The 288358-nt window shown below is 35.3% G+C and overlaps 3 protein-coding genes, 1 long non-coding RNA gene and 1 pseudogene across 7 annotated transcripts in view; 3 read left to right on the forward strand and 2 right to left on the reverse strand.

The window, feature by feature from the left end:
• The window catches only part of LOC145292911 (ruvB-like 2), a 32958-nt gene extending 29173 nt beyond the window's left edge, over positions 1-3785 (forward strand). The window contains exons 13-15 of the mRNA XM_080139058.1: positions 826-955; positions 3098-3212; positions 3566-3785. Of these exons, the coding sequence (XP_079995184.1) occupies positions 826-955; positions 3098-3212; positions 3566-3591 (271 nt within the window). The 3' untranslated portion in view covers positions 3592-3785. The remainder of the gene's footprint in view (positions 1-825; positions 956-3097; positions 3213-3565) is intronic.
• Positions 3786-23289: 19504 nt separating this feature from the next.
• On the reverse strand, positions 23290-140414 carry LOC145292913 (glycerol-3-phosphate phosphatase-like). Of its 3 annotated transcripts, XR_013869615.1 has the most exons (9): positions 140145-140414; positions 104175-104242; positions 100828-100920; positions 98681-98818; positions 94514-94570; positions 89134-89281; positions 87137-87278; positions 27194-34763; positions 23290-27162 (listed from the first exon to the last, which is right to left on the reverse strand). XR_013869615.1 is itself a non-coding variant. In XM_080139070.1 (8 exons), the coding sequence occupies exons 1-8, from the start codon at positions 140227-140229 to the stop codon at positions 34412-34414; spliced, it is 1083 nt and encodes a 360-aa protein (XP_079995196.1). In that variant the 5' UTR covers positions 140230-140414; the 3' UTR covers positions 23290-34411. The 3 variants fall into 3 exon arrangements, 2 of the variants coding, with proteins under 2 accessions (XP_079995196.1, XP_079995197.1); XM_080139070.1 differs by having other exon boundaries at positions 23290-34763; XM_080139071.1 differs by lacking the exons at positions 23290-27162; positions 27194-34763 and adding an exon at positions 78786-82685 and having other exon boundaries at positions 140145-140359.
• On the forward strand, positions 119783-180391 carry LOC145292915 (uncharacterized). The gene is made up of 4 exons (XR_013869618.1): positions 119783-120004; positions 174491-174646; positions 176480-176550; positions 180178-180391. It is a non-coding gene; the product is annotated as an uncharacterized LOC145292915 (long non-coding RNA).
• Positions 180392-234556: 54165 nt separating this feature from the next.
• Positions 234557-234672, reverse strand: LOC145293589 (5S ribosomal RNA; annotated as a pseudogene).
• Positions 234673-265842: 31170 nt separating this feature from the next.
• The window catches only part of LOC145292912 (recombining binding protein suppressor of hairless-like), a 438485-nt gene continuing 415969 nt past the window's right edge, over positions 265843-288358 (forward strand). The window contains exon 1 of one of the 2 annotated variants that reach the window (XM_080139064.1): positions 265843-266167. The gene's annotated coding sequence lies outside the window, so the exon portion shown is untranslated. The remainder of the gene's footprint in view (positions 266168-288358) is intronic. The other variant, XM_080139066.1, reaches the window with a different exon arrangement.

Below are 288358 nucleotides of genomic sequence, written 5' to 3' on the forward strand. Positions count from 1 at the left end.
AGGAAGGATCAAACCCGGAGTCATGAGTAAAAGTAGGAAAATAAAGTGTGAAAAAAAAAACAAAAAAAAACATCTGCAACGTTAACAGTTCGGCCACCAAGAAAAGTCCATTCTAGTTGTTTAGGAAAAAAAAAAAAAAAAAAAAAAAAACGACTACGGTAGGTCGGTGCAAACATGAAAATATAATGTGAATTGTCCAGCACGCTAACCACTACGCCACAGAGCACTGCAGCTTAGTTTAATGATTTTAAATAACTTCACATGAAAGAACTACGAAGCCAAACCGGTGTTCTCTTCTCAACTGTTCCTTGTGAACGATCCCCAAACGGTGTTAAGTGGTGGCAGGGGGAGGAGGAATTTATTAGAGAGAAAATATTTTACCACTTCCATTGATCTTAACCGATTTTGGCCGTGACTTCTCAGCAGAAAAAGTATAGAAATCTAAGATTATCGAAGAATTTGAGAAATAATAAGCCTATAACACACCTCAGATATTGTTCTGCCGTTTGTGCATATTATATTTGCATGAAATATCTTGATTTTTAATCCTATTAAGGTCAAAATCACACGGGGAAAAAATGAGTTCATTTTATTTATATAGAGATAAAGTAGTAGAAGCTATATGAAGATGGAAACTGACATAACCAGATACCATACCAACACTGCTCAAATAGCAACTACTATAAACTAGTACATTTTTTGTGAAAAAGAACAATTCTTTGAAAATGAAAAACATTTTATGACCTTCTTTTAAAAATGATGACTAATACAAAATAAAATCGATTCCAGAAAATATCTGTAAAAATAAACTCTATTTATTTCCAGGTGTGAAGAAGAAGATGTTGAAATGAGTGATGATGCTTTAACGGTTTTAACTCGTATTGGCATGGAGACTTCGTTGCGTTATGCCATCCAACTCATCACCACTGCTAGTCTTGTTAGCCGCAAACGAAAGGTAAATAAAAACTTATTTTACTTGACATCCGTTTAGAGAGTAACAATAAAAATTGTGTATTTACTTGCCCTAGATTTGACTATTTCTTTCTCCTGTATTTTGAAAGAAATTGTTACCAGAACAGGTTGTCATAAGATATCAGCTTCCTGACTTGAATGCACCAAATGTTGAGGGGTTTTTTCCATTCCCTTTGCAAAGCCAAACCCCAATTTTTGCTCTACAAAACAACCAAACTAAACATCATGAAAAAATATTTAAAGATATTTGAACAATAATTTGAACAATAAAAACTTTTTCAAATTTACTGGATTCAGCATTAAATAACTGTTGATATGCCATAAAACAAATCAACCAAATCATTTTTAAAGGAAGTGCTAGAAATTTTGGAAAATCCATTTTAAAGAAAACGTTACATACTTTTTGCTTTTCTACTAGATCAGATTAATAAAAAAAAAATCAGTTTTTAATGTAGGAAAAATCCCGTTTCCCAAAAAAGGGGGTAATCTAGATTGAGGCAAAAAATTAAAATTGGTTCAGTATAGAAAGATTACTAACTAATTAAAAAGAAAAAAAGGAGGGTTTTACAGGAAAAAAAAAAAAGACAATTACGTGCAATTTCATCGGTTTATAATTTTTATAAATAAAATAATATATTTTAAAAAATATTTTACGTTTATACATTTTGCTTACAGAAAAAATCTCAAAATAGTTTTTGAGTTATCAATGTTTCTATGGTATAACTTTGGGAATATGTTATACAATATGGAAAAGCTTCGGATAAAACCTTAGCCCATACCTTACATTATCAGGTAGAGGTATTGATTGACCAATGACCTTTTATTATATATTAACGTTCTGATTAAAAATAAATTAAGGGACTAAGAATTCTTTATTATTAAAAATTCATCTTGTTAAACTATATCCTTTAAAATGAATTTCATTATATAACTGGATATCAAATAAATGCATTTTAATGAAAACACTTATGTATCATGTCGAAATTAGAAGAAATTCCCCAAATTACGAAAAATCAAGTAGAAAAATAATTACAATAAAAAAATTAATCGAATAATGCAGTTCTAGTGGTTTAGTCTATTGCAGCTAATTCCGCATGACAAACTGACTTATCTCCCTTGTTTTCACTTCTGCTGTTTCAAATTAGAATATGGTAGATTGATAACAATGTACTTCTATTAAATCATTTTTCTTAATTTTTGGAATTTTTACTAATTTCAACATGATGTGTAATTGTGGCACAATGGAGAGCACCCCTTTTAATGAACTTTGAGTCTAACTTGTCTGTATTTGTGAGGTGGAGATGTGTTAAGCAGGTGCTTTGTGACTTTGAAAATGTTAGAACATATCAATCTGGGATGACTCGAGCCAAGAATGACAGTTTGCTTAAAATATTGAACCAAGTCAAAACGATATAAGACCTTAGAATTTGAAAGGTCAAACTTAAAAGAACTCATGCTGGGATACAAAAACAAAACAATATTTAGACGTTATGTATGAATGTCTCCTCTTTGTCTCGCTCTCTCTTGGACTCCCTTTTTCTCTCTTTCAATTGAGAGAGAATTAAATATAATTCTATTGTTTTAAAACAGTTGAAAGTTGGATTTTGCATGCACCAAACATATAGCAGTTTGGTGCGCACGCAATGGGTCGACTGAATATGCTCCCTCACTGTTAAACGTAAAATAAATTTTATATTTTTATAAAAAAATGCATTTGTTGGCTATTTTTGTACAAGTGTTCGATTTCAGCCTGCGGTTCCTCCCATTAATACGACGATGGTAATGCTACCTGTAACGATGCAATGAAGACTCAAGAAGCGACCCACGCTAGCCGGTTATAGGTGATAACATATCGACCCATTGCGTTGATGTTTCCATGTGCCTATCATTTGATATCGTGTCTAACACCCGGGGAGCTGGTTGTGTTCCCAGGACGTTCTCCAACTAAGTAACTCTCCCGGGGAAACGATAGTGTTTTTACTTAAAATGCATTGATTTTAGGTATATAATTATAAGGCACAAGCACCCTTTTTTTTTCTTTTACTAAAATGTTAATGCATGATCAAGTGTGAATGAAGATCTATTAGAATTGTTTCATTTAAACACCATATTTCTTTCTTTGCAGAGCACCGAAGTTGATGTCGATGATATAAAGAGGGTTTATTCTTTGTTTTTGGATGAATCTCGTTCGACTCAATTCTTAAAGGAATATCAACAAGCATTTATGTTCAATGAAATCAGTAAGTATTTCTGCCTCGTTGGGCAAATTTTCAACAATATCAAATTTCTGACGTAAAAAATTCAGTTTGTGTAATCATATGCATTGTTTTTTCCTTCTCTACAAAAGCTGTTACTCAGTTCAAATTTCAGTGCTTATCTGTGTGGATTATTCCTACATTTACATGTAAAAATTGAATTCCCTCAACATTTTTTTCAAATAATATTTGCTTTTTATATTAAATTGTTTCAATTTTAAATAACTGTTCTCATCTCAAAATTTTTTCTTGTAAATAATTGAAAAAAAAGAATCCAGTCTCAAATATTTTTATTATATAATTCACAAAATTTAATGAAATTTCAATTTCTTCCCCAGCAACTGATAACATGGACACAAATTAAGAAATGTTAACCCTCACCTTTATCCTGACGAAGATCAACTTCTTTAATTTGAAATATCCTTTTCATGCTAAGAAAAAACAATGTCATTCCAAACAAGAAACCAGCATTTTTTTTTATCATTCAGTTCTGTTTTTGTTGCAACAGATTTTTCATACATTTTAAATAAATATTTTGTATCTAAAAAAAAACAAAAATACTTGTTTTATTTTTCTTTCTATTCTTGTCCATGGCGATTTGAACTCGGTTTCTTCTGGAGCAATTGAGCAACGGAAAGATTTTTGGTACTTTTGTGTTTAACATGCGTCAAGGGTTAAGAAATATAATTGTTCCTGTGTTGTATTCTGAAACTTGCAAGAAATACAGATCACCTATTTATATACATTCAAAACAAATTGGATGAATTGATCAACTCATTGGGACAAAAAACAAAAAAAATTTCAGTCTTAGACAGGGTCCAAAAAAAAAAATTTCAAATCTAATAGATCCCATATTATTATCTAAGCTCCAACCTCTGTCTCATCACCACAATGCATGCATGGAGTATTGTTGCTATATTGGTGCTGGTGCCTCTACTGCTAGTCTTGGACAGGATCCAAAGAAGAGACTCCAATCTAATAAACAATATGTTATAATATATAATATATATAATAGGTCCCGCACTGTCAACTAAGCTCCAACTGCTGTCTTATTGCTGCAATATTGCATCTCTGTGCCTGTTTTACAAGTACTTTAATGAAATTGGCTTTGATGAAATCCTAGCACTCGTGCCCTCAAGACGTACATATTCCTGACTAATCTGACAAGAAACAGAATCCCATCTGTTAAGTTTTGAGACATTGTTGAACAAAGATGGCGGCGTAGTTCAGATCAGTAACCAAGATGGCGGCCAAGAATTAAATGCGGTCCATGACATAGTAAACGACGAACTGATTGAATCCAAAATTTGACAATTTTTATAATAATTTTGGGACGTTTTCATTGGTTGTTTAGCACAGCTGTTGGTTATAAAAATGATTGGCGAATCCATTCGTCTCATACCCCCATTACAAGTCACAAACATTTTACACTCCCCCCTTTTTTTGATATAATGGAAACATCCTTTCGGATTCAATTTTGGTTTCACTTGAGAAAAGGAAAGAAAAATAAATGAACAAAGAAAATTAAACCAATAAAATGTTATATTTTTTTCTTTTTCTTCTGGTTTTATGGGAATTTGCTTTTATTCTCATCGGTCAAAAAGAATTAATATATTGGTATAATGTGTACAAAAAGAAGCCTTTTTTTTTTTTTTTTTTTGATACATATAAAAATAAACACTTTTTAAATATATATAACCCTACAAATAGAATACTTTTCAAATACATATAAACATATGCACAAAAATTCACAAATATACATTTTTGTTTTGTTTTAACAAATGTTTGCCAAAAAAAAGATACAAAAAGAACTATTTGACAAAATAGGAAGTTTACAAAAGGGTTTTAACAAGTGGCTTTTTTTTTCTTTTTGTTTTTTTGATAACAAAAACTGGAAACATGTTAGGTATTAATTGGTTAATTTGGTTAGTAAGGTAGAAATGGTCGCAGTTTAACGTTGTGCCTGGGACAATTTACAATTTTGATTTTAACTGTTCATGCTTCTTCTTTTGGGTTTCTGAAAAGAGATTTATTCATAATTAGATTCCAAAAAGTTTGGTTATAAAATGTCTTAATTTTATTCTTTTTATAGGTTTAGTGAAAATGTCGGCTATATTATTCTCAGACGTCACATAAGTAAGAGTAATAGATTTTTTCCTTATTTCATCCCTTATAAAATGATATCTGATATCAATATGCTTCGACCTTTGATGAATCATAGAATTATTTGCTAATAAGATACTACTCTGATTATCACAATGAATTACTATAGGTTTTTTACTTAGATCTGGTTTCAAAATAGATTTTAGAAGGGTGTTCAGAAAAATTGCCTCCTGCACGGAATGAGTAAGAGCCACATATTCTGCTTCACAAGTAGAAAGTGCAACAATTTGTTGCTTTTTAGTTTTCCAAGAGATCATAGGTCCAGTCTTTGACAGTCTAAAACAATACCCCGCTATACTCTTTCTATCCTCAGTCAGCCCAATCTGAATCCGAAAAGCCTTCTAAATTTAGAAGATATGTAGACTTTTTAGATCTTAAAGATTGTTCCTTGGTTCCTTTTAGGTAACGAAGGATTTGTTTTGCATGATTAAGGTCTTTAATTGTCGGTTTTGATAAGTTTTGAGATAGCTTTGTTACAGTGTAACATATGTCAGGCCTTGTTGCGGTCATCAAGTAGATGAGGCTTCCTACCATTTCCCTGTATATTCGGTTATCTATGAATTTTGTTTCGGTCCCTATATTTTTATTTATGTCCATTTCGACGGGAGTTGAACGCGGCTTACAATCTTGCATTCCGAACTTGAGCAGAATTTTTTCAATGTATCGTGATTGGTTCATAGTTATAGTTTCATTTTCACAGGTAAATTTTATACCAAGGAACCATGACAGTTGTCCAAGATCGGCCCTTTTAAATTTTTTATTTAATTCATTTTTAACATCTTTAAAAGTGTTGTCACAGTTTGAGGCGAGTAATATATCGTCAACCCAAAAAACCAAAATCAACAATTTATTACCTACATTTTTGGTATACATGCACGCGTCTACGGGATATTGTTTGAATTACTGTTCTATTAAATAATTATGGAGTGTTAAATTGTGTGCACTTTGTTTTAGTCCATATAACGATTTATTTAATTTCCACACCCAATTTTTATTTTTCATTTTAAATCCCTCTGGAGGGTAAATGTAGATTTCACAGTCAATCGGAGCATTTAAATAAGCATTTTTTACATCCATTTGATGTATTTTTAAATTGTATTGGGTGGCAAGTTGTAATAAAATTCTAATTATCGTTAAATTTGTCGTTGGTGAAAATGTTGCACAATATTCCACTCCAGGAATTTGTGAAAAACCTTTTGCCACAAATCTTGCTTTAAAACTTTCACTGCCAGCAGCTGTGATTTTTTTTTTTTTTGTTGAAAAAACCTAGCGTGAAGAAATTATATTTTTATCTGTTGGTTTTGCCACTATTTCGTATGTGTTATTTTCAGATAAAGCTTTCAATTCGGATACCATAGCTTGTTCCCATTCTTGGTGATTTTGTGAATTAATCGCCTCATTATAACTTTCCGGTGCACTGTTCAACGAATAACAGTAATTCACGGCGTAATCTTGTATCTTTTCAATTTTGTAAGAAGTCTGGCCTTTTTCGCTCCCTTATTGGGTATTGACGTGTCTGGTTACTGTTTTTGTCAGAAGTACTGTAATTGTCGTCGTTATTAATATTTTCATTGTGATCGATTAAGATGCTAGGCAATATTTCACGTTTTTCATTCACTGGATCGCCATTTTTTAAATTTAATGTATTATTGAATTTTACACATCTAACCCTTTTTATAGCATTTTGAGCTATAAAGTAGATTAAGTATGCCGGGCTATTTCTATCGTAACCTACGAAAGTACCTTTTTCGCTTTTAGTATTTAGTTTACTGGTGTTTTCTATAAATGCAAAACAATCAGAAACAAATAGATGCATTCTGTTCATTTTAGGTTTTACACCGCAAAACGCTTCATACAGCATTTTTCCTAGCCTTTTATTGAACGATCTATTTCTGATATATGCTGCTGCCATTAAAGCGTATGTCCATAAACTATGCGCTAATTTCGATTCGATAAGTAGGCATCTTGTCATCTCAAAAAGGGTTCGCCATGCCCTTTTAGCAATGCCATTTTGGAAGGGGAGTTCGCGCCGATTTCTCGTGTTTAATACGGTGGTTAATTAATAGAAGTTCAAAGTCTTTACTAGTAAATTCAGTCCCATTGTCTGAGCGAATACATTTTACTGAACCGTACGGGGCAACATCAGCTAAATATTTCTTAGTGGCGAGGATAGTTGTGACACTTACGTCACCCGCGCGTCGTCCAGTGGTGGAATGACTCCGGTTGTCGGTTCTGATGTTTCCTCGGCGATGATGTCAACGGCCGGTTTCCTGAAACAGACTTGTCATGCAAAACAATTGAAAGGACCAAGCCAACAAGCGTTTCCTTTTGTACAAACTTCCTTGTATTTCGACAACAGTACAATCGCAGCTAGCTGTTCAGTTAGGGACTGGCCACTTGTTAACTGCGAGGTTTTCTCTTCTCTCTCTCCGACAGACAACTCAATTATCTACGTGACAGGGTCAATCGATGGGGGGAATCTTCGTTCGTCGGACCCAAGGAAGCAAAGCTCTCTCTCTAACTCTGACTGTCAATCTCTCAAGGCTCGCTGCTTATATTGTGGGGGCGTGGACTGGGTCTCTTCCCGTTTCAGGTCGTTGGCCAATCAGAATTAAGGGATCACTGTCCGTCAAATCTTCGCCAGGCGGCCTATACCCAAAAAAGGAGCTGTCTTTCTTTCTCTGTTGGCATTCGGGTGTTCTCTAATGGAACTTGACAGGTCGTAAAAACAGAGATGCCCAACTTAATTATTTTTGAGAGGACATAAAAACAGCTGAATCCGATTCCACAAAGGCCACGTGTCTTTTCAATAGGGTCACTTATCGCCCAGCTGTTGGTCGACTGTTTGCTTTGTACATCGGAATTTCATTGGTATCCTCGCCACCCACGGGCTGTCATGGCCAATTTAACGTCATCACGTTCTCCCACCATAAGCTATGATCTTATCTTTTTTCTCTGTCTTTCTTTCTCTTCCTTTCGTCGTTTACAGCTGCCTTTTTTTCCCTTTTCTTTTTCCACGGGTTCACCCCTACTCTTGGCCTTTTGGTCAGGATCAAAGTGCAGCATCTGTTCTTCGGATGCCGCACTTCCATTTCTTGTTCTCTTTCGGTGGAGGAGAAATCCTTCACGACTGGGACAATTCTTATTTTTGTACCCTTGAGCGTCTCTCATAGTGTCGGATTTGTTTTTTAGAAAATAGACCATAATTAAACCGGATAAATCATCAATAAAGTTCAAAACATACCTTAGATTGTTTCTCCCCATCGGGCTGATCGGACCTGCTAAGTCACAATGCACAAGTGAGAGAATTTTCGTAGCTTTTTTGTCTGGCGTTCGGCTTATATCTTTTGTCATTTTCTCCTGTGCACACACATCACAATATGGGAGATCGTCGGAAGGTATTATTTTCATGCCTTCGACTACATTTGGTAATTTTTTAATATCAGCTGTATTGCAGTGTCCTAGAATTTTATGCCAGGTTTCCAAGTCGTGACAGGCAGTTTTTGAGGGAACCATACTTTTTAATTAATATAGTCGGCCATTTTCTTTAATGTCAAATACAGTTCGATTGGGGTATGTCAATTTTGATGTATTTTGGCCAAATTGTATATTCGCATCTTGTTTAATTGCAGCCTGCACGGAAAATATGTCTTGTTTAAATGGAGATATGAACAGAGCATTTTTTAGAATACAGTTACAGATTTCGCCTTTATTATTTTTTAGGTGTATTTTAGCATCGCCTCTTTTCAAGACTATATCATTTATTTGACTACCGTCGGCAAGTTCGACAAAATGACTTTGAGGATTAAAGTTTGAATCAAAATTAATAAAATCAGATTCCTTGGTGATAACGTGTGCTGTAGCATCACAGTCTACAAGGAGATTTTTACCGTTTGTGGTATTGTCAAAGTTACATGTGAATAGAAATGTATGTTCTTCCTCAAAGTTCTCAACGTTTTTTACGAAGTCCATTTTAGAGTGTTTATATCGACATTAGAAACTTTGTGGTTGGATTGTCCACAATTATAGCAGATAATTTTATTCTTTTTCTTGGGAAAAATACTTTTGGAGAATGCGTTGCGGTGAGGTGCGTAATTTGGTGGTGTCTGCTTTCGAGAAGCATTTTTGAACTTCATAATATTGCTGGAGTTATTGTCCACGAGCATACGATTAGTCTCTTCGTAACTGCGCAATGCCACTTTAAATTCGCTGAAATTTATGGGTTTGTCTTTCTGAGTTATAACAGTTGTAAATGGTTTAAAATCGGCTGGAAGTCCCTTGAGGGTCATTGATATCAACAAGCTATCGCTTATTATTTCACCTGAGAGTTTTAAAGCATTGCCGGTTGTTTCTGCCCTTATAACGTAGTCGGTAATCGTTTCATCCTTGTTATGTTTCAAAGGTGTTAATTCTGTATATAAGGATATTATTTTCGGTTTCCCTTTTGATAAATAATGTTCTCTTCATATGTTCAATGCTTTCCTCCCATCATCCAATGCGTCTCTTATAATCAGAGACAGACTTCTATCGTCTAAACATTGAATCAGTTCTGCAAAAACAGTCGCGTTTTTTTCAAGAAATTCGGGGTCGTTTGGATTCTCTGTTGGAGATTGTATGACTTTGTGTAGTTTTCGAATCCTTAGATATCCCAGAAATATTACCTGCCACAATTGGAATTTAGATTCCGATCCGTCAAAGAAAAGACGGTGGCTGGGCGCATAACCTGTTAAGTTTTGAGACATTGTGTTGAACAATGATGGCGGTGTAGTTCAGATCAGTGACCAAGAATCAAATGCGGTCCATGGCGTAGTTAACCTGTTAAGTTCTGAGATAACGTGATGAACAAAGATGGCGGCGTAGTTCAGATCAGTAACCAAGATAGCGGCGTAGTTTAGATCAGTAACCAAGATGGCGGCCAAGAATTAAATGCGGTCCGTGACGTAGTAAACGACGAACTGATTGAATCCAAAATTCGACAATTTTTATAATAATTTTGGGACGTTTTCATTGGTTGTTTAGCACAGCCGTTGGTTATAAAAATGATTGGTGAATCCATTCGTCTCATACCCCCATCAGAAGTATTTTGACTTGTGCTGTGCGTTATATTGTAAGCTATTTCTCTCCTTTCTGTCCTTTTCCTTTTATTTTCATCAAAGTCGGATTTTTTTTTCTACACGACGCTTTCTTTTCCTGCTTTTTATACTGTTATTTTTAACAGTTTTTGGACTTTTTGTTTAACTGTTTTTAAACGGTCCGCCTATGGCTGCTTCTGCGAGCCAGATGCCCGTTGTTGTTACTATGGAGACGGAAAACGTTGCACCTCCTACGCCAAACCCATGGACCAAACCTCCGAAAGTGGACATTAATGTTTATCAATTCGTCGAAAAGGCAAAACAACGCCTGGATCAAGTCACCAATACAGGACTAATCGTCAGCATTCCAAAACTGGAAGAAATAAAGAAAAGGTACCTAACACTATTCGTGGTAGACAGGAAGACGAAAAAGGTGATAAGAGCATCTGTAGACATCATTATCGACCTTTTGGCAAATGCAGGACTCAGACCCTTACGTCTCATAAAGTGTAAGGGCTATAATACATGGAGCGCACTCTTTAACTCGTCACAAGAGTGCCTTACTATTTCCCAAAAGGAAATAATCATCCAACAGTACATCCTGAGAACTGAATATTTGGGGAAAAGACGCACCACAGTTTCAGTCTTTCACGTACCACACTACATAGATGGTGAACACCTCGGGGCCTTTTTCTTAAAATTCGGAGAAATGGTCCACATAGAGGTCGACGAATTTCACGGTGTGTAGTCATTCGACATCTTGTTAAACAAGGAAGATTTCCTAAACATCCCCTTCTTCCTTGAGGTAGGCGAAGAAAAGCTGCCCATCATAGTGACCGGCAGGCGACCAACCTGCTGGAACTGCAGTGAAATCGGACATCTTACGTCCGAGTGTACCCTCCAGAAACCTCCCCCGAACTCTAAGAAAATAATAGGCCAGCACTTGGGAACCAAAACACCACAAAGTGTTCCCAACCAACCTACCATCGAAGCGACCAAAGACACAGATGAGACCCTCAGAGGAGAACCGTGGCAGATTGCCCTGGGAAAAAGACCACTGGACGCATTACCCTTGACCAAATGAGAGAGAGGAAGCGATGCTCCAAAAAGACCCCAGAAGAGAAAAATATATTGAGATAGTCAACCTTAAAAAGAAATTGGACTCAAAGACAAACACCCCAATCCCCATGCAAGTCACCTTCACCAAAACAAAGCCCCAAACTCATCACTAACCCTATCCCGCAGTCCCCCACAACATCCAAAACTCCTTCCCCTTTCAAAATGCCTCCTCCAGTCACAACTCCTGTCCCCCCAAAAATGCCAAAACTAATACCCCTAAGCTCCCTTAAAAAACATAAATCCTCCTCTCCTGTTCCAACCACCTCTGAGTCCACTCACGATACTCCTCCTGCATCTCCTGAAAAAAACCCTAACACACACACTGCTATGGACATTACCCCCTCAGTTGAACAAAAGAAAAAGACCCTCTACCTCCCGTGAAAAGACATTTGCATACTACACTCAGCAGCCATCAACAATAACAAAAACTTTAAAGGTGCTGACTTAACCAAACTAATAGAGTTTAAGGAGGTAGGGGGAAGTTAATAGACATTCCTACCAATTTCCCCAAAGCAAAACGAATTCTAACTGTTATTAGAAAACGCGAGAAGCTAGAGATTTATGGCAAATGATGGAGGAGGCAAATAAGGTCTTCAATCTTTCCCCTTCCCTAGTTATATTCAAAGACACAGGCATAAAAAACCTAAAGAAATGCTGTGTTGGGAGGGTCCCAGTAAAAATACACCCCTTCCTGTATAGGATAGCAAAACTAACCTATCCTCTGCATGTCAGCGGTATCTCTCGTGACGGACTCATCGATACTGCGATGGGTACCTATTCCCTCATGAGAGCTGTCGGCACGCTTACGACCGCGATGTTCATTTCTGATTCTCAACTATAAGGCACAATCATGGATCTCAAGCTTGCTAGTGTGAATGTCCGAGGGCTAAGGGCCGACTCGTGAAAATGACGCTTGAGTTTGGACCTGCAGCACCACGGAGTGGATATTTGCTGTGTGCAGGAAACCCATTTTATTCTTGGTGACCATTTACGTGCGCTGTCTAAGACCTTTAGGGATTACTCAGCATACTTTAATTCTCACTCTAGAGGGGTTTTCTGGCTAGTTAAAAGGTCCCTAGATGCGTCGTGTGACCCGTGCTACATGGATCCCGAGGGAAGACTATGTGTTTTGGATGTTACCATAAAGGGCAGGGCATTTCGTCTCATTGGGGTTTATGCACCCAATAGCCACGTTGAGCTGGCTGCCTTTTTTCGGCGAATCGAGCAGTTCATGGATACTTCTCGAACGGTTATCTTAGCAGGAGACTGGAACGCGGTCCTGGATCCCGAGTTTGATCGATTTGGGTTACCTTCCAGGGGAACTAACAGAGCTCGGGATGCTGTTTTATTTCGTGAATTTGTGGATAAGTTTGATCTTATCGACAAATTCCGAAATGAAAAGCCCTGTGACTTAGTGTGGACTTGGACAGGTAGATGCAGCTCCGCTCCGGTACAGCTCTTGAGCTATATCGACCGGTTCTTAGTTAGGAGAGTCGATATAGGAGTATTGAATTGTCCAAGTTTTCACAATATAGTTTACTCGAATCACAGACTTGTCCGTCTACAGGTAAACTTAGATAGACATAAGCCTAGATTAGCTGGTTACTGGAAGCTCAACACGTTATTCGATGTGAAGAGCTTCCGTAAAGGGCTATTACTAACCCTACAGCGGGAATTGACGAGGGCAATTATTGGGAATAAGTGGTGGGTAAAAATTAAGGAAGCCATTAGGTCCTTTTCTGCCAACTTTAGCAAAAGACTTAACCTAGATTCTAGGGCAGCTAAAGCGACACTAGAGTCTAGATTAGATCGGGCGGTGGAGGAGGGGGATAGTGCTAGCGTTAATTTAGGCTCAGCTTGCCTCCATTACTGAAAAGGAGCACCAAGATTTAGTGATTAGGGCTAGGTTAAAAAGAATGCCTCAGGAAGCAACAAACATGGCCGCTGAACTGCGTGCAGAGGAGCTTAGGCAAGCAGCTGATAGGCACATCGCTCGTGTCATGGGCGTACCGTGACCACAAACCAGGGTGTGCTGGAGACGTTTAGATCTCATTTCCAGGAGCTTTTTTCCATGGAACCCGGTCTGTCATTAGAACAGTTCGACACCTATTTGGCTAACTTTTCTCGTCTTTCGACGACCAAAGCGGCTAAGTGCGAAGGTGGCATAACGGAGGATGAAGTCATTGAAGCCTTAAAGCGGGTTGGCCTTAATAGGTCACCGGGGATCGATGGTCTGCCCTACGAAGTGTATTTGAGGTTGTTGCACATCTTTGTCCCTTTACTAACGGTTTTATTTAACTCATGGTTTAGGAACGGCTCAATCCCAAGTACTTTACCATGGGTGTGATAAAACTTGTTCGTAAAAGCAAAGATGGTGGGGATGGATTAGGTAATTTCAGGCTCTTAACGATGCTTGACGCTGAGTTAAAGATTTTGGCCAAGATTCTCGCAAATCGTCTACAGCTTGTCCTGGCTCGTCTTATTAGCCCCGAGCAAACGTGTGCCATGAAGGACAGGACAATCCAGGATAACTTTTTTTTTTTTTTTTTTTTTTTTTATTCAATTTTCACCCCAAACAAGGCACAGTGCCACTTTGAAGCAGGGGGCTACTATTAGGGAATTAATTAGCGGGGTCAATTATGAAGGGAGAAGAGTAGAAAGATGTTTGTTAACATTACACTTGAACTTCTGCATATCATTGCAGTTGGGAAAGCAGAATCCCGGAAGGGAGTTCCAAAGACCCGCAGTTCTGGGGAAGAAACTATTGGAGTAAAAGGCTTTCTTGCACCTAGGGATCTCCACTGTAAAGGGATGAGACTTAGTAGCTTGTCGGGTTTGTCGGGGGTAGTTACGTCGGGGAGGTACAAGTGTTTGCAGTTCGTCAGAGCATTCACCATTAAAGTATTTGTAGAACAGGCAGAGGGATGCAACATCTCGTTGATGGGACAGAGGTTGAAGCCCAGATGACAGTTCAGGACCTATCAGGTTTGCGACTCTTTTTTGAACCCTGTCCAGGAGCGAGAGACAAGCAGCAGATGCACCAGCCCAGATGTGACAACAGTACTCCATACATGGGCGAATGGTTGCCTTATAGAGGTATAGGATACTGGCAGGCGTAAGTAGTTTTCTAGCACGGTAGAGGGAGCCAACCTTCCTTGCAGCAGCCTTGGCAATGCTCTCAATGTATCTATTCCAGTTCATATTCCCTGTAAACGTTAGGCCGAGGAGTTTAAAAGAAGTACTTTCAGGCAATGTGTTCTTGGCCATTGCTATTGGTGGTAGAGAAGGTTTCTTGTAGTTATTGAAGGAAACAAGCTTAGTCTTAGCAGCATTGAATGAGACCAACCATTTTTGTCCCCATTCCACTACGGATTGGAGGTCATCCTCTAGTGTTTCTGCCATTTTCTTGGATATGTGTTCATTTGTTTTCCCCTCATATCTGTTATAGAGAGTGGTGTCATCGGCAAATATACCCATCTCCGAAACAATATTATCAGGGAGGTCGTTTATGAATAGCAGGAACAATAGAGGTCCAAGGATAGACCCCTGAGGCACTCCCGCATTTATGTCATATTGTTTGGATGTACGTCCGTCGAGGACAACTTTGATTTTTCTATTACTTAAGAAGGATTTAATTACGTTATGAATTCTTCCAGTGATTCCATATGATCTAATTTTCCTTAGAAGACCATCGTGCCATACCCTGTCAAAAGCCTTAGATATATCAAGGGCCACCGCTCTACCCTCCCCTGTTTTATCCAATGAACGGTATATACGTTCAGAAACTACAGTTAAGATATCTGCTGTTGAACGGGCTTGCCTGAATCCATATTGTTTGTCAGTCAAGAGTTTAGCAGCTGTTAGGTGCTGGACTAGGGCTTTATTAACTAAGGACTCAAATATTTTGGCGAAAAGCGGGAGGAGGCTAATGGGGCGATAATTTAGTGGGTCAGTTCTTTCACCAGAATTCTTGAAGACTGGTACCACAGAGGCGGTTTTCCAGCAGTCGGGAAAACAAGATTCGTTAAGGCATTTATTGTAAAGTTTGGACAGAACTGGAGCAACCTCGGCAGAGCATTTTTTTAATAGCACAGCCGGGATGAGATCTGGTCCACATGCTTTAGAGGTGTCTAGGTTTTTTATAATAGCATGTACCTGAGAAGGGGTGATTTTCAAGTCGTCAAGTGTGGCGTCTGTTCGCAGAGGAAAATCAGGGAGTGAGTGGTGTACCGAGTTCAGTGTGGAGTTTGAGGCAAACCGACTGGCAAGCAGATTAGCCTTGTCAGTTGCCGTGCAAGCAACCTCATGATTGTTTGTTAGTGGGGGAATAATTGACTGTCCATTATTAACTACGCTGTTGTAGATTTTCCAAAAATCCCGGGTTCCTAATTTCTGTGCTTCGATGCGCTTTCTGGTGGTTTCAGAGTAATCTGACTTAGCTGTGTCTATCACTCTCTTACAATTATTTCTAGCTTCTATAAACTTCTGTTTATTTGAGCTGGACTTATGTCGGTTGAATCTGCGGAACGCATGCTGCCTTTGACAAATGGCAGCTGCACAAGCAGAAGTAAACCATTGGGGGGAGTGGGGCTTGCTATAGTGTTTCCGTGCGGGAACATGTGCTTCAATAGCAGTTTTGAACCATTCAGTTGTCTCATTTGCACACTGTTCCGCTGGAAGAGTAAAGATATTTTGCCATGGGGCATCTCTGATGAGCTCCCTGATGGCTTCCCAATCAGCCTTTTTGTAATACCTCGTTGTTTTGAGTAGTGGGTCTTCAGTTTTAGGGCGAGAATTTAGGCTGATTTCTACCATTATCACAGCGTGATCAGCATTCCCGAGTGGGCTATGGGCATTTGTTGTACAGTCATTGGGAACTGTTGTCAGAAAGAGATCTAGAAGTGAGGCATGTTGATCGTGCTGGTCTGGGAAACGTGTCGGAAATGTAACCATCTGAGATAGGGAATGAGATATAGAGAAGCTATATGTGGCGCTACCAGCTACGTCTGTGTGATTTGAGAATCCTAGCCAGTTACTGTGGTGGACATTGAAGTCACCAAATACATGTATTTGTGCGCTAGTAACTTGCACACGATACGCCTGATGATAGAAAAAGTCGACACTGAGGCCGCGCTGATCAATTTAGATCAGTCCAAAGCCTTCGATAGGGTTGACCATCGGTACCTGGGGGCTGTTTTGTTGGCGGCCGGTTTTGGCCCGCAATTTCGCTCATGGGTTCATCTTCTCTATGCTAACCCCGCGGTGATGGGAGAAGTGAATGGGAAGAGGTCAAGACCCTTCAGTTTGTCACGTTCAATTCGTCAAGGGTGCCCGTTATCACCCATGCTATACGTGCTCGCAATAGAGCCATTTTTGCGCAGGCTAAGGGTGAATCTGGTCCTACGCGGAATCACTTTGCCAGGTGCAGATGCCCAGGTAAAATACTCCGCCTATGCCGACGACGTAACTGTGCTTGTAACGAGCAATGCTAAGATTAGTGTCGTCGGTGTAGAAATCAGATTGTATGAAATGGTAACAGGGGCCAAAATTAACTGCGACAAGTCTTCGGGTTTGCGCATCGGTGCCTGGAGGGGTATGCCCCTTCAGGGGCCCTTTAGTTGGAGTGACAGGCCTTGCAAGATACTCAGCGTCTGGTTTGGTCCTGACCTCCAGCTGGAGAAAAATTGGTCGGAGGTTCTGAAAGCGGTTCGATCCGTAGCTGCGCTGTGGATCAGTAGAAACCTTTCATTAAAGGGGAGAGCGGAAGTGTGTAATACCCACATCTATCCAATCTTCATTTATCGCCTATCAGTGCTTCCAATTCCGTCAGATACACTGCTATATTTGTAGAGGGCTCTTTTCAACTTTTTATGGCTTGGAAAGGCCCCTATGGTCTGTCGCGATGTCTGCTACCTACATCCGTCTGAAGGCGGTCTAGGTATGCCAAACGTGGAGATTCGGCTCCACACACTACGACTCTACTACCTAGATCGAATGTGCACACAAGACTGGCAAGACGGTGGCCTCTGGATGGAGGACACCAAGAAAGCCTTCCCGGCTTTGAGAGGGGCGCACGAGTCAAAGGGGGAGGCACACAGCTTGCCCCGAGATGAATGCCCCTTCTACCGCAAGTGCCGGCGCGCACTGAAGTTCCTCTTAAAAGTTAAGAAAAGCCTCCCCAACGCTCTGCTGTTGTCCAGAAAGGCATTATATCAGGTGTTAGTGAGAGGATCCGTAAGGGATGTTATTGGTGAGGGGCACCCTTTGACGAAGGGGCAGCTCCGCTCAATCTGGCCTTGGGCGCCTGGGTCTGGATGCCTCACTAATGACGAGGCATCCTTGACCTGGCTGGTAATTCGGGATGCTCTCTGGGTTGGTAATAGACTTCACTCAGCTGGCTTGGCGGTTTTGCCTATTTGTAAGCGGTGCGGCGATGAGGTCGAGACTTTATGTCACGCCTTCGTCTATTGTTGCATCGTGGTGCCGCTGATTGAGTTTATTACAGGTCTCATGGTCCGCATACTGAACATATCGTCATTAACTTTGGTTCCTATCAATGTATGTAGCAATTGAGCTCCGACAACGGATAGGTTTAGAAAAGAATTGTGTTTGACCTTGCTAGCAGTGATGAGGAACACACGCATGAGAGTGGTCTATGGATCTGAGGACTTTGCTCCCCTCGACCTTATACCAATCTTCCGTTATCATTTGAAGAGTCGTATCAAAGCCGAGAGAGTTAGACTCTCTTCGTCAGACTTTGTTGAAAGGTGGGTGTCAGTTGCGCGTGTGTCGGGTGAGAGAAGCAAGTCTTGACTGGTTCTTGGATGTCCCTTAGGAAAAGAATTTTGGGTAACAGAAATGAACGTCAGCCCTGACTCGTTTTAAGTCCAAAGTAGATCACGATTTAGGCAAGAGTAGGACCATTTTTTAGGCTCCTGTGTTCATAACCTAACTAGTGTGTCATAGAGATCATTAGGTCCTTTTTAAGTTTATCCCGTTTTTTGGGTTTTTTTTTTTAAGCCACATTCCCCTCCCCAAATTATTTTTAACACAATGCATTAAAAATACAATTCAGCTATCACACATTCTTGTAGCTTGTCCCTCTGTTTCAAGTGAAGTACTCTTTAGCCTTGGTCAACAATCACCTAAAGATGGTGTCTAGATAAAAGCAGTAGTCTCCATCAACTCATATTTTTTTTTTTAACATATCAAGGCCCGGAGGTCACTCAAGGATAAGGGTTAATGTGTGTATTGTAGTCATTGGTATAGTAACGTAATAATTGTTTGTGGTGGAAATTTTATTTACGAGGACAGTTCAATAAAAACTTGTTTACATTGGACTTGAAGACGAAAATGCCAGGAAGAACATTTGGTTTATAAAAATCTTGCATCAATTAAGGAAACGACTTAAAAAAAAAAAAAAAAAAAAAAATTGTAACTTTAGACTGCTATTTAAATAAACATTGGGTCAGATAGGTTAGCCTTAAGTCAATTTCTACAAACCATCTGACATATACTACCATGTACACCTGAAATTAAATCGAATATGATGAGTAATGAATATGTAAATGTGCGCAACATGTTTTGCGAGTGAATACAAATGGCAGACATTGCAGCGATGAATGTATGGCCAAGGAAAGGGGGGCACAGACAACTGAAAATATCTCTAGCCAGAGATATTTTCTTTGAAAAAAAATAAATACCTTACTGAATAGGAAAGTCGTGCTGGAATCGACCTTTGTGAGAAAAGCAATGTACAAAGATTATCTTCAGATATGTCCCCACGAATGGAAACCGTTTAGATGTCATTTTCAGTAGTGTCTTGAGTGGTCAACCTCTGGGCGATCAAATAGTGACCACTAACGAAAGGCCAGAATCAGTCAAGGGTGAAAAGATTCCAGATGGAAACCAGAGATAATCATAGCCAGCTTCCCAGAGAAGTAGTGGGAGTTGAAGCTAAATGTTGTTTTGGTTTCGATTTTAGCTGATGACACCCAAGTTTTTTTTTTTTTTTTAAATTTTGAATTCACTACTATAATATATTATATAATATTATAATAAGAGAATTGGCTCAATAATAAATATGAAATCTGCATAAATTAAAATTGCATATTTTACAACAGGGCAATGCCGGATAGCCTGCTAGTTTGATTATAAACTGAGTTTGTGATTTTTCTTTCAAAAGGTAAAATTCCTTTTTTGTAGGAATTGGAGAACTTTGGACTAATCACAGCTGGTGCAATGAACGCACAAGGGCAAGTTCAATCAACCTTTAGCATTGGCCTACAAATTCATAGTAATCTGTCTAATCACATGACAGCTACAAATGAAAGAGGCACTTGAAACTCTGAGATGACATTGACCAAAACATAAACCAAGATGAGAATAGTAGTGCAAATTCTCGTCTCAAAACTTCAACATAAGGTTTTATTGATTGTGAAATAATTGCTTTATGAGCTTTGTTCACAAATAATTGATTGGCCTCACACTTTCTTTCAACATGATACCGTTGGTCTCAGTCTTTTCTATAAACATTATTATGGTAGACGTGTTCTTCAGAATTGTCTGATCTATTCCTTGCTTCCTTTGTTCCAGCTCATTCATCTCCAACAATTTGCTGTTTTTATACCTCATTTTAATACAGCTTTCTATTCCAGTAGTTTCTTCCATGAACTGTAGGCTTATGGAACTCTCGTCCTGCTGTTTTCTTTCTAAACTTTTTTTTTTTTTTTTTCCAAGACCAATAATTATCACAAAGACAAGATATGCTTATCTTCTATTCTCATTAGCTCTTTACATCAAGTGGCTTCATGACGTGTCTGGAGTGGTTTCTATAAAAAAGAAAAAAATGAATGCAATAGTTGGACCTATTTCTTGCACTAAAATTAAAACTGCATGAATCAACATTTACAAGTAAAGAATTACTTAGTTTATCCGATTTTACTTGGAGAGAGCTCTGTAACGCGTGTCTACAGTTTGGAACAGGCAAGGAACATAACTCCATTCTCTAAATATCTTTAAGGCAAGAGATCTCAGTTACTTCCCTTTTAATGGTTTCTACAGTGTGATATTAGTTGCAAAGTTAACTAATTTGCATATTGGTTTTATTAGAAAAAATATTTTAACAAACTTATTGTTTTGGTTTTAATGAAATGGTTCTATTTTGCAGTATTGTTTTATTTCCTAGATAATATTTAGCATTTGTGTTCAAACGTCCCTTTCGTTACAAGGACTGACGTGATTTTCAATAACTTGCAATCTATTTCTAAATTGCAAGTGATTTTCTTTTTCATTTAAAAGATAAATACATTTGTATCGGAATAACTAAAACGTTTAAGCTTATTGATGTGAAATATGTTTCATGTTTACAACAAAATGATAACAAGATGTTTATTTAAAATTATATATTGCAATTATATGAGGGAAAAACAATTTTAATATTCATGATTAAAAAAAACAAAAAAACAGCCAGTTGAGCAGTTTTGACCTCAGTCTTCTAGAGCTGGATGGAGATTCATTTTATTTAAAAAAAAAAATTTAAAACGAAGCATGCTAATGGAGAAAAGAGAAAAACAAAACAAAAAACAGGGAAAGGCTATATATCTAAAATAAACCTACAACCCCATGACGCAGACAACCTCGACAAACCCGACAGGCAGCTAAATCCCACCCCCACACAATAGAGATCCCTAGATGTAAAAGATCTTTCTACTCCAGTAGTTTCTTCCCCAGAACCGCTAGACTCTGGAATTCCATTCCAGGATCCTGCTTCCCTAACTGTACTGAGATGCAAAAGTTCAAGTGCAACGTGAACTGACATCTTGCTGCCCAAATCCCTACATAGTGCCCCAGTAGTTGCTGACCCTGATAGTAGCCCCCTGCACCTGAGTGGCAATGTGCCTTGTTTGGGATGAAAATGTAATAAAATAAACCTACATATGATAAGTGTACAATGATAGAAGCTGCTAGAGGTTAATCTTGTTCAAACCTAAGAGACATTCCTTCTGTTTACAAAGAGAAGGTCTTTAAACAAATGTGAATGATCTCTAAGATCATTTTAAATCAATGTTTTATGCAGTCAAATTGTCAAGTGATAGCGAATCAGCAAAGCCTGCTAGTTATTCTATATTGGAGTCAACTTCACTAAATCTTATAACCCCCATCCGTTTGTGAATCACATCTTATCAGAATCCATATTTCCTCTTTTGGGTCAAAAAAGGAAAACAGCATGCATAAGAAGTGCTAGGCAGACAACCTATGAATACAACATAACAGGCCAAGATCACGGTATAGTATCTGTTCTGATGCTACACACTTCACCTTTTCTGTCCTCGGTCAATGGAGGAGAAATCCATGACAGAGACAATTTTTATTTTTGTTCCTATCCAGAGTGCCCCTTTTTAGGGAGCTGGATTTTACCCACATTAAAAACCGACCTTGTGTCTAACTGCCCTCGTGGGGGAGGCAAGTAAATTGGAACATAACATTTTTTACCAATCATCCAGGTTTGAATAGCGAGTGGTTTTACATTAGTGTACTTTATGCTCAGTGACACTTTTGGAATGCAGTAAAGAAAAATTAATAAGTTTGATGTCCCTGGAGCCCATCCAAGAGATCAACCTAACTAGAGCGGGAGTGATAACATCAAATAAGACCTGAAGCATTGGCAATGGATCAAGTGGAGAGAAGCCATTCAACCAAGTCAACGATCAAAACTTCTAAACTTCTAACTTGTGTAACATGCAGTAGTAATAGTAGCTGTTAGGCATGAGGGGGAGGGGACATTTAAAAAGTATAAATATGCATCGAATATACCAAAATGTTTTTTCATCTGTAATGAAAAAGATTTTGTTTTGTGTTTACAAAAGTTATGAATTAAATGTTTATTATTGTAAATTATAGTTTTAGGTATTTCAAGTAATGAACTTTAAAGTTCACAAAGCAATAAGTTGGTTTACTAAAATCAATCCAGATAAAAAAAAGTGAATAAAGACAGTTCAAATTTTGAATAGTTTATTTCACATAAAAACTTCTAACCAAAGTCATGAAAAAGCTACAAAAATGTTCAACCTTTAACAATACAAAAATAACAATGAATAAAAAGTGTTTTTTAACTAATCACACAGACTGTGGCAAGTCATATCACTTGCTTGTAAATTGCAAGAAAGCAATAGGTTTTTATTGAAGTAAATAACACGTCATAAGAAAATCTTTTCTTATGAATCAGGAGATCAGAAAAAAAAACTTACGAATTGAATACTAAGTGGCGAAAACATGACAAAATAAAAATGGAGAAATTTTTTTAAAAATTCACTGGAAAATTTTTTTAATTTTTTTTTTATTTTTAGTTAAATAAAAACAAAATGTAAAGAATTTTTTTAAATATTTGTCTGACAATGGTTAAGAAATAGTTCAACTTCGAAGTTGACGTTGCTATCTTGATTAATTTATGTGAGAATAAATGTAATGAATTTAGCACAGAACCAATAGTACAGCACATAATATTTAATGGTTTTGTTTTTATTTTTGAGTCTTAGTAAATCTTTCATAATTTTGGGGCTCAACACTGATCATTTCAGATTTGAATGAACATTTGGTGCATATTTTGTAAAGAATTTTTTTTTTTTTTACCCTTCTCAGATAAATTTAAGCATCAAAGTTGTCACTAAATCCGCCCCCATTTTTATTATAAGGAAAAGAATGGCAACTTCTTTTTGTTTTTTTAAGAATCTCCTTGACTGTTTATTTTAAAAAATTTGGTTTTGATAATTCAACAATTCTGACTGAAAATTGTAATAATAATATTGTCAACAAGAATAAAATCTGTTAACATATGAAATAATCTCAAGATAAAAATCTAAATGCATTTGATGGCAGTTCAGGTTTGTAAATAAGAAAAACAATCGAACCATTTTATTTGTCTAATAACATCACAAACCACCGGGCAATAAGCTGACTAGTGGGATATTGGAACCCATTCATAACTGAAGCATTAGTTTTAAATTAACCTTTTTTAAGAACATAAAGAATTTAAATTCTAAACATATTCTATAAATAACATGAACTTTGTGAATAGAAAACTAGGAGTGGATAGGAAATGCTGGCTTATTTGAACACAAAATCCAAAGCAATCCCCACACACAAAAAGAAATCCCTAAATATTAGGATCAATGTATTATTTTACATTTACTTCCTAAGCCAGTAAGAGTACTGGGTGCTATTTTACAATGGCCTACAGCTTTTCCTGGCCTACACTACATTTTGAATCATGGTAATCCATATAGTAATCCTGAGCAAGATCACACAAGATGACTAACAAATTGCAATTCACTGTCAAAAGTCAACCACCTGTGGACTTGAGAGCTCAGCCAGAGAGGATTACATAAGATAATTCTACGCATAGGTGACAAACTGCATGCCCATGTAAGAGTCTTGTATATGATGCAGCACAGATATGAGAATTCATGCCTTTCTCCTGAAGGTAATGGAAAATACAGTTTAGGCTAGAATTGTAATCACGATCACGTCAAATGTTTCTTTCATTATATACGTCTATTTAGATTTTATTAAATATTTAAAAAAACAACTACACTATTCTGTTATCAATTCATTTTTTTTTTTTCTAATTTCTGCTTTAAAACGAAGCCAGTAATTCTAGTTAATAACGGATAGACTAAAGAAACTTGAGCATTAATATCGAGTTAAATTAGAAAGCATTAAGGGATTAATAATTGGTCTGTTATAGTCTTAATGGTAGTAGATCTAGGTTCCAGAAAATGAACTATATTAAAAAAAGACAATTTATATAAAATGCATTAGAATCATTACAGAATCTGGCTAATTTTAATGTCTGAAAACGATTGATTAAGCTTTTATTTATTTATTTTTTTTTAGGGTAAAAAGTTAGGAATAGTTAACATTTGAGAATTTGTTAAAAAGTGTTTACTGATGGAACTCTGCTAGTTTTACACGTGGAAATAAGATTTTTTTTTTTTTTTTTTTTTTTTTTTTTTTTTAAAACAAGAACCCAAGTTTGCCCAGCTTATCCAGTAAATAAATCATTTCGTAAAGAGTTATTTTTTTTTTTTTTTTGCATTTATATAAAGCAAACATGGATATAAATATCACTAATCATCACTAGATAGTAAAAAATAAAATAAAAATAAAACAAATCTTACAATTTTTGTGGATTAAAACTATCTAGGTCCAGTAGAGAATTTTATTCTAATGCGTTTTATATAAATTATATTTTCTTTTTAGTTTACAAATTCTTAAGTGTTAACTATTGTGTACTTTTACCAAAAAGCCAAGAAAAGAAACAAACAAGTGTACAAACAACAAATCTACCGGATCACCACCGGATTGATTTTAAAAAGATCCATAATTTTTTTTAAATGGAGGAGGGGGGGTAATAATGGATACAACTACAATTTCACTGAGATTTAGAAATATTTATTTTATCTACCCTTGCTGCAGCAAAATTATGGGATGGAGATGGGGGTTGTTTGTCATTTTTTTTTGTTTATTTTTTTTGTTTATTTTTTTTGTTTTTTTTAAATGCACAGAATATGATTAATATGAAACATTGGACGACATTAGGAAAAAAAAAAAAAAAATGATCAAAATGAATAGTTAGATTAAAATAATTTCCGATAAGATTTTCTTTCTTTTTATGCCATCGACTTTTTAGAAATGCCAGGAGAAAAAGACATTTTATAAAGAAAAATCAATTCTATCTTCCCCTCAAAAATGCATAAAGAAATCTTTTAACTTTATTTGGTGCAAGTTCAGAGTTCAACCTAATAAAAAAAAAACAAAAAAAACAAACAAAAAAAACTACATATCTATAAAAGTGTGTGTGTGTGTGTGTGTGTGTTGACACTTCTCAACCTATATACTCAATGAATCTTTGATCTACAGACTTGAAATTTTGTATATAGGGATCTGTTTTCATCTTGGAAAAAGGGAAGGGAAATTGGTAAGTGTGGTTGATCGAATTTTTCCGTTTCTCAATTGTTTCATGAATCCACATGTGCAGTCATGAAACATGACAGCCTTTTTATGTTAATAAGTAGATTGGAAAAGCCTTTTTATGTTAATAAGTAGAGTGGAAAAGCCTTTTTATGTTAATAAGTAGAGTGGAAAAGCCTTTTTATGTTAATAAGTAGAGTGGAAAAGCCTTTTTATGTTAATAAGTAGAGTGGAAAAGCCTTTTTATGTTAATAAGTAGAGTGGAAAAGCCTTTTTATGTTAATAAGTAGAGTGGAAAAGCCTTTTTATGTTAATAAGTAGAGTGGAAAAGCCTTTTTATGTTAATAAGTAGATTGGAAAAGCCTTTTTATGTTAATAAGTAGAGTGGAAAAGCCTTTTTATGTTAATAAGTAGAGTGGAAAAGCCTTTTTATGTTAATAAGTAGATTGGAAAAGCCTTTTTATGTTAATAAGTAGATTGGAAAAGCCTTTTTATGTTAATAAGTAGATTGGAAAAGCCTTTTTATGTTAATAAGTAGAGTGGAAAAGCCTTTTTATGTTAATAAGTAGAGTGGAAAAGCCTTTTTATGTTAATAAGTAGAGTGGAAAAGCCTTTTTATGTTAATAAGTAGAGTGGAAAAGCCTTTTTATGTTAATAAGTAGATTGGAAAAGCCTTTATGTTAATAAGTAGATTGGAAAAGCCTTTATGTTAATAAGTAGATTGGAAAAGCCTTTTTATGTTAATAAGTAGAGTGGAAAAGCCTTTTTATGTTAATAAGTAGATTGGAAAAGCCTTTTTATGTTAATAAGTAGAGTGGAAAAGCCTTTTTATGTTAATAAGTAGAGTGGAAAAGCCTTTTTATGTTAATAAGTAGAGTGGAAAAGCCTTTTTATGTTAATAAGTAGATTGGAAAAGCCTTTATGTTAATAAGTAGAGTGGAAAAGCCTTTTTATGTTAATAAGTAGAGTGGAAAAGCCTTTTTATGTTAATAAGTAGAGTGGAAAAGCCTTTTTATGTTAATAAGTAGAGTGGAAAAAGCTTTTTATGTTAATAAGTAGAGTGGAAAAGCCTTTTTATGTTAATAAGTAGAGTGGAAAAGCCTTTTTATGTTAATAAGTAGAGTGGAAAAGCCTTTTTATGTTAATAAGTAGATTGGAAAAGCCTTTATGTTAATAAGTAGAGTGGAAAAGCCTTTTTATGTTAATAAGTAGAGTGGAAAAGCCTTTTTATGTTAATAAGTAGATTGGAAAAGCCTTTATGTTAATAAGTAGATTGGAAAAGCCTTTATGTTAATAAGTAGATTGGAAAAGCCTTTATGTTAATAAGTAGATTGGAAAAGCCTTTATGTTAATAAGTAGATTGGAAAAGCCTTTTTATGTTAATAAGTAGATTGGAAAAGCCTTTATGTTAATAAGTAGATTGGAAAAGCCTTTTTATGTTAATAAGTAGAGTGGAAAAGCCTTTTTATGTTAATAAGTAGAGTGGAAAAGCCTTTTTATGTTAATAAGTAGAGTGGAAAAGCCTTTATGTTAATAAGTAGATTGGAAAAGCCTTTATGTTAATAAGTAGATTGGAAAAGCCTTTATGTTAATAAGTAGATTGGAAAAGCCTTTTTATGTTAATAAGTAGAGTGGAAAAGCCTTTGTAAAGATCGTGTGGAGATGGTCTAATGGTTATCATACTTGACTCAATGTCTTGAGTTTTTGATTTTGGTCTCGGCTCGAGTATTTAAAAAATTTTTTTCACTTACAAGAAGTGAACTGTTTAGAAAAAGCATAATGCTCACATGCACAGGTCTCTGTTTCTGTACGAATTAAAAGACAATATTTATACATATTTTACAACTGGGCAAGGCCAGGTGGCCTGCTAGTAAATAAATACAAATACAGAAACATCTTTTTTTTGACGTATATACATGTGGTGAAATTAAATGGTAGGGTGGACATAGTTAAAAATTCAATTTCAGAGAAATTTAGCTCAGATATAGCGACGTTAAGAACAGTATCCCAGTGACACATGTCCGACAAATTACGTGGATACATTGTCTTATTTTATTCATTTTTTTTCTTATTATGTGTGTAAATTGTAAATTGTTTTGTTCTTGGTGACTGTCATCACTAGGATCCTAAGATGAAGATAAAGGGGAACCATGGCACATGCATTTGAGGTAAAGCGGTTATTTGCAAACACAGTTTACTCTGAGCTGTGTAAAGGAGGAGTAAAACTTTGAAATATCAATATTTTATACCTAATTGAACTTTTTGAATTCCACACTTAAATATATCGTATATCATTTTAGGTATGATACAAGTGAAAGAAACATTAGAATTCCCAGAATTCCATATTATAGATTAATGCAAAGGGGAAAATTGCTGCAAACTTCGGGATTCCACTTTTCACTGTTAACTAAGTGGTTATTAATTCATAATGTAGAGAAAATAATATCTTACCTAGGTCGATTAGGACCTTTTGATGGCAGTCTTCATTATTAATGTTAATAAAGGTATCTATCTACTGCTTTCGTGTGTGTGTGTGTACGCGCATATTTACTAATTTGTGTAAATGAAAATCTTTCCTAAAAATTCAGATACCTTCAATTTTTGTAAAATTTTAGCAATAATTATTAGCGACTAATTTATTAATAATCACCAATTTTCAGTTTCTTTATAAAATATTTTAAAGGGTTATTAAACCCGTTAAAATATTTTATAAGAAAGGCACAGCCTCTCATACGAAATTTCAGATATATCAAATTTGCATGGAATAACAATTAAGCAAGATTCTCTGGATTTCAATTTCTTCTTTAGGTTCCTTAAGCTTAAGTTTTGAATTTTAGACATTTTTTTAAAAATACAAATCATCTAATGGATTTTAAACAATAGAATAAAGATTCTAGATGCAAGGTTTAATAGTATTATATGTTGATTTTTGTCTCTGTAAGGAGACAAAATTGATGCAAAACTGTTCTACTCGGAGAATTAATTTTATCTGTACTGAATCGGGAATTATTACAGTGATTATGTAGTATAAATTATACAAACATTGGCTACACAAATGCATACATATTTCAGTTGCGATTTCTATCAAAAGCCTATATCAGACTGAAATTTTAAGTTTTCATGAGCTGAAAATTTCAGCCTGATGAACTTGGATTTTGAAAGAAATCACAACTGGAACATGTATACACTAGTAGCAAATAATAGATACAATAGTTTGTAAAATAATGAAATCTATACCGTCATACTGCTTTGCTTGTTATCAAACACTTTATAAACACTGGCGTTTCATTGATTACATCTAGAGTTTCATATGTCATATGGATAACATCTAAGACACTATAGCAACACAATTATATATTTTTTTAAATCCCCGAAATAGTTTCATAGTAGATGAAACTGAAATAACATTAGGATTATTGTGAATTCAAGGAAGCAAGTTGATGCAGCGATTGCAGGTGATTAAATGACTTACGGACTAAATAGTTTTCTAACTAATGATAAAAAATATAAAAATAAGTTGTTTTTTTTATGTAGTTTTAAAGGTTTAAAAACTTCCAAGACTAATATATATATATATATATATATATGAGAAAAATGGATGATAAAATTAAAATAGAATAAAAGTATTTATGGATTCATCAATAATTCAAAGAAGGAATTATAATAATGAAAAATCTTTTCATCAGAGGAGAAACATTATAAAAATACCTTACTGGTTAGCATAAATTTTATCCACTGATGAAAAGGGTTTATCTTTGAAAATCCACGCATTAAGGATTTTTCATTATTATAATTCCTGGTTTGAATTTTCGAGGATTCATAAATATAATTTATTATGTTTATTTGTCATCAATTTTTCTTATTTACTTAATTGCTCTATTAAGTACATATCAAGATACTAAAAAGCTCAATAAGTTTCAATTTAAAGATAACGTATGTGTGTGTGTGTGTGTGTGTGTGTGTGTGTGTGTGCAAGGTGGAATCAAGGGTGGATATAAATATAGATGCAATGATTTGTAAAACAAATAAGGAGAATATTAGGCCAGAGAAGTGGATTGTTGGATCTTAGGATGAAGCTTGCTAATATACAAAAAAAAAATTAAATACAACATGAGAAAAAAAAAAAGAAATGGTTGAAAATAAGGTAAACAGAGAATACTGATGATTGATCATTAGAGACACCAGAAGAATCATTGGTGTTATTTTACATTCAAAATGGAAAACAAGTGATATCGGAGATTTCATTTTTTTTTTTTTTTTTTTGAGTATGTTCACTCAGGAAATTTTTGAACATTAGCAGCAAAAGATTTTTAAGGTATTATCATACATTAGGACTCATTGCTAGTTCATTCAAAAATAAACTTAAATTTTACAGCGCTTATGTCAATGGATACTCAAATCTAAGGGAGAACCAGAATAGACATAGCAAAAATAAGCATATTTTGCAAGGTATAATTTGGGACACTTATAAATTAACATACACAAAACAAAAATGTACGTTAAATAATCATTTAATTACTAAATTTAGTAAACAACCCGTTACAATGAAACGATGGTAATTAATAAAAAACAAATTAAATAAACTTGTTAACGAAAATAAAAAATAAGAAATTTGTTTTTCTTTTTTTAGGCAATCAGTCAGCGTCAGGATGATTAAAACTTTTTTAAGGAGTTAAACTGTCAATTTCTGGCTATGATTATAGTTTTTATTTTTTTAATTATTTTATTTTAGTATTCTGTAGTTTCACCTAGCAATTTAATAAACAAAAAAAACAAAAAAAAAAACACAAACAAACTTGCACTGTCTTTTCTCTTCTTGAGTACTTGTATCGTTAAAACTCATCCAAAAATAAACAATAAAAATTATCCATGTTCCACCTTCATCTCATGGAATTTCTTTGGTAGAAAAGAGAGAAGGGAGATGTATTTCCCTGTATAATTATTGCCATCAGGAAACAATATGTGATGTTTTTTCTGTTAATTAATAAGTTTATTTAATTTTTGTTTCATTGTAACAGGTTGTTTACTTTTGTTTTGTGTAACGTTAATTAATAAGTTTATTTTGTTAAATAACATTGTTCTATTTTAAGTTTGTTGATTAACTTTTTTTGTTGTTGTTGTTGTTGTTGAAATTTCCGGGACTAACTTCATCCGGCGCTTGCAGGAATTGTATTCATATATTTTTTTTACTGCTTCAACAATTTCTGGGACTAACCACACTCAGGTATAGTTTGATCGCTAACTTGTTTCCCTTTCGTAAACTGCTTCAGCAATTTCTGGAACTCTGTTACAGTAATCGTGTAATCATTTCTTTTTTTTTTTTTATTTAACATTTTTTCATTGTTCTACTGGATTATTTCAGCGTCACAAATTATACCTTGCAAAATTGGCTTATTTTTTAAATGTCTATGCTGGTTATCTCCCTTAGATTTGAGTATTCGTTGACATAAGCACCAATTTTAGTTTAGGTAATCATTACTTTAAGGTGTAAACGTAATATCAAGGGAGATAACTTATTTCAAATTACCGGAAATTTATCAATTAATTTTTAAAGGTTTTGGTGCTAGTTTTTGTTGAGATCTATGCAAAGTATGGCAGTCCAAAAATAAAATGGGACAACCGATATACTTACCAGTGAAAAAATATTAGCGCACACCAAAAATTATAAACACTAAGCGAGTAGAATTTTAATAAAAAATAAAATTAACTATTTGGAGTCAACGAACTTTGAACAACATTAGAGTCTCATCAGCATATCATAGATGCTTATCTTTAAGAAGACATCACTAGGCACCGCCAAAACTATGGGGGTGGGGGCAGGTCAGTACTTTTTGAGGGACCGTCTTTTTAAAAATCTACCAAAAATCAGGTAATTATCCGATCAATACGAAATTTTCAGCGATTATTAAGAGAAGAATGAACTTTATAACAGTGTACTTATTTTTCATAAACGATATTTATATATATATATTTTTTTTGCTTACAACCCCCCCCTGTTTTGAAGTGGGAACAGATATGCTTAAAATAATCATCTGAAACTGAACACAACATATTCTGTTGTTGTAAGGGACAGAATTATAGATTTAAAAAAAAAAAAAAAATTGTTTGCATACCTTATTTTGACGTCTGAATATCAGAACTTCGATTGTGTTTAATTATCCCGCTTTTGAGTTTTGAAGTGTGAAATTCGGTGAATATGTTAAGTAAAATAATTAATTTAAGTTAAGCAAAACAAAAAAACATTTTTTTTAATATTTATACGAAAAAAGCCATTTTAAAATCTTTGATAAATAAATTAACAATTTTTTTTTAGCGAGCCGAATAATGCATGACCATTATTAAACAGGGCATGCTTTGAAGAATTGATACAAAAAAAAAAAAAAAAAAAAAAAAAAAAAAAAAAAATCGATAAATATTGTGCCCTTTGTGTTAAAAATAGCATCATTTTTTTCGATCCCATTTGAAAATGTTTGCCGCCTTTCGACTACGGTGGACCAAACGCGCTGAAATAATTTTTTTTTTTATTCTGCTTTAAATTGCCCCCCCCCATTTTGGGGAGCCTGGTCCCCCACACACATACACATTAAAAACCAAACTCATACAAATGGTCACCCATCTGGTACTGGCCAGCCTCAGCTTAATAATACATTGAAATTTTCGTCACTGAAAAATAAGTTTTTTTGGCCTGTTTGGTCTTCCATAGTTTGCTTCTTATCAAACGCAAACAGTGTCGATCTAGACTCTAGATCGACGCGAAATAACTGGTTACCTATATGAATAAGTGGAATTATTTGAAATCCAGGTACTTATATTATAATATTTTTGCATATTCTCTTAGAAAATCATCCTAAATCTTAGTTAGACAATAAATAAATAAATTATTTCAAAAACCTTTTTTTTTTAAATATTTATGTACGTTTTTTGTGGAAGACAAAAAATGTCAATTGTTAACTTTTTGGGAAAATTTAACATTTAAAATTTAATTAAAAATAGTAGAAAAAGTTTTACATTATTCTGCTTTCTATATGATAAAATTCAGGGTTTTATCTTTCTGGAAAAAAAAAAAAAGTTATTCAGAAATAATGGATTTTAAATGTAATTTCGTTTTAAAAAAACAACAACAACTTGATTTTGCGGCCATTTTTGGCGGTGCCTAGACATCACAGTCTTGAGTTCAGAGTTTGTTGATAACCAATAGTGAGTTAATTTGTGCCATTTTTTTTTAATCATAATTTTATTTACTTACTTCTTCATAATTTTTGGTGTACACCAATGCTTTTCAACTGAAGAGTACAAGTTTTCTTTTTTTTTTTTTTTTTCAATTGCCATATTTCGCTTGCATCTCAATATGAATAAACATTTTTTTTTATGTTAACGATGAAACCATATTAATGGACAAATAAAAAATGCCAACAATAAACCTGTAAGCATTATTTTTACCAACATAAATTATTTTAAAAGGAAATACCGTTGAGAAATTAGTTAAATTGATTTTGGTTTACTTATTTGTCACCTGTTTGTGTTGATTTTTTTTTATATTTAATATTTAAGTTTAAAACAATTGAAGATAAAGTAAAATAATCCATCCTGTTCAACCATTACTGAAAGTGAGTACATAACCGGGGTTCAACCATTACAGGGAGTGAGTACATAACCGGGGTTCAGCAATTACAGGAAGCGAATACATAACCGGGGTTCAGCAATTACAGGAAGCGAATATATAACTGGGTTCAGTCATTACAAGAACCGAGTACATAACCGGGTTCAGTTATTATAGGAAATTATTTATATATATTATTATTTATAATTATTTATATATTGTTATATACAACCGGGATTAGTCATTACAGGAAGTGAATACATAACCGGGTTCAGCTATTACAGGAAGTGAATAGCTGACCAGATTATTTTACTGACTGTTTACTGCAAATTAAATTACTTAAAACAAACTTAAAATATTTAATAAATATAATTATATAAAAAAATTTTTAAGGAAAAAAAAAAAAGGATTAACAAATGAGTAGGTATAGTAAAATAAATGCTTTTTGACTAATTTTCAAACTTTGTTTTTTTTTTCAAAATAATTCATGTTGGTAATAGTAATGATCATCCTATCCCTTTTCAGGTGATTGCGTACAAACACCCTGAAAATTTTAAAATATATATTTTAGATTTAGAGTGGAGTATAAGTTTAGCATATAAATGTAACAAAGTGATCACACTTTTCAACCAGATAGCGTTTGAACATGTAATGTTTTTGATTATTATTTTTTTGTTGTCACCCGGACTGAGTGTTAAGAATCAGGAAGAGTATGCGAATTAAGAAAATTTCATTGATTTTTTTTTTTTTAAAAGCTATATCTTAGGAATTGTGGGCCTTTGACATGCATATACATTAAAGGTTTTGATTTAAAAGTGCATGATCTTTGTTATATGGCCTTTAAACGCTATCCGATTAGAAACTTCTGGCCCAGAAATAGGTGGTCATTTTACATAAAATTTATATGCAAAATTGATTTCCCATTCTAAATTCCAAAACAATTTTTAACCACCTCACCTTAAAAAGGTAGAATCTTTTCTCTTTGAGAGAGAGAGAGAGATGAAGGGAGGTAATATTAGCATATGTGTCTCATGTACAAATATACCCATTTTTTTTTTTTTTTTTATATTAAAAAATTTCTTTTTTTTATTAATTGCTTTAACGAAACAACTAAAAAATCTGAAAAGGGTGATTTTGATATAAATTCTGTCTTATGAGATTTTCGTTTCTGGTAAATGCAAGACATCTGCATTCAGGGTTGTTTAGCGGGGGGGGGGTACATTTCGGTAAAAAAAACTGAAAAGAAAAAAAAAGGCAAATTAACTTTCTGAATTTCTATAAGTTTTGTAGGCCCAAAGAAGTTCATCATTACAGACTGCATCATACAGGGCCACATTAGCGAGCATAACCAAAGGGTCGCACTGGTTCAGTAGGCATTCTTTACTAGGCCATTTTCGACGGTCCAACTCAAAGAGGCGTCGCCTCACGGTGGATTTTTTTTTGAGGTTTGGATTTCGATTTTGAGTGCCTTTTCTGCGTCGTTTCTCTGGACTTGGACCATCACTGAAAAGACTTGTGTTCCAAGCAAATCTCAATGGACCAGCTTCCTTGCCATCAGGGAAATGCCAGCTGCAAACGCGGCTGTTCGTTGTAGGAACAAAATTGTGTCGTCTGAAATACAAGAAAATAATCATAGATGAAAACAGAAGGGAGCAAAATTATTCTCAGTTCAACATCTTGTGATACCATGTGTTATACGACAACAACATAGTCAACCCCAATGTTGTGTGTTGGTCTATCTTTTCATCTGGCCATCTCACGCAGCTATCAGTGGGTGTGCAGGTGTTCACAAGTAATATATATGTATACACACAGATATACACACACATATATATATATATATGATGATTGCAACGTCTTGTCAGACGAGTGCCACTCCCTCAGACATTTAAAATTCATGAGCCCAAATGCCTGAGGGAGTATCTATACAAAGATGATGTTACAGAGTCTTAGCTTTGTATGACAGCTAAGTCTCTCTCTCGGTTCAAAATGTTGAGATCCAGCAACAAGCAAGAGCAAGATAGCCAGCAACAAATTAAACTGCAGACCAGCTTAATGCGGGTACTGGTCTTCCGCTTTATGGTTTTTTAAATCAGAGATTTGCTTCTCCTAGAAAGGTTGCCTTCACCACGGCTTACGGGAGCCCTCTCCACCCCAATATATATACACACACAGATATACACACACACACACACATTAGCAAAAGTACCAGTTGTTGACTGGGTTCAAAAACAGCCTACAGAAAATGGACTGATTTATGAAAGTATGATAGGTTATGAAAAGGAAGGGTTGTAAAGAGATAGCTTCGAATTTGAGGGTATCAAAACCAAAGCAAAATATGATGAAAGTAAAAATAAAATAAATAAACCCCATAATTTATTATACCATACATGTTCACACTGAAACACTTGTTACAATATTCTGTGGATATATATTAAAAAACCTTGTTAAACTTTGTGACATATTTCCATTCTATGGAGGTCAGGCGTGAGCGAACACCCCATAATTTTATTATACCATATTTCTTCAAACTGAAACATAATTATCAAAGTATACTTACGCAGATAGATATGAAAAGTCTTTATTAAAGTTTGTGCCTATTTCCATTCTATGGAGGCCAGGCGCGAACGCAGGACCCACAATTTTATTATACCATCCCTATTTAAGTTAAAACATACTTATCAAAGTATTCTTATGTACATCTATATCAAAAACACTTGTAAACGTCTTTTTTTAATTTTTTATTTCCATACTTTGTGGATCAGGCACGAACGCAAACCTCACAATTTTAATGAACCACCGTTCTGCCAGATCAAACATATCCATTCCTGTGTCTCGATACATCTATCATTATATGTAATCAGTTTTTTAAAATAGTCAACCATATAGGAGCTTATTCGTGACCAGACACACACACATTCAGCTTATATATATATATATATATATATATATATACATAAAAACCTAAACAGAAAACACATTCCATACATATTAGTTGGACTCTGGGTGTGTGTGTGACACCATCATTAGAAAGTATCCTTTAAGCACTAATATCCAGATCTTAGTTTTTCTAGCAAGCTCAGCTTTGTTAGTTGACATCAGCTCATCTCAAATCTCCTAAAGCTCTCTTGATCTGGTCCAAGCCACAACTAGTGTTCGACTGTCAAACTTGCAACTCACGTACGTCAACTGTTGCAAACTCAACACCAACTGTCATAAAACACTAAATCTCTGGTCGGGTTTCTTGCCCGGACCAGGAGAAATCTGGAGAGTCACATTAGTTCGGGCAAGGAGTCCAACCAGATAGATTTCTGAACAAAACAAAAAAAACTGACCAATCCTTTGTTTCTGTTCACTATCACACTTCAACCAACAACCCCCACCTCAGCTTCCTTTCATGTTCCATTGGTGAACAACTTCCTCTCCATTATTCTGCTGATAAATCTATTTCCTTTTTTTGTTATATTTCTTTTTCTCTCCTACGTCCTAACAATTTGGGGAGGGGGGCATTAATAGTATCACATTCTCTTTTGAGGGGGAGGGGGATACTATAAATCCCCCCCCCCCCACACACACACACACTCAGTGAGAAAGATTAGCCAGGAAACGAATGACAGTGGAGCTATGGAATATCTGGAAATATCTTTTCAATCATCAAATCCTTTCTCCGGTAGGTTTATGTATCCATTAATGGACAGAAGTCTAAAGCACACAGTATAAATGCTGGCATGCCTTAAGGATCCATTCTTAGCTCAACTTTCTTCCAGATCTTCAATGATCCAACTCACATTCTATGATCATTCAACAACAAATATGCAGATTGCAACCATCTATGGCAACACTTTGAAGAGCATCAATAATCAGGATTCTTATTCTCTATTCCAACCTGAAGCACAGTGCAATGGACACAAACGTGGCTGGTTACTCGTAATATGTCTAACATTAACCTTCTCATCAATGCTCAGATCCTCACCTCTACCCCAATTGAAACAAATGGTTTTCTCTTTAAAAGAATCTCTCTGGTTTGTTAAGCTTCTAAGACTGATTTTCACTCCAGAAATGAACTTATATTGAATCCATTGCTAAGGTAGCTGTAAAAATGGCTGGATCATTCTACGATTCCAGAAGGTACTTCCCGACTCAATCTTTTACCTGTATAATAATCAAATATGTCTTAAGATGGAGTACCTGAGAGATGCTGCTTAGAACACACTTGCCTTGATAGAGTACAAATGCGACTTCAAAATCTAGTGAGCAGTGTCCTCTTCCCTTTCCTACAGCCTCTTTTTCAGAAAAAAAGATATTGCTAATCTTGCTCTATTGTTATTTTCATTGTAAGTGCTTAACTTCACTCCAATCTGCCCCTCCCCCATAAAACATCCAAAACAAAAACTTGTTTAGCTACAGCTACTATAAAAAAATTCTTTCTTCCTATGTGTATATAAAAAAAAAAAAAAAAAAATTAAATTTCCACAAACAAAGTTTCTAGTGCAAATAGCGGAGAGGGAGTCTGAAAATTGAACTTCGCTTTAAGTTTCGGAAAAGTTAGGTCACATGATAGTCCACCGACAGTATCACAAGAGATGATTAACCCTTTGAATGATCATAGATATTCTTGCCTTTGGTAGCATTTGTTATATAAATCACCTTTTTGTTTTGTTGTCTACACTAATAAATGCTGTTACTCTTCTACCTAACTTATTTTAAATGTTTACTCAAGTTTAAACTCTGTGCACCCAAAACTCCAAAGAATTTCCGCTATCTTGTTCTAAGTTAACTCAGCACGACTTATTTCAAGATTAAAAAAAAACGCCTTAAAATAAGTAAAAACACTAAACGGTACATATGCATCTATAATAAACAAATAACATAAGTCTATATTCCAAATTTCATGATGTTGACCATCTTACAATTTATTTCTTTAATTACATTGACATTCGCAATTCTTGACAGCAACTGTTTTGTAGTGCAAAATGATTCACTTAATTATTATGTCAATCGATGAATCTATTGCGCCCATAACTCATCAGAAGAAATAGCAACTATCAATTCATTAAAAGAAAAAAAATGCATTTGGGCATGATTACAAAATTTGAAAATTGGGAGAGAAACTGCAATTATCTTTTATTTTACCTTTTGCTAACCTGGGTGTCCAGCGTCGCTCGGATGTTTGGAGGTGTGTTGAGAGAGAGAGAGAGAAAAAAAAAAAAAAAGTAAAGTAAAATAAAATACAAAAATAAAAATAAAAACGTGGTAGTAGGCAGGCAGGTTCGAACCCATACCACAAAGGAGGAAAAGAACATGGAGAAAAAAAAAAAAAAAGAAAAAAAGTGCCGTCATCGCCGTGTTGAAAGTTTTAGGCAGACATGCATACATTTAAACAGACAAGTGAGATTTATATTATAGACTAGCGAGGGGTACCCGGCGTTGCCCGGGTGTTTGGAGGTGTATGTGGAAACTCCAGGGAGGGAGGGGGGGGGTTAAAAAATGTTTTGTTTTGGTAGGTAAATATGAGGATCGAACCCGAACCGTTGAAGCAAAGTTGTAAATTAAAGTGTGAAAAAAAAAAAAATAGTGCGACGTTAACGATTGCCCCACTGCGAAATGCTAACGGAAACACGTTTGAATTTATTTAATTACTTGGATTTGGCAGGTGCACGTTTTAATGAGTTAATGAGGTCAAGTTTGACTGCGGGATTTTTATTTTCCCCAAGATGTTATAGGAAAAAGACTAACCCACATGAGGCGAGCGACAAATGTTGAATATTTATCTTCCCAAAATCGAGCAAATTAAATGGACAGGCGAGCTTCGTTGTTAACTCTGAGATATTAGGATTTATATGTGATATAAATGTTTTAAAAAGTTGTTAGGCGAGCGACCGCTTCTCTGAAAAAAGCCTTTTGTAGACATACAGAAAAAGCGAACACACATACATACATTTTCACTTTTATATTTATAGATTACGCCATTTTTTAATTTTATAAATCATGCCCAAATGTATTTTATTTTCTTTTAATGGATTTATAGTTACTATTTCTTCTGACGAGTTAAGGGTAGAATAGATTCATTGATTGCTGTAATAATTAAGTGAATGTTTTTGCACTATGAAACAGTTGCTGTCAAGAAGTGTCAATGTAATTAAAGAAATAAATTGGAAGATGGTTGTAGAGGAACTAAGCAACAATCCGTTGGTTCTGCAGAGATGACAAAATAGGATTCACAAAAGAACCGCTCTCATTCGAACCCGGAATCCGTCCAGTACAAAGAAAAGAGATATGCAAATTGTGGTACTGTCGGGATTAAAAGTGACTGCATAGGTGAACGTTTTTTGGGTTTTTTTTTTTTATGCGAGAGCAACAGAACATAATCTTGTGGATGCAATCAAACGTAATTGTGATTTTTTGAAGAGAAGAATATAACTTTATTGCATGGGTGATGGAAGACGAGCAAGGAAAAGTTATGACCTTTTTTATATTCAAGCTATTTCGGCACTATCAATATGTGATTAAGACAGTTTGACATTCGGCTGATCCCCAAGTTCAGTGGCACAGCGACATATACTCCAATAATGGAATGGTTAGAGGACCGGGAATTGATGTGAGCTGTGCAAAATGATCAAGGTGGAACGAATCCTGCTACCGAGATTGAAGTGTGCAGCTCAAAAAACGTATCAGCAGCTCTTGCAAGTATAGCGAAACGACGTCGAAGAAATTAAATGTGCCCTTAAAAAGCCTACAGAACAGACCCATTTGTGGCCTTCAAACGATTTACTCGCCACCTATGTCTGGGAGAGACTGTTGATGAGTTTCTGATGGACTTGCAACAGCTGGCACGGTTGGTGGGCAAAATGCCACCAGAATGCTGAATGACAAGCACCTTCATTAATGGACTACTGTATTATGTAAGAGGACTTTTGCGATTGTCATCTAGAATGGATACCCTATCATTGAAAGAACTGTTTGAAAGAGCATGTGCCATGTTGGACAACAGGGCTGGGGATCTTGCCGCTATAGTGCAAACTAGACAGGCCTCCACACGCACCAAAGCCTGGCAAGGTTAGCAGGAGTGGCTGCGTTTACTGCTTTAGATGCGGAAGCCCGGACCATCTGGCCAGAAACTGCATGCAGCGCGACAGTGGTAGCAATTAGAGAGATCAACTATACATTTTTTTCTTACAAAAAACAGGGGGCCTAACAAGAAAGTGTCCGGGAAACGGAAACAGGGAAAGACGTCAGCACCACTCTCTCCCCATTCTAATTAAAAAAAGCGCTCCCCATTGAACTATAAAAACTTACAAAACTAGGTAGAAAACAAACACTTAGAAAAATCAATTTTATTTTTTTTAAAACAGTAAACAAGTAAAAAATAATTTTTAACAAATATTATGGGATGTGTATTCTTTTAAAAACAATATCTCCTTCAAGAATGGTCATAAAATGTGTTTTCAATCGATATTTATTCAATAATGGACCAGTTTTCCTACCTAGCAAAAATGAGTGAATTTTCTGTATATGAATTTTGCTAATTCCTTATCGGAACTAGTATGCCCTTATTTTGTCAGCTCATCTTTTTAGTGGTCTGATCGTCCTGTTGATCCTTTGTGATCAACAGAATCAGAGTGCAGTACCTGTTCTGATGCTATACTAAAGTTGATTTGTCCAAATGTTATTGGCATTAAAATCTTGTGTTTACAGATTTATTATTTTTATTATTACTACCACATATTTTTATTATTACTACCACATAGTTGGAGTCTGACCATCAGGAAACATGTCCAAGCCACATGGTGCACATCTACGAAACTTGAAGATAACCATGAATATGTATAAAAAGCATCAAAAAGGTGGCTGACGTACACGAGTGAGGACCCCATATTGAAATATGCATCGGCTCCAATGTTGTACGCACAGTGTTTCAGGGAGCGTCCATTAATGTGAAAAGAAAGGAAAACATTTTGGTGTGTGTGGCCTTTTTTTTTTTTTTTTTTGGCTTGAACTTTGCACTTTTCAGATTATTTTATGTTCTTTCTTTGGCTGGAGATTAATTATTTTTATTTATTTTTTAATAAAATAATTATTAAAACAAAAACAGTCGGGTTCTCATCGAGTAGGTTTTTTTTAAAATTATTATTCAAGAAAATAAAGATACTCATGCACTTAAAGGATTTTTTTTTTTTTTTTTGCCGGAGATTATAGTTATAGGTAAATTAATGAAAGTCCAAATTAGCACTTGTGGCGATAAACAAAAGCCTGCCATGGAATGTCGTTAGTGTTTTTTTACTCATATCGAAAAACACCGAAATTTTATTTTTGTATTAGTGCACTTACTGATCCGCACTATTTTTAAATAGTACTTTCAAGTTTAAAGTTTTATGATATGCTTTTATTAAATTTTTAGGTGAAAATACAGAATAGGTTTAAAACACCCTCCCCTCCTCATGTTTAGAATGGCTTTCTAAATAATGTTTTTTATTTCAGCACGGATCAATAAGTGCATGAGTACCTTTTTTTTCTTAAACAAAAAACCTATTCGACGAGAACACGACTGTTTTTGTTTTAATAACTTTTTATTCAAAAATAATTTCAATTGATCAAAACATGTTTGCCCCCCCCCCCAGCTTATTGGAAATTTTTTTAATTACCATATTTTTCATGCTCTAAAAATTGTTTAAAAATTATCTAGTATCTTTTCGCTTGTCATGTTATAAGCCTCTCTATACATGGCCTTATCGATATGAGACTGTTGCAGTGGTTTTAACCACCAGTTATAAAAACCAGTTGACTGCACAGCTAAAATATTAAGACACAGAGGCAAAAAGAAAAGAACAGCAAAGCAAGAATGATGAAAAAGCTGAAGTCAGTTCAAAGACGACCTATTGCCTTCTATTTACAAAAAGGAAGTAAGAACGGTAACCTGCTGAGGGCTGTAAGTGGTGTTGGAAGGCTGCAGGAGGGTGTGGCAGGCACTGGAAGGGTGCAGGAGGATGCGGCAGGCGCTGGAAGGGTGCAGGAGGATGCGGCAGGCGCTGGAAGGGTTCCCGCCTGCTTGCCCCAGCCGGCCACCAACGTGCTATATTTATGAGAAGGTATCATTATAACACGTGGTCTTACTGTCGGAATTTTTTTTTTTTTCACATCGCCTTCAGCAGTGCAAAAGGAAGTAGGTGTGGGGGGTGTGGGTTGTCAGCCGTTTTGGTTAGCCTGCAGCATTCATGTTACCCCTCCTCTTATGATCTTGGCCCCATTGTCTAGCAGTCGTTTGACATGAAAGGCCTTTTCAGCTGGTGAGTATGCGTGCACCACTCTCCTTTTTTGTCATTTAAGTCCTCGGTCATTTCTCTCTATTTAGTGTCTTTCCTTTTTCTTAGTAATATCCATCATCATTGCTTGATGGTGATTGGCCGCTGTGAAACAGTGCCTGGAATACCCTTTCTTGCGTCCTTTTTCAAATCAGTTCCGGATAAGACTTCTTGAGAGCAAGTCTCTTCTGGGATTCCGTCGTGTGGAGACATACGTAAATTCATTCAACTACTTCAAGAGTAGAGAGCCTTTATTGGAGCAGTTGAAATTGTTCTAAAATACACCATTTATTGAAGGAGAAAAGAGAGAAAAAGTGTGGCAGAGCCTATCATCATTTTTATTTTTCTAAACTGTTGAACGAGAAACTCGTCAACATTGAAAGGGGACAAAGAAAATAAATCAAACGGATGAAGTAGCCAGGCAAACCTTTTCAGAGAAAAGGAATATTATTTCAGGAGAAGGAAAAAGACAACCATTACTGAGAAAGAAGAAGCAGAAAAAGAAAAGGAATTTTATTTCGGACACTTCATACTATGAAGAGAGAGCCATACTTAAAAAAAAAAAAAAAAAAAAAAAAAAAAAAAAAAAACAGGGGAGAAGAAAAAACCTTAAAAGAACTTTGCAACTCAGCCTTGCCTGTTTTCTTTCCTGAAGAAAAAAAAAAACAAAAAAACTTTTCGTTGAAAGACTTCAACCTTTCTTGCAAATAAGAATTGTTGTTTCTATTTTTATTTATTTATTTATTTATTTCATAAATTACCTTAAGGGTTTTTTTAAACCCGAGCTTTGGAAAATAAAAGCAACAATACCATTTTATTTTCTTTTAATAAAATTCGGATCATTTTAATCACATTTTGGATCTGTACTTCATTTGCTCATTTCTTTAGTTTCCCTATTTATGGAAAATTTGCTTTACATTTTTTCCTTTCAATTTGTTACTCCCAAGAAAAAAAAACAAAAAAAACGGATTTTGATGACGACCCCAATACATCCGCCAGCCCACCTATTCTGTACTTTCACTTAATTTTTTTTATAACAGATATCAACCAATTTTCTTGAATTACCTATGACTATAATCTCCGCCCTCCCCTAAAAAAAAAAAAAAAAAGAAAAAAAAAAAAAAAAAGAAAAAAATCCGAAAAGCGCAAAGTTCAAGACAACATAAAGAAAAAATAAGGCCACAGACGCCTAAATTCTTTCCTTTCCGGATTAAGGTGCGTACAACATCGGAGCCAATGTGTATTTTGGTATGGAGGGCCTCACTCGTGTTCGTCCACTGGAAGAGCAAATTTCAAACAAAATTTAAAAAAATGCCAAACTTTTTTTTTTAATTTTTTTTTTTTTTAAATAAAAGGGATCTTGGTACTTCACGGGGAACGTGGACCTTGCATAAACAGTGTAATATTTAATAATTGCTCCCTCAAAGCATTTTTCTTTCACTTTCTTCAGTTATATATATATATATATATATATATTTTTTTTTTTTTAAATCGCATGTGTATTTATTTTATTAAAAATTTTTTTTCTATTTCTTTAGGTAAATTTGATTCATACTTTTATTTCATGCTTATTTTATTAAGTATCTCCAACGCGTGCCACAGTTTTAACCCCTCCCCTATGTAACACAATGTAATTGTAATTTAATATTATCCCAACTTTTTTACCATTTAAAAGAAGTTTCAAATAAACTGCCAATATTTATTTTTTACAGCATACAAAAATAAAAATGCGAGACAAAAATCGTGTTTACATTATCAACGTTTTATAACAACGTTCCTATGTAGTGATGTTTTTTAATCCATAGACTCACCCATGTAGGCACCTTCCACCTATTGTGTAAAACGTCATCATTATACACATAAAGTAGTGACGTCATCATTTCTTGTGTTTACTATAGTTTGGGTCAATTTCTATGGAAGATCATTTATGCAAAAATTTATGAATAAATAAAATGTACAATAAAAAAAAAAAATGGATAAAAAAAACAATACAAGACTTACCTTTTAGAAAACAAATAGATTTTTAATAACGAACTACACAGACAATAAGATTAATTTTAACCTGTTCTGCTGATACATGTATCTAAACATGATGTTGCTACAGACCATACCTTTTTGGAAAAAAAGCGCAAATTTTGATTATCACCTCTGTCATTTTAAATAATCAAATCGAAATAACTTTTTTTAGTCCATTTTGCAATTTTTATTATCTCAAGAGTCATATATTCTATTATATGAATATATTTTTTATTACTGGAAACCCGTTATATAAAAAAAAAATCTCTAAACTTCATATCGCATAATTGAATTTAATATCATTTAAAGCTTTTTAAAAATAATTTTTAGAATTGCTTTTTTTTGTTTGTTGTAATGAAAATAGTTATGACTGAGGATAAAAAAAAAAGAAAAAAAGAAAAATTGTTTATTTTTTTATTTTTTATTTTTATTTTTTTTTTTTACATAATATTGATTTTATGTCCAATTTTATTTACAACTTTAAGGTAAGTGAAAAAAAATAACAGGATTTTATATATAACAATTTTTTAATTATTTGATCTTTTCAGCTTTAAAAGATGTTGAAACTTTTATAGACCTCCATTTATTTTTTTTTAAACTTTCGTAACATGAAATTTAGGGGAGTGGGGGTAGAACACCTAAAAAATATATTTCCTCAATATAATTAACAAAACCTACTTTTATTATGCAAGTTTATTTAATAATATCTAAAATTTCAGGAAAATATGACAATTGTATTTTTGCTAGATTAAAAAAAAAAGAAAAAGAAGAAAACATGGGTATGTCTATGTGTTAAAAAACCTCATTACATAGGAACATTCTTTTTAAAGCATCGATAATGTAAACACGATTTTTTGTCTTGCATTTTTATTATTTTTGTATGCTGTAAAAATTTTTTTTAAATATTAGTTTATTTGAAGTTTCGGGTTTGTATTACTGTACACAGATTCCAAAAAGTTGTCAAAAAACACATATAGCAAATAAATGTTATCAAAGGCAAGATAATCTACTTTTCTACCTAACTGCATAATTTTCTAGTGTTTTTATTTAATGTTTATTCAGCTCGAAAAATAGTGTTTACTGAGGTATTGGAAAATTAAAAATGGCGCCAGACTCTTTGATACAGTAAGTTTGTGAAAAGGAATTAGAAATAAAACTAGACAAAATACTGTTAGAAACTCGCTGAATCTATGTCAGCCTATGTCACGGTTGTAAGATAATTTGAATTACCTCCCTTTGGCTGTTAAACGTTCTTTTCTCTTACTGAACTCTTCTTAGAAAAAAGGCAGAAAAAGACCGAGATCCACGAGATCTGCAATCGTCAGTCAATAAATTGTTATTCATTTTATATTTCCCCTTTAGTCTGTTTTTATTATAACAAATCCTTCAAAACATTACAATGATAACATATTTAGCGAGTTTCGAACAGTATTTTGTCTAGTTTCATTTTTAATTCCTTTTCCCAAACTTACTGTATCAAAGAGAGAGTCTGGCGCCATTTTTAATTTTGCAATACATCGGTAGACACTATGTTTATCGAGCTGAATAAACATGTTACATTAAATAAAAACACTAGAAAATTATCCAGTTAGGTAGAAAAGTAACTTATCTTGCCTTTGATAACATTCGTTATATATTTGTTTTTTGATAAGTTTTTCGAATCTATGTGTACCCAAAATTTTTAAATGGTCAAAGAGTCAGGATGATAATATTAAATTACATCGTGTTACATACAGGGGGGGGGGGTAAAAATGTGGCGCGCGTTGGAGGTACATACACCCATGTTTTAAACAATGAGCAAAAATCAAAGTCATATTTTCCTGAAATTTTCGATATTTATTCATTATTAAATAAATTAACATACTAAAAGTAGGTTTTGTTAAATATATTAGGATTTTTTTAGGTGTTCTACCTCCACTACCCTAAATTTCATGTTACGAAAGCTAAAAAAAAAAAAAAAAAAAAAAAAAAATGTAGGTCGATAAAAATTTCAACATATTTTAAAGCTGAAAAGATCAAATAATTAAAAAATATTTTTGTGTGTATATATATATATATATATATATATATATATATATATATATCTCCAGTGAAAGAAAAATTAGATAAAATAAATTCCAGAAGAAAAAGCAAAATTTATAGCTACTTATGATTTTAGTACGCTATATACTAAAATTCCGCACGAAAATTTATAAAAGAATTAACTGATACTATGGATTTAGCTTTTGAAGGTGACAAAGGTAAATATATACTTTTCAAACTCTAAAGCTTTCTGGTGTAAAAATAAAAATAGCAAAACTAGGGTTTCTAAAGTCATCTTATTAAAGAATGTTATTTTCAAATAGGAAATAAAATATTACTCCAAACGATAGGTATCCCAATGAGATTGGATCCTGCACCATTTTGGGCAAATCTGTATTTACATAGACTTGAATATATATTTATGTCATTACAAATAAAAAACGATATGTTTAAAACATAATTTTCATGGGTGTAGGAGATTTATAGATGACCTTATATGTATAAACGATAACGATGAATTAAAAAAAAAAAAAAAAAAAAAAAATCTTCTATATCCAAAGGAGTTAGAATTGAATTGTGAACATAGAGGACAACAGGCTACATTTCTGGATTTAGATATAAAAATTGAGGATGGGATTTTTCTTTATAAAATATTTGATAAAAGAAACTCTTTCTCCTTTCAACTAGTGCATATGCCACATAAAGATAGTACCTGCCCTGTTTTTATGTTTTAGGGAACCATTATGTCAGTTTTTGAGAATAGCTTGCATTACTTTAAAATTAATAGATTTTATACCACCAGTTTCTAGCTTAGTAATAAGGATGATAAAACAAGGTGGGAATGAAACTAAAATATTTCAACAGTTAAATAAAGCATTTGTTCGTTATCCTGATGCTGTTGAATCATATAAAATTAATCAGAATATATTAATAAAAGGAAATCCAAAACTTTATTAGTAATGTATAAAATGTATTAAAAAAAAAAATGTATATATGTATAAATATTTTTAATATATATTATTTTCAATAAATAAGAATGTAAATATATAAAATACTAGTCATAGTGGGGGGTGATAAGTAGTCAAATGGATTAATCCTAATCTTATAAATACAAGACTGGTAAATTAAAAAATATATCCATTTTGAATTTGGAAACAGATGAATCTTGCAGGTAAGAAATTCATTTTTATAACATGAATAGGTTAGATAAAGTAATTAATAGGAAACTAGATCTAATATTTGTATTAGGTCTTTGTTTCCCTTAGATTAAGGGAGGTGGTGTTTGATCAACACTGCTGTGGAGCCATGATGTAATATACTGCTTTGCTTTTAAATCTCCAAAACAGTGTTTCATGGTAAACAACTGATGATCCCTTAAAAATAAATTATTACTGGTACTATAATGAATTCGAGAGACCAAGTTGATGCAGTGATTGCAGGTGATTGAATAGGAGTGTCAGAAAACGCCATTAAAAATGTGTCATAAAAAAAATTGACCCATCTTTCGAAGCTTATAACTACTTGAAAAATATAATTCAAACCTTAAGTTTTTTTAATTAAAGGAGCAAAGATCAAATTAAAAAAAAAAAAAAAAAAGTTTAATAGCAAATTATGCAATATTTTTATTTTATTTTTTTGTTTAAATCGGTTTTCTTTAAAAAAGATTTAAAGAAAATCAACGATTTTAACTTACTTCGATAAAATATGTATATATATATATATATATATATATATATATATATACTCCAAAAATTCACTTACCTATAAAAAAATACTATTCAATGGGTACTTCCATTGTTGAGAATTTATCCACATTCATATTTTATATTCCATTAGCAAGGAGTACCCAGTGATGCCCGGGTGTTTTGAGGTAAATCCAAACTCCGGGGGTGGGGGTTAAAATAATAAAAAAAAAGTTTTGGTAGGTGAGTATGAGGATCGAACCCGAAACCTTGAGGCAAAGTTGGAAATTAAAGTGTGAAAAAAAAACGTGCGACGTTAACCATTGGGCCACCGCGACATACAATGAAGACACGCTTGAATTTATTTATTTATTTAAACAGGTGTCCACAATAAAAGTTAACTCTGCTCCTTTGATTTGACCTAATTTTAAGGTCAAATAGAAGTCATGCAGTTGTTTACCCAAATTTGACTGTTCCCCCCCCCCCCAACAAATATCGGGAGGGGGCTGATTGCTTCTGGACATTTCCCGGTGCAATGCCGAGAAGTTGTTAACTTTGAATTAGTTTCGCTTTTTATACGGAAAAACCTAATCAACATGCGAGAAGCCAAAATGTTCTCTGTCTAGCCTGCATGCGCAAAAAAAAACTTACCTGCCACTCTAAATCCTAATGTAGATCTGTTTCTTGTAAATTAATAACCTCTATACCTTGAAGGCTAACAATCTGCTCCTTCCCACCAAACCGCCACTTAACTCCTACATTTCACTCTGTTTTGTACTGGAATCTTTAACTTCCAGCCCCTGACTCTCACATGCTAACTGCTTAGTCATCACTAAACATCTATACAATTCTACCCTCTAGACATGCATTGGAGTTCATTCCTATTCCAGTTGGTATTAAACAGCCAAAGTATGTGCTCGGAAGCAAAGCACACTGCACTGCATTACACAACTGTCTCCTCTTAGATAGCTTTGCAACGCTAATACGAAACTGAACCAATGCTCCTTGCTATGCTAAATGTCCATAACTTTTACTTGAAAGCTGAAAACATCTTCTCTCAATAATAGAAACTCACCTTGTACCTCCAACTTTATTCGCACCAACTAAAACCAGCCCATATATCTATTTACCAAATTACACATGACTCAAAACTTACTGTTTTACCCGTACTATATTGCACTCGCATCTCATGCCCTGCTATCATCTAAAATATAGTTTTGGCACAACTCGTAGTTCAATTCTTAACACCTACTCACACTTTAATATTATACTAGACCCAAGCTCACATGGATAAAAAAAAATAAATAAAAATAAAAATAAAAAAGGAAAAAAATAAAAAATATATATAAACAAAAGTGAAAGCCTCAAACCACATTATCTCCTAACAAGCCTCCTTACAATCATAGTTGCTTACACTGCATGAGCTCTACTCAACCCCTTTATCCAGTAACAATGAAATAACAATATCCCTAATCCACTTTGAGGAGTGTAACTATTTAGCAGATATAACCTCTACAAACTAACCCAATAACATTAACTAACCACGCGGGGTCGCAGAAATACCTGGATTAGAACCCAGGCGCGGAGCAAACCCTCTCAGTGGTGACGGACCCAGTAGATCTTTCCAGATCATCCGTCTAGGAGAAGGAAAACTCTGAAACTAAACCAAAGAGGAGGGAGGCCTCTTCAGTCTTGGATGACAACCTTCCTAGAGCTGGTGACTCAAACAAATTACCGGTTTGCAATACCTAAATTGCTTAAGGAGTAGATAGGTCCTGCCTATCGCCCGGCTTCCATACTCCTTCTTTGCCTATTAGTCAGGCGCAGAGATACTATCACAGTGATTCGACAGAAACACCCATTGGTAGATCTTGTTTCTTGTCTAGGGCAATGAACGCCGTTTCCCCACTCCCGACACACCCCACCCCTAAAGCTGGGCACTTGAGAATGCTTGAGTACCACATATGCCTGAGCAATTAGATTGGGTTGACCTTCCTCTGATGGGTTGAGGGTACCGGATTGACAGTTACTGGCTGCTGTTTCCGACTGGTAGTATAGGAGCCCTAACTCTTTGGTAGCGCTTAGAGCGGCTGCTCCATCAACAGTTGAATAATATCGGGATGTTTGCAGTGCCATGGCGCGCATGGAAAGGGACCCTGCACTCATCCCCGGTGGGCTTTCCTGAGGCCACAGTCCTAGTTGATGGAGGGTCAGCTGATGGTCTACTTGTGATGCATGTGTGATATTCTGCATAACCTCCTGTTCGGCTTCCCCTAACCAACCTGAAAAAACATGATGACAGTACAATCTACAAATAAGCTTAAACCAGGCTTAGGGTCAAACAAATCCAACTTGCCTCCTCCCTTGAGGCTTGCATTCACAAATATCCGTGGGCTTAGAACTAATTTAGCTGATGTTGAAGCGTTTCTCCTAACAAATACCCCGGATATCTTAGCACTAAGTGAGACTAACCTACACTCCTCCATCCCCTCTAACTACTTTAACATGACTGGATATCTCCCACTCTGCCGTAAGGACTCTGACAGACATATGCACGGACTTGGAGTTTACATTCGTAATACCCTTCCCTTGACTAGAGAAACAAACCTAGAAACGGATGATCAAGCCTTTATGTGCTTTAGACTAATCATGCAACACAACATTAGCTACTTTTACTTTCTCTACCGCTCTCCCTCGACCCAAGACTGCACCATAATAAACAAAGTATCTGACAGCATAGACACAGAACTCTCCTTCGACACTAGTGCCCAAGTACATGTATTTGGTGACTTTAATGTCCATCACAAAAACTGGCTTGGATTCTCTACTTATACAGATGCAGCAGGCAGCGCAACTCATAGCTTCTCTGTATCTCACTCCCTATCGCAAATTGTTACTTTTCCAACCCGTTTCCCTGATTAGGAAGAACAACACGCATCACTATTAGATCTGTTTTTGACCACAGTTCCTGATGATTGTGTAACGAAAGCCGACAGCCCACTTGGGAACGCTGATCATGCGGTAATAATGGTTGAAATCGCCCTAAACTCTAGACCCAAAACTGAAGAGCCAGTGCTCAAAACAACGAGATATTATAAAAAGGCTGACTGGGAAGCTATCAGAGATCTTATCAGAGACGCCCCATGGGGAAATATTTTTTCTCTTCCTGCTGAACAGTGTGCAACTGAGACCACTGAATGGTTCAAAACTGCAATCGAAGCGCATGTTCCCAAGCAGAAATTCTATAGTAAGCCCCACTCTCCCCAATGGTTTACTTCGACTTGCGCAACTGCTATTGCTCAAAGGCAGCATGCATTCCGCAGGTTTAACCGACATAAGTCCAGTTCAAACAGACAAAAGTACATAGAAGCTAGAAGTAACGTTAAGAAAGAAATAGCGACAGCTAAGAGGGAATTTACGGAAACCACTAAAAAACGTATCGAAGCACAAAAATTAGGAACTCGTGACTTCTGGAAAATCTACAACAGTGTAGTAAATAATGGGCAATCAACAATTCCCCCACTAACCAACAATCACAAGGTTCTTTGCTCAGCAACCGAGAAGGCTACCATGCTTGCCAGTCAGTTTGCCTCCAACTCTACACTGGACCCTCTAAACCACCCCCTACCTGACTTTCCTATGCGGACAGATGCCACGCTAGACGATCTGGAAATCACCCCTGCTCAGGTGCATGCTATCATAAAAAACCTTGACACTTCCAAAGCATGTGGACCCGACCTCATCCCAGCTGTGCTATTAAAAAAGTGCTCAGCCGAAGTAGCTCCAGTTCTCTCCAAACTCTACAACAAATGCCTTAATGAATCTTGCTTTTCGAGCTGTTGGAAAACTGCTTCTGTGGTACCAGTATTCAAGAATTCTGGCGAAAGAACTGACCCATTAAATTATCGCCCTATTAGCCTCCTCCCACTTTTTGCCAAAATATTTGAGACCTTAATTAACCATGCTCTAGTCCAGCACCTTACAGATGCTAAACTTCTGACCGACCATCAATATGGATTTAGACAAGCCCGTTCCACGGCAGACATCCTCACTGTAATCTCTGAACGCATATACCATTCACTGGACAAAGCGGGTGAGGGCAGAGCGGTAGCTCTAGATATATCTAAGGCTTTTGACAGGGTATGGCATGAGGGTCTCCTCAGGAAGATTAGATCTTACGGTATCACTGGTAGAATACTTAACATAATTAAATCCTTCTTAGATAAGAGAAAAATCCAGGTTGTCCTCGACGGTCGTACGTCTAAACAATATAATATAAATGCGGGAGTGCCCCAGGGATCTATCCTTGGTCCTCTGCTGTTCCTGATATTCATAAATGACCTCCCCGACAAAATTGCCTCTGAGATGGGTATATATGCTGATGACACCACACTCTATAGCAGGCACGACAGGAAAACAAATGAACATATATCTAAAGTAATGGCAGAAACACTAGAGGATGACCTCAAATCAGTAGTGGAATGGGGACAAAAATGGATGGTAACGTTCAATGCCACCAAGACAAAACTGGTTTCATTCAATAATTACAAGAAACCTTCTCTACCACCTATAGCAATGGCCAACAACTCTTTAACTCTTTCAAGCTCCTTGGCCTAACGTTCACAGGAAACATGAGCTGGAACAATTACATCGAGGGCATTGCCAAGGCCGCTGCGAGGAAGGTGGGCTCTCTCTACCGTGCTAGAAAACTTCTAACACCCGAAAGTATCCTGTACCTCTATAAGGCCACTATTCGCCCATGTATGGAGTATTGCTGTCATATTTGGGCTGGTGCATCGGCTACTAGTCTCTCGCTCCTTGACAGGGTTCAAAAGAGAGTCGCAAATCTGATAGGCCCTAAACTGGCATCAAAACTTCAGCCTCTGTCCCATCGTCGAAACGTTGCATCCCTCTGCCTGTTCTACAAGTATTATAATGGTGAATGCTCTGAAGAACTGCAAGCACTTGTGCCCCCACGACGTGAACACTCTCGTCGACAGACCCGACAAGCTGCAAAATCCCACCCCCACACTGTAGAGATCCCTAGATGTAAAAGATCTTTCTACTCCAGTAGTTTCTTCCCCAGAACTGCTAGACTTTGGAATTCCATTCCAGGTCACTGCTTCCCCAACTGTACTGACATGCATAAGTTCAAGCGCAACGTGAACCAACATCTCGCTGCCCTAATCCCTACATAGTACCCCAGTAGATGTTTCCCCTGATAGTAGCCCCCTACATTAAAGTGGCAATGTGCCTTGTTTGGGGTGAAAATGTAATAAAAAAAAAAAACAAAAAAAAAAAACAAAATAGCAATAATTTTGTAAAAGTCGACGTAAATAAATCTATATGCTACATGGGTTCTCAAATCCTAGATATTATGTACGGCCTATATAAACACTTCTAAGCGATCGTACCCCCCCCCCTGGGAGCATGTGCGAGAAAAGCCTTTGCGAGACATGCACGAAATAGTCACACACATTTTGCCTTTTATATATATAGATAGATGTCCTTTTTAAAATAATACTTTAAGCAAGGATTCAAACAAAAAACACGCGCCATCAGAATTTTTGGTACTCATGACGTCATAATTTCTCTATCCAATCAATGGCATTCTTTCAACCAGTGTCAGACGACTGCTGTCCCTTTTTTATCTTCCTAATTTCCAGTTACCTAAAGTGTATGAGGGCTGAAAAATCTAACTCGTAAAATTCAATTGATTTCATTTCATAAAAAAAAACAAAAAAAAAAAAAGGCTGCATGAACGCTCGCAGGCACTCTGTAAACACTTCTTTAAAAAATAAATATTTCTATTATTTTTTTAAACTTTAATAGTTTATTTTGGAAGTATATTCCGTAAAGAAAATAGGAGGTCTGTAGCGAAATCAACAGGTTAAAATTTTATCGTTTGTGTAGTTCGTTATTAAAAATCTATTTAAGTCTTATATTGTTTTTTTATCCAGTTTTTTTTATTGTACATTTTATTCATAAGTTTCTCCGTAAATGATCTTTCATAGAAATTGACCCAAACTATAGTAAACCTGAAATGTTGACGTCACTACTTTGTGTATAATTGACGACGTTTTACACAACGGGTTGGAGGTGCCTATTTTTATTTTATTTATTTTTTATTTTCTCCACTAAATATTTTTTTTTTCATTGATTCAAATAATGCCCCCCCCCTTTTTGGCCTCAAATAGTACCTTCAAAAATGTTTCCGTGATTAAATAAACCAAAGAAACCCTTTCGCACGTGCGCAAGGTCAACGTTCCCCTGGAAATACTGCGACTTTTGGGTTTGTTTTACTGTAGATTCGAAAAAGTTGTCACAAAACAAATATAGAACAAATAAATGTTATCAAAGGCAAGATAAGTTATTTTTCTACCCAACTGGATATGTTTTTAGTGTTTATATTTAATGTAACATGTTTATTCAGCTCGAAAAACAGTGTTTACCGATGTATTGGAAAACTCAAAATGGCGGCCTACTGTCTCTCTCGGAGACGGTAAGTTTGGGAAAAAGAGTTATAAATAAAAAAACAGTCAAAATACTGTTAAAAACCCGCCGAATATATATCACGGGAACATATATTGAGAGTTTCTAACAGTATTTTGTCTGATTTTTTTTTTTTTTTTTTTATTTATAACTCATTTTCACAAACTTACCGCCTCAAAGAGAGTCGGCTGCCATTTCAAATGTTCCAATACATCGGTAAACACTAGGCACCGCCAAAAATGGCCGAAAAATCAAGTTGTTGTTGTTTTTTAAAACGAAATTACATTTATTAAAATCCATTATTTCTGAGTAACTTTTTTTTTTCCAGAAAGATAAAACCCTGAATTTTATCATATAGAAAACAGAATAATGTAAAACTTTTTCTACTATTTTTAATTAAATTTTAAATGTTAAATTTTCCCAAAAAGTTAACAATTGACATTTTTTGTCTTGCACAAAAAACATACATAAATATTTAAAAAAAAAAAAAAAAAAGGTTTTTGAAATAATTTATTTGTTGTCTAACTAAGATTTAGGATGATTTTCTAAGAATATGCAAAAATATTATAATATAAGTACCTGGATTTCAAATAATTCCACTTATTCATATAGGCAACCAGTTACTTCGCGTCGATCTAGAGTCTAGATCGACACTGTTTACGTTTGCATTTGATAAAAAGCAAACTATGGAAGACCAAACAGGCCAAAAAAAAAACCTTAGTTTTCAGTGACAAAAATTTCAATGTATTATTAAGCTGAGGCTGGCCAGTACCAGATGGGTGACCATTTGTAGGAGTTTGGTTTTTAATGTGTATGTGTGTGGAGGCCAGGCTACCCAAAATGGGGGGGGGGGCAATTTAAAGCAGAATAAAAAAAATTATTTCAGCGCGTTTGGTCCACCGTAGTCGAAAGGCGGCAAACGTTTTCAAACGGGATCGAAAAAATGATGCTATTTTTAACACAAAGGGCACAATATTTATCGAATTTTTTTTTGTATCGATTCTTCAAAGCATGCCCTGTTTAATGGTCATGCATTATTCGGCTCGCTAAAAAAAAAATTGTTAATTTATTTATCAAAGATTTTAAAATGGCTTTTTTCGTATAAATATTAAAAAAAAATTTTTTTGTTTTGCTTAACTTAAATTAATTATTTTACTTAACATATTCACCGAATTTCACACTTCAAAACTCAAAAGCGGGATAATTAAATACAATCGAAGTTCTGATATTCAGACGTCAAAATAAGGTATGCAAACAATTTTTTAAATCTATAATTCTGTCCCTTACAACAACACAATATGTTGTGTTCAGTTTCAGGTGATTATTTTAAGCATATTTGTTCCCACTTCAAAACAAGGGGGGGTTGTAAGCAAAAAAAAAAAAAAGTATATATCGTTTATGAAAAATAAGTACACTGTTATAAAGTTCATTCTTCTCTTAATAATTGCTGAAAATTTCGTATTGATCGGATAATTACCTGATTTTTGGTAGATTTTTAAAAAGACGGTCCGTCAAAAAGTACTGACCTGACCCCCACCCCCCGTTTTGGCGGTGCCTAGAAACACTTTTTCGAGCTCAATAAACATGTTACATTAAACAATAAACACTAAAAACATATCCGGTTAGGTAGAAAAGTAACTTATCTTGCCTTTGATAACCAACATATAACAAATGTTTTGTGACATCTTTTTCGAATCTGTGTACAGTAAAACAAACCCGCCTTTTTTTTTTACGCGAGTACCCAGCGTAGTATAAACACCCCTAACCTCCCCATGTTAAGAACGGCTTCCGAGGTTGGAGGTGTTTATTCCGAAAGCAGAGTACTCTCATAAAAATATCAAAAATCATGAAATTTGGCTTAAAACGTCGAGTGGTTCTAAAACAGGAGATCAATTTACTAGAACGTTGCAATAAAAATTGAGCACCCCTACAATGGGGCCTACAAATATTTAAATATTGACTGGGGGGAGGGTGAAGCTGATAGATTAGTATCCATTCGATAATAATCCGCTGGAAAATAAATAGGGCTTGTATTACTGTACACAGATTCGACAAAGTTGTCAGAAAACAAATATATAACAAGTAAATGTTATAAAAGGCAAGATAAGTTACTTTTCTACCAAATTGGATATCTTTTTGTGTTTTTATTCAATGTAACATGTTTATTCAGCTCGAAAAACATGCAGTGTTTACCGAGGTATTGGAAAATTCAAAATGGTGCCCGACTCTTTAATACGGTAAGTTTGGGAAAAGATGTTATAAATAATAAACTAGACAAAATACTATTAAAATCCACCGAATATGTCAACCTATGTCACGGTAACATATATTGAGCGAATTTCTAACAGTATTTTGTCTAGTTTATTATTTATAACACCTTTTCCCAAACTTACCGTGTTAAAGAGTCGGGCAGTCGGGCACCATTTTGAATTTTCCATTATATCGGTAAACACTGCATGTTTTTCGAGCTGAATAAACATGTTACATTGAATAAAAACACGAAAATTATATCCAGTTTGGTAAAATAACTTATCTTGCCTTTGATAACATTTATTTGTTTTTTGACAACTTTTTCGAATCTGTGTACAGTAATAACAAACAATACTTCCAAACATGGAGTCCATCTTAGATGGACTATGTCCGTGGGACATTAACGGAGACCCCTCACTGATAAGATTAAATGCCTTTCATGTTTGTTTTTTTTGTTAAAGGCAAAAATCGATGTTAATTAGTAATAACACCGGAACGGATTAAAAAAAAAAAATACTATTAGAAACTCGCTTACCGTAACAATAACATTGGCCAACATATATTCGGTGGGTTTTTAACATTATTTTGCGTATTTTAGTTTTAACTCATTTTCCCAAACTTATCCTATTCACCGGAGAGTGCCTGCCTTATTGCCTTGCCATTTGCAATTTTAAATACATCGGTAAACGTACGTTTTTCGAGCTGAATAAACAGATAAATAAAATAAAAACACTAAAAACTTATCCAGTCAGGTAGAAAAGTAACTTAACTTACCTTTTATAAAATTTGTTACATATTTTTTGACAACTTTTTCGAATCTATATGTATAGTATACATATAGATTCGAAAAAGTATACATTGTATACAAACCCATGAAGGGTTGCAGAATGCAGGGGTTATGAAAATTACGATTTTTTTTTTTTTTTTTTTTTATTTAGATAGACTTTAAATTAGGTCAATTTTTACGACGTGCCCCCACGTATTATAAGAAGCACTACAACCTCCATGTTAAGAACGGCTTTCGAAAAATACCCCCCCCCACCTCAAAAGCCGGGATTTGTATTACTGTACAGTGTACACATATTTGAAAAAGTTGTCAAAAAACAAGGTGTTAATGCAGAGAGTGATCCGCGCTATCTATTTTTTTAAAATCGTATTTCCACGTTTAATTAAAGTTGTTTTTTTTTTTTTTTTTTTAATTGTAAGGTTAAAGTACAGAATAGGTACAAAACACCATCCCCTCCCCATGTTAAGAATGGCTTTTTAAATATTAACGTTATTTCAGCACGGATCACTCTCTGCATGGGTATCAAAAACAAATATATAACAAATGTTATCAAAGTTACTTTTCTACTTAACTGGATATGTTTTTAGTGTTTTTATTGAATGTAACATGTTTAAAACAAACCAAACTAGCGGTAGAAATCCATACATTAAATGTTACAGCGACATTTATTGGGTGGATTTCTACCGCCATTTCGGTTTATTTCTTATTTTGAAGTGATAATCGAGTCTTCATAAACTTCGTGGCCATCTTTTTTTGTTCGCCATCAGCCTCCAACATTACTCGTTTTTCGAATCAAATAAATATTTTACATTAAATAAAGTAGAAAAGTAACTTATCTTGCCTTTGATAATATATTTGTTTTTTTGACAACTTTTTCGAATCTAAATGTATAGTAAAACAAACCTGAATGGGGTTCTAACCGTTTCAACACGGATCGTATTGTGTTTAAATATCGAAAACCATTCTTAATATGGTAAGAGATGGCGTTTTGTAATCGTGTACTTTCACCTAACAATTTAATAAATAAAAGATACCGTAAAAATTGAATTGAACTTGAGAATACTATCTTAAAAAAAAAAAAAAAAAAAAAAAAAAATAGTACGGTCCGTATTCTGTATAAATACCTGATTTTGCTTTTAAAATAGACGATGGAAAAAAGGGTTGTCTTTCAACATCAATTTATTTAAAAATCAACATAAGATTTTTTTTTATTTATTTAATATAAGACGATAACATAAAAATGAATAAAGAAAAAAAAAATGGCAAACCGAAAAATATCCCCCCACACACTAAATAGTCAAACGTGAAGAATAACATTTTGCTTACTTGATTGTTCGTAACCATTTTTTCTTTTCATTTTCGGCTGTTGGGAATCGGTAAAAAGAAAGGTCACAATTTTCGCTTCGGTTATTGCAATGAGGTACACAGCATTGCGGCATCGTGGCCTTTTCTTTTGTTTTTTTTTTTAAAAAAAAAAAAAAGAAAAAGATGAGCTCCGGCGCTCCGCTGCGCTTCTTCACCTCGAACACAAACAAGAATCAAGATGGACCCGGAAATACCGGTCATAACACAAATAGTCAACTCTATAATTTAGACCGGCTTATGTCATTTTTTAAATTATTATTATTATTATTGTTGTTGTTGTTGTTATCATCATCATCATCATCATCATATTTTTATTTTCATCAATTAAAATCAATTATTTACAGGCACATTCTATTAGGTTAAAAGCAAAACTTTATTAAGTTTAGTTTGGTTTAATAATTGCTTAAAACGCGCGTACGCGCGTGCACACAAAACTACAGTCAATAATTAAAAAAATATCTGGCGACTTTTGCAAGATTTCAGGGTTGCTAAAAACAAATATAAATAACATTTAAAAGTGGTACAGAGAAATATTTTTCATTAATATGAAGAAATTTCTTTTTCAAAACTGGGGATCACTTTTCTATATAAATTTAACGTAAAATGAACACCCACATTCTGGCCACCTAGTGCTTTTTTTTTTTTTGTACAAAAAAATAATCATAATAATAATAAAGTTATTATTGTCGATTAACACCTTCAGGATTGCCAAATTTCGTGAATTTGGCCTTTTTTTTTTTTTTTTTTTTTTAAAGCAATTTGGCCTTCGAAAACTGTATTTGACCTTTTTTAAAAATTTAGCTTCATTTTTTGTTTTTGTTTTTCTGATTTTACAAAAATATTTATGTGATAGTAATTATTAATGAAAACGTTATAATTAATTTAAGTTTGATCTTCAATCTTGTGTAGGACTTTTTAATTGTAAGTTTTTGTTCACTATTTTATGAAATACATCTATTTGAAAGCAATTATTTGTGAATATTACAACTAAGTATTCTTAAAGCAGTTTGAACTTCAAATGTTTTATTACCTTTATTTTATTTTTTTTTTTTTTTTGATATTTAGTTATTTTTTCCAATGATTTTACATAAAAATATTTAATATTTTAAAGAAGACGTCACCAAAAATATTTCAAAGCTGTTGAGGGTGACAACAGTGCAGTATGTGATACAACCCTTCATTAAACAAAATCTGTATTTACAGGTTTCTTTCAGTTAAGTCAGAAAAAGCCAGTATTAAGTATCAAAAGCTAAACAGAATCGACTTTCTCCATTATTCAGTGAAGGTCAAATATTGATTGACCAATTTAAGCTCCCAAGGAGCTGTTAACTAGGTGTGTCAGAAATTTCGTGAAAAATATTGAATAATTCCACCCCGTTTTTCGAAGCTTTATTACTACTCGAAAAATGTAATTCAAACCTTTTTTTTTTTTCAATTAAAGGAGCAAGGACCAAGGTTTCATTAAAAAAAACACCTGGTTTAAAAAAAAAAGGTTTTAAACTTCGGACTTTACAGGTAAATTTCTAAAAAAAAACACTACTTTTTTGTTTTAAATTTGAATATATTATTTATTGATCTTTTATCTTCAATTTGTGATATATAAAACTTTGGTGAGTAAATTATTTACTTTTTAATAGACATTTGAAAATAGAGGGGGGCGTGAATTAAAAAAAAAACGTTTGTCTAAAATATTATATTCGGTTTATTGGAAAAAGTATAAAATTTCACATTGACCCTGAAAATATCGTAAAAACAGAATCAATAGAAAAATTTTGATAGATTTTTAAAGTTTAAAAATTGAAAAATACTGAGCTCGTACAATTCAATTAATTCCATGACTGTTTAAAAAAAAAAAAAAAAAATATTTCTATTACTTTTTATACAACTTTAATAGTTTATTTTGGAAGTATAATCCATAAAGAAAATAAACAACGCACTTTTAAAAGAGAAATTACGAGTGTTTTTATATTCTATTCGCAGTTTCGTGTTAGGGGTATCAAAACTTCCTACAAAAATTCTGATACACCTTTGTAAAGACATGACGTAAAAGACGTTGTTAAAGAAGATTGAATTTTTTTTGTTTTGTTTCAAATAACAAATAATAGGGAATTAACTATAAATTACACCTATAAAGAGTAATTATTTCAAAGTAAATTCTTAAATATTTGTTCCTAACTTTTTCAAAGACATCGTCCATTGTCTAGTTTTGATTTCAATTTCTGTATATCTTAAATGTTCTCATAAAATTGAATTCAAATTTTGGCTCATCTTTCTCTCAAACCAAGGTTGTATGCTAGTCTAAAAAGATATTATTTTTACATCTATTTTCATTAAATAATATCTAATTTAATCACTTAAAATATTTTTTTTTTTTTTTTTTTACATATAATTTTGTTTGGCGACCATTCTGGGTACTTCAAACGAAATTGTTGCTATAGGTTGTACAAATAAAGATGATGACTCATTATGTGAACTTGCATTTGTATGCATTTATTGCACAGGTCGTGATCATCCAGTAGTTGTCACCGAATTTGGTGCTTGATTTCCACTCTGTCAATCATGTGGTCTTGCTCACTTTCGTAACAAAAGGGTTTTTTTCTTTCCGAGCAAAATCGCAACTAAAGTTTAAAACGAGTAACATTGTTTTATTTTGAAATTACAATTATAGACTTGCAAAAATGGATAAACGTATCCAACCAAACACTAACAGTTCATTAGCTGAAGGCCCAAAGTTGTCATCATTAAAATTTGGTGTTTGATTTTGACACTGACAATTGTGCTCAGTTCTGTAACAAAATCACAACTCAAGTTTAATGCAGGAAATAATCTTTCGTTTAGAGAGGAAACAATGGCACTTGGTTTCTCTACCCAACGACAGACTTGCAATCAAAACTGAGTCTGGTTGAATAAAACTCCCCTAGTTGCCTGTTTCTGTTGTTGAGCATATTGAGAAGTGAAAAACGAATTACCATTAGCATATAAGCGACGCTCTTTGTGTAAACAAATCGAGCGGAGGTATTTCGGACGATATCAAAACATCGTTAAACTCATTACTCGTTCAAGCAGCCGCCAATAGCGTAATGGTTAGAAGCCTTGACTGCCGTATAAACGGTCGGGTTTCAATCCTGGCTTGAGGTAGTTGCCTGTCTAGCCGCACTGATGAGCTGTGAAACAGCGAAACAGTACTGTATGTGGATGACTATAGTGCTCCTCACCTTGAGTTGAGCATATTGAGAAGTGAAAAACGAATTACCATTAGCATATAAGCGACGCTCTTTGTGTAAACAAATCGAGCGGAGGTATTTCGGACGATATCAAAACATCGTTAAACTCACTACTCGTTCAAGCAGCCGCCAATAGCGTAATGGTTAGAAGCCTTGACTGCCATATAAACGGTCGGGTTTCAATCCTGGCTTGAGGTAGTTGCTTGTCTAGCCGCACTGATGAGCTGTGAAACAGCGAAACAGTACTGTATGTGGATGACTATAGTGCTCCTCACCTTGAGTTGAGCATATTGAGAAGTGAAAAACGAATTACCATTAGCATATAAGCGACGCTCTTTGTGTAAACAAATCGAGCGGAGGTATTTCGGACGATATCAAAACATCGTTAAACTCACTACTCGTTCAAGCAGCCGCCAATAGCGTAATGGTTAGAAGCCTTGACTGCCGTATAAACGGTCGGGTTTCAATCCTGGCTTGAGGTAGTTGCCTGTCTAGCCGCACTGATGAGCTGTGAAACAGCGAAACAGTACTGTATGTGGATGACTATATATATATATATATATATATATATATATATGAACAAATGATTAATAAAACATGTTAAAAGACATCTTGAAAAAGAGTTAAAAACATTTAATTTTAAAAAAGGAAACACAAGTGGATAGTCTTTAATCCGAAGAAATACTCTCCTTCTCATCAGAGGGCAGGAATTAGCAAAATACAGGATCGGATTTTGCATATATATATATATATATATATAGCTGTACCCGGCCATGCATTGCTGTGGCTTAGTTTGTGTAAATGGCCACCTCCACCAAAAAAAAAAAAAAAAGACAAAATTAATTTTTTTAAGGAATTAATGTGACAAACTTTTTTTTTTTTTTTTTTTTCCATTCTAGGAAAATATCCGTAAGTTGATAAAGAAAATACTTTGTATTTATTTATTTGTGTACTGCTATCCTCATCTCCTATAGTTGTCACGACAGTCTGAATACATAAATAAAAGTGCAATGAAAAGTAGGTAGATGAATTTTTTTGCTTTTGTGATAGCTATTTATCGTGAGCCGCATGGTAAAATGAACATACAGACACAGAAACATGCAAAAGATATAATAATCGGAGCGAAAGAAAAGAGATAGAGAGAGAGAGGAGTTAGAAAGAATATATACAGTGGGGGGGGGGGAAAACTGGTCTAGATATTGTTTGCTGTGAAATGTTTTTTTTTTTTCCTCGGCATAAAAAGAAATGTAAAGAAACGAGAGAGAAGAGATTAAAATTGTTGGAGATAATGTTAATGCCATAAAATAGTTTTCTTTTGGCATAAAAAGAAATCTTAAAAGTTAGCGAGAGAGAGAGAGAGAGAGAGGAAATAAACTGTTATAGGTAGTATTGACGTCGTAAAATGTTTGGGGTTTTTTGGCATAAAAAGAAATGTACAAAGTGAGCGAGCAAGCAAGAGGAAATAAAACTGTTGTAGGTAGTGTTGACACTGAAATGTTTTTTTTTTCTCCAGCATAAAAAGAAATGTAAAAAGCGATAGAGATAGTGAGCAAGTAAGCGAGAGAGAGAAAAAGAGGAAATAAAAATTGGTGTAGATATTGTTCGCCATGTAATGTTTTTTTTCCTTGGTATAAAAAGAAATGTAAAAAGCGAGTGAGTGAGAGAGAAAGAGGTGGGAAGAATATATACAGAGAGAGAGAGAGAGAGAGAGGGGGGAAATAAGAACTGGTGTAGGTATTGTTGACACCGTAAAATGTAAGAAAATGACTGCAGAAATTTACTCAGAGGGCAGAAGTAGGTATTTGAATGGTACATTAACATTCATTTAGCATGCAAATCTGGAATATAAGAATGGTCAGAGCTCATCAGCCAATCAGAATGAGCAGAATAAGTCTGGGAAGACTTTATTATTTATGAAAAGGAAAAGATTGTTATGTTTATGATTATGTTATGAAGTGTGCAAGCACAATATCTGTAGAATGTGTATATTCCCTTTCGGTGTTGACCGGGAGTGTTAGGAGGGTTTAATATTTAGAAAGAAAAAGAGGAAATACTTTCTCTAAAGGTTATACAATTGTGGTGTTCCTTATAGGATGAAATGGATTTTATAATGATTAAATGTGTCTTAAATGTTGTTCTATTCAACTAAAAAGTAAAAGATGGAAAAATATCTTAAACTGGACCGACTGGATGTGGATATCAATAAACCTGATGCTGCAGACACATGGCGTCATTGGAAAAAATCTTTCCACCTCTTTCTTGAGGTGGCAGGCAAAGCACAGCAGACTCCTGACAGACAGGCAAAAAATATATTTACTAATTAACCTTGTCTCTCCAACTATATTTAAATATGTATCGGACATGGACGACTACAACCCTGCTATGGATACTTTAGAAGCTGTGTTCATGCAGCCTAAAAGCACAATATTCTGCAGGCATTTACTGGCTACTCGTCGTCAAACTGACGAAAGCGTAGACCAGTACTTACCGGTCCTTAATAAACTCGCCAAAGACTGAGTTCCAAGCTGTCACAGCTACACAGATGAATATATCAGAGACGCTTTCATTAATGGAATTTCTTCCAACTACATTCAGTAAAAACTCCTGGAGAAGAAAAGGCTGGATTTAAGCATGGCATATAATCATGATTTAACCCTCAAAATGGTGCAGAAGTAATTAGCCTCCTACTCCCTACAAAACTGTTTGAATGTGTCTGCTTCTGCTGTCCAAACCGGTTACTGAGGATGACGACCAGTCTGAGTGTGATGAAGGATGCATATAGCTGCAACCTTGGGGCAAAAATGCTTCTTCTGTGAGAACCCAAGACACGGGAGATTTATGTACCCTGCCCGAAGCTCCGTTTGCAAGAATTGCAACGAGAAAAGACATTTTGCTCGGGTCTGCAGATCCCCTACAGCATCTTACAATTTCACAGTCTATCTCGCTCATCATTGTGTGGAAAAATTAAAGGTAGGTCTATTAATATACTCGTTGACACGGGAAGCTTGGAAAACTTCATTCCTCCTAATAAGGTGAAAAAGCTAGGACTGTCGACCTTGGCAAGTTTGTAAAAAAAATTTTCATGGCTAGCAGTTCTCATTCATCCTCTACTCTCGGGCATTGCATAGTATCCCTCAATCTGAGTGGAAGAAAGTATGATGATGTCAAAGTAGCTGTTATGGTTGACTTATGATGTCACGTCATCCTCGGACATAATTTCTTACACCAACACTCTTCTGTAAAAATACTTTTTGGGAGACCGCTCCCCCCTCTTACGATTTGTGGATTGACAGCAATTAATAATATCCCTTATCCTTCTCTGTTTGCAAATCTAATTCCAAACTGTTGTCCAATAGCAGTAAAATCAAGGAGGCGCAGCTTACCAGATGCTAAATTCATTAAATATGAAATATCGCGCATGGTGAAGGAGGGGTTTATCGAACCGTCTCAGTCTCCGTGGCGAGCTCAAACACTTGTAGTATCTCCTGATAACCACAAGAAAAGACTCATAGTAGATTATTCCCAGACAATAAACAGATTTACTCTTCTGGACTCTTATCCCCTACCTCGGATAGAGGACATGGTAAACATAGTATTTAGCTTCTAGTGAGTTATGGATGACATAATCAAGTGTGAAGACCTCAAAGGAACCTATGCCTACATTGACAATGTCACTATCTGTGGCCAAAACCAAGTAGAACATGATAACCAAGTAGAAGCAGTTCATGAATAGCGTGGATAAGTACGATTTGACACTGAATAAAAACAAATACCATTATTCGCTTAGTTCTGTGAATCTGCTCGGATATACAATCAGCAGCGATTTAGTAAGACCCGACCCCGACAGACTCAAGGGATTGGTGGACCTGCCTCTACCTCTAGACCATACTGATCTTCGACGAGCTATGGGGATGTTTTTCCACTATTCTAGGTGGATTTCAAAATTTTTTGAAAAACTACATCCTCTAACTCGACGGTCACCCACTTTCCTCCTTGATGAGGAACAAACAGATGCCTTCAATTATCTGAAGAAAGAAATTGCAAAAGCTTCCCTGCTAGCTATAGAATAAACTCTACGCTTTGAGGTTGAAACTGATGCTTCAGAACATGCTATCGCCACCTCGCTCACCCAAACGGTCGTCCTGTGGCTTTCTTTTCTAGGATTTTAACATCTGCTGAACAGAAACACTCTTCAGTCAAAAAAGAGGCCTACACTATCATACAAGCCATTTGAAAATGGCGACACCTACTACTCGGAAAGCATTTTAAACTTGTCACCGATCAAAAATCTGTTTCTTTTATGTTCAACCCCAAAAGCAAGAGCAGAATAAAAAATGAAGATCACAAGATGGAAGCTAGAACTTGCCTGCTGCAGCTACGACATAATCTACCATCCAGGAAAACAAAATGCAGCTGCGGACGCCCTATCTCGAATTATCTCATCCACCATTTCTATTGAAAAACTATACGCTCTGCACAGGGATTTGTGTCACCCAGGAGTAACCCAAATGGTGCACTTTGTTAGAAGCAAGATTATGCCATACTCTGTAGATGATGTAGGAGCGGTAACCAGATCATGCCAGATCTGTTCTGAGATAAAGCCTAGATTCCCTTTTGCTTACCGTTGTGCGGATGTCTCGGCAGCAACTGTCAAGAAACACCTAACCAATTTATTTTCTATTTTTGGAAATCCTTCATACATTCTGATCGGGGCACTGCTTTCATGTCTGAACTAAAAGAATTCCTTCTCTCTCTGGTCATTGCTACCAGTTGAACGACTGCTTTTAATCCACAAGGCAATGGTCAAGTGAAGAAATACAATGGAATCATTTGGCAAATAGTGAGCCTTGCTCTACGATCAAACCATCTCCCCGTAACTAGTTGGTAAAAGGTGCTAGATGTAACACTCCACTGCATTCGCTCATTGCTCTCTACCACTTCTAACTGTACTCTTTGTGAATGTCTGTTTAATTTCCAAAGGAAATCTGCTTCTGGCAATTCTATACTGACTTGGTTAGCCAAATCAAAATCTGCACTCCTGAGGCGCCATATCCGTGGAAATAAATATGAACCCTTAGTTGAGACAGTGGAAATTCTGGATGTCAATCCAACTATGCACATGTGCGACTTAATAATGGATGATGTCTCTATGCCATATTGCACCACTTGGTGACAAAAATAACTATTCACAGCCTGAACAGTGCTACAGAGGACCCTATCAAGTCTAGCCTTCATCATCCTCCTCCGCCAAGCATCACCAAAGACCCTGCTATTGATACTCCAGCAGACATCAAAAACTATACCCCTGAAACCGACACTCCTACATCTACTCTCCCCTTACATTTGGATGATTTGCAAAGAACTTCCTTTGAAGATGCTAATGGATTAAATCTCAGACGCTCATCTAGAGTTTGTTGTAAACCTTCGTATTTAGCTGAAAATTATCCATTTTCAATTTGTCTCTTTTGTTTATTTTCAGTTTGAACAGAGGCTGTCAGAAAATATGTCCTGGAAAAAACTTGTGATACTGGACTTTCCTAGGCGACGGAGAATGACCTAAAAAATAAAAGAACTCTTTTCTTTCCTGCCCTGAATTACTTCCCCTGTTTTTCTCTCCCTCTGTGAGATAGCAGTGACAGCGATCGGCCATCTTTCTTTCCTCTTGTTTTTCTGCCGGCGCTCTTTTTAGTCGAATAAAACTTAATGCAAGCTCCATCTTCAATCTCATTTCGTCCTACATTTTCACAAAAGTGGCTAATAGTCTAGACATAATAAATTTGTATGTGACATCTATAAATACATTGCTATAAAACTATGGTACTTTTATCCAGAGGGAAATTTCTGCAATCTAAATATTATAAATATATATGTGATAAGCACTGCTGGGGAGCCATGATGTAATATACTGTTTTGTTTTTAAATTCCCGAAACAGTGTTTCATGGTAAACAACTGATGATCCCTTGAAAAATAAATTATTAGTACTATAGTAAATTCGAGAGCGAGTTGATGCAGTGATTGCAGGTGATTAAATGACTTACTGACCAGATGGTTTTCTAACGAATGATAACAAATATTTTTTTGTATAGTTTTAAAGGTTAAAAACTTCAAAGACTATATATATATATATATATATATATATATATATATATATATATATATATATATATATATATTGTAATGAAAAATAAAGACCTTTTAAGATATTAGAAAGGTTTTATTCAACATAAAATTCAGCAGGTACAACAACATGATCGGTAACGAACGACTAAGCTGGGAAATGGCGCCAATTTCGTTCTATTTGTAAACATCTGGTGCGCATGCGCACTAGCGCTCTAAACTCACAACACTCTCCACCACATTTTATTTATATTTCGGGTTGCAGGTGATCTTCCTTCCCCTTTTTGTTGCTTCTGGAAGAAATTTGAAAACGCCCTTCTTCGAGTCAGACTGTTGCTGCTGCTCTTCTATTTCTAAACACTTTGTTTTGTCGACTGAAGGGAAAGATTCTCCATTTGGTGAGATATTATTCTTTGGGGTCTCCTGTTGATCAATCAACTCTGGTTCACGGATGTTTGATGGAGTAGTAGAATCTGGTGATGTACTATGATCAGGGGAGACAGGAGATTCCAAGTTTGTAGAGGAGGGGTCAGTGACAGGTGTGGGGGCTAGGTCTTCTGTTAAGACTGTTGACTGACGGCCATCAGGGAAACGAATTCTGGCAAAATTGGGAGTTGCAGATATTATATCTACTGGTTCCACTAGGGTATCTGACTTGTGTTGGCGGACAAACTTCCTAAGGAGGGCCGGTCCTCCTTGCAGCCACTCGGGTAAGGTATATCCGGTGCCCGACCTTCTGGAAAAGTTAAACATTCTCTCGTGTGGGGTTGAGTTAGTTGCTGTACAAAGTAGCGATCGAATAGAGTGCAAAGCTATGTCGAGTACTTCATGCCAGTGATGTTCGTCCAATTGCCTGGTTTTGAGTGCAAGTTTGATCGTTTTCCAAATTGTGCCATTTACTCTCTCGCATTGTCCATTGCCGATTGGATGGTATGGAGTTGAGTGGGTAATCACAACTCCATGTTGCCAGAGAAACTCTTTTAGTTCACATGAAATAAACTGACTTCCTCGATCACTATGGATGGAATCTGGGCATCCAAAAAAGGTAAATAAATTCTGGAGACAATTTATAACAGTTTTTGTTGATATGTCCTGACATGGATAGACAAAAGGATAGCGTGAATATTCATCTACAATCACGAGTAGGTATTTGAGATTATTCGTAGATGGTTTCGGTCCCATGAAATCTATTGAAAGACGTTCAAAGGGGGATCGAGAATGGATTAATCGACCTGATGGAGGTTTGAAGAACCTTGGTTTTAGTTCAGCACATATTTGACATTCAGTGCAGGTGCGCTTAGCATCTTCCATGGAGAATGGTAGATTCTTCTGCCTCACAAAGTGATAGTCTCGCTACTCCAGGATGACAAAGTGCTGTGTGCAGGTCCTTTAGTGATAATGAGCGCGAAGCAGAGCATGATTGAGAAAGGGTATCTGAAGAGTTATTAAGAGAACCTGGTCTATATACTATCTCATAAGAATAGTTTGAAAGTTCAAGTCTCTACCGAAGCAGCTTATCGTTTTTAATACGATTTGGTGTCTGCGTGTTGAACATAAATGATGCAGCCTGTTGGTCAGTAATAATGGTCAAGTGTCGACGGAGTAAAAGGTCACGCCATTTACGCACAGATTCTACAATGGCTGCCGATTCACGTTCCACTGCTGAATGTCGACGCTGCGTTAGGGTTCTGGAAAAATATGCTACTGGACGTCCATTCTGGGAAAGGCAGGCTGCTAATGCTGTCGCAGATGCATCAGTTTCTATTGTAAAAGGAACTTCATCATCAATGGCTGCAACCGAAGCCTTGCAAATTTCATCTTTCATGGCTTGAAATTGATCTTTGAGTTTCTCAGTGATAGGAAAGGACGTAATGTTTAATAAAGGTGAAATCCGATCTGAGAAATTCTCTATCCATGGTAAATAGTATGAGAAGAGACCTATAGCCCGCCTGAGTGACTTACTGCAGTTCGGAATCGGTAATTCTTTTAGTGGTGTAAGTCTGTCTAGATCAGGACTGATTGTTCCATTTTCCAATAAGTGCCCTAGAAACTTTAGTTTGGTTATACCATATTCACATTTTACAGGGTTTAGTTGCAAGTTAAGACGGTTGATAACCTTTCTAAAAGCTTCCATATTTTCGTTTAATTCTTTATTAGTTTTTCCTCCGATGACAATGTCATCAATGTAGGCAAATGTACCTTGGAGTTCATGTTCTTGAATCAGATTATGCATAATACGTTGAAACACAGCTACTGAGTTCGTTAGCCCAAAAGGTAACCTAGAAAACTCGTATAGTCCTCCGTCAGCTTCAAATGCTGTGTAAATTCTCTCGTCTCTACGTATAGGGCATTGATAATATGCAGACTTCAGGTCCAACTTATTGAAAATTTTGTACTGTGATAGTTGGCGTATGATATCCGAAATTTTGGGAAGCGGAAAAGCATCCAAAAGTGTAAACCGATTTATAGTTGCAGAATAGTCAACGACCATGCGACGCTTATGTCTTTCATTTCTAGTTACTAGTACTTGGGCTCTCCATAGGGAATTCGATTTGATTATGATGCCTTCTTTTAATAATTTTTGTATCTCATTCCGGATAAATTCACAGTCTGATGCTGAGTAGTTTCTGCTTTTTGTTGTGATGGGTTTACAATTCTTTGCTAAATTAGCAAAAAGAGACGGTGGCTCGATTTTCATCTGAGTGACGTTACAAATCTGTAAAGATGGTATCTTTCCGTTATAACGGAATTCCACCCGGTTATACAATTGCATGAACTCTTGTCCTAGTATAATTGGAGCACACAAGTTGGGAAGGATAGACAGACGCATATTAGTGTAAATTTGTCCATTAACAGCGATGGACACAGCACAGTGTCCTAAGGTTTTGCTCGTGAGATTCGAGGAAGCCATGCTTACCGTATCATTAGAAGGTAATATACTAAGGCCGAGTGATCTCACGATGTTCATTCGTATAAAGTTATGAGTGCTTCCACTGTCTACCATAGCTTTCAAACAGGTACTATTAATTGTTGCATTTACTACAGAATATTGGGATGACGCAGTGAGGGCAATATATGCAGAACTAGTCCTGGTATTATAAGTTGTTTGTTTTATTTTAGATCGGCAGACTTTAGAAAAGTGGCCCCTCTTTCCACATTTAAGGCAGTCAGCATTCCGAGCTGGGCAAATATTTCGAGAATGATTTTCTCGTCCACAGAATTAGCATCTGGCGAAGTGAGTCGCCTGATTATTTCTGGAAATAGCAGCACATTCATTAGTTAGTTCCAAACTAGAGTTATTTTCAGATTCATCTGTATGAATAGATGCCTTTGCTACAATTGATGTGTCATAAGCTGCTGCATTATGTTGGGCCATTTCTAGATTTTGTGCAGTTGCTATGGCATGATCTAGGTTAATTTCAAAACTTTCAAGTAATCTCTGCCTAATAGTTGAGGAAGTGAGACCTGTGATAAATGGGTCACGTATCGCTAGCTCCACATGTTGAGAGGCAGTAACATCTTCAAATTTACAATCCTTAGAAAGATTCTTTAGTTTTAGGAGAAACTGATCAATAGATTCACCTTGATTTTGTTTCCTAGTGGCGAGAAAGTGACGAGCAAACACAGAATTTACCGGTTTTACATAGGTTGCTTGAAGGATGCTAATAGCCCTCTCGAATGTTGAACAGTGAGATATAAGAGAATAGACCTTCGGTGAGATGAAATTAATCAGAATACTTAACTTATTCGGACGATTTTGAGGATGAGCGACTGTGAGAAAGTCGATTCAGTTGGTGAGGGTACGATACCAATGATTCCATTCGTCAGCGGTTGTATCTGACGATCCTTCGAATTTACCAGGTCTCAGTATAGCATCCATTGTTGCTGTTAATTTTTAATTTTATGTTGAATAAATTGTAATGAAAAATAAAGACCTTTTAAGATATTAGAAAGGTTTTATTCAACATAAAATTCAGCAGGTACAACAACATGGTCGGTAACGAACGACTAAGCTGGGAAAAGGCGCCAATTTCGTTCTATTTGTAAACATCTGGTGCGCATGCGCACTAGCGCTCTAAACTCACAACATATATATATCTTATTAGTATTTCTTTAACCAAACGTTTTAATGGATTAAAATGTATTTAAATTTGGTAATGTTCATATACCAATAAAAATTCAAGTCCAAATTACTTGACTCAATTATTAAGCTTCATAATTATCAGTTTTCATGATCGAGCATGCAAATAATATTTTCACAAAATCAAGACAATAAAAATAAAAAAATGAGAGCATCATATTATGTTACAATTGTTTCGTGACCATTCGGACAATTTCAAACATACTAAAGTCAAAATATTAAAATATGAATGCCTCAAAAACTTAGAAATTGGTAAATTGATAAAAATTTCATAAACATGGTTATCTTCCTTACAACGTGAAGATTTTAAGATTGTTATTGAAAAGAAAAATAAAAGAAAGTAAAATAGAATACTTATATAAGGATAAGTTAACAGGAAGTTGTAAGGATGAAATACAGTCATGAATTCTATCTGGACTTTTTGTTTATTTTATTTATTTATGTTTTATGTTTACCAGCCCATTTAACGGCAAGCTATTTCGGCATAATGGGGGTCAAGTTTGACCTTAAGTTAATACCAGAATTTGATGGCTCAACCCCAGTACTTGACTGGGTTGAGAAGGTGGAACTGCATTGCCTGTTTAGCATGAAGAGCATTAAACACTTGGTTCCTCTACGTCTGTCTGGCAGGGCTTTCACAGTATATCAATAGCTTAGTCCTGAGGAAAAACAGAATTATGAAAGGAACAAGGCCGTATTATACAAGGCGTTTGCTATAGACCCCGCCACTGCTTGGGAGCAATTTGAGGCAAGAACGTTACCTCCAGGCGAAACTGCCGATGTTTATCTGGCTGAGCTGACGAAGTTGACGGTGTTATTTGGTGGGCTGCCTGAGCAGTCATTGGCATGCAAATTTCTGGCATAGCTCCCGACCGGAGCAAAGCAATTCCTACGAGCAAGCTCAAGCATAGCTTCGTTGTCCCTTAATGAGCTAGTAGACCGGGCCAAGGTCTACTAGCTCAGGGACAAGGTGCCAGCATTTACCTCTTTCCCAAGCAGAAATTATATGAGACGCTTCAGACCATTCAGGTCTATATCAATCAGACATTGTGTTCAGCACTCCTCAATTCTGGGTGCTCTTGCACTATAGTGAGCACGAACCTCTGCCACACTTGGAGATGTGGACATGTTGCGGGGTAGGCGCTGTGAACATTGCACAAGAACTGGAAATTCAGCTAACATCAGGATGCTGGTAGTGTTCGAAAAACCACTGAGCTTTGACCTGCTTCTAGGCTATGATGCCGTCAGAGCCCTAGGTAGTGTTCACATAATGCAGACAGGGATAGTACAGTTTCAGGAGAAGGTTTTGTTGTGCGCTGCACGGAAGATTGACCAGTCAGACATTATTGTCGAATTTGACCATCAGCAGAAAACTTGGACAGTCTCATGGAAGTGGTCGGAAAACCAGGAACCAGCCAAACTGCGAAATGAGGTAACAGAGTACCATGTGCCCGACCAAATGAGGCCTGCATACGAAGAGGAACTCCGTGATTGGATCAAGGATGGCTGGTTAATTCCCTACCCCTATGAGAAACTTGGACCTCTCAAATGCCTGGCCCCGCTGATGGTGATTGCTCAGCACAACAAAGCAAAGGTGAGGCCAGTGATGGACTACCGCAAACTAAACGTATATGTTGATGCACTCACGGCAGATGCTGACGTTTGTGCCAGCAAGCTATAAGAGTGATGCTAGCAGGGTTCCAATGTGTCCCTACTGAATCTAAGAAAAGCATACCTGCAGGTCCGGGTCAGTGAAATGATGTGGTCATTTCAGATGGTGGTGTTTGCTGGCAGGAGGTACTGCCTTACCAGACTAGACTTTGGGCTGAATGTGGCACCCCAAATAATGAAAACATCATTAACACTGTTGTCACAGGAAGAAACAAGAAAAGATTGGACATCAGTGTACTTTGATGACATATATGTGAACGAAGACGTTGTGTCATCATCACGTGTAAGGTCCAAACTGGCTGAGTTTGGTTTGATTTGCAAGGACTCAGAACATTTGGATGATGACCCCTGTGTCTTGAGCCTGAACATTCAACAAGAGTGAGGGTCCTTGAAATGGGGGCACGAAACTGCACACTTTGTGTGGAAAACTTGTAGGGCAACTACTAGTGTGTGGATGGACTCATGCAGAAACAGGCATCATTAAGAGGAGGGCAAGCACAGTCACCAAAGGCTGAGATGATGAAATAGCAGATGATCTGTTGGTTCACATAGTGAAGGAGACCATCGCAAGGGTAAAGCAGGATGAACTCACTAAAGGAGACTGGTGTGTGCAGGGAGAAAAACTGAACGTGTGGGTAGATGCGAGCTGTCTGGTGATTGGTGTGCTGTTGGAGAAGAATGGGGTGCAATTGAGGATGCTTGTTGGTTGCGACCAACGAATGACGCTGCTCAAATCAACCTTGCAGAGCAAAATGCGTGATAAAAGGCATTAACCTGGCACTCTAGTGGAAAGTCAGGAAATTACACATACACACTGATTTGCTATGCGTGTACCACTGGATATCGAACATACTGACAGGCAAGACCAGGGTGTGCACTAAGGCAGCCACCGAGATGCTGATCAGACAGAGGTTGGAGACCATAAGAAAGCTGATAACAAAGTACAACTTTTCTGTGGATACGGTACTGGTCACTTCAAATTGCAACCTTGCTGATAGGCTCACTCGGATGCCACAGAGACGGTATGACGCCATGAAGAAGGAAGCTGAGCCAGTACCATTATTATACTATTGAGATGGCGGACGAAATCAGGGAGATACAGCACCTCAGCAGGCACCCCGGAGTGAGACTGACATGTTATTTTGTGCAGTTGTCCAATTCGTCGGTGCCCAAAAGTGCAGTGAAAGCGGTAGTTAAGGAATGCCAAACATGCCAGTCAATCGACCCCGCCCCAGCTAGATGGCAGAAAGGTCGACTGGGAGTAGACATGACTTGGAGCCAACTGGGTATGGACATAACCCACGATGGCAGCCAGCACTTCCTCACTCTGATTGATTATGGACCGACAAGATTCACGATCTAGCGCCCATTAATAAGACAGGATTCCTCCAGTGTCATCCATGAATTGGAGTCCATATTTTATGAAAGGGGGCCGCCTGAGGAGATCCCCACAGACAACGACACAACCTTCTGCAGTGGGGAGTTCAGGCATTTCGTAGACGAGTGGGGGATCCAGCTCAGACACTGATGTGCATATGTGCTGAGTGTTAACGGCATAGCAGCCCCTTTTTTCTGGATGAAAACCGATTTAAAATGTTTTCCACATGTCTGAATACCCTATATACTAAATTTCAAGATTTTTATAACACTTTTGAATAACACCGAACATAGTGCCATAATTAATTGCTTAGGGTTTAGTTTTTCTTGTTTTTTTTTACTTCCATAGTTTAAACATAAGCAATTAAAATGAAAGAAGACTAAAATACACTTCTAAAGTATATTTCTCCTAAGCATAAATTTGATAAAAGGGATAAATAAAGGGTGGGGCAGAAAAAAAAAACTCTATCGAGACGTCTTTCAGCCAACCCTTTTCAAGATTAACGTTGGCAACAGGGGAGAAAACATATATAGATATATAAGAACATACCTTTTTAATCTAACATGAATTCAAGCAAACTGCACACACATCCATGCATACACCTTTTAAACAACGCATCAGTTCTCGCCCTTGTGGTAACCTCTGCTTTACCCAACAGGAGGTGCTTTCCATTTCCTCTTTCTCTTTCTCTTCCCACTCAAGACATGGAGCTGACAATATGTTTTCCTTTGATTCGAACCTCTAATGTGTGTGGCACCCGAATCGCGTTCACACCTCGGCAGGGCATTACCTTAAGGTAAATTCTTACACACACAAGGAACTACCATGTTTGAATGATAAAAGTCCATGAAGGTAGCGTTTGGTCATTTCTTTTGTGACAAAAATCGGCATAACTGACAGACCCTGCACATGCAAGTAGTTATTCAAACAATCTTTCTTAGATATTATTGGAAAAAGAGAGTAGGAAATAGACCTTGGATTTACTTTTGGCAAACTCATAATTCTCACTTTCCTTATTTTGTCCTTTTATCCTCATATTCCATGAGCAATGTTTCTTACAAAAGGGAGAAGAATTGCTGTTTTCTGGATCTGGAATCTAACATTTATTGTTAGTTAATTTTTGACCTTGAAGTATTATTATATATATTTTTCCTCTTTTAGCTCCTTACATCAAGCGACTTTATTCCTGCATGGAGCGATTTCTATAAAAAAGATAAGTTCTCATAAAACAATAACCCTTATCCTCGAGTAGTCTCTGGGCCTTGATAAGTGGTGATTCCTGTGTAACAAAAAAAACCCCTTCTCATTCTGTATCTATACCATCTTCTGTTGTCCATTCTTTATTACTAGTAAAATTGTTTAATTATATAGACAGTTGAATTTCTTTCTTTTCAAAAACTGTTGCTCCCATTTAAATCATAGCTCTTATCGTCAGGATTATTTATCTCATCTTTCATGATCCATTTAATTTAATATTAAAATGCACAATCGGTCAACTTCCATGTAGATAAAGGTAAAATAGACAAATGCAGTCAAGTTTACTTTAAACTTTATATATAACAAAACATTAACTTCAGAGAATGTTCAAATTGAATAGTTCATTGAGGAAATGAAAAAAGAGGAAAAAAATCAAAGAGAAATATTTATAAATGTACTTATCTTTTTTTATTTATTTATTTATTTTTTTATTAGATTATATCTTCTTTCTGGCTTTTGGGAAATAAGATTTTTGAGACTGTATTTGGCTCTTACAGCAAAGATGGATTTTTTGCTCATCTCCTTCTGACCGTATCGTCTTGGAGATTGCAGAAGGCATGTGTACTAGCTTACAAGTATGAAACCAAATTAAAATAGAATGATGCAAACTCCCAAAAGAAAAACTCTTATACATTGTGTAGATCAGTTTGTGTGTGTGCGTGCGTGTGTGTGTGATACCATTGCAAATAAATAAATAAAAGTAAATAAATAAAAACACTCCAAACACTAACATCTAGACCATAGTTGTAAGTCAAGGTCATCACTGTTCATGGATTAATCATTTTATCTCATCTGCTAAAGCTTGGTTTGCTCTGAGCCACAATCTGCCATCAATTGTCTCAAACTAACGCTGACACCTAAATTTAAAATAGCATTTATAAAATAATTGGGTTGTTGATAAACCTTTCTTAGTGGACAACTGGAGAATAGAAAGTGGACCTTGGGTTTACTTCTGTCAACCTCGTAACTCTTGCTTCCTGCGCTATTTTGTCTTTTAGTCTTCACATTCCATGATCATCGATACTATTTAACTGTTTTGTTTTTCTTCTACAGTCACCACTTATCAAGGCCCAAAAGCCAGTTGAGGATAAAGCTTAATGATTGTCAGATGGCTAGGAAGACATTATGATGATTGGTAATAGTGGAAATTCAGTAGAATTTGATTATTTAAGAAGACGGCTTGACAAGTACTCACAATTGTTTATATAATAAGATGCAAGATTACAAAATTTTATTTTGTTTAAGGATGCTCTAATAATTTTGGGAGAGAAGCAGGAAGTCGATCATCACACGTTCTGCTAATTATCTTTTGGTTCTACGCTATGCTCTAACACTTATCTAAAATACTGCATTCACTATGGCCTAATTCTACTTACGCGAATCTCAAATGGCTTAAATGAAATTTTATTTGCATAAAAAAATAAAATAAAGATACATGAATTATGATGGGAGGATAACTAATAAACAAGCAAAATGGAAAATAAACTAAACAAAATGCATAATTGGACAGGTTAGTAAAGCTCTCCCAACACTTTGCTAAGTGTGAAACAACTCAGTTTTTCAGGTGATCTGAAAACAAGCAGGCCACTTTCTAAACGGTAGTGGAAGCTAAGTGGAATATACAAAAAAAATAAATAAAAAAAGATTAGAATGGAATATATGGTATCGTGTTCTTGACATAGAAAGAAGAATAGGTGTGTCAGCAGTTTTTTTTTTTTTTTTTTTTTTTTAGTGGGATACATGTAGAGATTTCAAATCCTCTCAGCATATTCATTATTTTACTGTCAATCTATACACCTCACTAACCGTTCGAGTTGTTTTTGACTTGATAGTGATTTATTAAAAAAATATATTTGGATGAAAGTCAGTTGAAGAAAAAGGAAAAAAAAAAATACCAGTATACAATTGGGGAAAAATAAACAACAAAACAATTTAGAAAACTCAACTATTTTTATTACATTTTCTATTTAGGCTTTGGTTGTTTTCAGTCAAAACTTTACATTTCATAGAAAATGAAAAGGAAAGATATGTTAAATAATACAGATTTCAACATCAAACCCTGAGAAACACTAGAGAGTATATCGTGCATTTCAGAATAACAACTTCTCATTGTTATTAAAACAACAACAAAAAATAATAAATGAAAAAATAAAACTATCTTTAACGATATTTATTCTATTATTTATAATGCATTACATAATTACTTCCCTTTAATAATTACAAATATTCAGTAAGAGAAAATGTATCAACTCTAAAAGTTGTTTTTGGCCTTGATAATTCACTAGTCAAAGAAAAAAAAAAAAGACCCCCCCCCCCATATTTTAGAGTTTTAGTTTATGAGTTTACATATTTAAAAAAGAGTTTACATTTGTGATTAATATTTTAATATTTCGGTAAAATAGAAAATATCCACTTCATCATGGTTGCCATACTTGAAACTGCAAATCTGTGTTAATAAAAATTGATACCAATTATATAAAAAAAACATTTGTTTATAATTGTGACATAATTATATCTTGTTAATGATTAAACTATTTCAAAACTATTTTTAAAAATAAAAAACATTACAATTTTAAAAAATTATTTAATTATTTGTAAAAAAATATTTTCAGAATTAAAAAAATCCAAATTCCTATAATGTAATTTGATTTTATTAACTAGCGGCGGAGGTACCCGGCGTTGCCCGGGTGTTGGGGGGGGGCTGTGTATAAGTAATAACCTTGTTTAAATATTATAAAAAAGACGATGTTAAAAAAAAAAAACATGTAAAAAAAAAATGGTATAAATAAACCTGTCGGATCGAACTTGCAATCTTAAAATAACAACGCTGTGTGTATAGGGAGGGGGGAGGTAAACTAAAGAATAAACGAAGTAATAACCTTGTTTAAATTAAAAGAAAAAAAAAAAAACGTTGCCCGGGTGTTTAAAGGTGTAAAAGAAAAAAAAATAGTTTTGGTCAGGAGGCAGGATTGAACCTGGAAGCTTTGATGCGGAGGTGGAAACAAAAGCCAACCACTTTGCTGTCTCGGCCACGAGTGAGAGTAATTGATTAGTGTGTTAAGTTAAGGCTTATAAAGCGAGTAAAAGAGGTTTGATTGACAGGTAGACGCTAAATGAGGTCATCACGGGAGTGTTACGATGACGTGGCAGTATTTTTTAGTTTTTGCTTCCCCAAGATGATGGGGGTGGAAGCAGCTCCTCATTTCAAGGGGATTGTCTAAATCGAATAGCAATTTTCTGATATAAGGATAAACTCCACATTGACCAAAAGCTGATTGCTTTCTGGACGTTTCGTCGCAAAAGCCGAGAATGACATTTGTATTAAGTTTCACTGTATTTATACTAAAAAGCCAAACAAACAAGCGACAGAGTGAAATAGCGCGAATCTTATAAAAGTCGATCTAAATAAATCTAGACACGACGCGCATTCACAAATCATAGATATTATTATCTAAGGAGTATATAAAAAGTTTTAAGACATGGTAATCCCCTGGAAAATGCCGGTGAAAAAAGCCTTTGCCAGACATACATAAAATGATCACATTTTGCCTTTTATATATATAGACTAGCGGAGGTATCCAGCGTTGCCCGGGTGTTTAGCGGTGTGCATGTTGGGCGGGGGGGGGATCAAAACAAAGGAATAAGCGAAGTAAGAACCCTGTTTAAATATTATATAAACAATTTAAAAACTTTTTAAAAAATCGTTGCCCGGATGTTTGTGTTAAGGGGAGGCTTAAAAAAAAAACAGTTTTGGTAAGTAGTTAGGATCGAACCCGAAGCCTTGAGGCGAAGGTGGAAAAGAAAGTGTGCAAAAAACCTGACACGTTACCCGCTCGACCAACAAAGAGCAACTGAAACACGTTTAAATTTATTTATTTAAGTATTAAAAACAGAATTGACACGTGCCCACAATAAAAGTTAACTCTGCTACTTCTATTTGACCTCATTAATTAAAAGCAGAGTTAACTTTTATTGAGGGGCAGCTTTTGGGTTTGTGGATCCAACTTTGGCTGGTTGTTTCCCCAAGATGTTGGGGATGGGGGGACCAGCTCCCCATTAAAAAGGGAATTATCCAGATTGAGTAATTGTCTGATATAAGGAGTTTGCCCCCACATTGATCAAAGCTGATTGCTACTGGATGTTCCCCCGGTGTGATTGCCGAGAACAATTATTAGCTTTAAATTAGTTTTGGTTTTATACAAAAAAAAGCTGAACGAACACAAGACAGGCTGAAATAACAAGAATTTTGTAAAAATTGCCGTAAATAAATCTAGACGCGACCCGTGTTCCCAAATCTTTGATATTATTATCTAGGGGGTATATAAACACTTCTAAGCGATAGTACCCCCCCCCCCACGGGACCATCAGCGAAGAAAGACTTTTCGAGACATACAAAAATGCACGCGCCGCATTTGCCTTTTATATATATATATATATATATATATATATATATATATATAAAGATTAAGCAAATTGTTAAAAAAATTTATTTGAAAAAAAAAATATTTGGATATGATTGTGATTTTTTTTTTTTTTTGATTAATGTTGGTTTTCATATATGGCAGCCATAATAAAGTAGATACTTTCTATTTTACCAGTATTTCTAATAATCTATTTCTCATGCTTTAGTCTTTCTTCAAATTTTACATTTTCATAATGGTTTTGGGTTCTTTTCCAGAATTCCCTCATATTAAAAAAACAAAAATACAGACAAATATTTATAATATATGTATGCGTGACAAAACAAAAAAGCCATTCCACAAATCACCTAAATTGGCCAAGTAGTTATATCTTTAAATAAGAAAATCAAATTTTATGAGTATAGGAGTAATAACTGTCTCGCTTGCCTATTTTGAAAAAAAAAGGTACTTGTACATTTAATCAAGACATTAAATGAAAATATCGAAAAAAGGTACGTATCCGTTTGAAGATCTCCGAGAGAAAAAAAAAAAAAAAAAAAATTCACTTAATTTGATCGAGTAGTTTTTTTTGTTTTTTTTTACAGCGGAAAAACTCATTTTTATGAGAGCGCGTTGAAGACTGAATTTTTGGAATATGCCACGTAAAGCGCCGACACTCCCTCCTCATCTTTAATACTAGCTTTTCTTCCTAAAAATCAAACCTTTTGCTCGGTATCATAACAAATTTTTTCCCATAACGGATGCGTACAGTATAACCATTTTTCAATATTTTCATTTTTTAATGTCTCGATTAAACTGTACAAGTACTAAAAGAAAATATCAAAAAGCAAGGGAAATAACTCCATTAAAAATTTGAGATTTATGTTGTATTTCCATTAATCGTTTAAAAATGATTTTCTTTATAAAAATGACTTAATCAATTAAAATAATTTTCGGAATATATTTTTATTTTGTCACACGTACGTACATCATACAGATTTTTAGTTTTGTTTTTAATATAGAGGGACTTCTGGATAAGAACCTAATTTTGTGTATTTAAAAATATTTGAAAGTTTCTAGAGGTTTCAATTTAATAAAAAAACTAAAAAAAAAGAAATCAAAACTTTATTGTTTTCTTTTTCACTGTTCCAAAGAAATTTTTCTAAGTGAACACCTTATCTAAAAAATAATGTGATCACTACCGGGATGTTAGCTAGTGCTGATAGTTATTATAATAGTTTGTCTATTAGTTATTCTGGTAAAAGTTCAGCAAATTCTTTGAGTGAGGGCAAATAAAAATCTGGAACAATAGCGTTGGGGTTGTCAGAGTTTTTCTCCTCTTTATGAATATCTTCTTTAGTGGAAATGCCGCTGAGAACAAGAAGGGATTTCAGTTGGTGGTTCTTAGCAAATGCTATGTCTGTGTTTAACCTGGGAGAAAGAGAGAGTGCAAAAAAAAAAAAAAAAAAATAATAATAAATAAATAAAATAACAGATAAAAGGAATAACTAGATTCAAGTTGAAAAAAAAAAAAAATGGGGAACAAACACATTTTTATGCTTTTTATTTGGTTTGGTTGTTTTGAGTTATTTAATGCCGAATCCATTAATTTCAGAACTGTTTCTACAGTTAAAATCCTTTTATATTTTCAAATATTTATTCATAGTGTTTGGTTTGGGTGCTTTGTTTTATGGCATATCAACCAATTTCAGGTTATTTAATGCGAAATCCAGTAATTTTGGAAAAAAAATTGTTATGCATTAAATTCTTTATATCTTCAAATATTGTGTTTGGTTTAGTTGTTTTGTAGAACAAAATTATTTTTGGCTTTGCAGAATATTGATTAATTTTTGCAAAGAGAAAGCAAAAAAAAAAAAATTATAAATATTTGGTTCATTAAAGTCAGGAAGCCAATATCTTCAGACAGCATGATCTAGTAGCACCAGATTCTTTTTGTTCTAAGTAGGTTGTAGTGACTCCAGAAATAATTTTGTCTTCTAATGTTGCAGGAATGTCGAACAGTGAGGAAATCAGCAGTTTAAATGTATTCTTTTTAGTTAAATCTGGACTGTTAGAGGAAAGTTAGTGAAACGAAAACTCGTAATAGAGTGCAGACTTAATCATTCTGTCTTCAATGCGGAGTTCAAATGCTATAGAACTAAAATAAGTGGTGAGGTTCACTTTGTTTGTTAGATCCATCACAAGACATTTTTTCATCTGACCAACATTTGGACAACATGAAAAATTTGATCAGCAGTGGGGGGGGGGAAAGGTGAGAGGCTCATATTGTTTATATATGTTATATAGAGGTTTCATTATTATTATTATTGTTGTTGTTGTTGTTATTGTTCTTCGTTGTTAGGAAGTCTTATTAAAAGTGAGTCTTAGAGAGTCTTATTAAGAGAGATGTTGCGTTCTGTGTTCGTGTTATGAAGAGATTCATATATATAAAATGTTCATACTTAGAAGTGTAGTAGAAGCTCTTAGAGTGAGGAGACAGTGTTGAGACAGTCTTAGTGTTCACATTGTAGATATGAGATGTAGAGACATTGTGTATGTGAAGACATTTAAAAACACAGGATATATAAGACATATAATGACAATTTCACTTTACCTTTTGGTAGAATTACAACACAAAGACGACGTTTATAAAAACACATGGCGCGTTTATTTCCATGGACCGGTCGGTGGTTTTCTTAGTCAGGAATTCAAAGGTTTACATTCTATGTTTCAAAGGTGACCGCCTCACTTCCAGACGTTCGACTGTCCATCTCTGGACTCCAGACTGACGTCTGTCGTCCCCAGATTCTCTCTGCTTAACTCTAAAGTTTCTTACTATATCGAGAACTTCCCATTTTCCATGACGTCATACACATGTTAAAACATGTGTCTTCTTTCACGTGTTCTGGAAATGGTGTCCAAAACATTTTCCTTTGTTTACAAAAGGAATTTTAACCTATATTTCCAGTAACCTATATTTCCAATATGTAAAAAACATGTTTATCAAATTATCCTATAGTTGCATTCCTCAATTCAATTTCATAACAGAATTGACAAATGCACATTCTTTTTCTTAAAACTATTTTATCTCTAAGCTAAACAATGGTTTGTTTTTACATTCCATTTTCTAATTCTCTCTCGTAATCTATTTCTAAACCTAAATTACGAGGTTCGAATTTCGTCTATTCTATTTCATTTTCATTTTAACTAAATCTCTATTTTTACTTACATGAAAAAGGGGACAGACCCTTTTTACCATGTAACATATAGTCACAGTACTAAAAAGTGTATATGTTGGATAGCAGAGTATCAAAGTGTTTATATTATATAGCTGGAGGGGAAATATGAAAGAAGTTTCATACCTTTTGTTTGTCTGGAGGTCACCTGTCTTCAACCGCTGGGTGCTGTGCAATGTACATCAGACAAACACAATAGATCAATGAGACATACCTGAAACTTTTCTTTACATGCTGATTCTGAACCACAACAATTTCTATTTTATACATATAAATTTATTTCAGATTTGTCTCAGGGTTCCCAGGAGTCTGTCTTGTGTCTACATACTTGTCTTCATCTAGCCTTGCTTCCAGGCTTTTGGAGCTTGTACCAATGCACATCTGTACGGTTTGCTAACAACTCCTCGACTCTAATCTTTTAACCTGTCAGTTCTAGTTCATCATCCTCAAAAGAACATGTTTCATTTGTAAGTTCAGGTGACGTAAGTGATTCAACGACATGTCTCATTAATGTGTGACCTAATGGTCACGTAGGCCAACTGCTCAAGGCCAATCTACCATATATTTTGTTTGTATTTAGCAAAGCTAATTTTTCTAAACATTTTAGCTGAAACTTATTTTTATATTCCAATGACCAATTTTATTTCTCTAAACAATAATTCTTAATATCAACTATTTTTAGCAAGATCACTGGCTGTTGTCTGTCTATTATCCAACAATATGAATCTTTAATCTATAATATAAATCTCACCTGTCTATTTAAATGTATGTTTGTATGTCTGCCTAAAACTTTTGACAGAGGCGATGGATTTTCATGAGATCAGTATCGTTTTGAAGCTCCACCATTTTGGACGACAAATATAAAAAACATTGGCTAAAAACATTATTTCCTTCACCCTCAACTGGGCACTTTTCTACAGGGAGGGGTCGCAAGTCATTGTATCAGTTGGAATGACTTTACTAATTTCAACGTTCCGAACTTCTGGTCGCGTCATAAGGGTAAGACGTTAGGTTTTCTTTTACTTTTACGCCTTCACATCACGGGTTTGAGCCTGCCTGCCTACTACCACTTTTTTTTTTTTTTGCTTAACACACACCTCCAAACACCCGGGCAATGCCGGGCACCCAGGCTAGTTCTATATAAATAAAACTCTGTGTGTGAATATTTAACAGATAAACTCTTAAACTACTGGTCACATAACATTGAAATTAACAGGAAATAGTAATCATACACCAAGAATGTTTTCCAACAAGTAAAATCTTTATATGAATAATGCATGCAGAAATATATCAGCAAGTCGAAATGCAAAATGTTCATTTCGACTTGCCAACATTTTTTTTACTTCTTTCTGCAGAAATACAATTCATTTCTTCAAGTCGTTTAATGTTAAATCTTTCTTACCTATCTCTTGATATTTGCATCAGTAGGAAATGCATCTGAAATGCTAAATGTTTTGGTTTTGATTCTAGCTGATGGTACCCAAGTCATTTTTTTTTTTAATACTATTGAAATCAGTAATATATATTAGGTACAATATAATATTCAATAGAGAATTGGCTCTGTAATAATGAATACAAAATCTGCATGAATTAAAATATATTTAAGCATATTTTACGACCTTGTATTCTGAATATTGCTTGCACTGAGGATTGAACCTGTGCCAAGAGTGTGGAGATACCCAAAACTTTGGATTCCAAGCGAGTCAATATAATAGAATAGATACGTCGGTAATAATGGTAGGCCGACCACTTAAAAAATTGTAGGTAGAGAGTTTCTGTTTTAACCTTCTCATGAGTTTTAAGTGTGAAAGAATTTATACAATTGAGAATCATTGCACTGGAAAATGTGGTGTGATTAGTATGACTGGGATTATTTATTGGCACTCACAGAAGAGAGTGGTCAGGAGTTGTTGGATGTTTTATGGTAAAGGCGAGATAAGGGCCTCTGATGTTGATGACGAGGGATAGCTGTTTGATATAGCCAATATTGACTCATCCTGTGATGCCATTGGAAGAGCCAATTATTTAGTTTAAAAAACAGTGCAGCTAAATGAAAGGGTAAAGTCATGGGGGCTACGCCAAAAAGATTAATAGATGCTGACACTTGTGGGAATTTGATTTGGTAAGATTGGAAAAATTCATGCTTGAAGAATAAGTTTTGAAAAAGTGTTGGACAGTTGGTTACAAGTTATGACAAAAGATCGTAATGTTTCTGGGTCTTGAGGAGAACAGATCACACAGTGGTGTGATTGTGGTGAGGGAATGCATATTACAGTTGAAATGTAATAAAATCCAAGATTCTCTCTAAGATAAGAAATTAGCAAGAATTAGCAATGCTTCTTCGACCCAGTGAATGCAGCATAAACTCATTTTATCCAGAAAATCACAAGAGATTTGCATCCATTTATTGTTTTTATGAAAGGTCTTTGTTTACAGAAGGCAGAGAACAATAGTGCAGATGGAAGCAATTCTAGGAGACCTGGCTTGAATTGTTGGTTGTACGAGAGACTGTATTACGTGAGGTAAGCAACGTGATTATTTGGGGCTGTTGCTCATGTAACAAGAGTTGACTGAGTAAATTTTTCCAAAATAAACAACCAAATATAGCGTAGGAAGGGGGAGTCTATTAGAAACTGTTCGACCTACCTGTCTCCTATCATTATGGATCTGCCAGGCACCAAATTTTTGGTACTTTTTAGAAGATCAATAATTGTTGAATGAGGTTTACCAACATAAATTGGTTCCTTCTCTGCAGGTGTTTTTACGGCATTAACAATCGTACCTGTTCCTGTTAGGAAAATAAAAATAAAAAAAATAAAATAAATTTGTTGGGAGGAAAGGAGCTGAAGAGAAAAGGCAAAAAAAGGACATGAGAATGAGTGAGTAGAAGGAAGTAGAGAGGGGAGGAGGAGAGAAAGGACAGGGAGAGGGGAGGAGGAGAGAAAGGAGAGGGGAGGAGGAGAGAAAGGACAGGGGGATGAGAGAGAAGAAAACAAAAAGAAATAAAAAATCAGTGAAGAGGAAAAGGAGGAAATAGGAGTCAGAATAGGAGGGGAGAGAGAAAGGAGTAAGATAAGCTATCGATCCGTCTAGCTTTATGAACTTAATCCTGTCTTCTTCCAAAACCTTTGAGTCCACAACCTTCTTATCGCCACATCTTTTCAATTCAGAATTTCTCAAGACAATCTCCATTTATTATTAATGATCTTCAACAGAAATAAACTACAAAAAACACAAAAGAAATTAACAATGGCTTCATCTAAAATGGACAGTCAGTAATGAAAAGTAGTGTTTTTGTCCTGGGAGTTTAGTTGTAACAACAGTTTTTTTTATTTACAATGTGTTAACTCAGAAGAAAACCTAGTTTTAATCATAATTGGGTTACATAACGAAAGAATCGAGACATGATTGACGGATGGGAGGTTAGAATTTAATGTTTGCTTAGCAGAAATTATTGAAACTGTGACTTTCTGAAGGACAATCTTTCTACCTCTTTTCAGCTGATAACTCAAGCAGGTGGATGCGACACAGGGTTATTCCCCAAAAGAGTCTCAGAAAGAGTTGGGTGATTGTGCACAATGCAGTTATGTGTAACGAGGCAAATTATCCATCGTGATAGTTTACTGACAATATAATCCAAATCTGGCCCACGGTTACATAATAAAAACTGAATTTGAATAGTAAAATTTGAGTGACACCTCGGGGTCAAAGGTGATCCTAAAAACGGAAGTTGATGAAATCACTTGGTTTTCAGGCAGAGTAATTCTGCTTCTTCCTGACTCAAGCAAAGCAGATTTATAATAAGGACTGTCATTGATAGGGTTGCGGCACAGAACATTGCTAGGTGCAATGAGAATCTGCTTCTCTTTTTTTCTGCAAGGCAGCCCACACTTGTTAAAGTCCAAATATTTCTTTGTCTTGTTAGTGAATGTTTAACATTGTCTGTCTTAATAAACACCTTATAAAAACTTATTTCAAATGTCGAAGTTCTCAACAAAGCCAACATGGACAGCATAGAAGCCGTATTCACCATCACACAACTGCAATGGATTTTTACATGTGGCCAGAATGGGAAGCAATCGCATCCTAAAAATCCTATTGTATAGAGAATAAGAAAATGAGTACAGAAAGATTAGTGGGCAGAAATTCAGCTACAAGGATGTGATAAAGCGGCCACCTAAAAGCAATGAATATGAACAGGAAAAACTGGGAAGAGCTAGGAGCCGCAGGCTGAAGTTGCTGGCACAGTAGCCTTTACAAAAGAAAGGCAGAAATCGAGGCAAAAATAAAGGCTAGGTCTGAACAAAAACATTATCAAAGGCACAACCTTGGCAATTATTCATGCACTATTTGTGGAAAAACTTTCCACACGGCGCATGGAATGCTACAGCACCGTAGGATAAAGCACCAAGACCATGACTAATCATCTTCAGCTATGAAAGACTGTGTGGTGGTGATGATGATGATGATGATGAAAACTAAACACCAGCATACGAGTGATTGTATCCACAACCAATCAAGAACCGGAGTTCTCAATGGGTATATAAGGATTTATATATGCCTCTGCAAATGCAAACCTAACACATACAACGTGGGAAGCAAAGTTTTGAATCTATTCCAATCCTTAATGGTCAAGTACTCACCTGGTATAACTATGTCTCCGGGCATGGGCATAACGGTATCTTCGTTGGTGGCTAAAAAAAGGCAGTTTCGCTTCTTGATGTATGTAGCAGCCTTGATTATTTTTTGGTAGCTGATGTGTTCATCAAAAGCCACCAGAACACAAGTTACCTGTATCAATAAACATCACAACATTTAAGAAAGAAATGGAAGGGGGGATACTTTTTCTGTGTATTTATCTATATAACAAAGTAAAGTCAGGCACTGTGTAGATTTTTGTAATTAATGGATTTTGTCCAATAAAATTAATATTTCATTCAGGTTCACAATTTTTTTTTTTTTTTTTTGTGCAATGCTGGCATTTATTCTAAGCAAGAAAAAAAAAATGTAATTTTATTTCATTTTAAAATTTATTTTATCTGAGTAGAATAATTTTCAAAATAAAAGGGGGAACTAACTTTCCATTGTTTGGCCGATTTAAAAATTTTTTTAATTTCTTTCTTTTTTAAAGATGCAAAATTTTTTTTTTTACATTCCAACCATGTAAATTATTAAAGAAAGCAAAAAAAAAAATGCTGAGAAGTGAGATCTACTACATAAATTAGTTGGATGATAGATTTCAGATTATTTTGTAAACAAATAACTTACATATGTGATAATATTTAAAATATAAAGTAAATTACCTAAAAAAAAAAAAAAAAAAAAAAAAAAAAATTGGAGGCAGTAAACTAATATTGCATGCTGTTGTTACATCTGGGCTGATACACCAACCACTAACTTCCTTAATTTTTAAATACGATCCACAGAAGAGTACGTAATTTATTAGATGCCATACTGTTTACCAAGCTCCAGCCTCTGTTCCATCACTGCAGTGTTGCATCTCTATAATTGTTTTATAAGTACTTTAATGTAATACGCTCCAACAAATTCGCTGTGCTCCCTGGACACTTGATCAACCCAACAAGCAGCAAAATATCACACCTTAACTGTAGAGGTTTCCAGATGCCAGAAAGCTTTCTACTCTAATAGCTTCTTTCCTCAAACTGCTTGGAATTCCCTCCTTGCTCCCCTGACTGCACTGACATGCAAAAAATCAAATGTAATGTGACCAAACATCTTGCTGCACAACTCCCCACTTATGAAGTCCCTATAAATATGACCTAATTCACAGTAACCACTTGCATATCAGTGGCAACACGCCTTGTTTGGGATCTCATTAAAAAAACCCCAAAAAACCGGGACCCACACTTAAAAAATGGATAAGATGTATCAATGAATTTAGTGAACATACTATTTCAAACTTAAGCGTGATAGACCAACCAATTATTTTTTCTGCTTGTTTTTATTTAAAACTTCATTTTTCATTGATCATACTAATGATAAAATCATAAATATTGATTTTAAACAAAACTACAATCTAGAGACCACTTCCTCCTTCCAAGTATAGTTTTACATTTGCACCTTCTATGACATGGGTTTGAGAGTAATTTGAAAGTAAAAAATATATAATAACTTTATCATTCAAACATGGTAGTGTTTGAATGTATGGTTAAGTGGCAGTTTTAGTCATTTAGAACTACTTTAAAATTTCACCACTGACCCATTTTTAAACCAAATTTCTAATAATTATTACAGTTTATAGATCACCTTCTCAGCTATATTGTGAAAAAAAAATTTCAATTTTCGATCAGTAAAACAAAAGTTTAATGGTGTTCGAATTCGTAAAAAAACCTAAGGAGGTGATCAACGTTTTTTATGACTGGTTTCCATAGCAACCGCATCGCTTCAGCGACTACTGTTGCAACCAATTCGGTCTTGCGGAAAGAGAAGTAACAAGTGAAACAGAATGAAAGGGAGATAATTTGGGGGATTTTATTGAAAGCAGACGAGTGCTGTACATTATTACATATGTGTATGTTATGTTTATGGGGGCAAAAAAATAAGACTGAAATTAAACAAAGAACAAGTGAATTTACTAGAAGCCTGGAAAAATCATGGATTACAATAGAAAAATGCGAGCATGAAAAGTAATATGGTTAAGCTTAAACATGGAAAAGTAAAGGACTAGTTGTTAAAATTGGAAAAGAAAAAGGACAAAATATTCCAGTAAAAAATATAATAAATTTATAACTCAATATATTGCAGCATTAAGAATTTTTAAAAAAATTCAATTTATAACATTACTAGCCGGGGGGGGGTACTCGGCGTTGCCCGGGTGTTTTTTTAGGTGTGTGTATGGGGGGGGGATAAGTAATAACCCTGAAACGATGTTAAAAAAATTGGAAAAACCAAATCCAAAAAAAGAAAAAAACAGCGAAAAAACCCCCAAAAAAAAACGCTGTGTGTATGGGGGAGGGGGGAAGTAAACTAAAGAATAAGCGAAGTAAAAAAAATAAAGAAACGTTGCCTGCATGTCTAAAGATGTAAAAGAAAAAAATAGTTTTGGTCGTGAGGCTGGATTGAACCCGGAACGTGGAGGTGAAACTAACTCTAACCACTTAACTGTCTAGGCTAAGAGTAAGAGGAATTGATTATAGTGTTAAAATAAGGGTTATAAAGCGAGTGAAAGAGGTTTGATTGACAGATAGCCACTAAATGAAGTCATCGTGGGAGCGTTACGAGATGACGTAGCAGTATTTCGTTCCTGTCTAGACATCTCTCTCTATCTGTCTGTCTGTATATCTCTCTCTCTCTCTCTCTCTCTTTCTCTGTTTGCGTTTGCATCTCTTTCTCTTTCTCACTTTGTCTTCCTTACTCTAAAGACTGGAAAATGGCGTCTGGCTGTTTTTTTTTGTTTTTTTTTTTGTAAAAACTTCGATCGTTAATATTTTTTGTAAGCATATTTTTTTTTTACTTCACATTTTTGGCTTGTTATTTTTCATTTAACAATCGTATCTAACTATTTTGAATGTGCTAATAACTTTGGTAACGTTGCCATAGCATAGAAGTTCATAGTTTAGCTTGTGTAAGGGTTAATTTTTTTTTTTTTACCGATAACATGTTTTTTTAAATTCAGACTGCCATTAGAGCTGGCTGACGTCAAGATCACGTGACATGACTCAGCGGGTTTTAAATACAAGTTGACCCAAAATAAACGGCCCCGTGTATACTTTATGTAGAAGAGTTGGCGCCCGTATTTTTTGGGGCAGTTATAAATCGATTTAAAAATATTTAATGCTTAACATTAAAATGTCACTTTTTTGGGACCCCGCCCCTGCAGAAAATCGATCAGTTGACGCACTTCTGATGGTCCTTTTGGGCTAATTTTTCGATATTTGTCGTCTGGAGGGTGGGGCTTTCATATGATACCAAGTTTGTGAATTTTTGTTCCGTTGGTCAAAAGTTTTTAGCAGACACACAAAGATACATACATACATACATACATTTTCGCTTTTATATATATAGAAGAAGATATAATCAATGCTGCAATATTGTAATAGGTATATATTTAGGGATTTTAAAAGAATCCAAATCAGTAATTGTATTGGAATCCATAAAATTATTGGAATCACCCTATCACTAATTTAATCTTTTCTTTTTATAAATGTACAATTTTTTTTTATCTTGTGTCATTAATAGATTTTATTTCCCAGCTTAGTGTTGTAGGAGCTAAGTTCAGCGACAGGCAATTTATATTTTAAATGTTAGTGTTTTTAAATGCAATGCGCACAATATTAGGTGTTTATACATATAGAAAAGTCTTGTCTTAAAGAAAAAGGGCCACTTGTCAATATAATGAGCTTATTATAGGGTTAACAAAGAAACATTCCTAAGTTAAAAACTTTAGTGAATGAAATTTTTTTCCCTGTTATCAAATGGTTCAAATCTATTTTTGTTTTTATTGATTCACTATTAAAATAAAAATCTATCTTGATAGTTATTGTACTATGAATCATATTATGAAGATTCAATATTGAAATGAATTTTACATGAACAGTTGAAGTTGTGCATTAGTGTCATTTTTGTGTGTTTCATTGACAGGTAATGGAATTTTGTCCAGTGTTTAAATTGATATAATAATTATTACTAGAAGAACCCGTGGAAATTCCACAGTAGTTGAAATTTTTTTGAAACACATAAATAAAATTAAACAAATAACGACGAATTTAAAACAATTTTTCAGCAAATTCTTTAAACTTTTAAAACTAAAAACAACTGATTTAAAAAAATTTAGATTTTTACGAAAACTCAACTCACAACACATTGTTTTTTTTTTTTTTTCTGAATAATTTTTTTAATATAAATTATAAAGGAGCAGATATCAATTCACTTGCACATTTTTCTAATTTAAAAAAGAAAACATAATAAAAAAAAATTAGTCTCCTCTCAACATGACATTTTTTTTTTTAAACTATAAAATAAAATAGTCAATTTGAAACTGTAAACAGATAGCCATGATTTTTTTGTTTTGAACATTTTTGGAGAGGAAATGATTTTAATGATTTTTTTTTTTTGATAAAGAGTGACTATAAAGGGAAGTAATTCTCATTAATTAATGTTTGCGGTGATGATGTTTTTGTTTTTTTTGTGTGACACTAGACGTACAGACAAGTAAATTTATATTTAGATTTCTATTATAAATTTTCCCTTACCATATGATAAAATTACTTTCGTGAAGTTTTAATGATACCCTATGAAAATTGGTTTCTGAATCAATAACACGCAAGGCGTCAAATCTCCAAATTTCTAATGAACTTTGAAAAGTCATAATTTGGTGGTTAAGTGCGTGACCAAAATTAATTTGATATTGTTTCTTTTGCAAAGATCCATGTGCCCACATTAATTTTTTTTTTTTAAATTTTTTTTTTAGATATAATGAAAATGAAATTTTGGCTTGAGATCGATCTAAAAAAAAAAGAAGGATTCTAGTTACATGAATAATGTTTTTGCATCTTTTTTTAACAGAAAGATTAACAGTTGAATTTAACTATTTTATGGCCAATATTACTTAAGAACAAAAAAGTTTAACCATAATTATGACTGCCTTAAATATTGTCTTCCCAATACTATTACCGGTTATTATAATTTAATTGTAACTTTCTCCTCTGTAAGTAACCTTATTATGAGTCACTATAAGTTAATTACCCCCCTCCCACTGGCCACTATAATTATACCCCCTTCTCTGTCAATGATCTTATTATGGGCCACTACAAATCAATTATAACTACTTCATCTTGTAACTTGAATACATAAAAAATAATATTGGTACACTCAATAAAAATACTATTTCAAATTGAAACATAACAGACCAATGAACCGAGCCTTTTACACAACGTAAGAAAAATGTTTGAAGTTTAAAGACAAGAGATAAAAAAGACAATTTTAAATTAACTAAAATATTGCATCATTTTGATTTTAAAAATGGATGAGAGAAAAAGAAAAAACAAGAAAAAAAAAACTGACCTCTGGATCTAATTTGATATTACACCATTCTTTGATGTGACCAACAACAGGATCAGGCTGAAAAAAAAAAAGATGAAATGTTTATTGGGTCATAATGTCATATTGGGGTCCTATGCAGGTAAGTACAGATTATATTAACTAGTATGAATTATGAGTGTTTTCTTTAGTGCAGATCATGACAACCTGGTGGCAAACAGAGATGGATCCAGTACACCCAGCAATGAAGTTATACAGGTCATGTGATTAAAGGCTTTAAAAAGAAAATTGGTACAAACCTGTTTTTATTCAGCCTGTAGTGTTCATTGGCAGGCGAAAAGAAAAAAATGGTGCCTACTTCTCTTTATATGTTTGCGATTTTGTCATCTGATATCCAAATGGAATGCTTCCGGTTTTGAATAAAAAGGCTGATTTTTCAGAGACTGGGGTAGTTTGGATTTGGATGTTGGAGTTTTGACAACAGAGTTATGAGTTTTGTAGTTGCGAGTTTTGACAGCAATGTGACAAATTTAGAGTAGTGAGTTTTGACAGCAGTGCATCAAATTTAATCCTGGAAATTGTTACTTAGAAAGTGAAGAATAGTTAACTATTGACTATTTAACCATAGGTCAAAAGGTTTAATCCCTAGAAAAAACAACGTGAGAGACAAGTGTTGAATTGTTAGATGGAAATTGTATCATGTGTTTGACAGAGATTTGAGGCAGTTGGCATTTATGGAAGCAAACAGACCAAACCTGTCCGACAATATAAGGATCCAAGTAAATATTTTCTCAAACCTATCCATTCATCGACCAATTTTTAAATAAGAAATTAATTTTAGACAATCTTTCATAAAGGATTAATTTTTGTTCTCTCCTCGTAAATGAATCTTCTCTCACCAGTAAAACCTTAAAATCGCCAACAAGTTTCATTGTGTTTCCATGTATTAATTCTATTCTTGAGTTAGCCACAACCACTGGACGATAAAAATCAATGGCCACACACACATGGAGAAGCAACAATCAAAGAGTGAAGACCAAACTGTATGTAAAAAGACTTATTGAATTGATATTGAGACGATAACGCAGATGTGCAGTGAGTACACGTTTATCAAAACACACAAGTGTGTTCCCATGTGCGTCACTTTGTATAAATTTGTTTGTTGTTGTTTGCTGAATATTCTTATTTTTACTATTTTTGAAAAGATATGCAAATCTGTATTTGCATTTTAATGTTATGTTGTTGAAGAATATAAGATATTGCACGAGAACATCAGCGTGTCTGTCTATCAATAGAATTAAAAAAAAGACATACTTGAGTGTTTACCTAAAAGAAGTACTTTTTAATGTTTCCCATTAATGTACAATAACTTATCTCCCTTGAACTGTTCGCATTATAGGTTATCTCCCTTGATTTTTTTTTCTTGGCTAGACCTACCGATTGTCAACAAGTAATTAGGTACATGCAAAATGAATAGCCGATGCTCAAAATGTATAAACATTTTGACCCCTCCCTTTACTTTAAAATTCACTAAAAATCAGGAAATTAACCAATTTTAATGAAATTCTCAGTATTTATCAAATAATTATCACGGAATATTATGAATACATTATTTTTATTTGAATCTTAGTGGAAATGTATTATTTTGTTTAAACAAAAAAACCTTTACTAAAGTTATGGTTTTCAGTAGTAAAAAAAAAAAAAAAATGAATGAATTTACTTTTGCTTTTTTTATGAAAATACAGCATAGTAAATTGTAACAATAAAAGAAAAAGGATTTTTTCTCAGGAATATTACGAAAAAAGCCCTTAAAATCCATATAGCAGAATTTGATATAACTCTAAGCAAAATTAATTTCTCTAACTACCAATATAATCATTGAATTAAACGTTGTTTATTTAATATTTTCACACACAGAAAATTATAATTGTGAAGAATATTTCCTCTTTTTGCTTTAGATTACATTTTTAGCGTAATTTTTATATGTAAGATTCTAACATTTTCCTTGCATGAATGAATATGTAATCGTCAGTGTAACATAATTTTTATATAATCTTGAAAAATGAAAAAAAAAATTTTTAATTTAAAAGCAGGAACACAAAAAGTAATTAAATTAAATGGTAAAATTCAAGCAAACATCCACAATAGGAATATACACAGCTGGGGAAAAAAAGAAAACCAGCACTCCTACCTCCTTTCAACTGCTTGACATAATTTTCAGACAGCCATTTGACTTTCTGACATTTTGGTCTTCCATAGAACCCATGCTTATTTTTTTTTATTTTTATTTTTTTTAACAAAGGAATCAGCACTTATCAAGACCCAGAGGCCACTCGAGGATAAGGGTTAAAGAGTATACAGCCAGAATATCTTGGTTTTGGGGGTTAATTAAGTTATTTTTTGTACAGTGTTTTTATTATTTAATTCAATATCCTAGGACTTAAAAAAACCCCAAAAAACTAAGCATGGGTTCTATGGAAGAGCAAAATGTCAGAAAGTCAAATGGCTGTCTGAAAATTCTTTGAAATAGACCCAGAAAACTAATATTAATCTCTGAAAAGATTTTTTACAATGAATTTATTTAATTTCAAAATTTAGCTTAACTTGTTCGTTTCCAAATGTTGCCATTTTTTTTTTTTTTTCTGTTATAACTTTCTTTTCAGGTGTACAAATATTTTTTCCTTTTGGAAATTAACTTTGGGCTTTAATCTTTCAAATATAATCAAAAAGTAATCGGAAACCTACAAAAAATTATGATAACCTGGCTTTCAAAACTGTCTCCTTATCAGTTTTCTGCAATTAATGCCCGCACTCGACGGAGGTTACCTTTCTAAGGCAATTGCTCTTGACATATCAAAGGCCTTTGATAGAGTATGGCATAAAGGTTTACTTCAAGATCTTTAGCTTCGGTATAGCTGGAAATGTCTTAATTATTAAATCATTTCTCTCTGATAGGTTCATCGGAGTAGTGGTTGATGGGCAGAAATCTGAAGCTCTTAGTATTAATTTTGGAGTCCCTCAGGGGTCCATCCTGGGCCCAACTTTCTTCCTGATCTCGATTAATGATCTTCCAAATCACATCCTTACATCATTCGTAGACATCTATGCTGATGACACTACTATCTATGGTAGCACATCTAAGACTGTAAACGACCAAGTTCTCTCTGATTCTCTCTCCTCTGATCTTGAGCAAGTGGTACAATGGGGAAAGAGGTGGCTTGTTACTTTTAATGCATCTAAAACCAAGCTTTTATCTTTACATCATCAATGCTCTGATCCCCATCTGGCATCAATTGAAATGAATGGCTCTCGTCTTGGGGAGGCCTCATGTTTTGACAAGCTTCTGGGCTTGACCTTTACTCCTGATCTTAAATGGAACACATACATTAAATCTGTTGCCAAGGCCACTGGAAAAATGGTGGGATCCTTCTATCGATCCAGTAGATATCTCACTGCTGATGCAATTCTCTATCTATATAAGAGCCAGGTACGTCCAAGGATGGAGTACTGTTGCCACATCTGGGCAGGAGCTGCTAGAAAGGACTTATCCTGTCTTGATAGAGTTCAAAATAGACTTCGTGGCTTAGTGGGGAATGCCCTTTTCTCTTCCCTGGAACCTCTATCTCACAGAAGAGATGTTGCGAGTTTGTCTCTGCTTTATCGTTATTTTCATGGCAGGTGCTTGGCTGAGCTCCATTTTATGGTCCCCTCTCGCCAAACTTTCACAAGAAACACCCATCTAGCAGAAAACACTATTATTAGTTTCCCCCACTCTTTATCTGTGCCTAAACCTAAGCGTAGATTCCATGAGCAAAGCTTCTTTCTTAGAACTGCACTCCTGTGGAATTGTCTTCCGTTTTTCTGCTTTCCAGCTGACTACAATATGGTTGTCTTCAAGTCTAACGTAAACAAGTTTTTGATGAACCGTTCCATATAAGTTAACAAATTTACCAAATCTCCATTACTAACGCTTACTATATTGTCCAATTTCTGCTGTACACGCTATAACCCTTATCCTCGAGTGGCCTCTTGGCCTTGATAAGTGGTGATGCCTATGTAAAAAAAAAACAAAAAAAACTAACAACTGATAATAGCTTTCTAGCTCTATTTCTTTTGAACTCACAAGCTGGATAAAAAAAAAAAAAAAGAAGCATTTAATGATCTGCTACGTACTAAGTAGGTGCTACTTACCCCAATCCCTGTGTGGGCAATGTTGAAGTTGTTGAGCTCTTGAGAGAGACCTGAACTTCCGACTGCATAGACTTTACCTTTAAAGTTGTGATTATGCAAATATAGCGCAGCAATATAAGCGGTGCCTATGATTTCTTCCTGAAAAATGAAAAAAAATACAAATAAATAAAATAATGTAAATAAGGAGTGAAGTCAAAATAATAATTGTTGTCATATACGAATCTATACAATAATATGCTAAGGCAATTTCGTGTTTGTGCATACGTTATCACCCTCCACCCATGTTTTTGTTCAAGATGGAATCACCTGATCACAAAAGATGCAGTGCACAAAAAATATTTTTAAAATTTAAACTGTTGTATCGAACATAGAACTAAAATTTAATTTCTTTGCCTAAAGTAGGATACCCCCACTCCCCCTAGAGTAAATGTGGTATTGTGGTGGTTGAGATGATTCTAGTTAAGAGTAAGATAGACATTTCTATCACTTCAAACCAAGGGTGACCAACAACACTTTTTTTCTTTTTTAATTGAAAAAACATGAAGCCACTTGATGTAAGGGGCTAAAAAAAAATCCTACTTTAAGATCAATAAGTATTCGATGGATAGATTTAGACTCAGAAAACAACAATTCTGACCCCTTTGTCAGAAACATTGCTCATGGTATGTGAGGAATAAATAGCAATAAGGAAGCAAAAGTTAGAATACAAAAATAATTACTCTACCACTAACCCTAGGTTCGAGTGACAAGACTAATTCTACATCTGAGTGACAAGTGCCAACTTTGAGTTTTCTAACTTCTTTTTTTTTTAATGGTTATATTTTTAAAGCATATTTATTTATATTGAATATTACTAAAAAACTATTAATTTCTGGAGATTTTCTGTGGCATATTCGAATTTCTTACACAAAAGTATACTTATATGGCAAATTTCATTGCTTAATCTTGTGTTTTAACGAAGATATAACAGTTTTACTGAAAAAGTAGTGTAGAAATGTGACAACATGCATATGGTCTTAAAGAGGGGAAAAATATCCAAACATTCCAGGCACAAAAAAATGTAGTCATAACTTATTTTTAGTCAGATTTAAAAAATTTAAAAAGACCTTAAATTTAAAGACTTTCTTAAATCATCCAACTCTTTCTTTCTTTCATTCATGAGATGTTTTAAGCAATTTGAATTTTTTCATGTGCATTGCTACCTGAAAGTCAGAGGTCACATTGGCTCAAACGTGAGCATAACACTCAAGATGAGAACAGTAGTCTGAATGATCCAACTAATATAAAATATATCTTTATTGCTAGTAGGGAGACCCGACGTTGCCCAGAATTAAATGAGGATCAATGAATGTTTCACGCTCTCATATTTTTATTGTCATCGAAATTAGAGAAATCGCCCATTTTTCAAACAAATCAATTGATTGCCTGCTCTAGTTAGAGGACCCATCACTGTGCACCAGAAGGAAGCTTCACATGCCTCCTCGCAGTGACTTAGTCCACAATACATTGTAGTCTACATTGCACTGTAGAGAACCTACTGTTGATTTTATAAAATTACTTTTTATATATAATAGCTTGCATTAAAGTTTAAAATGCAAAAGTTTCGGGTCATGCTTCAATTGTGCTCTAAACAGAAACATTCGTTTCGAACATGCTCCTGTCATATCAAGGAACCTACTGTTGATTTTATATGTCAGGCCTTTCGGCTTACATGATAATAAAACTTCTTAAATGCACTTGGGATGTTAGGCTGTGTAAGGTGTTAACTTTAGTTAAGTAAAGATAAGGTGTTAACTTTAGTAAATCGCCTGTTTTTTTCTTTCGTCGGATTATTTTGATTATCAATACTTATCAAAGACATTCTGATACAGAAACTATCTAAGAACACTGCCAGGCACATAAAGTACCTTTTGTTAAATTTCATAAGAATCAGCCCAGCCGTTTTCAAATTCATAAGAAACAAACTCACACACACGCAAAGTTTCCTTTATATATAATAGTAGCAATAAAGATTAGAGAAACACTCGAGTGACATGAAAACAGATGAATAAATAAAATAAAATACATGCAGATGTTTATAGCAACACTTTCAAACAACAACAGCAAAGATAATGAAAGATAATCAAAAACAAGGAAAGGAAATTTACTTCTTTGACATCAAATTTCAGATCGGTAAACTTTTTGCAGTATTCTTTCCGGGTTTTAGTGCTGTTATTGGTTATAAAATAGACATTTTTCCCCTGGAAATAGAAATATTAAATTTAAATAGTTTTATATCAAAGATAGGGTTGTAAACACATGAAATAGGACATGAAAATAAAAACACAAAACCAACGAAATTATATTAAAACAAAAATTTTTTAATATAAAAAAAAATATTAAATTTTTTTTAATTTAAAAGATTTGAAAAATTAAAAAAATTTCAATGAAAAATTTCATTAGGGCAGATGCGCCTTCAATCATTGTTAAGACATGCATCTAAGAGAATAAAAACTCTAATGTAAAACCAGTGCTCTATTGTCTGATCAGTCTTGTGGCAATCATTCGCACCAACTGAGGTTAGGTGTTCTAAAAGGTATGGATGGTCCTACACAAAGCCTTCACCACAATAAAATTATCTGTGTGGATGTCGGACAACTTAGTTGCTTGAATCTCATACATTGGGATTCAATGACAAAGTCCATTATATAGAAGTACCTATTTACTATGCCTCCCCACGGGACAGAGTTGGACACCAGGGTCGTTTTTTAACATGGAGAAAAGGTACAAAAATAAAAATTGTCTCAGTTGTGAAGGATTTCTCCTCCACCGAAAGAGAACAAGAAATAGAAATGCAGCATCTGAAGAACAGATGGTATTTATTTGCTCCCCCACCGAGCAAATTAGGCACAAGGCCGATTTTTAATGTGAGGAGTGAAGGGAGGGGGAAGGGAAAAAGGGAACCAGCTCCCGAGAGGTGGGAAATGGGAGCTGGTTAATGGTCAGGCATGTGGGGTTTCCCCCACATCTGGTCTTTGCTTGCAGTATCTGCCGGAACAGATACTACACTTTGATCTTATTTGACGAATGGACAAAGAAAAAGGAGATTTTGATTTTAATTGGTCTCAGAAACAGATTAGGTTTTGAACTCTGCTCGCTGCATGTGGGTTAGTCTTTTTCCTATAACATCTTGGGGGGGGTGAAGCGTTCCGCAGTAAATGAAATACTATCCCGCAGTCAAACTTGACCTCATTAATTGGTCTCAGAAACAGATTAGGTTTTGAACTCAGCTTGATAAGATTGTTATTTTGTGTTTGGCTGGAAAGAACTTTTGTTCTGATTGTAAGTTTATCATTTTAACTTGCCAGAATAAAATATTGTTACAGGTTTTAAAACTTGGTAGTAATTTTATTTAGAAGGGAAATCCGAGATTGACCTCTTGAGATCTCACAGAAGTTATGCCCATTCTAGATAATGGGTTACATGGTCAGTCAGTTTTTATGTGCATAGCATAACAATTGATAATTCTGGAGTGGTCTCATAGTGTGGTATATCCAAAGTGACTGCGATATATGTGTATCCATATATATTATTTAAGATTTTTCTGTTGAACTTTAAAAATTTCTTGTTTGCCAGGAAGTGCTACAAATAACAAGAACTTCATTAAAGTTCTGAATTTTTTAGATGAGGGCTGATTGGTTATATTACTTATATTGATCAGACTATTGTTCTCATTTTGAGTGTTATTTGTGCAACGTTTCGGTCAGATTGTCCTTTGACCGTCTTTCCAAACAATCCAACTGAAATGTTGCACAAATAAAATTTTATTTATACATTGATTGCTTACAAACTCTTCAGATATTTTTGGTCATTTTATTATTAACCGACCTTTTACATCATATTTCAGATTCTATCCTTTGGACAATGGATTATAACTTCAATGGCTACCTTATCTCTATTCTTTTCTGTCTAATCCTTTGAATTTTTACTTTGACAAAAAATAGGTTTTATATATTTTCTCCCTTGATAAAGAGCTTATCTTTGAAAATCTATAGGTTAGGATTAAGAATTTTTTTCCTTGTTTTGAATATTTATAAATTATCTATAAATATAAAAGCGAAAATGTATGTATGTATGTGTGTTCACTTTTTATGTATGTCTACAAAAGGCTTTTTTCAGAGAAGCGGTCGCTCGCTTCACAACTTTTTAAAACTTTTTATATCACATATAAATCGTAATATCTCAGTGTTAACAACGAAGCTCGCCTATCTATTTAATTTGCTCGATTTCGGGAAGATAAATATTCAACATTTGTCGCTCGCCGCATGTGGGTTAGTCTTTTTCCTATAACATCTTAGGGGAGGGGAAGCGTTCCACAGTAAATGAAATACTATCCTGCAGTCAAACTTGACCTCATTAACTCATTAAAACGGGCACCTGCCAAATCCAAGTAATTAAATAAATTCAAACGTGTTTCCGTTAGCATCTCGCAGTGGGGCAATCGTTAACGTCGCACATTTTTTTTTTTTCACACTTTAATTTACAACTTTGCCTCAACGGTTCAGGTTCCATCCTCATACTTACCTACCAAAACATTTTTTTTTACCTCCCCCCCACCCCACCCCACCACCAGAGTTTCTACACACACCTCCAAACACCCGGGCAACGCCGGTTACCCTTCGCTAGTGTTTTTATAAAACTAACATTTTTCTGGATAGTGCAAAAAGTTTGTTTTTTTTGGACAGAAAACCAATAATCTGCAACAAATGTGAGTTTATTAACATTTCTATGAAAATAGTGTATTTTAAATATAGAATTGATAAAAAAAAAAAGATAAATTAATAAGTACTATACTAATAAATAATCAGAAAGTAATATCATACTACATAGTTCAATAAAAATAATAAAAGCACATTGTAAGAGAATATCTTTAATTTACTCCTTTAGTCCGGCACTTCTTGACAGACAATGCTCTTTATTTTTACCCTGTTTCTTTTGAATGTTCCCATTTTTTACATTTCACCGACTTCTTTCCTTGGTGAAAAACCATTGCATGTTGAAATTACTACAAGTTTATTTCTCACACCATTACAACAATGAGGGTGTATTATTATTATAACGATATTCAAAAATGAAGCTACATCAAAAGGGAGATCACTCTTGTATTCTTGTCCAGAATTGCCAGCTTGGCCTTTTTTAAAGCCGAATTTCATGAATTTGGCCTTGTTTGAAGGAGTTTGGCCTTCAAAAATTGTATTGATTTATCTATTCCCATCTGATATATTTAAGTAAGTTCATTTTTATCAATCAATGAGTGTTCCTATCCATTTTTCTGCTTACATACATACATATTTACGTACATATCTCCCTATTCATATCTATCTATTGTTCACGTTGTCTGCTTTAATAGAAGATTAAAACTCAGAAAATGAATAAAAGAGTTCAGATTAACTGTAATGAAACCTGCGGTAGAGGTCAATAGACTCCCTACATAAGTTCACATAACAAATCTCACCAATTTTTTCAACTTCCTGATAGTATCCAAAGAACCAGGAATGAGGACATCAGAATTCCATAAAACTCCTGAAAAAAAAAAAAAAATAATACATAAATAAAATAAAAATAAATTAATTAAAAATTTAAACAAAATCAGTTTTTAACACAGAAAATAAATTAAGGCTGACATGGAAAGAAAGATGAAGGAAAAGGAGGAAAATGTCTAACGGTTTAATTATGACTGCAAAAATACTTTCATAATAATCATCATATTGGTTTAATGTTCATTTTAAATACTGCCATGTGTTTGACAACTTTTAGAAATTGATTTCCAAACTAACCTATCTCTGATCAGATCTTTATTTATCCCTCAAATCCTTATCATTTGTTGTCCCCTGCAAACTGACTCTGCTACTCCAATTATTCTATATTTACTAAACAAAGTATTAATATCAATTCTTTCACTGTGACCAAATCAATGAAGTCTCCTGTTCTGTATACTGTCTCCCTACACCCAAATTTGATTTTTCTTTGAGATCATTAGATTTAATCCAACCTTTAAGATTGTATTATATTCATATCATTTCTCACCAGACAATGCATGTCCCAACCTTCACTGGCCATGTTTCACTTCCAGACATAATAACACTACACACACATGCATAATAGACTCTGCTGGTTAGTAATGGCACAAGTTTCCTGAAAATTTTAAATACGAATACACCTAATTTTTATGTAGATTCTCTAACCCTTCTTACTGAAGGCAACACACACACACACACAGACATATATTAGTGGCCTGGCAAAGCCTCAGGGGAGACAATCAAACAAAAAAATCCTAAGCAAAATTCATCCTAAAGCAGCAACACTGAAGCTAGCTTGCCAGGACACTACATATATACAAATGTACACAAATTTGGGCATATTTTATTGGTTTGAAAATATACATTTTTTTTACTAATTGCCATATAATTTTAACTATAGAATAGTATTACAATCTTTAAAAAGCCTACAAATTTTCATGTAGTTTTGTCCCATAGAACCAAAGATATGAACATTTCAATATTCAATTTAGCTACAGGTGTGTGTGTGTGTGTGTATATATATATATATATATATATATATATATATATATATATATAATGATGGACTCTCCTGTCGATTTTGATGTATTAGCTTCTACCATAACAACTAAATTGCTTGGAAATTCACACATCTGATTTGTTTATAGTGGTGAAGGCGTTGTGTAGAACCATCCACGTTTTTTTGTATTACTGCTAATCTTTGTCAGTGCAGATGACTGCCACAGGACAGAGTATACAGTAGACTGCAGTTTTTACATCAGAGTTTCCTTCTAGATGCATATTTTAATGAAAATTGGGGGTGCATCTCCCCAGTGAATTAATTTGCCTCCAGATACTAACCTGGAAATTTCTACAACTTGGTGCGGTACATACAGCCTCTAGCCTTCCCAAATGGTCACCGATTTGATACTGGCCAGGTTCAATGTTGCTTAACTTTGGTGATCTGGTGTGTCAACATGATTATGCTGTGTATATATATATATATATATATATATATATATATATATATATACCACCTTTTTGGCAATTTTATAAGTTCCAAATCTCAGTGACTATTGATCAGAATTTAACAAATGAAGTCTGTGACATTTGCCCTCAAGGTCGCACAGTAAGGAGATTATCTATCAACCAGGGCCTATTTTTGGCACTTTTTTACAACCATAAAATATTTCAATCATAACCATTTGATTTGTGCCACAAGCATTGAAGGACAACAGAAGTTTTTTTCTCTGTATGTGTTTGACTGTGTAATGAGGTTGAAGGAACCACTTCAAATGGATGGATGTGATCAGTACCAAGCGAGGAATTCAACAGAATCACAAAGAAATACCGATTGTATAAAGAACTATTATTGATAACATGCAACTCCCTCTTTTATTAAAGTTAAATTGATGTTGAACATATGTTTACTTAATTATATTGCCATAAACAAAGTGAAAAATACTACATAAAATTATTACATTTTTCTTAAGGATACTATTTAAAAACATGTAAAGAGCTGACATTTGGATATAGCATTCTACAATATATACTGATTAAGCATGCAAAATCCCAGATCTTTTAATAGTTTTTGTGATATATGATTTTGCAATTAATACATGTTTATGACATTTGGTACTTTATTTCTGCCACAAAAATTGAACCTATCAGCATTTTTATTAACTTATAATGAAGTAAGTTGCAGCTGAAATTGTTTTTTTTAAAAAAGACTTAATCATTTCATATTTACTGTCATTTAATTCAGTTTTATTTAATGATACTTTAAACATTATCCATCAGAGCTATTTTGCTCTTATAAATGATGCAATGTTCACTTTTCATGCCTCAAAAATGAAAGCCAAATTTAAATTAGAAATAATTGTACTTTTACTCTCTATTGTCTTCTTATACTAGGAGTGATGAAAACATCTTTTGTAACATTTTTACTGGTTACTTTTTTGCCAATTGGTTTCAAAGTTGCCATGTAATTTACACATGTCTGTGCTTCTTCACCCTCAGCAAGGTAGTGTTTGCTGCTGATCATCAGTGGAAAGTAGATGTAGAATCCAATTCTTCATATGTTTTCTATGCCAATCTTTTAAAATTGATATTTGAATCATGGGTCTAGGAAAATAGACATACACAAGTTTTTATCATTCAGATGGGATGAAAATCTTGTTTTGATTAATAATCTGAATTTTTCAACAATGGTAAGAAGGATTTCACTAAACTTAGAAATACTGGAATTAGATTGGACAGCTTTCGACAGAAATAACCTCAGAGCTAAATTTGTAGGTATTATCATTGATATGGTTGATGTTCTGTGACTTGTTTCTTTATTGATTTCTTCAAATGGACTCATGAACTGGATATTTTTTCAAACAAGTCCACATTGTTAAGTTGTTAAGGTAGGAATCTTATTAATGCACACATTACAAGAGCTTTTCATTCTTAATTTATTTTCAACATATAATATGTTGAATTCCACCATATGGTCACATCTTGAATGAGTTTGTTTTTTCAAATTAAGCTGATCCTGTATTTCAGTTAATTTACTAATTGCTAATAGAAAGCAATTAAAGTGAGAAACTGTATTTCTGTTAGATATAATGGTTGTCATCACAGCCTGAGTTACAATGTATGATAGTTATTCTAAATCACATTCTCTGACATTAGCAACCATATCTGATACTGAATCTTGCAAGACTAAGAAAATTTTATTGGATTTTATACTCATCCAGAACATTGTGCAATTCCTCACTTATTCTTGCACCTGTGTATGCACCAGAGAATGGAACCACTCTAAGCACAGCTCTGCAATGTTCAAAGTCATTTGAAAGCGAATGACCTGTCAAACTCAGAAAGGGAGCATTATCTGTTGTAGCTGTCCAAATCTCTGCAGTTTATGAAATGCTAATTTCAGTAAGAAACAGTTGAATTTTTGTTTTACTTTTGTAAAGGACTCATGAAGAATGCTTTATTTTCGGTTCACACATCAACACAATTTACTGTACATGAAAACTGAAAGATGAACTAATAATTTTCTTTAACAGTGATTTAAAGTAAAAAAAATAATAATGATAATTCAATAGGACGAGAAAGGAGGGATTTTTCATATGCTTAAATCTACTTGCCTCAAATTCAGTGCAGGTGTAAAAGTCTACATGTTAACAGCGCATCATGCCTGTTATTTGATAATATGGTTTAAACGATACATATCTTTTTGATAAATTTTCACTGACAAGCAAGAGTGAGTTAACTTGTCTTTCTTTTCCAATATAATTAATATTATTATCATTTATGACAAAATTTGCTGATAAATCGGCATTAGAAAACTTCATAATCGGCTGATTAATCGGTAATCGGCTAATTCGATAATCGGTACATCCCTATTAATCATTAATGGTGTAAATTAGGTAGAATTTAATTATTTGTGGGGACGGCTCAACAAGAACTTGTTTACATTGGATTTGAAGGCTACCATGTTGTATTCAACTGGGAAGCAGGCCAGCGAAAGAGTTTTCCACAGGCAGGCAGTTCTGGGAAAGAAGCGTTGTTCAAAGAATTTGCGTTTAGATTTAGGCACAGTTAGAGAGTGGGAGAAATCGCATGTAGTGATTGTTGCTAGTTAAGTGTTTTTTTGCAAAAGTTTGGCAAGAGGGAACCATAGATTAGAGTTCAGTCGAGCATCTGCCATGAGAATAATGATAGAGCAGAGACAGGCTCACATCTCTTCTGTTGGAAAGAAGTTGTAAGGAAGAGAAAAGGGCATCATCTACTAGGTTTGAAAGCTGGTTTTGAATTCTATCAAGGCTGGATAGGGAGTGCCGAGCAGCTCCTGCCCAGATGTGGCAACAGTACTCCATTTTAGTGTGTACCTAGCTGTTATAAAGATAGAGGATTGCATCGGCAGTGAGATATCTACTGGAGCGGTTGAGTGGGGAGAGTCTATTTCTAAAACTCTTATAGGAGTTTGTGACATATTTCTATTTTATGGAAGTGCAGACCCCACAATATTATTGTACCAACTTTGTTCCAACTAAAACATACTTATCCAAGTACTCCGATTAATGTAGATTAAAGATATGAATCTGGTTATGGGGAGGGGGGGGTCTATCTCCTAAACCCTTATGAGAGTTTGACATTTTTGGGGACGTCTGGCACAAACGCAAAACCCGCAATATTATTATCGTACTATTTTTAGACATAACAATACTAACAATATGTTGATCCTAGCACGAAAGCTGTGAAAGTGTATTTTAGTTTTACGCTCAACACAACAGCACCATTAGATGAAATTTTTAAAATTACTTTTTTTATTTTTTGTATCTTAAGTGACGAGATGATTCCATCTTAAAAATAAGAACCATGGAGGATGATAACAACAAAAAAAAGAAATTGCTCTACATTGACTAACTCAAGAACTCTCATTCTTTCAATGTGGCCAAATCATCAAAGTCTCCTGTTCTGCACATTTCGCTACATTGTTCGAATTTAATCTTCATGTGAGCTTATAAGAACAAAGCCTGTTTTTAAGACTTGCATTACACATCCATCGTATCAATCATATTATTTCTATCCATGCAATGCACATTCTCAAACCTAAATGGCCAGATTTTACTTCTGCACATCACAATTCATACACATTCCTTCTGTTGGTCAACAATGGCAATGCTTTGCTGGTTGGTAATGACAGGAGTTTGTTGAACCGCTTCCATTCCTAACTCCTGCCATCACATTAGCACTAGTTTCTCTCCTTTTTTTTTTTTTTTACTCATTTGGACATAAGGGGCTACTGATTGGAACCACGCCTATGAAAGGTTAAGATGTTTGTTTACATTACATTTGAACTTCTGTATATCAGTACAGTCAGGAAAACAAGTAGCAGGAAGAAAATTCCAAAGACTAGTTGTTCCAGGGAAGAAGCTGTGACAGTATGTTGGAGACGCCCTTCCATGGGATTAATAGACTATCTCATGACGTCATTTTCTCTAGTAACGTCACTTTTGGTATCGAGACCGGTGCCCGGCAGTCTGAGATTGGCACACGACCAAGCTGGATGTGTGCAAACGTCCTACCGTTGAGTAATGGATTTGCTCAATGCACTTTGCCTGTAATATATATGAATACATGTTCATTTCCTAAAAATCCTGTGTTTCTTTTCATTTATTAGCATTTAACCCCATAACAGTAGAAAGCTTTCTGACATTTAGGGACCTCAACCATGAAAGGATGTGATTTTGTTGCTAATCAAGTTTGTCGGGGATACGCATGTTGAGATGGCACAATGAGTTCATCAGAGCATATTCCATTAAAATACTTGTAAAACGCACAGGAATGCAACATTGTGCAGTGATGGGACAGGGGTTGGAGCCTAGTTGACAAAGCAGAACCTATTAAACAGGAGACTTTTTTTTTTTTTTTTTTTTTTTTGACCCTGTCCAAGGAGATACTCGCGGTAAATGCACCAGGTGTGGCAACATGTTCCTATTTATTATTTAAAGAACTAACACCTAAAAAATGTTATGCATTTTCAAATGTAAAGTTCGGGTGAACTTTACACGGCTTTCGGATTTTGGATCAATGTAACCGCCGACCTTCTTCAGGGGTCTTGTTAAACTCTAAAATCTTTTATGTCAAAACTTGGCAATCTGTTCAAAATTTCCAACTGAACCCTTTATTTATGATTCAAATTCATGAGCATAGACTGTTTTTGCTCTGTCAGCCATGACTGGCCAGAAATCTTTGGTAATTATTAATTACCCCTGTATTACCGTCTGTATTAAAGATTGAACCTTCAACTCCAGAAAATTGTCAGAGAGAACTGATAAATATTACTTTGCACTTTATCAGTTGCATCACGAGTCGATTTAGGCAAAGTGATCAAAAACAAAAAACAAAGCTAAAATGACTGTGATTATTTCTTGTATGGAAATGTCAACAATTCTGTACCAGGTGGAAATGTCATACCTGTAATTAAGAGATCGGATGATTCATTTGGGAAATTACGGGTTTTATAAGGAAGAAGATCAAAGAGGTTTGTTTGTATAAACGCTGTGCTAGAATGAAAAGATTTTGTTGTAAAAGAACTTCTATAAAAACTGAATGCTCAACACACAATTCAAAGATGGATTAACATAAAGTAAGGTAAAAAAGGCTAAAGGCTCCTTCGGTCTTGACAGACTATGGATACACACCGTAGGGATGCCTGTGCATGAAATTTTTGTGGCAAAAAGTGCACAATCTCCAACCACACCTTTCCTGAGTCAACATTGTTAAATACTAGTGGCAAGTAGAGTGTAATATGGCATAATCACGTTGACACACCGGTTCTCGTCAGATCACCAAACTTAAGCAACAATGAGCCTAGTTAGTACCAGATGGGTGACCATTTGGGAATTCTAGATGCTGTATGTGATCTCCGCTTATCTCGGCATTTGTTTCTAGTCGTCTTGTACATTTCACTTACCACTGATATTTAAACATGTTCACGCAGGAGAGGTGTGGTTGGAGACTGCGCATCTTCTGCCAATAAGACATTCATGTGCAGGTACCCCTTCATGGGTAACCATAGTCTGTCAAAAACTGAGGGAGCCCTTTTATATATATATACGTTCCTGTCTCTGTGGTTTACCTAAAACTCATAAGAGTGGGGTACCTTTAAGACCTATACTATCCATGATAGGTTCCGCCCAACATAAAGTAGCCAAATGGCTTACTAATATTTTAGAACCAGTTTTGGAACAGTATAGTTCTTTCTGAATTAAAAATTCTTTTTCTTTTGCTAAATTTATGTAGAATTACACTCAAACTGACAAATTTGTGTTCTTTTGATATTGAAAGCCTTTTTACCTGCGTTCCACTCTCAGAGACTATTGATATATGTGCCGATGCCCTTTATCGCAGTCAGCTCCCAACTCCCCCTATTCCTGAAAATATTTTTGTGGAACTTATGGAATTCGCCACCATGTCGGTTGAATTCAGTTTCAATAACATTATGAACAGGCAGATAGATTGTTACCATGGATTCTCCCCTGTGACCTGCTCTAGCAAATATTTTCATAGGTTTCCATGAAAAAGATCTTTTATCTGGCTTTCAAAAACCAGATATTTATTTTCGTTATGTTGACGGCACTTTTTGTCTGTTCAATAATGAAACGGAAGCAGATATCTTTTTTGCATCCCTTAATAATATTCACCCAGTTCTTAAATTTACTATAGAAAAGGAAAGTAATTCTCCCTTTCTTTTCTAGATGTACTGGTTTGTAAAACACCTTCCGTTTTCTTGACTTCCATCTACCGTAAACCTACGTTCACTGGTCTTTACACACGTTGGGACTCTTTTACCCCACCAAACAAAAATATAATCTTATCAATACCCTTATCCATAGAGATTGTATGATATGCTCAGAGACCAAATTAAATGAAGTCAAATTTATTACCAAGACTCTTTGCAATAATGGTTTTCCTTTGCTAATCGTGGAATCTACAATTAAAAATAAAATTTGTAATTCCAATAAAATTAAACAGGCATCTGTCAACAAATGTCCTATCTACCTACGCCTACCTTGGCTAGGTAATATTAGTGAAAAATTTGCCAAGCAAATTTCTTCTGTCGTACCACAATGTTACTTTGCATCAAATACCTGTGTTGTTTGTTCTTGTAAACCCATTTTGTCTTCAATTTGTAAAGACGTTCTTCCTCCCCTCCATAACAATTCTATTATTTATTTATTCAAATGTAGCTGCAGCGTGCGCTATGTTGGGCGAACGTCTCAAAGATTAGATAATAGCGTAAAACAACATGTTCCATCCAAAATTCGAAATGGAAACTACCTACCTTCGGACGTTTGGAGCAATACCCATGGCTCATCTATAGGAGAGCACCTTATAAATTGTATTTGCACTTCGAACTTTAGTGCAGAGTTTTTTTTCCATCCTTAGCAAGTCGCACTCTCTTTACCATCTCAAAATTCTAGAAACTATATATATTAAGACTCTGAGACCTTCTCTTCGCAATCAAAAAGAGAATCTCTTAGGGCTTAATCTAGTTCTATTTAATAATTAACCCCCCCCCTCCCTTATTTTTTTTCCTCCCCTTACTTTTTCATCTCCGATTCATTGTTCCCCCCTTTTCTTTTTAAAACGTAATTAAGCTCGATTTTAGCTAAAAGAGCAAGCTTCAAAACCGGTCAGTTGACGCATTAATTTTTATTTTTCAATTTCACAATCTAAAATAATGTTTTCAAACAGGTTTAAATTTGGTCTTTACATAGCCATAATATATATATATATATATATATATATATATATATATATATATGATTAGTTTTTTTGGAAAAAGAATTCCAGCAGAGTGCTCAATTAAAAGGAAAATCCAAATTTTAAGAGCGTACTTATATTTTGTGTACAGAAAGTTGTTAGTTGAGACAGGTCATTGGTACCGTCGGTTTCAAGCCCGATAATAAGGCCCGTTTAAGGTATCCTTATCAAGCTCTCTTCAGCCGAATATTGGCTGAAGAGAGCTTGATAAGGATACCTTAAACGGGCCTTATTATCGGGCTTGAAACCGACGGTACCAATGACCTGTCTCAACTAACAACTTTCTGTACACAAAATATATATATATATATATATATATATATATAAGCAATGTAAAGTCACACACTTTAGAGAAAACATTTTTTTTAATGAATTTAAATAAGAAAATTTGAAAACCTGAAAATGTTGAGAAATGGTAAAATCATTTTTATTTTTTTATTTTATTTTTTTTTTTAGTGTTATTAAATTCCGAATTTTCGCCAATAACATGGCTTTATCAAGGAGATCAGTCGGATTGAGTTTTTTTTTTCTTCTTCATAATGTCCTCATTACATCATTATGAAGAAAAAAAAAAAAAACTCAATCCGACTGATCTCCTTGATAAAGCCATGTTATTGGCGAAAATTCGGAATTTAATAACACCAAAAAAAAAAAAAAATTAACTAAAAAAGATTAAAAAAAAAAATGATTTTATCATTTCTCAACATTTTCAGGTTTTCAAATTTTCTTATTTATATATGTGTATATATATATAGGATTACTGGAAACAAATGCTGAAATAAGCGGAGAGCACATACAGTGACTGTCACCCATCTGGTACTAACATTAACATATGGTGTTAGTTATATCATTTCTCTTCCACTAGAAGAGAAGTTTGGTTGGTTTATTTTGTTTTATGGTGTATCAATCCTTTTCAAGTTATTTAATGCCAAATCCAATAATTTAGGAAAACTTTTTATGCTTCAATTTCTTTATATCTACAAATATTTATTCATGGTGTTTGGTTTGGTTGTTTTGTAGAAAAAAAAATTGTTTTTGTGGAACATCACTGAGTTTTGTAAAGAAAAAGGAGAAAAAAATAACATGAGGCATTTTTGGTCAGGAAGACAGCCTGATGTAGTAACACTGGATGCTCTAACATATTACCACACTGAATCAAAGTGGACCCGGGAGCAATATTAATTAAGGAACAACTCAACGTTCATCAAAGACTCCAAATTTCTCAGGTTTAATTTAGAATTACTCGAGACTGAATCGTTTGACTGCAGTTATACAAGCCACACAACTTTTTTTTTTTCTTTTTCATTTTTTCAAATTGTATATTTTAAAATAAGCAAACGAATAAACTTTTTTTTTGGTTCATTTGCTTATTTTAAAAAATACAATTTGAAAAAATAGATTTAAAAAAGTTGCTTCATTTTGAAGTCAACAGCTCTACACAAAGCCTTTAAAACACAGGGTGACTAAACTTAAAGATAACCTGATTTTTAACTTTAGCCAAGAATCTTAAATTTACATATTTAATGCTAAACTAGTTGGGCTACCCGGCGTTGCTCAGAAGAGTATCAAATAATTTATTTTTATCAATAACAATTGATTTCCTGCTGTTGCCACATGGGAGATAAATTTTGCTATAAAAACCTAAACAGCCAATCAAGGTAAAAACTTAGCTTTCCAAGAAAAACAATCAAACAAAAAAAAAAAATGCAATATTTTTATTAATAAACTGGCCACCCGGCACTGCCCGGTTGTAAAATACGCTTAAATATTCTATTTTAATTCTTGCAAAAACTGAGACATGTGCATTTGTTTTTTTTGTTTTACAAAGGGGTCACCATAGATGAATGCATCCAAGTAGTATGTTTTTTTGTAAATAGGTCCATTCTGGTCTGTAAAAAAAAAAAAAAAAAATAAAAATACTTGAGCTGTGATCAAAACCAAAACCTAAAGACAGTGGGTCAAGTACGATAACCATTAGGCCAGCTTGACACGATCTTTAAAAGGTGTTTTCAAACCTACTTATTCTTAACATAATGTGAACGATTTGTGCATGCGTAGTCATGAAACAGCAAACAGATAAAAATCCTGTAGCCTCCCACATACAAATGTTTCAATTTTAACCCCTTAGCAGTCCTTTTTTTCCGGATGAAAAGGAATTAAAGTTTTCCACATGTCTGAACACCCTATATACCAAATTTCAAGTCTGTAGATCAAAAAATTCGTTGAGTATTTAGGTTGAGTTGTCCTCACACACATGAGAAAAGTTTTACTTAAAAAACAAAACAAAAAAATAGTAAAACTAATTCTCTCTCCTTACAAACTCATTAAGTAAAACGTGTGTACCAGAAATTAGTCAGAAAAAACATTAAGAACAAGGGAATATTGTTTTGTGTCAATTAAATGAGAAAGAAAATCTTTTCTTCATTTTTATTATCAGTTCTTAAAGATCACACCTTTAGTTTTCCTTGCTAATAAAATTAAATATACATACGCCTCAGTAAAGAAAATGTTAAAATGTTTTTTTAAATATTCAAACAATTTATGGTATTTTTACGATTTAAAATAAATGCATTCACTTCATCCGTCAAAGCCGTCTATCATTTTACAGCTGTTTTTAAAGTTCTCAATTTTTTAGATGAGGGTTAATTGTTTATATAACTTGTATTGATCGGACTATTGTTCTCATGTTGAGTGTTTTTTGTGCAACGTTTCATTCGGATTGTCCTTCAACCGTCTTCAGGCATGTTGGTTATTTTTTGGAAAAGAAAAGAGAAAAGTTACTGGCTCAGTAGATATTTTCGTAATTTGTGATTTAGTCTCTATTTTATGGTTATAATTTCGAATTTGTGAAAAAAAGATTGGTTGACAAAAGGGAGGCAACTCTAATAAAAATCGACATGGGATTATCTCCCTTTCATTTCCAAAATTTTAAGGGTGTACAATGTTTGTTTATTCTATAGTTAGACTCCCAAATGCTACTAAAATCTAGGCTTGGTTTGCTAAGTAATTTTTTTTTTTTTTTTAGCATATGTGCTGCCTTCTTGAGTTGCCTGACTCTCCACCTAGTATTCCTGTCAATTATTTTGACTTTGTTCCATAAATGTTTTTGTTTAAGAAAACACCACCGTTCTAACAAAAATATGAGACAAAGCATCTTTCTCTTTGCCTGTTTATTCTATTTTTTCTCAGAAACTATTGGTTCAAACTGACTGAAATTTTCTATGGACCCTTGTATGGCAAGTTATAGGCTCGACACTGTGGCGAACTAAGAATTATGGTATCCATTTAATGCATAGTTAGGGATTAGTCACCGCAATACCACATTTACTCTACAAGTTTGGCATAAAGCACTCATTCTAAGTCAACAGCTTAAAACTTTGTTAGAAATTAGGAAAAGCTGAGAGTACACTGGTGCAGTGATGCGCTAGTCGTTTCTGTATCACTACATGAGTTTGGATGTACCTGTTTTCACAACTTATTGCCAAGCAAGATATTACATGGACATATGAGAGAAAATAGATCATTCATCGTGTAATTGCTAGAAATATGGAAATATATAATCAAAAGAAAATGCAATTCTTTATCGAAAGTCCGATACAGGTAAGAAAATGTTGAAATTTACTTTTCCTAATTTCTTAAGTGCATCGCACTGGTTAGATTATAAATTGGGGTGACTCTCACTTCTCTTATTTTATCCTTTAGTCCTTGCATTCTGTGAGTGATGTTTTTGACAAAGGGGGAAAAATTGCTGTTTGCTGGATCAGAATCTATCTAACACTTATCATTGACTAATTTTTGATCTTGGTGTACCATTTTCCTTTTGCTTATTTCCTTACATCAAGTGGCTTCATACCTTGATTGTATCAATTTCCATTAAAAAAAAAAATATATCAGTCTAACAAATTTTATTTGAAAGAAACAAAAGTGAACCAAATTGTAATTGGCAAATAGCGTAATGAAAAAAAGCACAATCTGAATCAAGCATCAATTTGTTAAATGCATTTCTATTTAAATATGACTATGAAAATCCAAGATAATTTTATGTGTTAGAAAAAAATATACACATACACAAACTTGTAAACCATGCTTGTTTTTTGTATTTGCACACACACACACACACACACACACACACACACACACACACACACACACACACACACACTTCACTCATTGGGAAGGTATCATGAAAGAATGGAAGAAAGAGAGAGGGTTGAGGGGGAAAAAAGAAGGTTGAAGGGAAGAAATATATTTGAAAATGGATGACATCATGAAGGATTTATCATAGCCAATCATGAAAAAGACAGAAAGGGTGAAAAAGACGTCAGGTCATTTAATACACTTCTAAAAGCATTTATCAAGAGCAAATAGAAGCACTGTGACATCATAAAGGATGAATGATAGTTGGCATGTTTGTTCGAAAAGAGCAAACATAACTTATAGCTGCTGTATTTCAGTTTTCCAGGCACGAGTTACAGACTCTCTTCCACCATGTTGGTATCGAAAATACAAAATATATACCCAAAGGGAGATAACTATGTCCCAACAATAGTACTGCCAACACTAATTTGAATATTAATAATTAAGAAATATAAAAGGTGGGTTCTCTCTATCGAGCTAGAAAACTACTCACACCTGAGAGTATCCCGTACCTTTACAAGGCCACCATTCGCCAATGAATGGAGTATTGTTGCCACATCTGGGCTGGTGCATCTACTAGTCTCTCCCTTTTAGATAAAGTCCAAAAAAGAGTTGTCAATCTAATCAGTCCCACTATCAACTAAGCTCCAGCCACTGTCCCATCGCCACAATGTTGTATCACTGTGCCTGTTTTACAAATATTTTAATGGAACGTGTTCTGATGAACTCGTTTCACTTGTACCCCTGCCTCGACGTACATATCCTTAACAAACCTGCTTAACAATAAGATCTCACCCCTTCACTGTTGATGTCCCTAAATGCCAGAAAGCTTCCTATTCTAATTTATTCCCTCAAACAACTATACTTTGGAATTCCCTTCCTGCTGCCTGCTTCCCTGCTGTACTGATATGCAGAAGTTTATATGTAACATAAACAAATATCTTATTAATCTTTCCTAGACATTACCCCAAATAGTAGCCCCTTACGTCCAAGTGGCGATATGCTTTGTAAGGAGTGAACATGAGTAAAAAAAAAAAAAAAAAAAAGCACATTTTTGAAATATCGTTTTGAAATTTAAGCCAAAACGATTTGCGCATGTTTTAAAGGTAAATAAATATTTATTTTTAAAAGTTAAATGTTTCTTTTAAAGAAGCAAAAGCACATTTCGATTTAGCTTTCTTAAATTTCAAATTTTAAGAATGAATAAATAAATGAACTTTTAAAAATTATAAATATCTACTTTACTGTATTTCCCCCAGCAAGAAATTCTTTTAATTGCCCGCATTCAAATGGAAAATAATTTCTTGTCTTTAGGAAAAGAGAATAAAAGAGTAAAAAGTAACTTTTGACCAATTTTCTTGATTCTTTTTCTGCAATTCAATACAACACAGCAACTTCCGGTTGTGCCTTTCTTTTTTATGTGCAACATTCTTAAAAGTAAATAAAGAAATTTTTTTTACAGAAAAGTATCATTATTATGCCAAACTACTTATACTACTACACACAGGTACTTGGCCTTTTGGCCAAGATCAAAGTGTAATATCTGTTCCGGCAGATACTGCAAGCAAAGACCATATGTGGGAGAAACCCCACATATAAGACCTTGGTCAATGTAGGGGCAACCCTTCATACCAATTGTCACTATCCAGCTCCCCTACTCCCTGGGGAATTGGTCCCCATTTCCCCTTCACTCCTCACTTTAAAAATCGGCCTTGTGCCTAATTTGCTCAGTGGGGGAGCAAATAAATACCTCAAAGTGTAGTATCTGTTCTTCAGATGCTGCACTTTCATTTCTTGTTCTCTTTCGGTGGAGGATCAGTCCTTCACGACTGAGACAATTTTTTATTTTTGTACCTTTTCTCCACGTTAAAAAATGACCCTGGTGTCTAACTCTGTCCCATGGGGAGGCATAGTAAATAGGTACTTATACTACTACTTCGATGACATCAACATGTCACGCAACTTTAATACAAAGGCCTTAAGTAACTAATTTACAATGATAGTGCCTGAACCCTATTTCACTCCAAATAATTTAGGTGATTGAAATAGGAATTAACCGAATCATTGATAGTTATAATTCTTATCTTTTTTCCATGTGATTACTAAGAAGCAATGGCCATGAGTGAAGTGCTATTTTACACAATAAAAACTTTGAAAATTTAAATGAAAAAATACCATCAATTGAAGCTACTTAAACCCTTTATGACCTGGTTGAGCTAATTCGTTCAGTCATAAATAAATGAATATAACGGTATAAATAAAGTGGGAATTGATTCAAACACGCTTTGTACGTATTAGTTCAATATTTGGGTAGATGCCAGATACCTCTAGATTGCAACTGTCCATTGCTTACATTCAGTATGCCACCATCTAAAATTAACAATAAATATTTTTTTAATCATCTACATCAGGCATGTCAAACACGCAGCCCACGAGCTGCATGCGGCTCGCAAGAAGCAGAATTGCAGCCCCACAGACAATTTTAAGCAACTTGGAAAAATCAAGGAGAAAAACAAAAAGATCAAAATAAGAGGCGAGTTCAAAAAGTAGTTAAAATTTCTTATCTATCCTCGCTTTTTTTTTTTTTTTTTTTTTTTTTTTTGATACTGAGCCCACATATCGAAAGCTTACAACGTCACAAACACAACTGTCACGACTTCTCATTACTTCCCTTAGTTTCCCTTTCTTACGCAGGGTACCTTTCTTAGCCCTACACAGATTTCCGGTGGTGTCATTCATTCCTTTCCTTTTCTCCTGCACGTTAACATGCTGTCCCAGCAGTAGCTTATCTTTTTTCACTCCCACCTCGACGTTCTGCATCGACGCTGTAAGTCTTTTCTTTCTTTTTTTTTTTTTGGTATTTGTTTCTCTGAGGGCCCACTAAAGCTAAATTACCGGTGATAAGACAAAAACTTGTCACTTCAAAAAATTTAATCTTCTGCTGGTTGTGGGTTTTGTAAAGTCAAGTTTTGTTGCAATTAAAATTATAAATGGTTTCTGCTTGAATTTATTTTATTTTTCATTAATAAATATTTTTAGGTATTAATCAGAAATAACAGGAACAAGACAGTAAAGAAAGCAATTCTATCCACAATATTATTTTTTCTTTTAAAATTCAAAATTCTAATTGTTTTTATATTTTTAATTTGCTATATTTGTTTTAGTTTTAATTGTTTTGTTTCGTTTTTAAATTTTAAATTCGTTCTTTTTTTTTTTTTTATTTAAAGTTAATAAAAAGTTATTTTGTTACATTGGTTTTGTTAGATTTGTTTTATCTTTTTTTCGACTCGCACCCATGAAAACCGACAAAACATAATTTTACAAAACCCACAACCAGCAGAAAATTCAATTCTTCGAAGCGACAAGCTTTTTGCTTTATCACCAGTAAATTAGCTTCAGTGGGCCCTTAAAGAAACAAATACCTTTTTTACATAATTTATTGACTTTCAAGTTCTTCACATTGTTATTTGGACTCACATTTTCATTGTCTTGGACTTTTAAGCATTTCCCGCTTCTCTCTCTCTTACCCACTTGTCACTGTATTTCTCTTTTTTATTACCTTTTCAGTTTCTACCTTCTATTTTCAATAAACCCTGCGATAAGCAAATTGTTTTCATAAAGTGATAAATCAAAAAAAATGTTGTGCCCAGGACATGGTTTCAATGTAAAGAATAGCTTTTCCAAAGCAAGGATAGATAAGAAATTTTAACTATTCTTCAAACACACCTCTTATTCTGTATTTATTTAATATACTTTTAAGTTTCCTGCCATGTATGCCTTATACCTACATTGCTTTTTACTAATTGTTCACATTGTTCCATTTATTTTTATATAAAATGTTAGTAAGCTATCTATACTCCTATAAATTCGGGTTTTTTTTTTTTGCATGTATTGATATTCATATTAAAACCCTCTTTTCTATTAATTTAAAAAAGAAAATACAGTTTTTTTTATATATGGGTTGTAGAATTGCATTCATTAGCAAAAGAACTAGCTAATTTGCATATTCTTTTAAACATTCATTTTAATTAATTCCCTATTAGTTGCTTCAGTTTTCTAATGGGATAATCATCTTTAGTTAACTATTATGTGTAATTATATTCATACAGATATTCTACATGATTTATACTTGCATAATATTTGCATAAAAATTTATAGTAAACACAAAATTGTTTCCATATATATTTATGTATGCGTATATATTTTTGTTTAATAAATTTTGCCTACCAAACTCCTCCTAGAGATTTGGTCTACAGACATGAAACTTCATATATAAGGTATTTGAATCCATGCAAAACTTTATATTTAGGTTTTAGCCAAGAAAAATCTGTGAAAAAGTGTTAAAATGAAAAAAAAAAAAATGAAATTTGCCAGGTGAAGGTCGAACGGCAGCATTACAAATGCATAACATAGTAGTTATTGGTTCATGTTTTAATTTTTAGCCTTGCAGTAAACATGTTTTCATAGGCCAGTCATTGACGGCAGAAGCAAAATAAATCGTGAGCTGAACGTTTTGGTTTTGATTCTCGGTGGTGGTGCATGAGTCTTTTTTTTTTAATGATTTTGAAATCATTACTATATATTGCATTCTATCTATCTATCTATCTATCTATCTATATATCTATAAAAGTGAAAATGTCTGTCTTTTCTCTATGGTTGTTAAGACTATTATACAGAGAGGCATTACTTTACATATTCACACTTTTTAATATATACATATGCACATAACCTTATGAATAATACATAGAGCCTGAGCAAAGCCAGGTAGAACTGCTAGTAAATAATAAAAGTAATACTGTAATATTACAAATATAATATTTGTTAGAAGATGTTTCGTCAGAGATACCAACCATCTAGAAAACAGGGGAAGCAATGCAACAATGAAATGTCTCGAGAAATATGCTGGAATGTCAAACTTTTTTTTTCTTCACAAAAAAGGTTGAGTCAAAATCCATGACGGAGCTAACATCTATTTTGCCTCAGCTTCCCTCTGTCGGGCTTCAGATAGCCAAACAATTCTAAACTCACGCACGCACAGTCATAAGCATACACATGCTGATGCTAACATATACACCTACACACAACTCATTAATTTTTTCACATTATCGTCTGCTCATCACAAACAAATGCATTAACTTATTCATTTAAATAGTCCTAACATTTCTCAAATTTATTACAATGAAAACAAATGAATATTTAGTTAATAATGAAGACAACGAAAGGAAGTCTCACTTTAACATTTAATAAGCAACTTTATTTGTCATTAGTAGTGTGTGTAGAAGAGAGAAACGGGTTAGTAGGTTGAAATGTACTTGTGTAAAGATAGATTTAATATATTGCTGGTTGGTTGAAGGAGAGAAAAATTCAGTTCCGTTTACACGTGTTTATAGCTAGTAGTCGTCGGTACGAAGGAAGCTGGTTAAAGGAGAAAGAAAGGCCAAAGACTTCAGCGTGTTTACATATGTAGGAGCGTGCATCTGATAGTAGAGACAGGGCAAAGGGTTAGTGTCTCGTGATAAGAAACAGTAGGTGTGTGTGTGTGTGTGTGTGTGTGAGTGTAGTCTTTAGCATGATAAAGAATGTTCGTTAGGGTACCGCATGTGGAAATATGAGTTTGAAGAGCCATAGCTAACTTGCTGTACTCATATTCTGCCTGTGGTCAAAGCCCCAGGCGAAGTCTGCTCTCAGGCAGGGTCAGGATAAAAGAGGGTTGAGTTTCAGATTTCGCCTTTTATATACTCTGTCACGTGATTGAGAGCTGGCTTCTGATTGGACAAGCCAGGAGGAAATGGATTTCAAATCTCGAATCGTGAGAAATAGCTTCTGCCTGTGATGTAGCGAGTGTTGGCTGCAACAAATATTTGACCCATTAATAACTTTCAATCAAATGTAATTTTTAAAACCGAGTCTGGAAGTTTTGATTAGTTTTTATAGACTCCTGGATAATTTATGGCCCTTAAATTATTGACTCAGACTTTGATATCTCAGCATATGAATCCTCTTTACCCCAAAATATGAAAATACATTCCATTTTCTCTAATCTAGGGAAACTTCCAATTTAAAACATACAAAATATCTCTTTTGTGCATTTGAAATGTTTGTGTTTATTTCGCTTGCTCTCTCACATGTAAATCTAAAACTAAAAACAATTTTCATTAAAAATATTTTTCAAAAACCGACTCTCCAAAACTGGAACTCTAAAATATGACCTCCAGAAATTCTGTCAACCTGTATTTTTCATTACTTTAGGTAATCCTATTTTGTTGTAATAAAAAGGAAGTGCTTATAATATTTATTTACTTTTATCTAGATTTATTCTTAAACATGTTGTAAATCAAATTAAAAGTGCATTTTAAGTATGAAAAAGGTCGATTAAAGTCACAGATTACACTGACAATTTATTCATAAAAAAATAAGCTAAAACAATTAATTATTGATAATTAAATATGAAAAGAGGATCAAAGGAAAAATAAGAAAAAGCTATAAAGGGCTATAGTAGCATAGGTTGCTTCTTATTGATTTCGGCCAGTTTTTTGGATAAGATTGTAATTCTGGATCAATCCTGGACTAATCCAATTGCCAAATTCCATTTAATTCAGGAACTGGATAATTTTCAGATTGCAATCCAATTGTTATCTGATGTAATCCACAGTGATCTCACTCAAAGACAACATTTTCATTAATCCTGTGTTATGTCACAACCAACCTCCGACTTCCCCTGACTCCGACTCTGACACTGCAACCCTGGCCAGAAGTCACCAAAGTCCCTAGATGACTTTGTGATACAAGCTAGAACTTTGGCACAGAAATGTGATTTCAAAGATGAAGAGCTGAGTGAAAGGCTTATAGAGCTCATCATATTTTCAACTCCGTATGATGCTTTTTGGAATGAGCAGTACAGCAAACCAAAAATAACCAATGTACTGACTAAAAGCTGAAAATACAAAGCCCTTAACACTGGAAATGACCAGCTGAATCAACTCTGAATGCCAAAGAACGGAGCGAATTTATAGGTAAAAATGGCACGTAATGCATAAATAAGAAAAAAATGACAAAACGAGAAAATATAGATGAATATCTCACGGTTTATTAAAATCTTGGATACCCTACATAATGGGGGAAAAATAAGAACTTTGTCAAATTAAAATGGGTGACCGATGTATATATTTAAAAAAATATATATTTTAATGTGTTTAATGTTCTTTAAAACAAAACAAAAAAAAATCGATTTTTATATATGAACACGCTTTGGATTACTTATTTATTTTTTTTATTACATTTTCACCCAACACACACACAACGTAGGGTCCATTAAAACACTAGGCGAATTAGAAAAATAATTAAGTAAAAAAAAAAAAGAAAAAAAAAGAAAAGCAATACACATGTACAACCTTTTCACGAAGAAAGAAAAGGAAGACATACAGACACACAGATGTAAAACTTTATATATAGAAAATAGTTAAAAAAAAATGTTTATCGTATTGGGAATTAGCTCGTTATGAACGAAGAAAAATATCACTTAATGTCAAAATTAGAAGGGAAAAACAAAGAATGGCCTTATTCTGAAAATTTTTAACAACAGCCAGTGAGAAAACCAAAAAGAAAAAAAAAAGGACATAGAACATATGACTGTAATGATAAACACGTCAATCACAAATATATGTTATGAATATTTTGTGTCATTTTTAAACTGTGAACTAAGCGTAACTTTTAAGGAAAAACAATATGTACTTTTGATGAAAAACAATGGATAGGTTCTGAAATGTGATTTTTTTTTTCCTTTTTTCACTAATTGTACGATTTTATTTCTTAGGAATTTTTTTTTTTCTGACATGGACAATTTTAGTGCCATCGAGTGTTCTGAGACTTTATAAGCGAGTCGTTTTATTTTATTTTAGAAACGACTGTATTTTAATTGTAAATGTCTAGGTATTTTTTGTAAACGACTGTGATTTTTCTTTAATTTTGAATTCTGTGGAATGGTAAAAGATGATGCACTATGCAGCCGACCTAGTTGCTGACGTGGACAAAATTTTGTTGATAGTGAGATGGGACTTTGTGATTGCTTATAGGATATTTTTGTATTTTTTAATTTATTATTTTTATGTAATTACTTAATATAATTACTTATAACGTCACCAACTAACCTTCGGAAGAAACCCCCCCCCCATCCGATTTTGTTTTATATCATAAGTTGCTTAAAACGTGATTAGTTAAAGTTCAGAATAAAATCACGCTTTCTCTTAACGGTTAATTTAAAAAAAAAATCTTCTGAACGCTATTAAAAGTTAAATTCTTCACTAGTTTGGAGACGGAATGCGTTGTTGTGATAAGTGATTTTCTCTATTAATTCGCACTTTTTATTTTAAGATTCAAATATTAATAACTACATTTTATTTCAGTATTTAATTTATGTATTTCTGTTGTATTAAATGCTAGCTTTAATTTTTTTTTTTTTTTTTTCTCGTCCATAAATGTTTATCTACAAAGTTGATCTTAAATATTGTATAATCAATCCATTATATTATCATTTTCAGTCCCCCACCCCTAATTTCTGGCTCCCATCTTATCTCGCAATTACTTATAACGTCACCAACTAACCTTCGGAAGAACCCCCCCCATCCGATTTTGTTTTATATCATAAGTTGCTTAAAACGTGATTAGTTAAAGTTCAGAATAAAATCACGCTTTCTCTTAACGGTTAATTTAAAAAAAAAATCTTCTGAACGCTATTAAAAGTTAAATTCTTCACTAGTTTGGAGACGGAATGCGTTGTTGTGATAAGTGATTTTCTCTATTAATTCGCACTTTTTATTTTAAGATTCAAATATTAATAACTACATTTTATTTCAGTATTTAATTTATGTATTTCTGTTGTATTAAATGCTAGCTTTAATTTTTTTTTTTTTTTTTTTTTTCTCGTCCATAAACGTTTATCTACAAAGTTGATCTTAAATATTGTATAATCAATCCATTATATTATCATTTTCAGTCCCCCACCCCTAATTTCTGGCTCCCATCTTATCTCGCAATTACTTATAACGTCACCAACTAACCTTCGGAAGAACCCCCCCCCCCCATCCGATTTTGTTTTATATCATAAGTTGCTTAAAACGTGATTAGTTAAAGTTCAGAATAAAATCACGCTTTCTCTTAACGGTTAATTTAAAAAAAAAATCTTCTGAACGCTATTAAAAGTTAAATTCTTCACTAGTTTGGAGACGGAATGCGTTGTTGTGATAAGTGATTTTCTCTATTAATTCGCACTTTTTATTTTAAGATTCAAATATTAATAACTACATTTTATTTCAGTATTTAATTTATGTATTTCTGTTGTATTAAATGCTAGCTTTAATTTTTTTTTTTTTTTTTTTTTTTTTTTTTTTTCTCGTCCATAAATGTTTATTTATCTACCGAGTTGATTGCAAAAATAGATTACCTTATTGTACTCATTTTTAGTTCGTGGGAGGGGAATCTATCACCATACTTTCCCTTAAACAGGTCCGTTGGACTTTTATTAAGTACAATACTTAATAGTTATTTTTTTATTTTTTTTTATTTTTATTTTTATTTTTTTTTTTTTTTTTTTTTTTTTTTTTTAATGGAGAGTAGAAAACGCATTGTGGATGCGTTATCGGCAGCTCCTGTTACTCTCGCTTCTTCTTATTTGTCCCTCAGTCCTCATTTTTAAATGAGTGATTTTTCTGACAAAGGGAGAAGAAAAAGCTGTTTTCTAGGTTGGCAGTATTTTTGCGCGAACAGTTGGCAGAGTTGGTGGAAATTTTCTGTTTCTATGTCTATCCTTGTAGCCATGTCACTAGTAAGGGTGCTGGAGGTAAACGTTTTGTCTGGGCTGACGTTATCCGCCTGATAGTCAGGGACCCGAACCTTGGATTAACCACTAAGGAGGCTGTCCTATCAGCAGGTGCAAAGTACTGGGGCCGCTGTATTGCCATTTGGTGAATGGAATCTGGACCATGCAGTAGCTTCTGGTGGGGCCTCTCGATGCCATACTAGTGGGTAATTGTTACGGCTTTACCTTATCATGTGGTACAAAAAAAAAAAAAAAAAAAAAAAAAATTCTTCGTTTCTTTTTCTCTCTTAGTTTCCCCTCTCTGTCCTGCTCTAAGTAAATCTGTCGACCTAGTCCACAAATTCCAAAATTTCATCATGACAAGTTTCAAGAAAAAATACACGATTAAACCCGGTTCTCCAACTTCCAACGTAGACCCCTACTACCATGTCTCCTTCTCCAACATCAGGGGTCTACGTTCTAACCTTCCAGAGGTTGAAACCCAATTACAGGAGACTAAAACAGACCTTTTATTTTTAAGTGAAACTGGCATTGGACAGGCTATTTCCCTTGATGAGTTTGCAATTACAGGATACTCTAACTTAACTTCTAAATCTGACCCCCAAGATCGCCATGGGCATGGAATATGTGCCTATATTAAAGATAGCTTTCCATGTGGGAGGGACATCTCCAGGGAAGATCCTAACTTACCTTATATGTGCTTCCGGGTTGCTTTAGCTCACACTACTGCATTTATATTTACTCTCTATCGCCCCCACAACAGCGGAGTTACTATCTTTCAAAGCATATCTGAGAAAATTGACCAAGTCCTTTCTACTTATCCTTCAGCTAACATTCACGTATGTGGAGACTTCAATGTTCACAACGTCGAATGGTTGACCCACTCAAACAAGACCGATGATGAGGGGAGGTTCTGTCATGATTTCTCCATTGCCTATGACCTCACTCAGATTGTTCAGGAACCTACCCGTGTGCCCGATAATGACGGCCAGTATGCGAGCCTACTAGACCTTTTTCTCACAACTTGCCCTGAACTATGTTCAGTTTCTGTTCTGTCGCCTCTTGGATCTTCCGACCACTCTGTTGTATCAATTAAGATAAAAATGAAATGTAATAAGTCCCCAGACGTACCTCTTCATCGTACAGTATATCGATACACTAAGGCTGACTGGGATAGCTTCCGTACATTTATATCTGATCTACCTCTGCATTCCATGTTTAAAAAGGATGTGTCCTCTATAGTATTAGACCTAACTGAATGGTTAATTGTAGGTATTGACCATTTCATACCCTCTAAAAAATTTCAGCAAAAACCTAACAGCCAGCCATGGTTCTCTCCAGAATGTGCTGCTGCCATTGCGCACAGAAATCACTTTTTCCACTGCTTCAAACGTAATAGATGTATGGAAACTAAAGCCGTTTTCAGGACTGCCAGCAACCATTGTAAGAAAGTAATAAGGAACGCAAGAGAGTTGTATGCTCAATCTGTTAAGTCCAAAGTAGCTGAGCAGCGGCTTGGTTCCCACCAGTTTTGGCAAATAGCAAACAGAATCCTGAACAGAAGCGTGTGCTCCATCCCAACTATTATCAATGGATCTGAGGTAATCTCGTCAGCATCAGACAAAGCCAAACTCTTTGTCAAGAACTTTGCAGCTAATTCTACCCTTTGCGACCAAGACCGCCAACCCCCAATATTTCCTCTTGTATCAGAAAACACGCTATGTGATATACGTATATCTGTACGTGATGTTGCCAAGCTAATCAAAAACCTTGATTCCAGTAAAGCAACTGGCCCTGATGGTATTCCAATTATAGTACTCAAAAAACTTCAACCTGAACTAGCGCCCATACTTACAAAACTGTTTAAACGTTGTCTTAAGGAGAATAGTTTCCCATCTCCCTGGAAAATCTCATCAGTATGCCCTGTATTTAAGAATTCAGGTGATCGCTCATCCCCCTCTCAGTACAGGCCAATAAGTCTCCTGTGCGTCATGAGTAAGTTGCTAGAATCTGTATTAAATACAGAAGTAATCAAACATCTCAACAAAAATAACCTTCTTAGTGACACTCAATATGGTTTCCGTTCTGCTAGATCTACAGCAGATGTCCTTACAGTTATATCGCATAGGATTAGCAAATCTCTCGACGGTGGCAATCTTTCTAGGGCAATTGCTCTTGACATATCTAAAGCCTTTGATAGGGTATGGCATAAAGGTTTACTTCATAAGATCGCTAGCTATGGTATAGCTGGAAAAGTCTTCTCAATTATTAAATCATTTCTTTCTGATAGATTCATAAGAGTAGTAGTTGAGGGGCAAAAATCAGAAGCTCACAATATTAATGCCGGTGTCCCTCAGGGATCCATCCTGGGCCCAACTCTTTTCCTGATCTACATTAATGATCTTCCAAATCATATCCTTACATCATTTGTAGACATTTATGCTGACGACACTACCATTTATGGTACCACATCTAAGACAGTAAACGAGCAAGTTCTCTCCAATTCTCTCTCCTCTGATCTTGAGCACGTAGTACAATGGGGAAAGGAGTGGCTGGTTACTTTTAATGCATCTAAAACCAAGCTTCTCTCTTTACATCATCAACATTCTAATCCACATTTGTCATCAATTGAAATGAATGGCTCTCGTCTTCAGGAGGCCTCAAGTTTTGACAAGCTTCTGGGCTTGACCATTACTCCTGATCTTAAATGGAACACGTATATCAAATCTGTTGCCAAGGCCGCTGGAAAAATGGTGGGATCTTTCTATCGATCCAGTAGATATCTCACTGCTGATGCTATTCTCTATCTATATAAGAGCCAGGTACGTCCAAGGATGGAATACTGTTGCCACATCTGGGCAAGAGCTGCTAGAAAGAACTTGTCCTGCCTTGATAGAGTTCAAAATAGACTTCGTAGCCTCGTAGGAGATGTCCTTTTCTCCTCCTTGCAACCTCTATCTCACAGAAGAGATGTTGCGAGTTTGTCTCTGATGTATCGTTATTTTCATGGAAAGTGTTCAACTGAGCTTCAATCTATGGTCCCCCCTCGCCAAACTTTCACAAGAATCACTCGTCTAGCTGTAAACACTATCAATAATTTCCCCCACTCTTTATCTGTGCCTAAACCTAAACGTAGATTCCATGAACAAAGCTTCTTTCTTAGAACTGCACGCCTGTGGAATTGTCTTCCGTTTTCCTGCTTTCCGGCTGACTACAATATGGTTTTGTTCAAGTCTAAAGTAAATAAGTTCTTGATGAGCCGTTCCATATAAGTTATTAAATTTACCAAATTTTCATTACTAATGATTACTATATTGACCAACTTCTACTGTACACTCTTTAACCCTTATCCTTGAGTGGCCTCTGGGCCTTGATAATGTGGTGATGCCTTTGTAAAAAAAAAAAAAAAAAAAAAAAAAAAAAAAATTGATGTGCTGTCAAACGGTATTGGCAGAATTTTCTTGTTCTTTGACATGTATTTTTTTTTCGCAGAATGGTGAGGTGAAATCTTTGCTTGTGGGGTCTATTGAAAGAATGATTAATAAAAGAAAGAACGTGTTGTTAATTAATTAATTAATAATCATAATAGTAATAATAAAATTGGGAAAAAGAGAAAGAAATAAGATTTAAAAAGTGTAATAATAATAATAATAATAATAATAATAATAATAATAATAAAAAGTTTCGGAAGAGTCAAAGGTTCAGTCGGTATTAATTTCAATTTTCGAAAAGTAGAATAAATGTTCTATTCGACATGAGTGACGTTTTGACCACATAAGTAAGGAAAAAAAAAAGGGATAAATATAGGGTTAAATAAACTATATGAAGAAATGAAAGAAAAAAGTGGGGCGTGAATGGAATTTAATTTCTGTGGCAAGCATGTTAGAATTTTGGAGAGGTGTTGAATTACATGGGTAGTTATTAATTTCATTATTCTCGAGAAATGATTCGAATTTTATTTTTTTTATCGTGATTTCTATTGATTTCGAGTAGAATCAACATGAAGCAAGTTTGAGTACTTCATGTGTGGAAATCCGATGTTTTCCGTGAAGCTATGTGTCTTCAAGGCAGGTTGCGCTTACCGACTTTGGAAAAAAAAGAAAGTTTTTTCTGACATAGCAGTAAACGGAATGTATTCTGTCCAGCGTGAGCGGATCTAGTTGTAATCAACTTCAGGGAGCAAATGAAATGCCCTCTGACATGGTGTAAGGGGCAGAGGGGGTGCAATGGCTGACGTGGCCATTATGTTACGAATCGCTCAAGAGAAGATGAATGAAATATGTATGCAAGTACTTAGGAAAATAGAAGGCTACCCACCATATGGAATGTTAAGAGGTTTTTTGTTTCCCACAAAATACTAGTAATAAGAGTAGGCTTATGATGAATAGGATAAGGCTTGGGATGGAAAAATTTTTTAAAGTGTAAAAAAAAAAAAAAAAAAAAAAAAAACCATGCTGGGTGAATTTAATTGGTATTATTAAATTAAATTATTTTGGAATAGATTTGGTTGGTTTAGTTATATTTTAGGGACGTTTAGCGCGTAGTTGCATTTTTTTCATGAGAATTACAAGGCGATTAGGCTGTAGAAAGCAGTTTTTTCTGTTGTTTTATTTTTTTTATAAGCCACGGTATTGTCACAAATTAGAAAATTTGGCAGGGGAAATACTATTTTAGAGTAATGAGTACCCTGTTAAAACAATACTAGTGGTTCCAGTGAGTTGGAAGATGCCACGTAGGCCCAAGCAACGGCAATAAGTCTTGTCCAACAAAAGTCTGGCATGCGAGGTCGCGATAATTCCTCAGGGTACGGAGCGACTGGACAGTCGGTACCAAGCCTAATCACGGGGAGATAGAAGAAAGGGAAAGATGCAGATTACGTAAGGGACAAGATAGAGCCTTATTATTTTTTTATTTTTTTAGAGGAATGTGTGAGGGATATCTGGGTTGGAATCTTGGGACTTGCTGGGAATGCGGAAAAATCACAAAGGGAAAGCTACTTAGTTAGAAATCGATGCGCAAGTAAGCTTTGGCGCATTAGTTAGGGAGTGATGATTCCGTATCTTGTCGGGTTCCAGGAACTCAAACAGGCTCCGAGTGAATCAGTGTGAAGGCGTATCTTGGCTTAGACCAACCAAGGGAGTTAGTAGAAGAGCTTTGTGAAGTCCCGAAGTAGTAGATAGAATAGAACAAAGCTCCAGTAATAGGACCACTCAGAGAAAGACGTCAGGGCATTACAGTAAAGGAAAAAAACTGGGACTTAGGCCTATGCTGAAAGTCGAGAACACGAGTGGGATGGTTGGGTCGGTAGAGCATCAGACTTTTAATCTGAGGGTCTGGGGTTTGAGTCCCCATGCGATAAAGCTACCACCAACATGGAGCATCCGACGTTCTGGTCGTAATTGCGATATGCTGGCCCCATTTTGAAAAAGTGATCGAAAATGGAGTCTCCATTTGTTTGGCCAAGTGGTCCAAATAAAGAGCAGAGTCAGTGGAAAATATCCAACAATGCGACCGCCTAGACAAGATGTATATCTGCAAAGCTGTATCTTTGTCTAACTTGGAAGCAAGTTAATGTCGAGGAGAGACTTTCGAGAAGCAGCAGAAGGGTTTATAGTGTAGTAGAAGAGTACTGGTGCCTGATCTTTCTTGGAAAAGGGGTGAGTCCGGAAAGTGAAAAAATAAAGATGTACTTCGGACATAATTATTTTTTTTTAGTTAGTTAGTTATTAAAAATGTATGGCTTGCCATACATTTTGATAAAAAAGGGGTGGAGGAATGTTAACGAGCATCTCTCCCTGCCTCTCTGGCTTTCTTACTCTTTCTGTTTTCTCTCTCTCTGTCTCTATAAGAGAATAGAGAAGGAGAGAGGGAGAGAGAGAGAGGTGAGTAAACGTGGAGGTAGACACGTTTACCAGAACCAAAGGTCAGCTGACCAAATTACGTATGTGTGACGTGGTTGGCTAGATCTGTGAGATTTGATTTGAGTTTTGAAGAAGATGGACGTTTTTCCGTGGTCTCCCCCTCTTAACTGGGGAGGGGGGAGACGAACGCTGACGTGTGTGAAGAAGAACCACACAAGCAGATTTCACTTTACACCTGCTGCAGGACCTCTGGGGAAAGTGAAATAAAATCTATAAAAAACATTCATCGTCTTGGAGTGATAAATCTTCGTCAAACAGGTATCAAGTCTCCCTCCAGGATGAGAAATTTCCAGATGGTTCAACAGCGAGAAGAAACAGAGGTATGTTCAGAAATTACATGTCACACACACGATTCCCTTTATGATAATCAAACACACAACCATTTATATTAGAGACAATCACACGGAATCTTTCTTATGTTATATAGAAAACGTAAAATGTGCCCCTAAATGAAGAACTCTATATAACATATTCAAATGTAACGAAAGCTCAATTTGGTACCCCTCAAGGATAACCTAGATGATAACGAATATATAACACTTTTATCTAGATTTATTCTTAAACATGTTGTAAATCAAATTAAAAGTGCATTTTAAGTATGAAAAAGGTCGATTAAAGTCACAGATTACACTGACAATTTATTCATAAAAAAATAAGCTAAAACAATTAATTATTGATAATTAAATATGAAAAGAGGATCAAAGGAAAAACAAGAAAAAGCTATAAAGGGCTATAGTAGCATAGGTTGCTTCTTATTGATTTCGGCCAGTTTTTTGGATAAGATTGTAATTCTGGATCAATCCTGGACTAATCCAATTGCCAAATTCCATTTAATTCAGGAACTGGATAATTTTCAGATTGCAATCCAATTGTTATCTGATGTAATCCACAGTGATCTCACTCAAAGACAACATTTTCATTAATCCTGTGTTATGTCACAACCAACCTCCGACTTCCCCTGACTCCGACTCTGACACTGCAACCCTGGCCAGAAGTCACCAAAGTCCCTAGATGACTTTGTGATACAAGCTAGAACTTTGGCACAGAAATGTGATTTCAAAGATGAAGAGCTGAGTGAAAGGCTTATAGAGCTCATCATATTTTCAACTCCGTATGATGCTTTTTGGAATGAGCAGTACAGCAAACCAAAAATAACCAATGTACTGACTAAAAGCTGAAAATACAAAGCCCTTAACACTGGAAATTACCAGCTGAATCAACTCTGAATGCCAAAGAACGGAGCGAATTTATAGGTAAAAATGGCACGTAATGTATAAATAAGAAAAAAATGACAAAACGAGAAAATATAGATGAATATCTCACGGTTTATTAAAATCTTGGATACCCTACATAATGGGGGAAAAATAAGAACTTTGTCAAATTAAAATGGGTGACCGATGTATATATTTAAAAAAATATATATTTTAATGTGTTTAATGTTCTTTAAAACAAAACAAAAATAATCGATTTTTATATATGAACACGCTTTGGATTACTTATTTATTTTTTTTTTTATTACATTTTCATCCCAAACAAGGCATATTGCCACTTTGTTGTAGGGGGCTACTATCAGGGACATGGGCATCAGGGGTACTATGTAGGGAGTTGGGCAGCAAGATGTCAGTTCATGTTGCACTTGAATTTCTGCATGTCAGCATGCAGGGAAGCAGGGAATTCCAAAGTTTAGCTGTCCTGGGGGAGAAACTACTGGAATAGAAGGCTCTCTTACATCTAGGGATCTCTACTGTGAAGTGGTGGAATTTAGCTGCTTGTCGGGGGTATTTATGTCGAGGGTGCACAAGTGCTTGCAGTTTGTCAGAGCATTCACTGTTAAAGTACTTGTAGAAAAGACAGAGGGATGCAACATTTCGTCGATGGGACAGGGGCTGAAGTTTAGATGACAGTTCAGGGCCTATCAGATTGGCGACTCTCTTTTGAACCTTGTCTAGGAACGAGAGACTAGTGGTAGATGCACCAGCCCAAATATGACAACCATACTCCATACATGGGCGAATAGTGGCCTTATAGAGGTATAGGATACTTTCGGGCATTAGTATCTTTCTAGCACGGTAGAGAGAACCTACCTTCTTCACAGCGGTCCTAGCGATACTCTCAATGTAATTGTTCCAACTCATGTTTCCTGAGAGCGTTAGGTCGAGGAGTTTAAAGGATGTACTTTCAGATAGTCATTGGCCATTGCTATTGGTGGTAGAGAAAGTTTCTTGTAATTATTGAAGGAAACTAGTTTAGTCTTGACAGCATTGAATGTGACCATCCATTTATGTCCCCATTCCACTACAGATCGGAGGTCATCCTCTAGTGCTTCTGCCATTTCTTTAGATATGTGTTCATTTGTTTTCCTGTCGTGTCTGTTATAGAGTGTGGTGTCGTCACCATATATACCCATCTCACAGGCAATTTTGTCAGGGAGGTCATTTATGAATATTAGGAATAACAGAGGTCCCAGGATAGACCCCTGAGGCACTCCTGCATTTATATCATATTGTTTAGATGTACGACCGTCGAGGACAACCTGGATTTTTCTCTCATCTAAGAAGGATTTAATCATGTCATGAATTCTTCCAGTGATACCATATGATCTGATTTTCCTGAGAAGACCTTCATGCCATACCCTGTCAAAAGCCTTAGATATATCTAGAGCTACCGCTCTACCCTCCCCCGCTTTGCCCAGTGACTGGTATATACGTTTGGAGATTACAGTTAGGATGTCTGCTGTTGAACGGGCTTGTCTAAATCTATATTGTTGGTCAGTCAGAAGTTTAGCATCTGTAGGGTGATGGACTAGAGCTTGGTTAATTATTGTCTCAAATATTTTGGCGAAAAGTGGAAGGAGGCTAATGGGGCGATAATTTACTGGGTCAGTTCTTTCGTCAGAATTCTTGAAAACTGGTACTACAGAAGCAGTTTTCCAGCAGACAGGAAAGCAAGATTCATTAAGGCATTTGTTGTAAAGTTTAGAGAAAATTGGAGCTACTTTGGCGGAACACTTTTTTAATAGCACAGCCGGGATGAGATCAGGTCCACATGCTTTTGAAGTGTCAAGATTTTTTATGATAGCATGCACCTGAGAAGGGGTGATTTTCAGATCGTCTAGTGTGGCATCTGTCCGCAAAGGAAAGTCAGGGAGGGGGTGGTTGGTAGGGTCCGGTGAGAAGTTGGAGGCAAACTGACTGGCAAGCATGTTAGCCTTCTCAGTTGCAGAGCAAACAACCTCATGATTGTTGGATAGTGGGGGAATTGTTGATTGCCTATTATTTACTACACTGTTGTAGATTTTCCAGAAGTCGCGGGTCCCTAATTTCTGTGCTTCGATGCGTTTTTTAGTGGTTTCAGTAAATTCTCTCTTAGCTGTCGCTATTTCTTTCTTACAGTTACTTCTGGCTTCTATGTACTTCTGCCTGTTTGAACTGGACATGTCGGTTAAATCTGCCTTTGTGCAATGGCGGCTGCACAAGTAGAAGTAAACCATTGGGGAGAGTGGGGCTTGCTATAAAATTTCCGTGTGGGAACATGTGCTTCAATTGCTGTTTTGAACCATTCAGTGGTCTCATTTACGCATTGTTCAGCAGGAAGTGAAAAGATATTTTGTCATGGGCCGTCCCTGATGAGATCCCTGATGGCTTCCCAGTCAGCCTTTTTATAATATCTCGTTGTTTTAAGTAATGGCTCTTCAGTTTTGGCTCTAAAATTTAGGGCTATTTCAACTATTACCACTGCATGATCGGCGTTCCCAAGTGAGCTGTGGGCATTAGTTACACAGTCATCGGAAACCGTGGTCGGAAACAGATCTAGAAGTGATGCGTGTTGTTCTTGCTGGTCTGGGAAACAGGTTGGAAACGTAACCATCTGTGATAGGGAATGAGATATAGAGAAGTTACATGTAGTCATACCAGCTGTGTCTGTGTGAGTAGAAAATCCAAGCCAGTTGCTGTGGTGGACATTGCAGTCACCAAACACATGCACTTGTGCGGAGGGAAAGTGCTGTATCTATGCTGTCAGAGACTTTGTTTATTAAGGTACAGTCGAGGGAGAGCAGTAGAGAAAATAAAAGTAGCTAATGTTATGTTGCATGTTAAGTCTAAAGCACATAAAGGCTTGATCGTCCAATTCTAGTTTAGTTTCTCTAGTCAAGGGAAAGGTGTTCCGAATATATACTCCAAGCCCGTGCATATGTCTGTCAGTCCTTACAGCAGAGTGGGAGATATCCAGGCATGTTAAAGTAGTTAGAGGGGATGGAGGAGTGTAGATTAGTCTCACTTAGTGCTAAGATATCCGGGGTGTTTGTTAGGAGAAATGATTCGACATCATTTAAATTAGTTCTAAGCCCCCGGATGTTCGTAAATGCAAGCCTCAAGGGAGAAGGCAGGTTGGTTTTGTTTGAGTTTGTGCCTGGTTTTAGCGTAATTTTTTTTTTATTGTACTGTCATTTTTTTTTTTTTTTTTTTTTTTAAGAGTTTCAGTTTAGGTAAGGGATGCTGAACAAGTGGTTATACAGAATACAAGACATGCAACACAAACAGACCATCAGTTGTCCTGCCATCTACTAGGAGTAGGATTACTATTCTGATCTTGAGACTTCCTATTTACTGGCCTCCACTAAAGGGCAAAGTTAGACACAAGGTCATTTTTTAATGTGGGGAATATCCAGCTCCGGAACTGTTTACTCACAATGTTTCGTCTGCTAAAATTTTAATCACGTGATTACGGTGTAGTATCAATAAAATAAACCATTAATTTAAGTGCCGCTTATTATGGATTTAGCTGAATACGATATTAAAAATCACTTTTTTGGTACTTATGCACCGGGCAAGCGGGTGTATTGTAACCATTCCATAAAGTCATCATTTAATCTGATTGATCCATTTTTTTTTCTCCGAGAATGACTTGCCCCCCCTTTTTTTTTTTGAGGTGGGTGTGTGTGTGTGGAATTTTCCCTTTATTTAAAATAAAACAAACGAAAAAATTATTAAACAAATTCATCAAATGTAAAATAAATTTAATTTATTCCGTTCAAATGTAAAATAAATTTTTTATTCCGTTCAAATGTAAAATAAATTTTTTATTCCGTTCAAATGTAAAATAAATTTTTTATTCGGTTCAAATGTAAATTTTTTTATTCCGTTCAAATGTAAAATAAATGTTTAATAATGTTTGTTTTATTTTGTCCAAATCTTATTTAATATTTTTTTCGTTTGTTTAATTAAAATAAAAGCCCCCCCCCCACCTCATAAAAAGAAAGGGCAAGTCACTCTCGGAGAAAACAAAATGGACCATTCAATTTAGATGATGGCGATAAACAAAATGACCGGCTTCGATATTTTGTTCTCTGCTACAATGGTTAATTTTTTAAACAAAAAAATACTTTTTTAGCGCAAAATAATTCGTTTGGCAATAGTGCCCTTCCTCAAAAAATTCTCTGGAATTTGTAACGCTAAACTTGGATTTAACTTTCACTTAACAATTTAATAAATAAAAAGATATCGTAAAACTTTAAGGACCGTTTGAATACATTGATTTAAATTTAAAGAGTTGTGTAATTATTTTTTTTTTAATTCAGTTGCGCTTTCGCTGCTTTATTCCTTAAATTTTTAATAATTTCACAATTATGAATGAATTCGCGTGTAACTTAAAAAAAAAAAAAAAAAAAAAAAGTATTTTAATCAGATTATTATCGATTAAGCTGAAGCGGGGAAAAAGGATCGCAAAGGGGGAGTAAGCAAAGAATTGGTAATTCAGAATTCGGTACTTATGTTACCAGACTGGCAGGTGTATTGTAACTATTCTGTACGTTCACCTAACAATTTAATAAACAAAAAGATATTGTAAAACTTGAATTTAACTTAAAAATACGGGTTAAAAAAATATGGTTAAAAAAAATATATATATATATAGCCCGGTAACATGCATCATTTATTACACCACTTTATCTTATGTATTGCTTTTTTCCCCCCCCCCAAAGGATCGTTTGAATACATTGATTTAAATTTAAAATGTAATTATTTCGAAAAAAAAAAAAAAAAAGTTCTAAAAAATTATGAGCAATGGGCGCTTATGTCAACGGATCATTAAATCTAAGGGAGATAACCAGCAATGCTGGTTACCAGCATAGACATAGCAAAAATAAGTATATTTCTTGCGATATAATTATGGACGCTGAAATAATAAGAACAATGAAAGAATGTTAAATGAAAAAGATTTAATGATCCATTGACATAAGCGCCAAACATTATTACATGAAGTCATTTCGAGTAAAAAGTCAATTCATTTTACCCATATTAACTAGGGTACTCCATATACACTTATTGATCCGTGCTGAAATAATAAAGTTATTATTTAAAAAGCTATTAACATGGGGAGGGGGAGGATGTTTTGTACATATTCTGTACTTTAACCTTACAATTGAATTAAAAAAACAACAACATATCATAAAACTTTAATTAAACTTGGAAATACGATTTAAAAAAATAATAGTAAGTGTATTAGCACCTAAACTAGAGAAATGCACATTTAAAACGTGTAAACAATTTAATCGTGTAAGAATCAAAGATGGATGTCCTCAGCAAAGCCGTAAGCACGAAGCAGCCTTGACCTTGTGATCAAAAACTAAGATCGAATGTAACGGAACAAAATGTAGTAGTAGTAGTAGTAGTAGTAGTAGTAGTAGTAATAATAATAATAATGATGATGATGATGATGATGATGACAAATAATTTAAACAACTTTTAAAAGTTGTTTAAATTATTTGTCATTTTTTTTTCTTCTTGCATTTCGTTCCATTACACTCGATCTTAGCTTTTGATCGCAACTTCAAGGCTGCTTCATGCTTATAAAATGGCAAGTGTCAACCATGTTTATTCTTACATGATTAAAATGTTTTATCAAATTATATTATTTTTGGAATATTTCATCTTTGTTCCATAACTGGTACGTACAGACTTTTCTGTATTCGTTTTACTTTTAACTGCCGCCATAAGTGCCAAACTGGATAAGCACCAAAATAGGATTTTAAAAAATCCCAATATAAACGAAATTTTATTTTGAAAAATAAAATTAATTAATGGTAAGTTAATGAAAACATTTATTGTCGATCTACTAGAATAAAGTTATCTCTTGAAAAGAAAACAATGCCGTTCCCGTTGGATAGTTCTTAAACAATGTCGTTGGATCGTTCTTTAAGATGAAATTAAGTATTAAAAACAAACGATACTTACCATCACAGTCGAATAGAAAATTGTCTACATTATGCAGAAGATCCTGTATGTGAGCGTTGGTAAGGAACTCAGATGATTTCGACATGTTTGTTTATTATGTAAGAGAAAGTAAGAACTTCAGACCAAGGGGAGATTACTCTGATGGAATAAAATTTTGACAATTTGCAGATGTGAAAAAAATAGTTAGACGAAATTAGATATGTGAAGGGTGATTGGTTGATTGTGTGGTACCGGCTTCATTGCGGTGTGAAAATTGGGCGTATGTTGTCCTAAAATTTAATGTGGAGGTGGTCCGAATGAGAGCTGGCATCTCTTATGGTATTATTTAAAACTTGTCATTCTCACAATGAATTGGCTATTGCACCATTCTCTTTTTATTGGATCTTTGTTTTTAATTTATTTTTTGTTTTGCCTGCCTTCTAGGTAATCTATGTAGTTCAGTTGAGACTGCTTATATAATTAAACGAAATAGTTCAGTGATTTCATAGACCCCGCCCCCTTTTTTTATTTTATACCACAAAAGACTGTGAGGCGTAGCCCCTGGCGTTGATGACGACAATTACACTACAATTATCATGAACTATGTTGACATTAACATTTTTTTTTTTACTTGTATTCACCCCAAACAGAGCAAATTGCTAAGACGTAAGATGCTACTGTGAATTAGGGACCATGCCTACAGGGACCCTCTAAGTAGGGAGTTGAGCAGCGAGATGTCTGTTCATATTACACTTGAATTTCTGCACGCTAGTACAGTCGGAAAAGCAAGATTGTAGGGGGCTAGGATATATAAATACCCCAATCCCGTTACAAAAGAATAATGAAACGAATGGGAATTGAAGGAAACAAAGACTCAAGTAATGGATAAGATAAACGTCGTTTATTTGCTGTTGAAAGAAATGGACATTTTAGTTATAACATGTCCGCGCGTATGTAACCAATGTCCGTTGCAGGACAAAGAAAAGGAAATGTGTTTTCATCTCAAGTCTGGGTCATTATTGTTTGTTCGCGCGTGGGAATTGAAGTGAGTGTTGTAGTGGAAATGAGAATCCAGTGTGTAGGCAAGGAAGAGGATATTAGAGTTGTCATCAGTTAGTAGTCAGCTACGCGAAGGTGTTCTTAGTGGCCAGTAGTAGATGGAGAGAGAAAGAGGGAGAATGTATACATACAGTCATTAGCTCATGCCCCATACATAGTAGGAAGTGGGCGTGAGGTGCGCGTGCGCGCGTGCCGAAACGGCGGCGGCTTGTTCGCCCAACCTCTCTAGTTGAGAGTTGGTCCTAAAAAGAGAATTAGAAACAGCCTATCTCCATGTTTTATACTCGCTTCTGGAGTGTCTTTTGCGCATGTGTATTTCCTTAGAAAGCGGAAGTGATGTTGTCCATGTGTGTGTTTGTGTTCGCGTGTGTGAGTACATGTGTATACGTAAGTGTGTGTGTATATATACGTGAATGTGAGTGTATGTACGCGAACGTGAATATGTGTACATGTGTGGACGTGGGCGCGTATGTTTGTGTGCGCGTATGTATATGACAACTTGAAATATGAATGTGTGTTTTGTGTGAGACTTGAAAAAGGCTCGTACAAGATAAAGGGAAGGAATCCCAAAGTCTAGCAGTTTGAGGGAAGAAATTTTCAGAGTGGAACGCTCTCTGGCATTGGGGAACCTCTACAGTAAAAGCGTGGTATTTTTTTGGTTAGTTGAGAGTATTTATGTTCAGGAGCGTATGCACTACAAGTCCGTCGTAGCACATTCCATTAAAGTACTTGTAAAACAAGTGCAGAGATGCAATATGGCGGTGATGAGACAAGAGTTGGAGCTTGATTGAAAGTGCAAGACTAATTAGATTGAAAAATTTTTTATTTTTTATTTTTTTTTTTTGGACCTTGTTCAGTAGAGAGGCTAGCGGTTGATTCATTTACCCTTATATTGCAAAAATATTAAGATAAATATGAGAAAGTGTGGCTATAAATGTTATATTATGGATGTAAAGGAAGGAAAATTAGGATATTAAACATCATACATGCAAATTAAAATGGAAAGATTCAGAGAATAGAAGGAGCTATTTCGTTAACAAGTACTAACTAAATATTAGGTTGGTGCAAAAATAATGTCGTTTTTTACATTCAACTTCATGTCAAAAAACGACATTATTTTTGTACCAACCTAATACATCAACAATATTTTATAAATAAAAAAAGGAAAACATGATTAAATAACAGTCATTTATATAACTAATTTTACAAGGATATAAAAGTCATTTTTAGTCAATAAGTGTCCACTTAGAAAAGCATAAACAAACTCTCTGCTATATATATATATTGCATAATCACATTTGAGACACCGGTTCCCATTAGATCACTGAAGTTAAGCAACGATGATCCTGGTCAGTACTAGATGGGTGACCATTTGGGACTTCCAGGTACTGTATGTACTCTCCGCTTATCTTGGCATTGTTTCCAGTCGTCCTGGACTTTTCTTTGCCACTGGGCTCAAGCAGTGCCGATTCAGGAGGTGTGGCTGGGGATTGCGCAAACCTTGCCACACAATTACCTGCACAGCTGCACCTACAGGGGGTATCCTTTGTCTTTTGAGACTGAATGGAGGCATCGAATAGAATATATTGTACAACATAACATATTTAAATGGTCAATTGGGGAGAGAATAATTATGTTCTCAACTTCTTTGCTAGCTCAGTGTTTGAAAGATAAGAGAAGATTAATGGAATATTTGAATATCTATGTATCTCATATCGAGATAAAGTGTTAATACCAAGAAGGCAGGACCCTTGATTTTTGAGAACTTTGACTGAATAAAATGAAACAAAAAATGTTGCGTTTGGTAAAGAAAGTTCAGTGAGTAGCTTAGTGGTGCGTATGTCATTATATTTGTCAATCGAGGATAAGGGTTATAGAGTGTACAGTAGTCATTGGAATAATATTGTAGTAATCGTTAGTAGTGGAAATTTGGTAAATAGGATTACTTAAAGGGGCGGTTCATCAAGAATTTGTTTATGTTGGACTTGAAGACAACCAAGTTGTAGTCAGCTGGGAAACAGGCAACCGGAACAGAGTTCCACAGGCGTGCACTTCTAAGAAAGAAGCTTTGTTCATGGAATCTACGTTTTGATTTAGGCACAGATGAAGAGTGGGGAAAATTATTGACAGTGGTTTCAGCTAGACAGGTGGTTTCGTGAAAGATTGGCTAAGAGGGACCAGAGATTGGAGTTCAGACGAGCACTGTGTATGTTCTGTTAGGATGTGTTAGTGGGTAGCAATTTGCTGCTGTTTGCATGACTCTTGTTAGTGTGGAAATATGTGCGTGCGAGATCATGCATGCAGTATGTACATCTGAATGTTCCTTTCATGCCCCCTGGACAAAGACTCAGGTCGGAGTAAGCATATTTTTTAGTTCTATGCTGGCTTGGATCTAATTTCGTTTGTCAAGTTCCCTGTTTTTATTGGTTTCTTTTTTTTTTTTTTTGTCATTTGGCATCGGCTTGTTACATTATGGTTCAAAATCATTTTCGAAAATGATGAGTTAGCGACTACATGTGAGCTTTTACAAGTGAAGAGTAGAGAGTATCTAAATAAAATGGAGAAGGAAAGAGAGTAGTTCTTCAAGCCAGTAGATTTTTAGCATTTGTTTGAATGACATCAATACTTCATCACAGGATTACCACTTATCAAAGGCCAAAAACCATTTGAGGATAAGGGTTAATGAGATAGAATGATTGTCAGTTGAAAGATAAAGAACAATGAAAGAATTGGGAAATGTTGATAGGATGGACCAAGCTCGAATTACTTGTGTGGACAGGTTCATAACAAGAATCTCTTAATATTGAATTTGAAGATTACAAAGTTGTAATCTGCGAGGAGGCAGTTCCATGCTAATGTGTCTCATAGATGAGAAGCCCTTGCAAAAGAGCTCTGTTTGTGGAAAAAGCAAAATATATATTTTTCACCTCGTTTTTTAATTTTAAATTCATCTTTTTTTGTAGCAAGATTTTTATAAAATCACACGAGAATATTTTACTTAATTTAGAAAATAATTGACTGAATTAAAAAGAATTAATTTACGATGTATTTCACTTTTGTTGGTTTTGCGAATGAATCAACATTTATCAAGGCCAAAAGTAACTCGAGGATAAAGGTTAATGAAATGAAATGATTGACAGTTGGATAAAAAAAATTTATGAGAGAACTGAGATACATTAAGCATATTTCACGACCGGCAAAGTCGAGCGCCCCCCTGCTCAATTTAAATAAATTCATTTTAATTATAGTTTAACACGGCATCAAAATATTCCCAAGTCTTCAATAAAACATAATAATATTCTAAATTTCTACTTCTTCTTCATCTATATGATAATATGTTAAGGCATTTAATGTTCATATGTAACTGTCACACACATTTAAATACATGAGATCGTCTGATGACTGGTGATTAGTCTTATGTCGCTAAGGTAAACAATTTTGACTTTAGCCATTTTAAAATTAATTGTGCCAAAAATCATGTTATATAATTCCACCGACTAATATATTAAATGCATTTATAAAAGTGGCATTCGTTTTATTGACTTGAAGAATATTTATACTGACAATAATTGATAGGAAGACAAAATATTTATTGTTTTAAAAATAATTTAATTGCTCCAATTTTAAATACGTGAATAAAAGACATGTTTGTTTTATTTATTTAAACAATATTTACCTGATAATCGCAATTATTTTTTTTATGGAAGAAGAACGAGTTAATTTTTAAAAAATTTTTTCAGGTATTTATAGTTTCAAAAGGTTGTTGTTGTTATTATTATTATTATTATTATTATTATTATTATTATTATTATTATTATTTATTATTATTTATTATTATTTATTATTATTATTAAAACTATACTACTACTATTACTACTACTATACATTATACAGATTGGTGTGGAAAATGCTGTGGAATTTCTAACACATCAATTCTGTCTTATTATGAAAAGTTGGGGCTCAACTCCCAAATTAATCATGTGAATCAGACCAAATCTTTTACTGGTTTTATTTTTCTCAGCTCAAATGACTGAAGGTGAATTTCATTTCTCATATTGAATTTTGTGTAATGACACACTGTGGCAGTGTTGGTGTACCCATCTGTTCTAGTTTATTTTTCTTTAAAAGTTCACATTTCTTCATTTTTTTAAAATTATTTTTATATATGTTTTTTTTTTTAAACAAGGCAAATTTCTACTGTAAATTAGGAACCATGCCTACAGGGATACTCTAAGTAAGGTAACAAGATGTCTGTTGACATGACACTTAAATTTATGCATGTAAGTACAGTCGAGGATGCAGGATTAAGGGAGAATATTCAAAAATCTAACAATTTGAGGGAAAGAAACTTAAATTAAAACAAATGAAGCATGCGTAGTCCCCCGTGGACACAGTGAACGAGACATAAAAAAAAATGACTAAGTTCAGCATTGCCCCCCCCCCCATTTCCTTGTGAAAATGAACAAACAGTGCAGCTTTAGGCCTTAACATATGTAAATTTGAGTTTTGCACCATGCAAAAATAAAGAAATTACAAAGTCCATCATTTGCCCCCCCCCCCTTCCATTTAACCCCAAAAGTCCCCAAGACCTTTACATATTTAAATTTGAGTTCAGCACCATGCAAAACTGCTAAATAGACATACATAGACAATTTTGGACAAATATGGTAAAATATTCCCAAAAATGGAGTGTTTTTATTAGCCCTAAAAGAATCCCTGAGGCACACCCAAGAGTTATCGCAGAGTATAGACAAACAAAACTTTATAGAAATCAGTTACAACTTTTCAGAAAGTTTTATAAAAATCCGAGGCATCGATTTTTTTTTTAATAAGCACAAAAGTGTCAATTTTAGTCATATTTACCCGAAAGGCACTCCGTTCTGTTACTTTTTTACTCATATCATGTTTAATGTTTGTGCAAAATTTCAAACAATTCCAAGGCATAGTTATTGAGAAAAGTGTAAACAGACGAACGGACAAAGGTGAATTTACAGATCAACCCTCCTTTTATCAGGGGACCAATTAAATTGTACAGTATTATTGGATGAATGTTTAATATAATCAGATCTTTCTTAGACAAGAAAATCTTTAAAAAAAAGTTTACCTTGATGGCTGTACATCCAAACATGACATTAATAGAGGTGTGACCCATAGATCGATCCTTGAATCTTCATTTATTTATCTTATTTATTTATCTATTCATACACCACCTTCATGATTAAATTGTGTCTGAGTTGGGTATAGTTGCTGATGGGTGTAGTTGCTCTGTGAGACCTGCGGAAAAAATAAATGAAAACACATATATAAGACAATGTCTGAAACCTTAAAAAATGACCTTCAGTCTGTAGTGAAATGGGGACGTAAACAGATGGTAACATTTAATGCTACTAAGACAAAGCTTCTTTCCTTCAACAATTACAAAGAACATTTTCAACCATCATTTTCCATGGATAATAGCACTAGCTGAGAGTTCATCATTCAAACTCCTCAGCCTAACATTCACAGGTAATATGAATTGGAACAAATACATAGACATTGCCAAGGCTGCTGCAAAGAAAGTGGGTTCCTTCTACTGTGCTAGTAAAATACTCACATCTGACAGTATCAATATCATAGACATTGCTAAGGCTGCTGCAAAGAAGGTGAACTCTCTTTATATACTCGCTTCTGACAGTATCAATATCTCTACAAAATGACCATTTGTTCATACATACAGTATTGCTGTTTAGGCTGGTGTCTCTCTCTATTAGGCAGGATCCCAAAAAGACTCTCCAATCTAATAAATCACACACTGTCAACTAAGCTTCTACTCCGGTCCGATCACCGCAATGGTGCATACTTTTTCTAGTTTTACAAGTACTTCAATAGAATGTGCTCCAACGAACTTGTAGTACTCATGCCCTCTTGGCGTACATATTCCCAATTAACCTGACAAACAGTAAACTCCCACACCTTCATTGTAGAAGTTCTCGATGCTAATGAACCTTCTACTCTGAAAGTTTCTTTCCCTCAAATTGTTAGACTTTTGAATTCCCTCCATGTATCTTACGTCTTTGACTGTACTTACATGCAGAAATTTAAGTGTCATGTCAAGACACCTTGCTGCTCAACACCCTACTTAGAGTGTCCCTGTAGCAATTTGCCTTGTTTAAGTTAAATAAAAAAAAAATAAGAATAATGAAGCAATGTGAACTTTTAAAGAAAAATAAACTAGAACAGCTTGGTACACCAACACTGCCACAGTGTGTCATTACACAAAATTCACCTTCAGTCATTTGAGCTGAGAAAAATAAAACCAGTAAAAGATTTGGTCTGATTCACATGATTAATTTGGGAGTTGAGCCCCAACTTTTCATAATAAGATAGAATTGATGTGTTAGAAATTCCACAGCGTTTTTCACACCAATCTGTATAATGTACTATTGATGATGATGATGATGATGATAATAATATGGAAATATTTGGAAGAGCATTGAATGTGTGAGATTTCTTGGACAAAAGCATTAAGCAATGGAAATTGTCATTAACATCAAATAAAGATCTTGGAGAAATTCATATGAAGAGAGGGATTTTTAAGGAGGACATCTTGTCGCCATTGTTGTTTGTTTTGAGTATGGCACCCTTGTCGTTCATATTACAAAAGGTAAATGCATGTTAAGTGTGGGGAAAGAAGGAGTATTGGGTAAACCATTTTTTATTTATGGGTGACTTAAAGTTGTATTCAAAGAGCAAATACCAGCTAAATATGTTTGTAAAACTGTTCAGATCTTCAGTAATGACATAGGAATTTGGCATTAAGAAGTGTGAAAAAAAATGAGGACTAATAGGTGTAGAACGATGTGTAAAAGAAGAAAATATTCTGGAAGTTTACGTCTTCATCCGACTGTAAGGAAAAGCTTATAAAAAGGTGTCAAAACTTGAAAAATTGCAAGAGAGTGAACTAGTAAGAAGCAACGAATGTAAGGCAATAAATGAACAAAAAATGAAAGACAAATAGATTGAGAAGAAAATGCATGATTAATTCAGTAAAAAACTACCAGATGTAATGGACAAGAGAAAAACCTGGCGATAGTTGTTAAAATATGACTTGAAGATTGGGACAGAAGCTCTAATATGTGCCACACAGGAGCAAGATCTCAAGATGAATTATGTGAAGCATCACATTGATAAAACGGCTGAAAGTCGACTGTGTGGACAGAAAGGTGAGAATATACAACACCTCATCAGTAGTTGTGAGAAGTTAGCTTAAAAGAACTACGAGAGAAGACATGACAATATTGCGAGAAAGGTCCATTGGGATATATGCAAGTAAAGAGGATTAAAATGCAGTGAAAAATTGTACGAGCATGTTCCAGAAGGGGTGGTAGAGATTAATAATGTGAAATTATTGTGGGATATGAATATCCAATGTGATAATGTGATTGAAGCGAGGAGACCAGATTTAATTTTGTTGCAAAAAAAAAAAAAAAAAAAGGTCGAAAATTACCAAGACTTGAAAAGGAAGATAAAAAGATTGAAGAAGTTAGAAGTTGAAGTCATTGTAATGGGAGCCCTGGGGTGTGTCACAAAAGGATTTGAAAAGTGGATTAAGAAAATTGGGATCCAATGCAATGTTGGAGTACTTCAAAAAACTGCCTCGTTGGGAACTGCCAGAATCTTGTGGAAAGTGCTTGAAGATTGAGAAAAGATGTTGATAAGCGGATCATTACAAATGAACATGGCTATCAGTATAATATCGGTGATAACAACAGCGAGATACAAAATCTGAATAATAATAATAATAATAATAATAATAACAACGGTCACGGATGATGGAAAGACTTTGGAGAGAAAACAATATCCAGACCTCCACTGGATGAGCGCAAAGAGAATTGGGACCTTGGGGAGACTTATTGCCACAAATTCTAGTGAAAACCAATGCCCACTACTAGCGAGAAATCAATCGTAAAAGGTAGTTGTGATAACGCAAATCAATTTGCAAATGGTACTGAAAGTGGTGGAGAGTACTGGAAATTTACTGAGATTTGTTATTACGTAGATTCCAGGGAGCACCCAAAGTTATTCTCAAAGAGAATTCTTTGATGAAAAAATCGTCAGCAAAATTTTCTTCAAATCAATAAAACGAATGTGGCGTTTTATTCTTAAAACGCCATATTGGAATTTTATCATTTGATTTTTTGGCACAATTCATTTTCAAATAGTTAAAGTCAAAATTATTTACCTTATTGACATAAAATTAATAACTAATCATCAGACGATCTCATTTTTTTAAAACATGTGTGTGACAGGCACATACGAACATTAAATGCCTTAACATATTATATAAATGAAAAAATTGACTTGCTCTTCTTCCATAAAAATAATTGTCATGCAGAAGTTTAAATGTAATGTAAACCAACATCTCATTCATTTTTAGACATGATCCCAAATAGTAGCCCGTTACGTCCAAATGACAATATGCCTTCTTTGGAGCGAACATAAATAAAAAAAAGCTTTAACCAACTTGAAAAACCCACAGTCAGGATTGCCAGACTGTGGGAATTTATAGAAACAGATATGATGTTACATGGCTCAAAGAGAGAGTGTGTAAGAGAAAAGGATGATCCGTTTGGGAGCATACAGTGCATGAACATGTAAAACGATAGTCTGATAAAATATAATTAATTAGTGATTTCAATCACTCATTCTTTCTCCCACTCTTTTTCTCTCTCTCTCTCTCTGAACTGTCAGTGATTTTAAAACAAAGATCAAATTGAATAAATTTCCACTGTCTGCCATCAGTTCTTATATCGAGTTAGTCCTTTCCTTGGTATGAAAGAATTTATTTGCAGGCGGCATTTCCTTGATCGAGAAGGATAATGCAGGAGTACGTAGAAAGAAAACATACACCGACTGAGATAGAAATACAAAAATGGATTTTAATGTCGCTCTTTCTTTTTCTCATATTCATTTTTTTTAAAATAGAAATCACTGTAGTAAGGCATGAAGATACTTGATGTAAAGAACTAAAAAAAACTTGCCAACGATAAGTGTGAGATGAATAGATTCCGATCCAGAAAACAGCAATTCATTCACCTTTGTCAGGAACATCGCTGATAAAACATAAGGAATAAAGGACAAAATAAGGTGAACGAGAGTAACACAGCTGCTGAAAGTAAACGGAAGGTCTACTTTCTACTCTCCTGATAAATATTTATTCGTAAATTATTGCCTTGTTTTTGTCTTAGGTTGATTCTCTTGTACCCTTGATGCTATTAAATGAATATGTTGTCTTCCATCAGCCTTTTTTTATATTTAGTTCTTTTTGAGGTATGAAATAACTTATTTGCCAGTGGCAAGGCCTCAGTCCAGAAAGATCATCAGGAGTGCATACAAGAAAAATATGCAGTGACAAAGATGAGGATATAATTTATAGACTTTAATGATTATTATTTGTTTCTCCTGTGGATTTATATCTACTCTATCATTATTTTCATAGCCAGTGTTCGTCTGAGCTTCAATTTATGGTCCCTCCCCTTTGCAAAACTTTTACAGCAAGCACTCGTTTGCTGTCAAGTTTCTCCCATTCTCAATCTGTGCTTGAATCTCAACACAAATTCCATGAACAAATCTTCTTTCATAGAATTGCCCGTCTATGGAATTCTATACCCCGGGTCTGCTTTCCAGTTAACTACAACATAGTCATCTTCATCCAATGTAAACAAGTTCCACTTGAGCCACCCCCTTAAATTACACCTACCACTACCGATCACTAAGCTGTTGTCTCACCTTACACTTATTAACCTTTATCCTTGAGTGGCCTTCAGACCTTGATAAGTGATAACTCAATTGTAAAAAAAAGTTCATCTTTTCCAAACAATTCTACATTTTAATTTGCACCGTTTTCACTTTGTCATTATGCGTGCATGCTTACTTGGTTGCTTGCTTGGGCAATCATCATCATGCTCCACCTTTTAACTAGAAAATTTCCTTATCTGAAAATCATGAATCAACATATAATCCTCTTTAACTAAATGATTCCCCAATTTTCGGGTCATTCTAGCGTTTTAAGGCAATTAACAAATTTTTTTGTTTTTAAATTTTTCATTTTTTACTTTGAGAAATAAATTTTGTTCATTTATTTATTTTTTCAGGGGGCGGCTACATTTTAGTCGATTATGTGTAGTTCCACGATCTTGCCATTTATACTAGTGGTAACAAAATTTGATTAACTGTTACCAAAAGTTAGAAAATGCCAGAAATGAGAGATAATTTTACATTAAAGACAGTTCAGAATCGTAACTCATTGTTCTAAAGGAGGTAATTTTATGTTACTAAAAATTATAAGAAAAAACGATTTTTTTAAACTACTTTCATTAAATGCAACAAAGTTTTATAACATTAACAACAAAAAATAAAATACAATGATATTGTAATTTTTCTTAAACAAAGTATTCAAGTAATTGTCAGAAAAAAAATTTTTTCCACTAATTAAGTAAAATAGAGTTACTTCCCTTAAAACAATAAGTTAAGATTCTGAATTGCCACATTATATACATGATACTTGCAAAATCAATGGCTGATCCTTAAAATGCATAAACATTTTGAACTTTCTCTTCATTTAAAAATTCACCAAAAATCAGGAAATCAATTAATTTTAATGAAATTAACAATCACAGAATATAATGAAACCCATTATTATTTTTTAATTTTAGTTAAAATGTATTATTTATTTGTAAACAAAAACACCTTTGTTAAAGTTAATGTTTTACCAAGTAAAATGTATTTCTGTTTGCTTTTTTTAATGTAAAAATAAAGCATTGTAGATGCTAACAATTAAAGAACTTTTTTAAAAATATTTCAGGAACATTGTGGAAAAAGACAACAACCCTAAATCCTAATGAATCAATATAACTCGAAGAAAAATTAATTTCTTGAATCATCGAAATTATTAATGAATTACTCATTTTTTTATTCAATATTTTCACCAAAAAAAATAATTGAAAAAATATTCATGAGATTTTAATGATAAGTTCTCACAAAAATTTCCAATGAAATATTGCATGATGGTGTAAACATCAGTGTAAGAATATTTTTAATAATCTTGGGGGAAAAAATTGAGATCCATTATCACTAAGAAAAAAATAATTGGCGCTTCTACACTATTTGAACGAAAATTCGGAAATCATAATACTGAATTTCACATGAAAGCAATGGTATCTACGTATTCCTCGTATTTTTAAGATGATTATATCTAAAAATTACGAAAATCGATAAGGTAGAAAATTATTTATTAAAGAAAAGAAAAAATAGAATTTGATTAAAACGATCGTATTTTCTAATGTAAGACACAGAAGAGTTCAAAAGGGAGATAATTTTCCGTTTCGATTTATTTTATAAAAACAAGATGGCCACAATTTTTCACTTCTTAACACGATTAAAGTTTTTTTTTTTTTTTTTTTTAAATAATTCAGTAATATTCAGGTAATTTCGACCGCATAATTCGGAAGCTAACCTTATAATTTATTAGAATTGACAAAAAAATCAGTAGAAACCATTGGTTTTAATCTGAAAACTTAATTTATCGACTACAAAATTTCGTTCTGATAGTGTAGAAGTGCCAAATAATTTAAAAAATGGTATCAGTTTTAATAATGATTAATTTAGAAAAATACGGAAGGGCAAAATGGGGGGGGGGGACATAAAAAAAAAAGAAAAACAAAAAGGAAACAGACAGAGCTTGCATCCTTACCTGCCATATTCTATTTATTACTAATTCGTTTTTGCTTGATTTTTTTCAATGAATAAATTGTCAGTGTAATAAGTGATTTTAATTGCCTTTTTTTTTAATTGACTTAAAATGCATTTTTACTTTTAATTTAAAATGGAATCATTTTATTTATTGTTATAAAACGTTTGAGAAGGAATCGAGTCATCATGTAAAAAATAAATAAATATTCTAATTAAATAAGCACTTCCTTTTTATTACAACAAATAGGATTACCTACATTAATGAATATTTTTTTATAATCTTCAAAAATGCAGAAATCAAAGTATAATAATGTTTTAATTCCTCTGAATTTTTAAATAAAATTGACCTTTTAACATTTTGAGCTTCTGTAGAACTTATACGCCATACCTTTTTGTTTGTTTTGATTTTGCAAAGCTAGATTAGTTACTAAACACTCATGTAAAAGCTAATTAAGCTATTTTTTTGTACAAGGTTTTTTTAACTTTTTTTTATTCAGTACCTTAATACTTTACTAATCATCTTTGAAATAGTTACGGGAAACTTATTTATCTTTCAAGGGATTTTTACAATGAATTTATTTGACTTCCAAATTTAGCTGAACTTGTCAGCTTCTGTCACCACTGTGAACACATTTTTCATTATAACTTTTTTTTTTCATGCGTAAAAACATATTTTATTCCTTTTAGAGATTAACTTTAGGCTTTAATCAGTCATGAATTCGCATTTGAACACTTGCAATTGCATGATGGTTGTTCATTTTAGACTTATTGTTTTTAGACAAATCTCGTAGCTGAGATTTTGTTGGAGACTTTGTTTTACATGCCACACTCAAAGTAGGCGAAATAAAAACTTGTGAAAGTATGTGTTGTCTATCATGTCATGAAATGTTCCAGTTAATTCGACATTGATAGCAAGCTAGGAACTCAAGCGCTGTTATTATCCCAATATGAAAACTGTTTTTATATTTCAGATTTAAAATATACTTGAGCAATTTCCAGCATATTATTTATGATAACCAACCAAGGTTTTTTAAAGATTCGAACTTCTAATCTTCCTCAGTCTAGAAGGATTGTTTTCTCCCTCGATAAGAGGACATGGATTGTTATTTCTCCCTTGTTAGGGAACATTACTCAATAACGCTCTAATAACCCCGCCAAGGATACAATTTAACATTTCAGCTTCCTGCAAAGGGAATCAATATTAACTCACCAACGTTGAAGGGAACTAAAAAAAAAAAAAAAAAAAAAAAAAAAGAAAAAAGACCACCCAGCAGATCTGACGGATTGAAACTAAACTTGGTAAAGTTTTTGCAAACACAGATCCTGAAAGTTACAACTTCAAGATAAGTGTATTCACTTTGCAAATTTTTGAGCCTTCATGATCCTTTTCAGTTGAGCGGACTGAATCCACACAAATCTTTCAAACACAGTCAAAAAGTAATCGGAAACCTACAAAATAATTTTTTAAGCCGGTTTCCAAAACCATGTTCCCCTATCAGTTTTCACCATTAAAATGCACCTACCTAATATTATATACGAAACTGATCCCCACTCTAAATTCTAAAATAGATTTTTGTTTGTTTGTTTTACTTCTTTGACCATTTTTTTTTTTTTTTTTAGGATTTTCACATGTAATCGCCTAAAAGATGTACAATCTTGTTTGAGATGGAGTGACTGGGCGTAGGGTGTTAATCTACAAATTTATTCATGATCGCTTCAAATAGCTACGTGGGAAGTTGGTCAACTTTTAGGTACAGGCAAAAATGGTCAAAGAATGGCAGAAACTGATAGGGGGACATGATTTGAAAGCCAGCTTATCATTTTTTTGTAAGTTTCCAACTACTTTTTGATTGTATTTGAAAGATTAAAGCCTAAAGTTTATTTCTAAAAGGGGGAAAAAAAAATTTTACACGTGAAAAAACAGTTATAATGAAAAATGTATTCACAGCGACATTAGGAAACTGACAAGTTCAGCTTGAAGTTAATTAAATTTATTATAAAAATCCTTTAAAACATAAATATTAGTTTTCTAGGACCATTTCAAAGATAATTAAGAATGTCCTAAAATATTGAATTAAATTAAAAAAAAAGCACCTTTGTATATAAAAAAAAAAATAGCTTAATTATCTCCCCAAAGCTAGAGATTCTAGCTTTGCACAATCCAAACAAATGAAAATTCGTCTATCATAGATTCTATGGAAGCCTAAAATGTCAGAAAGTCAAAAAGCTGTCTGAAAATGATGTTAGGTGGTTGAAGGAAGGAAGGGAGGGTGTGCAAAACCGATTGACTTTTTCCCAGCCATGCATCCGTACATTTCTATTGTTAATGTTTGTATAATTTTTAGCATTTTTTAATTTAATTATTCTTCTGAGATCCTGCGTTTAAAGTTTTTCATGTTTTTTTTTTGTTTTTTTTTAATTTTTCATAATTATGTAAAAATTATGTTACGTTGAAGAGTACAGGTTCATTCAGGCAAGGAAAATATTAAAATTTTTAGTATAAAAATTACGCTAAAAAAAAAAGAGGGAATATTTTTTGCAATTATAACTTTTTTGCGTGAAAATATTAAATAAACAATGTTTAATTCAATGATTATATTGTTAGTTCGAGAATTAAATTCTTCGAGTTATATTGATTTCATTAATAGGGACTTTAGGGGTGGGGGTGATGTTCCTGAAATATTTAAAAAATATTTTTTGACTGTTAACATCTTTATATGCTTTATATATATATATATATGTGTGTGTGTGTGTGTGTGTGTGTGTGTGTGTGTATGCATGTATATATAATGCAAACAGAAATCCATGCTTTTTTTCTTTTCCATTAATACAGACTTTGGGGGCTTTTTTCGTAATGTTCCTGAAAAAATTATTTTTTTTTTTATTGTTACAATTTACAATGCTTTATTAAAAAAAAATAAATGAATTTATCTTTGCTAAGATAAATTCATTCTTTTTTTTTTTTTTTTTTTACTAATGAAAACCATAACTTTAGTAAAGGTGTTTTTTTTTTTGTTTAAACAAAATAATACATTTCCACTAAGATTCAAATAAAGATAATGAGTTCATTATATTCCGTAATCATTATTTCGTAAATACTGAAAATTTCATTAAAATTTGTTAATTTCCTGATTATTTGGTGAATTTTAAAGTAAAGGGAGTAATTAAAATGTTTATACATTTTGAGCATCTGCTATTCATTTTGCATGTACCAATCAAATTTCAACAGCCAATGATATCATATTCAAGGGAAATAATTATGTAAAGAAAGTAAAGTGAATTATTTCCCTTGGATACTTTTATTCGCCGGTGTATCTACAGTTATCCAAAGGGGAATAACTGTTTTCTCTCGATAATAAAAGTGCTGAGTAGTTTTCTCTTCACTACATTTGGCGATATTTAACATCTACTTTTTCTTGACACAATTACTTGTGCTGAATTACGCAATGGAAGTAATTCTAGTCTCATTGATAAAAAAAAAAAAAAATTCAAAACTTGATATATCTTTATACTTAAAAAAAAAACAATAACTCTTTATTCACTTGAAACAATGCATATTGCACCTTGGACATAAGGGGCTACTATTTGGGGCACTGTCAAAAGGAGCACTATTTATGGGATTTAGTAGCGAGATGTCTATTCATATTAAATTTAAAATTCTACAGTTTGGTAGAGTGAGGAAACTAAGAACTGAGGAAGAAATTCCAAAATCTAGTAGTTCAAGAGAAGAAACTATTAAATTAGAAGGCTTTCTGGCATCTAGTGAAGCAAAATGTAGTTGGCAAAAAACAAAAAAAATCAGGAACACAGATAGGAAATGGTCAGTATCACCCACCTCTAGAAGAGAGGGATTTCTTGTCTGTAATAAACGTGGAGAAAGAAGACAAAAAAAAAACAGAAAGAAAAAAACTCGCTTCTCGCAGACACGTGGTTCGTCACAAAGCACAATCCAATCGCTAGAACCATCTTCATACAATCTGCAGGACGCCCCCTGACTGCTTTCCAGTGACCTGCCTTTATAGCGGCCGGGAATTATGTCTTTGCATAATCGCGCGAGAGCAGACAGATTCTACGATAATTGCACGGGGTAAACGCTAATAAAAACCCATGGACGCCATCTTGGAACTCTCTCTTCCACTCAGGCCAAAACGTAACAGACATATCCGAGGTAAGCTCTCTATTTCCCCTCATTTCAGTTATTGGTAATTCTGTCACACTCCCCCCCCCCTGATCTCATGATCACAAACGGGGCAGGGGGGGCAGTCGTCTTTGTCGAGTACTTCTTCAAAGAACAGTAGGAAGCACTTCCTCTTTGCCATCTTCCTCATTACCACTGTTATTGCCACCAGTCTGTTCCATCAGGGCAGGGAGCCAGTATCTGTCTTTGTCAGGTACTCCTTTGTAAAGGCAAGACGGGTGGTCCCTCTTCTGTTTCTTCTCCATCGTCCTGCATCATACTCTCTGTCCTTTCAGAAGACATTGTACTGTCTGAGTATTCCTCTTCCTCCGATGTAACATAATGGCAAGGGTGCAGATCTTTCACGTGGCGAGGCACACCGTCCACCAAAATCGATTTAGAGCTGATTACCTTGGTCACCTCACCCTTGCCGAACCTCGTGGTACATCGATTGTGCAGTCTTTTGACCCACACGTGATCTCCAACCTGGTAAGAGCTGTTCTTGGGACCTGGGGACACAGTTGCGAGATTGGTCTCCTTTACTCGAACTTCATATCGATAAATCCTGTTGGCAGGTGCAGTGAAGAGAGATGTGTCGTCTCTTGGTCTGATGTTATACCAGTAGGCAGCCTCCTGTATAGGACAGCACATTCTAGCTGCTATTCGTTTCACTGTACAGTGACATCGCTCCGCTATGCCGTTCCCAACTGGAGCGTACGCACAACGGAATCGCAAGTGAACTCCCCATTCATGTGAAAATTCTTGGAACGCGTTACTGCAGAAAGCCGTGTCATTGTCTAAAAGGATTTTATGCGGCGAGCCATGCTCGAGGAACACTGCCTCCAACTGATGAATCACGCTTGCTGAGTCCTGCCTTGCCAATTTCCTCCAAATGGAGAAACGCGATGGGCCACAGTCTGTTAGAGTTAAAAAGTGGAAGGTGCCATATGCGTGATATCTATTCCAATTCTCTACCAATTCTCATTAACTTCCAGCTTTCCCTTTTCCCACCTGTGGCGCTGGATCAATGGACTGACATTCCTCACATTTCTGTATGACCGTTTTAACGGTTGCTTTTGCCGTGGTTGGGCAACTTCTCCTGACAAAGTATGTAGTGCGTTGCACACCCGGACGTCCACTAACTTTGTGAATAGCCATGATTTGACTCTCATCTAGCTCGTCTGTGTGAACTGTGCCTATCACCGGGTTAAACCCGTTTTTCTTTTTCATTGCCTCAAACCACCGCTGTGGTACTCGTGTCAATCGGTCAGTGATGTTTTGTGCTGATGAAACCAGCATAACGTTTACTGTCAGCCCGTACTCTTTCATGAGCTCCTTGAGAGTGCTTAGTCGCCTCCTAATAAGCATCTCACTTGCTGCTTTGGTGCGTACTCACGCCTTTCCAGTTAGCGACTGAAGAGCCAAATTGATGCCTTTTAATACGGCATCCAGTTCAGCTAAGTTGATACGTTGAAAATCATCTTCAGTTCGCAGCCAACATGCATCTTCCAACACAGTTTCACACATCTCTAAGGCTGCACCAATTGCTAGGGAGCTAGCATCGACCCATACATTCAGCTCTTTGCCGTCCACACACCAATTTCCCCGGGCCGGATCGTCCTGCTGCGCAGATGTTAAGGTTTCGAACATCATACGATGCTGTACGGCATCCCTTGCTTCATATCCCAGCCCTTCGTTACTGAACTTACTCTCCTTCTGAGTATTCCACAAGCCGCATGAAGCCAACCGCACACCGGAAAGTGCCCGACAAGTCGACCACACAGGGAAACTATTGTTCGTTGCGTAACAATACTAGGAGCCTCTGGAATTGAATTTCCTCACTTCCACCGCAGTTCACTGCATTCCATCCTGACTGCCAATCCCAGCACCCATGCACCATGCTTCAACTGCTCCGGGTTCTTGCACTCCAACCCGAACTGCGCTAGGTGTTCTCTTACATGGGTCACGGGCAGCACATCTTCGTTGACAAAAATGTCATCAATGTAAGCAGATGCTGCACGGCTCACAACTTCTTCCTAAGATAATACTTCGCTGACAATTGCTCTCATTTCAGGAGGGCCACTTTCAAACCGAACCCCAGATGGGTCAGACAGTATTTTTTCCAGTCGATTTCCACAGTCTGGTATGGCCACAGTGTCTCATGGACCCGGACTTGTAGGTATGCTCTCCTGAGGTCCAGTAGAGACACGTTAGCACCTTTTTGTCTCCATCCGCGCAGTTTAGCGACACAAACATCTGCGTTGGCTGTAAACACATCTACGTAATGATTTAGCTCCTGGTAGTCCATCACCGGGTGCACTTTGGTTTTGTTCTGCTGTATCACAGCCATCAGGGAATTAGGCCTTGGAGCGGGGGGGGGGTCCCAATTTATCCTCTGGGTACGGCACGAGCCAACCATTATCTATCCAGGTGCGGAGCTCCTGCATGTATTCTTCACGGATTTCTGCCGGTATTGGGTATTCTATCACTCGTTGTGTAGTCTGGATTGTGTAGCCTTTCAGTGGAGTGGTTCTCAGACCACTTCCATGATGCGGTCCACATTCGGTTTTGATGGTCAAAGGTGGCAGTGAAATCCGGTTCATTAATAGAAATGACTGCGCATTTAATATATTTCCTGCCGTCAAGCCACACTGATCCTGTAGGCTTGACAACGACACCACCCAGAGCTTTTATGGCATCGATCTCTAGAAGTAAGTCAAACCCCAGCGGTTTGCCATGCACCACCAACACATCGATTCTGGCAGACACACCTTCCTTCATCAGTGGACACAGAGACCACTCCAACACCGCAGCATGCATGGGACATTCCACCAATTGTTTTGACATTCACGTTTGTTTTTCTCCAAGACCGGCACCGGTCTGCATGTAAAATCGTGCTAGAGCATCCTGTATCAATAAGTGCCAAACATTGCGTCCCATCAACATGGATGCTTATCACCGGGAGTGTCGTGTTTGCATCTTGGTGGGGAAGGAGATTGGCGCTTATGCGTCCTCCCTGTGCTCATTTCCCGAGCAGTTTCGAGCCCAGTGTCCACTCTCACCGCAACAGTTACACCGTGTTCTGCGTTTTCGATAGTCCTTTGCAAGATGGCCTTTAACACTGCATTTGAAACAGGTCACACTAACAGGAATATTCTGGGCCCTGTTCTTGTTGGGTGAGCGTGTGGCCGCAACCAAGTCCTGATTTTATTCCCCAGTCGTCGTCAAAATTCTCGCTCTCGACATTAGCTGCCCCATGGTCAGGGCTTTGATGTTTGGCACCTGTTGAAGAGCAATTGAGATGGCGTCAGGGAACACAGTGACGAAAGTCAATTTTGTGAGTCTCTCTAAGCCATCTCCTGTGAATCCGGCCAATCCAACCAACTGCCTGATTTTGTTGCCGTAAACATCCACACGGTCTATCTTCTTTTGATCGTCCTCCTCCATTTCCATGTAGAGGGCCAGTGCATCAACTTCCAGATATAAAGGTAGCAGACTCGCTACATCATCCACCTGCTGAAGTTGTGCGACAAGTCTCACTTTTTTCAACCATGCTACAATGTCTCCTTCACCAGAGAACGGCTTGATAATATCACTGCTTATCCATACCTTCCCATAGTCGTGCCGAAATAGCTTGAAGAAAATGTAGTAGGCAAAAAAAATTCAGGAACACAGATAGGAAATAGTCAGTATCACCACCTCTAGAACAGAGGGATTTCTTGTCTGTAATAACCGTGGAAAAAGAAGACAAAAAAACAGAAAGAAAAAAACTCGCTTCTCGCAGACACGTGATTCGTCATAAAGCACAATTCAATCGCCAGAACCACCTACACACAATCTGCAGGACGCCCCCTGACTGCTTTCCAGTGACCTGCCTTTATAGCGGCCGGGAATTATCTCTTTGCATAATCGCATGAGAGCGGACAGATTCTACGATAATTGCATGGGGTAAACGCTAATAAAAACCCATGGATGTCATCTTCGAACTCTCCCTTCGTTCAGGCCGAAACTCAACAGACGTATCCGAGGTAAGCTCTCTATTTCCCTCATTTCGGTTATTGCTAATTCTGCTTCTGAACCTCTACAGTGAAGGGGTGAAATTTTGCTGCTTGCCAAGTTTGCCGTCGATGGAGCATAATTGCTTTGAGTTCATTAGGGAAGTTTCTATTAAATTACTTGTAAAACAAACACAGCAGCGATGTGACAGGGATGGAGCTTGGTTGATAGTGTGGGGTTTATTAGATAATAGACTTTTTTTTTTTTTAACCCTATCTAAGAAGGCAAGACTCGTGATAGATGCACCAGCTCAAATGTGGCAACAATACTCCATACATGGGCGAATGGTGACTTTGTAGATATGTAGGATATTTTTCTTCAGTTAAAGCGAATGCAACAAAATGGCTTGAATTCATCTTCAACCATCGAAGATTGATTGTACAATATACATTTAACTATATTTTTGGGTGGAGGAGAGAAAGGGCACAAAAAAGAAGCTATAATAAATATTGTTAATTTGCTAATAAAAAAATAATTGTTTAGTATTAACAAAGTTCACATATAAAATGTTTTCATGGCAAGAACATTACAGCCCATATCATCTAGCTCTGACACCGCCCCCTCCTCCTCAGATTTTTTTCTTATGAACACCTTATAAAATTTAGGTAAAAACTAAAAGAGAAATCTGCATTTTCATCCATATTTGAATAAATGAACCCATTTTTTCAGAAGGTTGGTTTCAACCCAGAAACAAGAAATCTGTGTTATGATACTGTATTCTGGAATCCGGATGTTTTAGAAAATTTTCAATTTGGGAGCTAAAAATAATACTCTTGGGCCTAAATTTAATCCAAGTATGTTTTCAAGGGCGAGGAATTCAAAAGTTATAGTTAGAAAGGCACCAAATGAAAGAAAATACCTTATTTTGACAATTTATGTACCTGTGTGGCAATTTTTAAGAGGTCGTTCAACCCTCCAAAGCAGAGCAACAAAAAGAATAACTGATGCTTTTCCTGAAAAACCAGTTTTGGATTTTTTAAATAATACAATAAAACTTTCATAAAATCAAAAATTATCTCTTGGCATTACCTCTATTCTGGCGTATTTAAACCCCCAAAATTGGTATTTTTTAACAAAATTTCTCGGGTTAAGTAAGAAAATTGCGATGTTTGTGACAGACTAGTGCGATTCCCTTGAGTAATAGAACAAAAACACAGAATTTTAAATCTTTGGAACTCACTTTACAATTGGATTTTGTCATTACAGATCTCACCACGTGTAGTATATTAGTTATTTGTATATGAAATGATGATTTTATTCCGAGTTATGTTTGAGCTTTTGAAGAGCAAAGATATGCTGATCAGATTTTTGGCATTTTGTAAGTTGTTCTTTGCTTGTGGTGTTGTCAGTTTGTTATTGCTGAAGAGACAATATCTCATGCAGTTTGTGTCCAATAATACCCCAAAACATTCAGCTAACAATAGTCTTTGGATACGGTGACACATACATGTTTCAAAATCTTGGTTACACTTTGATACAAAATTTCCTGATTTTGAACAGGCATGATATACGATATATTATACATGATTCTGGGTCAAAATTCAATCAGAAATTCAAATTTGGGCATTTCAATGCAAAATAGGAAAAAATGTTAAATTATACATGGGCCCAAGATATGGGAGCGTTCAATTTTGGGCACTTTTTGGCAAAACATCCATATAAAAAAAAAACAAAAAAACTGAGGATCCGTGGGTATTGCTGGAGGCAAAAAGTTTATATAAAAAAATTGCAAAAATCTGGAACATTTTGTCACTTGTCACATCTCGCTGTATTGAGCATAAAATACCAGTAACTAAGTTTTGACTTGACAGCACCACAGAATGAGATACTAATCTCTCAAATACAATGACTACATCACTTGCATCTTTTGGTGACTGGTGTTGATTGTTGTTATAAATTATGAATAAGGATGAACAAGACCTCACTTGCAAATTCCTGCATCCACATAGGCCATCAGCTCAATTTCACTGGTTTGGTACAGATGATAAGGGATGGATTCCATTGAACAAGGTAATCATGAAGATTGTGATGTAAAATATGCCATCAAATGGAAGAACATATTTCATCACAGATGAGGAAAAGAACAAAACCCAGAACTATTTTGATAGATGTTGAACGTACTTAGACTATTTACTTCTGATGATTTTTACACATATTGGTTTGCATATTTCACAGTGATGCATACGTAATCTGTGGAACTGTCAATATTCTCTTGGCGTTTAAGATGACAAAGTCAAAATTTATGTAAATACAAAGTTTCTCATTTGGGTTCCGAATGTGGGGAGGAGGAAATTTTTTGGACACCCATTTGAGATCCTTAACTCTGTGGGGAGGGAGTAAAGTGATGTTTTTGAGCTATTTAGACTAAAAGGAATTGTTTAAAATTTGTCAAGTCTTAAAAGCTATTTTAAAAGCTGGACAAAAATTTTCTGGCTGAGGTGGGGGATCCCACTACCCCCCGCTACAGTGGGAAACCCTGAAATAAGAGCAGATTTGTTGGTTTGCAAGCTCTCACTTGACATCCTGACCAATGTTTTCAGCAAAGCTTTCTGTGTTTTTCTTCTACCACTCAAGGTAATCACACTAGTCTGTTGCAAATATCAGAATTATCTTACTTAAACTAAGAAATTTTTTGAAAAATACCAAATTTTGGGTCTAAATACGCTAGAATAGTGGTAATGCCAGGCGATATTTTTTGATTTCATGAAAATTTCATCCTATGTTATTTAAAATATCCAACAGTTATTTCAGGAAAAGCACCACAGTTATCCTTTCTGTTGGTCTGCTTTGGAGGGCTCAACGATTTCTTAAATAGTGTTGCAGTAGCACACTGAATTGATTAAAACGAGGCCTTTCCTTTCATTAGGTGCCTTTCTAACTATGACTTTTGGATTCCTTGAAAACATATTAGGGTTTAATTTAGGCCCAAGAGTATTATTTTTAGCTCCAAAATTGCAAATTTTCTAAAACATCTGGATTCCAAAATAGTCTTATTATTAGGGCTATGACAAGAGAATATTCTTATTGTTTGGACTCTCAAGTATATATTCAACACAGTTAGACACAGTTAATCAATTAAAAACCACATCACTCTATATAAAAACATATAAAATATTAACTGATATATACTCAAGAGTCAAAATAATGAAAAGAATATTCTTTTGTCATAACCCTAGTTATAACGCAACGATTTCTTATTTCTGGACAGAAATCAAACCTCTGAAAAAATAGGTTCCACCATTCAAATATAGCTGAGAATACAGATTTCTTAGTTTTTACCTAAATTTTATGAGGTGTTCATAAAAAAAAAAATCTGAGAGGGTGGTGTCAGGGCTCGATGATATGGCCTGGAATGTCCCGGCAGTCACATATAAATAAATGTTCTGCTAATGAAATTTGTCATATTCACAGTGTTGGTTGATTAATTAGTTAATTAAAACTTTTGATACTTATGAATTAAATAACAAAAAACATGCCTTATTTGCTTTTAATAAAATTCACATGGGAAGTCATATCGATGCTTGACAAAAAAATAAATTAGCATGTAGCATGTTTTAGGTTTAACACAGACACAAGAGAGACCATCTGCTTTTATTTACATAATGAGATGAAAAGAGCGAGTACACATAAAGATTCATTTCATATACAGCAAAAGGGGAGTGACTCTAAGTTACTCAAAAAAATGACACGTTATCACAAACTCATACATGGACAATGGGAAATCACTCTTTACATGGTCCCTTAATGATATAAGCTTTTGAGTAACTTACAGTTACTCCCCTTTTGCTGTATATCAACAGATTACTAATTTTAAAGTAGGGGATCAATATCGTTCTGAATATTTCCGATTGTGAGTTACAAAATAAACCTACATAGTTTATGATTTGAAAGTCATGAAAAAATGTAAAAAAACAAAAAAACAAAAAAACAAAAACAAACGACCACATAAAAAAATATGAGAAACTTTATTTCAAAACATTTCCAAATTATAAACTCCATGTAAACTTCCAAATACAAACATATTGAAATAAAGTTAGGAATACATATATATTTATATATCTGTATGTACATGATTCAGTTCTAAACTAATTAACTTATTATCAATTTTTGATATTTTGTATACTGGCATTATCCCAGATGAGTAATATCTAAGATTTAGAAAAAAATGTTCTTTGACACAAAACTAGCACATATTTCGTAAAGGCAGTCTATTTTCCAACCATTTAATGTGCTGACCAAAAGGAAGTAATTCTGTTTTTTTTTTTTTGTTTTTTTTAAATAGTTATTCCTCTTATGCTGACTCTTTCATCGATTAATCTGTAGAAATGAGTGTGTATGTTCAGAGATAGGAATGGGCTGAGCGAAGAAGAAAGAGGGAGTGAAGAGAGGAAGGAGAGAAAATAAGAGTGAGAAGTCTTAATAGAAAAATGTTACTTTTGCACCGGGCAATGCCGAGTAGCCTTGTTAATTAAATATAAAGTACTGTGGGAAGTGTTTTCTGTCCTTTTATGATTTATTATTTATTTAGTTCTGATTGGTTTGCTTTCTGGAGGTAGTTAGCATTTATAGATTTATCTCCCTTACTCTCTCCCATGATTATATAATAAACAGGGCTATGACAACAGCATATTCACCGAAATCGTCCCATGCACTCAAACAAAAAGAAGAAAAACACATTAAAATTCAAACGAATGTTATATTTATTATTTATTCATGTACTGGAACGGGTATTCAACTAGTATAAATATAAACGTTTAATATTTTGTCATGATCTCTGCTGCTATCAAATAAGGCTGTCTAAAATGCACTTAACATTGACGTTATTGTTTTTTTTCCTTTTTCCTTTCTTTTTACAAAATTTAATCATATTCTGCAAAGTCAACAACAAAAACAACAATTTTCCTCTACAAAAGAACCAAACCAAAGTCCATGAATAAATATTTGAATATATAAATAACTTCAAGCATATTTTTCAGCAGTTAAGAAAGCAAGATTCAGTAAGACATTTGTTGAAGAGTTTGGGGAGAATTGGATGGGTATAAAATCTCCAATAAAGTTTTCTTGGTTTTGCAGGATTTATGAGCAATTATGTTTGCTGGTGTCAGGGAATGTAATTTACAGTCATTATCACGCTTCATACATACATTGCAATAATCTCAATAAATAATTCATTATTTTCCCAGCAGGTTGTGAAGACAATCATTTCAACTAACAGAAATATAATCTTTTATTTTGATTGCTCTCCATTGGCAATTAGCAGATTAACTGAAATACAGGATCAGCTTAATTTGGAAAACCAGAAACTCATTCAAGATGTGACCACATGCTAGAATTCAATATAATATATGCTGAAAAAGAATTTAGAACTACGAAAAGCTCTTTTAGTGTATGTTTCTTACATTACCATTTTAACAATGGGGACTTGTTAAAAAAAAATGCCCATTTAAAGAAATCACCAAAGAAGCAGATAACAGAACTTCAACCAAATTAATTTTAGCTCTGAGGGTGTTTCTGTCAAAAGCTGTCCAATCTAATTCTGATACTTCTAACTTTAGTGGAATTTTTCTTACTACTGTTGAACAATTCAGTGAATCAATGAAAACAAGATTTTCATCTATAATATAAATGTAACCTGTCTGTTTAAATGTATGTATGTATGTATGTATGTATGTATGTATGTATGTATGTATATCTACCTAAAACTTTCGACAGAGGCGACGGATTTTCATGAGATTGATATCATTTTAAAGCTCGACACCTCGGACAACAAATATCGAAAAATTGGCCCAAAACATTAATTCCTTCACCCTCAACTGGGCAGTTTTCTACAAGGCAGGGTCGATTTTTTCCTAGTCATTTTTTGCAAGTCATCATATTGGTTAGATTGACTTTGCCTAATTTTAATGTTCTGAACTTCTGGTCGCATCATAGAGTAGTGGTAAGATGTCCACTTTCTTTTCTGCCTTCACGTCAAGGATTCGCACCTGCCTGCCTACTACCACTTTTTTTTTTTTTTTTTTTTTTTGCTCAACACATACCTCCAAACACGCGGGCAATGCCGGGCACCCAGGCTAGTCCTACCAAAATGATAAAAATTTGTGTGTGTATACTTTCCTACATCCAAGATTCAAATTAAAATTTCTTAAAATGACACCATAAAAATTAAATTCTACATCTTCTTTCTACTGATGATAATGAAGCAGAATCAGAATAAATTTGTCAAGGTCTGCTGAGGGCCAAGAAGATCAAAGTGAAAGTAAAACTATATCTCTTTCAAGCCTGTTTGATGAATTAGCTTCAAATAAACCTACAGTAACAAATACAAAGTTAGAGCAGGTAGAGGCTGAGTTAAACCGTGGCTACCGAGAGTAAAGAAGGCCGATGCACATGACAGCGTGACGTCATTATCAGATTCAGTTGTAGGTATATGGTCTAGGCTATCAGCAGCAGTTTCCTCTAGTTTTCAGTTTGCTAACATGATGTATTCTTGCGTTGTTCCAAATTATCGGGAAAATTATCCAAAAGGCCCCAAAATACATACATTTTCTTTTGCTAAACTTTCTCAATGTGGATACGTACCATTAGAAGGAAAATTTTTATTCCAACGAAATATAGTAAAATAATGTTATTTGTTAATAATTAAACGTATATTTAATTAGAACTGTATTCAAATACTTTCATATCGTTTGATAACATTGTTAATATAAATTAAAGAAACAATACTATTTATTGCTAATACAGCAAATATTATGTTGATATTTTTAACTGTTTATTTTCTTATAAGGCGAAAAAGTCTATCAGGAAGGTTGAAAATTTAATTTAATTTTTTTTTAGTTTTGAAAATTATAAACAATTTTTACATGAGAATAATTGTCAAAATGTCTTTTTAGTAAAAATAAAACCTTTCATTGAGTATTTCCAAATTATTTTGAAGTTCTATATCTTTTTTCTAAAGTCGGTTTGAAAATTATTCACGTGGCTATTAATGAAATTAGCCATGACTGAGCGTTATATATTAAACTTGATTGTTTCTTTTTAAAATAATAAACAAATACTTTTTACATGAGAATAATTGTCAAAAATATTGTTTTTTAAATTTATTTACTTGCCTCCTCACGAGGGCACAGTTAGACACAAGGTCGGTTTTTAATGTGGGAAAATCTAGCTACCCAAAAAGGGGCACTCTGGGTAGGAACAAAAATAAAATAAAAATTGTGTCAGTCATGAAGGATTTCTCCTCCACTGACCGAGGACAGAACAAATGAAGTGTAGCATTTGAGCAGATACTACACTGTGATTATTATTATTATAAATGTTTGTTTACTATCTTTTCTTAGATTTTAGCAATAGTTTACATTATGGTATGAATGTTTTCTTTAATTATGATTATAGGAATGTGAACATCATTTTCGGCCTGAGGATGTAATAAAGGAGGAGTCAAGATTCTATGATAAAACGTTGTGAAATAAACACGCAAGATGAGAACATTAGTCCGAATAAGCTCTGAAGTTCCAAAAAAAATAGCATTCAACCCATGTGATTTTTCTCTAAATTAAATTAAAAAATATTTCTGTGCTAGTAACTTTTATTGTTTGTTTGTATTTAAATTATTTGTTTTATTTCAATTTTTTGTATTTTATCGTTTGTTTTCATTCTTAAAATTATTTATCGTTTGTTTTCACTTTCAAAATTATTCATCGTTGGTGTTTAATGTTATTTAATTCTTTGTTTCTTAAATTCATAATTCACTTTTATCAGTATTAAATTGTATATCGCTCCCCCCTTTTTTCTTATTTTTTCTGCACTTATTTTACCTTTTCCGCGAGTATTTATATATGTGCGCATGATCAAAGAAAGAGCCCGCACAAAAAACGTAAATATGTTTGAAAAAATAAAACTGTGTTCCTTTTTCTTTTTAAAAATGTTGTTTTGCTCTTTTTCGAATGGCCCCTGATATAGTACTGACAGTCTGATAAATCTTACCTACATTGCCTGCTGGCATTTTTTAGTTAACAGGCCTTCTTACTCTCGGTGGCCGTGGTTAAACCTGGACACTGCAACTGCAATTACAACAGAAATACAAGAAGCACAATCTAAATTCAAAATGAGTAAATCTCTTAGTCGCATAAGTACACAAAAGAACTTGATCATGATGTAGCTTTATCACTGCTCGCAAGAGGTGATGATCCATTTCAGTGGTGGATGGAGACACAGGAGACCTTACCACTGCTGAGTAAATTGGCTTCAAAGCATTTAAACATACCACCTTCATCTGTGGAAAAAGAGAGGCCCTTTAGGACAGGTGTTAATATGTATTACCCTAAGAGGGACAGGCTGTGTCCCGAGAATGGCAAAATTAATGTTTCTACATTACAACTTCAGAGTCTTCAACTTTGAATACTGATGAGACTATGAAGCCAAAGGAGGCAGGCAGTAAGAATAATAGAGCAGCGGTAACCACCACAGCAAGCAGCATGCTTCAGTGAAAGCAGAACTTCAGGTTATAGCTATTCACTTAAGAACTGGAATTTGTACTTTGTAATTCATTTGTAAATTTTTTTCTAATTGTTTAATTATATTAATTTAAGAATTGGAAATTGTACTCTATATTTTGTAATTTGATTCAATAAAGCAAGAAAAAAAAAGCAAAAAGCCTTAATAGCAGTCAAACATTTAACAAATGTTAAATTAAATTGGCAGTTACTGTGTTGATATGTCAAAGCTATCCGATGAGTCACTTGGCATTGATGAAATGATTTCAATTTAATAGGAAAGAGAAAGTACTTAATCGGCCGATTAATTGGTTCACTGATTAATCAGCAAAGTGGCTAAATAAACCAATTATCGACTATCTGCTAATTAATCAGTGCACCCCTAATTTTGAGCTAAGAAAAAAAAAAGTAAAAAGGACCCTGAGGATGACCAAAGATGACATTACTCAACTAAGTTTTATTACTTTGTCAAATCATGTCATCATGACTGCAAATCAATATCAAACTTCCACCTTGAAAATAACATAAAAATAAAACCATCAGAATCCTCGTATCCTATGTATAATTCAGAGCTGTGTATACTGACCAAAATATCAGAATACAAAATTGGTGATTTTCAAAGGAAGCTAATGAAACGAGTGGACCAAGTCAACTGACCAATGAAAAGTCTTGAACAAAGACCTGTACATTCGCAACAGGACAAACCATGCAATTCTGTTATACTAAAATGGTTGTCACAGTTTGGCCATTTAATGAGACTGCAATTAAAACACGCACTGAAACAAAGATTCAAGCTGTCACAGGCTTTGAACTGTATTTATTTACCTAACAATTAAGTAAATCAAAACAAAATCTTTTCACTACTAAAAGAAAAAAAAAAAGAAGGAAATGAGTTGATCATAGTCATATACTCTCTTTGACTTCCGGTTTCTGGTGTCCATCAAGTGGACAAGAAACCCATTCTTTCTGGCTTACTATAGGGAAAGATCTAGCAAAAGATCTAGCTAATTTGTATATTCTTTTAAACATTAATTTTTTTAATTGATTCCCTATTACTTTTTCGGTTTTCTTATGGGATGACCATCTTTAGTTAACTATTATGTGTAATTATATTCATGCAGATATATTACATGATTTATACTTGCATAATATTTGCGTAAAAAGGTTATAGTAAACACACGCCTCTTTATATATATATTTATGTGTGCATATATATATTTGTTTAAAACATTTTGCCTACAAAACTTCTGTCAGTTTTTAGTCTACAGACATGAAACTTACTATATAGGGTATTTGAACCCATGCGAAATTTTATATTTGGGTTTTAGCTGGGGAAAATCGTTGCAAAAGTATCAAAATTAAAAAAAAAAAAAAAAAGGTCCAACAATGGCAATGCATGCGAAGCTTAATAGGTATTGGTTCATGTTTTAATTTTTAGTCTGGAAGCAAACAAGTCTTCATAGGTCAAACATTAAAAGGAAAAAATAAATCGTAAGCTAAACGTTTCAGTTTCGATTCTCGGTGGTGGCACACAAGTCATTTTTTTTTTTTTAATCCTTTTGCATCATTACTATGTATTGAGTCCAATATAATAATAAATACAAAATCTGCATTATTCAAAATATCATATTTAAGCAGATTTTACGATTGAGCAATGCCGGGCGGCCTGCTAGTGTGTGTGTGTATATATATATATATATATATATACTAGCAAAAGTACCCATCGTTGACTGGGTTCAAAAACAGCCTACAGAAAATGGACTCTGATTTATGAAAGTATGATGGGTTGTGAAAAGAAAGGGTTGTAAAGAGATAGCTTCGAATTTGGGGGTATCAAAACCAAAGCAAAATAGGATGAAAGTAAAAATAAAATAGATAAACCCCATAATTTATTATACCATACCTGTTCATACTGAAACACTTATCACAATATTCTGTGGGTCTATATTGAAAAAACCTTGTTAAAGTTTGTGACATTTCCATTCTATGGAGGTCAGGCGCGAACGAACACCCCATAATTTTATTATACCATATTTCTTCAAACTGAAACATAATTATCAAAGTATACTTACGCAGATGGATAGGAAAAGTCTTTATCAAAGTTTGTGCCTATTTCCATTCTATGGAGGCCAGGTGTGAACGCAGACCCCACAATTTTATTATACCATCCCTATTTAAGTTAAAACATACTTATCAAAGTATTATTATGTACATCTATATCAAAAACACTTGCAAACATTTTTTTTTTAATTTTTAAATTTTTTATTTCCATACTTTGTGGACCAGACACGTATGCAGACCCCACAATTTTGATGAATCATCATTATGCCAGATCAAACATACCCATTCCTGAGTCTCGATACATCTTCTATCATTATATGTGATCAGTTTTCTATAATAGTCAACCATATAGAAGCCTATTCGTGACCAGACACACACACAGAGCTTTATATATATATATATCTTCTGGAGCGGTATAATATATATATATTATACCGCTCCAGAAGATATCTCACTACTAATGCAATTCTCTATCTAAATAAAAGCCAAGTACGCCCAAGGATGGAATACTGTTGCCATATCTGGGCAGGAGCTGCTAAAAACAGCCTATCCTGCCTTGACAGAGTACAAAATAGACTTCGTGGCTTAGTGGGGGATGCCCTTTTCTCTACCCTGCAACCTCTCTCCCACAGAAGAGACGTTGCGAGCCTATCCTTGTTTTATCGTTATTTCCATGGCAGGTGCTCGTCTGAACTCCAATCTCTGGTCCCCCCTCGCCAATCTTTCACGAAAAACACCCGTCTAGCTGAATCCACTGTGAAAAATTTCCCCCACTCTATATCTGTGCCTAAATCAAAACGCGGATTCCATGAACAAAGCTTCTTTCTTAGAACTGCATGCCTGTGGAACTCTGTTCCGTCTGCCTGCTTCCCACCGGACTACAACTTGGATGTCTTCAAGTCCAACGTTAACAAATTCCTAATGAACCGCCCCCTTAAGTAAACACTTCATCAAATCTCCACACTAACGTAATGTACTTGCAATAACCCTTATCCCTGAGTGGCTTCCGGGCCTTGATAAGTGGTGATCACTATGTAAAAAAAAAAAAGTAATAGACGAGAGTCTAAAAGAGCAAAGCCTTAGTTAAATATATTTAAAGGCGCTGTGCTCAGAGTGTTGCATCAACTAAATGGGTGTAATTACGTTTATATTAATAGAAAAGGTGAAAGATTAACAATTTTGAAATTATTTAGATTAAAAAAAAAAAATGGTTATAAATACCAACGCTCTCTTTCAGAGTTAAAAAAAAAAAATATCCTTACCAATAGAAGTTTTGCGAACCGAGACCTCCTTGCAGGTTAAAAAACAAACAAACAAACAAAACAAAATAAATCCACTCCTTCACAAACGTTCACCAACTATATTTACTTCAATAGGCTAGTTAAATTTTAGTGTATTTCTCAACCATCCCCCTCCCCTCATTTTTGTTGACGAGATCCAGAAATATACTTTATTTCACGATGGTTTAATTTGTAAATATTGAATGAATACCATACTAGTATATATATATATATATATATATATATATATATATATATATATATATATATATATATATATATATATATACATATACATATATACTTTATTTACTAGTGTGTATATATATACTAGTATAAATAATTTATTTACTAGTGTGTATATATATATATATATATATATATATATATTTATTTATTTTTTTACTATAATAAATACCTACAGACACTAGTGTTTCATCCTTTCGGGAATCTTCAGTGCAGGGTGTCACGATTAATACCAGTCGAACGATTCGAACCCCGCATCACGAGACATCTCTGGCTCGATTAGCGAAGACCTAATCCAATCGGCTACCATTAACCACGTGAAATAACGTCGAATTTAAACATTTTAATTTTAAATGTTCATTTACGTGAGTCAGAGAGTGATCTAATCGTTATACGATGATCTATGCATCTAATATATAGCTGAAATCACTATCAGTAATTTTCCCCAGTCTTTATCTATGCATAAACCTAAACGTAGATTCCATGAACAAAACTTCTTTTTTAAAACTGTGAAACTGTGGAACTCTGTTCCGTTTTCCTGCTTTCCAATTTACTACAACATGGTCGTCTTCAAGTTCAACATAAGCAAATTCTTGATGAGCCATCCACTTATGTAATCCAATTTACCAAATTTCCACTACTAGCGATGACTGACATGTTCCCCTTGACGATTGTACAATCATTAACTCTTATCCTCGAGTGGCCTCCGGAGCTTGATAAGTGGTGACACTTTTGTAAAAACGAAATAAATATATATATAATTATTCTGTTATATTATTGCGGCGATATAAGAGCTGTCACTTTTGAATGGTTAGTTTTTGGAAATTTCATTAAATGTCTTTTTTTATTTGTTTTCATGTGTGCTTGTTGTTTTAATTATTTGTCGGGGCGGGGGGGGGTTTAGTTCATGGTAATTAGATAGATTAGAAAGTAATGTCAAAACCATATGTGAGCGACTTGTGTCCACAACGGGAGAGAGAAAAATACATTTTTTTTAAAAACTGAAGGTTTTTTTTATGGTGATATGAAAAAAAAAAAAAAAAAGAAGAAAAAGAAAAGAAGAGGGGAAGACAACAAAAAAAAAAAAAAACTGAATATCTGCATTTTTTTTTTTTTTTTTCAGACAAAGAACATTTTTTTTGTCTTACTTAGAAAAATAGAAGAAATATATCTTTAAAACATGGCTAATTAAAAAAAAATCATGAAATACAAAAGCTGTCTAAAACATTTATTATCAACTTAATTATAATACATTTTACCTTACAGAATCTACCTTGCTGACACCATCGGAGAACATGATGGAGCAGGTACAAGTCGTAATGGCAAGAGTTGAGGATATATGTTGCATGAAGAGAAAAGTGTAGTTTGTGGAAAGGGAGTCGAATGGAATTCAATTTTTCCTTTTGCACTTGCAAACATTTGGTATGCAACAAGGTTTAAGTATAAATTTTTTTTCTTGATTTGTGAGGGATTTCCGGCAAAAAAATAATTGTCAAAAAATATTTATCATCTTAAAAAAAATGTAAGAAATTAAACAGAAAAGTTTTTTCCAAGCTTGTAAATAAATACTTTGATTCTGCTTGCCGTAAAATATGTTTAAATACAGTTAAAATAATGCAGATATTCGATTTATTAATACAAAACATGATGGCAAATATACATAAAAAAGTGACTTGGTGCCATCAGCTGGAATTGAAACCAAAACATCCAACATACCAGCCACGTTCTCTACCGATGTTGTTATATAGAGAAAAATAATTAAATCTAAATATTAATACACTTGAAGAAATGAATTTTAAGGGAGCATGCGCAGAAAGAAGTATAAACATGTCGGCCTGTTAAAATGAACAAATCGCCCGGGAGGAAGCTTCACATGCCTCCATGCAGTAACTTAGTCCAAAATATATGTTATTTTACATTGCACTCTAGAGAGCCTACTGTTTCTTTTATAAAATTATTTTATATAAACTTCTTTCGAGTTAACAACAACAAAAAAAAAACATTAAGAAATTTACATTCAGGGTTTGAACTTATGGACCATATCATGCAAAAAGAAAAAAAAAAAAAGCATAAAATTCTTTGCAGTTAATGAAAATAAAAATTAAGAAATTTATGTGTGGAGTTTGAACCTATGGATCACGTCATGCAAAAAAAGAAAGAAAAAAAACACGCTATCAACTTATCCACAGTAGAATTTTCACAGCCCATTGTTCTATCATTGTTGCTAAGCAACGACATGGAAAAAATGGCTTTATCGATGATAGATAAATTAAAATAACAGTTTCGATTATTGATTATCGATAATTATCGGGGTTATTCTGAAACAAAACTTTACTAAGATTACTCCCAGACTTATACACTAAAGTTCTTTAAATTTTAAAGAAAATCTGTTCAGCTGTTTCTATAAGAATTGAACTCGCACACAAAGTTGCATTTATATAATTGTAGAGATACACACATATATATATATATATATGTGTTTGTTATTTTTTGTGTATTGATATTCATATTAAAAACCCTTTCTTCTATTTATTTAAAAAGAAAATACAACTTTGTTTTATGTGAGTCGAAGAATTGCATTCATCTGCAAAAGATCTAGCTAATTTGCATATTCTTTTAAACATTAATTTTAATTAATTCCCTATTAGTTTTTTTTTGTTGTCTTATTGGATGATCATCTTTAGTTAACTATTACGTGTAATTATATTCATGCAGATATTCTACATGATTTATACTTGCATAATATTTGTGTAAAAAAAGTTGTAGTAAACACTTATGCTCCTCTACGAAGGTTAAAATCTTTTTTTTTCATGTTTGAGTGATCCGTCCGTGATTTTTCATTTTAATATACTTTCATAGAAATGTTTCTGTTATGCCAAAAAACCCCTATTTTCTTTACGTCACAAGTGTCACGTTCATACATGAATTCCATAGCTAATATAACATACTGACCCAACGGGTCACGGGTAGTCTAGTTCTTTCTACAATCCAACCATATTTAGTACAAATAAATATTAGTTCATGCTTTACTTATTCACCAAGTTTCAGTCTTGAATCTCCAACAGTCTTTATGTTATTGCCACTCAATGATATCATGGAGTTTTTTGATAATCGACTATTTAGTAGAATGTGAAATCCTGAAACGGCTTCATACTTAGTGAACCTTAACAACCCATTCAGATTTTTACCTGGATAAAATGTTTCATATAATGTGCATTTTTGATAAAATTGATAATTCTTTTTTTTTTTTTTTAGATCTGATGACCTCAGAAAGATTAAATCTGGATCGTATAGAGTGATATGGTGCAGAGCAGAAGACTTTGATGGTATGGCCATGTTGAAAGAAATGATGAGAGTTTTTCAGTTAGTAGATGTGGGAGAGTTGAGGTAGTTAAGGTCAGTTGGCAGGGAAGGTCCAGAAAAACATGGGAGGAACTGATAAATATGGGTTTGGAAGAGTGATGAATAAAGACCTGGTCAGAGATAAATTGATTAAGAAGTTAGTTTCTAAAAGCTATGATTAAGTTGAGAACAAATATTTTTAGACAGGTCTTGTAGTTCATGATTTTTTTTTTAATTAGTCATTTTTTAACAAGTATTTCTTCTATTTTGGAAGTAAAACAAGAGGTGATTTTTGCCTGAAAAAACATTTCATTATTTTTATTTTTTCATTTTCTCCAAACTTTTTTTTGTTTATTTTATTTATTTGTTTTTGCTATTTTTTATTATTTCTTTCTTTATTTATTTTCATATCACAAGAAAAACTTTCGAGTTGAAAAAAATGTTGTTTCGCCCCCCCCCCCCTACTGTGTGGACAGCAGTCGTCTGCATCTGGTTTTAACATTACTTGTATTTTTTGTTCTTTTAATTGGCCATTTTTTAAACATACAAATGTTTCTTCTGTGTTTTATCATCATTTAATGATATGAGCCAAATATGCACATGTTCAGTGCAACCACACTGAGATACGACTATTTCGAGCTGTGAAGTCCAAGAAGAGTCTGGAGATTGTTTTGATAGGCATTATCTCTGAAACTTATGTAATTTATAGGGAGAAGAAAGTGGATCTTGAGTTTACTTTCAGCAGATTCGTATCTTTCTCTTTCATTATTTTGTCCTTTAGTCCTCACATTCCATGAGCGATGTTTCTGGCAAAGGGAAAAGAATTGATGTTTTCTGGGTTGGAATCTATCCATATAATATTTATTGTTGGCTAGTTTTTTGACTTGATTTTTGAAAACTCTTTACATCAAATGGCTGCGTGCTTTGTTTTGAGTTTGACACTCAAGCTGTATAATTTTTTTTACGCACATTTTATCTTTCTTTTAATAATATATTGGAATTCTTTCCCTTTTCCTTGTACCTATTTGAAAATTATTCCACGGATTTCTGCCTTTTGGATTACTTTGGATCATCTTCCAATTACGCGATTCCCTTGGATTTTACTTGTGTGAACGGAAATTTAACTAACTTTCTTGGATTCTGCATCTTTGGATTTTACCGTCATTAGATATTTTACTCTTCACCAGACTATCCATTCACGTGAAATCACTTTTTTATTCACCCTATTTCCTCTGCTTCACTTTTTGTTATCAAGTAAGATCTATAACTTACTTGTAGTTTCATTTAATACTTTTGCAAGCAAAATCCGATCCCGCATTTTGCTAAATCTTACCCTTTGATGAGAAGGAAAGTATTTCTTCGAAACTCCGCTGATTAAGCACTTATTTAGTGTTTCCTTTTTAAAATTAAGTATGTTTTTAACTCTTTTTCAAAGTGTTTTTTAAGCTACTTGTTCTTATATATAATATATATACTCACCTTCACTCCAAACAAGGCATATTACCACTTGAACGTAAGGGGCTACTAATTGGGACCATGATCTGTCTGACATATTAATATTTTATTTTATGTAACCTATTTTTTTTTTTTTTCATTTCTTCCTTTCATTATGTATATACGTAAATATATTTTATTTTGCATCAGTTTTTTTCGAAAATGTTTATTCTAGACAAGAAAACTTTTAGAGTGAAGACCATTTACCTTATTGATAAATGTTTTTATACTTTAAATAAAGTAACAGTGTCTTTGAGTTATGCAAAAATCTACAAACAAAACGAGCCATTTTTTTACTTTTACTCCCAGGCAACTTCAGTCAGTGTCTGAAGTGCATGCCAAGTTTCAGTCATGAATATTCAACAGTCTTTGTTTTATTGTTGTTCAGTGATAAGTGAGGACACTTTAGTGATCGTCTCATTAGGAGCAGATAAATGGGCTTTACACTCACCTGACTATACACCACCTTCTAGATTTTAGATAGGGTTATCTCAAAGATGATCTTTATCAAAATCTAATATATATGTCTGTCTGTCTGTCCCCATATTTCCAAACTCTATCTCCTCTGAAACTAAAAGTCGCAGAGCAGCGCTAGGGGCCTCAAATGATTGAATATTTTACAGGCTGTTCTTTTATCGGTTAAAATAGTTTTTAAGGGATCAAAAATGGGTTGAAATTGAAAAAAATCATTAAACATTTTGTACATTTATCTTAGTTTATTTTTATTTTTTAACCGGTTTATATGCATTCAACGTTGGCACAATATATGACAGAGTTTAAAACAGGCTTCCCTGGAGCCTCTTTCCTACTGAAGAGACGTTGCAAGCCTGTCTCTACTCTATTATTATTTTCATGACAAGTGCTGATCTGTATTGGTCCTTTCTTGCCAAACTTTCACAAAAAAAAAAAAAAAAAAAAATTCTTCTAGCAATAAACTCTATCAACAATTTTCCCCACTCTTTATCTGTGCCTAAATCTAAACGCAGATTCCATAAACAAATCTTCTTTCCTAGAACTGCTCGCCTGTGAAAATCTGTTCCTCTACCTTGCTTTCCGGCTAACTACAATATGGTCGTCTTTAAGTCCAATGTAAACAAGTTTTTGTTGAGCGTTCACTTAGATAATCAAATTATACCCAATTTCCACCACTGACGATTACTACGCTGTTGTCCTTATACACAAAATCTGACAAAGGCTCAAGGTTGTCATACTTGAACCTCAAGATTGTTAATATAATTAAGACCATTCCTGGAGGACACCTAAGTTCTAGTTAAATAGGTTAAGAATGGAACTCTTTCTACTACCATTTCTAATTTAACCAGACTTACTGGTTCTATCCGTTTCCATCTCTATGGTTTACCTAAAACCCATAAGGACGGGATACGGTTAAGACTCATATTATCTATGATGGCATTTTCTCAATATAAGGTAACCAAATGACTCACTACTCTTCTTGAATCTGTTTTAGAACGCTATAGTTCATTTTGTATTAAAGATTCTTTTACATTTTCAACTTTTACACAAAATTATTCTGATACTGACAAATTTATGTGTTCCTTTGAAATTTTAATTTTTTTTATATATCTATATTCCCCTTTTAAAGACTATTAATATTTTATAATGGTCAACTTCCGACTCTTCCTATTTCCAAAAGTATTTTTATGGAATTAAAGAAATTCACCACTATGTCAGTTGAATTCAATTTTAATCACATTATGTAGAGACAGATTAATGGTGTCTCTATAGGATCTCCCTTGGTATTTCACAAAAATAAATTGATTAACAAATAAATAAAATAGTCCCTCAAAAAAAAAAAAAAATAATAATTTTGAAATATTTTCTAAAGAATAATAAACTAAAATAAAGTTGGTTTACTTAATGATCTGATAAAAATTATTGACCCATTTTTAATATGGATGGGGGTGGGGGTACTGGATAATAAACTTTGCTTCATTAAATGTCGGAACTAATTGATTGTTCTGTAACGACTCAGTAATTTTAGGTCTAATCTGTAAACTGCATTCAGACCGATATGCATGTTTATTTATTTAGTAGTAGTAGTTGTTATTATTATTTTTATATTTTATTTTTATTTCTATGTATTTTTTTTTTTTTAGGTAACACACGACAACATTTGGGAACATGACTTTTTTTCCTTCCCTTGCTTTTTGTGGTAAAAAAAAAAAGAGGATCAAACCGAAAGACCTAGTCTTGATTTACGACTGTGGTGACGATCACGGCTGGGATTTTATTTTAACTTGTGAAAGAAAAAAAAAAAAAAAAAAAAAGAAATAGAAAAAAGTAAAAGGTATATATATATAAAAAAAAAAACGGTGAAGTTAAAAGCGAGAACTAAAAACAAACCATAAAAAAACAAAAAAAAAACAAAAACAAAAACAAAAACAAAGAAAAAACAGAAAACAGTTACGACGGTTTACGCTTTATTTCAAAAAGTTTGTCTTCATGTCTCCTATGAAATAATTGTGTCAACTTGTCTGGGAATGTCAGAAGTCATTCACGTGACATTTATTGGCTGAATTTTTATCAGCATTTTGTTTATTTTTTTATTTTATTTTAGAGGATCATCGAGACTCCAAAGATTATAGCCTCATTTCCGCCATTATATTGTTGTTCTAACTTGGCAACTGGGCATTACTTGTGTTTTGAATTAAATAAACGCTTTAAAATAAATTAAAGCACAAAAAAAAAAAAACTTATCCAAGTAGGTAGAAGAGTAACTCCTCTTTCCTTTGGTAACATTTATTTGTTATATATTCGTTTTTAATCACTTTTTCGGTTTGTTGTCTATACTAATAAATGTCCAATGACTCCAACTTTTTTTTTTAGTTCCTCATGGCAATGGCCATTGGTAAATTGATAAGCGTTGATGATGACCAACTTCTAAAAACACTGCGTTGTTTTCAATAGTCAAAACTTATAGAAAACGCAGTGTTTGTCTAGAATTGCCCCTATATTAAAAACAAAGGAAAATTTGTATAATGTATGTACCTGTGACAAAAAGAAAATATTGTACACCAAAAATGATGTGAATTGATCAAGTAGTTACAGTTGTGCGCAAAAGTATTCGACCCCTACCGAAATTGTCTTATTTCTTTGAATGGATACTTCAATAATCTTTAAAATCTTATTTAACGACTAAGTTCGAATAAACTGTATAGTTTTCAACAAAAAATAATAAAAAGTAATTAGTGCTTGATAATATAAATAAATTTATTTACAAAAATAAAAATATGGATGTTGCAAAAGTATTCGACCCCTTTTCATTAATACTTGGTTGAAGCTCCTTTGACCTTGATTACTGCAAGTAAACGTTTCCTATAACATCTAACGAGACTTTTACATCTGTCCACTGGAATTTTAAGCCACTCTTCTTGACAGTACTGTTTTAATTCAATCAAATTAGATGGTTTTCTTTTATGTACCGCAATTTTTAAATCATGCCATAAGTGCTCAATCGGATTTAGGTCTGGAGACTGGGAATGCCATTCTAGAACTTTCACCTTATTATTCTTTAACCATGCCTTAGTGCTCTTTGAAGTGTGTTTAGGATCGTTGTCCTGTTGAAAGGTATACCTCCTTCCATGCCCCAACTGGTTCGCAGACGGAACAAGATTTTCTTTAGTATGGACTGATATTTTACTGAATCCATTCTTCCATCGATTATGGTTAATCTTCTAGTTCTATTTATACTGAAACAGGCCCACACCATGATTGATCCACCTCCATGCTTAACGGTTGGAACGGTATTCTTCACATTATAAGCAGTATTTTTTTTTTCGCCAAACATAGCGTTGCTGGTTGCGTCCAAATAGTCCCACTTTCGTTTTGTCTGACCAAATTATATTATTCCAGTAATCAATAGGCATTTCTAGGAACTATTTTGCAAAATTTAATCGAGCCTTTTGATGAGCTTTGGAAAGTAAGGGCTTCCTTCTGGCAATACGTCCATGCAATCCGGCATGATTTAATGCCTTACGAATAGTTGACAAGTGTACATCTGAGCCAGCATTCTTCAAATCGTTCTGCACGTCCTTTAGGTTAGATTTAGAGTCTATTGAAACTTGTCTAACAATTTTCCTAGCCCCACGTGTCGTAATTTTTCTTGGACGACCTGATCTTGGAAGACTTCATACAATCCCTTTTACTTTCCATTTTTTGATAATGGACATAATAGTCGACTGTGGTATAAAAAAACATTTGGAATTTTTTTTATAACCTTCTCCAGACTGGTAGGACTCGATTACTTTCTTTTTAATGTCTTCAGAGTACTCTTTGTCTTTGTCATAGTTGCAGATTTGTTGACGTTGAAAAAGATTTTTTTTTTTTACTTGAAACAATTATTCAATTATTCAATATGGCATTGAAGTTCAATTTGAACTGATTTTAGATTCAGTAGAGTCATAAATATTATTTATAGGAAATAAATACAAGGTCAGACTAAAATAATAAACTTAATGACGCTTTTATTTAAACTTTAAATTAAAGGGGTCGAATATTTTTGCAACATCCATATTTATATTTTTTGTAAATAAATTGATATATATTATTAATCTCGAATAACTTTTCATCATTTATTGTTGAAAAATATGCAATTCATTCATAATTAGCCGTTAAAAGGCGTTATGAAGATTTTTGAAGTATAGATTCAACGAAACAAGAAAATTTAGACAGGGGTCGAATATTTTTGCGCACAACTGTATATTTTAAATAAAAAATCAAATTTTGTGGCAACGATATTACAACGATATCTTGAAAACAAGGGAAATAACTCCAAATAATTCAGATTTTAGAAAGCCATTTTTAACATAGTAATATTGGAAAAAAAACTCAAATTCGTTTAAAAATGGTTTTCTTTATAAAATTAAAACTACTTGATCAATCTTCATGATTTTTGAAATACAATATTTTCTTTCTGTTACAGGTACGCACATCATAAAGACTTTTTTATTTTTGTAAATGGGAATCCTGGGCAAGGACCAAAAATGTAGTCCTATCAGCCCAATCTATTAAGGATCGGTTTAGGTTTCTACTATGTCGCTCTCATTACCCTGAAAAGTCTATTCTTTGAATGCATAGACGAGCCAATGCACCAACTGACACAAAAAATTGCAACATTTTGCTTCTTTTTTTTTTTTTTTTTTTTTTCTACGGGTTTCTGTCAGGTTGACTCCACTCTACATTATACTAAAAGTTGGACAAGATTTGAGTATGGGAAAGTTTCAAATTTCTATGTTGAACATTTTCGACTTAAAAGTTATTTTTCGGTCTGTTTAAAAACACTAACTCAGTCAGTTTTCAAGAAAAATCAATACATCTTACATTTTTAACCATGTTTTCAGGGTCAATCTTTCACATAAAATGATTGCCAGTGATGTTGAATCACTATTTATGTAGAATAATCAAAAGAACTGTAGTAGTCAATAACACACAACAACAATAATAATAATAATAATAGCAGCAACACTTACCAAGGGTCCAGCTTATGCACAAGACAATATTTATTTGCATAAATATATATACAAAATGTGGCATAAGGCCAAAAATAGGGGGGGGGGGTTAATGTGGACCTATCTAACATAAAGTTAACTTAACTAGACTCTTTCACCAGAATACCAGAATCACTCTATGGAAATCCTAATTATAGCCCGAAAAATGATATATACATGATGGGGGGGCTAAAAATTTTATATACAAAAAAGAATGAAATATTTACAATGAAAAAATAGTAGTTAGTAAAAGAGCCCCCCCCCCACTACTAATTGTGGCAGATAGAAAGCCTTGTCAGTCGAAAAGACGCAGGTCCACACGAAAACTGACTTTTTTTTTTTTTTTTTTATTACATTTTCACCCCAAACAAGGCACATTGCCACTTTAATGTAGGGGGCTACTATCAGAGGAAACATCTACTGGGGTACTATGTAGGGATTAGGGCAGCGAGATGTTGGTTCACGTTGCACTTGAACTTATGCATGTCAGTACAGTTGGGGAAGCAGTGACCTGGAATGGAATTCCAAAGTCTAGCAGTTCTGGGGAAGAAACTACTGGAGTAGAAAGATCTTTTACATCTAGGGATCTCTACAGTGTGGGGGTGGGATTTTGTAGCTTGTCGGGTCTGTCAAGGGTGTTCACGTCGTGGGGGCACAAGTGCTTGCAGTTCTTCAGAGCATTCACCATTATAATACTTGTAGAACAGGCAGAGGGATGCAACGTTTCGACGATGGGACAGAGGCTGAAGTTTTGATGCCAGTTTAGGGCCTATCAGATTTGCGACTCTCTTTTGAACCCTGTCAAGGAGCGAGAGACTAGTAGCCAATGCACCGGCCCAAATATGACAGCAATACTCCATACATGGGCGAATAGTGGCCTTATAGAGGTACAGGATACTTTCGGGTGTTAGAAGTTTTCTAGCACGGTAGAGAGAGCCCACCTTCCTCGCAGCGGCCCTGGCAATGCTCTCGATGTAATTGTTCTAGCTCATGTTTCCTGTGAACGTTAGGCCAAGGAGCTTGAAAGACGTACTCTCAGCTAAAGAGTTGTTGGCCATTGCTATAGGTGGTAGAGAAGGTTTCTTGTAATTATTGAATGAAACCAGTTTTGTCTTGGTGGCATTGAACGTTACCATCCATTTTTGTCCCCATTCCACTACTGATTTGAGGTCATCCTCTAGTGTTTCTGCCATTACTTTAGATATATGTTCATTTGTTTTCCTGTCGTGCCTGCTATAGAGTGTGGTGTCATCAGCATATATACCCATCTCAGAGGCAATTTTGTCGGGGAGGTCATTTATGAATATCAGGAACAGCAGAGGACTAAGGATAGATCCCTGGGGCACTCCCGCATTTATATTATATTGTTTAGACGTACGACCGTCGAGGACAACCTGGATTTTTCTCTTATCTAAGAAGGATTTAATTATGTTAAGTATTCTACCAGTGATACCGTAAGATCTAATCTTCCTGAGGAGACCCTCATGCCATACCCTGTCAAAAGCCTTAGATATATCTAGAGCTACCGCTCTGCCCTCTCCCGCTTTGTCCAGTGAATGGTATATGCGTTCAGAGATTACAGTGAGGATGTCTGCCGTGGAACGGGCTTGTCTAAATCCATATTGATGGTCGGTCAGAAGTTTAGCATCTGTAAGGTGCTGGACTAGAGCATGGTTAATTAAGGTCTCAAATATTTTGGCAAAAAGTGGGAGGAGGCTAATAGGGCGATAATTTAATGGGTCAGTTCTTTCGCCAGAATTCTTGAATACTGGTACCACAGAAGCAGTTTTCCAACAGCTCGGAAAGCAAGATTCATTAAAGCATTTGTTGTAGAGTTTGGAGAGAACTGGAGCTACTTCGGCTGAGCACTTTTTTAATAGCACAGCTGGGATGAGGTCGGGTCCACATGCTTTGGAAGTGTCAAGGTTTTTTATGATAGCATGCACCTGAGCAGGGGTGATTTCCAGATCGTCTAGCGTGGCGTCTGTCCGCATAGGAAAGTCAGGTAGGGGGTGGTTTAGAGGGTCCAGTGTAGAGTTGGAGGCAAACCGACTGGCAAGCATGTTAGCCTTCTCGGTTGCTGAGCAAAGAACCTCGTGATTGTTGGTTAGTGGGGGAATTGTTGATTGCCCATTATTTACTACACTGTTGTAGATTTTCCAGAAGTCACGAGTTCCTAATTTTTGTGCTTCGATGCGTTTTTTAGTGGTTTCCGTAAATTTCCTCTTAGCTGTCGCTATTTCTTTCTTAACGTTACTTCTAGCTTCTATGTACTTTTGTCTGTTTGAACTGAACTTATGTCGGTTAAACCTGCGGAATGCATGCTGTCTTTGAGCAATGGCAGTTGCGCAAGTCGAAGTAAACCATTGGGGAGAGTGGGGCTTGCTATAGAATTTCCGCATGGGAACATGCGCTTCGATTGCAGTTTTGAACCATTCAGTGGTCTCAGTTGCACACTGTTCAGCAGGAAGAGAAAAAATATTTCCCCATGGGGCGTCTCTGATAAGATCTCTGATAGCTTCCCAGTCAGCCTTTATTAAATAAACACCACAAAAACGACCTGCATCACTGACAAAGCAGTCCATCCGTCACCTAATTGGGGTCGGGAATGGGGATTATCGAACCTAAGGTGGGGGAAAAAAAAAAAAAAAAAAAGAGGGGGTGGGGGAACAAGGGCAAACTAAAAGAGGGACTGGGACGATGAACACATACATACTCTAGCTAAGCTAAAAAATCAAACAATAAAGCCTAACTAACCTATACTAAACTAATCGGTCCGATACTGATGTCTTGTTAGTTCAGGATACCCAAAATCCTTTTTGACCTAAATCAAATCAGAAACGAATTCAAGGCCAGCTCCAGTCACTCTACACAGTCGCGAAGCTTTCACCCACCTTTCGTTGAAATTCACAGGAGTGAGTTTCACCTTCTCCAGCTTAATTCGCATTTTCAACCGATGCTTAAACATGAGAACAAGCTGGGGAGCAGTGAAGGTCTCATCTTCGTAAACCTCCTTCTGTCGTGTCGACCAAATCACGCCTCTCATAACAGCTAGCAAACACAGAAAAACATAACGTTCCTCTTTCTTCATACTCGGCGCCCAATTGCAGCACGGGGAAACCGCATCCAGTACAAAAATACGCCCGTTTAGTATGCGAACCGTGAAGCTCTCAACTAACTCACATAACGGTCGAACGATAGCGCAGCGGAAGAAGGCATGGCTTAGGTCTTCCTCCCAATCTCCGCATCGGACACAACTAGGTGTCATTGTAAAACCCGCTATGAAAAGTTTTTTTTGAACCCAGAGGGCATCTCGGATTACCAGCCAGGTGAGCGATGCCTCGTAGTTATCGAAACAGCTCATCCCGGGCGCCCAAGGCCATATCGAGCGACGCTCCTCATTCGTGAAACCGAACTCCTCAATCTTTTCGTCTCGGACAGATTCCTTCACTAAAACCCTATATAGCGCTTTGCGAGACAACAGCCGGGTGTCAGAGAGGCTTTCATTCACCCGTTGAAGGAACCTCAACGTCTGTCGACGCTCGTAATAGAAATGGCATTCGTTTCGGGGCCTCTTGCGTGCCTCCCCCTCAGCCGAATGCACACTCTCCAAAGCCGGAAAGGCTTTCTTAGTGTCTTCCATCCAGAAGACACCGTTCCCTAAGTCAGGTGTACACATTCAGTCCAGGTATATCAGCCTTAGAGTGTGTCTACGTATTTTGATATTAGGCATACCCAGACCGCCTTCAGACGGATGCAGGCAACAGATCTCCCGAGCAACCATGGCTTGCTTTCCGCGCCATAAGAACGCGAAAAGAGCATGCACTAGTTCAAGTAGTGAGGACTCCGGGAGTGGAAGCACTGATAGACGGTATAGGATCAGGGGGTAGATATGAGTATTGCATACCTCCGCCCGACCCTTTAAAGTTAGATTTCTCAAAGACCACAAATGAGCTGTGATCTTGACCGCTTTCAAAACTTCCGACCAATTTTTCTCTAGCTGGAGGTCGGGGCCAAACCAGACGCCGAGTAGCTTGCAGGGCCCATCAGTCCAGCCAAAGGGCCCCTGAAGGGGCGTTCCCCTCCAGGCACCAACACGTAAGCCAATAGACTTAACGTGGTTGATTATGGCCCCTGTTACCTGTGCATACCGTCTTGTTTCCATGTCGACGACTCTAATCTCTGCATTGCTTGTTACAAGCACAGTCACATTGTTGGCATAGGTGGTATACTTTACTGGGGTAGAACCACCTGGCAAAGTAATCCCGCGAAGGACCGGATTCACCCTAAGCTGGCGCAAAAAGGGATCAAGCGCGATGACATACAGCATGGGTGATAACGGACAACCTTGACGGATAGATCTTGTTAACCTGAAGGGCTTCGATCTCACCCCATTCACCTCCACCATAGCACCGGGGTTAGCATACAAGAGGCGAATCCATGAGCGAAACTGGAGTCCAAACCCAGCCGAGCAAAGAACAGCCCCTAGGTAACGATGGTCCACCCTATCGAATGCTTTGGACTGATCTAAATTGATCAGCGCGGCTTCTGTGTCGACTTTCTCTATGATCAAGCGTATCACGTGCAAATTATCTTGAATCGTCCGGCCCTTAACAGAACACGTCTGTTCGGGACTTATGAGACGATGTAAAACAACCTGCAGACAGTTTGCTAAGATCTTGGCCAAAATCTTTAACTCTGTGTTTAACATCGTTAAGGGCCGGAAATTGCTAATCCCATCCCCTCCATTTTTATCTTTGCGAAGCAATTTAATGATCCCCCTGGTAAAGTACTGAGGTATAGACCCGTTCCTAAACCAGGAGTTGAAGAGTGTGGCCAGCAAAGGAATAAAAATGGGCGACAGCCTCAAGTACACCTCGTAAGGCAGACCATCAATCCCAGGGGTCCTGTCTAGCCCGACTTGTTTCAGAGCCTCAAGGACTTCTTCCTCTTTTATGCTACCTTCACACGTAGCTGCTTCGGTCGCTTCAAGGTGAGAAAAGTCAGCTAAATACTTGCCAAACTGTTCAATCTCCAGACCGGGCTCCATGGTAAAAAGCTCCTGCAAATGAACTCGAAAACCCTCCAGGATTCCATCATTTGATGTTACGGTTCGTCCGTCCGGCAATGTGACACTGGCGATGTGTCGATCAGTCGCACGTCGACGCTCCTCCGCACGCATTGACGCGGCCATGTTTGTTGCCTCGTTCGGCACTCTTTTTAACCTAGCCCTAACTACTAGACCCTGGTCCTTTCTGTTATCCAGGGAGTCCAGTTCAGCCTTAATTAAAGTATAACTATCACTATCCCCCTCCTCCACTGCCCTTTTTAATCTATCATCTAGTGCCGCTTTCGCTGCTCTAGAACTAAGATTGAGTCGATGACTAAAATCAGCAGCGAAGGACCTAATTACTTGTTTAAGTTTTCCCCACCACTTATTCCCGATAATGGCTCCCGTCAATTCCCTCTGTATGGTTAGTAAAAGCTGTTCCCGGAAGCCCTTCACGTCAAACAACGACGTGTTGAGCTTCCAGTAACTAGCCATCCTAGGTTTAACACTATCTAAGTTTACACGAACCCGGACTAACCTATGGTCCGAATAAACTATGTTATGAAAACTTGGACAGTCTAAAAGCCCTAAGTCGACTCTCCTAACTAAGAACTGATCGATGTAACTCGAAAGTTGCACCGGATCGGAGCCGCGTCTAGCTGTCTAAGTCCAAACTACATCCCCAGGCTTTTCGTTTCGAAATTTATCGACAAGATCAAACTTGTCGATAAAGTCTCGAAACGCCTTAGCATGCCGGTTCTGGTTAGTAGCTCTTGAAGTATTACCCCCGCGATCTAAATCGGGATCCAGGACCGCGTTCCAGTCTCCCGCTAAAACTATCCGCCGAGACGAATTCATGAAGGGCTCGATTCCCCGGAAAAAGGAAACCCTCTCGCTATGGCTATCGAAATGCCACATCCTTTACGGTAACATCCAGCACGTGCACTCTTCCCTCTGGATCAGCATAAACTGGGTCACACGAAGCATCAAGAGCGTGTCTAACTAGCCAGGAAACACCCCTCGAGTGGGAATCAAAATGTGCTGAATAGAGCTGAAAGTCACTAAGCAGTACATCCTGATAATCACTGGGAATGAAGTGCGTTTCCTGTACACAGCATATATCCACCCCGAGGCGTTGAAGGTCGTGTGCAACTCGAAGTTTACGAAAGGCGTCCCTCAACCCTCGGACATTCAAAGTAGCTAACCTTAAAGCCATTGTGATCTATCTAGGGTTGGGTATCCTTAACAAACATGGTCGGTGCCAAGACACCGACAGCTGTCCCCAATGATCCTGAGGTCATCTCATTAGTGATGGCCCCATCAGGGGACAGACCACTGATGTCTAGAGGAAATGTTAACTTAATCGCTCTATAAAGTGAAGGGTGGATTTTTATGGGGACCCGTCCAACACATAGTTTCTCCATTTTAAGTATGTCAGAGTCGCTAAAAAAGGCTACTGGAGGAATGATATTAAAAGCAGAGTTTGCTTCCTCCAGCATAGTCCAAACTCCTTTGGCCTCTTCACGACTTCTAACCACAGTTAAAAGCCTTTTGGCATTGGGAAAATTTTCTGGGTTTGTAATGTCCAGTTTGTTTATCTGCTTCACCGCGTAGAGGTTTCGGTAGTCTTTTCTACCATAATTTTTTGATATGGCCTCTATATCAGCCGTGATCTTACACACGTCTTTGCCCTGAAAAAAGGGGGTCTTTTCTTTTTTTGGTCTTTTTCCAGGGAGGGACTTCTTTGTCTTTTCTTTTCAGAAGTAGAAGGGCGAGGTGATGGAGGAGGGGGCATGTCAATTTTCATAGGGGAAGCGGGGGGGGGGAGTTTTTGGGTGTATTGTTTGGGGAGCAGAATGGAGACGGTTTAGGGGACGGTTTAGGGGTCTTTTTGGATGGGGAGCCAAGGGTTCTCAACTTTGGGTCTCTTTTTGGTACGTTTGCGGGAGAGAGGGGTGGCGCTTTACGGGGTGATCTTTTCTCTTTTGGAGGAGGGGCAGGCTTTTCGGGGAAGAGAGATTCGGGGAAATCTAATATTTTTTCTTTTTCTTTTTCTTTTTTCTTCTCGCTTTGCTTGCGCTTTTCATCAAGCGAGTCCTTTAGTTTTAGCAGGGCCTTAAACTTGTTGCCCCCGGGTCTTTACTGGTCCTAATGTCTAATATCTGCTCTTTGGTCAGTTTATCCGCGTACGTTTTACAAGGCGATTTAGTAAACGGTACCAGTGTCCATTCTCTCTTTTTGGGCGATTCCATCTCGGAGTTGAATTTTTCCTCGAATTCTTCTGTTGTGATTTCTTTAATCACTTCAATTGTTTTGTTTGTATTTGGCGTTCTAGCCTCAGGTTCGAGGTGCCCAACAACCACCTCTTTAGGGTTTGTTGTGTTTGTCACATTGGTTTTTATCTTTTTCGGACAGGTGTAAGTTAAGTGACCTACTTCACTACAAATCCAGCAGGTCGGCCTCCTCCCTGTGACCACAATGGGGAGTTTTTCAGCTCCCGCTTCCAGGAAGTAGGGTATTTCGAGGAAAGCTTCTTTGTTTAATAGGATATCGAAGGACCAGACTCCGTTGTACTGGTCCACCTCTATACCAGTGATATCACCGAATTTCAGGAGGTAGGCAGCTAGATATTCACCTGGGACCGCCCCTGGAACTTCGAAAATGGAAACAGTCGTTCTCCTCCGTCCTAGGTACTCCATTCTTAATATGTAGTCTTGTATAATGATTTCCTTTTTGATTAGTGCGATGCATTCTTCCTCTGTTTTAAACAGGGCGGCCCAGGTATTGTAGCCTCTGCATTTCGTTACACGATCCGCACGCATTCCTGCCGTTGCCAGTAATTTGGTTACCGTTTCCTTAGTTGACCTGATCAATTTTTTGGTCTTGCGATCAACCACAAAAAGTGAAATCGTTTTCTTGGCAAATTCCTGTAGCTGTGGTGCTTCCAAAGTAACTCCTGTGTCTGTAACATATTGCAGACATTTCCTTGCTTCCGTTAAAAAGTTGTTAACGTCAATTTTAACTTTGGGTGGTTTCGCCCACCCATTCTTTTGTTCGCCACTTTTGTCCTCTTCCGACGGCACATTGCTGGTGGACGCCATGGCCGACAGGTTAGAGAGGGAAAAAAAAAATTAAAAAATAGGGTAAAAGTCCCGTTCAAAAATAACAGCAGGAAGATAACAGCAATAACAACTTTAACAAATAAAACAAATTTAACACGGCAATAACAATAATAATAACAATATGTGAAACAATCGCAGGAAAAAATAACAAACCAACGTGACGATAAAGACTCAGCTTATGCACAAGACTGACACCAGATTGAGCTGGACTGAGGGCTTGTATTTATGTACAAGCATATCCAATCAGGTTATTCAGCCAATCACAATCCAAAGAATAGACTGGCCCATGTGTGCACAATGGAATCTCCCATTGTGCCATAAATAGTTCTCCTCTTTCATGAGAGGTAACTTTAGTCTTTGCCAAGTTATCCACAACTTGAACGCTGACCGAAAGTCCACTACACAATCCAATATGGCGCTACGAACAGGACTCGAGACAGTAGATTGGGAAGACCATTTCCCAAGCAGGTCGGAGGATTAGTTGATGAGACAACAACTATGGAAGGCAGTAATTACTGGAGATACAGTTATAAGACTCGGCATTCCTATCGCGTCATGGTTAACCACCGGACGAAGACCAGTGGATGGGTCAGTTGAAACGTGGTGAAACAACAACTATGAGGATGAGGATTGTGAAAGGAAACACAGGCCCCCAGGGTTCCTTGGACAATGACAATGTTGCCCGGGCCATCTTGCAGTATCGGAATACCCCAATCCAAAGCATTGGCCTATCACCGGCTCAATTATTATTTCACCGTCGACTACGTGACTCCATCCCTTCACAGCCAATCCTCTACAAGCCTCATCCTGAATGGGTGTCAGCGGCACAACACCGCGAGGAAATGCTCCACCACCACAATGCAAAAATAGTAGAAAGATACAATAAATATACCCACAACCTTCCACTGTTACAAGCTGGTGACACCGTAGCCATCCAAAATCCAGTCAATCGCAGATGGAACACAACGGGCAAAATCATCAGTTCCCTACCAGATTGACAATACCGAATCAGGGTTAACGGATCCAGAAGGATCACACTTAGGAACTGCCGTTTCCTCAGAAAATGCGAACTCAAGCCTGCACCAACCCCAATACCAAGTGCAGCACAAGGACCAACAATTCCCTCAAGCGATACTACATTCTTGCATCTCCCACTGTCTCCCTGTAATAGCACATACACAGCAACCAAACCCCAACAACAAACCACACATATATCCCCACGCTTTCGATCAAGGATTCCCCGAGCTCTTTCTAGGTTACTACCACACAACAAACTAGGCCTAAAAGAAAGATGCACCTCTCATACAACCCAGCCTACACGTGGGGGGGAAGAGGGGAGATGTAGAATAATCAAAAGAACTGTGTTAGTCAATAACACACAACAACAACAATAATAATAATAATAGCAGCAACACTTACCAAGGGTCCAGCTTATGCACAAGACAGACACCAGATTGAGCTGGACTGAGGGCTTGTATTTATGTACAAGCATATCCAATCAGGTGATTCAGCCAATCACAATCCAAAGAATAGACTGGCCCATGTGTGCACAATGGAATCTCCCATTGTGCCATAAATAGTTTTCCTCTTTCATGAGAGGTTTTAGTCTTTGCCAAGTTATCCACAACTTGAACGCTGACCGAAAGTCCACTACACAATCCAATAGTTACACTTACCCCACCCTGATTCATATAAGTCATAATGTTCCTTAAAACTTGTTCACACTTCCTCTTCCTCATCATTTATGGCTGGAGCATTTTTCAAATTCTCACAGCTGACATCTTGGCGATGTCCACATGCAATGCTACATTCTAGTCCATACATTCTGCAGGTACAGCTTAGGGTATTGCATCCTTCCAAACAGTTGCAGTAAATCTTCTGAATCAGTTCATTTGGAGCAGGACTTTTGTCTGTCATTACTGGAACAAGTTTGTTCTTTTCTACCTTCCATCCCTACTCAGATGGTACCATTTCATCACTGCATCCCATCCACTTCATAACCTGGTAGTAACTTTGCAGATAATGAAATATACAGGGAGAGGCAGTTGGAGGGAGTCATACTGGTGTGATGAACATCTTTGCTCTTGCAACTTTCTTGTAGAGCATGTCGTATCTAATAGACACAGTGCTATCATTGCCTTAATTTCTGCAACATCCTACATTTGCTTTGGTAGAGATAATGTTTTTGAACAATCTTTCATTGTCTTTTCTCTTTTGATGATTTGCTGGAACCCCGACTTCTTTCCAATCCTGAACACCCTGGACACAGAATCACATCCTGTAAAGGCATGCAGAAACAATAGGTCATTGCAAACTGCTTCACTAAGCACCTCTTTGAGAACCTTGATATTATAGACGTAGGATTTCATCTTGTCAAAGCGGAAATAGAATGCAGTACATTTGGAAACATCTGTATGAAACAGCAAGAGAACTTACAACCACAGTAAATAATTTTCTAACCCTAACACGCAGCAGGTACATCATGACTTGTCAACTGGGCGTACTCTTGTGGAAGCAAAGAAACATTTTCCCAAAAATATCCACTTTGCGATTAAAGACATCAGATGTGTATAGGACCGACAGAAATTCGAAGCAACGGTTGACATACTTTGAAAAGTGATAATCTATAATGTTGATCTTCATCATTTTAACAAGTTTCAAGTCAGCCGTTTTTTGTCATAGTATACCATGACTGACCACTTCCCTGGTGTGATGGCTTTGATCATTTCCATCCAATAGAAAGTGCCCTTTCCATCCAATGTTTTAATGTTGTGATCCGCATTGACTCCTGCAAACAACAAGGATTAACCAAGAATGTCCATGTTACTAACACATCTGAAGCAAGTGAACATGCTGCATTTATTTTAAACCTTTGTATCTCTGGTTGAAAGACTATCAATCAAGAATCGTGATCTATGCAAATTGTGCATTTACATCATGACAACAAGCTGTAGAGGTGCAATAACAGCTCTTGGGTGCACTGCTGGAACGACTGCTTGTCTGATGCCAGCAACCTTTCTTGACATGTCCTTCGCAACAAACAGATATTGCAACAAGAACGGCAAACTTGTTGGTATAAAATCTGATGCAGCTGTTAGTTTCAATTCTGCAGTTGTTGGATACGTATCATCCATTGGTGCAACTGTTGTTTTGATATCAATCTTGATGAGTTTTGCTGTCGTTTGGAGAATTACTCATTTCCGTGCTTACTCATACACTCTGCATAAAATATTGTAAATATCATTCATGAATTGCGCCTGTCCCCATAGCCTAGTGGTTAGAGCTACTGACTATTGAGACAATGGTTGTTGGTTCGATCCTGGGTATATAATTAAGATTATAGTTATAAAGCCCCTTTAAGAAATTAAAGTTTAGGTTAAAAGGTTTTAATTCTTTAAAGATAGGTTTAAAAAAACATATCTTTAAAGAATTAAGAAAAAGTGGTTAACTTTAGTGCAAATGCAACATTCTAACTTCTGGTTATTTAATACTCCCCGACTGTTTGCTATGTATATGCCTGTAGGACTTGACATTTATCTTCAAGTATCAGGTCTGTTTTTCACATACACAATTGGTACTTGACTTTGCATTGAGAGATTTTCAATGGGCCTGAAAATGGGTTGTTCACATACATTGATCATCATGGCTCATCAGTCCTTTCTGCATTCAGACCGTTTCACCATGATGTTCTTTGTAGTATAGTACCTATAGTAGGTTGCAATTACTTGCTACAGAGGCAGTTCTCATACAATACGCATAGTCTTAACCATTGTATCTCAATCACTATCATTTTCCTAACATAAAGAGTTGATCAATTCCAGAAGAAATCATCAGGCTGCTCAGCAGTTCATCCATCACTTACCATGATTTCACCTACCCTGATCAAGGGGTTAAGTGGGTACTCAACCTTGCCCAAAGGTGTCCCATTGGATATTTGGAGTATTTTATCTTAAACCAATTAAATGATCATTATGAATTTTGGAACATAGCTACGACATATAAAGAGTCATAGTGTGGGTTATATCTAGTTTAATTTAGTTTTATGCAAAGCGGTCAAAAGAGAGTGGCAGCGCTTTGTGAATATTAGAACACATGCACCCAACTTCAGCTTATAGCAAACACCTCAAATTATTGTGAAATTTTAACAGATTGCATCAATAAAATTTTTTTAAATTTTTGATTGCTAAAATACCACTGATGTGGCTTTATTCTAAAGCTGCATCATTATTTACTTCCTTCCCACCGCAAGATGATGTGACACAAGGTTAGGTAGGTGGGGAAAGAGAAACCATAACCTCAAAATGAGCATTCTGACCATTAAAAAATTGCCTGAGTAATCTCGTCAGCATTCTCCGGCAGGGGCGCCTTAGGCTGTAAGCAATAAACATGCTGTCTAAAAGACGGAAAGCAGCTGTTTGAAAGGGTAGACCTCCTAGAACTGCATAGGATGTTTCAGCAGATCCTCAAGGAAAGGTTATTTAAAAAATGGTGCATACACTGTTGGCTTTGGAGCTTAGGAGAGTAACCCTGGCTGCACCGTTTGTATTGGATTTTTTGTAGTGTACATATTTTTATAACAAAAGCCGATTGATAATATTATCTGAGCTTATAAAAAAGTGGATTATGTTGTAATCGGAACAATTCTTCTCCCTCTACCGCGTATCTCTCACCTCCCACAGCTACTATTGTTTCTCTTTCATGGTTCTCCCCCCCCCACTTTTTTTTAAATAAGATCTTGTTTATTTTTATTGAGTAAAGATGTTGACTTGCGATTCTATCCCGTTATGCACGTGCGGCAGGTGTTGTAAATCACATCTGTACAAATATTGCTAAGGTCACTCTGTAAATAAGGATTTTACTCGGGCCCTCTAAAAATATGCATATATATATATATATATATGCATGCATGTATTAGTGGCCAGGTAGGGCCACAGGGGAGACAACCAAGCAAAAAAAAAAAAGCCTAAGCAAAATTCATCCCAAAGCAGTAAAACTAAAGCTGGCTTGCCATAACACTATATATACAAATGTAGGCAAATGTAGGCATATCTTATTGGTTTGAAAATATAGGTTCTTTTTTACCAATCACCATAAAACCATAGAATAGTATAATAATCTTCAAAAAGCCTGTAGTTTCATCACATAGAACCAAAGATATGAGCACTTCATTATTCAATTTGGCTACCAGTATGTGTGTGTGTGTATGTGTGTATATATATATATATATATATATATATATATATATATATATATATATATATATTTCAGAGGAAACATAATTTAATTTAAATACCAAAGAAAACAAAAAAACGGGCAGGTGAAATTATTAAAATTTCCTTAAGGCCTTATCGTCTGACCCTCTAAGAGGAAACGTCAGAATGATAAATTAAAAACTAAGAAACGAATGAGGAAAGAAGGGAACTTGGTTTCGGTTGGAAGACCAGTAAGAAAAAAAAAAAAAAAATCCCACTGTTCAGGTGGTTTTAAATCAATAAATATTTCCAACTGATGTTTCAAAATCTTTTGTCTACACAGGCTAGGTGTAGACAAAAGATTTTGAAACATCAATTGGAAATATCCACACGTTTGCATGTACAACAATAGACACCACTTATAACATAAAGAATTACATTGCTTAATACCCGGAAAAATACTTATTTGCAGAAATTTAAATGCGATATTCGTTTTCAGCACACCCCAAAACCTACAAAAAAACAAGTTTTTTAAGGTAGGTTTTCTGTTAATATACCAGGCCAAAATTACCCCCACCCTCAAAATAAAAAGGTAGCTATAAAGTAGATGTTCATTTTATGTTAAATTGATATAGAAAAGTGATCCCCCACTTTTTAAGACTAAAATTTCCTTATATCTTGGAAACTACTCATTTCCTGGAATTTTAAACGTTAATATTCGTTTTCAGCATCTTCGAAAACCTCTAATTATGGTGATTTTAAAGAATTTTTGGAGGGTGGAAAGATACTGCCTCTTTACCAATGTTTCAATCATAGTCATTTGTTTCCCAACTTTGCATATGAATTACAAAATATCTGATATTTTCCCCAAATCTCTGGCCTTGATGGAGAGGAAACTAAAACTTGCTCCCATGGTTTCAAATGATCTGAAATTACAGCAAGGGGAGACTTGATTCCAAATATTTTTCATATGTTATATCTCCTCTCTTTGATTTTCATACATAAAGTAAATTTCACAGTGTATAAAGATTATTTGATACTTGAGATGTTCATAATCGTATCTTATTTCCAAAAGAGGGGAGATATAACATATGAGAAATATTTAGACTTAAGTCTCCCTTTGCTGTTATTTCAGAACATTTTAAAGCATAGCAGCAAGTTTTAGTTTTCCCTCCATCAAAGCCAGAGGTTTTGGCTATATATATATATATATATATATATATATATATATATATATATGCTAGCATTTCAGCCCGGTGTTGCCCGGGTGTTTGGATGTGTATGTTGAGCAAAAAAAAAAATTGTTGGAGGGCAAGCTCGAACCTATACCGCGAAGGAGGAAAAGAACGGGGAAAAAACGTGACGTCTTTGCTGTTACAACCACCACCAAACCGGAAGAGACATAGGTTTAAATCGAAAGGAGAGGATGACTTTCAAAGATATTGGCGAAAAAAGCGACCCTCCCCTGTAGAAAAGTGCCCAGTTGAAGGTGAAGATATTAATGTTTTTAGCCAATGTTTCGATATTCGTCGTATGAAAGGTCGGACTTTAAAATGATACTGATCTTGGAAAAATCCGTCGCCTTTGTCAAAAGTTTTAGGCAGACATGCAAACATACATACATACATACATACATTTATATATTGGTAACTAAAAATTTTCGACCCAAACCGATTAAAAAGCTTGCTCTATCTCTGAATACCCTTTATGTAAAATTTCAAATGTTTCGACCAGAAATTGTCTGAGTAATTTGATAGAGACTGCAGCGATCAATTTTTTAAAACTTTTACCCCAATCATGACCCCTTAAAATGTATTGTTTGGGTTCAAATCAAGTTAAGTTAGATCCATGTCCAAGGAACCTATATCTAAAATTTCAAGTATTTAGACCCCCAAATTGTCGGAGGAGTTTGGTAGAGTTTTCAAAGGTCAAATCGTTGAACTTTGACCCCTTAACAGCTAAATTTCCTGCCAAAAACGGATTACAAAGATTTTCCCAAATCTCAGTACTCTATATATCAAATTTCGAGTCTGTAGACTTAAAATTGACAGTTATTGCATAGGGAAATCTACACACACACAGACACACAGATATACAGACACGTTCCCTTTTATAGATATACTAGCATGGGTGCCCGGCGTAGTCCGGGTATTTGGAGATGTATGTTGAGCAAAAAAAAAAAAAAAGTGGTCAAATTTTTTTAACTTTGACCCCTATTATGACCCCTTAAAATTTATTGATTTGGGCTCAAATCAAGTTATTAAGTTAAATCCATGTCCAATGAACCTATATCAAAAATTTCAAGTGTTTAGACCGAAAATTATCGGAAGAGTTTGGTAGAGTTCTCAAAAGTCAAATCGTTGAACTTTGGCCCCTTAATCGCCAAATTTCTGGCTGAAAACCGATCACATCAATTTTCCCAAATCTCAGTAGCTTATATATCAAATTTCGAGTCTGTAGACTTAAAATTGACAGTTATTGCGTAGGGAAATGTACACACACAGATACACAGACAGACAGACACTTTCGCTTTTATAGATATACTAGCATGGGTGCCCAGCGTTGCCTGGGTATTTGGAGGTGTATGTTGAGCAAAAAAAAAAGAACGGTCAATTTTTTAACTTTGACCCCTATTATGACTCCTTAAAATTTATTGATTCGTGATCAAATCAAGTTATTAAGTTAGATCCGTGTCCAAGGAACCTATATCAAAAATTTCAAGTGATTAGACTCAAAATTCTCGGAGGAGTTTGGTAGAGTTTTCAAAGGTCAAATCGTTGAACTTTGGCCCCTTAATCGCCAAATTTCTGACCGAAAACCGATCACATCGATTTTCCCAAATCTCAGTAGCCTGTATATCAAATTTCGAGCCTGTAGACTTAAAATTGACAGTTATTGCGTAGGGAAATGTACACACACAGATACACAGACAGACACTTTCACTTTTATATATATATATATATATATATATATATATATATATATATATATATATATATATTATATATATAAATCTCATTCCATGTCAAATCGACAATTTTTTTTGGGGGGGGGGGGCACAAACCATGTCCAACACGGATTTTTTTCCAAATTTGCTATGCTTTATGAAAGGAATTGAATGGCACTTGTTAAACATCTCAAGGTCAAGGGGTTCCTAAGATTTGACTTTTTACAAAAATATGAATTTTTATGAAGTGACCAACTTTATAAGACGATATCTCTGTTGTTTATGGGCCTACAAAGTTCATTCATATATCATTTTAAAGTACTTGGATAGATCTATAATTTTATCTGGGAATATATTTTTTCAAGGTCAAATTAAAAATGTTTACCTTGACCTTAACTTTTAACCTGAATTATCTCAAAAACCGTTCTTTCAATTTCTTTTAAATTTTGACAGAATATTTGTCTATTTTATGACAGTATATTTTCCAAATTTCGTGATGGGCCTTTCACTAGAACTATCGTTACAATCATTTTAAAGAAGTGGGCAAATTCAAAATGGCGGAACGTAGTACCTGCGACTTCATATAAAACATTTTGATATTTCCCAATATGGTCAAGTTTGATATCTTTGCAAAGCTATTTTTGATGTTGATTAATATTTACATAAAGACCATCGTCAAAAAGTAAAAAAAAGATTTGTTGATGAAACTGAATTTTCTTCATTTGTTTTTTGGTACTTGTGCACTTTTTGAACCATGCTGAAATAATAACCTTATTTCGGAAGCCGTTCTTAATATGTGGAGAGGAGGGTGTTTTGTAACTAATGTGTACTTTCACCTAACAATTTTATAATTTTTTCATAAAACTTTAAATTAAACTGAAAATACAATTTGAAAAATAGCGTGGTTCAAAATGTGCATAAGCACCGTTTTTTTTTAATGCACCACGGATTTTGTTATGGAAAAAGTGATATATAATAAAAAAAGAATTTTGAAAGGTGTTAAGGGTTTATTAAATTATACGATAAAACACGTGATCTCAATGGTTTACTAAAAGGCAATCTCTTTTGTTTATTGGTAATTTTTTCAATGAAAATTTTTTAAAATGCATGTTCTTAAAAATTCTTGACATGTTGAATTCTATGCAAATTCTAGTTGTGAAGTCAACCTGTTTTATGACTTTCACATTTTTCTTATACAACACAGATTTTGATACAGAAAGTGATGTAATAAAAATTAAACATAAAAAGTGCATTGAGATTTAATTAGGTTATGTTCAAAAGCCTATTTTCTCTTGTTGCTTTGATGTGAATAATTTAAATGCCTCTTTCAGGTTACAGAGAACAAGATATTTTTGTTCCCGGACCCGTTCCCCATCCTTTAAAACAGTCTTGTAATCATTTTTCCCAGGCATCACTCGACTGACTTCTTCACTTTTGTAAAACTGTTTTACTTTATTAATTGTATCTTGTGGAAATCTAATTTTTTGTGTATTTGGCAAAGATAAGATTCCTTCCTCATTCACAAGTTTAACGAAATATATTTAAATCGATTGAAATTACTATTTATCATGAAAGATCCAATAAATACAAAATATTTATTTTTTTACATTTTAAATGCACAAATTGGACAAAAAATTCCCTTGAATTTGGAATTAAAAAATTCATCCTTTTTAAAAATAGTTTTTTTCTCCCATTGAATTGTAAAGAAAAAAAAAACTTTTAAAAGTTAATTCATTTTTAAAAGATTAAAACTCCATTATTTCAAAATGTTCCATTACAACATAGATTTACAAAAAACTGTGTTTAAATTTTATTTTAATATTAAGTTATAATATAAACACGACTCTTGCCATCTATTTCATCGCCAGATTAAAGACGATTGAAAAATATTATTGTGCGAAAAATTAACTATTTCAAAGATCACTACGGTTTCTAGTGTGTCCTTTTTACCAAATAAAGTATGGAAATCCATAATTAACCAAAGGAACAGTCGTAAATATTTAGTAAAACCGTGTTTTATAGTTAATATATAAATGTTTATAATATTACTAATCATTACACTGTGTAAAACTTAAAACCTAACAAAATTATAACAAAGATTATTTTTTAGTTGCCGTTTGAAGAAGGTTTTTAAAAAACATTAAGTCGCTTCTGCCGTTCCATATTTCGTAAAGTAAACACAAGTCTGACGTCACGGGATTATGTACAAAATTCTTCACAAACGTTTGGAGGTCCCTACAAAACCCTCCCCTCTCCATGTTAAGAATGGCTTTCGAAATAATAACGTTATTTCAGCACAGCACCTAAAATACATAAGTACAAAAAATAGGCAAAAGAAACAAATTCATTTCCGTGTTTACAAAATAGGGGATCGATTTACTATAACGTTGTAACTAAAAAGTGAGCACCCCTTACAAATGTCGAAATATTAACTTTTAATATTTTTCTTTAATAATCTTGCATATAAGTGTCCATTCAATAATAATCCACTGAAAAATAGTAAGAAACCGAACAGAAACATATTTTTAGTAGGAATGACGCTCCTACAGGTTCACCATTTTAATAAAAATATCTAAAATTCTACATAAAATTAATGAAAATAGAACTTATATTTTTATGGTGACTGGCAAAATGTCAATCTTGTAGCGTTAATTTTCGTGTCTTATCTGTTCCAAGTGGCGTACAGTTTGAATCCCATCTCTTCCAGGAACTCTCCAGGATTCTAGGGATCCAACGTATTCGCACTACAAGCTATCACTCTGCTTCTAACGGGATGATTGAACGCTTCTATCGCCAATTGAAAGCAGCATTACGTGCTTACCCTGACCAACAGTGATGGAGCGAATATGTACCGGTTGTCCTTCTTGGCTGCATGCTGCTATCAAAGAGAACCTGGGATACCCTTCAGCCCAACTTGTATATGGAGTACCTCTATCGTTGTCAGGCCAAATGTTGAGCCCGATAGAGTTAGCAACAAACGATTCAGCTCTGTATGTCAACAGACTGCGAGCTTATTTTAGTAAGCTCCCACCGATGCACCCTAGAGCACAGACCATTAGATCTTCGGTCCCAAAGGACATTTTGTCTTGGACTCATGTTTTTCTTAGAAAGGACGCCGTGAAAGCCCCTCTAACTTCACCTTATACTGGCCCCTATTGCGTGCTTTTACGTTAATTCGAATTCTATTTTATTCTTACATAGTTCCCTAACCCAATCTTTTAACACCACCGTGTTTCTCTTTTTATTTTTAATATTTATTCTTATTTTATCCTTATTTCTATCCTTATCATTCCAATTTAGTTCCTTCTGTGATGCAATGTTAAATGATGCAGTATGGTTTCTGTATTTGTCCTTAAAATTACATTCAGTTCCTCCTCGGTATATCTTTTTACTATTATTCACCTTTACTTCATATTTGTATACAATTTAAAAAATTAAACAATTGCCTTCCCATGGACATTCATTAGGTATGCTACAGTTACATTTTTTCTCAATATTTAATTCTCCTGATTCAATCCTACTATTATTCACTATTTTAATTTTACCATTATTTGAACCTATAGTTTTACTTAAATTTGCACTGGTTGAGAAAGAAAGTTTAACTGTGTTCTTATTTATTATTTTACTTAATCTATTGTCTGGAGGGAAGTTCTTATCAATTATTTTGTAAACTTCTTTAGGGATATTATTTTGTATATGTTCACTGAAGAGTGGATTAAACCAGACTTGTTTTTTGCGTTTATATTTTTTCTTCATAACTGCATTATTACTGTTATATGCTCGTTTATCACTTTTAGTTTCATTCTTTTTATTTTTATCTTTACGTGTGTGTGTGTGTGTGTGTGTGTGTGTGTGTGTGCAGATACTTTTTATTTGCTTTGCATAAGTATATGTTGCTACACATTCATGAGCATGTTTCGGTCAGCCAGTTACAAGTAACTGGAGACATCTTCAGGCGATATTGCATATACAAAAGCATCTTGTATAAGAAGTATCGCCTGAAGGGGTTTCTAGTTACTTGCAATTGGCTGACCGAAACATGCTCATGAATGTATAGTGACATATAAATAAATGCTTATGTTAAACAAATAAAAAGTATGTCTTACCATACTTCGGTACTTTGGTATTGTTGTATATAAAGCTACCTGAGGACACATGAGATGCTGCAATCATCATATAGATAGATAGATAGATAGAGAGATAGATAGATGGTTTTTTTTTTGTTTTGTTTTTTTTTTTGCTTTTTTGATACTTTTTAAAGGAATTCAATTATATATACGAAAGTGCATTTTTACCTAAATGTGAGTTGGGAATAATTTTCTCTTTAACCAATTTTGGTACCCCCAAATAGGGAGCAGCATATGTATTATTTTTAAAATAAAATAAATAAAAGTGGATAATTACATTTTAAAAATAATATATATATAATTATTACTATAATTATTTTTAATACCTACAGAACTAGTGTTTCTCCCTTTCGGGAATCATCAATGCAGGGTGTCACAATTACCACTGGTATATATATATATGTGTATATATATATATGTGTATAAAAATTTAATACCTTACTTTGTAAAATGTATAAAAGTGCACTTTGAAGATAAATAAATTTCAAATTGAATCATGTACCTTTATTTTTAAAGCCTATAGTAAACACATTTTGTTTAACAATTTTCATGTCTTGGGTGAAATGCTTTTCTAACTTGTATCGTATCTTTTTAAGATTATATTTTATTTAATTTATTAATTTGGATTTTAAAAAAGATGAATGTGCTTTTGTATGTATTTATAAAAACTCTCCGCCTCTCTATTTCAGATTGTATTTCTCCTCACACCACATCTCATTTTTGCAACCCCCTCTTTGTATTATTACAGGTCTGAATATTCTCTCTGTTTCAGTTCGTAATTCTCCTCATACCACAACTCTTTTTTTGCAACTGCCTCTTTGTCATACATGTCTGAATAATAAGAAAATCTGAATTCTTTTAACAAAAACTTTAAAATAACTTTCTTAGATTAAATTTTCTTAAACTTCTTTCAGAATAGAAAATCTTTACAATTTAATAAGGAACATGTTTCATATAGGTTTCATTAAAAATATTCACTGGATAACGAGAAAAATAGAGATGAAAATTTCAAAAGGAGTGTACGCTCCATAGTAGTCCTCGCTAGCGAAAGACTTTGTTATTATTGTTATTCTATTATTATTATTTAAAACATTTTGTGTCCTGCGCATATGTCTGACTGTGAAGTTATATGATAATGTAATAAAGGTAGAAAAGGGATTATGTCGAAGCAATGTTTGTACAGATGAAAGAAGAAAAGGGACATCTGCTTATACGCAAATTTTTTATTTGCTATTCATAGCCGAATATATTGATATAATTGTTTACCAACGTTTTCTTTTTTTTTTTTTTTTTTTTCAAGGTAGTTACTTCTTATCAAAGCTCAAAAACTACTTAAAGATAAGGGTCAATGAGTGTGCGGTGGTAACTGAGACAGCAGCACGGTGATCATTAGTGGTGAGAATTATTTATGTTATAGATTATTTTCCAAGAGTCTAAGAGGTTGAGACCAGTTATTGGTGCACTAGAATACCAGGCTGTAGAACCCGCAATTGTGTCCTTGTTGTCTTTGAATATATTTACAGGGGTGTATTTTCTTATTTGTCGTTTGGTGAGGTATAAACGTGTGTTCAATTAGTTAAGGCCACGTATGTGTAAAAAAAAAAAATGTGTGTAAAACCCAACTAGAGGGAGAAGATAACGAAATACCAAGGTCTTATGTGCGACATGAAAAGAAACTGGAATCTTAGGAAGATCTTTATCATTCCAGTAATTATAGGAGTAACCGGATTTATGAAAAAATTTTTTAAAAAATTACCTGGTGATCAAAGTGCAAGAGAGATACAAACGATTGCACTTAGAGGGACGGTTAGAATTTTAAAAAGCTTTCTCAGCTGGAATATATGAGACAACAGGTGAATATCTGACATCCGGTAGAATGCAGCATCCCCAACAAGAATAAATTAAAAAAAAATTTTTTTTATTACATTTTCACCCCAAACAAGGCACATTGCTACTTTGATGTAGAGGGGTGTGGGAGCCTTTCCTAGTCTCACACAAAAACACGGCGTTCACACTTCAAGTCATATACATACGCGCACACAAACATATGCGCACATGTACACACACGTAGATATATTCACGTTCACGTACATACACTCACATTCATGTGTATACACACACACGCTAACGTACGCACATATATGCTCACATGTACGCACACATGGACAAAGTCACTTCCCCTTTCAAAGGAAATCCTTTCGGGAGGCATGCGCTCACACGCGTCACGTCCCCTATGTATAGGGCACGAGCTCACAGACAGTATGTACACTTTATACGTTTTCTTTCTTCATGGCCTGGATTGACTTTTTCTCATTCTCTCTCTAGACTACAACAGACTCTCCTCCTCACCAGCTAACAGCAAGAGACGCACACCAAACTGGATTGACTTTCTCTCTTTCTCTCTCTACGACAATAGACTTTCCTTCTCACCAGTAAACAGCGAGAGACGCACGCCAACTAAACACGTGTAGTAACCTTTTCTTTCACTTGTTTCTTTACAAAATAAATTCCTGTTCGTTTAATTCAATTTAACACGTAGTTCGTCTCTTTGTCAATTCAATTCATTATTCCTAATTTGCACCACCTCAACAAATTGGCGACACCCGAACGCGAGAGCACACGCATTTCCTCCTATGCCACAAGTCTCATAATAAACCGGTGCACGACGAGACGCGAAACAAACAAACATTGTGACCCTACCTTTTTGAAATTAATTGTTTTGAGCGAGACGCGCGTTTTATTTGATAAAGAAAAAAATGAACATTTCAACAAAGAAAAACAAGTGAACTGGTACCGACGAGAACCTCAACGAACTACAATGACGAAACTCCTTGTCAGACTCGGCAGAAAACAAACACGGAGCTGTCAACTTCATACCGAATTTTTTTTAAAATTCGAGCTCGACAAACATTTTTCACAGTTTCCTGACATTACCCTGCAACAAACGCGAGGAGCAAAATCACATAGGCCTATGCAATTCTCTCCCGCACAGCAGACGCAACAACAAAAAAACAATTATAGGATATCCCTATCAACACATAGGAAGAAGCTGAATTAACAATGAGTTGAGATGCACCACGCACACTGATAAACTCACAACTGGAAGTTTCGTTGACACCGGCAACTGGAAACTCGTTCAACACGAATGAATGCACAACAAACGCCCATACAGACAATGTAGACACACTACTGCAGACTCACATGCGAAGACACCGGCAACTGGAAACTCGTTCAACACGAACGAATGCACAACAAACGCCCGTACAGACAATGTACACACACTACCGCGGACTCATTTTCGAAGACACTGTCAACTTTACACACGACGTCAACACGAAACAAAAATTTTCCTTCTAAACGAACAATTCACTTCACTGTCCAAGCGACTCGTTGCACATATCTGCACACAACACAAAAACAAACAAAACAAATATCAGCCTAAAAAAAAAAAAGAGTAAGCGCCTTTTCCACACGTAAGTAAATACTTTTTTTTATGAACACACTCCGTTTTTGACGTTTTTTTTAAACAACCAGACCAATAGCAAAAAAACAGGACGAAAAGTCAATTGCCGAAAACATTACTTAAAAAAAAAAAAAATATACACTGCATATTTTTTTTTTCTCCTAGGAAGGAGAGTATTGTGCGAGCCTTTTCTAGTCTCACACAAAAACATGCGTTCACATCTCAAGCTATATTACTTGTCATATACATACGCGCACACAAACATACACGTGCACGTCCACACATGTACATATATTCACGTTCGGGTACATACACTCACATTCACGTGTATACACACACACACTAACATACACACATGTACTCACATACACGCACACGTACGCACACAAGGGTAAAGGTCACTTCCCCTTTCAAAGGAAACCCACACATGCGCAAAAGACCACCGCAAACAATTATAAAAGAAAGAGCAATAAGCAGCATTTTCCTTTTTCGAACCAGCTCTCGAGCTGAGAGGTTCGGCGAATCAGCCGCCTCCCTTTTGGGAGGCGCGCGCGTCACGTCCCCTGCTACTATGCATGGGGTACGAGCTAACAGACAATATGTACACTTTATACGTTTTCTATCTCCATGGCCTGGATTGACTTTTTCTCATTCTCTCTCTATACTACAATAGACTTTCCTTTTCACCAGTAAACAGCGAGAGACGAACGCGGACATGAACACGTGTTGTACCCTTTTCTTTCACTTGTTTCTTCACGAAATAAATCCTAGTTTGTTTAATTCAAGTAAACGCGTTGTTCGTTCCTTCCTCAAAGCAATTCATTTTTCCTTTCCCAATTTAAATCATTTCTCCTATTTTGTACGACTGGGGGATATGTATAATATATCCACAAGTCCACTACAGGGGCTAATATCAGGGGCATAAGTTGCAAGGATACTATGTAGGGAGTTGAGCATCAAGATGTCTGTTCACATTACATTTGAACTTCTGCAAAATGTCAGTAAAGTTGAGGAAGCAGGAACCCGGAAGGGAATTCCAAAGTCTAGCAGTTCTGGGAAAGAAACTATTAGAGTAAAAGGCATCTAGGGATGTCTACTGTGTAGGAATTGGACTTTGCTGCTTGACGGATTTTTCGGGGGAAATTATGTTGAAGTGGTGCAGAGCATCAACCATTCAAATAAGAAGAAGAAGAAGAAGAAGAAGAAGAAGAAAAAAAAAAGAGAGAAGTGTAGTGAGTGTGACCGTGATGTTGATTTTCAGAAAATGAATGAAACACTCGATTAAACAATCGCAAACAATATGGGCAATCAATAAGATGATGAACAAAGCCAGGCGAATTATCTATCTGTTCCAGAGATTCTTTCTCAATCATGATTCAATTTTTATTGCTATTTTAAATTACATTTATTATTACATGAATTATAATTCTTTGTTGTTATTTAATTATCTTTCTGTGATCTTATTTAATTTCCATGTAAGACTCCCATTCGTAATATTTTATTAGATTTATTTACATTTATTTAAAAGACCGATAACTCACTTTTAAATTTAAGAGTTGTTTCCCTTTATCGATTACACGATCTGTTATATATTTTTTATCCTTTTATTTATAAATAATATTTATATAGTTTTAATGTTATATTATCTATTTTTTGTTGGTTACTTCAATTTGTACTATAAATTGAATCAACTGATTCATTAAAGATTAAATATTAATATTAACAAGATTTCAATATAACAATCTATATTTATGAGTTTTAATTAACGATAAAACTAAGTTAATTTGCATTTTTTTTCAATGAACGATTAATTATTATTTCTATTAGTTATCACATATAATTATTATGTCAGATGCTTTCTGTCCCTTATCCATAATTCTGGTATAACCCAATCTTTGAGTATGCCATCCAAGTTAAAAATCTTTATCTACTGTAAAGATATTTTTTTTTTTTACACAAGAATCACGACTTATCAAGGCCCGGAGGCCACTCGAGGATAAAGGTTAATGGGTATACATTGGTTCATGTGATTATAGCGTAGTAAACATAAGTAGTGGGAATTTTGTAAATTGGATTACTTAGGGGGAGGGTTCATCAAGAACTTGTTTATGTTGGACTTGAGACAATCAGATTGTATTCAGCTGGAAAGCAAGCAATCGGAAGAAAGTTCCACAGGCGTGCAGTTTTAAGAAAGAAGCTTTGTTCATTAAGGTTTAGGCACAGATAAAGAGTGTGGTAAATTATTGATAGTGGTTTTGGCTAGACGAGTATTATGCTCAGTGGTTGTTAACCAGGATGATGACAAAACTTTCAAAGTTTACCTATAAAGACTGTCTTCAGACTACAAAAAATTACTGTACACCTGGAGTGTATTCAACCAGAATGGTGACAGAACTCTTCATGCTTACCTACAAAGAGTGGCTCTAAAGATTAAATCTGCTGTTATTTAAAGAGAGGCAGATGCGAGGAGGCTTGATTCTGGCATACAACATTATCAACAGGAATTAAAATCTGCCTTTTGAGGAGTTTTTCACCCCAGCACCAAATCATGGTTTCTGCAAGCGTTCGCAACAGAAAACATTGTTTTCAGCTCAATAGAAAAACCTACCAGAGGTAGATTTGATGATGTTTACCTGTTGTGGCCTGGAAGAGTCACTAAGGAAAACACGGACACAGATATGGGTTAAAGAGGTAAATCGTATTGAAACAAAACAGAATATACAAAAAGCTACAGTTGTAGCACATAACGTACTACGAAAGTATACAAACCAAATCAAGAACTGGTACCTCTCGGTCTATTTATACAGTTTGGAAGAGTTCATATTTTGTACAGGGGTGAGCCCCAACAACACTACCATATCCAGGTTTAATACAGATTCAAATAAAACATTCATATTGCATGAGAAAGCTTCTACCTGCCTCTTAATATGGCCTGTTGCACTTTGTTATTTTTTGCTTCAACTTAAGCCCACATGTAAAAGGTGGCTTCTCTAATGAAATAGGGGCTGAAGCAATCATGCACAAAATAAAAATAAATAGGTGTAACGAGATGTCATATTTTTTAAGTTTTGCATATACACAAGAAACATACAGGCCTTGAACAGAACAATTTTGCACCATTGTCAAATTTGAGGAATATTTATTAATTAATGTCTAATGCCTGTAGATAAAATTTCACAAAAAAGTCAGAGATATCTGAATGTTCATGAGCGACTTCCATTCTCTTCCTTCCCCGTATTGCATAAAACTAAATCAAACACTAAATATAGCCCACATCTTACATCGAGCAGTTGTATTTCAAAATTCATGATGTTCGGTTAATTATTTTAAAAGTTAATCGTGTATACACAAATATATAAACATCTATACAAACGTAACTTTATATATATATATAGACAAATAAGACAACAGCATTTCATATATCTATGGAGTACTGTTGTCATGTTTGGGCTGGTGAAGCTTTGCCTCAGTTAAGGGTTTTTGATGAAGTGCAGAAACGTATATGTAATTTGATTGGCCCCCACCTTTTCTTCTCTGCAATCTTTTTTTAACAGACATGATCTTGCTAGTCTCAGTCTTTTCTATAAATATTATTATGGCATGTATTCTTCAGAATTGTCTGATATATTCCCTGCTTTCTTTTCCCCAGCTCGTTTGAGTCATTGGTCTTAATCAATTCACTGATTTGATCCCTCATTGTAATACTGCTTTCTATTCCAGGAGCTTCTTTCCTGGAATTGAAGGCTTGGTGTAACTCTTTTTTCTGCTGACTGTTTCCCTCCTACCTATAACCCTGGTATTTTTAAGATAAAGGCCAATAAATTATTTCATATCTTTGTAATAATCTTCTTTTTTTTTTTTTTGTTAGCTCTTTACATAAAATGGCTTCACGTCTTGTCTGGAACAATTTCATTAAAAAAATATATGGTCATAACATAGTCTCCTTATCCATCTACTCGTATACTATTTTTACTGTCATTATGTGTTCTATTTTAATCCCACTTCCAATGACAACCAATCTATATCCATAGCAAGTAGTATGTATGTATGTATGTATGTATGTATGTATGTATGTATGTATGTATGTATGTCAGTGCTATTCATCTTAGGCAAGTTAAATCGACTTTCACTGAAGGGGATAGTTTTATGAGAATATTAAGTTCACAAGCGATCCTCAGTGGTATGTATATCACATCAAGGGAGATGACGGTGTTAAGTTTTCTAGGTACGTGCAAAAATGGGTCGGGGACATGGTTTTGAACGTCAACTAGTCATAATATTTTTTTAAATTTGGGTTACTTTTTTATTATGTTTGAAAGAATATAGCTTAAAGTTAATTTCTCAGAAAAAAATAGTGTGTGAAATAAAAAATACATGGAATAATTTTATCTCAAATCTGAAAACCTGTATATTTCTCGTAAAAATTCATTATGACAAAAATCGCGTTTACATTTTTCTGGCAAGAGAAATATAAGTTTTCTGGAATTATTTCCAAGTGAAATATTAAGTTAAAGTCTTAAGATAATGAATTCATACAATAAATGTACTTAACTTTTGATAAAAAAGGTAATAATTATCCAAAAATTTGGCAGTGGTAGCAACAAAGATGTTTGTGTCAAAAAAAAAATCATGGTGGCAAAACTCAAAGAAATATGAATGCGCATAAAAAAACAATTTATTTCAAATGTTAAAAAGTCACTTAAATTCACTAAGTTACAATGACAAATTATTCATTAAAAAAGTTCAATTATTAATAGAATTTAAACTTGAAAGACAAACTGCATAAATGTTAATTAAATTTATTAATTATACTGACAATTAATGCATTGAAAAAAAAAAGTTAACACCCTTAATTTACAGCGGAAAGAAAACAATTTATAATTATTGAAAAAGTAACACACTTTAAAAAATTCAAACTTACGTTTAAATTTATGGAAATGTTTACGTGAAATTTAAAGTTGACTGATGCAGTGACGCCATGTAGTTGAAGGGAGAGGGTTTTAATTTTTATCATTATTAATTATTTTTGTATGTTCCTGTTTTTCAATTTAATTTTTTTTTACTTTATTTTCCAAGATTATATGAAAATTATCTTACATTGATGATAATACGTTCACGCGTTCAATGAAAATATTAGAATCTTATATATAAAGATTACGTTAAAATGTAACCGTAACAAAAAAAAAAAAAGTAGAAATATTTTTTGAAATTATACTTTTTTTGTGTGAAAATATTAAATAAACAATGCTTAATTCAATGATAATATCGGTAATTCAAAAAATTAATTTTTCTTGGAGTTATATCAATTTCGTTAATACGGACTTTAGAGGCTTTTTTACTTATGCTCTTGTAAAAATCAAATAATTTTTTTTTAAATATTATAATTTACAATGCTATATTTTAGTGAAAAAAGCAAAACTAAATTCATTAATTTTTTTTTTTTATTACAGAAAACCATAACTTTAGCAAAGGTATTCTTTGTTTTAAAAAAATAATATATTTCCACTAGGATTTAAATAAAAATAGTGGGTTCATTATATTCCGTGATCATTATTTGATAAATACTGAAATTTTTATTAAAATTGGTTAATTTCCTGATTTTTGGTGGATTTTTAAGTAAAGGGAGGGGTCAAAATGTTTATACATGTTGAACATCGGCATTCATTTTGCACGTACCTAGGTTTTACAATTCATAGTAAGAAGACGTTGACACCTCAAGAAGTTAAGCAACCTTGAGCCTGGTTAATACCAGATGGGTGACTCTTTGGAATACATACATACAGCGCCTGGTATTCCCAAATGGTCACCTATCTTGTATTAACCAGGCTCAACGTTGCTTAACTTCATGATCTAACGGGAGCCAGTGTGTCAGTGTTATTATGCTGTAACGGTCAAACAGTACTGACGAGAAACCATGAACTCTTGGTATGATTTCAACTAAATCACCGATTTGATTTTTGAAAACCTGACTAGCTACATCAGCTGCTAAGCCAGTTATAAAAATGAAAGGTAAAATATGATAACATTGCAATTGAGCTTTCGACAAAGGCACGAGAGACAAAGATTTCTGATCAAATTGTTTGAATGGCAGCTGCACAAGGAAGCATGATCCATAATGAAAGAAGGCAACGGAAGTCAACGGAAGAAAGGAAAGCAAAATGTATGAAACATATTTCAAAAGCCAGTTGTGGTAAAATGATGTAACTAACTTATAGACTATGGATTATTATAATGGAGATTTGGTGTTTGTCTAATTAAAGCAATTTCATATTTTCAGGGATTTTATGTCATATTCTTGAATTCTTTTGGATTGATTATAAAACATTCAGAGAATGATTGCTCCATTACTTTAATATATCGTTACAATTATCTTTTATTTTTTTTTATAAAGGAGTCACCACTTATCAAGATCAAGGGACCACTTAAGGATAAGGGTTAATGACTGTATGGTAGTCAATGGGATAATATAGTAATCGTTAGTAGTGGAAGTTTGGTAAATTGGATTACTTAAGAGGACAGCTCATCAAGAACTTGTTTACATTGGACTTGAAGACGACCATATTGTAGTCAGCTGGAAAGCAGGGAAACACAAAAGAGTTTCACAACCGTGCAGTTCTAAGAAAGAAGTTTTGTTCATGGAATCTACATTTAGGTTTAGGCACAGATAAAGAGTGGGGGAAAATTATTGATAGCGGTTTCAATGAGACAAGTATTTTTTGTTAAAGTTTGGCAAGGGGAGGGGGGGGCTACAGATTGGAGCTCAGGTGAGCACTTCATCTATAGATTTGGTGTCTGTCTGAAGTCGAAACTATACTATTACTTCTGTTTATATTGTTTTACTATTCTTTAATGCACAGTTGAATTTACTGTTTCAGACTAATATATCTTTCAATGCTCATTTCAGGAGGGGTAGGGTAGGTTCATAATAAACATTGAAGAAAAGAGAGCATCAAGGTCAATGTAAGAAAGGAAAATAAAATACAAAAACAAAAAAAGAGCCAATTGTGAAGAAAATATGTAAGTAACTTGATTTAGGTTATCAGGAATACTTATAGATTATGGAATATCATAATGGCGATTTAGTGTTTGTCTCTAATTAAAGCTATTTAATATTTTTCAAAGATTTTATGTCATATCTTCAATTTTTTTTATTTTGTTGTAGTGTGCCTACCTTATGGATAATAATGAACTCTTCCACCTACTATAAAAGCCAGGAGAATATGTATCTCAGCGTTGTTCACAAAGTATGCACGAGTCATGCAAACTTGGCAGACTGACATATATTTACACCCTTTATTTGTTGCATTTGCTTTTTGTTGTGAAGGAACATAACTGGCTATACACCGGTTACAAACTGTATATATATATTGGACTGTTGGGCAGACAGCGGCAGACAAGCAGTCGCAGTAAGACGGATAGTCTTACGTGTTGATTATCAGACTTTCTTCCCCATACTTGTTACTATGTACTTCTATTTACCTTAGGCGAGCAGCCTTACGTTTCTGTATTATAAATAAACCCCATTACACATACCACTCGGTGTAACTCACGTTTGTCTTTATTTCCTAAGTATTTAGGAATATAACAATGGCGACGAAAGGATGTTCTTTCTCTTAACAGAGATAAATTACCGTACCAAGGACTGTGTACAATGCAAGGATTTTTTGTTTTACGAAAAAAACAAACTACACAAGGATTTTTGACCACGTGCGTCAATGAATTTAAAAATTTTTCCTACCTAAAGTAGCGAAAAGTACGGATTTTTCTTCGTAAAGAACTCACAAGAAATTATAGAAACATGTTCAAGGTAAAGTGGAATTTATATTTATTTTGACAAGTAAAAAAAAAAAAAAAAAAAAAATGGTCGCAAGTTGAATTCGAAACTACACTAAAGGATTACGAGTTTCGAAAGAAAAAATATAAATACAACGACTATTGTACCATTTTATGCCACGTGGGAACGGCAGCCATATATTTTTTTTTTTTTGGAAAATTAATTGTTTGTTATTGCCTTTATATAAATAATTGGAACTATTTGTCGTGGGAAGTAAGAAATATTTTGTGTATGAACTTACGTTGTTGAAAAAAAAAAAAAAAAAAAAAAAGAATTATTTTACAAAGCCTGTTGAATTACTATGGATGAACTTTGTTGAAACGTGTTGTGTCTGCATATTGCTACTAATTTACGATATACGTAAATTTACGATTTTTCTTTGGAATTATTGTGTAGAATTCGAAAAGACATTTTTGTACTAGAAGCTAACATGGAACAATTAGCAGAGTTAACTAAGGCTCTAGCCCTTAGCATCCAGGAACAGACAAAAATGACTCAACAATTTTTAGCGCAACAACAACAACAACAACAAATTCAACAACAACAGCTACAGCAACAGCTGCAACAACAACAAGAAAGAACACAAAAAACTTTAGAGGCACAACAAGAACAAACAAACATACTACAACGACAAATGTCGACACAGCAAAAGAATTTAGAAAAGCTAATTCTAACGTCGACCGGGAAGAAGACTAATTTTTCTGCCGAGGGTATTTCAAATTCACTAACGGAATTTCGTTACTCCCCGGATACTGGTGTTACTTTCCCTGCATACTACAGAAGATACGAAACAATTTTTACGAAAAGATGTTTAGACTGGACCGATGAGGAAAAAGTTACCCTGCTACTACAAAAACTGGGTACTGATGAAAACACCAAGTATGCAAATCTAATTCTACCAAAAAAACCGGAGGAGGTTTCGTTCGAGGAAACAATTAGTACCTTGTCGAAAATATTTGATAAAAGGGATAGCCTATTTCACTCTAGATACAAATGTTTGAACATTCAGAAGACAGAAGCTGAAGACTATCTAGAATATGCTTGCACTGTGAACTGTTTATGCGAATCATTTAAATTGAATGAAATTTCCGCAGACCAATTTAAATGTTTAATCTTTGTACAAGGTCTCACAGCACCAAGGGACAAAGATATACGTTCACGGATCCTAACAATTATGGAGGCGGATCCTAACATAACATTGCAAAAAGTCACTGAAGAGTGTCAACGTCTGATTAACATAAAGAAAGACAACACTCGCATTGAAGAGAAAAATATTTTTAAGGTGCAGCAAGTAAAAAGGCAAGGGACCACAAGAAAGTCCAGGTTCCAAGAACACAGGATCCTTAAAGGATACAAAGACCCAAAGCTAAAGTGTAAATGTTGTGGTAGTTTAAGACACAACAATAAGACCTGCTGGTTTAGGAACAAAATATGTTATGAATGTGGTCTCAGAGGTCACAAGGGAACATACTGTGCCCAGAAGAAAAGACAAGGGACCGATAATGTAAATACGCTTCGCATGAATAAAGAAAAAAGCTGCGAAAGACGGAAATATGTTGATGTTCGGATAAATGGACATCTGGTTACATTGCTTCTGGATAGTGGTGCAGATATTAGTATTATAAATGAAGATATATGGAAAAGGATAGGTCGACCTGAATTAACGAAAACCAGAAAGACGGCGAGAAGTGTGTGCGGCAAAAGATTAGAGTTCAAGGGAGAATTAAAATGCAAAGTGACATTCGCTAACCAGACTCATAAATCCAAAGTGTACGTCGTACCAGGAAAGAATACATGCCTGTTTGGGGTAGATTGGATTGTCCTGTTTAATTTATGGGAGAAACCCATAAATTCGTTTTGTAACGTTTTAACTGCAGAAAAAGCAAACCAAAGGGAAGACTTCCTGAAGGATTTGAAAACTGAATTTCCCAATGTTTTTGCCGAAGGACTAGGACTCTGTATTAAGACAGAGGCAAAATTTGAATTAAAGAAAAATGCCACTCCAGTATTCAAACCTAAAAGGAATGTGCCTTTTTCAGCGATGGACGCAATCGAAAAAGAGTTGGATAGACTTCAACAACTGGAAGTCATTGAAAAAGTTAACCACACAGATTGGGCAAGTCCAACCGTGTATGTAAAGAAAAAAAAATAACAGAATAAGGGTCTGTGGAGATTTTTCAACGGGTTTAAATGACTGTCTATTGGACCATAATTATCCCCTTCCGTCCGCAGAAGATCTGTTCTCTAAGCTTAACGGAGGAAAAATTTTTTCTAAGATAGACCTCTCAGATGCTTACTTGCAAATTAAGATCAGCGATGAATGCTCCAAATACTTAGGCATAAATACTCATAAGGGCATTTTTAAGCTAAAGAGGCTTCCTTTTGGATTAAAGGTTGCTCCTGCTATTTTCCAGCAAATTATGGACACGATGCTGGCAGGGTTGGAATTTTCAATGGCCTACCTTGACGATATCCTAATTAAAAGTGAAAATTTGCAAGATCATAAGAAGCATGTAAAAGAAGTATTCAAAAGAATACAGGAATTTGGTTTTAAATTGAGCCCAGAAAAATGCGATTTTTTTATGAAAAAAATTAAATATCTAGGTCAAATAATCGACAAAGAGGGTCGAAGACCGGATCCACAAAGGACTGAAGCAATTGAAAAGATGCCTGCTCCAGATTCAGTGACAAAATTAAAATCGTTTTTGGGATTAGTTCAATACTATGCAATTTACATCCCTAACATACATAATTTAAGAGCTCCTCTTAACGAGTTACTGAAAAAGGGTGTTAAATGGAACTGGAATAAGGAATGTGAATCTGCTTTCCAAAATATCAAAAGATGTCTACTGTCAGACTTAGCATTGGCACATTTCAATCCAGAAAAGGAACTAATACTAGCAACGGACGCCAGTGATTACGGTGTTGGCGCTGTATTACTTCACAAGTATGAGGATGGTAGGACAAAAGCTATCGCCCATGCTTCAAGAACGTTGGTTGCAGCGGAGAAAAATTACAGCCAAATTGAAAAAGAGGCGCTGTCGATAATATTTGGAATTACAAAGTACAATCGATTTCTCCATGGACGATCTTTTATTTTGCAAACCGACCATAAACCCCTACTTACCATATTTGGATCAAAGAAAGGCATTCCCACACATACTGCGAATCGATTACAGCGATGGGCTGTAACCCTCTTAAACTATCAGTTTAAGATGGAACATGTATCCTCAAAAAAGTTAGGACACGCAGATGCATTATCACGGTTGATCCCTAAAAGAAGCGAAAGTTTCGAAGAAACGGTAATTGCTGCGCTTAAAGACGAAAGTGAATGTACAAGTTCAATGTGTAATATGATACGTGAACTTCCGGTAACTTTCGAAAAAATAAAAAAAGAGGCAGTAAATGACATTTTCATTAAGAAAATGAAAAATCAATTGGGATGGATAAAAAAAAATAAAAAGGTAGATCAAACAACGCCTTTTTCCATCTGTGAAGATGTGCTCATGTATGGTGAGAGGATCGTAATTCCACTAACCTAACGTTACAGAGGAAAATTCTGAAGGAATTTCATACAGGTCATCCGGGCATTTCGAGAATGAAATCCCTTATGAGAGGATATGTGTACTGGCCTGGTATGGACAAGGAAGTTGAAAAATGTGTCAAGACATGCAGAGGATGTCAATTAGCAGCTCGAGATCCTCCAGTAAAAACGACGCCATGGCCAAAGACGGACCTACCCTGGTCACGTCTGCATATTGATTATGTGGGACCTATAAATGGTTATTTTTACTTGATTATTGTAGATTCTTTTTCAAAATGGCCAGAAATATTTAAGTTTAGACATCCAACAGCAAAAAACACTGTGAGTGCGCTTAATGAAATTTTTAGCCGTTTTGGAGTGCCAAAAACCTTAGTGAGCGATAATGGAACAGCATTTACTGCTCATGAATTCAAAGAATTCTGTGACTCACTAAATATTCTACATATGACAACACCTGTGTACCATCCACGATCGAATGGGTTGGCCGAAAAATTTGTAGATACGTTTAAAAGGGCACTTAAGAAAAATCTTACTACGGACACAGACGAACAATGTATTCAAACATTTTTAGCAATTTACAGGGTGACACCAAATCCTAATAATAATGTCAATTCTTCCCCGGCTGAGCTAATGTTTGCAAGAAAGATAAGATCTGTCTTCGATAGGCTGCTACCAGAGAAAAAGAAAGTTTTCAAAAAAGAAAACCTTAATACCAAGTGCTTCTCCCCAGGTGAAAATGTATATTTCAAAAATTTTCAAAATGGACGAAATCAGTGGGTTGAAGGTATTATCAAAAAAAGAATTGGGAGCATGGTCTATACCATCCAAGGATTAAGTTTTGTCTGCAAAAGACACAGAAATCAAATACGTCCCAGACTGTCTCCAAATGTGGAAGAGACACCAATGGAAACATTGTGCGATATTTTTGATATACCAAAACCAGCGTGTGTACCGCAAACAATGAATATTTCGCCTGAGCCGACCATACGGGCTGGACAGAAACCTTTACCCCGGGTAACGCTGACCAGAAGGAAAAGCGCAAGAAAGAGAAAAGTTACCAGGAGATTAAGCCCTGACCCTAAAAGGAAGAGGTATTTAAGCTAAAATCAGGAAGATTTCAGCTTCAGGGGGAGGTGTTGTGAAGGAACATAACTGGCTATACACCGGTTACAAACTGTATATATATATTGGACTGTTGGGCAGACAGCGGCAGACAAGCAGTCGCAGTAAGACGGATAGTCTTACGTGTTGATTATCAGACTTTCTTCCCCATACTTGTTACTATGTACTTCTATTTACCTTAGGCGAGCAGCCTTACGTTTCTGTATTATAAATAAACCCCATTACACATACCACTCGGTGTAACTCACGTTTGTCTTTATTTCCTAAGTATTTAGGAATATAACACTTTTCTGTTCGATATATTTTATTTTCACAAATACCGTGTTGTCAGATCATCATCATCATCACTGCTTTCAAACCAAAAGATTGTCTTTTTAATCCTTGTGCATATTAATCACTAAATATTTCATGTATTATTTATCCATTTATTTATTGTGGACTATTATCCTCATCTTCTAAATGTTGTTTCATGATGTAGCATCAGATAACAAATAAACGTGGATTTATACGACCAAAAAATTCAACCTTGATCACCCTTTGGGGCCCATGGCGCAGTGGATAGAGACATTGAATCTCTACGGTTCCAGGTGAGCATTGTCTGAAGATAGCAGTTTAAATCCTACCCAAAGCTGGCCAGAGGCTTAGTTGGCCCAAAACGTGGTGAGATGACAACAACTATGGAAGGCAGTAATTGCTGAGGATGCAGTTGGGAGATTCAATGTTCTTATTCTATCGCGGTAAACCACCTGACAGAGGCCAGAGGAATAGTTGACTAAAACATCGTGAAACAACTGGAAGAAGAGGATAATAGTCAGCAATAAATAAATGGATAAATAATGCAAATTACTCATCTCCAATAACAATTCCAATTAATTAAATAATGTTTCATGCATTGTTCGGCAATGTTCACTTGCAAACACACCTCAGACAGATCAATTTTTGAGACTATTCTTCTTCTATTTAATTTAGAAAATATATCTTCTGTGGTAGGAAGTGGGTAACATTGGTATTTTATATATCATTTAAACTAGCTAAATCATTTAAATCATGTAAACTCATTTAAACCAGCTGAAAAATCAGCACATACTCCCAACTTGTATTCCTTTTTTAATATATACTGTTGGAGTTGAACTTTTTCAATTGCTCCAATCTTTTCCAGTCTCTGTAATTCGTTTTCAATGAGTCCTAATGATGACAATGGTACCTTCTTTCCGTTTTGAAAACTGGCTTAACCTTGTCTTCCAATACAAATGTAACTTCAATTTCCTCACATCATCCAATTCCTTCTAAAATATTTCTTTACATTTATTTTTTTATTTAATTTTCAAATTTCTCTGATTGATTTGCTTTTCCCATATTCAAAACTCCACAGAACGTTTTCATTGGCTTTTCTTATAGGTTGAATAACATAATCCAGTTTATGCTAAATAAATTAGTTTTATGTCCCGTTAACACAGACTTCGTTTTGTGCGTTATATTCCCCAGAGTCACGTTCATTAAAAATTCTCCTCTAAATTTTAATCTTTTTCCTGGTACTCCTCAGGCTATTCTATCGGTACTTTATAACTTAGGTCAACATATTTTATTCCAAGTTACCTCATCAGCTAACAAAAAATCACTACCGGTGTCGAATATAAATATGATTTTCCATCCATTTATTTCCATGTCTACATATTTTCTTTTGCCATAGTTATTACTTTCTTTTTTAGATACAAAAGATAAAATTAATTTCCTGAACAGAACAGCTATGTACTACATTCGTATCTCTTTACAAGATTAAAATCAATACATAATACTACTAAACCTTATGTTTATAATCCTTATTACGATTTTAATCAAAATCTATTACAGGATTTTAATTCTAGAAAATGTCAAAAATTTAAGGCTGAAACTGAAGAGGTCTTACGACGAAATTCAGAGAATCTTGCTTAATTGGTGTTTAATGACTATAAACCAAATTTAATGTAAATCTGAAATATTGTGCATCATTATTCTCCATTTAAAAAAAAAAATTTCAAAATATTCTAAAGCAGTCATTCCCAACATGGGGCACGGCAATATTTTGGTGGGGCATGGGCAGGACGTGCACCCTTGGGCTTACTATACCAAAGACTATAGGGCAATTTGAGAATGAGTTATTTTTTTCATTATTATTATTATTATTATTATTACAACTATTATTATTATTTTAATAACAAAAATTAAATATCACAAAGGGAAGGCATCAGGATTTTAGAAATGCCTAGGTGGGGCATGGTCCAAAATAGGTTGGGAACCACCGCTCTAAAGAAACTGAAATTTGGAGAACTTAATTTCAATAAAGAGCTACCATCCCATTTTACACTCTTTCACTAAAACTAAATACAGACCACATTACAACCCCTTACGCCTTGCAGCTGTGTCCCTAAATTCATAATCGATTAATTAGTTTAGAAGTGAATCTTGTACATGCAAATACAATAGCTTCCTTCAGTCTTGACAGACTATGGATACCCACTGTAAGGATGCCTGCGCATGGAATTTTTGTGGCAAGAGTTGCACAATCTCCAACCACACCTCTCTTGAGCTGGCATTGTTAAATGTTAAATACCAGTGGCAAGTGGAGGTTCAAGATGACTAAAAACAATGCAGTGCCCGCAATTCTTAAATAGTTACCAATCTGGTACTAGCCAGGATCAACGTTGCATAACTCTGGTGATCTGACAAGAATCTGTGTTTCAACGATATTATGTCATATGTCGTTATGCAAATATATAAACATATACACATACCTAACTTTATATCTTACTTCGACTCCAAAACCAATAAGGAGCGGTGAAACATCCTGTGCAGTTTTAGAATGTCCACCTAGGCTGCTGCCTCCCGTCTTTCAGGTGGAGTAAATTTATTGCTTATTAAGGCACTCCTACCGGGGAATGCCAACGGGACCGCCCAGGCTATTTTTTTAAATGGTCAGAGTGCTTTTACTTTAAGGGCACTGGCTTGACTTCCTTAACTTTCTGACCTTGTGTCACATCTTTCTGCGGTGTGAAGGAAGTAAATAAAACCTAAACATTATATAAATAGAGATTGGAATATATTAATTGATATGTCCCATCAAGTTGAAAATAATAAAAATCAATTTGAAATGTAAATGTAATTTTAAACATATCTTCCATAAAGGATCTTCATAAGCTGCTTTTAATTTATTCTTTTCATTCGCATCGACCGACAACAATAGAGAGTTCATTCTGTTTAAGGTGGCCATTAAGTCTAACGTCTGTATGCAGCAGGTGGTTGCAAAACAGAGATCCCACACCCATATAACTGGTTTGTCTTATTATGGCAAAGGCAAATGCAAAAAAAAGTCCCAATAATCTCATGATAGCTCGCTTCTTTTCAGACAACTTTCCTTTGTCTACCTTTAAATCTAAGTTTATTTTTTGTTTGTTTTGTTTGTTTTGTTTTACGGCATATCAACCCTTTTCGGTTTATTTAATGCTGAATCCGGTCATTTTGGTAAAAGATTTTATGCTTCAAGTTTGTTATATGTTCATACAGGGTGAAATGATAAAATTGTCACCCTAAAGAAAACAATACTACAGCTTAATTTAAAAACTTTTATTGAAAAAAATCAATTCAAGTAACTTGATTATGTAGTAGTGTTCACATCTATTGAATATAGCCGCCTTCAGCCTCAATCACTGCCTTGATATGGGTCCGTAACTGGGAGTCTTTTCCACAAACTTCAGCGGGAGCTCAGAGAATACTCGGAAGATGACAACAATCAGGCTGGCTTTGGTGTTGTGGGAGGTCATGTTGGTGATGTTCTTGACGTATGACCAAACGAAGTAGTCTAGAAGGTTCAGGTTGGGGAAGGAGGGGACCAGTAAGAGAAGAGTACAAAGTCATAGCACTCCTTCTGAAGCCAAACCTGGATCTCTTTGAACTTGTGGGCCAGTGTTGTGTCCTGCTGCCACACCGTGGAGCTGCCAGAAGATTACCACACTCTTCAGCACACAATTTGGTGTTGACCTTCAAACTGACTTCGAAGATGTGAGGTGGCATAATGTGGCCTTCATTTGAAACCACACCAAAGGCCATAACCATGGCTGGAAACTTTGTTTTCATTACCTTGGGCACGTCCCTGTTATTCGTGGCAATGAGGGTGCTGGCAATGGTCCTGTTGTCATAACTTGGATTGGTAGAGAGCATGAGTTGTACAGCAGCATATCTCTGATCTCGTTCATTGAACATTGTGTCACTTTCAGACATGATAGAAGGCTCCTATCACTCTTGGGATTTGTACATAACTGGCCAACTAGTAGATGGTCTGCAACAAAAAAAAGAAAACGGAAATGGAATCATATCGTCTTTTCTAGGGCGACAATTTTATCATTCCACTCTGTATATTTATTTCTTAAGTTTGGTTTGATTGTTTTGTTCTATGGCATATGGTTATTTAATGCTGAATCTGGTGATTTTGGTAAAAGGCTTTTATGCTTCAAATTCTTTATATTTTCAAATATTTATTTATGGTAAGATTTTTGTTCTTTAGAAGCGCTGGTTGCGTTTGAATAAAATAAAACACGTATTATATACGTTTGAAGCCAAAACAACGCATTATTACAAAATAAACAGACATTTATTTTGTTTGAAATTTATATTGAAATTTATAAATATATTTTGAAGCAAACCTTCATCTTCAGTATGTCTTTTTTTTTTTTTTTTTTTTTTTTTTTTGCATGTTGTTGTTGGAGCAAAGAATCAGCAAGTAGAAGTCCCTTTGTTGTTTTTATGGTAGTTTTTTAAATCTCGGAACGGTGCGTTGATCATGCAGGATTCACATTAAGATTTTTGTTCCTTAGAAGCGCTGGTTGAGTTTGAATAAAATAAAATACATATTAGATACGTTTGAAGCTAAAACAATACATTATTACAAAATAAACAGACATTTATTTTGTTTGAAATTTATATTGAAATTCATACTGAAGATGAAGTTTTGCTTCGAAATATATTTATGAATTTCAACATAATTTTCAAACAAAATAAATGTCTGTTTATTTTGTAATAATGCGTTGTTTTGGCTTCAAACGTATATAATACGTATTTATTTTATTCAAACCCAACCGGCGCTTCTAAGGAACAAGAAATCTTAACATGAATCCCGCGTGACCTAACGCACCGTTCCGAGATTTAAAGTAACTACCGTAAAAACAACAAACGGACTTCTACTTTCTGATTATCTGCTCCAGCAACAACATGACAAAAAAAAAGAAAGAAAGACATACTGATGACGAGGCTTTGTCTTTCAAATAACGATCTCAGTGACAACAAGTCTTCCTAGATTTCCAGTAATTTCCATTTCATTCGAGCACCATTGTAAATCAGTGTTATATTGTCGAGTGGAAAACAATACACAAATATAAGATATATAATTTAATATATAAACGGCTATATGTTTGTCTGTCCGTTTGTCGGTCTGTCGGTTTCCATATTTTCAAACTCTATCTCCTCCGAAACTAAAAATCGTAAAGCGGCACTAGGGGCCTCAAATGATTGAATTTTTTAAGGGCTATTCTTTTATGGGTCTTTAACCGGTTAAAATTGTTTTTAAGGGGTCGAAAATGGGTCAAAATTGAAACATTAAACATTTTGTACATTCATCTTAGTCTATTTTTAATTTGTAATCACTTTATATGCGTGTCACGTTGGTACAGTCGTAACGTCACCAACTTTGAATGCTACAATTTCGGTTTCGATTCTAGCTGATGGCACCTTAATACATTTTTTTTTTTTTGCTTTTGAAATGACGACTCTATAATAATATATACAAAATCTGGACAAATTAAGATATCGTATGTAAGCATATTTTCTGCCTGGGAAAGCCCCCCCCCCTCATCATATAATATGATATAATATAATATATTCTATAAAATAGATTTATTCTTTTAGGTACAATAATAGAAGTCCATGCCAGGTGCAACACCTGTCAAGTGAGTTGGTAAGTAAACTGCTAAGTATTCACATTCCAACGTGCAGCTTCAACAAACTCCAACCAGTTTCATTCTCCATAAATATGCATGAACCATAGTTATGTGTTTGAGCTATGTCACAACAATCACTTTGCATAGTAGCACCAGTCTTTTACCTTTGAATCTTCTCTGATAACAGCCGATGGTTTAAATAAATAAGTATTTATTTACATAACGAACTCCTTAAAAACTGAAACAATTATTTTTTCCAATTTTATGTACCACTTTCTTTGTTTTGTTTTTTTTTCGTTAAAAACCTTTTTAGTTTATTTTTTTAGATTAGTCATACGTTGATTTTACTAATTATGCACAACTAAAAAATAAACACGATTTTATGTACATCTAATTAAATCCTAAAAGACTGAGACAATTATAGAATAAGAGACAACGAAATGGAATTTCATTCTATATTGATAAACAACTTTATTTGTCATCTTCGTTAGTAGTGTTAGTAGAAGAGAGATGCAGGTTAGTAGGTGGAAGTGATAGATTTAATATACAGGGTGGCCACAAAGTCACGCACCAATGTTAATATTTATTTGTAAAGAACTTTGAATTTGAATAAATGTTAATACTATAACTTTTTTAATTTTTTAACTTTTTAATTAACATTGGTGCATGACTTTGCAGCCACCCTGTATTGCCGGCTGGTTGAAGGAGAGAATAGTTCTGTTACACGTGTTTATAGCTAGTAGTCGTCGGGACAAAGGAAGCTGAGTAAAGGAGAAAGAAAGGGCAAAGTCTTCAGTGTATTTACTTATGTAGGAGCATGTGCCCAATAGTAGAAACAAGGCAAAGAGTTAGTGTCCCATGATAAGAAAGAGTATGTGTGTGGAATGCACGTTGAAGCAAGTAGGAGTTTGAAAGGTTGCCAGATTATCTTGCTTTGTACTCATGTTCGGCCTGGAGGCCAAAGCCTCAGGCTAATGTGTGCTGCCTGCTGAAGCCAGGAGGAAAAAGGGTTAAGAGTTTCAGATTTTGCCTTTTATGTACTCGGTCACGTGATTGAGAGCTGGCTTGTGATTGAACAAGCCAGGGAGAAAATGGGTCTCAAATCTCGAGTCGCAAGAATTAGCGTCTGCATGTGATTGTAGCGAGTTTCGTCTGCTACACAATTATTTGGAACATTGTATTTGAAAAAATAATTTTCAGCCGTTAAGGGTTTAATTAATCAAAGCAACTTCGACAGTTTCAAGTTCAATAATAAAAACAGACAGAAAACATGCAATAGTCGATAATGATAAGAATTTATTCTACTTTTACAAAGATTTTCTAGTGTTACATTATTATTGTGTTACAAAATTCACATTTTAAATAAAAAGGTCACTTGTAAAATTTAATTTGCCAAAAACAAAAACAAAACTCGGCTGAAAGTTGTGACTCAATTAGGTTTGTTTTTTATTCCAATAATAAAGAAATAAATTTGTTTATTTATTTATTTATTTATTTTTTTTTTTTACAAATATTAAAAAACAAAAAAGTGGCACACTGGGTCGAAAAAAAAACAAGTCTCAGTTTTTGCCCAAAAAATAAGAATTTGCCAAAAATAATCACGACTAAGTCGTTTTATTGTTTATTTTAATAACATTTTATGTGCTAACGGACTCAGTAGATAACCCATATAAGAGGGAATATTTAATAAAAATCAGGCGTTTTCTTTTAGCAAATATCTTTTTAGGTATGGAATTAATAAGATAGTTGCTAAAAATAACCTCTCGAAACTTCTCAATAAATTTGTTTTATTGTTTATTACAAGATTGTTTTACAATATTTTACACTGATGGATCTGATCGCTCATATATATGTATATAGGCAGGAACTCCAAAGACGGCGAATAGTAAGCAGAGACATTGTATAATTGCAGTAGCTGATATGTCTGAGCAAGGGAAGGCAAAAGGAAACCATGAATATTTGTCGACAACAGTTAATAGATATTGGTTCTTTGTTTTGTTCGGTAGCGGTACTTTAAAATCAAGATCGAGTCTTTCAAACGGTTGTGTTGCTTTTATTAAAACGCCAGTTTTGGGTTTATAAAACCGAGGCTTTATTTCAGCTCATGTTCGGCAGGAATTTGTAATTCTTTTTGCTTCCTCCACTGAAAAAGGCAAGTTTCTACACCTCACAGCATGAACCATTCAAATAATGCCCGAGTAACAGAGATTGTAGCGTTTGGAGTTCATCCCCGCTTGATGCCATACAGCATACTCTTGACAGTGTATCAGCTGTTAAGTTCTCCTCGCCAGGTCGGTAACTGACGTCAAAGGAAAAACAAGATAGTTCAATTCTCCACCTTGCTATTTTCTCATTATTTACTTTGCTTTTAGTCTTAGAGTTGAACATAAAAGCAACTAATTTTTGGTCAGTAATAAGTTTAAAGTGGCATCCGATCAGGTAGTGTCGCCATTTCGTTAATGCCTCAACTATAGCATAGGCTTCCTTTTCAATTGCGAGGTGTTGTCATTCAACCTGTGAGAGGGTCCTTGAAAAAAAGGCTACAGGACGATCAGCTTGTCTCAAAGAAGCATCAATAGCACAATCTGACGTATCTATTTCAACAACCAGAGGAATATTTTCGTCTAATGTTGTAATGTCTCAATGGCTTGACGGGAGAAAGGAAAGATCTCTACTTGTGTTAATAGATTTATATTTTCTGGGAACAATACAATCAAGTTGGAGTAGTGAGCAAACATGACCATAGCACGTCAGACGGAAGGCCGATTGTGAGGGACAGGCATCTGGAGTAAAGGTTTCAATCGATCTGCGTCCGGTGCCATAAAACTATTGCTTATGGTATTTGCCCAGTCCAATTGAGCATTTGTCATCATTTAGAGCAAGGTTGTATTTGTCGATGGCTTTTATTATGGCCACATACTGTGACGTTGGCAATGTACACAAATGTGCTTTCCAGTTTCTCATTCGTTATGATTTGGTCGACTATCCTTTGGAAGCTGTCTACCCCATTTGTAATGCCAAAAGGAATTCTGCGAAATTGATATAGTCGACCGTTCGCCTTAAAAGCTGAAAATTTCGAAAAGTGATGAGTACTGGATTTTTCCTGTCACAATCCACAAATGTTCAATGCAAACATTGAACTGCCAAACGGAATTTCAATCTGTGAGTGTTGCTGAAAAAAATCGTGTCCCAGTATTATTTTGCAACAAAGGTTTTTCATTACAGATAATTTAGTGGTTTTATAGACATCATTAAATACTAAGTCCACCAAACAATAACTACTTACTTATGCAGACGATGACACGTTTTCCATTGTTACTCTCCTGGGGGAGGGAACAAAATACGATTTGTTGGTTTTTACCAAGCTTTCTTTGATAAATTTTCTAAGCTGCCGGTATGAGCAAAGCATTTGTAGATCTCCCATTAATTTTCACTTTACAATAGTTTTTGAAAGGCAGTTAGGGTAGGCGGCTAAAGTTGCAAATGTATTTTGAGGCGTGGCTTTGTATAGGGTTTTAGAAGACTTGCATACCTTTGAAAAATTATCAAGTTTTCCACATTTATGACGACGAGTATCTTTGGCAGGGCATGAAACTCATAAATGTTTAAATAAGCCGCAAAAATAGCAGGTGTCCCTTTTTAAAGTGGCAGTGACCGATTGTTCTTAGAGCTTCGTCAGACTATCGTCATGAGGGGGCGGGGCAATAGGAACAGATGGGTTTAGTGTAGTGCCCACGGGGTATGGCTGAAAATAAGAACTAGACTGCTATATAGCACATTCGAAGGTATAGGCTTGCTCGTAAGCTGTTCTCAGTGTAAGGGTCATATTCTCAAGAAGACGTCTTACCCAAGCATTACATAAACCGTTAATGAAGGCATCCAAAATGTATTGCTCTTGGGCCTCTAATGCTGTCATTCGGAAGAAGTTGCAATCTTATCCTGTGTCCGATGGCTTTGAAGGAAATGATCCAATGTTTCGCTATATTCTTGTTGGCGAGTCGCAAGTAAGTGTCTAGAAAATATCTTATTTTTGGGCTTTATGCATTTAGTATTCAGTACAATGATTGTTTCTTCATAGGTAACGCAATCCAAGATAATTTCGTTGACTGTGTTAGACAGATAGTTGGTTAGGAGCGTACATTTATTGATGAGACGTCCTGGTTTTTCTGAATGGAGAACCCTAATGAAATTTGCAAATGTCTCCTGCCAATGTTTTCAGCACTTGTTGGCTGAATCGCTTTCGGGATTTGTAGTAAGTCGCTCTGGTCGCATAAATTGTTCCATTATTAATTGAATAAACTATAATGAAAACAGGCCAAGAGATAGTAATCTTTTATTCAATTAAAAATCTTACTACTTGACAAGTAAAAATGTACAGCTTTTATATCTTGGATTATCGAAGAGGAGATAATCCATATTACAACAAATCGAGGCGTTCACAAAGCTCATGAGTTGGTCATTTATTGCGGTACTGCACTGAAGGATGAGGCATTCTCTATTTTGCACGGAGCATGTTCAAAGATGAATTTTTAAAATTCTTGAAGCGGTTGTTATCAATTTACGACAATCGGCTGTGTATATTTATCTATATATATTTTTTTTATTACATTTTCACCCCAAACAAGGCATATTGCCACTTTGATGTAGAGGGCTAATATCAGGGACATAAGCTACAGGGGTACTATATGGGGAGTTGGGCAGCAAGATGTTGGTTCACATTACACTTGAACTTCTGCATGTCAGTACAGTTGGGGAAGCAAGAACCCGGAAGGGAAATTCCAAAGTAAGCAGTTCTGGGGAAGAAACTACTGGAGTAGAAGGCTCTCTTACATCTAGGGACCTCAACTGTGAAGGGGTGGGATTTTTCTGCTTGTCGGGTTTGTCAGGGGTATTTACGTTGAGGGGGTACAAGGGCTTGCAGTTCTTCGGAGCATTCACCGTTAAAGTACTTGTAGAACAGGCAGAGGGATGCTACATTTCGTCGATGGAACAGAGGCTGAAGCTTAGATGACAGTTCATGACCTATCAGGTTGGTGACTCTCTTTTGAACCTTGTCTAGGAGTGAGAGACTAATAGCAGATGCACCAGCCCAAATATGACAACAATACTCCATATATGGGTGAATGGTGGCCTTATAGAGGTACAGGATACTTTCGAGCATTAGTAGCTTTCTAGCACGGTAGAGAGAACCTACCTTTTTCACAGCGGTCCTGGCAATGTTTTCAATGTAATTGTTGTAACTCATGTTTCCTGTGAACGTTAGACCGAGGAGTTTAAAAGATGTATTTTCAGATAAAGAGTCTTTGGCCATTGCTATTGGTGGTAGAGAAGGTTTCTTGTAGTTATTGAAGGAAACAAGCTTAGTCTTGGCAGCTATGAATGTGACCATCCATTTTTGTCCCCATTCCACTACAGATTAGAGGTCATCCTCTCGTGTTCCTGCCATTTCTTTAGATATGTATTCATTTGTTTTCCTGTTGTGTCTGTTATAGAGCGTGGTGTCATTAGCATATATACCCATCTCACAGACAATTTTTCAGGGAGGACATTTATGAATATTAGGAATAATGGAGGTCCAAGGATAGACCCCTGAGGCACTCCCACATTTATATCATATTGTTTAGATGTACGACCATTGAGGACAACCTGGATTTTTCTCTTATCTAAGAAGGATTTAATTACATTATGTATTCTTCCAGTGATACCATATGATCTGATTTTCCTGAGAAGACCTTCATGCCATACCCTGTCAAAAGCCTTAGATATATCTAAAGCTATCGCTCTACCCTCCTCTGCTTTATCATATATGTGCATATTTATATATATATATATGTGTATTTATATATATATGTGTGTATTTATATATATATGTGTGTGTATCTATATGTGTATATTTATATATATGTGTGTTTCTATATGTGTATATTTATATATGTGTGTGTTTCTATATGTATATATTTATATATATGTGTATATGTATGTATATATATATTGTTTTAAAATATAATTATCCACTGACACATATTTCATTGTCTACAACTCATCAGAGTGGCTGAATCTAGCGATATATATATATATATATATATATATATATATATATATATATATATATATATATATATATATATATATATATATATAAAATAAAATAAAAATTACAAAATGATCCAAGATGGTAAAATTAAAGTATATTATAAATATTAAAGAATTAATATTTATAAAGTTATCTCAGCCAGATGTAAAAGCTCGATAAAACCAAATAGGAGATAGAGCTTATAATACGAGCAAACAGTTAATAAAACATGTTAAAAAACACTTTGAAATGAGTTAAAAACATATTTAATCTGAAAAGGAAACACTAAATAAGTGGATAGTCCTTAATCCGCGGAGTTTCGAAGAAGGAAAGTATTTCTTCGAAACTCGGCGGATTAAGGACTATCCACTTATTTAGTGTTTCCTTTTCAAATTAAATATGTTTTTAACTCATTTCAAAGTGTTTTTTAACATGTTTTATTAACTGTTTGCTCATATATATATATATATATATATATATATATATATATATATATATATATATATATATATATATGTGTGTGTGTGTGTGCGGGGGGGGACTTCTAAAGTGAAAGGGTGTGATTTTGCAGCTAATTGTTAGGAGTATTTATGCTGAGGGATTATATGTGCGGTAACTTTATCGGAACATATACGATTAAAATACTTGTAAACCGAGCACAGGAATGTAACTCTTTGGTGAAGCGACAGAGGCTGGATTTTGGTAGACAGTTCTGGACCTATTATGTTAGAAATTCTTTTTTCAACTTTGTCCTAGAATGAGAGGCTAGTTGTTAGGGCAATACTCCATGTGTGAACGAACGGTGACCTCATAGAAATAGACTACTGTTAGGTATGAAATGTTGATATTAACAAAAAACAAAACATCAGATTTTTGAATTGTTAAAACTATTTTTCAGATTTGCTTTACATTGCAAGATGATTTGATATTTTTGTTCCAGAAGAAACCAGTAAAAAAATCAAATTGATAAGTTTAGTGTTAAAACAGATATTTTTGATATATATATATATATATATATATATATATATATATATATATATATATATATATATATATATATATATATATAAAAGAAAGAAACGGATTATATAATGTCTACCATGCTTGTGTTTTTTTTTTTTTTTTAAATCTTTTGATTCTTTCAATTGTATGGCATAACACTGTCCCAGTCTCCCTTGATCCCCCCCAACCCACGATCTCATACCCATAAGCATTTCTATACCATGACCTTCTTCCTTTTCAAACAAGTGGTTAAACAAAAAGTAACTGCTGCTTGTACCCCCTCCCCCTCCAAAAAAAAAAAAGAAGGAAAAAAAAATGGGAGAAATGGGGCTAATCACACGCGGCTGACTTCTCTTGGGTTGAGTTCCTTCTTCCAGTAACACATGTTCTGATGTCTGAAAACCATCTCTCAGGATATTTCTAACTTGATAGACATGAACAGTCCTTTATCAGGCACACACAAGAGACCTTTTTACTCTAAACCATGGACTGAATACAGACACAGAGGAAATTTTTCTGGGTCATGGACTGAATATTTTATCATTTTTATTTATTTTTTTTTTAGAGCAACAGACTACAAATATTTAAGGGGTGCTACCATTATTGACCGAAACTAAACCCCAATCCTTTAGCTTGTTAAAGTATATTTAAGGAAATAACATACTTCTCAATAGGTTCCGGATATGACATGTAGATGGTGACACTGCTATAAAATCCATAAATTTTTTTATAGAGTACTAGCCTTCAAACGGCACACTTTGAACTCAATCGGATTATTAGTTTACAAATTACATTTAAACAATTGTAAATTCTGAATGTATGTGTTGATAAAGCATTACTTTCTCATGGGGAAAAATAAAATTCAAACAAAGCAATAACTTCCTAAGTATTATTTGAAATCTGCTCCGTTGAAAACAATGGTTAAGAGGTGGTATGCTGATTTTAAACATGGTCGTACAGATTTTGAATGTTTGTGGTTACTGAATTCAGAGATGATTCTGGTAAAAAAAGCAAATGGATCTATTTGTTACACTCTTTCCCTCTCTGCTTTGTTGGAATTCTCTTTCCTCTTCACCCCCCCCCAAAAAAAAGCAAGTAAGTTTTCACAGGAACATGTTAACTCAAAGTATTTTCAACCAATGAAAATCGTTTCAAACCCCAAAAAGTAGCACATACATGTGAAAATAGCCATCATGAAGTTAAATAAACAGCCAAAGTCTAGAGACACAAAGGATTTTCAAACCGGTTGCACCTTGAAAAGAACCTCAGAACGTCTTCTCAACACCCTCTCTCTGCCATTGAGCCAGAGGAAGTGGAAAAGACTCAATGATTCACGTATTAGCCTTCATCAATATGCACACATCTAAAACAGGCTCCTTCAGTCTTTGACATACAATAGATACCCACGAAGTGTTGCCTGCGTGTGAAATTTTTGTGGCAGGAAGTGCGTAATCAGCAACCATACCTCTCCTGAGACGACATTGTTAAATACCAGTGGCAAGTGAAGTACAGGACGACTGGAAACAAATGCCGAGATAAGCAGAGAGCACATACAGCACCTAGAATCCCAAATGGTCACCCATCTAGTACTAACCAGGCTCAACATTGCTTAACTTCGGTGATCTGATGAGAACCGGTGTGTCAACATGATTATGCCGTATCTATACATGCACTAACAAGAATAAAGTAAGTCAACACACACACACATATACAATGCCACGCTGCCAAATACTCACATATGTATATTATTTGTATACACATATTATTCTATACTATGAACATTTTGACTTGTGACTACTAACGCAACTTCCTTCACCAAACACATGTTAATGACTGAAAATAACTTTTATATTTATGTCTCTTGTATAAAAAGGTTTTGTTATAAAATTTTGCTTTTCTCAATTTTTCATCTACAAAACTCTATTCATGTTTTTAGATAGCACTTGCTAACTGGTGACCCTTCTATTCTCTCAATGTTTCATTTATTTCCATTTTATTATGCATGCACGTCCGTCTGTACATGTTCTACATTATCTTCCTTCATTAAAACAATACTTTATCCTCAATTTGTACTGAATGTGCATGTGGTTCTTAGCAAACCCAAAAATGCTATTCCAAAGCCAGAAACTATACCACATGTTCAAGTTGCTCGAATTTGGCAGTTGTCTCAGAAATCAAAAGGTTCAATCTTCATTGAGGGCGATAGTAAGAATACAATTGCGAATTATTTAAGACTTCTACCCAAAGACTGAAGTGAATAATGATAAAACTACTACTACTACTACTACTACTACTACTACTACTACTACTACCTACTACTACTACTACTACTAATAATAATAATATGCAAACTTGCTCTAAAAATTGGAATGGTCCGTAAATGGGGGATCAGTTTTCACTAAATTTATATGTGCAACTAACCCCTCACTTCTAAAATTCTAAAATATTTGTTTTCCTTCAGTGTGTTCACACGTAATCTCCTAAAAAGTAGAATCTCATTTTTTTAGAGGGAGTACTAGTAAATGTAGATATAATTTCTTTTCTTTTTTTTAAATTTTATTTTGACAAACTTCTAAATATTTTGCATTTATGTATTCTATTTAAAATTCTGATAAACTCAATGTGAGATTTTAATCTATATTTTTCACTTGTGTCATTTTTTCCTATTTATCTACTTGTGACATTATTACCAGTGCCATTTTTACTTAAATTCAGTGAAAATAGCTATTTTAGAAATAGCTTACAGTAATATGTTTTCAAATTCTACTTAATTTGAAAATTGATTTAAATTAATTTTAAAAGGAAATAAAAATTTTAAACTGAAAAAAAAAAAAAAAAATGCAACATGAATTATTTCAGAGAATATATGTGGTAACCAGACAATGGCCAGAGTCAGTACAGTGCTAGAAAAAAAAAAATAAATAAATAAAATAAAAAAAAACTTGCCAGAAGTGTTTTAATATTCAACTGTGAACTCTCTAAGATAGACGTTTAGCAAATAGATGTGAAAAGAAATTGTTATATTTTACAAGAGTAATCATTTATCGAGGCCTAATAATCACTCGAGGTTAAGGGTTAAATGAGTGTGAGTGGACAATAAGACAACACTGTTATTATTATTGGTGAAAATTGGTCAGAATTTGATTATTTAAGAGAACATCCCAACAAGATCTTGTTTACTTTGGACTTGAAAATGACTGTGTTGTAGTCAGCTGGAAAGCAGCCCCAGAGATCAATTCTATGAAAGTGCAGCACAGGAGAGCAGTTCTAGGAAAGAAACTTTGTTCATTATATTTGCGTTTAGTTTTAGGCACAGCTAGAGAGTAGGGGAAATTGTCGACAGTGGTTGTAGCTGGAAGAATGTTTGTAAATATTATATAGGGAGGGGGACCATATATTGAAGCTTAGTCGAGCACCTGCAATTAAAATTACGATAGAGCAATGTCTCTTCTGTAAAAAAGAGGCAGTAGGGAGGAAAAAGGGATATCGCCCACTAGATTTCAAAGCTGGTTTTGTACCCTATCAAGGCAAGAAAGGGTATTCTAAGCAGCTAATCTTCAGATGTGGCAAAAGTACACCATCTTAAGATATATTTGGCTCATATAAAGGTAGAGGATTGTGATAACTTTTGGATCAGTAGAATGATTCAGCAATTTTTTCCAGTGACCTTGGCAATGAATTTGTAAGTCTTCCATTTCAGGTCAGTGGTGAAGGTCAGTCCCATAAGCTTGTCAAAGTAGGGTGCTTCCTCAAGACGACAACCATTGATTTCAGTTGGAGTGAAGTGAGGATCAGAGCGTTGATGATGAAAAGATAGAATTTTGGTTTTGAATGCATTAAAAGTTAACCAATCACCTTTTCTCCATTGTACCATGTGTTGAAGGTCGGGAGAGAACGAATCAGAAAGATAAAGGAATAGATGTAAGTGAACCCTAGAATATTTACTTTGTTTATCATTTACCAATAAAAAAATTTAAATTAGACTTAGAGAATAAATGTAGGAATGGGATTCCTTAAACTGCGGTCCTATGGTCTTTAGTTTTTATATTGTAAATAAAAAAAGTTTCTAATAAATGCATTTTGTTTGTTTCATTTTTATTGTAAAGACAACAATTAAAAGAATTGTTTATGGAATTGGAAATACAGCTAAAATTTTTCAGATTCACAAAACCGATTCCAATAATTCCAAAAGTTCCATGTATTCTTTTGATTATCGATTCCAATTCTGATTTGTCATTCCAAGACTAACTGAAACGTTATGAGAATAACATTGAAAATGAGGAAAATAATCTGAATAATCCAAATTATTAATTCATATCTAAAAAATGTCAAAATATATTATCTTATACTGTCTATTTAAGTCTAACAGTATTTTAAAAAAAGGCATTCCTTTTAACGTCTGGCAAAGCGGCTCTGAAAATGAATCCTGTCTGATGTAAAATTTTCAAAAAGAGGAAGAAAATGGGTGTTTTTTATGGTTACTCTACCAAAATTAAGTGCCTAGTGATTGATCAAAGAGAATAATTGTCTTGTCCAATGAAATGGAGTTGTAAGACAAGGGAGATAATAAATCTGCTTCATTTTGCAAAGTGTGTTTGAGTCATAATTAAAAGGACTAATCTGACACTGCTCTTATGCATCGATTTAAGTACGACAGCACTTGTGAATAAGGGTTCATTTTAAAATTGGAAGGGCAGCTCTATGAATACGCTTGGCATGAGCAAAGACTATTTCCCACCAAATGATTTATCAATATGTAAAGTGTCTGAGCCAATCAAATGGGCTATTTAAAAAAGAAAGCAAATAATTTATTAATAATAATAGACAAGGACAGATAATCTATTTTATGAGACAAGGGAGATACTTTAGAAAAATATCACACATGATTAATACCATGTCCGAGGATGGATGGTGAGGAGGATATAAGCAATCCATATGTAGAGATGAATGTAACAATCAAAGAAGAAAGCGCTCACGTGTGTGTGTGTATTGTGTGGTTATACAACTTAGCTTCAGATGGGATCTGAGAGAGAGAGAAATTAAAGATGGCAGCCATGGATTTATAAGGTGTAGTCTCATGAGATCTCATCTTCCACTACACACGTATGCAAATGGAATGGGGTCAGTTTTCTAATAAAATGCCTGTTAGCAGAGATGGTGGGAAGAAGACATGCTGGAAGTTGAGAGAAAAAGTTGACAGTGACGAATTCTAGCTGAACTTTTGCTTATTGCATTTAAAAAAGAAAACAAATAATTTATTAATAACAATAGACAAGGAAAGATAATCTATTTTATGAAACAAGGGAGATGATTAAGAAAAATAACACGCATGATTAATACAATGCCCGAGGATGGATGAGGAGGAGGATATAAGCAATCCATATTTTTATTTAAAAATATACTTTATTTTTTAATTATTTACTGTCTGTTTTTTTTTAATAAGCAAATATTTATTTGTAAATAAATTTAATTACTTTATTTTAAAGCACAAAAAAGAAATATACCAGAAAGGATTTTCTCAAAAGTGTCTGCTAATTGGTCATCAAAATCTTCTTACCCAATCAAATGAGTCTATTCTGAAATACAAGAGAGATAATTCATCATCATTGGATTTTGTATATTGCCATTAGATATCAATTGAGCAAGATTCCCTAAATTTCAATTTCCACATATTACACCTTAAGCTTACAGTTTAAATTTTAGACATTTGATCAAAATTAAAATAAAAGGATCAATTAGATATTAAGGCTCCCAGAAAAATAAGCAAAATAAAAGAAATGACTTCAGGTGTACACTAGGTGACTTTGAACATACATGGCATCTGTAAATAAATTGATAATAAATTAGAGTTGTTTGTTTTCTTATCAGAAGATCGATTTTGATTTATTTTTTCCTGTGGTCTTTGAAACCTAACCGATCTGAATAAGGATTCTAACCATAAGGTTTATATCATTATATTCTGATTTTAATCTTTATTAGAGGACATAAAAGCGTTACAAAACTGTTTTGTTTGGAGCATTAATTCACTTGCCGTGGGACATGTATTATTCTCATACCCAGGGCCATAAAGACATAGAAGAGGTTTAAAAGTGTGTGTAACATCTTTATATTAACCGCCCTCTCTCTCTTCCCTCGTTTTTCCACATCCCTCTTTCACCTTCACCAACTCATTCCTTGAAAATAAAAATAATATAAATCATTCACATCTACTTTATATAATACACTGAAAAAGAAAACCACAACAAAAAAAACGAACACACTTCGATGAAAGTTGGCCCAATTGATTTCCAAAAAATGGATAATTGTTTTTTTTTTTTTTTTTTTTTTTTTTAAAATTTTAAATAGTATGCATCCAGGATAACACTAGTCAAGACAATACCAATCTTACAAGGGTTTTTGTTTTGTATTGTCTAAAACTTTCAGCTAGATATACAAACACAGATGTTTACCCTTTAACTGATGATGAGATAGATTATAATTACAGTGGCCTTTAATAGGAGGTCCATCTAACTCCAAAGATGAATTAATAGGTGACAACAAACGAAATCGAAGTTTACATAGAAATACCTTTTATTTAGGCTGTGTGGAAAAGGAATTAAAAATAGTAAATGTTTATAAACAAAACCATGCGATCTGGTTGATTTACATATGGTTTGCGCATTTGAGGAAACCAGCAAAATATATCTTGTCTAAACGGTATCTTCTCCCCTACTCAGAGAGCGAGAAAACGAAATTACGTTGGTTCTGTAAGAAGTAGTTTTTTTTTTTTTTTTTTTTTTACACAGGCATCACCACATTATCAAGGCCAAAAGGCCACTCGAGGATAAGGGGTACAGTAGAAATTGGACAATATAGTAATCAATTCGGTAAATTTGTTAACTTATATGGACCGGCTCATCAAGAACTTATTTACGTTAGATTTGAAGACAACCATATTGTAGTCAGCCAGAAAGCAGGAAAACGGAAGACAATTCCACAGGCGTGCAGTTCTAAGAAAGAAGCTTTGTTCATGGAATCTACGTTTAGGTTTAGGCACAAATAAAGAGTGGGGGGAATTATTGATAGTGTTTTCAGCTATACGAGTGTTTCTTGTGAAAGTTTGGCGAGGGGGGATCATAGACTGAAGCTCAGTCGAATACTTTCCATGAAAATAACGATACATCAGAGATAAACTCGCAACATCTCTTCTGTGAGATAGAGGTTGCAGGGAAAAGAAAAGGACATCTCCTATGAGGCTACAAAGTCTATTTTGAACTCTATCAAGGCAGGACAAGTCCTTTCTAGCAGCTCCTGCCCAGATGTGGCAACAGTATTCTATCCTTGGATGTACCTGGCTCGAATATAGATAGGGAATTGCATCAGCAGTGAGATATCTACTGGATCGATAGAAAGATCCCACCATTTTTACAGCGGCCTTGGCAACAGATTTGATGTACCTGTTCCATTTAAGATCAGAAGTAACGGTCAAACCCAGAAGCTTGTCAAAACTTGAGGCCTCCTGAAGACGAGAGCCATTCATTTCAATTGATGCCAGATGTGGATCAGAATGTTGATGATGTAAAGAGAGAAGCTTGGTTTTAGATGCATTAAAAGTAACCAACCACTCCTTTCCCCATTGTACCACGTGCTCAAGATCAGAGGAAAGAGAATCAGAGAGAACTTGGTCGTTTACTGTCTTAGATGTGCTACCATAAATGGTAGTGTCATCAGCATAAATGTCTACAAATGATGTAAGGATGTGATTTGGAAGATCATTAATGTAGATCAGGAATAGAGTTGGGCCCAGGATGGATCCCTGAGGGACTCCAGCATTAATACTGTGAGCTTCTGATTTTTGCCCCTCAACTACTACTCTTATGAATCTGTCAGAAAGAAATGATTTAATAATTGAGAAGACATTTCCAGCTATACCATAGCTAGAGATCTTGTGAAGTAAACCTTTATGCCATACCCTATCAAAGGCCTTAGATATGTCAAGAGCAATTGCCTTAGAAAGGTTGCCTCCGTTGAGAGATTTACTAATCCTATGAGATATAACTGTAAGCACATATGCTGTAGATCTAGCAGAATGGAAACCATATTGAGTGTCACTAAGAAGGTTATTTTTGTTGAGATGGTTGATTACTTCTGTATTTAACACAGATTCCAGCAACTTACTCATGACACACAGGAGACTTATTGGCCTGTACTGAGAGGGGGATGAGCGATCACCTGAATTCTTAAATACAGGGTATACTGATGAGATTTTCCAGGGTGATGGGAAGCTATTCTCCTTAAGACAACGTTTAAACAGTTTTGTAAGTATGGGCGCTAGTTCTAGGTGAAGTTTTTTTAGTACTATAATTGGAATATCGTCAGGGCCTGTTGCTTTACTGGAATCAAGGTTTTTGATTAGCTTGGTAACATCACTTACAGATATATGTATATCACATAGCATGTTTTCTGATACAGGAGGAAATATTGGAGGTTGGCGGCCTTGGTCGCAAGGGTAGAATTAGCTGCAAAGTTCTTGGCAAAGAGTTTGGCTTTGTCTGATGCTGACGAGATTACCTCAGGTCCATTGATGATAGTTGGGATAGAGCACATGCTTCTGTTTAGGATCTGTTTGCTATTTGCCAAAACTGGTGGGAACCAAGCTGCTGCTCAGCTACTTTGGACTTTACGGACTGAGCATATAGCTCTTTTGCATTTTTTATTACTTTCTTACAATGGTTGCTGGCAGTCCTGAAAGTGGCTTTAGTTTCCATACATCTATTACGTTTGAAGCAGTGGAAAAAGTGATTTCTGTGTGCAATGGCAGCAGCACATTCTGGAGAGAACCATGGCTGGCTGTTAGGTTTTTGCTGGAACTTTTTCGAGGGTATGAAACGGTCTATACCTACGATTAACCATTCGGTCAGGTCTGATACTATAGAGGACACATCCTTTTTAAACATGGAACGCAGAGGAAGATCTGATATAAATGTATGGAAGCTATCCCAGTCAATCTTAGTGTATCGATATACTGTACGATGGAGAGGTACGTCTGGGGACTTATTATATTTCATTTTTATCTTAATTGATACAACAGAGTGGTCGGAAGATCCAAGAGGAGACAGAACAGAAACTGAACATAGTTCAGGGCAAGTTGTGAGAAAAAGGTCTACTGTCATTGTCGGGCACACAGACGGGTTCATGAACAATCTGAGTGAGGTCATAAGCAATGGAGAACTCATGACAGAACCTCCCCTCATCATCGGTCTTGTTTGAGTGGGTCAACCATTCCACCTTGTGAACATTGAAGTCTCCACATACGTGAATGTTAGCTGAAAGATAAGCAGATAGGCTTGGTCAATTTTCTCAGATATGCTTTTAAAGATAGTAACTCCGCTGTTGTGGGGGCGATAGACAGTAAATATAAATGCAGTAGTGTGAGCTAATGCAACCCGGAAGCACATATAGGGTAAGTTAGAATCTTCTCTGGAGATGTCCCTACCACATGGAAAGCCATCTTTTATATACGCACATATTCCATGCCCATGGCGATCTTGGGGGTCAGATTTAGAAGTTAAGTTAGAGTATCCTTTAATTGTGAACTCTTCTAGGGAAATAGCTTGTCCAATGCCAGTTTCACTTAAAAATAAAAGGTCTGGTTTAGTCTCCTGTAATTGGATTTCAACCTCTGGAAGGTTAGAACGTAGACCCCTGATGTTGGAGAAGGAGACATGGTAGTGGGGGTCTACGTTGGAAGTTGGAGAACCGGGTTTAATCGTGTATTTTTTCTTGAAACATGTCATGATGGAATTTTGGAATTTGTGGACTAGGTCATCAGATTTGCTTAGAGCAGGACAGAGAGGGGAAATTCAGAGAAAAAGAAACGAAGAATTTTTTTTTTTTTGTAGAACATGATAAGGTAAAGCCGTAACAATTACTTGCTAATATGGCATCAAGAGGCCCCACCAGAAGCTACTGCATGGTCCAGAATCCATTCACCAAATGGCAATACCGCAGTACTTTGCACCTGCTGATAGGACAGCCTCCTTAGTGGTTAATCCAAGGTTCAGGTCCCTGACTATCAGGCAGATAACGTCAGCCCAGATAAAACGTTTACCTCCAGCACCCTTACTAGTGACATGGCTACAGGGATAGACATAGAAACAGAAAATTTCCACCATCTCTGCCAACTATTCGCGCAAAATACTGCCAACCGAGAAAACAGCTTTTTCTTCTCCCTTTGTCAGAAAAATCACTCATTAAAAAATGAGGACTGAGGGACAAATAAGGAGAAGCGAGAGTAATGGGAGCTGCTGATAACGCATCCACAATGCGTTTTCTCCTCCCCATTAAAAAAAAAAAAAATTAAGTATTATACTTAATAAAAGTCCAACGGACGTGTTTAAGAGAAAGTATGGTGATAGATTCCCCTCTCAAAAACTAAAAATGAATACAATTACCTAATCTATTTTTGCAATCAACTTGGTAGATAAATAAACATTTATGGACGAGAAAAACGCTAGCATTTAATAAAACAGAAATACATAAATTAAATACTGAAATAAAATGTAGTTATTAATATTTGAATCTAAAGATAAAAAGTAGGATTAATATAAAAGTCACTTATCTCGAAAAAACACTTCCATCTCCAAAGTGCAAACTGTAGAAAAGAATTTTAATTTTAATAACATCAGCGTTCAAAAGACTTTCTTTTTTTTTTTTTTTTTAATTACCCGTTAAAAAAAAAGTGTGATCTTATTCTGGACTTTAGCTAGTTACGTACGTAAGTAGTTTAACAATTCTTACATTCTTATATCAAGGCATTTGATTCGCTAGTGACCCAATCACTCAGTGGTACACCTGTCTATTTACAGCTAAGGAAAATAGTACATAAAACATATGATTGATACAATAGAGGCCAGAAAGGAGTTATCGCCCTTTCTCTCAGACTTGGCATAAGTGGGGTTATCCCCCTTATAAAAGAAGAGAGGAATCGCCATTATGTGTTTATACTCATCGACGGCGACACGCTGTCGGATTGGGAAACCAGCTTGCTTAACGCAAACTGTACATAGCGCTACGAACATATTGTCACTTTAAAACGTGAAATACTTATATCGCAGCATTGGACTAAAAATATCGTCACACTATGGAACAAGAAAACGTTCTCTAGTCGAGTTACAAAAAGAAAACATCGAATTACGGAAGGACATCTTACATGGACGAGCGAACATGTCGCAAACAAAAAGAATGCAGCGACCTTCTATAGGTCTGGACTCAACAGATAGCGAATGGGCACTCTTTTTAGACACCTGGTCACGGTACAAGGAGATGTGCAGACTCGAAAATCCAGCTGTAATTCGAAACGAACTGCGAGAAGCATGCACACCGGAAACGAACAGGTTACTGTTTGAGCTCGTTGGACCAGAACGACTCAACAATGCGGCAGAAGAGTTCCTTCTTTGCCAAATACGACTGGTGGCCGTTCGAGGCTTTCACAAGGAAGTCCACCGACAAACGTTTCACTCCATGAAACAAAATGAGGGTGAGTCAGTGACCCATTTTTTATCAAGGTTACGTGGCCAGGCGAAATTTTGTGAATTTAGTATTCAGTGTCCGAACGAACCCACTTGCCGGCAGCAGGTTAATTACTCAGACGATATGGTTGCCGGGCAAATGATGGCAGGGTTAAGAAATATCGAACACCAGAGAAGGGTACTGGCAGAGGCAGCTACACTTCCTACCTTGGATCTAAAGTTTTCACGGTTGGTTTGCCTGGAGGCAACAGACGAAGCAACTCCACACTTTTCCGATACCACACAACCTCTCACGATATCTGGGGTACAAAAGTCGAATCAAGTACAACAAATGCATGAGGCAAAGGCCCTGTCGAACCCACGGGACACCAAACCTTGCAACGGTTGCGGAAAAACATCACACCGAGGTGGATCGATGAACCGGAAAGATTGCCCAGCAGTGGGACTCAAGTGCCACTTTTGTGGAATAGTAGGGCACATTAAAAAGGTGTGCCGGAAAATTAATAGATTCAAAACGGAGGCTATAAAAAGCGGGGAGTCGTTCATGTTTTGCACCACGGATAAAACCTCTACTCACAGACACAATGAGAGACAACCGGCAAACATTCCTCACCTTGAGTGGAATGGGAAACAGTTCCAGGTGGGCGCCCCAGAACCGCCCCCCTCAGTTACAGCAGAGGTAACTGTAATGAACAAGTGCCATGCGACCTTTGGAAGGGTGCCAAAGAAGCCGATGAAAGTGAGCACCCACGCCATCCAAGCCTTCGCGGACACAGGAGCCCAAACTTGCTCTGTTGGCCCCGAGATTCAAGGACTCCTCGGGTACCCAAATGGGTACTTGGTTCCAACTACCCATCGGATAAGGGGTATAACAAATAGCCAGTTACACATCAAGGGGGTCCTGTTTTTACATATTAAGGTGGGATCAAGAGAAACACGACAGGCAGTGTATGTGTCTGACAACACATCCGGGCTCTACTTATCACAGACGGCACTTAAGGAGCTGAAATTATTGCCATCCAATTTTCCTACATCATTATCGCAAAGCAGCTCAGCGGAAACAGAAGAGACGGCCCCTTGCGGGTGTCCGCGCAGAACACCGGCTCCGAAGAAACCAGCAGCAATCCCATTGGAGCCAACCGACATTAACAGAGAAAAATTGGAGCAATGGCTAAAGGAACATTTCAAGGCCAGCGCATTCAATACCTGTCCACACCAACCACTCCAAGTAATGAAGGGTAAACCCTTAGAAATAAAATTCCTCCCAGATGCGACACCGACGGCAATCCACACACCAATACCTGTCCCCCATCATTGGAAGGAAAAGGTGAAACAAGATATAGACCGTGACGTGGCACTGGGGATAATCGAACCCGTACCGGTAGGCACACCAACTACTTGGTGCTCGAGAATGGTGGTCACACCAAAAAAGGATGGATCCCCAAGGCGGATGGTGGACTTACAAAAGTTGAACGAGGCGACCATGAGGGAGACGCACCACACTTCGTCTCCATTCAATCAGGTCTCGGTAATACCTGCACATACCAGGAAGACTGTACTCGATGCGTGGAACGGTTACCACAGTTTACCGCTGTCTCCAGCTGCACGAAACGCCACCACGTTCATCACTGAATGGGGTCGATACAGGTACTGTCGAGCCCCTCAAGGATTCCATGGATCAGGAGATGGCTACACCCGTCGGTTTAACGATATCACCATGGACATGACTCGAAAAACTCGGTGTATAGATGACAGTCTCCTGTGGGACAACTCAATGGAATCCTCATTCTGGCACACAATTGAATATATAAACCACTGCGCCGATAGAGGGATTGTGTTTAACCCAGACAAGTTTCACTTTGCTGACATGGAAGTGGAGTTCGCAGGGTTTCAAGTAACAGCGAACGGGGTCAAACCCACAAGAAGAATGACTGAAGCCATCCTGAGCTTCCCCACCCCGACAAATATTACTGGGGTTAGGTCCTGGTTCGGACTCGTAAACCAAGTCTCCTATGCATTCTCACAAGCCAAAGTTATGGCCCCATTCCGAGAGTTGCTGAAAACAAAGGACAGGAAATTTTATTGGGATGAGACACTGGAACAGGTATTCCAAGAGTCGAAATAATAATAGTGGAAAGAATTGAAAAAGGCATCCAAACGTTCGAAATGAACAGAGCAACAGGACTCGCGACAGACTACAGCAAAACAGGGATATCGTATTTTCTGTTTCAAAAGCATTGCAGATGTGAGGGGGAATTAAACATGAGTTGTGGGGATGGCCATTGGAAACTCATCCTGGCGGGATCCCGTTTTACCAACGACGCGGAATCACGATATGCACCAGTGGAAGGTGAAGCCTTGGCTCTAATCTATGGGTTGGAATCATGCCGCATGTTCATACTCGGATGCCCAGACTTGGTGATTACAGTGGATCACTTACCGCTCGTAAAGATATTTTCGGACCGAGCCCTGGAGAACATAAAAAACCCACGCCTGTTAAACTTCAAGGAAAAGTCACTCATGTATAAATTCAAGATAAAACATCGACCAGGGAAACTCAACTTGGCCCCTGACTGTGCATCTCGGTACCCGGCGGGCACCCCACCAAGAGACCAGGACCAATCCATTGACACCGCAGTCAAAGCCGCCCTAACATCGATGTACGAGAATGATACTACGTTAAGAGCCATCACATGGGGAAGGATTGTGGCTGCGGCAGCCACGGACGAAGAATGCAGGACTTTGAAAGAGCTGATTCAAAATGGCTTCCCCCAGTCACGTAACAATATCCCAACCGTAGTTCGAGTCTTCTGGCCTATGCGTGAGGAATTATATTGCCTGGAAGGAGTGATCATCAAGGGGAACAAAATCCTAATACCTCGACAACTCCGCGCAGAGGTATTGGAATCTCTTCATTCCGCTCATCAGGGTGGTAACGGAATGCTGGCGAATGCGAGACAACGACTATTCTGGCCAGGGTTGGATGCTAACATCAGGCAAACAAGAGCCCAGTGCCGCACGTGCAATGAAATCGCACTGTCTCAGCCCAGGGAACCCTTGATGTCCCCAGCAGACCCGGAATTTCCATTCCAACAAGTGGCGGTTGACTTCGTCCAGATGCAGGGTAGACACTTTATGGTATACGCAGACAGGTATATGGGATGGGTTGAAGTGGCCCTAATGACGTCGGGAAGAGCCAAGACGGTGTGCGATACCTTGAGGACTTGGTTCTGTACCTACGGCGTACCGGAAGAGATTTCGTCGGATGGTGGACCACCATTTGAATCCCAGGAATACGACTCCTTTTTGAGGAATTGGGGCATACGAAAACGTACCTCATCAGCGCATTATGCCCAAGGCAATGGCCGCGCAGAGTTAGCCGTCAAAACCGCGAGACGTATACTGGCGGACAATACGGACAGTTATGGACGCCTGTGCCATGATCGGGCAGCCCGAGCACTACTGACCCATAGGAACACGCCTGTCCAGGATCTGGACATGTCCCCGGCCATGATGCTGTATGGTCGGGTCATTAAAGACCACCTTCCTGTCCTGCGGGACAAATACCAGGTTTGAAAACAGTGGACAGAAATAGGCAAACTAAGGGAAGTAGCAATGGCCAAAAGACATATGAGGAACGAGCAGTATTACAACCAACATAGTCGCCCACTCCGGGAACTCCAGGTAGGAGATCACGTCCAGATCCAGAACCAGGACGGGAACCACCCACGTCGATGGACAAAGACAGGGAGAATCGTGGAGACCCAGGGGTACCGACAGTACCAAGTCCGGGTCGATGGAAGCAATCGAGTGACATTGCGCAACCGTCGGTTTCTCCGTAGAATACACCCGGTAGTGGATGGCCCTCGTAACATCAGACAAGAAATCCCGAACCCACCTATAAATGTGGAGACCCCACAGGAACAACCTCCGGAGGAGGCAATGGAGGTGGAACAACACGCCGACACGGAATCCCCAAGCGAGCATGAGGAAGAAATGGAAGTGGAAGATACCACGGGAGGAGATACCCAAAAATACAGTCCTCCTCCGTTAAGGGAACCGTCAAGTCGGAGGACGAGAGCCCCAAGGGGTTTGTCGCCGCAAATGCGGGGGAAGTCGCACGGGTATTTCTCCACATAAAGGATGACCACAACAACTTGCTTTTGTGGTTACGAGGGGGAGGGGCATGTAGAGGCCAGAAAGGAGTTATCGCCCTTTCTCTCAGACTTGGCATAAGTGGAGTTATTCCCCTTATAAAAGAAGAGAGGAATCGCCATTATGTGTTTACACTCATCGACGGCGACACGCTGTCGGATTGGGAAACCAGTTTGCTTAACGCAAACTGTACAAAACGTGTTAAAGAAAATGGGGAAAATTTTTTTTTTAATGGAAATCACTCCAGACAAAGTGTGAAGTCACTTGATGTAAGAAACTAACAAGAATGAAAGATGATTATCAAAAAGACAGGAGATGCCTATTGATCTTAGTCTTGAAAAAAAAAAAAACCTAAGGTTAAAAGTAAGAAGAAAACAGTCAGCAGGAATAGAGTTCCACAAACCTATGGTTCTTAGAAAGAAGCTGTTGGAATAGGTATCAAAACAGCGAATTGATGGAGACCACTAGGCGAACAAGTCAAACAAGCTGAAAGAAAGGAAGCTAGGAATAAATCAGACAATTCTGAAGACACATGCCGTAATAATATTTATAGAAAAGACTGAGACTAGCAAGATCATGTCTGTGAGAGATAGAGAGACGACAGAGAATAAAATAGTGTGTGTGGCCAATTAAATCACAGATGCATTTCTGTACCTTATCAAGAACCCTCAAATAAAACAGAGATTCACCAGTCCCAAATATGACAACAATACTCCATGCATGGTCTGATGATAGATTTGTAGAGATAGAGAATGGTCTCAAGTGTGAGAATGTGTTTAGAGTGATATAGAGAGCTGACTTTACGGGAAGCAGAAAGAGCATTGGATCTAATATATGAACTGCAAGAAAAATTTCATGAGAAAGAAAGATGTGAAGCAGAATTTTCAGCTGACAAAGAATGTAAACAAAAACACGCGGAACAATGATAACCAAGACATCTCCTTAGATGCGTTTTATTCAACAGGGCTCTATGGTCAAATGTATCTTTAGTTGACCTTTGACAACTAAATATTTTCGTTTACTAGCCAAATAGAAAAGTTACTAGCCAAACTTATATGGTTTTTGGAATATGACATCTTCGTTTCATGACGAATATGTACATTATAAAGACTTTTCTGTAGTTTTTTTAATGTAATTCTAAATATACAACAAATTTTATGTTGATACTTAAACATTGTAATTTCTTCAGATATCTTTTAAACAGCCTTCATAAAAAAACAAAGCAAAACAAACAAAAAAAAACGAGTATATTGTTTTATTAAACTTTTATTGTTTAAATAATTTAACGTTGTTCGTTTTATAAAAAAACGTTGAAAAGATATTTTTCACTCAGTAGTGAGCTTTGAAAGATTGTCGGTGAAAGAAATACAATCGTTAAAAGATAAGCGTTTCATTATTTCTAGTCGGCACTTTGATAAATCACTCGCAAATGCGACTGTTTCACTCGCAATGTAGAGCCCTGTTCAACTAAAGATTAACCAAAAAAAAAAAAAGGAGACGATTCCTTAGATGTTGAGTGGATGCTAATCACACTTAAAAAAGGATGAAGAAAAGATTTTTTTCATCCAATCTGCCGAAATTAAGCGTCTGTTGATTGGTTAATGAAAATTGTCTTACACAATCAAAATGGGAGTATTTTGAAATACAAGGAAGCTCATTCGTTGTGATAATCTGTCATTACAAACCAGCAGAGTGTTACCAGTATCGACCAAGGCATATGATGCTGTACAGAAAGTGAGGGTTTAAAACATGCTTTGCATGAATAAAAAGTAATACAAGAATGATATGATGGATGTGTAACGCGAGCCTTAAAGACGGGCTTAGTTCTGATGACTTCAGAGAATTGACTCACACACTCGAGAGAGAGAGAGAGAGACTCTTCTCTTAATTATTTAGTTAACTTCTTAACTTAACTGAAAATCTTACAGGTTTAACAAATAGCTGAGACTAACGAGGACTTCATGCAGACCAGACAATCTTAAGGCGCAATCTTCGTGAGCGCTATACAAAAATCCAACTAATTTAACAAACAACAGCAAAAAAAAAATATATGTGGTTCATAGACTATATGTAGGATCTGTGGCATCTCTTTATAAAACTTTCACAGCAAGAACACATCTTTCTACCACAATTACAAAGAACTTCCTTTTCTTCCTCTGTATGCCTAACATAAAATAGAATTTCAATAAACAGAGCTTCTTTTCCAAAAAGCTCTCATCTATGAAACATGTTACCACAAAATTGCTTCCCTAAGGGCTACAACATGGTCATCTTGAAATCTAATGCCAATAAACATTTGCTATAAACCGTCTTCATAAGCGATTAGATTTTATCATATCATTTATGATTTTCAATCCTCTCATAACACTCTTCGTCAACAGGTAATCTATCCTTATATTAACTCTTATCCTTGAATGGCTTTTAGCCTTTATATATTACTAGCGAGGGGTACCCAGCGTTGCCCGGGTGTTTGGAGGTGTGTGGGAGGGGGGGGGGGGTTAAAAAAAAGAAGTAAGTATGAGGATCGAACCCGAACCGTTGAGGCAAAGTTGTAAATTAAAGTGTGAAAAAAAAAAAGTGCAACGTTAACCATTGTCTCACCGCGAGATGCTAACGAAAACACGCTTAAATTTATTTAATTACTTGGATTTAGTAGGTGCCCGTTTTAATGAGTTAATGAGGTCAAGTTTGACTGCGGGATAGTATTCATTTACTGCTGAACGCCCCCCCCCAAGATATTATAGGAAAAAAACTAACCCACATGCAGCGAGCGACAAATATTGAATATTTATCTTCCTGAAATCAAGCAAATTAAATAGACAGGCGAGCTTCGTTGTTAACTGTGAGATATTACGATTTATATGCGATATAAAAAGTTTTAAAAAGTTGTGAAGCGAGCAACCGCTTCTCTGAAAAAAGCCTTTTGTTGACATACAGAAAAAGCAAACACACATACATACATTTTCGCTTTTATATATGTAGATGAAGGATCAATAATAATAAAAAAGAACATGTTCTTTTTTATCAAACTACTAAGTATGTTTCAAAATTTTTTAGATAAGGATTGATAATTTGGATTATTTTAGATTATCTGGACTACTGTTCTCATCTAGAATATTATTCTCACATGTCGGCTGATGCAAACTCTGACTTTTGTATATACATATACATAGATATATATAAATTTCCAGGTTGGTATTTGGGGGCACGTTTAATACATTGAGAGAGATGTGCCCACAGTAGTCACTTTCATTATGTAATTTTGTGGGAATTTTTTTGAAGATTTGTAAAACTATACATTTTAGGAAAGGTTATTATCTAAAGAATCAGAAAATCAATGTTTGCTTTTGCCCAGATGTGTACATGGCAGCCCTATTGGAATTTACAAAATGGCAGCCGTAAAATGTACATTTTGTAATATCTCGGCCTCTAAATGAGCTGAAACGCTGATTTTAACTGCTAAACCTACATTTTCAGTGCCAAGGAATCCAATGGCCCAAGTTATCATTTCATTTTTTGTAACCTCGAATTGTAATACATAATTCATATGGGTAAAAAATTTAACAGCCCAGGCAGTCAGAATTATTTTTATTGAGATGGTTTTTTTACTGTAAACTTTCGATGTTTGTGTAACCATCATAAACATTATGACATGTTTGATCATAGTCTATACATAAGCATCATCATCATCACTTTCATGCATCACAGCTTGGGAATCTTCATCGTTCTGGCATATATCAGTGCAATTTAAGACCTTAGCCCTGCAGGAACATCTGCCAGAAGAACAGTCAGATTTACATTTGCATTGGACAATCTCAAGAATGGCCTTGGGGGCTGGGAGGACCTCTGTGGTCGTTGGTTTCAGCATGCCATCCAATTGCTTGAAGTACCCATTTTGCTGGGGATCCAGCTGTGGAATCTGCAGAGCAATGGCTGCTTGTGCTCATGCCCTTGCTTGGACATGGACTCTCAAAATATGCTGCTTCAGAGCTCCAAGTGTTGGAGGGAGCCTGTCACTCTTTACCATATGCTTGCAGAAAAGATGCTATCGCAGTTCAGGGGTTGTCTTGATGTTGATAACTTTGGATGAGTAATATGCACATACAAAGGACTCCAGTGTTGATGGTATTCCTTTTATCACTTCTGCTACATCCATAAGCATCTGCAGAGCATTGACAACATCTTCATCTACTTTGAGGTAGATTTGAGGTAGTTACCTTGCCTATATGGGAGAACCTCCCTGTGTTGTCGGTCCCAGTAAATGCATGGAAGGCTAGCAAAGCCTTTGCTCTTTCTTTACATAGAGCACGCCACAGTGGTTCAATTTGCACAACACCAGAGGCCATAGAAATGGACGTGTTTTTCAGCAATAGGTCATAGTTTGCTGTCACTAGCACTAAAACGTCCGTATTTGAGGAGAATAATACCAACTGTGTATCAGGTGGATTTCGCTGTAAAGCCAGCACAGCCTAGTGGATCAGCAGTGTGTCTGCTTCCTCATGGTTATTTACTTCAAAGACCAGGTCTTTGTTGTTCTTAGTGTAGCCAGAAGCAGATGTGATGAGCAGCTTAGACGGTCCCCTGTTGTACTCTAGAGTTTTGGCAGTAAGATAGTCAGTCAGATCAGCCTTCGTCTTGTCATGGGAGAGGAATCTGCTCATTGGGATGTGTTTGATGTGTGTCATCTCTGACTTGATATTGAATAGAAGCTTTTCCTTGTCTTCGTTTATCTCTGGTTGCACTCTTCAGATAATCTGCTCTGTATATGTTGAAAACGAGGATGATTTCATCATAATCTTGTGTTAGTTGCATCAGTCTGTCATTGAAGCAGCCACTTAGATCCTTGACTGTCACTACAGTCGTTGGTTTCTTGCTCAGCTTCTGCACAAGCACCATGCCATTCTTCCGACTTGGCTGATCAGTAGATGTGGGCTCTATAAATCCTATATCCATTTCATCTTGATGGGTAAAATTTCTAGCTTGAGGTGACTGATCTTCATGAGGCATGTCTTCTCTTATCAGCTTCTCAAGTAGATTAACTTGGATTTTTCGTCGCACGGCACTGTTTGTTCCATATGGAACAAACAGTGCCGTTGATGTCAGAGTGAATTCGTGGTTTCCTATGGCCTTTTTCTGGTTGATGTCTCGGCTTGACCTGGCAAGTACCATCAGCCATGCAAACAGGTCCTTTGTCTCCTTCAGATCTACAGTATTGTCTCTAAGTTTCACTCTAATCTTCTTGTTTCCAGAAAGGAACATCTTGTTGTTCTCTTTCTTTCTTCCCAAGTGCCCAGAGGCTGACATCTCCATTGATCCTCTCTGACAAATTTTTTTTTTTTTGTAATTTTTACTCACCTTCACCCCAAACAAGGCATATCACCACTTGGACATAAGGGGCTACTATTCAGGACCATGTTTACAGGAGATGAACAAGATGTTAGTTTATATTACATTTAAACTTCTGCATGTCAGTACAGTTGAGGAAGCAGGAACTTGGAAGAGAATTCCAAAGCCTAGCAGTTCTGGGAAAGAAACTATTAGAGTAGAAGGCTTTCTGACATCTGGGGATCTCTACCGTGTAGGGGTGAGACTTTGCTGCTTGTCAGGTTTGTTGGGGGTATTTATGTCGAGAGCATTTAAGGGCTTGTAGTTTGTCGTAGCGTCTACCATTTAAATACTTGTAATACAGGAAGAAGAATGCAGCATTTCGTTGATGGGACAGAGGTTGAAGCTTAGATGACAGTTCAGGACCTATTACGTTGGCAGCATTCTTTTGAACCCTGTCCAGGAGTGAGAGACTAGTAACAGATGCACTAGCCTAAATTTGACAATAATACTCCATACATGGGCGAATGGTAGCCTTGTAAAGGTGTAAGTAACTTTCTAGCATGGTAGAGAGAGCCCACCTTCTTTGCAGCAACTTTGGCAATGCCCTCGATGTATCTATTCCAACTCATGTTCCCTGTGAATGTTAAGCTGAGAAGTTAGAACGAAGTACTTTCAAGTAATGTATCATTAGCCATAGCTATTAGTAGTTGGGAGAGTTTCTTGTAATTATTAAAAGAAACGAGTTTAGTCTTGGCAGCATTGAATGTTACCATCCATTTTTGTCCCCATTCCACTACAGAATGTTTCATTTTGTGCTATTAGAATTTTCTTAATTTTATTTTAATTCAATAAATGTTTCAGATAATTAATGTTTCATTTAGTGTTATTAAAATTTTCTTGATATGATTTTAATTAAATTTTTTACATAATTAATATTTCATTTTATGTTATTGCAACTCCCTTCCGGGTTCCTGCTTCCACGACTGTACTGACATACAGAAGTTCAAGTGTAATGCAGACAGACAACTTGCTGCTCAACTCCCATCATAGTATCCCTGCTATTATGTCTCTGATAGTAGCCCCCTACATAAAAGTAGCACCGTACATTTTTTGGGATGAAAAAAAAATAAATAAATAAAAATAAAAATAATAACAACAATATTTCATTTTGTGTCATTAAAATTTTCTTGGCTTTAATTTAGTTCAATAAATCCTCAGATAATTATTGTTTCATTTTGTGTTAGAATTTTCTTAATTTTATTTTAATTCTATAAATGTTCAGATAATGTTTTATTTTGTTTTATTAGAATTTTCTTGATTTTATTTTTTTTCAATAAATGTTCAGAAAATTAATGTTTCATTTTGTGATATAAATGTTCAGATATTAATGTTAAATTTAGTTTTGTTGGGATTTTCCTGATTTATTTTTATTCTATAAATGTTCAGATAATGAACGTTTTATTTTGTACTAATAGAAGTTGTTTTATATAATTTTAATTCAATAAATGTTCAGATAATAAATGTTTCATTTTGTGTTATGAGAATTTTCTTGATTTTAATTTAATAAATATTAATTTTGTGTTATTAGAATTTTCTTTATTTAATTTGCATTTAATAAATGTTCAGACATTAATGTTTCATTTTGTCTTATCAGAATTTTTAAATTTTATTTTAATTCAATAAATTTTCAGATAATTAATGTTTCATTTTGTTTTATAGAATTTTTTTGATTTATCATTATTCAATAAATGTTCAGATAATTAATACTTTATTTTGTGTCATTAGAATTTTTTTATTTTATTTTATTACATAAATCATTACATAATTAATATTTCACTTTGTGTTATTAGAATTTTCTTGATGTAATTTTTATTTAATAAATTTTCATATATTAATGTTTCATTCCCTGTTATTAGAATTTACTTGATTTAATTTTAATTCAAAAAATGTTCAGATTATAAATGTGGCATTTTGTGTTATTAGAATTTTCTTAATTTTATTTTAATTCAATAAATGTTCAGATAATTATATTGCATTTTGTATTATTAGATTTTGTTTATTTTTGTATTCAATAAATGTTTAGATAATTAATGTTTCATTATGTGTTATTGAAATTTTCTTAATTTTATTTTAATTTAACAAATATTCAGATAATTAATGTTTTATTTTATGTTATTAGAATATTTTGATTTTTTTTTTCAATAAATGTTGAAATAATGAATGTTTCATTTTGTGACATTAGCTTTTTCTTAATTTTCTTTTTTTCAATTAATGTTTAGATAATTGTGTTTAATTTTGTGCTATTAGAATTTTCTTATTTTATTTTAATCAATAAATGTTCAGATAATGTATGTTTCATTTTGTGTTATTGGAATTTTTAAATTTTTTTATTTAATACATTTTCAGATAATTAATTTTTCATTTTGTGTTATTAGAATTTTCGTGATTTTATTTTTTTTGATAAATTTTCAGATATTAATGTTTCACTTTGTGTTAATCGAATTTTCTTGATTTTTTTTTCAATAAATGTTCAGATATTAATGCTTCATTTTTTGTTATTAGAATATTCTTGATTTAATTTAAATTTATAAATTTTCAGATCATTTATGTTTCATTTTTTGTCATTAGAATTTTCTTGATTTTATTTTTATTCAATAATTAATGTCTATCATTGTGTTATAGTATTAATTCAGTGTATTTGTTTTGTTTTTATCTAAAAGTTACACGAAACTGACATTTTAATTGAGTCTTCTTGAATTGTCTTCCCCTGTTCTGAAGAATGTTCTTAAAAAAAAAAATAAAAAAAAAAAAAAGAATTGTCCAAAGTAATAATAATGCATAAGTGCCAAAATTTTTAAACTGAAAATGACCTTCAACACACTTATGTAACAGAGCACATGTGGACACGTGTGAAAATATCAGCTGGAGCTGAAGGATAGAGCACTCGTGAAAATATTAGCAGCAGCAGCAGTCGCTAAAGCACGTATGCAAATGTGTGCACGAGTTTGCATCACAAGTAAAAGAAAACAAAAGACACCACATGGTCGACGAAATAAGAAAAAGTGAGTTTCAGTCAAGATGAAAGCGTGAGAGTTGAGAGCGAGAAATGCTGGCTGGCGTTGCCATGGGGTGGTGGTGGCAGAGACTTTGAAAAAAAAAAGAAAATGTGTGTGCGAAGAGACTTTTGAAAAATAATGAAAAGCGTTGTTTTGGAAGAACTACATTTTCATTTGCACTTTAAAAAAATTTTGAGTCGGATTTATTTATTTTTGTTTGTTCCTTCACGACAGTACCAGACGGCGTGAGGGGCCTGTTAGAGGCCTGTGAAAGGCCCGTAAGGATTCAAACTGTAGTGACACAGTTAAAAAGTAACGGCCATGCCACGTTACACTATGTCAATATAAAATCCCCCCCTTTTTTGAATTAATCATCTGACAGTTTTTGCTATGGTATCTTCCAACTGCTTGCTTAACCTGCCGGAAGATGCCGGCACAAAGTTGCTGGAGATTGGACCGTAAACTGGATAAGTATCAAATGAATTATTTTATTGTACAATTAAACAAATTTAATTATATACATGTGTATGCATATTTAATTAGACCATATGATATGCATTTCATTTTCTTAATGATGTTATGTAGTAGGTAGAAACAAGAAAGTATTTCTTAGTTATTTATCTGTCTTTTGATCTATCTATCTATCTATGTGTATTATCGATATATCTCTCGATCTAGTTATCTATCTATTTCTGTATCTATCCATCTCGATCTATCTATCTATCTATCTATCTAACTGGAGAGATAAACAAGAATATGAAGAATGTTGATAAAAACTGTCAAAATGTAATAAAATCATATCATAGACAAGTTTACCAGAAGTATCTGGTCAGTTGACAAAACTATGTGTAAGTCACATGGTTCTAGTTATCTGAGAAGAATAATTAGAGTTGGAATTTGGACATTGAGCAGGGCTGACGGTTTAACAAGCCCCCCCCCCCTTCACTAGAGAGGGAGCTGACGTGTCTCAGAATAGAGACCTAGAATTAACCACTCAAGCAAAGATATTCACTTTCCATTCTTCTGCAATCGACACCTGGAAAGTAAATAAAAAGTATATAAAACCAACCAGTGTTCTTGGAAGTGAATGAATATTCATTCAAACAGGTTCCAGCCTCCCATCCAGGATGAATTCCAGGTGGACAAGATCAACGATGCATGAAAATAAGGTATCTCCAAAGTACATGTATCACACACACACATACACACACACACACACACATACACACACACATACACACACACATACATACACACACATACATACACACACACATACACACACACACACACGAACATTTAGATGATTATAGCATTGGAACATAAATAGATCGCAACAACACGACTTAGGGTTCAGATTGTGAAGAACCACTATAGACATTTAATGACACGTACACATATAAGGATAAACCCTTTGTCACATGTACATATCCCTGCATAGTGATATGGTATCCCATTACACAACAGACCGCTCATGGTACCCCATAATTTTACAATGAGAGCTTAAACACTGAAAATTAAACAATTAATGGTCAATGGTCGTGTCCTTTTAGAGTTATATGAATTGCCCAATAATCTAATCCCTGCACCCTAAGGGCTCATGTGAGCCAGCCCATAAAAACCCATACACACTGAGCTGCATTTTCAACTTCAACAGGACAAAGGTTGCCTTTAGTGATGGACACCCTCAAAGGCAGTCACTAGCATCCAACCGTACTCCTTCCTCACCTTGGTCTGCCATAAGAATGCTAAGTTAATTCCCTTCAACATGGCATCCAGTTTAGCCAGATCAATATGCTGTGCATCATTCTCAGGTCACAGCCAACAAGTGTCCTTCGACACAGTCCCATGCCATTCCAATGCCACCTCGGTTGCTCACATGCTGGCATCGACCCATATATGCAGTTCTCACCTATCCATGCACCAGTTCCTACAAACTGGATTATTTTGCATCACTAAATCCACAGTCTCACACATCATATGCCAGAGTAGGGAGTTTGTCACCTTGCAATCCTAGCCGTTTATGATCAAACTAGCTCTCCTAACACAGCCATGTACATACCAGGAGGTGCCCAACAAGCCTTCCACCCAAGGAGAATATAGTTTGTTATTGTGTAATAAATTGCGAACAGACGGGCTTACCTGACAAACGCTCGAGGTGTGCATTCTGCAAAGCGGGTACGTCCAAAGAAAAATGGCAAGATGGCGGCGGCCGGTTAATATTGCCAAGTAATCACGCAAAATCTCGTGTTCTCTCGCACACACGAGAGTTCAGCTTAGCATAAAAACGGGTCACTGTGAGCAAGAAGCGAGAAGGAAAAACGTAGTCAAGAAAAGACGACGCTTCTGACGACTGAGAAGAAAAAAGAAGAAAAAGAGCAAGAAGTAGAAGAGGAAGAAGAGAACGATACATGAGAAGACGAGGTGTGTGCGGTTTTGAGTAAATCGAAACAGACACAAAAAAAAACTCTGATTACAAGCTATTTCGGCTTTGGTATGGAGAAATTTGACATCAGATTAATTCCGGAATTCGATGGCTCCCCCACTGGTCCCTCGGTGGTCGAATGGCTGGAAAAGACTGAGCGCGTTTGCCGGTTGTGCAAGATTAAAGACCCAGCTATGGTTATCCCATTGAGACTCACTAAAGGGGCTTATGCCGTGTACCAGCAGCTAGGGGAGGATCCGACCATGGAGCAGATTACACAAGCGCTATACGGGGCATTTTGTACAGACCCTTTTGTCGCCTGGAGGCAGTTTTCCGAACGCCGACTTGGGCCGGGGGAGACAGTGGCTGTCTACATGGCCGACTTGAAAAAGCTTGCCACTCCCTTCGGCGGTGCAAGTGATCGCATATTGGCATGCGCCTTTTTGTCGGGACTTCCGGATGAGGCAAGTCGACTGCTGCGAGCATCGTCAAGACTCACTGAGATTGGATTGGAGGAGTTATTGGCGAGAGCACGAAACATCTTGAAAGACGATCGAGAACTAGTCTCCGCAGCTGTTGACACTCTGGACTTGCCAACGAAGGGTCTATGATGCTATACCTGTGGTGGCCCCAACCACTTTTCCAGAGACTGCAAAAGCGGTACAAGGCGCACCCCTAATTATGGAGCACGACAAGTAATACGGTGTCACCAATGCAATAAGCCAGGCCACATAGCGCGGAATTGTCCGGGAAACGGGCAAGGGGAGGACGCCGCAGCGCTAGCACCCTCCCCAACGCGGCATTGAACAAAGCGCTGCCTGCAGTAACAGTTCAAGTTGATGGATGTGAACGTTCAGCGCTGGTTGACACCGGCTGTACCCAAACCCTTCTTCGAAAGGAATATTGCGCCACATGGAAGAAACGAAGGATCCCTGTACTTACTGTCGGCCAAGGCTCATTGGTGTGTTGTGGGGTCAGCGTTGTTCATATCAGCATTGGCAATGGCTCTCCGGTTGCTGTGACGGTGTTAGTGGTCGATGGGGAGCTGCTCGGATATGACCTTCTCCTTGGAATGGACGCTATCACACAGCTAGGCGGAATTACTGTGAACGGCGCCGGTGATGTGAGCTTCTCTCAACCAAACAAACAAATGTGTGCAGCAATCACTCTCGATGAGCCCGACTTCCATGCAGAATACGATAAGGGCACAAACACTTGGACAGCGTCCTGGAAATGGGCAGGCGACCAGCCACCAGTGTCATTGCGGAATCGACTTACAGAGTATCCTCCTCCTGCGTGGCTTAGGGGGCAGTACGAGGCAGAACTTCAAGTGTGGCTGGATAATGGCTGGTTAGTTCCATACCCAGAGGATGAGCTCGGGCCCCCGCGGGGGCTAATTCCCCTGATGGCTGTCAGACAAGAGAACAAGCAGAAAGTTCGACCTGTTCTTGATTACCGGGAACTTAATGAATACGTTGACCCACACACTGCGGGGGCTGATGTCTGTGCTCATAAACTACGGGAGTGGTGGCGGCAGGGTGCGCAAGCAGCCATACTGGACTTGCGAAGAGCGTACTTGCAAATACGTGTTGAGAAATCGCTGTGGCCGTTCCAGACGGTGGTGATCAAAGGAACTCGCTATTGCTTGACCAGGCTAGGATTCGGCCTGAATGTAGCCCCTAACATCATGACAGCAATCATGCAGGCGATCCGGCGTCAAGATGAAGCGGTGCAACATGCGACATTGTCGTATATAGGCGACATTTTTGTCAATGAGAGCCTCCTGTCTGCCCAGGCGGTCAAAGAACACTTCGAGCACTTCGGATTGTCGTGCAAGGAGCCGGAGCGGCTACAGGACGGGGCGAAAGTGCTCGGACTGCAGGTGAGCGGAAGTGCAGATGGCCTTCAATGGGGAAGGAGTGGTGAAATCCCGGAAATCCCATCTACCATCACACGTCGGAGCACGTTTTCCATTTGCGGAAAATTGGTGGGTCACTTCCCTGTGTGTGGGTGGCTCCGAGTGGCTGTAGCGGCCATAAAGCGACGGGCAACTTCTATGTCAACTGGATGGGACGATGAGGTGCATGATCCTGCCCTGCGAAGCATGCTGGTGGAAGTTGTGGCCAGAGTGACCAATGATGACCCTGTACGGGGGAGCTGGTGCGTCGATGGGAGTGAATTTACAGTTTGGGTAGACGCCAGCTCACTTGCCCTTGGCGTTGCTCTGGCGGTCGACGGAAGGATAATAGAAGATGCCTGCTGGCTTCGGCCGGAGAATGACGCCAAGCATATAAACCTAGCTGAACTCGATGCTACACTGAAATGAGTCAATCTAGCGCTTCAGTGGCAGGCTAGAATCCTTCACATCATCACGGATTCCACGTGTGTGCATCGGTGGATGACCAATGCCTTGAACGGAAAAGCACGTCTGACAACGAAGGCGTCGGCCGAAATGTTGATCCGGAGACGGCTTGCTACAGTAACCGAAACCACTAAGGAATACGACTTGGTCATAGATGTGACACTGGTGCAGTCCTGTTTGAATCAGGCGGATCGTCTGACCAGAGTGCCACGCCGTTGGCTAGACCTGCCAAAAGAAGTGAACGAGTCAGCACCTGTAAATTGCACTACAGTGGAACATAGACTCAGCCCGGAGCATATTAATGATGTCCATTGCCAAAGTGGGCACCCCGGTGTAAACCGAACGCTTTACTTCGCCAGATTGGTTGACCCATCTGTGTCTCAGAGGGCTGTGAAATCTGTTGTGGGAAGCTGCAACACCTGCCGATCGATCGACCCAGCACCTGTCCGGTGGAAGAAGGGAATACTCAGTGTGAAGCGTAATTGGGATAGGATTGTGATGGACATAACGCACTACAACGGGAGGCATTTTTTGACGCTTATCGACTGTGGACCATCTAGGTTTTCATTGTGGCGGCCCCTTCGCTTGCAGGACGCGGCTGCCATTATCCATGAGTTGGAAGGTGTGTTCCTCGAGCGTGGCCCTCCTTCTGAGATACTCACCGACAATGGCCCTGCTTTTGTTAGTGAGCCGTTTAAACAGTTTGCAGATGGCTGGGGTGTCCATCTGCGTTTTCGGTGTGCCCATGTTCCCAGTGGAAACGGGATTATTGAGCGCAATCACAGAACGGTTAAGACAATCGCAGCGCGGAAGGGGTGTACGGTACCTGAAGCAGTCTATTGGTACAACGTCACCCCTAAGGACAATGTTTCACCCTCCACCGCGCCAGCCAACGCGCTACATACATACCGTGTCAGGGTGAGAGGTTTGGAGAGCAGCTCACTACCCGAACCGGAGCCACCACAAAAGAACATAAAAGAAGGAGATGTCGTCTGGGTTAAAAAACCCCGAGGCCAGTGCACGACTCGCTACGGAACTGGTCATGTCACTGAAGTGATCAGCCCGCAGGTGGTGCGAGTTGATGGAGTACCTCGTCATATTAAAGACTTAAGATCAGTATTCCAAACGCAGCTGCAGCTTGACGAAGATAGTGAAATTGAATCCGTGACCAGCGACCCATCATTCTGGTTCATGACGGCTTCAACGCACAGCGACACTGAGAGTGGTAGCCTTCAAAGTACTGACCCTCCTGCTGATGATGAATACCTGGACAGTGATACTGCGATGCTCAGCTTTAGGTTCGCCGACCTTCGTGTCACGGAAGACAGCGCAGACGATGATGAAGCCCCGAATCCCCCTCTCCGAAGAAGCACTCGAAGAAAAAGGCCACCGCCTCCCTGCTCTTTCTGTGATAATAGGATCAGGGGGGAGTGTGTAATAAATTGCGAACAGACGGGCTTACCTGACAAACGCTCGAGGTGTGCATTCTGCAAAGCGGGTACGTCCAAAGAAAAATGGCAAGATGGCGGCGGCCGGTTAATATTGCCAAGTAATCACGCAAAATCTCGTGTTCTCTCGCACACACGAGAGTTCAGCTTAGCATAAAAACGGGTCACTGTGAGCAAGAAGCGAGAAGGAAAAACGTAGTCAAGAAAAGACGACGCTTCTGACGACTGAGAAGAAAAAAGAAGAAAAAGAGCAAGAAGTAGAAGAGGAAGAAGAGAACGATACATGAGAAGACGAGGTGTGTGCGGTTTTGAGTAAATCGAAACAGACACAAAAAAAAAACTCTGATTACAGTTATGTAACGATATTAGAGACTTCTGGGATCACATTTCCTTGCTTCCTTTTGACCATCAATCTCAACATGCGTGTGTTGTTCCCCAGACGTTCTGGATCCTTACATTCTAGTCCAAATCAAGCCAAATGTTTCCTAACTTGAGAAGCAGGCACAATGTCTTTGTCAACAAAGATATTGTTGATGTAGGTCGATGGTGCACAGGTTATAGCTTCCTTCTGCAACATCACTCTGCTGATGATGGCCTTCATGATAAGGGGAGCCAAGTTTAATCCAAAAGACAGGCAGTATCTCTTCCCATCGATTTCCACAATCTGGTATGGCCAAAGCATCTTGTGGACTCATACTGGAAATATGCTCTTCTGATGTATAGCATGTTGGCCCCATTTTGGCCTCATTCATGTATCTAAGTAGCACAAACATCTGCTTTGGCCATAAATGCCTCTATGTGATGGTTAAGTTTGCCATAGTTCATCACCGGCCATACCTTTGCCTAATTTTGCTGCTCTACGGCCATCAAATGAAATTAACTCCTTGGGGTGGCTTTTCTTTTAGGTATGGCACAAGCCAACCCTTGTCTATCCATGCCTAGAGTTCCTGATCATACTCTGGTCGAATTTCCGCAGCCTCTCGATATTCGGGCAATCCATTGCACAATCCTTCAGCTGCATGGTCATTTCTATGCTATAATCCATGCCTATCTCCAATGCTCAAATCTAGCAGTAAAGTTAGGTCCAGTGATGGAGATGGCCGCATACATGGGTACTTTCCTGTTGCTGATCTGAACTGCACCTCAAAGTGAAGCTTCCCAATGCTTTTATTACAACAACAGATCAAACCCCAATGGTTTACTACACATTATCAGAACATCGATCCTGACACAGCTGCTTTCGTTTGTGGAAATAATGACCACTTCTCTGCATGAACAGAACATCTCTCCAATAGTCATGATGTCCACCCTTGCTGTCTTCCAGGATAGACACTGATTCACATCTACTATTGTATGCAGGCATCTTGTGTCAATTAATGCTGAACACTGCATTCCATCAATCTCTGAGAGTGTTACATGTATATCTTTGTGGGACTGTAGGCTGGCACTGATGCCTCATCCCTTTGTTTCCCCGAATAGTCTTAGGCCCAGTGTCTAACTTTGTCACTCTGGCAATTTCTCACTATATGACCCTTGTGGCCGCATCTGTAACAGTTTACACTGGTACTAGAGCTGCTCCTGGTAGGAATGCAAATTTACCACTAGGTGGATTCAATGCTGTGACCACATGGTGACTTTGGCCCCGAGTAGATGTTAGCACTCTAGATATTAGGTTTCCTATAGTCAGAGTCTCAATATTTGGTGCCTGCTGGAGTTTGAGGGAGATGGCATCAGGGAACCCCGTAACAAAAACCAGTTTGGCAAGCCTTTCCAGACCAACTCCCTCAAAGCTAGCCAATTCGACCAACCGTCTGATGTTGTTTGTGTAAACGTCCACCAGCTTGCCAACCCATCTAACCACAGTCAACTTCCTATAGAATGTGAATCAACCATACGTGAATGTTTCCTTTAACTAAGTCTATCTTCTTAACGTCCAGTTGATCACTCTTGTCCACCTCCAAATAGAGGATCAGTGCATTGCATCTCCCTCCAGATACGATAAGAGCAGGCTCGCCACATAATCCACCTTCTGAAGTCTTGCTACCAACTTCAATTTCTTCGGCCACGCTACCAAAGATGTTTGTTGTAGATTTTTTTGTTTTTTTTCTTTGAGAAGGGGCTTTAAAGTCATATGGTGTTTGACCACTTTGCTCTTATTAATAGGTTCATGGATGACTCAGGTGTATTTGTCTTGGGACAGGTACCTCTACTTGTTGTACAAGTATAAAAAGTATACAAATGTATAAAAGTAAATAATAATAATAATAATAATAATAATAATAATAATAATAATAATAATAATAATAATAAAGTAGGAAAGAAAATATTAATTTGTAAAACCCTGGTTTCTAAACTTTTTCAATTATTTTTTTTAGTTTAAACAAACAAAAATGTTTATAAAAGCTGATAACTGGGAGGAAAAAAAAAAATTTTTTTTTGAAAACTGAGAATACTTTTTTACTACATAAAACCGTAAATGTCGTCTTAGCAGAATTAGCAAACCGTTAAACCGAGAATACAGGAATTACGGTAAACCATAATTCTGATGACTTTTTTTTTTCTTTCTCAATGGAGACTTCTGCTAGAAAGCAGAGAAAGAAATAGTTTAGGCTACGAGGATGGATGTTATATTTTCCAGAAAGAGAAACCCGCCCACGAGAAGGAAAAAAAGAAAAAACTGAAGCGTAATCTTTCTTATATGTATAACCCCCAGGAAACACTAACCTCATCATGTAGACAGTGCTGTTGTGTACAACTACGGTTCTAAAATGTTACAAGCAAGTGCGAGTGTCGTTTTAGTGTTGTTCTAGTGTTGGAAGTAACAAGAAACCGGATAAATCTAAACAAAATTCATCCTGGAGAGGGAGAAAAAAAGTAAGACAACCTTCTTTTTCACTTTCTTTTGATCTCTGTGTATATTTCAAAAGATAATTCCTGAAATCTTCGCGTTTAGAAATTTGGTAATGTTTCTGTTTTTATACGCAGTGAAATTCGTCTACTTCTTCGAACCCCAAGACAGAACTAATTTATTATTATTAATTATTATTACTTACTTACGATCTGTCTTTGCTGTTAACCTTTAGTTTAAACAAGAAAAGTAGTCTTTAAAGTCGTAGCCATTTCCCAAGAATCTCGATTTCTTCTTCGTTATTATTTTTATATCTTTTACGATTTGTAATTCCTTGTTTTATATTTAGTTTCATTGATTAATAATAACGATACTTCTAAGGAATGGGCTGCCAGAGGATTTCAGTCCCGAGTATTGACGGAGAATCATGAGTCAACCCCCGGCGGAAATGGCCGAAGCAGTTTAACAATTTAAGCCACTTTTTTTTTTTTTTCCTAAAGGAAGTTTTGTAAATTTGTAGGTTAGCACTTCCATTGAATCAACCCTTCCAAGAAAAGAAAAGAAAAAAAAAAAAAAAAAAAAAAAAAAAAGTACTTATGCAGAATACGGACCGTGCCGAAATAATAATGTTATTATTTAGAAACCCAGAAGGAGGGGAGCTATTTTTTTGGTATTATTATACAAACACCGTGACAGGGTTAGGGTTAGGGTTTAGGGTTAGGGGTAGGGGTAATTCGCTGTCACGGTGTTTGTATAGTTTTACCATTTTTTTTTTTATTTTTTTATTTTTTTTTTTTTTTAGCTATTTTTGGTGAAAGTGCACTGCGAGACCACCCTAACAACACTTACCTTTTAGAAGTTGATTACGGGGAGGTTGAAAATAAGAAAATGCCTTTCGGAATAAACACCCCCAACCTACCCATGTTAAGAACGGTTGTCGGAATAAACACGCTTTTCAGAGTGGACAACCAGTGCAGACTTTCGCCCTATTTTTTCACCTAATAACAATAGAGACCTTAAAAATTGAATTTAAGTTAAAAAATCCTAGAAAAAAAAAAGAAAAAAAGTACGGTCCGTATTCTACGTAATTCCCCTCCTTCGCCTAAAGAAAACAAAACGATTCGGTACTTGTATAGTTTAACCAAGACATTAAAAAAAAGAAAAAATGAAAATATCGAAAGAAGTTTAAATTGTATGTATCCGTTATGGAACAAGGTTCTCCGAAAAAAATTTCACTTAATTTCATCAAGTAGTTTTTTGTTTTGTTTTTTGTTTTTTTACAGCGAAAAACAATTTAGGGTCGATGTTTAGGAAGAAAAGCTAGTATTAAAGATGGGGAGGGGTGTCGGCACTTTAACTGGAGTTATCTCCCCGTGGCGTGTTCAATAAATTTCATGATGGATGACTTCAGCGCGCTCTCATAAAAACGTGTACTCGATCAAATTAAGTGTTTTTTTTTTTTTTTTTAGATCTTCAGTCCAAAACGGATACGTACAATATAACCTTTTTTTCTTTTTTTTTTCTCGATATTTTCATTTTTTTAATGTCTTGATTAAACTGTACAAGTACCTACGATTCTACTTTTTTTTAATGCGATTACGTACGCACACTCTGAAAAACTTGTCGGAAAGAATAACAAAAAATACAAAAAGATCTAAAAACAACAATTTTAAAATTTATAGCGGGGGATCAAATTTGTATACAAATTTTAATGGTGAGGGCATACGTGCTAAGGCACTTGTGCATTGCACCATTACTGTCACGCAACAACTTTTTGGGTTTCATTTTGAAGAGCGTAGAAATGGGTTAGACAAAGAATTTTATTAATTTTATTTAAATTAATAAATGTTCAGATAACATTTCAGAATTTTTGTGTTAAATAAATAAAAATAAATTCTATTTGGAGTTATTAGAATTTTCTTTAAAAATATTTTCTCAAAAAAGTCGCACTATTTATAAATTTTAAAAAGGTCCTTTTAGTTTAATCAAGACATTAAAAAATGAAAATATTGAAAAAAAAAAAAAAAAATTTTAGTACCCGTTGTGGAATTAAGTTCTCATGTAATTTGATCAAGTAGATTTTTTTTTTTCTACAGCAGAAAAATAATTTATGACATCAATGTACATTTAATTATTTAGAAGCTATTATTTAACATGGGTGTCTTGTAACGTGTCGCTTTTTCATTGGCCGACGACGCTCGCATGTGAAAGACTGAGTTATCCCCCCCACACCAGTGGTGCACTCCCTCTCCCTTCCTCGTGGTCTAAAAATCCAAACATTGCTGCTTCTGCTTGCTGTCATAAAAACTACTTGATCAAATTAAGTGAAATTTTTTGTATAAGAATTTAATTCCGTAACGGGTCCAAACAATATAAGTTTTTAAAAATATTTTCATTTTTTTTAATGTCTTGATTAAATTAGATAAGTACCTTTTTTGACAACTTTTATTCATATATAATAGCGGTTGATCTATATTTTATTAGCTTATCTTTGAAAAACCTGACCGAAACGGTGGTAGTATGAAGATAATAGAATAGAATGCCCTATTTGTCGTTAGGCTAATGTGCCAAAAATGTTTGGCTTAAAAATGGTTAAAAAAAAAAGCAGCAGAACAATTTTTTTTTTTTTTTTTAATACTACCCTACCACTCACTGTAAGTCCCGTGGGGCAGTTGGACTTAGGGTTAGTAGTAAGGTAAATTTGTGACCATCTTCAAACAAAACCTACTGCCATTCTTATTTACTCGTGTTTGGCTAAGTAACAGTAGCGATAACACATTCAGAGATAATAAATCTTACAATCAGATTCTATAATCACATTGACACACCAGTTCTTGTTAGATCACCAAAGTTAAGCAACATTGAGCCTGGTCAGTACCAGGTGGGTAACTATTTAGGATTACCAGGCACTGTATGCAAGAGAGCGTTAACATCTCTCTGCAAGAATGCAAACACATTGTCATCTCTCCCTAATTGATATATACATGAAACTGGGAATCGCTTGTGAATTTGATATTCCCTAGACATTTCCTACTTCGGGGAAAGATGGTTCTACCTGCCTAGGATAAATAGATACTTTAATAAAATTATACAGGTCGATAGAAAATAAATTGTCTTGCGTTTGAAAAAAATTATTTGTTATATATTTTTGTTTTTTGATTCTTTGTTAACAACAAATGTACCAAAAACAAAACCACTTGAATTAAAGTGTCAGACCGTGGATTTGAGACTTTTTTTTTTTTTTTTTTTTTTGGTTGTGTAGGTTTTTAGTGTCTAGAATTTATCTCTATTTAATTTGGTACTGCACTAGTATCAGAGCTCCGAAATAAATAATTACAGATCACCCTCTTCACATTACTCTACACATCGGGAAGCCTTCATCGATGAAGGTGTAATTATTAATTCCGTAGACCTTTTTTGTTGGTGTTAGAGCTGGACCTTTTCATTTCACGATGATAGCTGTCCATCCTTGACCTTTTGTCTTGGATCAAAGTGCATTATCTGTGCTGACACTTCACTTCATCCGTTCTGTCCTAGATCAGTGAAGGATAAGTCCTTCTAGACTGAAGCCATTTTTTTTTTTTTTTTTTTTTTTGTCTCAATCCAAAATGCTCATTTGAATGGGAGGAGGAGCGAGATTTTCTCCACATTTAAAACCGAGCTTGTGTCTAAATCTTCCCAGTGCGGCTTTCGGTTGACTTTGATTTTTCCACATTTAAAATAACTGTGCCTGACTTTGTCCTCTTGGGGAGGCAAGTAAATGGGAACTGCTTTATTTATCTGTATTAATAATGTGTGTACCATTCATTTGGAATGTACGTTATCTTTCACATCCATGTTAAACAGTAAGATCGAGACTAAGTGTAAAAATATCTGGTGTTGATGTGACCAAAAATTTAAACATGATTCAATTGTTCCAAAATTGAATAAATAAAATTCTGTGTCATTGACTTCAAAGTGTCATGCATTTAATTTACTTTATTTATTTAAAATAAGCAAAAAAAACCCCAAAAAACTACCCACCTCTATTAATCTAATTATGCTTTTCCAACATATAACACACATTACATATATGCCCTTCGTTCTGTCTATAGAGACAATGGATATCCTCTGTAAGAGTGCCTGAGTGTCTAATTGTGAAGCAAGGGTTGTGCGATTCCCCAACCACACTTCCCCTGAGTTAGCACTGCCTGATTCCAGTGGCAAGGAGAAGTCCAAGATGACTGGAAATAATGCTGAGATATATGGAAAGCACATACAGCACTTGGTATTCTCAAATGGTCAACAGTTTTAGTATATGCTTAACTTTGGTGATCTAACAGGAACTGGTGTGTCAGCATAATTATACCCTATTAAGCATTACTTCTCTTTTAATATAAATCTATTGTAATTTTAAAAACTAAGTTTTCATTTAAATTACCTCCCTTGAAAATTAATGAACATAATATTTTAAGGAATATTTTACTAATCCTAATTTATTAAATCACTTTAATTATTGTTAATATTGATAAAAAAGGAAATACTCCGTATGATGTTCTTATTTTATATTTTGTTGTCTTGATTTTTTTCATATATATATATATATATATATATATATATATATAATGCTAATATTTTCCAGAGGTAAAGCAACTAATGAAGTTCTAATGAGGTTAGTGCAAGAGTGCTCAATACTGAAGTAAGGCAAGCTATACTTTTTATTTGTTTTACATATTTAATTTCGTTACACATTCATGAACATATTTCGGTTAGCCAGTTACAAGTAACTAGAGACCTCTTCAAGCAATATTACTTATACAAAATTACGGACTAAACTTCTGTATAAGTAATATTGCCTGAAGAAGTCTCTAATTACTTGTAACTGGCTGACCGAAACATGCTCATGAATGTGTAGTGACATATTAATGCTTATGTAAAACAAATAAAAATTATATAATTATTTACTATAAAATTATTAAATACCTACAGATGCTAGTGTTTCATCCTTTTGGGAATCATCAGTACAAGGTGTCACGATTAACACCAGTCAATAGATTCGAACCCAACAACAGAAGCCATCTCTGGCTACTGTTAACCGCAAGAAATACTGTTGAATTTTAACTATTTATTTTTTAAATGTTTTTTTTTTTAACGTCTGTCAGAGTGATCTAATCATTATATGATGATCTGAACATATATATAAATGAAATAGGACAATCAAATTATAAATAACACCATACATTAATTATTATAAACTGCTTAAAAAAGTAATGCAAATTAGGTATACAAATAAGTGTTTGGAATTTGACTTTTTTTAAATATGTAAAGAATATTTAGTTGACAATTATTTTACTGTATGAAAAAAGGCATTTTTAAAAAGAAAAAAAAAATGATTGTAATGAGTAATTTCCAGTGAATAATCCATGAGCAGAGCTCCTTTGCAAGAGTTTCACCAACTGTGGAACACATTGTCACTGTACTGCATCCCTTCAAACCTGATATTAAAAAGTTCCTATCATTAATCGTCCCTATAAGTATTCAAAGTTGGTCCTGACAATTGTTCCATTTCATTAACCCTCATCCTCAAGTGGATTTTGGCTTTGATAATCTGTGATGATTAAAGTGGAAGTTTGCAAAGCTAATTTTTTTTTTTTTTTAAGACAAATTAAATCTCATACTCTTTGCTATCTCTTCATTTGAGTGTCTCTCTCTTTCCATCTACAATTATGAATTAAATACTAATTAGTTTTATTACGTTTGACTATTTGACTGAGAGTGAGTGATGGAAGCAAGAATGATAGACATTGTATAAAATGGCATCAAACAACAATGTAACTTTTGTTTATGAAGCTATACCAGCCAAAGAAATAAGGGAAATTCTGACTTTACTTTATATATAAGAAAAAGCAGCTTTTAATTGATTGTATACCTTTTTGACTGTTAATGAACTGAAAGTGAATGCTAGAAGCGAGAATGATAGACATATAAATTAACGTCAAGACAAAAAATTAGAGATGGGTTGCTTGATGAATTAATTGCAACTTATGGTTAATTAAAACAATTAAAAAGAATTTTTTTAAAATATAACTCAATTGCAAAACCATAGAATATTTTTAGCATATATTTTTTGTGAAAGTATTATAAGAAAAAAGCCTTTAGGAAACAAACGTTGATTTACTCGGCTTTAATATAATAATCTGTTATTATACTGTAGCCAAGTTAACGTTTATTTCCCTAAGACCTTTTTTTTTTCCTATACATTTTAATCACACAAAACAAATGTTCAAATATTTTTTAGTTTTGGGATTGAGTTATGTTAGAAAAATAATTCAAGTTTAATTGCTCATGGTGCTACCAAATCAGGCTGTTTGTAGATAATAGCTTCCTGGCCTAAAATGTACCAAATATTGACATTTATTTTTTTTTCCTTTCCCTTTGCAAAACTCAATTATGTTCTGCAAATCCAAAAACAAACAATTTTACACTCCAACACAACCAAACACCATGAATAAATATTTTAAAATATAAAAACTTTTTGAAATTATTGGATTCGGTATTAAATTATCTGAAAAGGGTGGATATGCAGTCAAGCAAAACAACCAGGTTAATTGCTCAATTAATGCTGTAATTTGCAACTTATTGACCAAGTCACTCTTTATAAAGTTGCAGTCTATCACTGTCGCCCTCTATCATTCTGTTGCTTCATCAACCACCACTGTAAACCATTCACAAAATTTTGTGGATCCGCTTACTGGTGTTTGCACCAACAATATTGAAGCTTACTGGTCTCATTTTAAAAGAAGATGAAAATACATATCGGGATCAGTAGGAGAAATGAAATGGTCTCATGTCGATGAGGCCCTGTATAGAGAGGTTTATAACATGAAAAGTGAAAAAATATTAGATAATTTTGAAACATTTTTAGAGCATGTTCATGAAAAATATGGTAATTAAAAAAAATCTCAATAAGCTTTGGGGGGGAAAAAACATGTTTTAAACAATTGAAATTTTTATTTTTTTATTTTTGAATAAAAAATAATTAAAACAAAAACAGTAGTGTTTTCATCGAGTAGTTTTTATTTTATTCAAGAAAATAAAAGGTACTCCTGCACTTATTGAGCCGTGCTGAAATAATGACATTATTTAGAAAGCCATTCTTAACATGGGGACGGGAGGGTGTTGTGTATCTATTCACCTAACAATTTAATTAAAACAGGTATCGTAAAACTTTAATTAAACTTGAAAGCGCTAGCACCAAATAAGATTCCACCGTGTTTCGATCTACAACATTCCATGAGAGGTACGTACACGCTAAAGCTTTTTGTTTATTTTTTTTTTATTTTTGTTTATTGCCACAAGTGCTAATTTTGACTTTCACCAATTTTCCTTTAAAAAGACGATTAGAAACTCTTCAAACACTGGGCGAGGCACTCTACCATTAAAAAAATGACGGTAACATAAGTGCATAAGCACCAAATTTTTTTTTGTTTTGCTTTGCTTTCATTTTGTTTGTTTGTTAAATCAGCCCCCCCCCTCAATAAATAAAAATGAAAGAATGCAAAAACAATAAGAAAAGGGTATTGTAAAACTTTAATCGAACTTGAAAATAATATTTAAAAATAGCGCGGATTCCATTTTGACTTTCACCAATTTCCCTGTTAATAATTACATTAACTCCGGCAAAAAAAAAATATCCATCCAAAAAAAAACAAAAACAAAAAAAATAAAAAAATAAATAACCAGACAAAAAAATAAATAACCAGACAAAAAAAGCTTGGATAAGTAGGTCCCGCAGACGAGCCTCCTTATGACATTCGGAAAATTTAGGTTAACAACCAGTGGAGCTACTGAAAGTAACCCTTTTGAATGAAGATGGATATAAACAATATTTTTAAAATCAATTTCTTAATTTTGCTTAAAAACAAGATGTAAACAAAATATTTTAGAAAATAGTTTCTTAATTTTAAATAAAAATTGATTATAAAGAAATTTAAAAAAAATAATTATTGAAAAATATTGCAAAGTGTTTACATAGCTGATTCTTTGGGATAATAGGGGCGCCTGAAACCTCCCTTCCAAAACGAAAAAAGCTTTAGTGTTTTTATTATTTGGGTTTGTATTACTCTACACATAGATTCGAAAAAGTTGTCAAAAACAAATATATAACAAATAAATGTTATCAAAGGCAAGATAAGTTACTTTTCTATCTAACTGGATATATTTTTAGTGTTTTTATTTAATGTAACATGTTTATTCAGCGCTTTTTTTGAAAGTTTGAAACACAAGTAGTCGCTAGTTAATTTAGAACAAGGGTGCATGGCAGAAATTCTTCAGGGTTTAAATGTATTGTAATGTTTTTATGGTGGTCGAAAAATAGTTTTTAGCCGCCATATTACTTCCTATTTACTTGCTTCCCCACAAGGGCAGAGTTAGACACAAGGTCGGTTTTTAATGTAGAGAAGCATTTATTACTAAAAAACGAAATGGTGAAATATAAAAGCAAGTTGAAGTAAAAAAAAAAGAATTAAATTAATTTTAATTAAAGAAAGAAAAAAAATTCAAAAAAATTTTGAAACTCATTAAGGTAAAGATTACCTTTAAAGTAGTTAAAAAAATTCTTGTACATCATATTAAATATGTTATGAAACGTTCTATGACGTTTTTATTATAATTTTTTGACAGCATTAATCTCACTTCAAACAAACAGTTCAACTTAAAAATATAAGAGAATCGTAATGAAAGAATCATAAATCTAAGGTATTTTTTAAGGATGCGATTCTGATTCCCCCCAAAATACATGAGTCTTACGATTCCGATTAATCATCCCACCACTAATTGTAATGGAATGAGCTCTAGTGAACTTGTTGCACTTGTGCCTCCTTGACATACATATCCCCGACAAACACACTTAGCAACAAAATTACACCCCTTCACTTTGAGGTTCCTAAATCAACAATAATAAAACTGACTATAAAACAACACCAGATAACATCCTATATCTTTACAAAGCTACAATTCACCCATGCATACAATATTGTTGCCACATCTGGGCTGATGCATCAACCACTAGTCTCCCGCTCTTGAACAGGTTCCAAAAATGGTCTCAAATCTAATGAATTCCGCACTGTCGGCCAAGCTCCAACCTCTGTCTCATCGTCGCAATGTCGTACCTCTGTGCCTGTTTTACAATTAAAATGGAATATGCTCTGAGGAACTTGTAGCAATTGTGCCCCATCAATGTATAGACCTCCTGACTAACCTGTCAAGCCCCACACCTTCACTGTATAGATCCTACATGCCAGATAGCCTTCTACCCTAATAGCTTCTTTCTTTGGATTGCTAGACTTTGGAATTCCCTTCCTGTTTCTTGTTTCCCTGACTGTATTAATCTGCAGAAGTTTCAATGTAATGTGAAGAGACCTTTTGCTGCTTAACTCCCCCAATCCCCTGTTAGACATGGCCCCAAGTAGCTCCTTATGTTCCAAGTTGCAATATGTCTTGTTTGAGGGGAAAAAGACTTTAGAAAAATATATACTTTAGTTTATCATAAAGAAGTATTAATACTATCTAGCTCATAGCTTGATCAAGAAAGAACAAAAGAATTGATTTTTAACTTTTTTTTCTCTTTTTATTTCAAACCACTTTATTATAGAAACAACTTAACTCGCTTTAAATCTAACCACATTCGTATTATTTGGACTCTTTGGACTACTGTTCTCATCTTAATTGTTATTTTCACAACGTTTTGGTTGGAGACAGCATGTTCTTGTTCCATCATCCATGACTTTGTAGAAGTTTTAAGTAATTCACAATTGTATTTTCAGTGTTGCCCGCACTGTGGATTGAACCATCAACTTCTAGAAGAGTGTAACTTACAACTGAATCTTACCATTTTCTGCCATGGTTCCTTGATGTAAGGGATAAAGTACTTCTCCCTAGCAGTGGCTGATGGAATGAGAGCATGCTATCCTCATGGATTAAATAAAGGGTTTTGTTTGAAATTTTGTGCAGATTCCAGCTTTGATAGAAAGATTCCAGAGTTTGACAAAATACACTTGAAGTAGGCTGAAGGTTACATCAATTGAAACATTGTGAAAATGACACTGAAGATGAGAATAGTAGTCCGAAGAATCCAAATAATAAAAATCAATCCTCATCTCAAAAATTCAGAAACATAATCTAACCTGAGCTCAATGAATGATCCAGCGGGTCACTTTTTTTTTCTAGTAGATCTTTGTTACCATGGTGATGCTAGGTTTTCGATGTTCACGAAATGAGTTATCACATGCACATTTGATGCTAAAACGTCTTTCTTACAATTTTTTAATTTTTTTTTTTAAGTCAAAAGTCTGATTCATATGACATGAAATAAACATTTTTTGTCTCCATTTGCAAAAATGAAGGGGGAAAAAATGTTCGTCTCAGACAGCAGAGTGAGTGAATATTTGTGCTGATTCTGATTACCAATTTTCCCACCTTTGCTTTATATTTTAACTATTTTGCACAATTCTCTGCAAAATTTAAAAAGATGGAACTCTAAATTTAATCAAACCATTTCAGTTATGTTTTTTTTTTTTTTTATTGCTGACAAATCTTTGTGCGATTTAGGGTTATCCTTTTTCTCACTTCCATTTCTAGTTTCTTCTGCTATCCAACAACAGTGTTGTCATTTGCATGGCTACTGATAAGACTGAACTACTTGCCTAGTGGTTTGTCTAGAACTCAATTTTTAACTTCACAAATCACTCCCTCACAAATTTCCCATTGTAGACTGAAGCCACACTTGATGACCTGATTATCACCCCTTTCCAAATCAGAGATATAAAAAAATCGTGACACCTCCAAAGTATGTGAGCCTGATATTATCTCAATTATGATAATAATAATAATAAAAAAGATGCTCTGCTGAGCTGGCCTCTGTCTTCTCTAAACTCTGCAATAAATGCTTAGCTGAGTCTTCTCTGTGGTTCTAGTGTCCAAGAATTCTGGTAAAAGAACTGATTCCTCAAATTATTACGCATTCGCTGCACCTGGGTGTTCAAATTGCGTTTTCCAGTCTATATAATTGTTAACATCTACTTTTGTTGTTGGTCCAACACTGACAGTGAGTAAAACACGACATAGTTGATCTATAAAAAATATATTTTTATTTCACACCAACAAATCAACTTTTGATTATAAATTATTACTGGTGTTTTGACATTTCTGAAGGCACGTAAGGTTGGTGCATGGTTGGATGTTGGTGGTGAAGAAATGTGACAGCCTCACTTCTCTCTGACTGACTGCCCACTTTTTTCTTTGTGATGATTTATGTATATAAACATTTTTTTTCCTATTGGAAGGTTTAATATTTCCCATTGTCTATTGCTTTAATCCTTTAACCGATATCCTCTCACATATTTCTGGGTCAAATTATGCATTTCATGAGACAATGGTGGAAAGTCCCACATTCTTCACATGTGTGTGTGCAACTCATGAAATGTTTCTCTTCTCGGGGTCGCCTGCCAATATCCAACATTATCACCCCATCAGTTTACTCCTGCTCTTCGATAAAATCTTTGAATTATCTCATGATAGTTTGCCACCTCATTACTGCTAAACTTCTTTCTGATTGATTAGTATGAATATGCTAATGGTCATCTCTGAATGCATATACCACACACTGGGCAAGGCAGATGGAGCTAGGGCAACAATGCTGGATATAATTTTAAAATCTTGCATGATGGTTGGATCCTTAGAAAATGACCTATCCAGAATGGAGACATAAGTAGATGGCAGCAGTAATTGGTACTAAGATTAGTGTTGATATGGTTAATTGGGAATCTGAAAAATCTTAGCCTTATTTTCAATTCCAAAAATCGATTCTTGGTGCTTGTGCAGATTTTGAACCAGATGTATCTAAGCATCTGCTCGGCTTTCCACGGAACATGAAGTCAACCACTCGAGTTTGCCTGTAATCTGATGTAAGACGCCAATCAGCCAATCATAATGTGTGGCAACGAGCAGACGACTTTTGGATAAATATTGGAAGAAGAATAAACAAACTAGATATTACATGGAAAGCATGGAGACCAACAGTATTATGAATTTATCATTGTTAGACAAACATCTGCAGATGCCCGAACCCGGTTGGGGAGATTTCTTCCATTTCTGCTACCTCTTCTCCACTTTACCATCCTCTGATGCTACCCTGCTAAAGTCTACAGAAAAATATATTCCTGGTCTCTTAAAATAAAATAATAATAAATTGAAGAAATACACGGTTGTTTATCTGCACTCTACAGAAACAAATTTTGGAAAAAAAAAAAAGTTTAACAATTGAGCCTTTTTTAAAACCTATTCATACAATTTTCTTTGTCCCCTCCCCCCCCCCCCCAAAAAAAAAATTGAACACAACAAAAATACTTGAAAAAATTATTTGTTAACAATAATTTTTGACACAAAACATTACTTAAACAGATAATAAAAAAAATTACAGTAGTAGTTAAAAAAAACAATTTATTTCACAATTTCCATTTATTTTCCTATTTTTTTTTTTCTGTTTAGTACCATTAAGATTTGATCATCAGTGACACTTGGCATAATCTAGAGGTTAACGTCATATTCCGGGAAAAGCCAAGCGGATGCTTAGATATGTCCAGTTCAAAATCTGCACAAGTACCGATTCTTTTTTTATTTTTTGTTTAAGACTTAATTTTTTGTTGCTGATGCAAGTGAAAAATATGGATGAGAATCGCACAATGAGTTTATCAAATTCTTTGATATGATACATAAAGAAATTTGTCAAATTTAAAAGAAAATTATATAGACATTTAAAGTAGATGAGAACTCTCTATGAAATTCTCATATTTTACCAAAATTAGTAATTGTATCAGAACTGGGAAAAAAATTGGAATCCTCCTATCACTAAAACAGTGTTCCTTTCTTTTAATAATTATAAGAAACCTCTTCAGCCACTGATTGCTATGGCAAATAGCGCAATGCTCAAGACTCCAATATTCCAACACCTTGCCCTAACATTCATAGATAACATGACTTGGAACAGATACATAGAAGATACTGCCACAGCTGCTGCAAAGAAAGTGGATTCCCTCTACCGTGCAAGAAAAATACTCTCATCTACCAATATCCTATATCTCTACAAGGCCACCATCTGCCCATCCATAGAGTATTGTTGTCACATCTGGGCTGATACACTGATCACTAGTTTCTCTATTCAATATGATCCAAAACCCTAAGTCTAACTTCTAACAATATAGTGCAAAAAAGAATCTGTAATCTAATAGACACCACACTGTCAACCCAGCTCCAGCCCCTGTCTCATCACCGCAATGTTGCATTTCTGTGCTTGTTTTACTACTACTGAAATGAAATGTGCTTCAACGAACTTGCTGCTCTGATGCCCTTTTAGATGTAAATACACTCAATGAGCCACTAAATCCTATCCATTCACTGTGGAGGTCCCTGGATGCTGATGGTTCCCGGATGTGGAGAATTTTCTACTCTAATAGCTTCTTTCTTTGGAATTTCCTTCCTATGCATTATTTCCTAACTCTACCGACATACAGAAATCTAAATTTAATGTATACAAACATCTTGCTACTCAACTCCTCACTTAGAATGCCCTTCGTAAATCTGGCCTCTACTCCACAGTAGCAATGTGCGTTGTTTGGGTTAAAAAACAACACACACACACATTGTCTGATTATTTAAGTAATAGAGAAAAACTATTTTCTTATTAGTCACATTCAACAGTGCAACCATCTATTATGTAAAAGGCAGTTGTATGTATGTATGCATGCACATTCATTTAAGTCAAAAACCACAAAACAAGTACTCAAAATTATTATTTTCTTAATCAGTGTTGTCCCGGATAAATAATATCTAATATTTAGAAAAAAATATTCATTCTTTGACTCTAAATTGGTGCAAATTTCAGGGGAAGTTGGTTCTCCAAGCAGTTTATGTACTAACTTTGATTTCTTTTAATCAAGGACGTGCTTTCTTATGCTGACTCTTTGCTTGAAGAATCTATAAATGTGTGTGTTCAGGGAAAGGAATGGGCTAGGCAGAGAAGAAAAAAGGAGGTGGCGAGAGGGAATGGAAAATGGAGGAGAAAAAGAAAGGTAGAGTGATAAAAGCTTTAATAGAAGTATCTTACACTTTTGTCCTGGACAATGTCTAGTAGTCCTGCTAGCAACAAATAAAGAGTGCTTCCAATTTTACATAATAAAAAGCTAGTAATGTTTATATTTAAAAAAAAAATTTTTTTTAATTCGTTTTTCTTTTTGTTGGATTAGCAAAGGCGTGGGCCAGGGTTTCCACATTCGCTGATATCTTTGTGTCATGCTTCAAAGACATTGAGAGGGTCACAGAGATGCTCACACATTACAAAATGATCACAAGGGCTAAAATCAACTGCAGCAATTCAATTGTCCTGCAGTTAGATTCCTGGCATGATGACATCATCCTTCCAACCTCTTTCTACTAGACCAGTTTGAATCCTTAGTGTGTGGTTGAGACTGGACCTCTAGCTTGAGAGGAATTGGTTGGAAGTACAGTTAAAGGTCAAAGTATAAGTTAGCTTTTGATTTTGCAGGAAATTCTTCTTTTAAGAGAAGAGCTGAGGTGTGTGCTACTTGTGTTTTTCTTCTCATCCTTTACCGACTGACTGTACTTCCTCTGCCTGCAAGCCACCTAGAATTCTGTGATCGATAAAATTTTTCTTGACCTCATTCTCCACATTTGGTCCAAGGCTGTGTTTGACCAAGGGGCCAATCATAATTCCTCAGAAAGTGCTGAGCCATACTCAAAAAGCTTCCTCGGTTCAGTGACCTTTCTCTGTCTTCTAGAAGGGAATTTCACAGGGGATTAGTCATGGAGCAATCAATGATCTGTTCAGTGAGAAGTTCAAGTGGTCTGAGTAAGAGATCCATTGTGAATGGAGTTGGACGTCGGGAATGAGCAATCATCACAACTTTAATGTAAATGGTTTCAGAGATAGACCCCTATAATCAAATATATTCTAAAACTACATCAACTAGAGTACTTAAGTATATTTCAGTTTGAACAAAGGTGGTAAAATAATATCGTGAGGTCTTTGTATACGCCAGATGTCTATAGAATGAAAATATTTTTAAGCATGGCAGCAATATGCAACAGATAAAGAATACAACTGTGGAATTTCCACAGGTCCCACTGGTGATTTCGTTGTTACTTGTGAACTGAAATTAGTCATTTACTCTTTTAGTTAACTGTAGTTCACTATTGAACTATCCCAGCAATTATAATTTCTTATTGTTGTCATAAATAAGCACGTAGCTGAAAACTGATGCTAAATTTGGTCTCCGCGTTGGACATCATCTGGTTTATGACTATAATTTTATGTTACCACACACTCCTAAGAAGAGATACATCTGTGCACCATTAATGAAATTCTTCTACTTGCAACCGAATTCAAATTTTTTATTTCATTTTTTTCTCCTTTTCTTTTTCTCCTTTTCTTTTTCCCTTCTTCTCCTATGCTTTTTCTTTTTTCTTTGTTCTTGATTTCCCTTTTTCTTTCTTTTTTGTTGTTTCTTTTTGCTTTTTCTTTGTTCTTTTTTGCTTTTTTTGTTCCTCCTTTTTTGTTCCTCCTTTTTTGTTCCTCCTTTTTTGTTCCTTCTTTTTTGTTCCTTCTTTTTTGTTCCTTCTTTTTTGTTCCTTCTTTTTTGTTCCTTCTCTTTTGTTCTTCCTTTTTTTGTTCTTTTTTTGTTCTTCCTTTTTTTGTTCCTTTTTTTTGTTCTTCCTTCTTTGTTCTTCCTTTTTTTTGTTCCTTTTTTTGTTCCTTTCCGTTTTCTGTTTTTCCTCTTTTCTTTCTTTCTCCGTTTGTTTTCTCTTTTCTTTCTTTCTCCGTTTGTTTTCTCTTTTCTTTCCTTCTCTATTTGTTTTCTCTTTTCTTTCCTTCTCTATTTGTTTTCTCTTTTCTTTCCTTCTCTATTTGTTTTCTCTTTTCTTTCCTTCTCTGTTTTCTCTTTTCTTTCCTTCTGTTTTTTCTCTTCTTTCCTTCTCTGTTTTTTCTTTTCTTTCCTTCTCTGTTTTTTCTTTTCTTTCCTTCTCTGTTTTTTCTTTTCTTTCCTTCTCTGTTTTTTCTTTTCTTTCCTTCTCTGTTTTTTCTTTTCTTTCCTTCTCTGTTTTTTCTTTTCTTTCCTTCTGTTTTCTCTTTTCTTTCCTTCTGTTTTCTCTTTTCTTTCCTTCTGTTTTCTCTTTTCTTTCCTTCTCTGTTTTCTCTTTTCTTTCCTTCTCTGTTTTCTCTTTTCTTTCCTTCTCTGTTTTCTCTTTTCTTTCCTTCTCTGTTTTCTCTTTTCTTTCCTTCTCTGTTTTCTCTTTTCTTTCCTTCTCTGTTTTCTCTTTTCTTTCCTTCTCTGTTTTCTCTTTTCTTTCCTTCTCTGTTTTCTCTTTTCTTTCCTTCTCTGTTTTCTCTTTTCTTTCCTTCTCTGTTTTCTCTTTTCTTTCCTTCTCTGTTTTCTCTTTTCTTTCCTTCTCTGTTTTCTCTTTTCTTTCCTTCTCTATTTTAACGTCCGTCTTACAAGGTAGTTTGCATTGGAAGGCTTTTAGAAATTGAGATTTAAACTAACCTATCTTCAGCCAGGTCTTTATACCTCCTTCTCTAACGTCCATTTTTATGATTTCATCCCATGTTTTTTTCTTCTCTTTTCAACATATCCTTAATTATCAACTCCTTCTACATCTATTCTTTCAATGTGACTAAACCAAGGAAGTTTCCTGCTCCGGCAACTCAGCCACTCACTACTCTCTTTAAAATTTTAATTTGCTATTAATAAAATGACCAGTTTGCAATCTTAGATATTCCTACTTGCTTAGCATCTAAAAGAATGCATTATTTGCAAATTCCACAGCGTTTTATCAAAAGCATGCACAAAAAATAAAAATTAAAAAAAAACAAAAATTCGCTTATTGGCAGATTGTATACAACTTTTTCTCCTTACATGTAAAGTTTTTGTTACTTAATATGTTTAAGCAATTTTTCTGATTACTCTTCCTGAAATATCAAGCGAGCACTAAATTTTTAGAGTATAGAAAATTCTATACAATACTAGATGTACACGTGACCCATAGGAACAAACTCTTTTATCTTCATTAAAAAAAAAAAAAAATTCATAAACTGTCATGAAAATAGAAATTTTCTTTGCATAACTAAAAATAAGTCTTTACTCTTATAATATCTTTATTTTTCTTCTTTAACACTTAGCTTTTAACTAACCTTTCTACTTTTAACTTAACACTATTTTTTCACTCCCCCATAAAAAAGAGGTAGATTTTATAAGTTTATTTGCTATGTGTCGCTATCAGTTTCTTGTTTGTAATGCCATATCCTGACACTTGGCTCTAACTCTTAACACTATCCCTCCTCAAAAAAAAGTAAAAACCGAGAAAAATCCTATTAGCTTATTCTCTGTGTCACTACCAAATTCTTGTGTGTAGCATAAGTTCATGATATGAAATCCTAACCTTTAACTTATGGAATTTTCCATTCTTCTACTTAATTTAACCTCATGTGTGTAACCCCACGCATGTGGCTCCCTGCTCAGATCGCCGACTCTCAATGTCGTGCACCGTGGATTTTTTGTTCGACTATTCCTCTATTCCTCCTATGGCCGGATCGTCCTTTCCCATTGGCGACTATCGATGAGAACACACGCGGTTCACAAAATAGAAATATGAACAAAGAAAGGAAAAACACAAACGACAATGTCCACATATAAATTGACTGTTGGACTTGTGTGTGTGTCTTCCCCTGTTCTATCGATGTTACATTTGTCTATGTCTGTTTCACAGTCAACTCTAAAATTGTCCACGTCTCTTTTTCCACAGTCAAATCGATAACTGTCCAACTTCCATCCGCTGTCTAGCGCATCTAGATGTCAACTGCCTAACTGTTCAACTTCCATCCGCCACGACGGGTATCTAGATGTCAACTGACTGTCTTGGTATATCAGGTCGCCCACCCCTCCCTGCCTACCGGAAGCTGCCCTTCCCTGTTTTATCAGTAGGTTTCTATTGTTATTGTTTGCTATTTCCTATCTATTGTTGATTGTAGGATATTTCCGATTTCTTTGTTTATTCTAAGCTATTTCCTATCTATTGTTGATTGTAGGATATTTCTGATTTCTTTGTTTATTCTAAGCTATTTCCTCTTCCTTTGTCTATTCTCCCCTCCTCTAAGCACTTAGTGGCTCAAATCCACCCCAGGGCCACTTTATAGTATCAGATGTGGAAAATACCATTTTTAAGACTGTTTTTACACATCAACATTTAAATATTGCTATGTTCCGTTGTCCGCTCAGTTTTCCTGTATGCTTGTGAAACATGGACCCTTACAGCAACATTAGAGAAGAGGATTCAGGCCTCAGAAATGAGATGCTCGAGAATACTGCTTGGCATCTCTTACGAATACCGCATAACCAATGAGGAAATCAACAACAGAATAAAGCAAGCCATTGGTTCCTATAAATCACAATCATGAGGCACAAACTAAAATGGTTCAGCCATGTAATAAGAGGAGAGAGGCTTGCCAAGACAGTGCTTCAGGGAACAGTCAGAGGAGGAAGAAAGAAGATAGAAGAGATGGGAAGACATCACAGAATGGACAGGATTGAAGCTGAGCGAGGCAGTCAAATGTGGGGAGGACAGGAAAGGATGGAGAGGACTGGTTGACAGGTCATTTGTAGCGCCTCAATGGCAACTGCTATGAGGAAGGAGAGTGGATATAGAAAGAAAGAGGAAGATTTTATCAGCTTATTCACGAAGTGTCACTACCAACTTTCTTATGGCATAATATTCTGACACCTAGGTTAAATTATATGGAGGAATGGAAAATTTCATTAAGTCTATGAAATTTTTCATTCCTCCATATAATTTAACCTGTGGAAAACACCGTTTGTAACACTATTTTTTCACACACAAGCATTTAAATATTTCTGCATTGAAAAAAAAAACAAAAAAAAAAACTTTAGTCTGGGACCTTCAATTAAATACTGACCGGGAATCGATATTGGCGATTTGTGAAGCTTTCCCTCGACTCTGCCTAATCCCCTTCCCTGACTTGTCAGTGAGTTTCAAAGCAATGAATCACCTGTTGTTTTGGCCCGTATTTCCTCTCCCTCATTTGCTTAACTGCTTATAAAATCTGCATTAATTTGAATAATGAATAAATTAAACAACTTGTGTAAACGATAAATGTTACAAACTGCAATTTCCCGCTTCTCGGGTTTTTATTTACCAACTGTTTATTGGGTTTGGATTCGAAAGGAAAAAGAGTCGATGTTGGATAATTTTCATCTTGTATTTCTAAAATGCTTTCGGCGAAAGACATTAAGTGTTTGTAAGGTTATGGAAATCTTGTATTAACAAAAACAAACAAACAAGCAGTCTTGCATAATGCTTATAAATATTTACGTTGTTTGTATTGTTCTAATTTCTCAAGTAATTTGGCTTTAACCACTTGGAGAAAAATTACTATTCAAAATTATGAATGTTGTCAGTACTTTAAATGTACTGGTACCAAAATCGTTATTATAGATTTTTTTTTTTTTTTCTAAATTTTTAACGATTATCACTTTATTACTAGCAATTCAGCCCTGCTTTGCTCGGGCCCTAAAAAGTTTGACTCGTGTCCAGGTAACCTACATCTAAAATTTCCAGTGTCTATACCCAAAATTGGCGGAGGAGTTTGGTAGAGTTTTAAAAGATCAAATCGTTAAACTTTGATTCCTTGACAGCCAAATTTCTGACCAAAAACCGATTAAATAGATTTCCTTAAATCTCAATACCCCTTCTGTTAAATCTCGAGTATGTAGACTGAAAATTGACAGAGTAGTTTGGTAGGGAAATGTACATACACACAGACAATTTCATTTTTATAGATATATAAATTTTTTTTAAATGGCTATCCTGATTTTTTTTAATTAGAAAAGTATACGGTACAGCACAATCATTGGGACACATTTTATTAAAGTACTAGTAAAACAAGTGCAGTGATGCAATATTGTACTGATGTGTCAGAGGCTGAAGCTTGTTAGATTGTGCGAGACTTATTGGATTAAGGGCTCTCTTTTTAGTCCTGTCTAAAAGGGAGAGACTAATGGTTGGCGCATTAGCCCAAATGTGACAATACTCATGTATGGGTTAAATGTGGCTTTGGAGGGATTCTAGATACTAGCAGATGGGAGAAGTTTTCTAGCATGGTAGAGGGATCCCACCTTCCTTGCAGCAGCTTCGGCAATATCTTATACGTGAATGTTAGACAATTGGTGATTGAAAAGGTTTTTATAATTGTTGAAGGAAAAAAGCGTAATCTTAATAGCATTAAATGTTACCATCCATTTGTCCTCGTTCTATTACAAACTAAAGATTCAATCATTGCCTTGAATATGCATGCGTTCGTTTTTCTCACATTTCAGGAAAAGAGCATGGTGTCGTCAGCAATTCTTTGCTGCTTTTAATATCAATCTGTATAATTTACTTTTAAAGTATTTAGGCAGAATAAAGACCATGCTATCGTTGGAAATTTTTGGGTAGTTTACGCAAAATGCTGAAAGGTGCCGAATGAAAGTTTTGTGATTGATTTTATTTATTTTTTTTTTTTGGTGCAAACATTGGCAATTTTTTTTTTTTTTTTTTTTCAATGAAAAAATATTTCTGTTCTTACAAAAATAATTCAATGAAAAAGTAATCGAAAAATGAAAACAGTATTCTTTGTATTGTTATGAAAAAAATGCAATGAATAATTATAGGGCAATTTTTATGGAACTTTAAGAAAATTAAAATTCATATTAAAAAACTAATTATAAGGTAAATTTATTGAATAAATAATTTTTATAGTAAACAAATATTTGATTTATTTTATTTTTTTATTTTATTTTTTATTTTATTTTTTTTTATAATTTTTGTACTCTTTTTTTTTTCACATCAAGATAATTTATTTATATTTTTTTTTATAATAAACCATAAATGATAGCAATCTATCGAATTTAATTTTTATTGAATTTTTGCAATATTTTTATTGTGTTAGCCAATTCTTGTCCGATACAGTTTTCAATCAATCAGCGTTTTGTTACCTTCCAGCATTTTATATAAAACTGTCTGGAAAATTACAATAGCATGATCCATATTCGGCACGAGTACCAATTTTAATAATAGTATTTCTTTTAATAATATTTCTTTTATAATGGCATTCATCCTGATAAATATTTAATGAGAAAAAAACATGACTTCCATAAAAAAATAATCAACTAAATATTTAATTAAATAAGGCGAATATGTTTCTTTGTTTATTTGAAATTGTAGAAATTATTAGAAAAAAAGTCTGCATTTTTATGGTAAAAAATCATTGTCAACTAAGTATTTTTCAAATCGAATGTCACTTTTGAAATGTATTTATTTAAAACTAGCAGGGAGACCTGACATTTCGCCCGGTTGAATGAGAATCAACGAATGTTCCACACTTTCAATACTTTAATAAAAGTATTGGTGAAATCCCTCATTTGAGGAGGAGGGAATTTAATACTGAAGCACAATTTCGTATATATGACTAGTAAGACTATCCGGCATTGCCTGGGGCAAAAATGAACATATTCCTATTAAAACATTTATTGGTCTCCCTCAACAAAGGCGGGATTGGACCTAGTAATTCACTCCTGTTCGTTTGTTCACACTTTTCTCAATAACCACACTTTGGATTTCTAAAAAATTTTGCACAAGCATTAGTCATGGGGAAAGTAAATTTTTGCCAGAACAAATTTTCTGGGATAACTCTAGTTGCCATCCTAGGAGGGATAATTATAGCATATCTGGGCAGGAGCTGCCAAAAATAGCCTATCATGCCTTGACAGAGTACAAAATAGACTTCGTGGTTTAGTGGGGGATGCCCTTTTCTCTACCCTGCAACCCCTCTCCCACAGAAGAGACGTTGCGAGCCTATCCTTGTTTTATCGTTATTTTCATGGCAGGTGCTCGTCTGAACTCAAATCCCTGGTCCCCCCTCGCCAATCTTTCACGAAAAACACCCGTCTAGCTGAATCCACTGTGAAAAATTTCCCCCACTTTATATCTGTGCCTAAATCAAAATGCGGATTTCATGAGCAAAGCTTCTTTCTTAGAACTGCACGCCTATGGAACTCTGTCCCGTCTGCCTGCTTCCCTCCGGACTACAACTTGGATGTCTTCAAGTCTAATGT

This window comes from Euprymna scolopes, chromosome 14 (genome assembly GCF_053919585.1).
Source record: "Euprymna scolopes isolate OS-2025 chromosome 14, ASM5391958v1, whole genome shotgun sequence".
Lineage (NCBI taxonomy): Eukaryota > Metazoa > Mollusca > Cephalopoda > Sepiida > Sepiolidae > Euprymna > Euprymna scolopes.

Bases quoted from the DNA above. Each gene is read 5' to 3' on its own strand.
- LOC145292913 (XM_080139070.1), bottom strand. From the start codon at position 140,229: ATGTCGAAATCATCTGAGTTCCTTACCAACGCTCACATACAGGATCTT. The intron at 100,921-104,174 runs GTGAGATTTGTT...TTCTATTTCCAG, and splicing joins TCAGGAAGTTGAAAAAATTG to GGGAAAAATGTCTATTTTAT. The intron at 34,764-87,136 runs GTAGGTCGAACA...CTTGTATTTCAG, and splicing joins TCCATAATGATAGGAGACAG to ACGACACAATTTTGTTCCTA.